Raw genomic sequence first — 265,304 nt, forward strand, 5'->3', positions numbered from 1 at the left:
GCCCCAGAATAGCCAACATGATATTGAAGGAGAAAAACAAAGCCAGAGGTCTGACACTACTTGACTTCAAGAATTAATAAAGCTACAGTAATCAGGATAGTGTGGTATTGGGGGAAGAACAGGCATAGATCAATGGAACAGAATAGATAGCCTAGAAATACGCTCACATAAGTACAGTGAACTGAACTTTGACAAAGAAATAAAGGAAAGACAACAGAGCAAAGATAGTCTTTTCAACAAACAGTGCTGGAACAACTGGGCATCCACATGCAGAAAAATGAATCTAGACACAGACCTTATGCCACTCACAAAAATTAACTCAAAATAGATCATAGACCTAAAATGTAAAATGCAAAGTTATAAAACTTCTAGGATATAAATATCCTAGAAGATAATATAGAAGAAAATCTAGATGACCTTGGGTTTGGCAATGACTTTTTAGATATAACACCAAAGGCAAAACCTATAAAGGAAATAATTGATAAGCCCAACTTCATTAAAATTAAAAACTTCTGCTCTGTGAAAGACAACATCAAAAAAATGAGAAGACAAGCCACAGACTGAGAGAAAATAACTACGAAACACATTTCTGATTAAGGATTGGCATCCAAAATATACAAAGAAAGTTTAAAACTCAACAAGAAGACAAACGGGGACAGGCGCAGTGGCTCATGCCTGTAATCTCAGCACTTTGGGAAAACCGAGGCAGGCGGATCATTTGAGTCCAGGAGTTTGAGACCAGCCTGGTCAACATGGCCAAACCCTGACTCTACTAAAAATACAAAATTTAAGGTCGGGCGCGATGGTTCATTCCTGTAATCCTAGCAATTTGGGAGGCCGAGGCGGGCAGATTGCCTGAGCCCAGGAGTTCAAGACTAGCCAGGGCAACACGGTGAAACCCCGTCTCTACTAAAATACAAAAGAAATTAGCCAGGCATGGCGGTGTGCACCTGTAGTCCCAGCTACTCAGGAGGCTGAGGCAGGAGAATTGCTTGAACCAGGAAGGCGGAGGCTGCAGTGAGCTGAGATCGAGCCACTGCATTCCAGCCTGGGTGACAGAGCGAGACTCTGTCTCTACAAAAAAAAAAAAAAAATTAACTGGGTGTGATGGTTCGTGCCTGTGATCTCAGCTACTTGGAAGGGAGGCTGAGGCACAAAAATCACTTGAACCTCGGAGGCAGAGGTTTCAGTGAGCCGAGATGGCACCACTGCACTCCAGCCTGGGTGATACAGCGAGACTCTGTCTCAAAACAAACAAAACCAAAAAACTATGCACAGATATTTACAGCAGCAGCTTTATTTATAATTTCCAAAACCTGGAAGCAACCAAAATGTCCTTCAGTCAGTGGATGAATAAACAAACTGTGGTATATTCAGATAATAAAATATTCAGCAAGCAAAATAAATGAACTATCAAGCTACGAAAAGACATCAAGGAACCTTAAATGTATATTAGTAGAAGCCAGTCTGAAAAGGCTACATACTGTATGATTCCAACTATATGATGTTCTGGAAAAGGGAAAACTATGGAAATAGTAAAAAGATTAGTAGTTGCCAGGAGTTACGGGAAGAGGAAGGGATGAATAGGCAGAACACAAAAGATTTTTAAGGCAATGAAATAATTCTGTACGATTCTATAATAGAAGATACACGTCACCATGTTTGTCAAAACCCATAGAATGTACAATGCCAAGACTGAATTATAATGTCAACTATGGACTTCGAGTGATAATCACATGCAAATGTAGGCTTGTCAGTTGCAACACATACGCCACCCTGTGCAGGATGCTGCTAGTGGGGGAGGCTGTGCTAGTGTGAGGGCAGGGAGCATGTGGGAACTCTGTATTTTCTGCTCAATTTTGCTGTAAACCTAAAACTGCTCTGAAAAAAATGTCTATTAAAAAAATTTTTTTTGGCCAGATGTCTGTAATCCTAACACTTTGGGAGGCTGAGGCAGAAGGATAATTTGAGGCCAGGAGTTTGAGGTTACAGTGAGCTATGATTGTGCCACTGCATTTCAGCCTGGGTGACAGAGCAGACTCTGTCTCTAAAAAATAATAATAATAACAAATAAAACATAAAATAAAATAAAATTTTATAAAATAAAAAATAAAATAAAAATTGCTTAAAATAAAAAATTTTTAAAAGGTGTGAGTAGATGAGACTGTAAAGATTTATTTGTTTTATCACCAAGGATAGACAGTATCTTTATGGCAAGATTAACTTGGAGAGTCACCCTAACTTAGTGTTATTCTCATGTAAACCTCCAAAACGACACTATAAAATGCAGATTTCTGTGGGTGATAAATGGGAAAAGACAGAACCTGTTGTCCAGCTTGTGTTAACAATTAACAATAAACAATAAAAACAACAACTGGGAGTGAAAAAGAGGGAGATAATTTTGTCAAGGAAAATTTTGGGTGCAATGGCTGATTTGACAACTAGAACTATTGCTACGTGATCTTGCAATTCAGTTCTCATTCATTTCAACATTTCCTTCCATTTTGTGTTTTTTTTCTTCTCTGCAGGATGTTTAAAAGTGTTCCAATGGTGACAAAGAGTTCTTTACCTATTTGAAACGGAATGCCACTTGAGCCACTTTGAGACTTCATCGCATTGTCATTTCCATCTGTCTTCACTGCCTCAGGAAAGACAAGCATGGTTCCGGGACAAAGCCCAGGCTCAACGAGCTCCAAAGAGGAACCCACAGAAAGCAGAGGCAGCCCAGAGTGTCTCAGCTTAGTGCTGCTGAAGCCTGGGCCCTTAAAACTTCTAGCAGATTCTGTTTATAGATAAATTGTGACAGAATCACGCATGTTGCATATTTACAATGGAGAAGAGATTTGGGGAATACAAAATGCCTTTCAGAGAAGTTGGTATGTGGTAAGAATGGGTTATCCTTCCTCCCTAGGCGAGGAGATCCCAGGCTGGGTAGAAGTGGGGAGGGGTGCCACAGGCCATGCCTGAGGGGATATGGCTGGACCGTACTGGACTGGACTGGAGGAGAGGTGGGAGATGGCTCAGGCAGTCCTTCACGAAGGTGGCATTCCTCAGCCTGGCCGGAAGCCCAGAGGCCTGTCGGACCAGGCTGCCCACAATGACGGCCGTCTCAACAGTGATCACTGTGGGCCCGTCATTGGTGACCAGAGGACCCCACCCCTCAACTTTTATCTTCCCTCACTTGTTGGCAAAACAACACAGTGCCTGGCAAGTGGTAGATATTCATTGAAAAAGTTTTTGAGTGAATGAAGAGAAAGAAACATTGTGTGACTTTTTATAATGGACACTTTTCTATTAGAGAACCTTAAGCTTCTTTCTCCCATTTGGTATGTAAACACAAAATATCTCCTAATAGGGCAGGGCACAGTGACTCACACCTGTAATCCCAGCTGACTCACACCTATAATCTCTGCACTTTGGGAAGCCAAGGCAAGTGGGTCGCTTGAACTCACAAGTTCGAGACCAGCCTGGGCAACATGGCAAAACCCCGTCTCCACAAAAAAATACAAAAATTAGCCAGGCATGGTGGCATGCATCTGTAGTCCCACCTACTTGGGAGGCTGAGTTGGGAGGATGGCTTGAGCCCCGGAGATGGAGGTTGTGGTGAGCCAAGATCATGACACTGCATTCCAGCCCGCATGACAGAGTGAAACCTTGTCTAAATAAATAAATAAATCCTAATAAATACAAAGTGGTCCACTTACTCGTTTTCAAATCTTGGACTTTTGCAGAAGTGGTCTTTTTCTAAAAGACTCTGACCCTTCCCCTGATAACTGATGTTATATATAAGCAGGCAGATGTGGTTTTAAAACAAAGTGAAAAAAGTATTTTCTTCCCACTCAAAGAGAAAAATGTATTCGACCTTACTTCTCTGAGCTCTGGTTCATAAAGTCAAATGAGCTTCTAGCTATCTGGCCAGGAAAGGAGAGTGGGACTGAGAAGCAGGCCCCCCATTTATAGGAAACTTCAGCTTGAGCTACCTGCAAACAGCCCAAGCCTGCTCTCAGGGCCCTGCGGCTGATGCCTCAGAGGTCCTGCCAGCTCCAGGGCTGAGGAGCTGTTAGTAGGTGGTTACCGAAGGTTATAGTACCGTTAACGAGTTGAAGGGGGAAAGAGGCACGTCATGAATTGGCTCTGACCCAGTGTCCCAGTGACTTCCATCCACTCTTCTTTCCTTGTCACAGCCTTGCCTGCTTCTCTGTCCTCCAGGGCTGTGTAATCATCTAAAGCCATTAGTAGGGCACCTGCCACACCCAGATTGCTGCTGGTGTTGTCAGAAAGAAACCCCATCAGCTCTGCCCATGTGTTTGTTCCCTGTCTGAGCTTGGAGTGCTTGGGATTCATTCCCTTACACAAAGGTCCCAGTCCGGCTTAAGGAACTGGGGCTTAGTACTGACACAGGAGTGCTGGGAAAAGAAGAGTGTGGTATGGAAGTGGGGAAATGAAGTGCTGGGTAGAGGGGGGCGTGGTCCCTGGCTAGGGCTCCACCCCCACGGACCTAGGTGAGGACAGGCATTTCCCGCCCAAACATTGCATTTCCCAAGACCACCTTGGTCTGCCACGCCCCCATCCTGTGCCGATAAAAACCCTCAAGACCGGAACAGGCTGACATTGCAGGCACAGGAAGTGGAGAGGGGCACGTCACCGGAGGAGCACAGGCGGCTGGAACACACAAGCGGCTGGATGTTGGGAGGAACGCACCCACAGACACTGGCAGACAGGACCGAAAGATGAGAAGTTTGGCTGAGGCAGTCAGGGGAAAGGCCAGGCCTTTGAGCAGCCTGACTCTATGGGAAGATCTCTCCACTTTACTCCTTTCTGACTTCCCCCAAACTACCTGCATTCGAAATCTTGTACTCATTCTCCAAGCCCGGGTGTGATCCCATTCTTCAGTACACCAAGGGTAGGATCTGGGATACAGAAAGCGCTGTCTTTGTGACAATGTAGAGGATCTAATTGAGTTGTTTGCACAAGCTGCCTCTAGACAGCAAAACTGAAAGAGCACTCTGTAACACACGCCCACTGGGGGCTTCAGGAGCTGTAAACATTCACCCCAGACACTGCTGTGAGGTTGGAGGCCCCCACAGCCTGCCCCTCTGTATGCTTCTCCTAGAGGTCTGAGCAGCGGGGCACTGGAGAAGGGAGCCACTCCCCTGTCACACGTCTTGCGAGTGGGACAAGGGAACTTTTCCCATTTCTGTTCTAGATGTTTGTCTTGGAGGCATCGTTAGTGTACTTGCTTCTTAAGAGATCTCTGCTTCTCACTGAGCAGGAAACACGTGGTTATATCCTGCTGCCCCGGCTCTGAACACCACCTGGCACCTAGGAAAGTTCTCACTGTGCCTCACTTCAGACCATTCACAGGGTGGGGCTAGTCATAGCTTGTCTATCCCACGGTAGGAGAGTGATGGCAGCAGGCAGCCTAGCAAGCCTTCACTTGAGGGCGAGAAGTGTGGGCGGTGGCACTAGTGGTCATCTTCAGCTCTCAACCCAGCCAAGCAGTCAACACACACCTCGCTAGCAGTCAGGAATTCCTTCTGGAAGGGCTCTGGGCTGCGGAAGACCGAGCATGGTCACTGAGAAATTGCAGGGCTTCTTCAGAGGCAAATCCTAAGCTTTCAAGAATGGTAGCGCCTTGCTGGTTAGAGACAGCTGGCTGTTGCCCAATGCCTGTTCTCCTATGTTTTGTTAGTGACAGACCCAATATTTCAAGGGTGGCAATATGTCCAGAGAGAAAACTGCATTCCCCAGCTTCTCTTGCGGCTACCTTTGGCCATGTGCCTAATGAGATATAAATGCAAGTGTTGGGTAGGACTTCTGTAAAGGTTAATGAAAGATAGGTCATTGGGGCTACTCCTGCCTGCTCGCTGGAACTTCCTGGTACTGCAGCAGCCATCCTGGACCACGATGGTGGGGGCCACACGGAATAGCTAGCAGGGCAGAAAAAGAACACGTTCCTAGATCTCAGGCAACAGTCGCTATTCCAGCCCTAGTAGCCTACCTGGATTTTTTTTTTTTAATCAATAGACTTACTGTTTCTGAGCAGTTTTATGTTTACAAAATAAGGGAGCAAAAAGTACTGAGTGCTTTAATGCTGAGGACGCCTCCTTGCTAAGTCATGTTTGCCCGAAGCCTGCATTCCCAATCTCAATGTGAGTGAGTCCCCAGCAGACTGGAACCAGCAAAGAGGCCCCCAGAGAGGTGGGAACGCCGCTTGATTGCGTGCGCCTGCAGCAATGTTCCTCGAAGCCTGTTCTGGAGACGGTCTGCATCAAAACCTCCTGGAGTGGCTGCTTTAAAGCTCAACCAGTGCTTTAGAATGTTGGGGTTGGAGCCCGTGGATACAGATTGAGAATTTCTAGAAGCTGCCAGTGCTGAAAACTCCAAATAATTTTTTCTTCCAGACATTAATGAAAATGTAGAGGCAACCAGCTTCATGACTTGAGAGTCAAACCACCCAAATAATGCTTTGAGCATCGATGGCTCCCTAGCCCCCCCATCTTCAGTGGTCCCTCTATCAGCTGAACATGTCTGGCCACACCTGGCTCATATGGCTTAAAAAGAACAACTATTTCCTGTCCCTTACGATTTCCGTTCCTCATCTTTTCATCCAGGGCAACTTCTTCTCACTGACTTTTCTGAATATAAGTCATATCTGCCCTACCTTCTGAGAGTGGCTTATCTAATAAGTTTGTTCTCCCTTTGTGAAGGACACCCCAATCCCTGCTAATGCTGATGCCTGGAGCAAACCAAGAGGAGGGCATTTCAAAGGTCTTGTTTGTACATAATTATAGACTGGGGGCCGATGAAAGACTCAGTCAAATTCTTTTTAATCCCTGTGATAACAGAGAGAGAAAAACAGAGACAGAGAGATAGAAACAGAGACAGGGAGAGGCTTTCATACAAACCAAAATGACACAGACAAAATATTCTTTCCCCCGATCTGCTCACAGGCCACCCTATATAGGCTTCAGCTCAATAACTGACAGGATGAGGAAGGGTGGAACGGGAATCTGTCAATATCAATGCAGTATATCGCATATACTGATACATTCATAGCCTTCTCCCAGTATGGGTGGGAGGTGCCAGGAGATGAGGAAGGTAGGAGAGCCCACATGTGTACACACACACACAAACACACACACATGCGCTCACTCAATAGTGCCTTTAGGGCTCCCACTTCTGTGGCATGCTGATGGCCTTAGTATTGGTGAGCTGTCTGTATTGCCCTTCAACATGATTTTCAACTCTACAGGCAAAAATCTTTTCTCTTCTAAAATTCACAGGCTTCACTGCAACCAGACGTGACTTACCAAGGAGTCGTCCTCAGCACTAATTACAAGCCATTTTTATTTTCCGCTATGTTTATGGTACATTTTGTGCGCTGCTTTTTCTTACCTGTTTTTTGCTATTTTTTCCCAGTTATTACTAACACCATTGAAATTCTTCTTTTGTGAGACTAAATAGCCAAAAGAGGAAATTATACTTCACAAATAGAAGTAAGGCATGTGATGTTCCTCTCAGGAAGAAAGACAGCTATAAAAGAAATTTCCACCTAGTTTTCTTCTTAAAAAAAAAACTGCTGCTATTTTTTCCTTCAGAGATTAATATTTGTAAAAGCTTTATATTGGAGGTTCTTTTAAAGAATGCATCATTCAGCTGGGCACGGTGGCTGATGCCTGTAATCCCAGCAATTTGGGAGGCCTAGACGGGTGAATCACTTGAGGTCAGGAGTTGGAGACAAACCCGGCCAACTTGGTGAAACCCTGTCTCTTCTAAAAATACAAAACAAAACAAAAAATTAGTCGGGCGTGGTAGCAGGCACCTGTAATCCAAGCTACTCAGGAGGCTGAGGCAGGAGAATCCCTTGAACCAGGGAAGTGAAGGTTGCAATGAGTCGAGATTACACCACTGCACACTCCAGCCTGAGTGACACAGCGAGACTCCATCTCAAAAAAAAAAAAAAAAAAAAAGATAAGCATAGTCTTAGGTCCATAAAAAGTATAAGTGTCTAGACTTTTGGAGAAAGCTTATGCAAACCAACCTCCTAAAGCTAAACCTTATCGACCACCCCCGTAGAAGTTTAGTGAATCAAAACCACTGTGATGACTATTCCCATATTCACTATGATTTGCCACCCTACGTTCTTTTAATATACATAGCAATAAATCCAATGGAAACTCCCAAATACTTCTATATTACAAAAGAAAGCCACACACAGCAGAACTTTTTTCTCAGTTTAAAACTTTTAAAAATGCAATTACATAGAGACAATTCATGAAAGAAAAAAACAGTTTATAATTTAAAAAATCAGTGTTAAGTGGTGTGAAAAATTAATATCGAATACAGAGTAACATCTGGACTAACACATGGAAGTTTCTCATTCAAAAAATTTTCCCCAAACAAGAAACAACCTAAGAGAAAGATACAGCAATAAGTATCTCCACATGCCAGACACATCAATCATGTTGCTCCTGAAGAATTGCTCAGGTTTTATTCTCAGTCTAATAATTCTTATTTTAAGTACATCTTTTAAAAAGCCTTTAGGGGAAAAAAGGGGCTGTTTCTCAAGTCCACGTTTCATTTCAAATTGCTGATTAGAAGGATAAAGACAGGCTGAGTTAGCCATGCACCAACAGCAAGGCTGCTGGAATGCATGCCCCGTGGGCGCGGGCCTGTGGTCCACTTTTTGTGTCTGTCTGTAGTCAGATTGTCAGCCTCCTGTTTTACCATTTCTGTGTTGTGATGATTAATTTTTTGTGTCAACTTGGCATTTGGTCAAATGCTAGTCTAGAGGTGGCTGTGGAGGTATTTTTTTAGGTGTGATTAACATTTTAAGTCAGCAGACAGCCTGGCACAGTGGCTCATGCCTGTAATCCCAGCACTTTGGGAGGCCAAGGCAGGAGGATCACTTGAGGTCAGGAGTTTGAGACGAGCTTAAACAACACGGCAAAAACCCATCTCTACAAAAAATACAAAAATTAGCTGGGTGTGGTGGGGCACCCCTGTAATAATCACTGGAGCTGGCAGGCGGAGGTTGCAGTGAGCTGAAATTGAGCCACTGCACTCCAGCCTGGGTGACAGAGCAAGACTCTGTCTCAAAAACAACAACATCAACAACATTTAAGTCAGTGGACTTTGAGTAAAGCAGATGACTTCAGTAACATGGGTGGGCCTCATCCAATCAGTTGAAGGCCTTAAGAGCAAAACCGAGGTTCCTGAAAGAAGAAGGAATTCTCTTCAAGACTGCAACATGGAAGGCTGGGCAGGATGGCTCACACCTGTAACCCCAGCACTTTGGGTGGCCGAGGAGGGAGGATCACCTGAGGTCAGTAGTTCAAGACCAGCCTGGCCAATGTGGTGAAACTTTGTCTCTAATAAAAATACCAGAATTAGCCAGGTGTGGTGGTACATGCTTGTAATCCTAGCTACTCAAGAGGCTGAGGCAGGAGAATCTCTTAAAGCTGGGAAGTGGAGGTAACAGTGAGCAGAGATCATGCCACTGCACTCCAGCTTGGGTGACAGAGTGAGACTCCATCTCAGGAAAAAAAAAAAAAAAAAAGACTGCAACATGGAAACGTGTCTAAATTTTCAGATTTCTGTCTCAAGATTGCAGCATCATCAACTCTTACCTGAATCTCCATCTTTTTGTCTCACTCTCAATATATCTATGGATTGAAAATAGATTGATAGATCTCTTATTGGTTCTGTTTCTTTGGAGAACCCTGACTGATACATATGTTTGTGTCATATTTAAAAAGATCTTCACCATTCTGAGATTAGTAAAACAATTTTCTCTCACAATTTCCTTTCACATTTTCATGTTTTCATTTTTTTATTGTTTAATGTTTTATCCATTTGTTTTTTATTTTGGCATAACATGTGATTAAGAATATAACTTTATTTTCTCCCAGATAGGGAAATGCCATTTTGATTTGTACATCTGGCATAACTATAATGTAAAAAGACTGATTTTATTACACAGTTGGTAAGCTGGTTCAGAGAACAATTATGACTTTGAAGAGTACTATCAGCTTTGAGAAAAGTGGATTACTTCACAGGAAGTACTTTGAAGAACAAAACTTACTCGGATATAGAAGTCTTGAAGTGTTTGCATAAGAAAAGAAAACCAGTAACTTAAGAAGATGCTTCATGTCAAATTATATTGCCGAAATTAAACTATTTAAGGAACTTCCGCACAGGCATTAATCTGGGGCCGAGGAAGCTCTTTGGCCCACCAGCCCTTAATACATTGTGTCTTGTGATTTTCGTTTTGTACCAGAGCAGTGACACACTGACTCAAACCAGTGGGAAACTGCATACACACAATTTCATTCTGCCCTTTATTAAATCCAAACCACACACTGAAGGCCCTTTGGCAAAAGGCAAATGTTACTACTCCAATGGGAAGATGATCTATTGAATGAATGTCTTCAAGATGCTGAATCAAGAGGTATGACTTTTCCTTCCATAAATTTAGTTTGTTCACGATGCTGTTAGAACATTATGAATATTTTAACAGTTTGGAACTAGTTTCCCAACAGAGTAAAAAGAGGAACCCAATCCTATATCACCCCCCCACAAAAAATACTACTTACAGAGTTTATAATAATGCCTTCGATTTGAATTCAAAGCGCAATTCAAAGTCAAATTTTAGCCTCTACAGGTACATTTTTCTCACTAAACTATTTGACTTTGTCAAATGAATACACATTCCAGAAAAAAAAAGGGGGGGGACTCACATCAAGCACTGAATGTAATACATTTGACATAACCGCCAGGCACACACACAGGAGTGAGCACATCCAGTTTCCAGTTGTTTACGCCATAGTGTGGTCATTGCAGGCTGTCTAACCCTTGGCAGTAGCTTCTTTTTTAATTAACACTTTACAAAAGTAATCAGTTTTTGGAAGAAAAGCCATAGAAATGCACATAAACACAAGGAAGAAAGTAGCACCATAATCTTCCCACCCAGGGATGCACACTGTGAGTGTGTTCAGGTGCGTCCTCTTTCTCTCCTGCTCTGCACATTGATTATTTAAACAGATGCATGGCCGCCATACTGTTTCTAACCTGCTTTTTCTAGTTAACCACAGATTGGAAACATTTTCCTACCTTACAAAATAGTCTTGTATACCAACATCTTAAAAGCTTCAGTACTACTTTTTTTTGTATATGTATAACAGCATGCCTAGCTCTATTAGGAAATAAAATTTTGTTACATAAAGGAAAAACACCAACCTGATTCAATGTTAAATCAGTCAAAACTACTGGATTGACCAGGTGCGATGACTCATGCTTGTAATCCCAGCATTTTGGGAGGTGGAAGTGGGAGGACCACTTGAGGCCAGACGTTTGAGACCAACCTGGGCAACATAGTGAGATCCCATCTCTAAAAAAAAAAAAAAAAAAAAAATTTTTTTTTTTTTGAGAAAGAGTCTCACTCTGTTGCCCAGGCTGGAATGCAGTGGCACGATCTTGGCTCACTGCAACCTCTGCCTCCTGGGTTCAAGCAGTTCTCCTGCCTCAGCCTCTGGAGTTAGCTGGGATTACAGGTGCATACCACCACACCCAGCTAATTTTTATATTTTTAGTAGAGACGAGGTTTCGCCATGTTGGCCAAGCTGGTTTCAAACTCCGGACCTCAGGTGATCCACCTGCCTCAGCCTCCCAAAATGTTGGGATTACAGGAGTGAGCCACTGCACCTAGCCGTCTACAAAAAATTTTTTTTTAAATTAGCTAGGTGCCATGACTCATGTCTGTAGTACCAGCTACTTAGGAGGCTGAGGCAAAAGGATCACTTGAGCCCAGAAGTTCCAGGTTACAGTGAGCTGTGATCTTGCCACTACACTCCAGCCTAGGTAACAGAGTGAGACCCTGTCTCTTAAAAAAAAAACAACAATTTTTTAAATTAAAATAAAGCTATTGGGTTCCTCTTGCCCCTGTTGAAATGTGCAGTGTAAGAAGCTGGTTCTAGCATCAGTGCCTAGTCCTGAGCTTCTGGAAGCTGCTGGTGACTGTTGAGGCTTGCCTTTTCTGCTTGTACTCAGATAACTCCTTCTTTCTAGAGACCAGCTGCCTCCAGGCCTTGAGTCTGGAACTCCGAGAAAGTGCTCTCAGGTCTGGGTCTCTGCTCTCGCTCCCACTGAAAGAGGTCTGAGTGCTGTTTGGTCTGCAGGCTGTAGGAGCCGGCAGACTTTTTTTGTTGTTGTTTGTTTGTTTGAGATGGAGTCTCACTCTATCACCCAGGCTGGAGTGCAGTGGTGCAATTTCTGCTCAATGCAACCTCTGCCTCCTGGATTCAAGTGATTCTCCTGCCTCAGCATCCTGTGTAACTGGGATTACAGGCACATGCCACCATGCCCAGCTAATTTTAGTATTTTTAGTAGAGATGGGGGTTTCAGCACGTTGGCCAGGCCAGACCAGTCTTGATCTCCTGACCTCAAGTGATCCGCCCGCCTCAGCCTCCCAAAGTACTGGGATTACAGGCGTGAGCCACTGCATCTGGCTGGGCTGGCAGACTTAACAGCTTCATAACTCTACTGCATAATAGCTTCATGGCAGAGGAGGACAAACTCGCTCCTTATTCCTGCATTGCTTCATCAATGATAGAGGAAAATGATAGTGCCTCATCAGGCTGCTGTGAACCTTAATTAAGATAGCAAATGTGGGCCGGGTGCAGTGGCTCACACTTGTAATCCCAGTACTTTGGGAGGCCAAGGCGGGCGGATCACGAGGTCAACAGATCGAGACCACGGTGAAACCCCGTCTCTACTAAAAATACCAAAAAAAATTAGCTGGGCGTGGTGGCGGGCGCCTGTAGTCCCAGCTAGTCGGAGAGGCTGAGGCAGGAGAATGGCGGGAACCCAGGAGGCGGAGCTTGCAGTGAGCCGAGATTGTGCCACTGCACTCCAGCCTGGGCGACAGAGCGAGACTCCATCTCAAAAAAAAAAAAAAAAAAAAGATAGCAAATGTGAAGTTCTCAGTTTAATGTCTGTGGGAATGCTGTCATTACTTGCTGGACAAGACTCTTGTGGTGAATGAATATGTATTGAGATTTTGCAAGGTGTCACAGGGAACACTAAGATAAGCCAGAGGCCTTGCTTTCAAGAAGATGATAACATCCTAAAGGGCAGGTATCAGTACAGTTTGCAGGCCAAATCTGGCTGCTCCTTGTTTTTGTATAGACCACAGGCTGAGAAAGATTTTTACATTTAAAAATTTTTTTAAAAGATCAAAACAATAATATTTTGTGATGTAAAATTATATGGAATTCTAATTTCAATGTCCATAAATTTTATTTATTTTTATTTGTTTTTTGGAAACAAGGTCATGCTGTGTCACCCAAGCTGCAGTACAGTGGAGCCATTATAGCTCACTACAGCCTCAAACTCCTGGGTTCAAGGGATCCTCCTCCCTCAGCCTCCCAAGTAGCTGGGACCACAGGCACATGCCATCAAGCCCAGCTAATTTTTTAAAAAAATGTTGTTTATTTATTTGTTCATTTATTTTGTAGAAATGGGGTCTCGCTTTATTGTTCAGGCTGGTCTCAAACTCCTGGTCTCAAGCAATCCTCCTGCCTTGGTCTCCCAAAGTGCTAGGATTACAGATGTGAGCCACCATGCCCTGATACAATGTCCATAAACTAATAACATTATTTTCATTGGTAGATCTGAATTACAAAACATTGTACTCAGTTACTCTTGTATTTTGAATTTCGTCAGTAACGATGCTGTGGAAATCTCTTTCGTCGTAAAGACATATATAATTGCCTCAATTTTGCCTCTTGTCCTCTAAGCCTAAATATTTACTATCTGACCCTTTACAGGAAAAGTTTGCTGACCCCTAACACACAGGCAAACAGCTCATCATAACGTACAGGAAAAGCTTGCTGACCCCTGACATACAGGCAAACAGCTCATTATAACATGGGGTACTCTTTCTCACAGGTGCCAGCAAACTTAGGAAGTCAGAGAAAGGAGCAATGGGACCCAGCGGGAGGATTAGACGCTGGTCCATGGAGAGTACCCTGTTTGAGCTGGAAACCAATGCAAGTGGTTACCTTTGGGTACATGGAGAGGAGCGCAAATTGGGTGGATGAATACAGGAAGAGAAGTGAAGATTTTCACTTTATACCTTTTTACATTTTAAAAAATTTCTAACCGTATGAAGACATACACATTTCAAAAAATAAAACTTAAAGGCTGAGCTACACCAGACATATTGGCTCTCACCCTCCACGCAGAAAGTTCTGTGAAGGGCCCAGGTGAGGAAGGAAGAATGAGAGCCCAAAGCTCATGGTGAGGACCTGGAAGGATGTCCCTGAGGTGGAAATGGCAGAGCCCGGTACCTACCGTGATGACAAAACCATGCCCTGCTCTCCTGGATGGCAATCCCGCGTGATAAAAGCTTTGCTCCAATGTTGAAAGCTGCCATGGTGAAAAGGACACTTAACTGGGGAACGAATCCAAGTGAGTGATCTTTCTGAACACCAGGAAGCTGGCAGAGCTATTAACTAGATTGCTCACTGGTTTTCACATGTGTCAACCTTCTCATTCTGCAAATGGGCTGTCCCTCAGGCCGGGAATAGGAAATCTGTGGCAATTCTCAGGAGGGAAGGGAACATTCTGTTTCAAACCACCAACCCTACTCTAAGTGGAAAATAATGTAAAACTTATTGTATTTGCAACATTACATTAAGAATGATGGAAAACTTAGAAAAACCAGAATTTGGGGTATTTTTGTATAAATGGAACTTGAACACAATTCCATCTAGCAGTTAAACTGGTAAATAAGCTGACAATTTTACTTTCACAAAAAATTAACTCCCTCCCTTCCCTCCTTCCTTCCTTCCTTCCTTCCTTCCTTCCTTCCTTCCTTCCTTCTTTCCTTCCTTCCTTCCTTTCTTTCTTTTTTGAGACACTCTCCCTCATGTTGCCCAGGCTGGAGTGTAGTGGCGTGATCTCGGCTCACTGCAACCTCCCTGCCTCGGGCTCCCGTGATTCTCCTGCCTCAGCCTGCCGAGTGCCTGGGATTGCAGGCACGCACCGCCACGCATGGCTGGTTTTTGTATTTTTGGTGGAGACGGGATTTCGCCATGTTGGCCAGGCTGGTCTCCAACTCCTGACCTTGAGTGATCTGCCCACCACAGCCTCCTGAAGTGCTGGGATTACAGACAGAGTCTCGCTCACTCAGTGCTCAGTGTTGCCCAGGCTGGAGTGCAGTGGCGTGATCTCGGCTCGCTACAACCTCCACCTCCCAGCCGCCTGCCTTGGCCTCCCAAAGTGCTAAGATTACAGCCTCTGCCCGGCCGCCACCCCGTCTAGGAAGTGAGGAGCGTCTCTGCCTGGCCGCCCCGTCTGGGAAGTGAGGAGCGCCTCTGCCGGCGCCCCGTCTGGGAAGTGAGGAGCGCCTCTGCCTGGCCGCTGTGCAACCTTCCAAGTGTGAAGTGACAGCCTTATCTGTAGGTGTACCCAACAGCTCCGAAGAGACAGCGACCATCGAGAACGGGCCATGATGACGATGGCGGTTTTGTCAAAAAGAAAAGGGGGAAATGTGGGGAAAAGAAAGAGAGATCAGATTGTTACTGTGTCTGTGTAGAAAGAAGTAGACATGGGAGACTCCATTTTGTTCTGTACTAAGAAAAATTCTTCTGCCTTGGGATGCTGTTAATCTATAACCTTACCCCCAACCCCGTGCTCTCTGAAACATGTGCTGTGTCAACTCAGGGTTAAATGGATTAAACAAAAAATTAACTGGAGAGAATACCACAGGAAGGATATACAAGGATCTGGCAAAAGTGAGTTGGCATTGAGGGAGTGAGTCCAGGTGACTGGAGTCAGAGCTTTTCCTTCCACTATATTAAAAAGGAAAAGGAATTTAAAAGAAATAGGAGGAGGAATTCTGTGTATTAGAAAAAACCAAATGTTGCTGAAGAAGGCTAAACTATCAGGCTGCCACGTAATCCTGTTGACCACACCCCGTAACTTGGCACTCACGCCTTCCCTAACTTCTAGGACAATGCTCTCTTCTGGTTCTTCCCTCACCTCTCTGATGTTCCCTCATAGCCCTGTCATGGGCTTTCTCTTCTTCACTCATCCATTAATTCCCACAGCCTTGCCACCCATCCTGGTTCCACCCTTGATTCATCCTGCCTCTTGTCCTCCCACTACACACTTCATTTTGGACAAACTCATTCACTCCCAAAGGTTGATTCCCCAACTTTGCCCCAAGCTTCAAACAGGTGTACCCAAGTGCCCAGATACTTAATGCTTCTCAGTCTCAATATTCCCACTTCTGAATGCAACTAAAAGCCAAGGGAAGACCACTGGGATGTGGGAGCAAAGGGAAAATTTTCCTTTGTTCTCTGAAGGTTTGCTGAAAAATAAACTGACAAAAGGTGATTAACAGGAAAAAGGCATATAAAATGTATTTACATGCATGTGAGTCCATAGGAGTCATACACAATATGAACTCAAAGAGGGCCAGATGGTTGAGGCTTAAATATTCTCTTCTTAGGGAAGAGACTTAAGGACCTGGGAGGTGGGAGGCAGGCATTAGGGAAGGTGAGGGGTAGAGCTGCGCAGGAACAAAAGGTGTCTTATTATGCAGACAAAATCTCCCAAGTCATCTCTTGGAGCTGGCCTCAAAGGAATAGATGAAAAATCTGTCTGGGTATGCTGATAACACCCAGCCTCTTCTCTTTCAGTTTATTTTTCCTGGTTACTTGATGGGATCCCTAGGCAGAAGGTCTTAAAACAATTTCATTTCCTTTGGAAAGAAGCTTTATTGGCCAGATAAGGAAATTTCAGAGAGCCCTTCTCTGCACTTGATGTAGGTAGGGGGAAGAGGACAAGGTAAGGTTACAAGGACCTTGATTCTTGGGCAGCTTCTAAGTCCTCTCCGCATATCGAAGTGCCAGACTTTGGGGTATTGCTTTCTGAACCCCAGTGGGGGCCTCACAGGGGTCGCTTTCTCCATGTGGGGCTTGGCAGGAAAAGGCTTAAATGGCTTGGGAGACAACAGAACATAGTTAGCATCAGGTGGGGACCAAAATGTCATGTTCACTACTGTACCTCCCCGTTGACATAGCGTCAGACAGATGCTACAAGTATTTGTTGAGTGGAAGATAGAGAAAGAGGAAAGAAAGGAAAGAGAGATAGGGAGGATGGGAGGGAGGAAAGGAGAGAGAGAACAAGGAACAATCTTGATCAAATCCTAGCTGTTTACTAAATGTATGACCTTGAGCAAATGACTCAGTTTCCTTGTCCCTGGACCTCAATATCCTTATCCATAAAATGAGATGCTCTCCCCGGGTCGTTGTGAGGATTGAATGAGAGCATATGTGCAAAATGCTTAGCAAAGGGCCTGACTCATAATGAGTGGACCATAAGTGCTACTGTGATGACTATACTCTCCAGGGTCATACAGCTGGCGAGGAGCCAAGGCTACAAATATCCAAGTTCTTTCTCTCTGCTGTTGGAAGCTCTCCTGGCATACCCTGGATTCTCACTGCCCTAAGAGCCCTTTCCCCTCTGGTGAGCACAAGTTCTGTCCTGAAAACTGCCAGCCCCATTGTTTCTGTGAGCTTGAAAACCTCTTCAGAGCAGCAAGCTCTGATATATGCAAAGAAGGAGCAGGCAGAACCATTAAGACACACTCAGCCTGAATCACCGTGCTCCTCAGCAGGGCTTTGCAGCAGCCTGGGGAGATACTGTTCTCAGCCACTGGACCAGATTGCTCAGGGAGCGGGAGGATGCAGGAAACACAGGCCACCCGCTCCTGCTGTCACTGACCTAGTTTGGCCCGCTTTGCTGGGAATGTGAAGCCAAACCAGATGGAGGGACACCAGGAACAGCTGATGCTAGCTGGAGGGATAGGAGCTCAGGCTCTAGGGAGCTCAGACTTTGGGGCATTCCAGGGCTTGATTTGGGGTACAGAGCGCTCACTTGGTGGAGGAGGATGGCAGTAGTCTTAGTCAGCCCCAGCTGCTATAACAAAACACAACAGACCAGGCGGCTTACATAACAGTAGTTTCTTGCATTCTGGTTACTGGGACATCCAAGATCGAGGCTCTGGCAGATTCGATGTCTGGGGAGGGTCTTCCTCCTGATTCCTGGATGACACCTCCTCACGTGTCCTCACAGGGCAGAGAGATGAAGCCAGCTTTCTGGTGTCCCTTCCTATAAGGACACCGATGCCGCTATGAGGGCCCCACCCTCAGGACCCCATCTGATTCTAATCACCCCTAAAGGCCCCACCTCCCAATACCATCACATTAGTGGGGAAGGTTTTGAATTATGAATTTTGGGAGGACACAAAGGTTCTGTCCATATGGCAGGTAACAACCTTCCTGGCATCCATGTGGTCTTGACCATCCTGACCACAGACAGAGGCCTCTCGGTGAGGGGCAGTTATGGCACAGTAGCTAAGAGAGCAGAGCCTGCAGCTAGACTGCCTGGGTGTGAAGGCTGAGTCTGCCTCTTGACAGCTGTGTAACCTTGGGCCAGCAATATAACTTCTCCACACCTCAGTCTCTGCATCTGTAAAGTGCAGGTGACAATAACAGGACTTAACCTCATAAGGGTGTTAGATGTGAATCCATGCACAGCATTGACATAGAAAGGTTCCTGGATCATCATCAGCACTGCATAAGTGGTTGCTGTCAAAATCTTACTATGTCACCAGCTAAGCCAGTTTAATGCTGGTGACGGGACAACCAAGGGCACAGAGTTCTTAATGTTTGCACAAGGCGTGGGAGAGCGTAGGAGTGGTGAATAAAAGAAGGCTCTCATCTCTGTGCTCCCTCATCCTTACTATGAGACCCTGCACATGGCACGTCATCTTTCTGAGCCGCAGTTTCCTCCTGAAAATGAAAATAATAGCTTCACTCTGCCTAATTTGCAGGGTTCCTTTGATGACTAAATGAGTTAGAATTCATGAAAAATGTTTGAACGCTCCAGAATGCCAAGTGTGATGACCAGCCTGAGACTCCTTTTGCCTCTAGGGATGGCGGTGCCAGCAGCGGGTGGATGAGCCCCGACCCCAACACTGTCAATTCATTCCTCACCTCATCCCATGCCCTTGGAAGTGGCAAAGCGTGTGCACGTGAGCACCTATGTTGGAGTGATGAGACAAGCCAGTGGAGACAGTGGATCAGAGAACACTGAATCAGCTGGGAGTGTGGGAGTTGAGTAGGTGGGGCTGGAGAGTCATGCATTTGTCATTTTCTATTGAACAAAGGTACAAGCAAATATAAAAATGCATGAGGAAGACACGTGACTATTATTAAAAATTTAATGGCAAAATTCTTCCAGCTCCTCTTTGTTTCAAAGTGGAGTCACTTCGAGATGGACATTTGCATCCCTTCCATAAGGAAAGAGAACAGCCCCAGGTCCTCCTTGGAGTGCAGATTATGATCTGGAGGCATGGGTTTGTGCACGATGCCTTCCAGCATTAGAGAGGGGATGAGCCATATATGTGTTTCTCCACAACAAACCTCATCAAAGGAGTATCAATTGGCTGGGGCTGCCATTACAAAGTACCATAGCCTGGGAGGCTTAAACAACAGACATTTATCTTCTCACAGCTCTGGGGGCTGAAAGTCCAAGATGAAGATGCCGGCAGAGTTTTTTCTCCCAAGGCCTCTCTCTTTGGCTTGTAGATATCCCCCTTTTCCCTGTGTCTTCACACCATCTTCCCTCTGCATATCTCTGTGTCTAAATCTCCTCTTCTTATAAGGACATTAATGATATTGGATAAGGGTCTGCCTTAACGACCTCATTTTAATTCATGTACCTCTTTAAAGACCCAGTCTCCAAACACAGTCACATTCTGAGGTACTGGGGGTTAGGACTTCAACATGTGAATTTGGAGGGGGACACAATTCAGTCTATAACAGAAGGCAAAGGCTTTATTTCTGGCATCTATTCCACATCATGCTATAAGCCCAATATAATTATCCACAGCTACAGAAGCTTAGCACAATCATGGGCGTGACCCGGCATGGCTTCTTGAGCACTGCAGAGCAGTGTGGTGACTGGGAACAGGGACTGAGGGTGAGAGGCGGGAGGAGGGTACAGCTTCCAGTGCCCCTGACCATGCAAGGTAGAGTCTAGCTAAGTCTGAGCAGCTTGATCTTGTCATCTGCCATGGGCATATTATATTTGAACTCTCAACACTTCTCAGGAAGAACTTGTACAAACAACCTCTACACTTAATGCTTCCATTTAAAGAAATATTTGCAAACATCAGACTTCTGTTTCCTGAACAAACTCAGCATCACCAAGACCACATCCTTGTCTGCATAAAACAGAAGAGTCGGGGCCAAGGGACCCTGTGAAGCATACATATCTCTGTCTCCAGTTTCCCAGCACAGACAGAATAGGAAGATGTAAAATTCAAATTAATTTAGTCCACCAACCTGTGACAGCCTTCAGTTGTCATACCCTGACTTACAAAATAACTCACCTCCTGTGGACTGGATGTCCCAGGACCCAGTACTCTAATACTCTGTGACTTTAACAAGAGTTACATAAAGCAACTGAGGCAATGAATGTTTCATTCTTCCTTCATTCATTCACTCATTCAACAAGTATTGCTCAAGCATCTTCTATGTGCTAGGTGTCCTGGGGGAGGAGCAAAGATTTCAGAGGAGGCTGCCTGTAGGAAGTGGCATTTGAGTTTGCTTTTGCACACAGCTAAGACTTTGGTGAGCAGATGAAATTCCAAGTAGAAGGATGAATAAAGGCCAGGAAATAGGAAAGACAATACCTAGTTACAACCAATGAGTAGGTAAGTTCTGATACGTAGAGAAAGACCACTGTGTCAGGAAAGAGTGGGCTAACTATCCAGATGTGTAGGCAAGAAGCTGATGTGCCTAAGAGAGAAGACTCCACCTCACCTTCTGTTCTTCACTTCCGACAGGCTTAAAGTCAACCTGCAGAGATCAAGGAGAGACGGGGAAGAATGAGGAGGGAGGCAGATGGTTCTTCCTTCCGATGAAAGGATGGAGGGAGGAAGGAAGCAGTGACGATTACAAGCTGTTTGACTATAAACAGCACAAGTAGTCTTCTAGATGGAATCTCGGTAGCTCTTGTTCTGGCCATTCTAGTGGGCGTCTGCATTTGTGTGGGGAAAGTGACATGACTGCCTATTTTTGAACATTTAAATCTGTCACTGGTTGAGTGATTTTGTTTCATGCCACTCACAGGATGAAGATGATTGCTCATGCTGATACTGCCTTGCCAGCATCAATGGGTGGGAACCAAGGGAAATGTATGCTGTACCCCATTGTGGCCTCTAACGTGGGAATTAGTGCCTATGGAAAGACTCTCTAAAATAGAATCACAAGGGAATATCATTGGCTGCCTAAAGTATGCTAGGGTGAGGGGCAATGAAGAGGGGACTGTGGCTGCCCAACTATACCCTGAGAGGACTGAACGGGTTTCCAGGGCAGCTGAATTTTTTTTTTTTTTTGGCTCTGTCACCCAGGCTGGAGTGCAGTGGCACCATCACTGGTCACTGCAGCCTCAACCTCCCCAGCTCAAGAAATCCTCCCACATCAGCCTCCTAAGTAACCGGGACCACAAGTGTACACCACCACACCTGGCTAATTTTTTTCTTTTTTTTTTTTTTTGTAGAGATGGAGTCTCACTACATTGCCTAGACTGTCTTGAACCCCTGGGCTCAGGCAGTCTTCCTGCCTTGGCCTTCCAAAGTGCTGCGATTGCAGGTGTGAGCCATTGTGCCCAGCCAGGGGCAGCTGGATTTTTGAAGCAAGAGGGGGCTTCTTGTTTAATCCTGTCGGTCAGGCACCTCCTTCTCGCTTGTTTGCGGGATTCGGCATTTTCAAGGCACTCAAGAAACTGTAAAGGGAAACTTGTAAAATGTTGTGTCCCTTCTGTAGTATGAAGCAAAACAAAAGGAGTGATTTGTGCCAAGAAAATGAGTGAGGTGCTACCTCAGAAAGACCAAGGATACTGTTCGTGTAGGTTGTTTTGAGAATTCAAAATGCTACTTGAAGTATATTATGTTCTAAAAATGCCTTTGCCAATAAATGTTGGGCTTTGAGGAAAGGAATCTAAAAATATTAGAGCTAGATTAAAAGTGACTAAAAAGACATGACAATTGAATATAGTATGTGACTGGATCTTTCACTAGAGAGAAAAAAAGTGCTATAAAGAGCATTCCAGATACTAGACCCTTATCAAAACCACAATGAGACACCACTTCACACTCACTAGGATCACTACAACCAAAGACAGATAATAATAAGTGTTGACAAGGATGTGAAGAAACTGGAGACTTCACACATTTCTGGTGGGAATATAAAATAGTGCAGCGGTGGCCGGGCATGGTGACTCGCACCTGTAATCCCAGCACTTTGGGAGGCTGAGGTGGGTGGATCACGAGGTCAGGAGATCGAGACCATCCTGGCTAACACGGTGAAACCCCATCTCTACTAAAAATACAAAAAATTAGCCGGGCGTGGTGGTGGGTGCCTGCAGTCCCAGCTACTTGGGAGGCTGAGGCAGGAGAATGGCATGAACCCAGGAGGTGGAGCTTGCAGTGACCCGAGATTGTGCCACCGCACTCCAGCCTGGGCAACAGAGCTAGACTCCATCTCAAAAAAAATAAATAAATAAAATAAAATAAAATAAAAAATAGTGCAGCGGCTTTGGAAAACAGTCCAGCATTAGAGTTTATTATAAAGTAGAGTTATTATATAACCCAGCAATTACACTCCTAGGTATGAGCACATATGTCCAGACAAAAACTTGTACATATTTGTTTGCATTATTCATAATAGCCAACAAGTAGAAACAACCCAAATGTACATGAACTGACAAATGGATAAACTGTGGTACATCCAGACAATGGAATATTACTCAGCAATAAAAAGAAATGAGCTACTAAGCCATGAAAAGACACAGAGGAACCTTAAATGCATATTGCCAAATGAAAGAAGCCAATCTGAAAAGGCTACATACCCTATGATTCCAACTATATGACATTCCGGAAAAGGCAAAATCGTAACTGCATCAGATCCACCTGGGTAACTTTTTTTTTTGATGGAGTTTCACTCTTTGTTGCCCAGGCTGGAGTGCAATGGCACAATCTCAGCTCACTACAACCTCCGCCTCCTGGGTTCAAGCGATTCTCTTGCCTCAGCCTCCCAAGTAGCTGGGATTACAGGCACACACCAGCACGCCCAGTTAATTTTTTGTATTTCTAGTAGAGACAGGGTTTCACTATATTGGCCAGGCTGGTCTTGAACTCCTGACCTCAGGCGATCCACCCACCTCGGCCTCCCAAACTGCTGGGATTACAGGCGTGAGCCACTGGGCCCGGCCCCACCTGGGTCAACTTTTAAGTAATAAAGTTGTGAGTTGTTTTTCAGTTGCCATCAACCCTCATGTAACCTGAGCATGCCCAGATGAACCAAGTGTGTAACCACAGGGGGAACCTAAGTGCTTGGACCAAGGGGAGGGGACCAAAATAAGAAGCGGACACCACCTGGCAGGATCCAGGATCCAATCAGATCAAGCTCTGGCATTACCCCATGGCAGGACCCAATTATATTATGCCTCCTGGCATCACCTCATTGCAAGATCCAATCAGATCACACCTCATTATCCTATGATTATAAAATCTGACCCAGCCCCCCGGGGAGACAATGATTTGGGAACTATTCCTGGTATTCTCCTTACTTGTTACAAGAAATAAAATTCCCTGGCTAAATCCTCCTTGGTTATGGTCATTGGGTTGATAATCTGCCAAGTACTAAGCTGCCAAACTCACCCACTGTGGGTAACAAGACTATAGAGACAGTAAGAAGATCAGTGGTTTCCAAGGGTTCAAGAGGTAGGTAGAGCACAGAGGATTCTTAGGACGGTGAAATCACTCTGTGTGATACTGTAATTGTGGATTCAGTTCCTTACACATTTGTCAAAACAAAAGACTGAACCCTAAGGTCAACTGTCCACTTTGGTTGATAATGATGTCTCAGCGCAGTTTCATCAATTGTAACAAACGAACCATCCTGCACAAATCTTGCTGGATGTTGCTAGTGGGGGAGCGTATGTATGTGTGGGGGCAGAGGATATATGGGAACTCTCTGTACTTGCCACTCAATTTTACTGTGAACCTGAAACTGTTCTTAAAAATAGAGTTTAGTAAGCCAGGTGAGGTGGCATGTGCCTGTAGTCCCACCTACTCGGGAAGCTGAGGCGAGAGGATCATTTGAGCCCAGGAAGTTGAGGGCAGCCTGTGCAATACAGCAAACTCCTCCTCACTACATAAATAAAATAAATGCAGCTGAAAAAGAAAAAAAAAGTGGAAGGAGGCCCCAGGCCAAGGAACCCAAGCAGCCTCTAGAAGCTGGAGATGACAAGGAAACACTCCCCACTAGAGCACCAGAGGAAACACAGCCGCAGGGACATCTTTTGTTTATTTTTTATTTTTTTCTTGAGACAGGGTCTCACTCTGTCACCCAGGCTGGAGTGCAGTAGCGCCATCACAGCTCACTGTAGCCTCAGCCTCCTGGTCTCAAGCAACCCTCCTGCCTCAGCCTCCCAAGTAGCTGGGACCACAGGCACACACTAGCACACCCAGCTAATTTTTGTATTTTTTGTAGAGACAGGGTTTTGCCATGTTGCCCAGGCTAGTCTTGAACTCCTGAGCTCAAGTGATCCACCTGCTTCAGCCTCCCAAATTGCTGGGATTACAGGTGTGAGCCACTGCACCTGGCCGACGTCTTGCTTTGAGCCCAGTGAGACCCATTTTGGACTTGTGACCTCCAGATGTGTGAGATGATACATCTGTGTTATTCAAAGCCCCCATGTCCGTGGTAATTTGTTATAGCAGCCATAGAAAACAAACACAATAGCATTGTTTCACTAAATGCACCATGGTTATATAACACGATAACAATAGAATCTCAGTGAAGGCCACACAAGAAGCCTCTGTGCTATCTTGGGAATGCTTCTGTAAATCTAAACTTATTTTAAAATTAAAGTGTTTTTTTAAAGAGGCTAAGGTTTGCCAAAAATAAGCAGGTAAGGCTGTTACTGAACTGAACTGGCCCCATTTGCCCACACACTTTGGAAAGCCAAACGCTGAACCAAGTTTCTGTAGAAAGAGTAGTTTATTGCAAGGCTGCCAAACAAGGAGACAGGAGTCAGCCTCAAATCTGTCTCCCCAGTCTGGGAGTTGGGGCAGGTTTGATAGTCAGAGGGTAATGAGGCGTGATCTGACTGGATCCTGGATCCTGCTGTCTGGTTTCTGCTTCTTTTTTTTTAGACTGAGACTGTCTCACTCTGTCACCCACGCTGGAGTGCAGTGGCACAATCTCAGCTCATTGCAGTCTCTGCCTCCTGAGTTCAAGCGATTCTCATGCCTCTGCCTCCCAAGTAGCTGGGATTACAGGCACGTGCCACCACGCCCAGCTAATTTTTGTATTTTTAGTAGAGACAGGGTTTCACTATGTTGGCCAGGCTGGTCTCGAACTCCTGACCTCAGGTGATCCGCCTGCCTCGGCCTCCAAAAGTGCTGGGATTACAGGCATGAGCCACCATACCTGGCCAGGTTTCTGCTTCTTAATTCATTCCCTGTTCCTTGGTCTGAGCAATTAGGACCCGCCTGTGGTTGCACACTTGGTTTATCTGGGCACGCTCAGGTTACATGAATTTCAACCTGGAAAAACAACTCACAACTTTGTTACATAAATGTGGAGTCAGATTGGTCGGATGCAGTTACAAGACTCATGGCCTGGGTCCCAAGCAGCAGGCAATGGAGACTTTCCCCTCCCAATTCTATCCCACCTCCTTATGACAAGGAGCCCTGACACAGAAACCAGAAAGAAAACCAAGAATTTCCTGAAGGGACTGCCCAAAGGGAACCTAACCAACTGATGATGTGCCAGTTTTAAAGAAGAGGCAACTCCTTTGCAGCAGGGACTGCATGCCCCTTGCAAGAGAGAAATTTAGTCATTATTCAAAGATTAGTGTTTGAGCAGTAATGAAGTAGAAAATGTGCTAAACATCTGGCACAAGATCAACAGATACTGGTTATGGACAATGATGATGCTCTGCCAGCCCTATGTAGTGTCATTTAGTAAGCATAGCAATGGTTTCTAGACATATATATGTATGTATATATATCATATATATACTTATATACACATATATGTGTGTGTGTGTGTGTGTGTGTGTGTACCTATTCCTTGGATTGAGAAAAGTAGAGTCTTAACAAACTAGATTTTCCATTTTAAAAGTTATATTATTGCCAGGGACAGTGACTCATGCCTGTAATACCAGCATTTTGGGAGGCCAAGGTGGGCAGGTGGCTTGAGTCCAGGAGTTTGTTACCAGCCTGAGCAACATGGCAAAACCTGTCTCTACAAAAAATACTAAAATTAGCTGGGCATGGTGGTGGGTGCCTGTAGTCCCAGCTACTTGGGAGGCTGAGGTGGGAGGATCACTTGAGTCCAGGAGGTTGAGGCTGTAGTAAGCCATGGCTGTGCCACTGCACTCCAGCCTGGACAACGGAGCGAGACCCTTCTCAAAACAACAACAACAACAACAAGTCATATTATGATTATCAAGAAATTAAGCAATTTTATCAAGATTTATTAATCTTGGTAAATCTTACTAATCTTGCTTGGTACCAATGTTACCAAGCAATGTTACCAAGATAAAAAAGCATTAACATTAAATTCTAAGCTATTTGCATCACCCAGCCTGCCCTTCAGCATGAGGAATATCACACACTCCATGATTACTTCCACCCCAAGGCCTTCAAAAGGACTCAGTTGCCATCGCGCCCCTCCCACCTCCCAAATCTATTCCTCTCGCCCTGACTTATCTTCTGAGCTGAGGGCATCTTTGAATCTCTTCAATTCAACTTCCTCCTCCACCCAGCCCCTCTGCTGGGGTACCTTCCACTGGAACAGAATGTTTCTTTCCATCCGGTTCTGCACTCAGAAGTTTGGGTCACTTTCAAGACCTCTGTCTCCTTCGCTCCAGCCTCTAGGTTATAGACACCTCTCTCCTGCGGACTCTCCTTTTAAACCGTCACTCCTGCATCTGGCGCATCCCGTCTGTTCTCTCTGCCACGGCCGCGGTCCGGGGGACTTATTTTATTTTATTATTTATTTTATTTATTTATTTATTTTATTTATTTTTTGAGATGGAGTCTTGCTCTGTCGCCCAGACTGGAGTGCAGTGGCACAATCTCAGCTCACTGCGACCTCCGCCTCCAGGGTTCACGCCATTCTCCTGCCTCAGCCTCCCGAGTAGCTGGGACTACAGGAGCCTGCTACCATGCCTGGCTAATTTTTTGTATTTTTAGTAGAGATGGGGTTTCACCGTGTTAGCCAGGATGGCCTCCATCTCCTGACCTCGTGATCCGCCCGCCTTGGCCTCCCAAAGTGCTGGGATTACAGGCGTGAGCCACCATGTCCGGCTATTTATTTATTTATTTTTTGAGATGGATTCTCACTCTGTCGCCCAGGCTGGAGTGCAGTGGTGCGATCTCAGCTCACTGCAACCTCCATCTCCTGGGTTCAAGTGATACTCCTGCCTCAGCCTCCCCAGTAGCTGGGATTACAGGCATCTGCCACCACGCCCAGCTAATTTTTGTATTTTTAGTGAGACAGGTTTTTTGCCATGTTGGCCAGGCTTGTCTCGAATTCCTGACCTCAAGTGATCCACCCACCTCAGCCTCCCAAAGTGCTGGGATTACAGGCGTGAGCCACCGTGCCCAGACTTCAGGGTACTTTTGAGATGGTCACAGCCTCCTCTTCTCTCTAACACATCCTGCTGTATTGGCTGCCCCTGGGGCTTCCGCTGCCTCTTTCCTGTCTTGGCAGGACATCAATGCTCTTCACAATCTGGTCGCAGACTCGCCTCCCCTCCCACTGAGTGTCTCTAACATGTGTCCCCACCAAACCAAAGGACCTGCACCTTGGAGAATGCCCAGTCACATCAGCACCTGGGACTCTGGGCACAGGCCACTGTCTCTGGCTGGAAGCTCCCCGCCTCCCTGACCCCTGACATGTTCCTCAATTTGAGGGTCACATTCAGTGCCTCCTTCTCTCAGATGCTCACTTTAACCCCTCCTGTCAGAAAGACTGGAGCCCCATTGTGGACCACCCACTCTGCTCCCAGGGCACATTGCTCTTCCTTTCTTAGGCTTTTATGCGGGTCAGCCTTGTATTCTGTTATTTGAGCATCAATCTTAGCTTCTTTATTAAGTTCAAGCTCCTTCGGGGCAATGTTTATTTACAGATCCAGCAGAAAGGCTGGCTTGTGGTTTATGACAGTGTCTTGTTAAAGCAGTAGCAAAGAAGGCCAGGAGCGGTGGCTCACATCTGTAATCCCAGCACTTTGGGAGGCCGAGGCAAGTGGATCACCTGAGGTCACAAGTTCAAGACCAGTCTGGCCAACATGGTGAAACCCCGTCTCTACTAAAAATACAAAAATTAGCCAAGTGTGGTGTCAGGTGCCTGTAATCCCAGCTACTCGGGAGGCTGAAGCAGGAGAATCACTTGAATCTGGGAGACAAAGATTGCAGTGAGCCGAGATTGCACCACTGCATTCCAGCCTGGGCAACACAGCGAGACTCTGTCTCAAAAAAAAAAAAAAGAAAGAAAGAAAGAAAAAAGCAGTAGCAAAGAATGCAGGATTGGCAGGCAAGGTCACAGGCCTTGGGTCTCAGCTCTGTGGCTCCCTAACTGTGCGACCTGGGGAAAGTCTGTCAGCTGCTGTGTGCCTCAATTTGCATATCTGTAACATCAGAATGATAAATACATACCTCACAGGACTATTGTAGGATAAAATGGGTTAATCCACAAATAAAAAACTCTTCAGAACAGTGTCTGGCACATGTCAAGTGCTCGGTAGGTTTTGGGTATTATTATTCTTGGGCCCCAGCTGGAATTGCTGTGTCAGGGTCTCTCTCTTATTTTTTTTTTTTTTTTTTGAAATGGAGTTTCGCTCTCGTCACCCAGGCTAGAGTGCAATGGTGCGATCTAGGCTCACTGCAACCTCTGCCTCCTGGGTTCAAGCGATTCTGCACCCTCAGCCTCCCAAGTAGCTGGGATTACAGGCATGTGCCATCGCACTCTGCTAATTTTTGAATTTTTAGTAGAGATGGGTTTCCCCATGTTGGCCAGGCTGGTCTCGAACTCCTGACCTCAGGTTATCTGCCCGCATCGGCCTCCCAAAGTGCTGGGATTACAGGCGTGAACCACTGCACCCAGCCTGTGTCAGGATCTCTGAGAGTGCATTTTAAACAAGTGTGATTCTACTACATGCTAGATTCTATGGAGCATTAATGTAACCTCAACCTTTCATTTTATAAATGAAGAATTTAAGGGCCAGGTAGGCGAAATAACTTACCCAAGTTCCAAAAGGACTTGCATAATCCACTATCTAGTCTACCTTTCACAGGTTTGAACAGCTCCAGCAGCACCAATCAAGTTTGATTTTTAGATGCCTTTCCCACCCCACCCAGGGGTGCTTTGATCTCAGGGCCAGCCTAGAGGGCACCAGAGCCCATGGAACTGGCACAGAAAGGAAGCCCAGCTTTGGCCACTATACCCAACTCCTTTTACATCTCCAGATAGAGAACCAGAGCCCATGAATTACCACTTCTCTTATTTCCTCCATCTCAAGCTCCCCACATTCATAAATGAGGATGACTTTGACCATCAGATGTGTTCTCCAGTCTGACCACACCCAGCTGAGGATGGGGACCTTGCTGTGATTTGTGTGGGTGACTCAGGAGATGCTGAGACAGGCACCCTGGAGTCTCCAGGCTTCTCGGGTGCAGAAACAGAGAAGCCACTGAGAAGACATAGGACAGTGCCATTGGGGAGCAAACGTCCACTTCCTTTTCCAGCTAGACTTGAAAGAAAATCACCCCTTCTCTTTTTCATCCCATACAAACCTGCAAAAACCCAAGAAACTCTATCTTACAGTGTTCTCAGCTCCTTAAATAAATTGTAGTTTTCGGTCAGACAAGAGCCGCCATGCTAAGGAGTGCATTTCTCTGTCACATGGTGGAAGTGAATGAAGGGATATGGTTAAGTTCAGCGCCCTTGCCTTAAAGGAAGAGAGCCTGGCCGGGCGCGGTGGCTCACGCCTATAATCCCAGCACTTTGGGAGCCTGAGGTAGGTGGATCACCTGAGGTCAGGAGTTCAAGAGCAGCCTGGCAAACATGGTAAAACCCTGTCTCTACTAAAAATACAAAAAATTAGCCGGGCGTGGTGGTGGCGCCTGTAATCCCAGCTTCTTGGGAGGCTGAGGCAGGAGAATCTCTTGAACCTGGGAGGCAGAAGTTGCAGTGAGCCAAGATTGCACCACTGTACTCCAGCCTGGGCAACAGAGCGAGACTCCGTCTCCAAAAAACAGGAAGGGAGCCTGCTCTCGCCCTGCCCTTTCCAGCCCCCTTTCTGCTACTGGGAATGTGGACGTGGCTGAGAGCCATCATGAGGGTGGCACCTGGGAAAGGCAGAGAGACAGAGAGGGGGTGCCAGGGCCCCCGAGAATCGCCAGAGCGGAGCATCAGTGCCCAGCTTACCTGCACGTGTGGGAGAAAGACACTTGTCTCTTATGGGAGCCATTTGGATTTCATATCAGCTAAACCACACTCTAGTCCAGAATTCAGGAATCCGGTACACAGTCCTGTTTCCTTCTGCTCTGGGCTGCCCAAGCCTGGCAGCGAGGCATGGATTTGGATTCTGAAAGAGCACTGGCTTTAGATTCAGAGAGATTCAGGCTTGAATGTGGGCTCTAACATTTACTACCTGTACCTGTTTGCTAGGGTTGCAGTAATCAAGTACCACAAACTGGGGGGCTTAAACAACAGACATTGTCTCCTGGTTCCAGAGGCTGAAGTCCGGGATCAAGGATCGGTAGGGCTGTGCACCTTCTGGAGGCACTAGGAAAGGATCTGATCCTGGCTTCACTCCTGCCTTCTGTGGCTTCCTTGGCTTGTGGGCACATCACCCCTTCATCTCTACCTTCATCTTCACGTGGCATTCTCCCCCAGTCTCCTCACGTAGCCTTCCCTCTGTTTCTGTGTCCAAATGTTCCTTTTTTATAAGGACACCAGCCACATTGGATTAGGACCCACCCTAATGACCTTGTTGTAACTTGACTATCTCTGTAAAGACCCCAACTCCAAATACGGCTGTACTCCCAGGTCTTGGGGGCTGTGCATATCTATTTTGGGATAACACAACTCAATCCACTGTAATAACTCTCTGCACTAACAGACTTTGGTTGTTAACACCCCAGTTAAGAATCTGTTTCCCCAGTAGAAGCCCCCAGCACATACCTTGGAGCTGGTCTCTGCAGTTGTCATGTTTACACTTGAAAGTAGGTGCACCTCCCATCAGCCAATCATCACTAAATGTGTGTGGTGGCCTTTGCTGTTTTTTCTGGCTACTCTCAGTCTCCAGACCCCCTTTGCCTTATGAGCGTTGGTGACTGGCAGGGCCCCTCTAGTGAAAAGATGCTAAAAATGCCAGATATTTAGGATCCCAGCCTCCCTTACAGCTGCAGAGCTGCCACTGTGGTCCTCCAGCTATCTCAGTCAGTGACTCTGTGAGTTACTCAACAGCCTTTTAATATAACCCGCTTTCACTAAATCAGCCAATCTGTTCTATTGCTTGCAATTGACAGCCTTGACAGATACCGTACAATATTCAAGGTCCAAATGGTTGATTAGGAGAGTGTAGCAGCTTCCAGATGACCCATGAGGATGCATACAGTAAGACAATTGGCTTGGAAGCCACACAGTATAGTGGCTTTCAAGTCAGGAAGACTCAGATTCAAATCTCAGCTGTGCCACTTACTAGCTGAGAAACCATGAGAAAGTGAATTAGCCTCTTTGAGCCTCATTTTCCTCCTTTGTGAAATGGAGATTATAGTAAACTACTTAATAGAATTGTTGGGGGAATTCAATGAAATAATGCAACTAAAACTCATACTGTATATGATTATTCATTTTATGTGTCAACTTGACTGAGCCACAGAGTGCCCAGATATTTCGTCAAACATTATTCTAGGTGTGTCTGTGAGGGTGTTTTTGGATGACATTAACATCTCAATTCAGCAGGCTGAGTAAAGCAGATGGCCCTCTCTCATGGGTGTAGGCTTCTTCCAATCATTTGAAGGCCTGAATAGAACAAAAAGGTTAACCTCCCCTAAGCAAGAGGGAATTCTGCCAGCAGATGGCCTTTGGACTTGAACTATACCATCAGCTGTGGTTCTCCAGCTTGCTGAATGCAGATCTTGGAACTTATCAGCCTCCATAATTGCATGAGTCAATTTATTATGATAAATTTCTTTCTATATCTATGTCTTGACCTATACCTATACCAATATTGATGTCAATATAGGCATAGCTATAGATATAGACATAGACAAATAGATATGGATATAGATTCGATATAGACACAGATATAGATATCCCCTGTTGGTTGTTTCTCTGGAGAAGCCTAACACACTGTGACACATGGAACAATAATGCATACTTAGTAACTATGGCAGCTAATTGTTGTTGTTAATTTTATTATGATGCTACAATGTGGCCAGCATACAGGGCCCCAGCCACAGCCCCTCAAACATTGTGGCAGCATCCTCATATTTTCCCCAAGTATGGGGAAATTCACTGGCCTTTCTTTTTAAACTCTGAACCTGTTACCTCTCTTTTGCCTCTTCCAGCACATAGACAGGTTCATGTGCACACACACGGCATGTAATTACTGAAGACTGTGCTGGATAAGATCAATGGCGGGGGCGGGAGTGGGACGGGGGGAATGCTTTGAGCTCTCAAAAGTGCATTGCAAATTTCTGCTCTGGCGTAGTAACCATTCACTCCCACAGCCCTGGGACACTGGGATGACATTCGGTCACCTCCTCCTCTTCACAAGATGCTAACCTGCTGACTCCTAGACAAAAGAAAGCACATGAACCACCAAGGGCTGCCATAGAGGCTGCCTCTCAGGGCTCCGGTCAGAGAAGAGAGAATGTGGCCAGTGGGAGGGTGTCCCTGGGGCCCGTTGATGTAGATAATGCCCACTACCCCCATCTCCAGCCCCACTATGCCCATCCTAGAATGGCTTTCAAAGGGGTGATTCAAGGTCACCTGGCCATGGAGAAGGACTCAGCTCTGCCAAGTGGTACTGAGGCAGCCTGGACGCACCTTGGCTGGATCAACTCACCCAGCACCCAGCCTCATGGCAGGACACCCAGCAATTCCTGTGTTCTTCCCATCAAGGCTTTTGCTGTCCAAGTCTGACTGTCCCTTGCATAAACAAGAAGCCTGGAACAAGTCCAGACCAGGGTCTTGCTCACAAGCTTCAAAGCTGGACATCAGGTATCAATGCCAACCAGGAAGTTTGCTGAATTGCAAGTTCCCCACCGACCACAGCTCAAAAACATAGCAACGGAACCCCTGGGGCTAGACCCTGAAGCTGCATTTTTTACAAGTTCCCCCCAAATATGTCAGCAGGCACAAAGACCTGGGCAGAGGAAACAGCCTGAGCTGCAGGGAATTATCTTCCCTTCCTGGAGCCAGATACCCTGGTTTCTTGGCTCATATGACTTTAGGCCATTCATTGCTTGACTTCTCTGGGCCTCAGTTTCCTAATCTGAAATATGGGAGACACTTTTTGGGGCACATGTAAAAAAATGAAATATGCTGAAACAGGGAAACTTCCTTTGTCCCCGTCACAGGGCATGTGACGGGGGAGTGGCTCACTTCTTCAGTGCCCCACTGCTCAAACCTCTAGGGGAGCATACAGACAGGCAGGCTGTGGGGCTCTGACCCCATGGCAGTGTCTAGATGGGAATGTTTACAGCTAAAGGCCCAATGGGCGTGTGTTACAGGGTGCTCTTTTAGTTTGCCGTCTATAGGCGGCTTCTGTTAGCTCAATTAGACCCCTGCCTTATCGCAAGGACAGAGGGCTTTCTGTATCCCGGGGTTTCCTGCCTTGGTGTACTGGAAGAATCGGATCACAGGTGGGCTTGGAGAATGAGTGCAAGGTTTTATTGAGTGGAAGTAGCTCCCAGCAAATGGGGGAGCCAGAAGGGAGATGGCTTTCCCCTGGAGTCAAGCTGGCCCGGGCTCTCCTCCAACTACCCCAGCCAAACTCAGTGTTGTTCTGCTGGCCTGCCGGAGAGCAGGTGCCTATGGGTGTGTTGCTCTGGACATCCAGCCACCTGTGTGTTCCTCAACTGATGCGCTCCTCTCTATATCCAGCTATGTGTATGTCTGCTTGCTGGGGTGTCAGAGTTTTTACAGGCACAGGATGGGGGCGTGGCAGGCCAGGGTGGTCTTGGGAAATGCAACTTTTGACAGAAAAGCAAAAATGCCTGTCCTCACCCAGGTCTGTAGGGGTGGAGCCCTAGCCAGGGACCACGCCCTCCTCTACCCAGCATTTCCCTTCCCCTCTTCTGTATCATTTAAAGGGACCACACTCTTCCCCTCCCAGCACTCTCATATCAATGGGAGTGATAACAGTTCTATCTCAATGGATTATTTAGAAAATTAACCCAGCATACATGAAAGATCAATAATTGTTAGGTGTTATCACTGAAGAAACAACTATTCCGTTGCAAACCTTCTTTTTCCCAGAAGTGAAATGGGAAAAATCATGTAATTCAAAGCAACTACTGTATCTTTTAGAGTATACAAGCAAGCCCGAGAAACACTCATTTGCAAAAGCAGCTTCATAACGTACCAAGGTATTTTACTTTTATTTATTTATTTTTGAAGCTGGGGTCTCACTATGTTGCCCAGGCTGACCTTCAATTCCTGTGCACAAGTAATCCTCCCACCTTATTCTCTCAGGTAGCCAGGACTACAGGTCTAAAATATTTAAAAATAAATAAATAAACAACTACAACTTACTGAGCAACTTATATGTGTCAGATTCTACAAACAATGCTGTCTGATGGGTAGTATTATTTCCATTTTAAGATAAGGAAGCTTATATCACCAATGGCAAAGTTGGGATTTGAACACAGACCTCATTCTGGAACGTGTGCTATTCTGTCTCCACAAAGCTGGTTAGTAACAGCCTATTCTTGGCAGGAGCTTCTGAGCATCCTTGTTTTCCCAGTTATAAATCCACATTAGTATTGCTCGGCAAAATTGGGTTATAGAAGTAAGCCCTGCAGTTAATAATGCTTTTCCAATATAAGCAAAGAATGCCAATAAGAAGTGGCAGTAAATATTTTACAATTTTAACTCATTAATCTTGAACAGAACACATGCCTCTAAGGAAATGATGCTTTACAATTTGTAAAGTAAGAAACATCCTTTCTTAGTAAGGATACTTTCACACTCTTTGGGGTTTTTGCTGCCATCCCCCCTCAGCTCTGTGATCTGCATCCTCCATTGATTTTGTCAACACCCTCAGGTAGGGTCAGAGTTTAAATTTACATCTCTTGGAAAGAAGTCACACCTTCGGAAGCGTGACCCAGAACTCCCACCGAACTCAGTTCCTGGGAAAGGAAGGCTGTCTTGATCACAACAACATGTAGCACAGGGCTTTTTGCACGAAGTGGATTCTCAATAGATGTGATTTAAAATAATGCAAATCACTGTTGTCATGGTTTTTCTAAAGATATAAGGAAAACTGAAAGCATCTATTTTGTTCAAGTAGCCTTTCTCTGGAGAATGCTCTCTGAGTTAAAGAAGGGGAAGGGAGGCCAGGTACGGTGGCTCACGCCTGTAATCCCAGCACTTTGGGAGACTGAGGCGGGTGGATCCCTTGAGCTCAGGAGTTCAGGACCAGCCTGGGCAACATGGTTGGTGAAATGCTGTCTCTACCAAAAACACAAAAATTAGCTGGGTGTGGTGGCGCATGCCTGTAATCTCAGCTACTTGGGAGACTGATATGGAAGGATTGCCTGAGCCTGGGTAGCAGAGGTTGCAGTGAGCCGAGATCGCACTACTGCACTCCAGCCTGGGTGACAGAGTGAGACCTTGTCTCAAAAAAAAAAAAAAAAAAGATAAGAAAAGAGGCCAGGAAGATGGTTGGGAAAGGAGCTGTCTCTGACAGTTTGACGAAGAAAACTCAGGATATAGATATATACCCCTTGTTATGGTTAATATTGTCAACTTGATTGAATTGAAGGATACAAAATATTGATCCTGGGTGTGCCTGAGAGGGTGTTGCCAAAGGAGATTTTGAGTCAGTGGGCTGGGAAAGGCAGACCCACCCTTAATCTGGGTGGGCACAATCTAATCAGCTGCTATCGCAGTTAGAATATAAGCAGGCAGAAAAATGTGAAAAGAGAAATTGGCCTAGCCTCCCAGGCTACACCTTTCTCCCGTGCTGGATGCTTCCTGCCCTAGAACATCAGACTCCAGGTTCTTCAGTTTCGGAATTCAGACTGGCTCTCCTTGCTCCTGAGCCTGCAGACGGCCTATTGTGGGACCTTGTGATTGTGAGAATTAATACTTAATAAACTCCCCATTACATACATATATCTGTTCATTAGTGCTGTCCCTCTAGAGAACCCTGACTAATACACCTCTGTTCTCATGAACAATAAAAAAATAACTTTAGGAACTCCAATAGTTTTAACAGTTCAGCTTAGCCAATATTTTTGAGGATCCTGCTGTGTATTGGACACTTGAACAGGTGCTGTGGAGCTGAAGATAAATGAGGACTCACTCAAATCCTAACAGAGCTGATTTTCTACTAGAGGAGAAGTACACAAGCAGATCCAGACATGGGAAGCTTCTAGACATTTCATCTAAGATAGGCACATTTCTACTCTGTTATGCTGAAAACCGCTTTGCCATTGCAACCAAATCATCACTTACATAGATTAATTTTTTTCTAGGGCCCTAGCTCAATTAATGGTGTTTGGAAAATCATCTTTTTTGTTTCCATATCACATCTTTCTTCCTAAGTGCCACAGTAGCTTGAAACTAATTTTAACAAAGTCTTTCAAAATATTCCACCTTTTGGAGAGAGAGTAAATGGTAATAATAGTTTATTAATCACACAAAATATATTTGCATTGTAAATTTGAATTGGTAACTGCATAATGAGAAGTTGAAATTGCAACATATACAAGGAGCAAAAAAGCAATTCGAGCCCCAATTATGACTAAACAGTCATCTTGTCTTTTTTATGTGCTCTATTGTTTACCACTGCCTTCCTCAGTATTTATTTTAATCCATTTCTCTAAACAGATATTAATAAACTTTAGAACTTCCGTTGTGCCCTTCGCCTAAACAGAAGCAAAACAAATTTATTTTCTTCTATTATAATTGACTTGTTTTTCCATTATTTGAGTTTGCTTCTCATGAGTTGCATGTGAAGTACGGAATGTTTGCAGGATGTACAATTTAGCCATTTTGGATTGCATCCATTTCTCCAGAACGACACTGATTGCAACATTAATTAAATCATTCTGCAGAGTTTTAAAGCAGAATCAGTGACTGAGCCTTGACCAGAAGGAGAACGAGTGCCAGCAGTGGAGGCCTGGGGGTTTCAGAGACAGATTTTCCCACTGAGGCAGGGATGCTTCCCATGGAGGCAGGGATGGAGGAGGGAGGTGAAGTGGGTGGGGGAAGCCGCAGTCCCACCTCTCTCATGAGGATAGAGGTTAATTCTTGCACCGGCCATGACACCTCAGAGGTAAGGCAAAACTACTGGATAAAATGCACAGATACTGTTCTCTCCACATCCACTCAAGTTTTTTTAATGTTCTACCCAATGTTCTGTCCAGTGTTTCAGGACTTCTGCCCCCGCCTGCAAAATAATGACACCCATGGCTCTCTCAACTATGCCCTCCCCATTGGTGAGGGAAGGGGATGTTGGCTTAGAGCTCAGCTTCTCCTGTTAGGGCTTCCTTAGCACTCAGCCAAGCCCATATCCTCAGCTCTCTTCCCTACACAACTTCCCCATCTAACCGCCTTCGAATAACTCCATGCTCACCTCTTCCATCTCCGGGGCTACCATCCCAGGAGCCTTCCAGATGCTCCCTAAGCACCATGATCCCCAGGAGACCCCACTGCTGATCAGCAGGAGGCCTGGGAAAGAGCGGCCACAGGGAACGAAGTTTCTCCATGACCAGCAAGCCAGCTCCTGTGCTGGGCCAGTTTCAGGGACCAGAGAATAAAGCTGGCCATGAAGCCCTGGAGGCCAATTATTTATGATGCTGGGAGAGAAAGAAGACAGGGTAGGGTGCTTTCTGCTTGGCCCATCAGCCTGCCTGAGCCCACAAGGCTGTGAGTCCCTTTGAGATGGCCTTGGGACTCATCTTTTGACCCTTCTGATCCACAGCCTGCTCCCCTGAAGAGCTCAAGACGACTTTCTGTTCTTACCATTCACTCATTTGAAACTTGATCATAGGTGGCCTGGGGACATCTCTTGTCTTATTCTTTAGCTTTTAGATTATGATTTTTTTCCCATGGGATGTTTGATCTCAGTTCCTTGAAGGCAGAGAAGCCCCTGGTGACAGGTGGCAGTCTGGACATGTTGTAGGCATGGCAGGGACTAGGAGAATCAGTTGTTCTTGGGTCTATACCTTCAATGTTAAGATGCACGGCAGGAAGCAGAACAGATGATAGAGCTTTTGTTTTGAGAGTATGCAAACAAGGAGAATGTGAGGCATTTTTTAAAAGATGTAATCCAAATTAATATTTTATTTGGACACTCTTTTAGACATGCATTATCTAGTTTTCTTAACCCTTCATGCCATTTTGTATAGGTAGACTCCCTTCAACTACAGTGAAAAGTGGTGCTGACATCACAGGTCTGGACAGAGCTGTCCTTTTGGAAGGGTAATGGTCTGTGATTGCCAGAAGCTGCATATGTCAGTCCCTTTCCATCACAGCTAATAATCTTTAATTACTCAGAACACCTGTCCTTGCCCTGCAGAAGTAGCAATGTTTCATGGTAATCTCCCATCATTGCCCCTCGGCACCATAAATGGTGCATTCATTCATTTATTCATTATATGTTTACTTAAAACTTACCATTCTACAGGCAAGCACTGAACTAGAAGATTGGAAGACAGGATCATAAAATGCAGCTACTGCCCTCGAGGGGGACTTCTTCTAATGGAGTAACATGACAGGGTTGGGTTATAACACAAATCCTCCAGGAATAGAGGAAGACCAGAGAAGGCATTTCAGAGCTGAATGTAGCATGTGACTTGAGTTTTTAAAGATGAGTTAGTAAGCCATTATGTGTAGAATCGGAAAAAATATTTGAGGCAGAGGGATAGTTTGTGCCAAGGCAGGAAGACATGAAAGAGCCTGGAGCAGGCTGAGAAAGACAATCTGTTGGAATGGACTGACTGCTGGGGTGTGTGTGTTGGAAGGAGGGGTTGATAAGCCTGGAGAGGTGGTAAAGAATCTTGATGCCATGTCTCATGTCTATCTTAACCAGTAGATAAGGGGAAACCAGCTGAGTTTTTTATAGAAATAAAATGATTAGGGTTAGTTTTAGTAGGATTGTTCTGATGTGAAGAGACAATTAGAAGATGTCATTCTAGAAGGCAAGAAACATGAGTCTTGCCTAGATTCTTGCCTGTCAGTCAAAGGGAGGTCTAGATTAAGGGACAGTGAGGCTTTAGAGAAAAACAGGAGTGAGGATGGACAGATCTGGTGCCCTATTGGAAGGGAAGGAGAATTTTGAGGCAACTTTTGGGCAGTAGGGTCCACTTACTGCATAATACTAGAAAAGGGGTTGTTTTTTAATATGGGTAGAGTATAAAGTTGCATTTGCACCAATAAATGTTACTCATGACTTGTAATGTTTTAGCATCAGCTCACACTGTACCCCTTCCCTTGAAAATCACACAGTGTCAATTTCATGACTGGTGGCAGTGTCCCATTTAAAAGACCTCTTGCTGTTATTCAAATCCCTCTCCTCCTCCACATACTTTCCTTTCTCCCACAACAGACTCCCTCTACATGAACTCCTCCCCACTGCGAGACACCAATCAGAGTTCAGACTAAGGGCAAGCATGGAGTAGTTCTGGGCGCTGGTGCAAGTACAATTTCTATAAAAAGACATTGAGAAAACAATGAGCAATGTTGCCATTTTGCCTTTAATGGAAAAGTGGCCAGTGGTTACAGTAAAAAAAAAAAAAAGTTCTTTTAATAAAACAAAACAAAATTTTATCCAGCTTCTAGGCAATCACTGTTTGAATTTTCAGAAATACACATGTACTTGAAAATCAATTTTTTTTATAAAAATAAACTCTGAATGTGTGATTAAAAAGGGAGAAGCCCAGTCTTTTAGCTGCACAAATGCGTATTAAAAAGGAGAGGCATCTGTCTGAGATAGTTCACCCCAGTGCAGAGGGGGCTTTGACTTTGGGAGACAGAGCCTGCTTGAAGCGTCTCTTCAGGTCCTGCATGTTGGGAGAGCGGGGCCGAGGGATGATGGAGGCTCTTCTTCTTTCCCCACTGAGGCCATGCATCTTGCTCACTTCTTTGCAGAGATGCTGAAACACATCACAGACATCTTCATAGTTTTCGCTAGTGGAAATTTCAAGGAACAGGCTGCCCAGCTCATTGGCTAGCTGAATACCGTCCTGTGTCTGCACCTGCCGGGCATGCAAAAGGTCCCCCTTGTTGCCCACGATGATGACAGGGGCTTTAGAGTCAGGGTGGACCTTCCGGATGTGCTGATAAAGGGGTCGGATGGACAAGTAGCTGTCATAGTCTGTGATGGAATAGACCAGCAGAAAGCCCTCGGCCCACTGCACGCATTTGGACAGGGAATCGACGACCTGGGGGAGGCTGTCTTGGATCTGAGAAAACATCAAAATGAGATCCAGTCAAGGAAACCCTCAGTGGGAGATAAACTCAAAACAACATCAAGGCAACCCTTGAAGAAACACTTGAAAAAGAAATCACTAAATACAGTTTTCAGTTTCCACCCAGCTTCTGCAGAAGCAGGTTTTGATATGGCAAGAACAGATTCCCAGGCAAACTCCCTGCCTGAGTTACTTTATTAGCTGTTATCCCTGCATTATTTTTAAACTCCTTGCTTGTCAGCAGTCTCTGGTGAACCATGGCTGACTGAAGAATGACCTCAAACCAGAATGGCTCAAGTTTTAGGAAACGCTAACTCATAATAAACAAAACTTTGAAAATAAGCCAAGATAAATATCTATTCCCAAACCCACAAAAATATTTTTAACATGCACTTCTTAAGAATGTTACAGAAAGAAATTCCTTTCTTAGGGTTCTTCCACAAGACCTTTCCTCTGGAGAAGGGAGTAGCACTTGGTAACTGGTTGATAAACAAGTTACATTCTAGACCCTCTGCCAAGGGGTTATCTGATTGCAATTACTGACTTGAGGGAACAGCCATTAACAGCAGTTGTTCAGCAGTGCTTGGGCCGGGCGCTGTGGCTCATGCCTATAATCCCACCACTTTGGGAGGCCGAGGTGGGCAGATCACTTGAGGTCAGGAGTTCGAGACCAGCCTGGCCAACATAGTGAAACCCCATCTCTACTGAAAAATATAAAAATAAATAAATAAATAAATAGCTGGGAGTTATGGTGGGTGCCTGTAGTCCCAGCTACTCGGGAGGCTGAAGCAGGAGAATCACAGGAACCTAGGAGGCAGAAGTTGCAGTGAGCTGAGATCCAGCCACTGCACTCCAGCCTGGGCAACAGAGTGAAACTCCGTCTGAAAAAAAGCAGAGCTTGCCAGGGGAGAAGACTCTCTCCCACCAGAATCCTACCTGTTTTTTTGTTTTGTTTTAAACGTTTTTCTCTTTGTTAATGGTTCCATGGCTACCTCTGGAAGAAATGGTGAGAACTGCTTAAGTAGGGATGGCCCACCAGGGTTGCAAAGTGAAGTTAAGTCAGGTGCTTAACAAGAGGAGGCTGCTTCTAACCATGCCTCCCCCTTAGAGAGTTTCTAACACCCCAACCACTGGCCCCACCTGTGGACAGCCCATTCCTACCTCTAAATGCACAGGTCGGTTTAGATGCCTTGCTCAGACCCCTGCGCCCAGCATGGGCGCCCTACGTGCTGTGCCCACCGGGGTGGTCTCACGGGTAGGGGTGAGCTGTTTGCCCCTGGCGGTTTTTACCTGGACGCCCCCGGGAGTATCCTGGATCTGCAGGGAGAGCTGGTCCCCCTCGACATAGACCAGCCGTGAATACAGCTTGCCTGGAGAATGAAGGAGAGTTTGCTTTTCAATTCTCAAACTCCCATCCGTAAAAAGAAACATGCAAGCATAAAAGCAGGGAGTGTGAAAGTATTCTCACCTGTATTCGGTTCATAGTCTCCAATGAATCTCTTGGTCAGGAAGCGCACGATCATTGCTGAAAAGGAAATGGGAAAATCAACCCAAGGAGTAGAACAAGCCGGTCAAACCCAGGCACCTCCGACAAACTGGGGGGAGTGAAGGGCGCAGAACCGTGGGCACTGCTCGCTTCCAGAGGCTCCGCAAAGCCGAGGTGCCGCGGGCTTGGCCGCGAGTACGACTGGCGGGACACCTCTCCCGCACCCCATCCCCGAACAGGCGCCAACCCCGCGGAGAGCCCAGGAGTAGATGCACCAGGAAACGCCAGGGAAGCAGGCCGGGACGGACCGCGACCCTCCGAGCGCGAAAGCAGCCCGATTCTACCTGCACCCCCGACCTCTGCTTCGGCCGAGGCTCCCTCTCTCCGCAGCGCCCCCAGTGGTCGCGGCCGGAGCCGGGGAGCGATGCCGCCCGGGGGTCCCCGCCGCACTCACCGCTCTTGCCCACGCGGCCAGCGCCCAGCACCGCCAGTTTGATGTCCTTGGGCAGTAGGTAGTCCGAGGAGGACTCGGGGATGGGTGCGAGCAGAAAGTGCCCGGACATGCTGAGCGGCCGCATGGAGCGCGTCCCGCGGTCCGGCGCGCAAGCCGAGAGGGCTGGGCCTCGCCGCACTCAGAGCCGGCTCGCCAGCGGGGAGTGCGGGACTAGATGTCTAGGGGTCTAGGGGTCTAGGACCGCGGCGGCTGCCTGCAGAACTGTCAAGGCCCGCGGCTTTTAAAGGGCTTGGTGCGCCCGGGAGCGCGGCGGCCGTCCCAGCTCCTCCTCGACTCCGCCCCTTCCCGGAGCTGCGTGGAGGGGCGGGAGCAGAGGCCGCGGAGCTGACTATCGCCGAGGTTGTGCGCTTCGCCGGGCTGCTCGCTGCTCGCGGCTCCAGGCGCTCTGCTGCAGGACTGCGGCTCCGGGGCCCAGACCCTGGAGATAGGGCCACCGTCCAGAGCGCGCGGGTGGCCTCTAGTCAGGCACTCTGCGAGTCTCCTCGCCCCGCAGCAGCCAGCTGGAGTCACTAGACCTGTGGGTGAACTTGAGATAGGAGTTACGCGTTGACGAGAGAAGAAAAAGTGCAATCAGTTGGATGTTTCTGCAACAATGGGACAGATTCCTGTAAAACGCTGCTCTTTTTATTTTTAAAAGGTGCTAAGGGGCTGGGCGCGGTGGCTCACGCCTGTAATCCCAGCACTTTGGGAGGCCAAGGTGGGCAAGATCATCTGAGGTCAGGAGTTCAAGACCAGCCTGGCCAACATGGCGAAACGCTGTCTCTACTAAAAGTACAAAAATTAGCGGGGCGTGGTGGTGGGCGCCTGTAATCCCAACTACTCGGGAGGCTGAGGCAGCAGAATCGCTTGAACCCGGGAGGCGGAGGTTGCAGTGTGCCGAGATGGTACCACTGCACTCCAGCCTGGACCACAACAGCGAAACTCCGTCTCAAAAAAAAAGAAAGAAAAGGTGCTAAGGGGTGACATTAATATGGGAAAAGGGAGGGAGGGGGCAAGAGTTCTGAATTAGTATCAGCGGAGGCAACTGCAGTCACTGTGACCTTGCTAGGGATAGATGAAGTCCCCTTAGGGGCAGTGATGGTTAGCAGCTCAGTATCCATGCCCAGCCCCTCCTCTGCAGGCAGGGGTTGCACTGGCTCATTCCTGAACACTCATGAGCACTCCACTGGCTGGGGGCCCTGGCTCTGCACTAAGTGTCCATCATTAATACTATCCTATGTGCTTGAGTCATGCATTTGCTTCATTATCCAAATATTTACTTCTAGGTGCATGGTGGGGTCTAGGGTGGGGTGGGGGGCAGTGTGAGGAACAGGACACAGAGCTATAGACTAGTTCTTGGATTTCTGGAGCCCACCAGAAATAGCACAGCAGAAGCCTGAGGACTTTAACCTTGAACAGTTAGAAGACCTTCATGCTTCTGGCCTCCTGTGTTCCAGCCCCACCCTAATTCATACCTTTCTCTACCCTGGTTGTACCAGTTTTTGCTGCATGACAAGCCACACCAAACTAGATGGCTTAGAACAACAATCACTTACAGTTGTTGAGCCCTTTGATGCATCTGCAGGGAGCTTCCAGGTTCTGGAGTTGGGGGCTGGGTGCCCTTGGATAGCCTTACTCATGTCTGGCAGCTGTTGGCTGTGATAAGGGAGGGTAGTGACTGAGTTACATGTCCCTTCTCGTTCAGCACGTAGGCCAGGGCCTGCCCTCATGGTAGCTGAGCAGAGTTCCAAGAGAGTGGGTGGAAATGGACAAGGCCCCTTGAGACCTAGGCCTCGAGGTGGAACCCATCCCTTCTGCTGCATTCTGTTGGCCAAAGCAAGTCATGGGGCCAGCCCAAATTCAAGTAGGGAAATACACTCCACCCCTTTTGTCGAAACATCAGAAAAGTCATGTGTGAAGGGGCAAGGAAGCAGAAAGTGATGGAGAATGGGGTCCATTTTTGTAATTGACCATGCTAATGAATGTGTCTCCATCCACCCAGTGGCCCAAGACTGGGAGACATCCTTGACTCTACCCACTCTCTCACTTCCACATTGATTAATCGCCAAGTTCCATCATTTCTCCTCCTATATTTCTTGGTGTCTCCCTCTCTGTATCCCTACTGCTCTCATTTCTCATCTGCAGAATTATGAATAATCCTGAAGTAAACTAATCTAGACTAGATGGTGACTTCAGTTTACATGTTCCTCCCTTGGAGAAGCCGTCTCTGATCACTGCCACTGTCCCCACCCCTATCTTGCGGTTACTCGCTCTCAGGGCACTGATCTCAACTATCATTACTTTCTGGTGGAATGTTTGTTTCATGTCTGTCTCCAGGAGGACAGGGACTCTAGCTTGTGACTCTAGTACCCAGCACATAGTGGCACCTGGGACTGGCAAGGTCCTTAATAAATGTTTGTTCACTGACTGACCTTCCAAATGAATGAATGAATGAATGGTGTCTTCAGTGTATGAACTGGAAAATACAGAAGTCTTGTTTCTGACCATTTTCCCACTGCCTTGGTTTTGAGAGCAACTTGCTCTCAGGAGGACGTGTGCTGGGAGATGTCCTGAGATAAACTGCCATATTTAAGTTGTACTGACTTCTGGCTGTTCATAAGGCAATTTTCTCTGTTAAACTGCAGTTTAATTGGAAAGACCTGAAGCAGGGCACCTTCCTCCCTGATGGGGGAAAAGGCACCATAAAGACAATGACTGTCTAGGGAACAACTGGAAACTGTTAAGTTCCAGGGTCACGTGCAGCTCCGTGATGGGGGTCTGGGCTGTTTTCTCTCAGATTCCCTTGACTTCTCCTTTATGGATGCAAGGTGGCTCCTGCAGTATCACGTCCTTACCCAAACAGGAAGGGAAGGAAGTACTCTCTTAGTTGTTCTCTTTAATTATGAAATAAAGCAGTTCTCACAAGAACTCAACAGACTTTCTCTTACATCTCACTGGCCAGAACAGAGAAACTGGGAAGGAGATTACTTAAGTATCTAGCAAAGAAGACTGGGATGGCCATGACTAGTTTAGACAATCATGATTCCTCCCTCTAGCTGGACATACCACCACCCGCATCCAAAATCAAGAACTCACAGAGAGAATGACTGCCAAGGAGATCTGCCATAAACCCTATTCACCTTCTTGGAGTGAAAATCCAGCACTTTCAAGGGAAAAGAGTCTTTTCTTGGTTGAATGTTATCTCTGTCTCTCTTCACCTCCTTCTCTGTTTTACATTCCCAGTCTGGAATAAGACCATTGTAGCTTAAGGTCAGCCAATAAGGAAGATTCCTAAGACTGTTCTCTGCCCGGTGATAATTATGCTCCACTTTGCATTTACATTGCACCTTTGCTCAGAAGAGCTCAACATGTTATTTCATTCTCCTTGGAAAAGCTCTTTGCATTTATAAATATACAAAATAATCCATGACCTTCTAGTGAAGACAGTAAGTGACTGTAGAATTATAAATAGCCTTGCCTAAATCGTTGCTGCTTGTGTTCTGCCATTTCATTTTAAATTTGTGTCCAGAGTTATATAAAACTGTGGTGCAACCAATATAACAGGCATGCTGAAGTGGTTTTAAAAAGATAATAGAAATGCGTAGGCATGGATACAGATATACAAATCTGTGGGTGTTTAGAATGAGTATAAAGGCCAGAGTTTGGTAATATGCAAATAATAGCAGACTTGGGAAGTTATTAACTCTTTCCCAGTCAAATAAAAGCTTGAATTCTAGTCATCAGGCAAAACTTTGCCAAGGGTCCTCCTCTTGTTCACAAACAACTCCCCCACCCCAGCCACAACCCAACATCAACTCCCTTTGCTGTATATCCTAAGTCCTTGACTATTGAGTTTACTGGAGCCTCAGAGCCCCTGCCTTTGAGGTACTCTCCCTAAACAGGAATCATGGCTCTGCCCTCTACCAGCTCCCTACTTTACTTCAACTCAGCAGGCAAAATTACTGAAAATTGACTCTGTGAGGATCTGTGATAAGTGCTTGCGCAGAACACAAAAAGCAGCGAACATTTACTAAGACAGCGAAGTATAACACACTCCTGCCTGCCTTCACAGACATCCCTGAAGAAATTTATCAAATTCACTATCATTTATAAATGACTTGAGTTTACCAAGAAAATTCTCAAATATTACATTAATTTTTAATTAATCCTGTGAAACAGGTAAAAAATATCCTCTAAATTGTGGTTTAGACAAATTGAGTAACTTATCCAATCATGGAGCCATATAGTGGTGCAGGCCTCAAGCCCTCTGAGTTTTAATCCTGGCACATTCCACGGGTATGGAGGTCAGGGTGCAGAGCCAGGCACAGTGGCTCCCACCTGTAATCTAGCACTTTGGGAGGCCAAGGCAGGAGGACTGCTTGAAGCCAGTTTTCGACCCTGTCTCTACAAAAAAAGAAAAAAGAAGGAAAAAAAAGAAAAGAAGGAGGGAGGGAGGGGAGGGGAAGAAGGAAGGGAGGAAAGGGAGGGGAGGGGAGGGAAGGGAAGGGGAGGGAAGAGAAAAATTAGCCAGGCACGGTGGTGCACGCCTGTTGTCTCAGGTACTCAAGATGTGGTGGGAAATTGCCTGAGCCCAGATCAAGGATGCAGTGAGCTGTGATCATACCACTTCACTCCAGCCTGGGCAATAGAACAAGACCCTGCCTCAAAAAATTCAAAATTCAAAAAATAAATACAAAATAAAGAAAGCAGGTTGTAGAACACTGTGTTGGTAATGGAAGGCCAGAGCAGGTTAGGATGCAAACTCCAACAGAGCTGCCACAGGGAGAGTTAGGTCTGACCCAAGTATCAGGGAAAGCTTCAGGGAGGCATGAGCTGGGCTGCAAGTGAGTCAGGTGTGATCGGTGGAAATCAGGGGAGGGCGAAGGCCTGTCAAATTGAGGGAACAGCATGCACAAAATCATGGAGGTACACGGCAAGTGTGAGGAACTCTGAGTAGTCTCAACAGTGAGAAGGATGTGGTAAGTGACCCAAAAGGCTGGGAGCCAGACTGTGAATGGCACGCTAAAAAGTTTATCCAGAGGCTATGGAAAGCCATTAATCATTTCTTGAGGAGGAGAGCTCCTTCTACAGTTGTTTCTCGGGTTATCTGTAGGGCTTTAGTTCCAGAACACACTGAGGATACCAAAATCCAGGGATGCTTAAGTCCCTGATATAAAAAGAGTGTTGTATTTTCATATAACCTATGCACATCCTTCCTACTTTATTAATTTTTTGAGACAGTCTCACTCTGTTGCTCAGACTGGACTGCAGTGGTGTGATCTCAGCTTACTGCAACCTCCACCTCCCGGGTTCAAGCAATTCTCCCGCCTCAGCCTCCCGGGTAGCTGGGATTATAGGCGTGCGGCACCATACCTGGCTAATCTTTGTATTTTTAGTAGAGACTGGGTCTCACCATGTTGGCCAGGCTGCTCTCGAACTCCTGACCTCAAATGATCCACCCACCTTGGCCTCCCAAAGTGCTGGGACTATGGGCGTGAGCCACTGCGCCTGGCCCTTCCTTCCTACTTTAAATCATCTCTAGATTACTTATAATACCTAATACAACGTAAATGCTATGTAAATAGTTATACTGTATTGCTTAGGCAATGACAAGCAAAAAGTTTGTACATGTTCAGAACAGATGCAATTTTTTGTTCAATATTTTCCATGCCAGCTTCGTTGAATTCATGGATGCAGAACTCACAGATACAAAGAGCAGACTGTACATACAACAGTATGGGTACTAGGAGCTTACAAATAATAGGATATGGGCCTGGTGCAGTGACTCATGCCTGTAATCCCAGCATTTTGGGAGGCCGAGGTGAGAGGCTCCCTTGAGCCCAGTTGTTCAAGGCTGCAGTGAATTGTGATTGTGCCACTGCACTCCAGCCTGGGTGACCCTGTCTCAAAAAACAAAAACAAAACAAAACGATATGGTCTCTGACCTCAAAGATCTTAAAACTGTTTACTTACTCACCTCCCATGAGCAACTAATTTAATCTGAACCTCCCTTCTTAGGTGGAACCAAAAAAATCCAATCATCTTCACTTGAGCTAAGCTATCTTCTCATTTTACAGAGACAGTAAAGAGTACCCCATTTATTTTCCAACCCAAATGATTTCCATAAATCCGAGTCTTGCTGGAGAAGTGTGTACGACAGCATTTGTGTGCCTCTTCCATTAGTGGCTTTGTGTGGTGGCCTGTCAGCAGCTCCTCGCCACACACGGCTGTTTGAAAAGAATCACAGTGCAGAGCCTCAGCTGCTTATTCACTCCTCTGTGCACATTTTCCACCTCAGCAACAGCAGCTGCAGCTGCTGCCTCACTGTTATTATTCATAACCTAGCAACTGGTCGAACAGATTCTGTGGAGAAGGATTTTTGCTATCAATTTTTTCTAAGTGGAGCTGGGGTGAAGAAACATGCTATAAACATTTATTCCAAATACATCCAACCCAGTTTTAAATCCTTTGTCTTGTGCACAAGACTAAGATAAACCTACCTTGTTCATATTTTAGCAATTCTTTATATTTTAGCAAATTTTCCATCCTAGTACAGAGAAAATGCTACTACAGGAGTGGGAATATGGAAGAGATTATTACCTGAGTGTGTGTTTCTGCCACAACATTCAGAAGAAAACTTCAAAAAAGAGTGTGATATATTTTATCTAACCCTTTGAGACTGGTTTCAACTGAACAAAAATAGAAGGCCTTAGAAAATACCTGGCTAGATCAGAACAGACTTGAGTTCAAAGTTCAAGAAACCACACAGCCTCACTTACAATCATGGCTATTACTTAAAAATAGAGTGAAAAAATTTATAGTTAGAATATTTTTCATTTTTACTGACAAGTGTTAAGAAGGGAAATTGGACAGTAAGAGGTTAATTTATAAATTCACAATCTGTGGTGGTTGCTCAGGACCTGCATTTCAAGGCAGACATGCAATTTTATCAGCACACACACACATTACTCAAAGCTCGGAGGTTCCAATTTAATTATCTCCCCACTTATAAAACCTAATCTGCAGGACATCCAGATGGAGCTGCCCAAGAGGGAGATGGAACTACAGATCTGGGGCTTCAGAGAATGTGAGCTCTGCAACTCAGCCTCAAGTATCAGAGAAGGCTTGAAGATGTAGACCAGTGGTTCTCAAATTTGAGCATGCATCTTATTCACTCAGAGATCTTGTTAAATACAGAGTGCTGGGCCCCATCCCCAGTATTTCAGATTTGGAGGGTCTTGGGCAAGTCTGCATTTTTTTTTTTTTTTTGAGACGGAGTCTCGCTCTGTCGCCCAGGCTGGAGTACAGTGGCGCAATCTTGGCTCGCTGCAAACTCCGCCTCCCGAGTAGCTGGGACTACAGGAGCCTGCCACCACGCCCAGCTAATCTTTTGTATTTCCGTGTTAGCCAGGATGGTCTCGATCTCCTGACCTCGTGAGCCACCCACCTCAGCCTCCCGAAGTGCTGGGATTACAGGCGTGAGCCACCACACCCCGACCAGGTCTGCATTTTTAACAAGATCTCAGATGATGCTGATGCTGCCAGCTGGGAGATCATACTTTAAGAACCCCTGGCTTAAATAACTCAGGAATAATTTATAAAGGAGAGAGACACAAATGTGGAACATCTAGGAGGGGCCAGAATGAGGCTAGAAGGGGGTCAGATGGGGAGAAGAAACAGAATAAAGTATGATGGCAGAACCCTCTGCAAGAGAAAAAATTTGTTGGCTCTGTCAATTATTATGTGGATAAAATTAAATTGGAAAAAAGTATCTACATTTGTTAATTAGCAAGCTTTTGGTAACCTTTAAGAGTACAGTTTCATCAGTGGTGGAGGCGGAAACCAGATTTGCAGTGGGCGACCAGGAAATTTAGCTATGAAAGGGAGGAGGAAGGCACAGGAAGGGCTGCTTGGTTTATTTGCTGGTTTTTGCAAGCCTGCAGGCTGAAGTCAAAAAAGCAGCAAGTTGGGCTGGGTGCGGTGGCTCACGCCTGTAATTCCAGCACTTTGGGAGGCCGAGGCGAGCAGATCACCTGAGGTCAGGAGTTCGAGACCAGCGTGGCCAACATGGCAAAACTCCGTCTGTACTAAAAATACAAAAAAATTAGCTGGGTCTGATGGCGGGCGCCTGTAATCCCAGCTACTCAGGAGGCTGAGGCAGAATTGCTTGAACCCGGGAGGCAGAGGTTGCAGTGAGCTGAGATCAAGCCACTGCATAGACCAGGACAATCAGTGAAACAAAAGGGCAGAGGCAAGAGCTCTGTCAATACCAACTCTTTCCTCTGTTCTCCTTTTACCCTCCTTGATACCTTGTTTTATGAAGGGATTTAGGTCTTACTATTCCTCCTATACTGTCACCTCCTTAATAAGGCTTTATGGTGTCTCTCTTTTCCCTTCATTCCACAGTAGAGTAGGTTCCAGTAAACATCCCCTTACTGGCCAAGTGTGGTGGCTCACACCTGTAATCCCAACACTTTGGGAGGCCGAGGTGGGCAGATCACTTGAGCCCAGGTATTCAAGATAAGCCTGGGCAGTATGGCGAAACCCCATCTCCACTAAAACACAAAAATTAGCTGGACATGGTGGCATGCCCCTGCAGTCCCAGCTAATCAGGAGGCTGAGGCAGGAGGATTACTCAAGCCCAGGTATTCGAGGCTGCAGTGAGCCATGATCGTGTCACTGCACTCCAGCCTGGGTGACGAGGGAGACACTGTCAAAGAAAAAAAATTCCCCTTGATAAAGATCTATAGATACAAGCTGATAAAAACTCAGACCACTAAACAAAACATATATTGTGTAATGATAAGTACTATAAGGTTTAATATAGAAAATGAATAAAGTCGGTATTTATAGTATATTAAGAGATAATCTTGATAAAATTCGAGCAGAGGCTGACTAAAGGGGACAAATCATGGGGAAGGATGAAGGAAAAGCATTCCTTCATATTTTGTGCTCCAACTTACTTACGAAAGCCCTCAGGCATGAATGCACTTGGCATATTAAAGGCACAGCAAGAAGGCTCATGAAATTGGATCTGACTTTGGGGCAGGAAGTGGTACAAGACTAGGTCGCAACGGTAGCTATAGGACAGATAATGTAGGGTTTTATAGGACATGATAATTGTCAGAATACAAATGGTATGCAAAGCCATGAGGCTAAATCTCACCTGAAGTATAAAGGTACTTCAATATTTGAAGGTCAGAAAGACAGAACCAGCAAGACTGCAGATCAGGTAAAAGGAAACCAGGAGAGGGTTCCAGAAGCTAACTGAAGCCAAACTCAATAATAAACATTTTCTCTCACCAAAGTAGCAAAGATTAAATTAAAATAATCAATGCTGATGAAAATGCTGTGAGACAAGCATGTTCCCTGGAAGGTGGAGTGCAAACTGGTATCACCCTTCAGTAAATCAATTTATCAGAGTGAATCAAGAATTTGAGTAACACATATTCTTTAACCCAGTATTGTGCTTGTGAGAAAATTTTTGAAGATTAATCCAAAATACTAAAATTTTATGTATATTCATATTGCCACTGATTGTTTTAAAAATTGCTATGCTGTACATCAAATAGGAAGAGTTCATTTTCTGAATATCTGTGCTAAGGATAGTAGTTCCCCTAAGCCAATCCAGCATGTCATCCTTTTCTCTCATGCCCAACTTCATCAGCCCCTCTGAATTGACACCTCATATCCCCATTTCCTTGTTGACAAGTCACAATTCACTTATTTCATCTGGTTGTGTTAAAACATGAAATCATAGACCTAAATGCACAAAGGGCTTCTAGGAATCATTTTATCCAACCCCTTATACTCAGGTAGGTGATACCACTTTACTGATGAGGCAACATAACACGACTTGTTGGAGAATGAACGAAAGAATGTTTAAGGTTTCCTGATCTTTGCACGTTTAACAATCCTACATACTCATATGCAAAATGGTTACAAGTCCTCAAAATTCAGAGAAACACTATAGTTTTGTAAAGATTGAACAGACGTATCTATCCATTTTTTTTTTTAAAGCAGTCTTTTTCTCATTATCCTCTCATTAATTCGAAGGGCATTTATTGAATGCTTACTATTTTCCAGGCATGAGGAGTGCAAAATTTAGTAAGACAGTGCCTAAACTTAGGTGCAGTGGGGGAAGACAGAACCTTACAAGTTAAAAACACTGTAACAGAAGCAAACACATCTGTCACGGGAACAAAGATGTGGGGGATTTTATTACAACCAGAAGTATCTCTATTCTCTGATTCCAAGAGCTTTCTTCATTCCTCTCCTTAAAATACTTGCATCAGGGAAGGTATCATCTATGAGATAATACAGGGTGAGCGCTGAAGGACACGCAGGAACTCATCAAGTGACCAAAGGAAAGCCTAAATGTTTCAGGCAAAGGCAAGTGCATGTGCAAAGAACTTGAAAAAACCTATTTTCCTAATACCTAAAGCATAAAGTAGGAAGGCAGTAACAGGAAGTGAAGTAACAAGCAGAAACCAGATTACAAAGGTCACATACATGACGGTATCACGTTTGCACAAACTCATCCAATTGTCTAAACTCATCAAACTGTACACACTGAAGGTGCAGTTCTTTGTTCTTTATCAATCATACCTCAACAAAGCTGTTACAAAAAATAATGTGGTCTTCCAGACACTATTTGGCACCCACCCACACACCAACTTATTGGAGTCTTCAGGGATCCGCTTGGGTAGTCAAACAGCACAGCAAATAGAGGAACTCTTTGGCATAAGAGGATCATGGGTTCAAGTCCCAGCTCTGCCACTTTCTGGCAGTGTGACCACCGGTGAGTTATTCTCCCTTCTTGAGTCTTTTATCTTACTCATGAAACATGGTAGTCCCCACATCTCAAAGCAGCCAGGAAGATGAAATAGATCAAGTGGTCAACAAATGTTGTCAGGCATATAATTCATTAATAGAGCTCAACTTTATGGATGCTCTCTCAAACAAATAAATGGTAAATAGGGAAATATACCACACCCCTTCCCCCCCCACAAAAGGGGGCCACATATACTCTTAAAACCTAAATATTAGTAAATTCTAGATTCATTGGAAGGCAACGACTTAATTTTGGACATCCAAAATACTCCTGGCAGGTATTTGTGGAGAAACAACGCAAAATTCTCAATTAGCAACAGATTATGAAATAAAAGTTGGTCGTTACTGAATATTCACTGTAACATCATGATGTGCTTTGTAAGTATTCCCATCTAATCCTCAAAAATCACCCTTTTAGGGGCACTTTTATTATCCCCTTCCAGGTAAGAAAACTGAGTCATATCAATCAATTTGCAATGTATTAACAGAATGAGTAAATGTAGAGCCTGGAAGCTGCTTTAATGAAGGGAACAAGGCAAGTGTGACTAAACGGACAGGGTGTGAGGACTTCAACTAGATGCATGGTTGAGCCATGAACTGTGATCGGAAAATACATAGGACTAATGTGATAATTATGTTTACATGCAACTCTCCACTACTAGAATGTGAATCCTTAGGGGCAGTTATTCAGAGATTCATATCTAGTTGTGAGGGATCCCAAAACAGTACATATCACCCATCTCACTTCATTAGAAAAAAACTCAAGACCACCAACTAGACTTTTCTCCATTCACATTAAAAAATGTGTTTTTTTGAGACAGGGTCTTGCTCTGTCACCCAGGCTGGAGTGTGGTGACACAATCACAGCAGACTGTAGCCCTGACCTCCTGGACTTGTGATCCTCCCACCTCAGCCTCCCAAAGTGTTGGGATTACAGGTGTGAGCCACTGTGCCCGACCTTTCATAGCACTTAGTAAATATTACTAGGTCTTTGCCTTACACAGCAAATACACCCCAAGAAGGTAGCAACAAGACTGACTGTGTAGAATCTCAAAGGTTGGATAAAATCGATTAGGCGGTGAAATGGACTTAATGTCTGTTAGCAAGATTAGTGAGGATACGTTTCAAGGACCCATGTTTGCTAAGTAAACGTTTCCAACTGAATGGTATTGTTTTAGTATGTCCTCTCCAAAATTCATGATGAAACTTAATCCCTATTGTTGCAAAGAAATTGCCATCAGTCATGCACTGCTGGTAGAAATGTAAAATGGTAGAAAACTCTCTGGAAAACAGTTTAGCAGTTTCTCAGAAACCTAAACATGCAACTATCATAAGACCCAGGAACTGCACTCTTGGACATTTATCCCAGAGCAATGAAAACTTACATTCACACAAAAACCTGTAGATGAATTCTCCTAACAGCCTTAAAAACAACAGCTAACAACTGGTAATAACCCAAATGTCTTTTAGCAGGTCAATGACTAAACAAAGTGTGATACGTTCATACCATGAATTGTACTCAGCAACAGAAATACACACAATACACGAAACAACTTCGATGCATCTTCAAGGAATTATGTGAAGTCAAAAAAGGCAAAGGGTCACATCTAACTTACATGATCCCTGTCATTTCCATTCTTGAAATGACATAAAGAAATGAAGGCTAGCTTAGTGCTTGCCAGGGATCAGTGGGGATGAGGGGAGATACAGGTAGTCTGACTATGTAAGGCAACATGAGGTATCTTGTGGTTAGAACTGTTCTACATATTGACTTTATGCTTATCGTTTTTTTTCTTTTTTTAAGACGGAGTCACTCTGTTGCCCAGGCCGGAGTGCAGTGGCATAATTTCGGCTCACTGCAACATCTGCCTCCCAGGTTCAAGTGATTCTCCTGCCTCAGCCTCCAGAGCAGCTGGGATTACAGGCGCTCACCACCATGGCTGGCTCATTTTTGTATTTTTAGCACAGACGGGTTTCACCATGTTGGCCAGGCTGGTCTCGAACTCCTGACCTCAAGTGATCCACTGGGCATGAGCCACCATGCCCGCCTATTATCAATATCTTGATTGTGAAACCACACTACAGCTTTACAAGATGTTATCATCGACAAACAGGATACAGTGTACTAGGGATCTCTATTATTTGTATCTCCATGTAAATCTGCAATTATCTCAAAATAAAACATTCAATTAAAAAAAAAACACGAACTCCCATTGTGGCAGTATCAAGAGGTAAGTTAAGGCCAAACCTTCGTAAGACACCGAAACCTGCCAGCACCTTTACCTTGGGACGTCAGAGCCTCCAGAACCACCACATAAGCTTCTACTGCTTACCCAGGTCTGTGGCATATTATTACAGCAAGACAATGACCTAAGACAAATGCTATTACCGCTATTATTTTCTGAGTCCCGTTTCATGCACGGTCAAAGCAATTCCAAGCTGGTATGTAACACACCAAGAATGGATGCTTTAAACAATCTATTTTTTTTTTTTTTTTTTTTTTTTAGGATTCAAAAGCAAACTCTGGATCCTGAGCTTAACTGTAATGCAATAGATGACATCCCACTTATTTTTGCATATTTTATTTGTCCCGGCACAGTGGCTCACGCCTGTAATCCCAGCACTTTGGAAGGCCGAGGCAGGTGGATCACGAGGTCAGGAGTTCGAGACCAGACTGATCAACATGGTGAAAGCCCGTCTCTACTAAAGACACAAAAATTAGCCGGGCGTGGTGGCACAAGCCTATAATCCCAGCTACTCAGGAGGCTGAGGGAGAACTGCTTGAACCCAGGAGGCAGATGTTGCAGTGAGCTGAGATCACACCACTGCACTCCAGCCAGGTTGACAGAGCAAGACTCTGTCACACACACACGCACAAAAATTTTATTTCTTCCTTGATAGTTTAGAAGGACTATCTTCAAACCAGTACAAATATTTTATACATAATACCTGGCCATTTTCTAACCAACTGAGTAATCTGTTGCACAATAAGCTACCTCATGTCCTTCAGCAAGAAATACATTAAATTTGAATAGTGAAGACATTACATAACGAATTAGGACACCACCAAAATTTGCTTTAAATATTTCTTTGGGGGAGAGGACACCACACTTCTACTCAATGAAGAGAAACATTTTTACAGCCCAGAGGTCCTTTATTTATTTATTTTTTTAACACCTATTATGCCATGAATTCATAGGGAATAGGTTCCAGCAGCTCAGGCTCCTTCCCATTGGTTCTCACAAAGTGTGCTTCTCTGGGTGGAGCAGGCTATTAAAGGAAAAAAAAAAAGGGAATAAAATAATTATGTGAAGTGTTAAATCTCAACCTTAAAGTGCTCTAAGGATCAATGAAATATACACCAAATTCTCACCTGGCGCTTTAGTTGAACCCAGGTACCTTTCTCTTTGGCTTCTTTCTTTTTCTGATCATTCTCCTTCACGCGTTTCAGGAAGCTATCTCGGCTCTTAGAGTGCTTAATGTGCTCAATACGCACATTAATTCTCTTGGCAAGAATCTTGCCCCTGGACAGAGCAGAAATTCTTGTAAGTGCTTTATCAAAAATATAACAGAAATGTAGAAAACTGATTTTGCAGTTTCATTTATTAAATAAACCATAAACCTTTTACCCAGATGGCAAATCAACAAAGTATGCCTTGATTACTTAATTTACAATCAACTATTAATCCTATCAGAAGAGGCCTTGCAGAGAACATCCCTACTTTTAACTCTCTGATGAGATGATGGCCTCTTAAACTCTAGTAATCTAACTAAAACCAGATTGCTAATAAAATTTAAAGTTTACTAAACTTCTCTTTTTATTCTATAAAAACTGCTGGGCCAGGTGCGGTGGCTCATGCCTGTAATACCAGCACTTTGGGAGGCCGAGGCAGGCGGATCACGAGGTCAGGAGATCGAGACCATCCTGGCTGACACAGTGAAACCCTGTCTCTACTAAAAATACAAAAAAATTAGCTGGGCATGGTGGCGGGCGCCTGTAGTCCCAGCTACTCGGGAGGCTGAGGCAGGAGAATGGCATGAACTCAGGAGGCGGAGCTTGCAGAGAGCAGAGATCACACCACTGCAATCCAGCCAGGAGGCCTGAGCAAGACTCCATCTCAAAACAAAACAAACAAAAAAAATGCTTAGTAACAAACTGTGTAAGACTTTCCAGTAAATCGTATTTCAATTTGTTTCCTCTGACAGGATACAGACAAACACCCAGTTTGCCTGAGTTTTAAAAGGATATTTCCTTTGCCCCACTTGAATGACCAATAAAGACATAAGTCCAACTGGCAAAGTGAAAAGGGGGTATATGAGGGAATACCGGTTAGCCGCAAAGAACTACAACACTACTTACTTAACTTGTTTGTTTACAACAATGCCAACAGCATGCTGGGTAACATTGTAGACTCTTCCAGTTTTGCCATGGTAACACTTGTGGGGCATTCCTTTTTGAACAGTACCCATACCCTGTTAAAGAGACCAATGTTATATACCAGCATTTCCCCTTCCTTTAAAAATCTGACTTTTAAGTAACTGTAAGGTATTCTAGGATTTCTTTCAAATGGCAACTCAAGAGCTTTCAGAGCCGGTGAAATGTGTTTTTCACATTGCTTCAAGCAATCAAAAAAAACAGTCATCATTAAGCTCTAGAGTGCCAGGATACATTTAAATCCAGGTCACAGAAGAACACAGCTGTCACTAGGAGGGTTTTTAATCACAGTAATAGTAGTCTTCATCAACAATTAAACTTTGCACTAAGGCGTTCCTTTCCAACTTACAAACTCATAATTTCCCACCCTACCACCCAATTTCCACTAGCCATTAACTCCAAGCAGGTAATGAGGAAAATTTAAATTCTGCTAAGAATAGCACTTTAAAAAATCCATTCTAGGCCGGGCACGGTGGCTCACGCCTGTAATAATCCCAGCACACTGAGAGGCTGAGTCCGGCGGATCACCCAAGGTGTTGGAGACCAGCTTGACCAACATGGAGAAACCCCGTCTCTACTAAAAGTACAAAATTAGCCAGGAATCATGGTGCATGCCTGTAATCCCAGCTATTTGGGAGGCTGAGGCAGGAGAACCGCTTGAACCCAGGAGGGAGGCGGAGGTTGAGGTGAGATCACGCCATTGCACTCCAGCCTGAGCAACAAGAGCGAAACTCCATCTCAAAAAAAAAAAATTCCATTGTATACTCTTACAGATGCAATATACACTAGTATTTGAATTCCTACACTAGATTAAATCCAACTTTTCTCACTTCTGTAGTGTTATTTTCCCAATTTTATGTTTACCTTGATGTCTACAATATCACCTTTCTTATAGATTCGCATATACGTGGCCAAAGGAACAACTCCTACAAAAATAAATTTGGTATAGTTAGTATTAAGGCTAAAAGTCTAGAGTAAAAGAAATGCAATTTTACTAGCTTTTAACATGTATATCATTTTTGATGGTTACATGCTTATTACCTTGCCAATGGACAATTTCTCCTGAAAGCACAATCAGGCTACTAAATCACAACCTCTCTCCAAAGTTTAGTCTTGCATCAATATTTAGTCACAAAATTACCATATAATTTTGGTAATTTATTTACCTTATCACAAAGTAAGCTGGGCAGACGCTAGTTATTTAATGCTATTGATACACATTCTATGAACTACAACACATGTTGAACACAACAGAACACAAATGCTTCTCTCAAGGAAGGTAAATCTACTTACCATGTTTTCTAAAAGGCCTAGAGAACATATATCGGGTGCCTCTCCTCTTTCCCTTTGTGTTTGTCATTTTGGTGAATTACTGAAACCAAAAAGCATAACAGTCAAATACAACTGAAAACTGGCATTTGCCCCAAACCCCTGTAATTTCAAATGTTCACATTTCAGTAGCAAAGTGAGAACTGCAAACTGAAAGCTGGATCACCAAGCAATTAGTTCTGTTGAAAGGTTAAAAAACCATTATTTTAGCAAGTAAGGTCTTTTGGCAAAACTGCCCAAGTTCCGTAACATCAAAACTCTTAAGTAGCACAACTTGATACAAGAATCCAAACCAGTACCCTTTCTCTATGAGAATATAAAAACACAACAGGAATTCTACCACACTCAATCTGTAGAACCCAATCTAGAATGCCAAGGGCATGTAATTACTAACTAGAAGATAATTTATTGAAGAACACAATAAAACAGCCTTACATTTTTATGTGAATTAAATCTTTCTTGTCAACCAAATTTTCCGTGATGGTGTATCTCAAACACCATCTATTTAACTATCAGAAATCTCAAGCCACTTCACATTTCTGATTATTTACTACGAATGTATATAGGGTAGAAGAGAGGGGAACCCAGGCTTTATAATCATTGACCTAAATTTGACATAGGCTCTGCCACTTACTAGCTGCGAAACTCACATTTCATCTCTCATCTTCATTTGTGAAATAGGGGTGAACACTTTCATAACTGAGGTAACGTCTACAAAGAACTCAGCAATGCTTGGCCCGTGTAAGGTGCTCAGTAGTAACTGGCAGCTAATTTATCATCATCTAAGAATTCAGGCATTTAGAAATTAAAATTTCCTTTGTTTCCCAAATTAACCTACAGGCATTTAGAAATTAACCTTTCCTTTGTTTCCCAAAAAGGCCAAAACAATAGTTTCGATGGCTCTTTAGTCATTATAGGGCAGAAGTGCCATTCCTGGCCATTACTCCTACCATAAGGTAAAATACAGCAGTCAGGCTTAACGTGTTGACAGTATTCTAACACAATTTGGTTTCTAAATTTACTAACAATCCTTTAAGAATGGCTCCCAAAGTACCATTTTTATAAAAATTGTATAGCAGGAAGACATGTTTCACCTAACTCACCAAAGCCAAACCATTGTTACAATGGATGAACCCTTTAAATGCCAGGTACCCTGTTCCAATCCCCAAAGCCTTTTTATGTGTATAAAGTTTCAAAAAACTTGTGCTAAGTTAGTATACAAAGGGTGGTCCTGTGTAGATTCAAGTCACTCTGTTGGATCACCAAGTGGCAGAACCAGTTAACTCATTCCTGATTCCAGAGCTCACAGTCCTCCACTAGATCCATCTTTCTGAGTTTGGAATCCATTTTCCGCATGGACCCCATACGCTTAAAACTGAAGGCACTTTTCAAAACGATGCTTTACAGTCTGTAACAGTATTAAAATCATGGCAACTAGGATCCACTATAAAGAGCAACCTGCAGTTTGCTCGACTCTGTTAACGTCCACCAACTACAGAAAATGATGAACTACGGCTAAATGTTTCCCTTCACTCAAAGCATGCTGCCCTAGAAGTCGCACAACAGTATCTCCTCCTCTTGGTGCAAATATTGGTGTTGCAACCTCAAAACACTTTCCCTTCGTCCGATCACCACGTGGGGTCAAATTTTAAAACCAGTCGGAAATCGTCTTATGCATTAACTAAGAGCAGTGAGGGTTCATTACCCAGGACGACTCCAGGACCCACTCTCCGACCAAGAGCCCAGGTTTTCACACTTGTAGGCCTCACAGGAGATTAAAGCCGACGCCTGACTTTAAACCCATTCCTACTACCCCTTAAGTCCTCACCCAACATCATCACAAGATTAGGAATAAAAAATCCACAATGAAAGGAGTTAGAAAGGCATCAGGCCACGCGGCCCCCACACAGCCTATGTTCAGAGGGCCACCCACGGTACCAGAGATGCAGCCACGGGAACATAAAACGAAGTCTTTTAAGATTAACTCGAGTCGCCTCACCCCAAGCGACTCAGTCTCGTCTTTCTCGCAAATGTCCCCCCGCAGGGCCGCAACATCGCAGTCCGGTTCTCAGCCCACGGCCCAGGCCCGACCCGGCGCACGCTGCTCTCCGTCTGGCAGAACATGGTTTAACCCGCCCATGCCAATGGACCTCAAACAGGTTAGAGAGTCTCCCCACGGTCCCAGTGGACGACCTCTGAGGCCACAAGGTCACGGTTCAAGTCTGTCGAACACTTAGCGCCCAGGAGCCACGCGCAGGCCCTACCTGGAAGATGGCGGTTCCGGCCGAAAGGAAAGAGGCGGGGCCGCGGCGCGCGCCTTACAAGGGCCTGTGGGCTGCCCACGGCGCTGCCTGAGGGAAAACGCCAACCGTAAGCGACTCTTTTCTAGGGAAGAAGATCGTCTCTGAGAACACAGAAAGTCTGTGAGGATATTTTCCTTTCTTGAGAAAGAAAGGCAAACGGCCAACAGAAGCTGACACTTGCATCGTGTCAGACAGCCCGGAAAGGGGCCTTCAAAGACGATCAACAGGACGCCGACGTCCCGAGCGTGCTTACGCCATCCTTTGCGTCACCGCCTACGCCGGAAGCTGCCTTGTATCCGCGTCTCCCCAAGGAAAACTGCGGCTGGCGGTGTGGGAAGTGGTAGTGGTAGTTGCCTATTTGTTTGCAGAAATAATTGCGTGGGTACGAAACTCAGACGAGAATGAAGCAAGTATATTATCTAGTTTGTATGTCTTTAAATAGTTTCTCCTCCACACGCCTAAACATACGCACCTGCTAGTAGGTGCGCAAATGTTAAAACCTCTTTGGAAAGCAATTTGGCAAAATCTAGTAAAAAAAGATTTTCAGTTACTAAACCCCAGCACTCTGCTCCTACCTGTACGTCTTGTAGAAACTTTGGTAAGTGAACAAGGATGTACGTAACAGCGCTGTGGGTAGAAGCAAAAAATTAGAAACGTCCATCAATGAGAATAAATACCTTATGGGATGTTAATTAGGATGTAGTATTATACGCCAATAAAAGAAGAGTGAACTCAGAAATGTGATGAGACAAAAAGAGAAAGATGTAGAAAAATAAGTGGTATGACAATTCATGTACATTCAACTCTAAAACTTGTAAAACAATGCTATATATTGCTTAGTTATGTATATATACGTAGTTAAAGAAGTCAAGAAATACAAGAGAATGAAAATCAAGTTGAGAAAAGCGGTCATATCTGGTAAGGAGGGGACAATAAAGGGAGGCTTTAACTGTATTGACCATTATTAAACCGGGTGTTAAATATATGGGTGGCCATTGTTTTATTCACTACACCTTTAAAAACAGGTATTATTTTCTTAATGTAGTTTATTTGAGATGTTCCCATATACCCAGCATCCACTTTTCCCTATTATTAACATTTTATGCTAATACGGTACATTTGTTGCAATTAATGAACCAATATTTTACACTATTGTTAACTAAGGTTCACATTTTAGTCAGATTCCCTTCGGTTTTACCTAATACCCTTTTTCTGTTCCAGGATTCCATCCAGAATACCACATTACATTTAGTTATGATGTCTCCTTATATGCCTCTTGTGGCTGTGGCAGTTTCTCAAACTTTCCTTACTTTTGGTGACCTTGAGAGTTTTGAGGAGTACTGGTGATGTATTTTGTAGGATGTCCTAATCATGGAATTTGTCTCATGTTTTTCTCATGATTATATGTATTTTTAGGATGCATTTTTAAAAAGTCAGCTAAGTAACAAAATCCCTTATCAGACTGAATATAAATGTATCGTCCAATCGCTTTTGAAATTTGCGTGTCTTCGACTCACTCTCCTGATGCACCTGAAAGTTGTAATTTCTAAGAACGGCGTCAGCACCGTTTTTTAAATGTGTACATTCTGTGACCACCGTCATCAGCACTTACATCATTTGCTGAAGAACTTGAGGAGTAGGATTTGGTATTGATTCCTTCAATACATTGACTCCTCCAGACTTTCACTGTAACCATGAACCCTTGGCTTCTAGATTGTCTTTATTTAACTTAATTTTCTGTAGTTCATTATTACAATCACTCTGTTAGCACTCACTACCTCAGGTCACGTTTCCTTTCCCATTACTTTCTTTTTTTGAGAGGGAATTTTGTTCTTGTTGCCCAGGCTGGAGTGCAGTGGTGCCACCTTGACTCACCACAACCTCTGCCTCCTGGGTTCAAGTGATTCTCCTGCCTCAGCCTCACAAGGAGTAGCTGGGATTACAGGCGCCCGCCACCACACCCGGCTGATTTTTTTGTTTTTAGTAGCGACGAGGTTTCACCATGTTGGCCAGGCTGGTCTCCAACTCCTGACCTCAGGTGATCCACCCGCCTCGACCTCCCAAAGTGCTGGGATTACAGGCGTGAGCCACCGCGCCTGGCCCCCATCACTTTCTTAGCACATATTAAACCTTGGATAAATGCAACCATGACAGTACCTCCACAGCTGAGCACTGTTGAAGAAAATCTTGTAATCTGGTGTGATAACAAATCAGAAACTAGTCATCCACGCACTATATTTTTTTGCACTTAGAAATATTTTTTTGAGTCCATAGAGTTTTAAAAATTAACATATCAAAAAAATAAAGATTTCTGGCTTCCCTTGAGAAATCAGGAGATCTGGCAGCATAGAGCTGATAGTCTTGATGGCCACTCCACTGGCTGCCCCTTTAGATGGGGCATTCATTCTTGAGTTCGTTCGCCACTCAGCCTGCTTCAGTCATTTACCTGCCTGGCTCCTGTTGGCATTTGTGTTTTTAGCCTCTCCCATAAATTCGCCATCAGCCCTTAACAAATAGGTACTCTACTGTTTAGCATCCCCACTACAGTTCCCCAGTTAATTTGCTTACCTGCTGTCAAAAAAAAAAGTAAGCTTTTACATAATTAAAGTTAGTTTTATTCAGAAGTCTCACTGAGGACTGTAGACCAAGGTTTATACCCTGAGGGCAGTTCTTTCACAGGGCTCCAAAGTGGTCTTTCAGCCCATTGCTTCTATGTGGGTTGTGGGGGTTCTGTATGTGTGAAATCTCATTAAAGTTTGGGTGTAAGAGTACATCAGTTTATAGATGTCTAAAGTAATTTGGTTATAGATTGTAGAAGCATAATCACTAACCCTGTCAGACATCTTCATGTAGGAAAAGGTAAGGTCAAGTTCATTTACTGTTTCAGGAACGTTGTAACTCAGGCGAGTGACACGGGGGGCCGTGTGCTCTATCCTGTTTTAAGATTCTTCCTGAGGAGCTGCATTTCATCACAGTCAGGGGTTCAAGCAGAAATAAGCAAACCTGGCTTCTTAACATTTTCTGTTTTGTCTCACATTACTCTATTTAAGGATTATTTCATGTCATTTCTTTGATTATCAAACCTTCCTTTCTCCCACCTTTCAGCTGATGACTGCCTCTTTTTTTGAGACAGAGTATCTCTTAGTCACCCAGGCTGGAGTGCAGTGGCATGATCTCGGCTCACTGCAACCTCCACCTCCCGGGTTCAAGCAATTCTCTTGCCTCAGCCTCCCAAGAAGCTGGGATTATAGGCATGTGCCACCACACCCGGCTAATTTTTTTATTTTTGGTAGAGATGGGGTTTCGCCATGTTGGCCAGGCTGGTCTTGAACTCCTGACCTCAAGTGATCCACCTGTGTCAGCCTCTCAAAGTGCTGGGATTACAGATGTGAGCCACCACACCCAGCCAACTGCCTCATTTTTTTTTTTTTGAGACGGAGTCTCGCTCTGTCGCCCAGGCTGGAGTGCAGTGGCACAATCTCGGCTCACTGCAAGCTCCGCCTCCCGGGTTCACAGCATTCTCCTGCCTCAGCCTCTCCGAGTAGATGGGACTACAGGCGCCCGCCACCACGCCCGGCTAATTTTTTTGTATTTTTAGTAGAGACAGGGTTTCACCGTGGCCTCTATCTCCTGACCTCGTGATCCACCCGCCTCGGCCTCCCAAAGTGCTGGGATTACAAGCGTGAGCCACCGCGCCCGGCCCAACTGCCTCATTTTTATCGGTGTACAAACATGCTCCCAGCCAACTCCATCATTTTTATCCGTGTACAAACACACTCTGGTGGTCCCCACTAAAACCCGCAACCCTCTTCTTTCTGACTCTGCTTGATCTCATATTCCTTTCTAACTACTGCCCCATCTGTTCATTTTTCTTTTGTCAAATGTAAAAAAAAAAAAGGAGTCATGAAATTTTTGGTTTTGTACATCAAAAATTGTGAAAGTTCAGTGTCATACAGTTTAATACATAAACACTGTTATCTCTTCCTCATCTTTCATTCAGCTTCAGTTTCATTTGACTTCTGCTCTAGTCATGTCACTAAAGCTGCTCTTGACAAGGCATCAACTGCTTATATGTTGCCAAAGCCAAAAGACATTCCCTGTTCTTTCCTCTCTTGATCTCCGCAAAGCACTGGACTCTGTTGGCCACCTCTTCCTCCATGGAACACTACCCTTTCTCACCACTCCACAGTCTAATTTGCTGATTTTCCCTCCTCTCCCTGTCCTATAAAGACTACATTTCCCTGAGTCTTGGAGCTAGGCCCCTGCTCCTCTCTTTCTGTACTGCCTTCCTGGTTAATTCAATTTACTCCCATAATTTTAAATTTCATCTCTGTTGCTTACTACCAGGTTGATTTATGTGATTCCAGCCTTTCCTCAAGATTGCTATTCAACTTGACATCTATTCTTGGATACTCTTTAGCATCTCAACATGTCCAAATCTTTTATTTTTCTTTTCTTTTTTTTTTAACTGCTCCTTGTGGAGCAGTGCTATCCCATAGGCAGAGTGCCTAGAGTAGCCAAAATTAATTGTACATGGGTACTCTACTGTTTAGCATCCCCACTACAGTTCCCCAGATAATTTGCTTACCTTCTGTCAACTTAAAAAAAAAATTCAAGCTTTTACATAATTAGTTTTATTTAGAAGTCTCACTGAGGACTATAGACCAAGGTTTATACCCTTGGTATAACCTTATGGGATGTGTTGTAAGTTTTTATGGGATGTTTTTAAGTTTTAGATACACTTTTTTTTCTTTTGGCGACAGGGTCTTGCTCTCTTGCCCAGGCTGGAGTGCAGGAACATGATCATGGCTCACTGCAGCCTCAACCTCCTGGGCTCAAGCCATCCTCCTGCCTCAGCCACTGATGTAGCTGGCATCACAGGCATGCCCCACCACACCTGGCTAATTTGTAAAAATTCTTTTGTAGATATGGAGTCTCCTTTTGTTGCCCAGGCTGGCCTTGAACTCCTGAGCTCAGGCAATCCTCCCACATTGGCATCCCAAAGAGCTGGGATTGCAGGCATGAACCCCTATTCCCAACTCATAAAACTTTATTTTCTGCCAGATGCAGTGGCTCACACCTGTAATCCCAGCAGTTTGGGAGGCCGGGGCAGGCGGAGTGCTTGAGCACAGGAGTTCGAGACCAGCCTGGGCAAGATGGTGAAACCCTGTCTCTACAAAAAATACAAAAATTAGCAGGGTGTGATGGTATGCACCCATAGTCCCAGCTACTTGGGGGGCTGAAGCAGGAGAATCACTTGGGCCCAGAGGTTGAGGCTGCAGTAAGCTGTGTTCATGCCACTGCGCTCTTGCTGGAGTGGCAAAGTGAGACTTTGTCTCAAACAAGAAAACAACAACAACAACAAAAACTTTTCATTTTTACCCTGAAGCCTGTTTCTGCTCCAGTATTTTCCATTCAGTACATAGCATAATCAAGAAACCTTGGTTTCGTCTTTAAGTTTCCCTTTATCCCTTCCGTATGGAATCCATCGGAAAGTTTTGTTCCAGTTCTGATTGTAAAATACTAATATATTAATGTGTCTCCAGCAGACCTACCTCTTCCCATCTCTGTGGCCATGCCACTGATACCTCTTACTCTGAACTACAGCAATGGCATCTTTGTGGTCACTTTTTTTCCCTCTCTTGCCCCTGTTCTGTCCATTTCCTATATAGTAGCCAGGGTGATCTTTTAAAAATATAAACCTGATTGTATCACACCCTTGCTTACAGCCCTCCACAGGCTTTCTGTTGCTCTTAGAATAAAATCTAAATTCCCTACCTTGTCTTACAAAGTCCTGCATAAACTAGATCGTGCTTATCTTTTCAGGTTCCTGTCTCCCTCACTTTCTTAAGAGTGTCTCCCTCTGCCTTCTTCAATTCCGTAAATACTTCAAGTTTTTTCTAGCCTTGAGATCGTTATGCATGCTGTTCTCTTCGTTCTTCAGTAGCTTGATCTTTCTCATCTTCTTGATTCCCAAAAGAGGCTTCCTAAGAGAAGTGATGCCCAAGAAATTAAAACATGAATGGGCGTTAGATGAAGACAAAAGAGCATTCCATCTTAGAAGACAATGTAGCATGTGCCAGTGAGTACAAGCAGTGTGGTGTTGCCCATGCAAGACAAGAGTGATGGGAAATAAAGCCAAAAGGCAGATGGTGAAGGTTCTTACCAAGGCGCCCAAGAATGCTGAATCAAGCCTGTGAGGCTGGAAGCAAGATGGAGTCAGCTATGCTAGACTTCTCTCACTTTCTTTGTTTTTTTTTTTTTTTTTTTTTTTGAGATGGAGTCTCACTTTGTCACCTAGGCTGGAGTGCAGTGCCGCGATTTCGGCTCACTGCAGACTCTGCCTCCTGGGGTCAAGCATTTCTGCTGCCTCAGCCTCCCAAGTAGCTGGGACTACAGGCGTGCACCGTTACATCCTTCTAATCTTTCTGTATTTTTAGTAGAGATGGTTTCACCATGTTGGCCAGGATAGTCTTGATATCCTGACCTCATGATCCGCCCACCTCGGCCTCCCAAAGTGCTGGGACTACAAGCATGAGCCACCACCCCTGGCCTGACTTCTGTCACTTTCATAATCTTTGTAAAGGTGGTTTCAACCTCATGTCACATACCTTAGGGATCAAATCAGTCTTGGACACTAAACCTCTCAAAGGTTTTAGTGAAGATGTGTATTTTCACAAGTTTATCAAATACGGAGTTCTTAGCACTAGTATTCTGATTGAAGATCTCCGCAATTGGAATAACTTACACATTACTGAAGGACTCCAAAAACTGGTGAAAATTACAGCAATGAATGAAAATGTCACAGATCAGCCCTCGATAGAATTCTGGAGTGCTGTGACCACTGTTTTCCTCATGCTCCCTGAAAGCTTTTCTGAAGGAAACCTCTCTACAGAGATTGCCGGACTGTCCTATTCAGATTAGTATGGTTGGTGCCCAAATGTGCTGCAAGGAGGAGATTTGTTATTTGAAGACTCTGCAGATAGCCTGTCCTCACTCAGCACTGGAGTGGCAGCAGTCTTAGTTGTAAATTACATCACCTCATGCATGGTTCCTGTGTTAACTCTGTGATTTGCTTTCCTACCTCCCAGGTCTCCTATCCACATGTCTACACTTACTGTACCAGGGTAATTTTCTTTTTAATATTTATCTTGAAATAATTTCAAACTTTACAGAAAAGTTTCAAGAATAATACAGAAGACTCCTGTATGCCCTTTCTCTACATTCACTGATTGTAACATTTCACCACATTTGTTTTCTCATTCTCTCTGTTTTAGTGGTTTTCAAAGTTTAGCATGTATCTGAATGACCAGGAAGGCTAAGGTTAAAACAGAGACTCCTGGCCCCCACCCCATACAGGTGATTTAGTAGGTTTGAGCTGGGCCCAAGAATTTGTGTTGCTAACAAGTTCCCAGGTGACACTGCTGCTCCCCCAGGGATCCCACTTGGAGAACCACTGTTTTCTCCATCTGTGTAAACACACTGTATATGTTTTTTTCTAAATTGTTTGAGAGTAGGTCACACATATCTTTTCCTCTTTAGGCCATATACTGTACTCATTTGTGTCTCCTAAGAATCAGGACATTCTTTCATATAACCACAGTACATTTATCAAATTCAGGAAACAACACTGATACAATGCTTGTTATCAATTTTTTTTTTTTTTTTTGGACGGGGTCTTGCTTTATGGCCCAGGCTGGAGTGCAGTAGCATGATCCTAACTCACTACAGTCTCCACCTCCTAGGCTCAAGCCATCTTCCCACCTCAGCCTCCCAAGTAACTAGGACCACAGGTGCCACCACACCCAGCTAATTTCTTAATTTCTTATAGCAACAGGGTTTCACCATGTGGCCCAGGCTGGTCTTGAACTCCTGAGCTCAAGTGATCTGTCTGCCACAGCCTCCTAAAGTGTTGGGATTACAGGCACCTGGCTGGTACCACATTTACAATCCACATTTCAAATGTCAGTTGTCCCAATAATGTCCTTTATGGCTTTTCTTTTACATGATCCAGTCAGAAATCATATGTTGTATTTATTAATAGGCACTGTGTCTCTCAGCTTTTAATCTGAAGCACTTAAGCGTTTTCTTGCCTTAGGTGACATTCACATTTTTCAAGTCTGCAGGTCAGTAATATTTGCCCTGGTATAAGCAGTGTTTTCTCCCTTATGTGCCATCTGTTTGCATGAAGATCATGCAAATATCTTGCTTCTAAACAAACTTTCCCTCCTGGATTAAGTATTCATCGATGATTCTTGCAATTTTTACTGTGATGGTTACAAAGCAGTGATTTTCCAGCTCCACTTCTACCTCCACATTAAGGAAAGGCTTTCCATTTTTCCCTATTCATTTATTTTATTCGTTCATTTATTTGTCTAAATGTTAACCTCTTTTCCCTTTCTCTCTAAACCAATTGTGTTCCTCAGGGATGTCAGAGTCTCCTTTAAAGGATAAGGTGGAAAGTGAGAGGGTAGAGCCCAGGCCCCTCACCCTTGCTGCTCCCCAAGGAGTGCCACATTTATCTGCTTCCTATAGTAAGGTTCATTTACAAAACAAGCGGTCTGCTACTTTTTTAAAAGTTTGAAAACCACCATCTTAAATAAATATCCTCTGTGCCCATTACAAAAAAAGAAAAAAAGAATGCTTAATCTTTTTCTATAGGCAGTTGAGAATCCGACTCGTTTTAACCAAAGGCATGACAGTGGTAGTGATAGCTAATATTTCCTAAGGGCTCATTCTATGTGCCAGTAAGTAGTTGCAAATATTATCTTACTTAATTCTTACAAAAATCCTAGGAGGTAACTGGTGGTACCTATTCCTATGCATTTAGAAGATTGTACAGTGTACGAAAGGTTGCTTTTCAGGTTTTTCCATTGCTGTTTTGGGATTGAGCTTTCTCAAGTCACCTATGTCAGCTGGCATTTGTCCATCTGTTTTTCAGCTTTCAAAATGTTGCTGTTATTTTTTACCTTCCCTATGCATATGGTTTAGGTGTTTAGACACACACACCACACACAAAATGGGATTCTAGGAGGGAACAAAATTAGATGACGGTATTTAATCCATCTTTTTAATCTGGAGCCCCTAGGGATGAATTATTTAGATGCAGGATACTTAATAATTAGTTTAACTCATATATTGTTTTAGCTACATTGGATGTTGAAGGCATTCCAATACTAAATGAGGAGTTGGGTTACGGAGTGGACATTGGGACATTGTTTTTTAGCTACTCAAACTCATTCCTCCTTCCTACTAGACCTCTATTTACTTGGGGGCCTTAACTCCTGTCCCATGTGCATATTCTTAGGGAGGTACTCCCTACCCACATCAGAACCAAGGAGACCAGAATTGCACTCTCCCTGCTCCAATAAACATAGGGTAGACATCCCTTCCAGTCAACACCCTCCCTGACTAAAAACAATATTCTGATTTCTGATTGATTGATTCATTGATTGAGATGGGATCTTGCTATGTTATATAGGCAGGTCTTGAACTCCTGGCCTCTAATGATCCTACCACCTTGACCTCCCAAAGTGCTGGGGTTACAGGCATGAGCCAGCCTGCCTGGCCAATATTCTGATTTCTATAACCATAAGTTAATTTTGCCTAATCTTGAATTTCGTATGAATGGTACCATACAGTTTGTACTCTTTTTTCCTGTGGCTCTTTTTGTTTAGCTGAATGTTGTTGAGAATCAATCATACTGCATGTACTAGTAGTTCAATTCTTTTTATTGTGAAAGTAGTATTCCACTGTATGAATATATCACAATTTATTTTTCTGTTCTCCTCTTGATGGCAGTTTGAGTTGTACATAATTTTTGTGGGTCTCGCTATGTTGCTCATGCTGGAGTTCAGTGGTGTGATCATAGCTCAGTACAGCCTCAAACTCATGAGCGCAAACAATCCCCTATCTCAGCCTCCAGAGTAGCTGGGACAATGGATGTACACTACTGAGCCCAGCTTAGGAGTTACATTCCTTGATCATAAGGTAGGTATATTAGTCTGTTTTCACGCTGCTGATAAAGACATACCTGAGACTGGGTAATTTACAAAAGAAAAAGTTTTAATTTGACTTACAGTTCCACGTGGCTGGGGAGGCCCCACAATCATGGTGGGAGGTAAAGGCACGTCTTACATCACAGCAGGCAAGAGAGAGAATGAGAAAGATGCAAAAGCGGAAACCCCTGATAAAACCATCAGATCTCATGCGACTTATTCACTACCATGAGAACAGTATGGAGTAAACCGTCCCCATGATTCAAATTATCTACCACCGGGTCCCTCCCACAACGTGGGAATTATGGGAGTACGGTTCAAGATGAGATTTGGGTGGGGAACGCAGAGCCAAAGCATATCAGTAGGTGTATGTCTGACTTCATAAAATACTGCAAAATGGTTTTCCAAAGTAAATCCCAATTTTATTAGCATTTGTCTCTCAAGAGGATAAGGAATTTATTTTTACTATAGGCTTTTAAAATAGGTTTGTGTCATTAGCTCCAATGTACAGATCTGGAAAACAAAGTGGCTTCCTGAGTCACTAATGGTCAATGTGTCTCTAGTTTGAGACCTTTAATGTAAAGAGAATAAGAAAAGAATTGAAACTTTAAAAGAAATATGAAGTAAATTACATGTAGAAAATAGGAAATATCAAAATTCATTCAATATTTATGAGCTTCTAGATTAAATCAGATACTGTACTAAGTGATGAGACTATGAAAATGAATAAAACATGATCCTTGCCCTTAAGGAACCCACAAAGAGTCTGGTAGAAGAAAAAAGCAAGTTCATTACAATATTCTAAGTGATTTAATAGAGGACACTGAAAATGAGTGACATGGGAGTTCTGTGGAGGAAGTTACTGCACCTAGATTGGAGGAAGGGGATGGGAAGAGAGAAGAGCCCCTGAACAAAAAAGGGAGCTTCACAGAGGTTTGACTTGATAAGCATAGTACTTTAATCAGAGAACGAATAGTAAGGGCATTTAAAGCAGAGGGAACAGCTTATGTAAAGGCATAGAGATGGATAACAACTTCAGGATGTTGGAGTAGTGAAAGTTGCCCAATAGTCTTAGAAAATAAGAGCAACAAATGAACAGGGATGTGGCTTATTAAAATAAGGGAAATTTATGATTTTGTACTAGGCTTGAGTAAAACACTACACAAAACACAACTTTTGGTCATTCAGCTGAATTTACATCTATGTATTTCTATTTTTGTGTTTTCCCTTGTGAAGGGATTTTAACAAAGTAGATATTTTGTTTTATTTTGGTTTTCAGAAGACATTGGCTGATTAATTCCGGGAGGACAAATTTTCCAAGCTAGGAGAAAAAAAGGTTCTGTCCTTTATGTGAGAGGCCCAGTTGGTTATCTCTTTTGAGTATCTCACGACTCACTTATTTGTCCTTTGTCCTGGTAGATTGACAGGAGAACAATTTCAAGTAAGAACTGATTAGGAGTTTCTAATGTAGAAAGTATATAATGAGAATTCTCTTCTCAAGAAAAATGTCACTGCCATGACAGCTAAAGTAATGAGGGTTAGAAATACTATGAATAATTGAAAAACATATCACAAAAAATAATTGTGTAAAATAATCTTTTCCATCAAACTTTTTTTTTTTTTTTTTTTTTTGAGACAGAGTCTTGCTCTGTCACCCAGGCTAGGGTGCAATGGCGCCATCTCGGCCTACTGCAACCTCTGCCTCCTGGGTTCAAGCTATTCTCCTGCCTTGGCCTGAGTAGCTGGTGGCACCCACCACCATGCCCAGTTAGTTTTTGTATTTTTAATAGAGACAGGGTTTTGCCATGTTGGCCAGGCTGGTCTCAAACCCCTAACCTCAAGTGATCCACCTGCCTCGGCCTCCCAAAGGGCTGGGATTGCAGGTATGTGCCACCATGCCCAGCCCCATCAAACCTTTTATTTGAGATCCTGAAAAACAGCAGAATGAACAAGACAAATATCTATTTTTTATTTTATTTTTATTTTTTGCCACTTATCCTGAAGTTCTAAAAATCTATTTTTTTAATTGAGCAAGGCAAAGATTGTGTTCTTCCTTCCAAAATCTGATTCTTATCTGAAAAGCATAAGGCATAAACAGGCTTGTAACCATGTAATTGGACATTCAAATTGAATCCTAACCCCCTAGCACACGTCCTCATTGTCCGCAGCCAGATTTTTCTGTCTCAATCCTGATTTTTGTTCCAGACTTCAAAAATGTCTTCAGCTGCTCTAGACTCTAAGGCCAGTACAACATGAGGCAGAACCGAATCAAATACTAGAAGTATTCAGACGGGAAATGTGTTGAAGTGGTGAAGTAGTTGGGGAAGTCATTGCAGTGGTTTATGGAGGCTCAGTTATATTTCAAGAATAAAGCACAATTTGGAACGTGGAAACAGCTTCACTGTCAATATTAGACTTTTGAAGTAGATGGGAAGTACTTAGTAGACTGTTAGGACTTGTAATAAATTCAGAGAGACCAACTGGTCAGTTGAAGTCAACAATGTTCACTCCTAATTATATTAGTTTTTCTAGGTAACGCCACCTGGAGCTATGCACATATTTTCCTGGCAAAGTTACTTTTTGTATTTGTAAAGAAGGAAGGAAGAGGTTCACCCTCTGATCCCACACAATTGCTTCTTAATGATTTTAGATGAAGGCAGACAAACAAATTTCACTTCTGTTGTTAGCCCTGATTGATTGATTGATTATGGCTACCTGGAACTCAGTTGAGAAGCTTCTAAGGTTAATTTCAGGCTCATTGAAAATTAAAGATTATGAATACCTGGTGTGCTCCCTGGGAAGAAAAGCACCTGTATATTCTGTATTTTTGTCACCTCTGATTTAGATAACTAGTAGTAAAAATAATTTTACTAAAAGAGGCAAGGGCCTGCACAGGAATGGGAACAGTCCAGGAGATTGGATGGGGGACATGGCTTGTAAAGGGTACTCTGGAAGAGAGGGGTCCCTATACGAAAGCCAGTAAGAAAGAAGATATCTTTTTCCACGGTGGGAAAAAAGCAAGAGTTTTGGAGCCAACAGGCTAGTTTCCAGCTCTGTTCTGCAGCTTTCTGTAAGCCTATTTCTTTGCCTTTAAAATGGAGGCACAAATACTTGTTTAAAAGGGGTTTGGATTTATACTACCACATGAGACAGTGAATGTAGAACATCGTTTCTATTTTGTCAGGTACCTGGCAGTTGGTAGATACAAAGTGTATCCTGCTGTCCTTGGCCATTTCTCTCCTCCTAGCCCAGCCAAACTCAGAAGTCTGGTCTGTGCAGTCCTGAGTGTCGCAGACTTGCAAGGGATCTGTGAATCAAAACTGTTTTCATAATAATGCTAAGGCATGATATGCTTTTACTTTTTTACCCTTGAGTCAATTTTTTTTGTTTGTTTTTCCTTTTTAGAGCCAGGGTCTCCCTATGCTGACCAGGCTGACCTCAAATTCTTGGGCTCTTGTGACCCTCCCATCTCAGCCTCTCTAGTAGCTGGAACTACAGGCAAGAGTCATAGAGCCCAGCATCCATATCTTGTTAATGTATTTTATGTGACAAAGCGGGAATTATGCATACAGCACTGTAACATTGTGCTTTCCGATCAGTATGATGGTTGGCTGGAGGAAAAGTACTTGGCTATTGTTTGACTTGACAGCTGAACTTAACAACCACTTTATTCCATTGAACAGTTTTTACGTGATAGATTGACAAACTACGGTGCTTCAGACTTGGATATTTGGCAGACATTTTTGAAAAATGAACTGAACCAGATTGCCACTTCAATGAAAACAACTGATAATGTTTGTTGCCGATGAAAATTTGAGCTTTTAAGTGAAAATTCGTATTTTGGAAAACTTGTATCCACAACTGTGAGCTTTAGGGCTCCCCAGAACTTAGATACTTTTCTGATGAGATCAGTGATTATATTAACAAATATGTTTTGTTTTACATTATATAAAAAATGTGTCAGTATTTGGATGATCTGCATAACTGAGTGAACCCTATTTTCCAAATGACCAATATGTAATATTACAAAATAATAAATGAGAAAACATCCATTTGAAGTGTCAGATAGATAAATAGGTTTTAATGTAACAGTAGGAAAACTTCATTGCTAGGGTTTCAGATTTCACACTAATCTTTTTAAAAAATCTGACGCTTAAGGCCTGGTGCGGTGGCTCACGCCTGTAATCCCAGCACTTTGGGAGGCTGAGGCGGGCAGATCACCTGAGGTCGGGAGTTCGAGACCAGCCTGACCAACATGGAGAAACCCCGTCTCTACTAAAAATACAAAATTAGCTGGGTGTGGTGGCACATGCCTGTAATCCCAGCTACTCGGGAGGCTGAGGCAGGAGAATTGCTTGAAGCTGGGAGGTGGAGGTTGCAGTGAGCTGAGATGATGCCACTGTACTCCAGCCTGGGCAACAAGGGCAAAACTCCGTCTCAAAAAAAAAAAAAAATCTGACACTTGAGCACTGGAATAGGATCAAATAAGGATAGATGCAGTTTTCTGGAAAGGTTATTCAAATACCTTTGGTTATAAAAAAAAAAAAGGTTATAGAAAGGTAATTCTCCTTTTTATAACATCTGTATGAGGCTGCATTTTCTTCATATTCCTGTACTTCAGCCAAACTGCATATGGCAATAGATTTGGTGCAAAAGCAGATATGAATATCTTGTTATCTTTGATTAAGCTAGACATTAAGTAAAGACATTAGAAACACTAAACATTAAAAACAACGCCACACTTCTTTACCTATTTTTTCTGGAAAATATTGTTATAAAATATTATTTATGTTAACACGTAGGGTTTTAAAAATTATTTTCATATAAGTTAATGAGTATACAAATTCTTCATTTTAACTTCTGATATATGGAAAATATTGATAGATAAAATCACACAAGCAAAAGTTGTCACTGATCCTCAGTAATTTTTTGACAGGTAAAGATTTCCCAAGACCAAAAAGCTTAGGAGCACTGCCCCATTCCACTGTTCTGCTGCTGGTTTTGCTTTGACTCTCCCAGAGGAAAACCAGGGTTGTCACTGGAAGTTCCTAAAGTAATCTCCTTTTTTAGCAAACTTTCATTATTATACTATTTGGGTGAGTCCCAGACCAAAATATGCACGTTCTCATGGTGATCTTGCTTCTGCTAAGTTTTCCAGGAACACGGACTCATGGGATTATTTTCATTTTGCTTTGTTTCTGGGCAGGTCATAGTACAACTTTGCTGAATTGCCTTGAACTGAAGTGTTGGATTTTTACTTTACTTTATCCTGATTATGCTGATTCTGCTTCACTGATAATTCTGTCATGTCCTTAGATTTCTAGTAAAACTGCTTACAAATCAACCAGGTAAAATTTTATGGGAAAGTCAGATAGGGAACTAGCACTTGGTTATGCTTGTATAAAAAGAAACCCACAAAATTTTTTCTCAAAACAGTCTTTCTGGTTGTCAGATGAAATAGGGGAGCAATTAGACTTATGTCTGATGAGTAGATTAAAATATTTCTGCTGACTGCTATAGTGTCCTTTCTGTACCTCTGAGGTATCATTCAGATACTTGGCTGTCCTCTGATGGAATAAGAAGAATCTGTGGTTGAAATATTTTGACTGTAGTACTTGCTGACAAAAGACAAAAATCCTTTTAGCAATTAGAAAAATTACTCTGGCTAAAGTTTCATATATGTCAGGAATATTTGAAATAGACCTTATTTTTTTGAAAACTGACAATAACTTTAACCAATATAATGAACCACAATGCCATAAAAATATTTCTGCACAATAGTTGATATGAAATGCCTTTAAAAGTTTTAGTACTGGGATTTGTAGCGGAAGCATAAAATGTAATGTGAAGAACATTTCTCAGACATTAGTTTAATGCTATTAATTTGTACTTAGATTTCAAAATCTGTAGATGCAAGTTTACTACGAATTATTTTCTTCAAACTTTTTAAAATACCTATGATGCTTCAATTTTCACTTCTGTAGTACAGTCTTCTCTCTGTATCTGAGGGAATTGCTTCAAGAACTACTCAGATACCAAAATTCATGAATGCTCAGGTCCCTGATACAAAATGGCATAGCATTTGCATATAACCTACACACATCCTCCTAACAGTTTAAATCATCTCTACATTATTTATTAATATGATACCTAATACAGTGTAATGTTATATAAATAATTGTACCGTATTATTTCTATTTTTTTAATTATATTGCCTTTTAAAATTTTTCTTTTTCTTTTTTCCTTTTTTTTTTTTTTTTTTTTTGAGATGGAGTCTTGCTCTGTCACCCAGGCTGGAGTGCAATGGTGCAACGCAGTCTCAGCTTACTGCAACTCAAGTGATTCTCCTACCTCAGCCTCCCAAGTAGCTGGGATTACAGGCACGTGCCACCACGCCCAGCTAATTTTTGTGTTTTTAGTAGAGATGGGGTTTCACCATGTTGCCCAGACTGGTCTCAAACTCCTGACCTCAGGTGATCCACCTGCCTCGGCCTCCCAAAGTGCAGGGATTACAGGTGTGAGTCACCGTGCCAGGCCTAAGTTTTTTTTCCAAATATTTTCCATAAGAGGTTGTTTGAATCCACAGATGTGGAACCCATGGATATGGAGGGCTGACTGTGTTTGAAAGCTGACTTATGTGCATGAATTTGGCAAGGTTCAACGTAAATTGTTTGCTAGAATTCTATTTAATTTTGGTCTGTCTGGGAGAAGATTATTGAAACTGGAAAGTAAACTGCATAAGGAACGTCCAGGGGCAGTGGTCTGATTAACTTTGGCATGGTGAATTTCAGATAATTATACTGCAAAGTTCATAAGGGCATGGGCTTTGTCACTATAGGTTTACCACTTTGTATCCAGTGCTTGGCATATAGAAAATGCTCAATAGATACTTGGAAAGAGAGGGAAAAGATGAAAATGGAAGGGAGCAATGAGCTGGCTCAACCAAATCAGCATTACTACAGGTACTTTTAATATCAATGACAGAATTTTAAGAAAATGATTGTTCACAGTTGCAGAGTCTTACAGAAGGAATTAGTGTTTAGGGTTCATTTGAGATTAACCAACGAATCTGACTTAGTCTACTTCCCAGCTGACTGGTTTCCTCAAGCAGTGCTCAGGGCATTCATTTGTTCATGGAGCATACATTTATTGGTCACCTCTGTGACAGGCACTGTGCTGAAGATACATGAGAATAAAACAGACAGGCATTCCTATGCACTTGAAGTTTACATTCTAGTGAAAAAAGACAGTTAATAAAAAATTATTTACATAATTACAATATATACATTATGACAGATGGAGAAAAGTGTTATGGAGAAAAAAATGAAGAAAGGGGAAATGAGCAGACATTACAATTTAACATAGAGTGAGCAGAGAAGCCCTCACTGAGAAGGACATTTGAACAAAGATCTGAAGAAAGTGAGGAAGGGAGCCATGCAGGTATCCGAGAGAAGAGCATTACAAACAGAACAAACACAAAGATCCTGTGGACAAAGTGTTCGATACATTTAAGCAAGGGGGCAGGGGGGTTAATGGCTGGGTAACAGGAGAGGGAGGTTAGTGCGGAATGCAGGGAGAGGCAAGCACATTTTGTGAGACATTTAGGTATTGCAGGTACTTTGGTTTTTATTCTGAGTGAGATACGAAGGCAGTAGAGGGTTTTGAAGAGGAGTAACGCAATCATTTTTGTAAAAGATCACTCTGGAGTAGCTTTTAATAATGAAGAGAAGGTAGTTGAAGGGAGAAACAGAAAATTCAACAATAATAAATGAAGACTTCAATACTCCGCTTTCTCTCTCTTTTTTTTTTGAGTCAGAGTCTCACTCTGTCACCCAGGCTGGAGTTCAGTGGCATGATCTCGGCTCGCTGCAACTTCTGCCTCCCAGGTTCAAGAGAGTCTACTGCCTCAGCCTCCAGAGTAGCTGGGATTACAGGTGGGCACCACCATGCTCAGATAATTTTTGTATTTCGAATAGAGATGGTGCTTCACCATGTTGGCTAGGCTGATCTTGAATTCCTGACCTCGGGTGATCCACTTGCCTCAACCTCCCAAAGTGCTAGGATTATAGGCGTGAGCCAATGTGCGGGCCACTCCACTCTCTATAATAGATAAAACCCAGACAAAAAATTAACAAGAACGTAGAACACTTGAATGATATTATCAAATAACTGGCCCAACTAACACCTATAGAATATTTTAACAACAATAGCAGACTAGACATCTTCTTAAGTGTATATGGTACATTCTCCAGGATAGACCATATACTTGGCCGTAAAACAAGACTCAAAAAATTTAAAAGAATTAAAACCATACAAAGTATTTTCTCAGGCCACAAACAAACATAAGAAACATTTTGGAAAATACAAATATGTGAGAATTAAATGATGCACTGTGTTACCAATGGATTAAAAAAGAAGAAATAATAGAAATTAGAAAATTATTTGAGGTGAATGAAAATTAAATACAAGAGCCTGGTGTGGTGGCTCATGCCTGTAATCCCAGCACTTTGGGAAGCTGAGGCAGTAGGACCACTTGAGCCCAAGAGTTCAAGGCCAACCTAGAAACATAGTGAGACCCCATCTAAAAAAATAAATAAATAAATTAGTCTAGCATGGTAGCACATGCCCATTGTCCTAGCTACTTGGGAGGCTGAGGTGGGCGGTTCACTTGAGCCTGAAAGGGCAATATTGCAGTGAGCCATGGTCATGCCACTGCACTCCAGCCTGGGCAACAGAGTGAGACTGTCTCAAAAAAGAAAGAAAAGAAAAAAAAAGTATCGAAATTTCTGGGATACAGTGGAAGCGATGTACAGGGAATAGCTGTAAGCTCCTGTATTAGAAAAGAAGATCTCAAATCAATAACTTGACTTTGTACTTTTGGAAAGTAGAAAAAGAAGAACAAACCCAAAGCAATCATAAAGAAGGAAATAATGAATAGAAAGGAAATAGAAGAAATCAATAAAACCAAAAGTTAGTTTTTTGAGAAGATCAAGAAATTGACAGACCTTAATGACACTGACCAAAAAAAAACAGTGAAGACTCAAATTAAAATCAGGAATGAAAGCGTGAACATCACTACCAATCTCTCAGAAGTTACAAATATTATAAAAGAATACTATGAATAACTGCATGCCAACAAATTAGTCATGTGAAATAAGCAAATTCCAAGAAAGACAAAATGAAACTGACACAAGAAGAAATAGAGGGTGGACACAGTGGCTTACATCTCTAATCAGCATTTTGGGAGGCTGAGGCAAGCGGATCACTTGAGCTCAGGAGTTCGAGACCAGCCTGGGCAACACAGTGAAAACCTGTCTCTACAGAAAAAAGTACAGAAATTAGCCAGGTGTGGTGGCTAGCTACTTGTCCCAGCTACTTGGAAGGCTGAGGTGGGAGGACCGCTTGAGCCCAGGAGGTCAAGGCTGCAGTGATCACACCACCGCACTGCAGTCTGAGCAACAGAGTGAGACCCTGTCTCAAAAAGAAGAAATAGAAATCTAAGTAAATCTAAAACGAGATTGAATCAACAATTTAAAATCTTCCCCAAAAGCAAAACCTAGGCCCAGAAAATTTCACTGGAGGATTCTACCCAACATTTAAAAAAATTGCTTACAAATCTTTCACAAACTCTTCCAGAATATAGAGGAAAGAAAGCTTCCCACTTGATTCTATGAGGCAGTATTACCTGATGCCAAAACTAGACAAAGACATTACAAAAAAACTACAGACCAATATTCCCCATACATTAAGATGCCAAGAAACCCTTAAGAAAATACTAGCAAACCAAATCCAGCAATGTATAAAAACGATTATACAGTTTGACTAAATAAGACATCCTGAGAATGCAAGGCTGGTTTAATATCTGAAAATCAGTTACTATAATACATTTTATTAATGAAAGACAAAAAACACATGCTCATTAGAATAGATGCAAAAAAGCATTTGAAAAAATTCAATACCTATTGATTTTTTAAAAACCTCAACAAACTAGGAATAGAAAAGAATTTCTTCAACATGATAAAGAGCATCTACAAAAATTTTATAGCTAACATCATACTTAATAGTGAAAGACTAAATGATTGTCTCTTAAAATCAGAAATAAGATGTTTACTCTTACCACATCTATTCGACATTATCCTGGAGGTTCTATCCAGGTTGTTGAGGCAAGAAAACATAAAGGCATCTAGAAAAGTAGGAAGTAAAACCAAAATCCACCTTTGCAAAAATTGTAACTGAGAAGATTACTACAGTGAAAGAGATCTGACCTAACCGACTCCACCTTGCTTCTAACTTGCGAGAGCTATCCTTGCTCATTCCTGGATGTAGGCTGAACTAACTTTAGGAGGAACTTAGTTGATAGTTTAACTTTGAAACAAGGACAATAACAGCCCTTTCCCAAAACAAACCCCCTTCTTGCCTGGAAAGTAGACTGCCTTTGCAGGACTAACAAATTAGCCACAAGATTAGAAATTATGATTTAGGAGTCACTGTTGTAAAACCTGAGATCAGTGCTTGAGGTATTTTGCAGACCCTGCATTCCAGTGCATCACCCAGATTGGTAAATTAGCTTGCCTGGTCTTATGGTCCCCACCCAGGAACTGATTCAGCACAAGAAGACAGCCTTGACTCCCTGTGATTTCCTCTTCGACCCAATCAGCACTTCCTACTTTCTGACCCCCTACCCACCAAATTATCCTTAAAAACCCCAATCTCCAAATTTTGGGAGAGATTGATTTGAGTAATAACTCTTTCTCCCACAAGGTATGGCTGGCCTTGTGTCAGTTAAACTCTTTCTTTACTGCACTGCTATGGACTTCATTGTGCAGCAGGCAGGAATAACCCATTGGGTGGAGGCAGTTACAGAACTCTTCATTTCCAAATGTCATGACTTTGTATGTAGAAAATTACGCACAGTTCGACTGGGTGCAGTGGCTCACACTTGTAATCCCAGCACTTTGGGAGGCCGAGGCGGGCGGATCACGAGGTCAGGAGATCAGGACAATCCTGGCTAACACGGTGAAACCCCATCTCTACTAAAAATAAAATAAAAAAAGATTAGCCGGGCATGGTGGCGGGCGCCTGTAGTCCCAGCTACTCAGGAGGCCGAGACAGGAGAATGGCGTGAATCTAGGAGGCAGAGCTTGCAGTGAGCGGAGATTGCGCCACTGCACTCCAGCCTGAGCGATAGAGTGAGACTCCATCTCAGCAAAAAAAAAAAAAAAAGAAAATTATGCACAGTTCACTATAAAACTACAAGAACTAATAAGTTCGTCCAAGTCATAGGATACAAAATCAATTTACTAAAGTCAAATGTATTTCTGTATACCAGCATGTAATACTTTGAAACTTGGTCGGGCACAATTCCTCATGCCTGTAATCTCAGCACTTTGGGAGGCCAAAGCAGGCAGATCATGAGGTCAGGAATTCAGGTCCAGCCTGGCCAACTTGGTGAAACCCAATCTCTACTAAAAATACAAAAAAAAGTTAGCCAGGAGTGGTGGCATGTGCCTATAATCCCAGCTGCTTGGAAGGCTGAGCCAGGAGAATTGCTTGAACCCGGGAGGTGGAGGTTGCAGTGAACCGAGATCACACTACTGCACTCCAGCCTGGGCAGCAGAGCAAGTTAACATCTAAAAAAAAAAAAAAAAACCTAACATTAAGAAAAACATTCCATTCACAGTAGCATCAAAAAAGTATGCAATACTTAGGAACAAATTTAGCAAAAGCGCAATACTTCTACTCTTAAAATTAAGAAACATTGCTGAAATAAAGAAGACCTAAATAAATGAAAGAACATCGTATATTTGTAGAGTGAAAGACTTAATATTGGTAAGATGGCAAAAATCCCCAAAATTGGTTTGCATATTTAATGCAAATCCTATCAAAATCTCTGCTGACTTTTTTGGGGGACATATTTTTTGAGACAGCACCTTGCTTTGTTACCCAGGCTGGAGTGCAGTGCCCCAATCTTGGCTCACTGCAATCTCTGCCTCCAAGGCTTAAGTGATCCTCCTGCCTCAGTCCCCACAAGTAGCTGGGGCTATAGGCATGCACCACCACACCTGGCTCATTTTTGTATTTTTTGTAGAGATGGGGTTTTGCCATGTTGGACAGGGTGGTGTCAAACTCCCAAGCTCAAGCAATCCACCTGCCTCAGCCTCCCAAAGTGCTGGGACTACAGAGCCACCACACCTGGCCGGGCATAAATTGATAAACTAAAATTCTTAGTTAATGAAAAGATCCCAGAATAGCCAAAAATAATCTTGAAAAATTGAATATAGTTTGAGAACTTAGACACACCCTCACTTCAAAACGTAATGCAAACCTATAGTAATCAATACAGTGTAGTATTGGCATAAGGATAAACTATAGACCAGTGAAATAAAATTGAGGACCCAGAAATAAACCCTTTCATTACAGTCGATTGATTTTTGATAAAGATGTCAAAATTCAATGGGAGAGAGTCTCTTCAAAAATGGTGCTGGGACAGTTAGACATCCATATGCAAAAAAAAAAAAAAACGTGAAATTGGCCTTCAGCCTCATACCATACACAAAAACCAACTCAAAATGCATCACACACCTAAATTTAAGAGATAAAACTGTAAATATTAGAATAAGACATGGCATGTAAATCTGTGATCTTAAGTTAGGCAATGATTTCTTATAAATGATACCAAAAGCACATTGGTAAAAAAAATAAATTGGACTTTTGAATTTCAAAAACCACAAGAAAGTGAAAGACAACCCACAGAATGAGAGAAATATTTATAAATCATATATCCACTAAGAGACTTATATCCAGAATATATAAAGAACTCTTAACAACTTAATTGTTTTAATAGGCAGAGGACTTAAATAGATATTTCTAAAAAGAAGATATGTAAATGGCCAATAAGCACATGAAAAGAAGGGGCAGGTGCAGTGGCTCACGCCTGTAATCCCAGCACTTTGGGAGGCCGAGGCGGGCGGATCACGAGGTCAGGAGATCAAGAGCATCCTGGCTAACACAGTGAAACCCTGTCTCCACTAAAAATACAAAAAATTAGCCAGGCGTGGTGGCGGGCACCTGTAGTCCCAGCTACTCTGGAGGCCAAGGCAGGAGAATGGCATGAACCCAGAAGGCGGAGCTTGCAGTGAGCTGAGATCGCGCCACTGCACTCCAGCCTGGGTGACAGAGTGAGACTCCATCTCCAAAAAAAAAAAAAAAAAAAGAAAAGAAAAGATGCCTAATGTTCTTAGTTGCCAAGGATATACAAATCAAAACCACAATGAGATACCACTTTACACTCACTGTAGTGGCTGTAATAAAAAAGACATAATAACAAGTGTCATCAAGGATGTGGAGAAACTAGAACCCTCATGTTGCTGGCAAGAATGTAAAATGGTGCAGCCAGTTTGGAAAATAGTTTGGGAGTTTCTCAGAATGTTAAACATAGAGTTACCATGTGACCCAGCTGTTCTACTCATAGGCATCCATCAAATATGAATGAAAACGTGTTCACACAAGGATTTTTATGTGAATGTGCAGAGCAGCAATATTCACAAAAGTAAAAAAGTGGAAACAACTCACATGTCCATCAGTTGGTGAATGGATAAACAAAACGTGATATATATATACACAATAGAATACTATTTGACAGTAAAAAGAAATACTGAGACGTACTACAACATGAATGAACCTCAAAAACGTTATGCTCCATGAAAGAAGCCAGACACAAAACAAAATGTACTGTATAATTCTATTTATATGAAATATCTAGAATAGGTAACCATATAAAGACAGGAAGTAGATTATGGTTGCCTAAATGTGAGGTGAGCAGGGAGTAAGGACTGACAGCTACTGGGCACAAAGTTTATTGTGGGGATGATGGAAATGGTCTAAAATTAGATTGTTGTGATGGATAAACAACTTTGTGAACATAGCAAAAACCATTGATATGGGTTAATTTTATGGCGTGTAAATTATGTCTCAATAAATCTATTTAAAACATAAACACTGGCTCTTGTCCTGGGAGGGCTGTGCTCTGAATGACAGCAGGACATAACAGTGAGGTAACAATATGCCCACTGGGACCTTGGAAGCACAGTGTTACGATAGTAGGGTAGTGGATTTCAGCATTGCCGTTTATTTTCCATCAAATGTTTTAATTCATTTTTGTGAAAGGCATGGAAGAGGTATTATAAATTTTTTAGCAGTACCTCTCATCCACATTTCAAAAAAAAAGTCCTATTCTAGAATTTTGAATGGGTGGCATTTTATGTTAATGACCAAAGAGTTTGTCTTTAACCTCTGTTGGCAGAATTTCAGGATTTTGTTATGAGGGGTCACAAGGTGTGGGGGAAAGGACTTTGGCTTATAGGTCTGTAGACTGTCATCAGCCAAGTGGATGGCTGTGGGCAAATCTGCATTTCTCCACTATGCTCCAGCCTTTTTAGGGGAACTTTGTGGATTTGGCTCGCCAAGGTTCCTTTATCATCTACAATTATATGCAATAGGTAGCATTGTTTCTATTCTCAACAGCTGAAGTAGCTATTAATTCTAGAAGGAAGTTGGAGCCAGTGTCAATTTCTCGTGGGAGCTGAGTCCTGAATGCAACCTTCCTCCAGGTGCTCTTCCTTCATGGGTGCATCCACCCCCCAGGGTGCATCTGGAAAAATGCTCCAACCTTTCAAGGTTTGGGGCTTTCCTCTGTGAAACTTAGCAATCTTCCTTTTAAAATTTTTAAAAAGTTCTGTTGACTTCTTATTTTGAGATAATTATAGATTCACAGGAAGCTGCAAAAATAGAACAAAGAGGTCTTGTGTGCCCTTCAACCAGCTTCCCCCCTGTGGTTACTTTTTACCTACCTATATCACAATATCAAAATCAGAAAACTGACTTTGGTACAACATATGTGGATAGTTCTATGCCATTGTGTCAGATGCGGAGGTTCCTGCACGAGTGCACACCACTACTTCATGACACAGAACTATTCCATCACCCAACAGCTCCCTTGTGTTACCCTTTTCAGTTACACCACCTCTTTCTTTCACCATACCTGGCAACTACTAATCTTTCATCCCTGTAATGTGTGAGAATGTTAAATAAGTGGAACCGTAGAGTAGATCAGCTTTTTTTTTTCTTTTCTTTTTTTTTTTTTTTAACTCATATGATGCTCTTGAGATCCACCTAAGTTGTGTTTATCAACAGTTTGGTTTCCTTTCATTGCTTGGTAGTATTCCATGGTTTGGATGTGCCAGTTTAACCATTTACACATTGAAAGGCATTTTGATTGTTTCCACTATGGGGCTGTTTTATCAGCATTACCCTTATGAAAGTAGGAAAGCTTTAACCAATGTTCTTGAAACCCAGGACACAAAAATGAGGACCTACTACGACTACAAAAGGAGAGGTAAACCCTGTTCTAATTGAATGAGAAAGGAGCTATTCGGGTTGACAAGTTTCTGGGAGAAAATTAAGCTCTCAAGTTCAAGAACCTCAGGTTCCTTCATGCCTTCCTCAATAGTATGCACCCTCTTCTCCATCATCATTCACCATTCAAACAAGAAATAAGACAATTTTTTTAAAAATTGTAAGGTCCTGGTGAAGTGTGGTGGCTCATGCCTGTAATCCCAGCACTTTCAGGCGGGTGGATCACCTAAGGTCAGGAGTTCGAGACCAGCCTGACCAACATGGTGAAACCACGTCTCTACTAAAAATACAAAAAGTAGCCACACATGGTGGCAGGCACCTGTAATTCCAGCTACTTGGGAAGCTGAGGCAGGAGAATTGCTTGAACCTGGGAGGCGGAGGTTGCAGTGAGCTGAGATCTCACCACTGCACTCCAGCCTGGGCAACAGAGTGAGTCTCCATTTCAAAAAAAAGAAAGAAGGGCCGAGTGCATTGGCTCATGCCTATGATTCCAGCAGTTTGGGAGGCCAAGGTGGGTGGATTGCCTGAGGTCAGGAGTTTGAGACCAGCCTGGCCAACATGGGGAAACCCTGTCTCTACTAAAAATACAAAAATTAGCTGGGCGTGGTGGCGCACGCCTGTAATCCCAGCTACTCAGGAGGCTGAGGCAGGAGAATCGCTTGAACCTGGGAGGCAGAGGTTGCAGTGAGCTGAGATTGTGCCACTGCACTCCAGCCTGGGCCACAAGAGCGAAACCCCATCTCAAAAAAAAAAAAAAAAAAAATTGTAAGATCCTTTTCTCATAAAAAAAAAAGTTCTCTGTGTAACATATTCATTCATCCATTTCTTATTAAGTGATTCATTATGTGCCTCTGTGATACTGGGACCTGTTCTTGAGATGGGAATGAGTCCATGCCTTTGGGGAAATTATATAATCTCTAGGGAGACAGACGCTAAACTAATAATTAGAAGATTATTTTAAAAGAATTTCATATGTGGTATGAAGGACCAGCTGAGGCTACAAGAACATCAACAACATGATCTTTAATCTGAAAGATCAGGACAAATTATCCAGAGTAGGAGGCATAAAACCAAAGGAGTGAGTGAGAGAACAGCACAGGGGCATAAGATTCAACACATTTTGAATCATTACCTGAATTATGACTACATACCCTTGGAAAGTACTTGTTTTATCAGAAGATACAAAATTGTGAACAAGTTATTTATACAGACCGATGATACATGGTGTAGGAAAAAGATGTACAGATTTCTATAATGCACTGGCAGATTTTTAAAAAGAATTTTTTTTTCTTGAGAGGGAGCCTCGCCCTGTCACCCACGCTGAAGGGCAGTGGTGCGATCTTGGCTCGCTGCAACCTCCACCTCCCAGGATCAAGCAATTCTCCTGCCTCAGCCTCCTGAGTAGGTGGCATTACAGGCGACCGCCACCATGCCTGGCTAATTTTTGTATTTTTAGTAGAGACGGGGTTTCACCCTATTGCCCAGGCTGGTTAGAATTTTCTGTATGATCAATAAAAGTTGACTTTTTCAGTTTTAGTAATAAAAATATTTTCTAATTTGTTAATCATTTTTTATCCTTATTTTTGGTATATTTAACAAAATTTTAAGTGTAGGCCTATTCTTATTGTGTGTGTGTGTATGTTTATGTTTAGAATGAAATACAGGACTGCAAATTAAAGGAAATGTATTTTCCTGTTCAACATAGAGCACACTATACTTCCTTAGGCACTTTCTACAAAAACTAGGTACCAACTAGAATTTTGTGTGATGGTTGAATAAATGTATATGTTACAAAAGTACTAATCTTGGAGTCCTACATAAGTTGGTGAATTCCCTGCCTTGTTTTTTCGTTTTTAATTGAGGTAAAATTAACTTAACATAAAATTTAGTATGGAAATCTAGCCAGGTATGGTGGCCCTTGCCTGTAGTCTCAGCTACTTCAGAGCCCAGAGTTAAAAGTTATGGTGCACTGTGGGAGATTTGTCAGGGTGGTGGAAGAAATTATAGGAAAAGATGCAAACCTTCTTGGAAGGCCAGGAGGTTTTGCAAAAGCTTCGAAAGAGGGTTTGGCTGAAGGCAGGCAAATTATCGTATCCAGAGCCTGAGAGCAAAGATTAGGTAACAAGGGGATGCAAAGAAATTAATCTAGGTAAATTAGTTTGCTCCGGGACCTGGACTTTAATCCTCAGGATTGCTCTCCGGGGCGGGGTGGGGGTGGGGTGGGGTGGTGACCATGTTAATTACCCACAAAGTGTGTTGACTCAAGGCCTTTGTTATTAAATCTGTACTGAATAAATGCCTGCAGTGCAGGCTTGTCAGGGCTGCGGCTGCTACAACTCTTTAGGACACCCTCCTTGGGGTCTGTGAGCAGCCTGGTCCCCTAGCCTGCTCTTTCACTGGATACCTATGCCTGAGTACTCCTTTCATCCATCGCTCGGCCAGACCCAGCAGTGCACTCCAGTCTGGGCAACAGAGCAAGACCCTGTCTCTAAAACAACAACAACAAAACCTATTTTAAGTGTACAATTCAGTGGGTTTTAGTCCATTTGCAATGTTGTGCAACCATCACTATCTAGTTCCAGAGCATTTGCATCATCCCAAAAGGAAATCTTTTACCCAATAAGCAGTCATTCTGTATTGTTCCCATGCCCCAGACCCTGAAAACCACTAATAGGGGATTTGCCTATTCCGGATGTTTCATATAGATGAAATTTATGTAGCTTGTTGTGTCTGTCTTTCATGCAGCATAAATTTTAAAAGTTCATCCGTGTTATAGCATGTATCAGTACTTCAGGGTTTTGGGGTTGTTTTTAGTTAAAGAGCATATTTACCTTTGTAAATTTACCTTATTTCCAGACACATTCATTTTTAATAAGCTTACAAAAAGTCAAATATCTAAATATTTTATTCTTACAAGTTGTTGTTTTCTAAAGTTATATACTTATTCTAATAACATTGCCATTTCTTGAAATGTTTTTGAGGTTTTTTTCAAAAGAATTCTCCTAATTTTTTTGGAAAAAATTTAAAAGATTTTTTTAAATTATGGCAAAATTTATGTGACATAAAATTTACCATATTAACCATTTTTAAGTGTACAGCTCAATGGCATTAGGTACATTCATATTGTTATGCAACCATCACCACCATGCATCTCCAGAACTTTTTCATTTTCCCAAACTGAAATTGTAACTTTTAAGCAATTAACTTCCCCATTACTCCCCTCCTGCCAGCCCCTGGCAACCACCATTCTATTTCCCATCTCTATGCATTTAACTACGCTAGGTACTTTATGTAAGTGGAACAATACAATTTTTGTCCTTTTGCTTCTGGCTTATTTGATTTAGTGTAATGTTTTCAGTGTTACATGTGTCTCTCAGAATTTCAGTTCTTTGTTTTAACTTTAGGTTCAGGGGTATATGTGCAGGTTTGCTATATAGGTACACTGTGTTTCACAGGGGCTTGGTGTACAGATAATTTAATCACCCAGGTAATATCTTCTGATCCTTTCCCTTCTTTTATCCTCCACCCTCAAAAAGGCCCCAATGTCTGTTGTTCCCCTTCTAGTATCTATGTGTGCTCATTGTTTAGCTCCCACTTAGAAATGAGAACTTGCAGTATTTGGTTTTCTGTTCCTATGTTACTTAGCTTAGGATAATGACCTCCAGCTCTATCCATGTTCCTGCAAAGGACATGATCTCATTCTTTTTTATTGCTGCATAGTGTTCTATAGTGTATATGTACTATTAAAAATCCAGTCTATCATTGATGGGCGTGTAGGTTGATTCGATGTCTTTGCTATTGTGAATAGTGCTGCAGTGAAATGCACGTGCATGTATCTTTACGGGAGAACAATGCATATTCCTTTGGGTATATACCCAATAATGGGATTGCTGCATCAAATGGTAATTCTGTTTTATATTTTTCAAGCCATCTCCACACTGCTTTCCACAATGGCTGAACTAATTTACACTCCCATCAGCAGTGTATAAGTGTTCCCTTTTCTCTGCAACCTTGCTAGCATCTGTTATTTTTAGACTTGTTCTTTTTCTTTTTGAGACAGAGTCTGCCTCTGTTGCCCAGGCTGGAGTGCAATAGTGTGATCGCAGCTCACTGCAACCTCTGCTTCCTGGGTTCAAGTGATTCTCATGCCTCAGCCTCCTGAGTAGCTGATATTACAGGCATGTGTCACTTTGCCTGGCTAATTTTTGTATTTTTAGCAGAGACAGGGTTTCACCATTTTGGTCAGGCTGTTCTCGAACTCCTGACCTCAAGCAATCCACCCACCTTGACCTCCCACAATGCTGGGATTACAGGCATGAGCACCGCATCTGGCTTCTTTTGCTTTTTAATAATAGCCATTCTGACTGGTGTGAGATGGTCTCTCATTGTGGTTTTGATTTGCATTTCTCTAATGATTAGTGACATGGAACATTCCTTTATATACTTGTTGGCCGCATGTATGTCTTCCTTTAAAAAGTGTCTGTGCATGTCCTTTGCTGACTTTTAGTGGGGTTGGTTTTTTTTTGCTTGTACATTTGTTTAAGTCCCTTGTAGATTCTGTGTATTAGACCTTTGTTGGATGCATAGTTTGCAAATTTTTTTTTCCATTCTGTAGGTTGTCTGTCTACTCTGTTGATAGTTTCTTTTGTTGTGCAGAAGCTCTTTAGTTAGTTAATTTTTGAGACAGTTTCGCTCTTGTTGCCCAGGCTGGAGTGCAATGGCGTGATCTCGGCTCATCAAAACCTCCGCCTCCCGAGTTCAAGCAATTCTCTTGCCTCAGCCTCCCAAGTAGCTGGGATTACAAGCGCCCACCACACCCAGCTAATTTCTTTTTTTTTTTTTTTTAATTTTTAGTATAGACGGGGTTTCACCATGTTGGCCAGGCTGGTCTAGAATTCCTGACATCAGGTGATCCACCCACCTCGGCCTCCCAAAGTGCTTGGATTACAGGCATGAGCCACCGCACCTGGCCTAGTTTAATTATTAATAGATCCCATTTGTCAATTTTTGTTTTTGTTGCAATTGATTTTAGCATTTTTGTTGTGAAATCTTTGCCAAGTCCTATGTCCAGAATGGTACTTCCTAAATTATCTTCCAGGGTTTTTATAGTTTTAGGCTTTACATTTAAGACTTTAATTCCTCTTGAGTTGATTTTTTTATGTGGTGTAAGGTAGGGGTCCAGTTTCAATCCTCTGCGTATGACTAGGCAGTTATCCCAGCACCATTTATTGAATGAAAGTCTGTTCACTATTGCTTGTTTTGTCAGCTTTGTCAAAGGTCAATTGTTGTAGATGTATGGCATTATTTCTGGGCTCTCTTCTGTTCCACTGGTTTATGTGTCTGTTTTTGTACTAGTACCATGCTGTTTTGGTTACTGTAGCCTTGTAGTATAGTCTGAAGTTGGGTAGTGTGATGCCTCTGGCTTTGTTCTTTTTGCTTAAGATTGTCTTGGCTACTTGGGTTCTTTTTTGGTTCCATATGAATTTTAAAATAGTTTTTTTTTTCTAATTCTGTGGAGAATGTCATTAGTAGTTTGATAGGAATAGCATTGAATCTGTAAGTTGCTTTGGATAGTATAGCCATTTTGATATTATCCTATCCATGAGCATGGAATATTTTTCCATTTGTTCATGTCATCTCTGATTTTATTGAACAGTGTTTTGTAATTCCCATTGTAGAGAACTTTCACCTCCCTGGTTTGCTGTATTCCTAGGTATGTAGGTATTTTTGAATTTTAATTCTTTTCTTTTCTTTGAGACAGGATCTGGCTCTGTCACCCAGGCTGGAGTGCAGTGGTGCTGTGTCCGGAATTGGTGGGTTCTTGGTCTCACTGACTTCAAGAATGAAGCCGCAGACCCTCGTGGTGAGTGTTACAGTTCTTAAAGATGGTGTCTGGAGTTTGTTCCTTCAGATGTTCAGATGTGTCCGGAGTTTCTTCCTTCTGGTGGGTTCGTGGTCTTGCTGACTTCAGGAGTGAAGCTGCAGACCTTCGTGGTGAGTGTTACAGCTCATAAAGGTGGCGGTCCAGAGTTGTTCATCCATCCTGGTGGGTTTGTGATCTGGCTGGCTTCAGGAGTGAAGCTGCAGACCTTCACAGTGAGTGTTACAGCTCATAAAGGCGGCACGGACCCAAAGAGTCAGCAGCAGCAAGATTTATTGTGAAGAGCAAAAGAACAAAGCTTCTACAGCATGGAAAGGGACCCGAGCAGGTTGCCACTGCTGGCTCGGGTGGCCTGCTTTTATTCCCTTATCTGGCCCCACCCACATCCTACTGATTGGTCCATTTTACAGAGAGCTGATTGGTCCATTTTACAGAGAGCTGATTGGTCCGTTTTACAGAGAGCTGATTGGTCTGTTTTGACAGAGGGCTGATTGGTGTGTTTACAAACCTTTAGCTAGACACAGAGCACTGATTGGTGCATTTACAATCCTTTAGCTAGACACAAAAGTTCTCCAAGTCCCCTACCCGATTAGCTAGACGCAGTGTGCTGAGTGGTGCATTTACAAACCTTTAGCTAGACACAGAGTGCTGATTGGTGCATTTACAAACCTTTAGCTTGACAGAAAAGTTCTCCAGGTCCCCACCCGACCCAGAAGCCCAGCTGGCTTCACCTCTCAATGGCACTCGCTGCGGGACTTTGCCGCACCTAGCCTGGGCACTCTGGCAGAGGGAGCTCGTCCCCCAATCAAGCCCAGCAAGTGCTGGCTGGTTGTGCAGAGTGCGGGGCCCTCCGAGCCTGCGCTCACCTGGAACCCACACCACCCGCGAGTGCTGCACGCAGCCCCGGCTCCTGCCCACACCTCTCCCTCCACACCTCCCTGCGAGCAGAGGGAGCCAGCTCCAGCCTCAGCCAGCCCCAGAGAGGGGCCTCCACAGTGCAGCAGCAGGCTGAAGGGCTCCTCAAGCATGGCCAGAGCGAATGCTGAGGCCGAGGAGGCACTGAGAGCAAGCAAGGGCTGCTAGCACGTTGTCACCTCTCAATCCTCTCTCTAAACAGGACGCCCCAACTGCTGTTGGGAATTTGGCTGATGACCACTGTAGCTACTTCCTGCTGGATAGGGGCGAAGAAGGGGCCCTACAGTTGTATTGTCCTCCAGAAGGGAACTCTTTAGGCCAGTGGAAGGGCCCAGCAGGTCAGTCCAGGGGTCCTTGGTAGAGGTTGTTAATTGAGATAATTTGGGGTTCCATTTGTAAGACCATCTGTAGCTTGATGGCCTCAATTCTAGAGGAAACAAATTTGACAAGCAGGTTAAAAATACAGGGTCCAAAGGTGAGTAACAGCAAGATGGCTGCCACGGGACGTAGAAAGGGGAGAAGCCATGTTGCTCAAATCCAGAGGTTGGTATAAGAGTGTGAAAGGCATTGTCTGATTTCAGAAGCCTTTTCCTGTAAACGCCAGACGGCATCTCGTACCATCCCTGACTGGCTAGTGTAAAAACAACACTCTTCCCCTAAGAAGCTGCAGAGTTCTCCTTTCTCAGCAGTGAGGAGGTCTAGGCCTCGGTGGTTTTGGCGACTGCTGCTAAAGAGTCTATTTGGGATTGTACAATAAGGATAGATTTTGTCACTTCCTGCAAACTGTCTGAGAAATCCTTTGAGAGTGTGTGGCAGTAAGATAATGCATGTTACACTGTTAACTTTTAGCAAACTTTACTTTAGTTGAAAACCTTGTAAGTTTGGGATTTTAATTTTTCTTTGCTATTAATAAAACCTCATTCAGTCCATATTAACTTAGAATTGGTATAGATGTCTCCCTCCTGATTCTGTAAGTACTTCAAGATTTGGCTGAGTGCAAACAACTCGCACGTTTGAGCAGACCAATTAATAGGCAATTTTCCTAACTCTGCTTCTATAAGAATTTCCTTATCACTTACTGAATACCCATTGTGCCTTTTTCCTTAATCGGTCAGGAGGAACCATCTATCATCCTGTCCTCAGGACCCAATCACCTCTTAAAGGCCTGACCTGTCAATATTGCCATACTGGGGACTCAGTTTCAACATGAGTTTTGAAAGGGAGAAACATTCAATCCATAGTAACATAAGAGCTTTTCAAAGCCCTTCTTTGTTGAAGTATGTCCTTCTCCAGCCTCTTTTTCCCCAGGCTTTTTGTTTTTTCTATTGCTTGTGCAACTGTTATCCTTTGCTACAGGTGGCAATAGCTAATACATTTGCCTTTAAATTTGTTTGACAAACACCACCCTGGAAGTAGCCTCAACTCTGGGGAAGCTCCAAGACAGGTAAAATACAGGTAAGCCCTTGAGCAGATCCTTCAGGAAGCTACCATATGGGTCAAAACACAGAACCACAATTCTTTAATTCTTTGAGAATAAGGTCTGTATTGTTCCCTCTTTTACCAGCAACCTGCAGCAGGAAAATGGGCTTCAGTTTTCAAGTCTGGCTTTAGTTTTCAAGTCTGCAGCTGAGTTGGGGAGTTGGGGACAGTAACCAGATAAGTTAAAAATCACAAAGCTCTGTTACTGAAACTCAGCTGTTTTTGTTTTTGTTTTTTTTTTATCATTAAGCTTTCCCCTGGTTGTTGTAACTTTTTTATTAGATTTTAAAGTTCTGAAAAAGTTCATTGTGATAATTTTTGCAAGCTTTTCACTGCTTTTGTGGAGACATAACGTTTTGGAGCTCTCTACTCTGCGATTTTCACTGATATCTGTCCAAAGGAGAGAGTGGGAGAGATGGATCTTATATCACTCAATAAAAGTGCAGCCTCCAGTCCAGATCCCATTAGATTTGGCTGGGAGTCTAGGATAGTTAAACACTCACATACCCTGTAACCCAGAAATTTCACTAATATATATCCTACAACAACTTTTGCACATGTGCATAAAAGAAATTCATAAAGGCATTCATAGCAAGATTGAAACTTTGTATTCTACCTTCTTTTCTGAAAGCATTAGATGCAAAGGTCTACATCTCTGGCCCACTGCTGAAGTCACCTAGAATTTTAATTATATGGATAATTATTTGGCAGAGTGCTTAAGGAGAAAGAAAAAAGGGTTTCAAAAAACTACTGATTTTTTTTTTTTAGAGAAATCTTGCTCTGTCACCCAGGCTAGAGTGCAGTGGCACGATCTTGGCTCACTGCAACCTCCACCTCCCGGGTTCAAGTGATTCTCCTGCCTCAGCCTCCTGGGTAGCTGGGATTACAGGTGTCTGCCACCACGCCTGGCTAATTTTTGTATCTTTAGTAGAGATGGGGTTTCACCATGTTGGCCAGGCTGGTCATGAACTCCTGACCTCAAGTGATCCTCCCACCTTGGCCTCCCAAAGGTGAAAGCCACTGCACCTGGCCTCATCCCTTTTTTATTCTGGATAATTTTAACATGTCATCTGACTGACAAGCTACTGCTAATAAAATATAAACTGAAAATAGATTTTTTTCTTCTTTGTCTAGACTATTTAATTTTGTTCTTCTTTGCTATTGTCTAGTTCCAGAAAAAGCAGCTTAGTGTGAAATTTGTGGGAAAGATGCTGTTCAGAGTTTAATTTCATTATGTAATTAACCAATGAAAATCCAGCAGAAAAAAAAAGGTAAATATTTTTAGGAGATGGTAAAAACTATTTAAAAAATGGGAAGTTCATAGGCATAATTTTTCTGAAATAGAACATTCAGTCATTAAAGTTGAAAACTGGATAAATGAATACACAATTGAATGGTTGATTCAAATGCATCATTAATTAATTGGAAATAATTGACTGTGTCACTTGGTCCTAAAAATATTCCTCTAAGAAATCATTAGCATTATCTGGAAAACTTTAAAAAGTGATACCCAAAGCCCAGTTAGATTGAATCAGAATCTCTAGAGGAAGGATTTAGTCATTAGTATTATTATTTTTTTTTTATGATGGAGTTTCACTCTTGTTGCCCAGGCTTGAGTGCAATGGTGCGATCTCAGCTCACTGCAACCTCCACCTCCCGGGTTTAAGCGATTCTTCTGCCTCAGCCTCCCAAGTAGCTGGGGTTACAGGCGCATGCCACCGTACCTGGCTAATTTTTGTATTTGTTGTAGAGATGAGGTTTCACCATGTTGTTGCACAGGCTGGTCTGGAACTCCTGAGCTCAAGTGATCCGCCTGCCTCTGCCTCCCAAAGGGCAGAGATTACAGGCATGAGCCACTGCACATGGCCCTTTTAGACCTCTTTTAATCTTTGGGTTTCTTCAAAACCATTTGCTTCCCTTGCAATTTATTTTTGGGATAAACCAGTTGATACTATAGGGCTTCCCACAGTTTAGATTTTGCTGATTATAACTTTATGGTGTTATTTAACATGTCCTTTGTCCCTTCTATTTCCCATAGATTGTTCATTTGGTAAGGATATAATAAACTTATTAAATGTTAGCCCATTGTGTCATTCCTCCTTAGTAGGGGTTAAGAATTATGTTGCCTTCAGGAAGGGGTCTGCATGTTGAGGTTGCCCAGGTCTGAGTGCAACTAGGATACACAATGGGAGTTGAGATCATCATTGTGGGGCAGAATAGTGTAGAAAATGGCACGGAAGCTGCTGTTTGCCTCACCTCTTCACAGCCTCTGTTCTTGACATCTCTCTCTCTCTTAGAGTGGTGTGGAACATGTCTCTTCTCTGAACTCCCTCTCCTTTAGTCGTGTTACACTGAAGACATTGCTGGAGGCATTTCTGCCACCTGGGTGAATCAAAGAACCAACTAATTTGTGAGGATGTGAAGAGGAGGCATTCCTAACTTTCCACTTATCCGTTAAGACGCAGTTGAAATCTTTCATCTTGGGGCGGGGGACAGTGGTCCTGTTCCCCCGTGCCCACCCCCATCTGGAAGCACAGCTGATCACTCTCTCCTTGGTAGAACAGCATACCTCACATATACCCCTGTTATGCATTTTGTTACATGTCATTTGAATTATGTATCTCTCTACATAATTGTTTCAACTATAAGATGCACAAATTCTTTGAGGTTGAGAACCAGGTCTTTATTTTTTTAACCCCAGGGCCATGCACAGGCCCTGGTTGTATCTGGCAAGTTCCTGGCAGGAAGCAGATGATGCCTTCAAACTGGGTAATCAAGGGCAGTTTAACGATATTATAGGCCATGTGCAGTGGCTTATGCCTGTAATCCTGGCACTTTGGGAGGCTGAGGCAGGAGGATCACTTGAGCCCAGGAGTTCCAGGCTGCAGTGAGCTGTGATCATGCCACTGCACTCCAGCCTGGGTGACAGAGTGAGACCCTGTCTCAAAAAAAAGAAAAACAGAAAACCCCAAAGGTACTATTACAAAGGTGTAGGCAGGGTTCTGTGAAAGTAACAAGGAATGGTGTGGTATACCCAAGTTAATAACGGAATGGTGGAGGGGCAAATGGAGAGAATAGTTACCAAAGCCCAGGGAAAAGCTTTTAGTAGAGGGCACAGTCAATCCGTAGTGACCCAGCAAGGGAGGAATTGGAAACAGTGACCTCAACTTTATTTTTCGTCACCCTATGATCTCCTGCCATGTTTTCTATTGGCTGAATCTAACCAGAACACAGAGGGCAAGAGAGCCCATTGCTGCGGTCCATACAGGTCTGCCTCCCTGGTCTGAAGACAGCTAGATGGGCCAAATGGAAGTTATCCAGTATGGGATCCCCTCAAGCATCCACCCTTATCCTTTTGCCAGGTGAAATACTTATGTTCCCAGCAGAGGGCACCCACAAAATTCCTATTAACTGCTGTACCATTGCACGGTGACCTCAATTCAGTCATAGTCTAACCTCGAGTCTAAAATGGTAGCCATTGCCAGTGCCCATCATTGAAGGTATGAAGGAGGGGAAGATTCAAGGAGACTGGAGTGAGGGGGCAATTAAAATAATTACAATGAAACGTAACTCTGACTGAACACATTTCTGGAACAAGTCATGAAGGCCACGCTGATAATCATAGCTTCCTTCTTCCACCACCCGTTACCTCCTTCGGGCTGAGTGGGGTTTGTTACTTGGCAGGGTGATCCATACCTTCATCTGTGATCTGAGTCCTTGGTGAATCTGCCTCTCTGGGTTGCACCACTTTCCACCGACTGCTAGAATAAGAGATGCCTCAGTGAATCTCTTCAATGAGTCTCTCCTGTCGGGTAGCTGCAAAGGAATTTCCTTCTAGTCAATGGAGCCAGCCAATACAGCGACTGCTTTCTCTGCCTTTTGGTTTAGCAGCATGAGGAGGCCCAGATGGCTGAGGGTCACACTCAGTTTCAACTTCCAATGGGATGGAACTTTGTGTTCCTTGATGGAAGTATTTCTTCTAGGTCAGCCACTGAGCCCAAGGTCAAACAAAAAGCAAGAATTCTTTCCATGGTGAATTAGTGTAATAGTGCGAAGGACCGCTCCTGCCTCCACCCCTCGGTTCCCAGGCTGATGCAATCTGATTATGGGGGAGGTGGCACCCTGGGCTGCTGCTAGTTTGAGGTGGTTACTATATCTTGTAGGAAAGCACCTCACCCTGCCAGGCATTGCTCCTCAGCTGTCACTGTGTCTGTGTCTTCAGCAGGCCATTCCACCATCCAATTAATCCATTTATTTATTTACTTAGATGGAGTCTCACTCTGTCGCCCAGGCTGGAGTGCAGTGGCTCAATCTTGGCTCACTGCAACCTCCGTCTCCCAGGTTCAAGCGATTCTTCTGCCTCAGCCTCTCAGGTAGCTGGGACTACAGGTGCACGCCACCATGCCTGGCTAATTTTTGTATTTTTAGTAGAGATGGGGTTTCACCATATTGGCCAGGCTGGTCTCAAACTCCTGACCTTGTGATCTGCCCGCCTCGGCCTCCCAAAGTGCTGGGATTACAGGCGTGAGCCACCGCGCCTGGCCCAATTAATCCATATTTTTCTAGGGAATGAATCGTAATAAAACCAGTGAATTCCATGGTTATGAGCCCGCTGTCACATTGCCACCTCTGAAAAGTGTATCCCTGCAGGGAGATGTTTGAGTTTTGACACCATTTGGGATAGAAAAGACATTCTTTAAGTCCATGAACTTTGGTGCTGGCAGACATACTGGGGACAAGAAAGGCAAATCCATACTTGGAGCAAATACTTGTCTCCGTGAGGCTAATTCTGCCTCCTACCTGATGAAAGGGATCCAAAGTTTTCTACCTGCAATCAGATGTCTTTGCTGGGTCTCTTTAAGGAACGGTGCCATTTTAGGGTCTTAGTGTTGATCTGCTGTGGCCGATTGGACATTGAGTTCTGGCAGAGGCCAGATAAGTCTTGGTGAGAGTGTGCTACTGAGCCCATGCGTAGCATCCATCCCTGCCATATGTGTGCTTTGTTCATGGGCCAATTAAGCAAGTACATGGGAAGTGAGGGAGAGACACCGATAGATATCCACAGATGGGATCATCTTGACCACATGATTATTGTTAGAAACAGAACTGTGGCCCCCAAATTCATATAGTGAAGCCCTAATTCCCCCATGTGACTGTATTTGGAGACAGGAGATAATTGAGATCATAAGGGTTGAGGCGTAATCTGATAGGATCGCTGTCCTTATAAGAAGTGGAAGAAACATCAGAGAGCTCTCCCTCTCCACACACACAGAGGAAAGGCCACATGGGGACAAGAGAGGGCAACTGTCTACAAATCTGGAAGAGAGACTTCAGAAGAAACCAACACTGATGGCACCTGATCTTGGACTTCCAGCCTCTGGATCTGTAAGAAAATACATGTCTATTGTTTATGCCATCCAGGCACTTTGTTAGGGCAGCCCAATGACCAAAAGGATTAATGAGAGGCTCCTTCACAGTGGATGCTGTGGGGGGCATTTACATGGCATAAAAACATCCTCACATTCTGTGCATAGTCCACACACCTCTCCCCCAGCCCTCCATGTCACCAAATATGCAATTTACTCCTTCCCAAGTTGCTGACTAACCTGATGAACGTGTCAATGACTGTCCATGGATTAGAGGGTCATTGCTCAGACTATCTTCCCTTCCATGCAAATAAACCAGACCTAACGCCTGAAGCCCACTGGAAATATTGTCTTTCACCCCTCTCTTTCAGGCCATTCCTGGGTGGGGTATAGTTCAACACCTCATCATTTCTGGCTGGTTCCATCTTACCATGAAGATCCATTAATAAAGGTGACCCACACCGTTCCCTCCTCTATTTAGTGGGGAAAGGGAACTCCCTATAAGGCCATGGGTATGTGTTGAGAGAGGAACAATAAGACAGTGGGAAAGGTACCACGGGAGCCTGCACCACCATGTGTTCCTGAAGTTTCTGTGTCATTTCCAGATCTGCCAGAGCCTGATCTCATACACACTGATGTGGTACAGGAAATGCCACCTGAAAATATGGTGCCTTGGCATTTGAGGAAACAGTAGAAGGAGGTCATAGAAACTAGAAAGAATTCCTCCTTGCTCTTTGTCCCCCAAAGGAGCCGTAAAACCTGGGCCGAGTTTCTTCTGAAAATAAGTTATAAGATCCTTATTCCAGAGGGGTCCTGCCCTGTGCCTGGAGGAAATGAATGAAGACACAGAGATGCCTTGAAGAATCTGAACAAACAGGCCTTGCTAAGTTCCCCCCAGTTTATTGATATTAGATTAGACCTTTTGTCCTCCAATTATGCTTCTGTGTTCCTGAAAATACACATTTTCCCGTTTTTTCTTTTGTTTGTTTGTTTGTTTGTTTGTTTGATCTTCATTTCTGAAGATTCCCATGTCATGTAAAATTTATGTTAAACAAATGTGTATGCTTTTCTCTTGTTAATCTGTCTTCCGTTATAGGGATCTCAGTCATGAGCTTTGTCCTGGGTGAGGAAAAGATACTAGAGTACATTTACATTTTACAATGAACACTGCTGAGCGGGCCCAGGTCATCAGGTGCAGTTCACATCATACAGTCATTTGTGACCCAGAGTCAGATGTCCAATCTGTATCTGGGCCCTGTAAGTCCAGGAACTGCTTTTCAGGTGAAAAACAGTTGTCAATAAAAGAGGTCACAGCTTTACTCGGGTTGCATTGGGTCTTGCCAGGGTCTCCATATAGCAGCTTTGTCTGCCACAGATTCTTCCACTCCACTGGGTCTGCTGTCAGACTGTTTGTGATGCAGCCTGGACTTGTCAGAAACTCTTTCTACTCTGTGCCCACTCAAAACTGTCAGCCTTATCAGGTGAATAATCCAGTAATGAGATTCGAGGAACACACCAAAGTATGATTCATGTTGTCTTTAAAATCCAAAGAAACCCACTAAGCATTGTGCCTCCTACATGACAGGTGGGGCAAGGGGTAAGCATGATCTCTCCCTCTTCCTTTTAATGTTTGTTTGTTTGTTTCTTTTTGAGTCAGGGATCTCTCTCTGTCACCCAGGCTGGAGTGCAGTGGCACAATCACAGCTCACTGCAGACTTGACCCCTGGGCTCAAGCAATCCTCTCACCTCAGACTCCTGAGGAGTAGCTGGGACTATAGGTGCATGCCACTGTGCCTGGATTTTTTTTTTTTTCATAGAGATGGGGTCTCACTATGTTGCCCAGGCTGGTCTCAAACTCCTGGGCTCAAGTGATCCTCCTGCCTCGGCCTCCCAAAGTGTTGGGATTACAGGCATGAGCCACTGTGCCTGGCCAATCTTCCCCTTTAGAAGGAGATATTCCAAGAAACCACTGGACCCTCAGGAACTTCATCAGTGTATCAGGACCCTGGACTTCCCAGGGAATTATTTCCCAGCTTGTCGGCAAGTATGTGTTTTACCAGTGGATCTAAGCTCCCTTTTCTGCTCACTAGATCCAATTAGCGTAATATCATCCATGTAATGAACCCATGTGACTTTCTGTAGAACAGCAAGACAAACAAGTTTCCTTTATATTATATTATGACAGCAGGGGTTGACTTAGCCCTGAGGCAGGACAGTTAAGATATATTGCTGTCCTTGACACACGAAGGCAAACTGCTTTCAGTTATTTTTGCTGATATAGAAGGGGAGTAGTGAAAGAATTTTCTAGGTCATTAGCTGTAAATAAGGTACTGGAAAGTGTTGCCTTTGGAGCAGCCAACCCACAGCAACCCTGCCTAGAGAAGGCAGGGTGATAAATATGTCAGCCTCACTTGGCTCTTGTATTAGGGTTCTCCAGAGAGACAGAACCAATAGATATACATATCTAATATATCTATATGTACATATATATGTATTACATAGATACATGAGAGGAGATTTACTAGAGGGATCAGCCCACTTGATTTATGGAGGCTAAGAGGTCCCACAACAGGCCATGTGCAAGCTGGACACCCTGGGATTCCAGTAGCATGGCTCAGTCCAAGTCCAAAAGCCTCAGAATCAGGGAAGCAGATAGTGTAATTCCCAGTCTGAGGCTGTAAATCTGAGAACCTGGATGGCCATCGGTGTACATCCTGGAGTCCAAAGGCCAGAGGGCCTGGGGTTCTGATGCCCAAGGCAGGAAAAGAAGAGTATATCCCAGCCCCCAAAGAAAGAGACCAATACAGCTTTTCTGTTTGTGTTCTATCTGGGACCTCAGCTGATTGGATGGTGCCCACCCGCATTATTGAGGCTGGTCTTGCCCACTGAGTCCACTCAGACTCACATGCTAATCTCTTCTGGAAACACCTTCACAATTCCTTTATTATTACTTTTTTCTTTTTGAGACTGAGTCTCCCTCTGTCACCCAAGCTGGGGTACAGTGGCGCGATCTTGGCTCACTACAATCTCTGCCTCCTATGTTCAAGTGATTCTCCTGCCTCAGCCTCCCGAGTAGGTGGGATTACAGGTGTGCACCACCACGCCAGCTAATTTTATTTGTATTTTTAGTAGAGATGGTGTTTTGCCATGTTGGCCAGGCTGGTCTTAAACTCCCGAACTCAGTGATCCGCCCACCTCGGCCTCCCAAAGTGCTGGGATTACAGGTGTGAGCCACCACACCTGTCCTCTAGATATTCTTTAATCCAGTCAAGTCGATACCTTTAAAAAGATTCTTTTTTTTTTTTTTTGAGACAGGGTCTCTCTCTGTCACCCAGGCTGGAATGCAGCAGGCCCGAGAGATTCTCCCACCCCAGCCTCCCAAGTTGCTGGGACTATAGGCACATAACACCACACCCAGCTAATTCTTTTGTATTTTTTATAGAGACGGGGTTTTACCATGTTGCCTAGTCTAGTCTTGAACTCCTGGACTCAAGCGATCTACCCGTCCTGGCCTTCCATAGTGCTTGGATTACCAGGTGTGAGCCATCATGCCCAGCCTTTAAGACATTTTTTAAAAACCTGATGTTGCGAAAGACCAATTTGAGCCAAGAGAATACATTACTTCAGAGAATGGGAGACATATAATGCAAGAAATAGAACTAAAAAAAAAAAAGACCTTCCTAAGCTAAGCCCCAGAAGACATGTGGTTTATCTACTGAAAAGAAGAACAGAAACAGATGGCCACGAAAAAAGAACACTCAAAAAATATGAAAAAATTCTCAAAAATTAGAATCATGATTGCCAAAACGAAAACTCAAAATAGAAGGACTGAATGAAGTAGAAGATTGTATAGTGATCTAAAAGATATGGACAAAGAGATATCCCAAAATATGGAGCCATAATGAGGGAAAGTGAAAAAACAGAGAGAACTCACTATCAATCTAATAGAAGTTCCAGGAGGAGAGAATGGTGAATGAAGAGAAAGCATTTAGAGAAATGAAAGATAATTTCCCCGAACTGAAGAAAAATTCAAGTGTTCATATTGAAAAAGACAATAGTACCAAAGACAATAAATGAAAAAAGAGGATCACACTTAGACATATTATGGTGAGATTTCAGAATGTCAGGTTTAAAAAAGAAAACGCGGCCGGGCGTGGTGGCTCACGCTTGTAATCCCAGCACTTTGGGAGGCCGAGGTGGGCAGATCACGAGGTCAGGAGATCGAGACCACGGTGAAACCCCGTCTCTACTAAAAATACAAAAAATTAGCCGGGCGTGGTGGCGGGCGCCTGTAGTCCCAGCTACTCGGAGAGGCTGAGGCAGGAGAATGGCGTGAACCCGGGAGGCGGAGCTTGCAGTGAGCCGAGATCGTGCCACTGCACTCCAGCCTGGGTGAAAGAGCGAGACTCCATCTCAAAAAAAAAAAAAAAAACAACAAAGAAAACGCTAAAGTTTTGCAGAGAAGAAATAAAAGTTTTTTAGGTGGAAATGAAGAACAAATTGGCATCAGATATATGTAAAGCAACATGGCTAAAAGACAACGAAACAGTGACCCCAAATTCATAAGGAAAACTGATTTCAACCTAGAAATGACATCCAGTCAAAAAGGCAGCTGTGAGAATAAAATAAAAAGCACTCACAAAGTTTATCTCTACATATACCTTTTCTGAAAAAAGTAACTGAGGATGTGCTCCTTCCAATCAGAACAGGAATCCAAGAGGGAGACATGAAGCCCAAGAACAACAGCAGTCACCTAGGAAATCATTGAGAAGGAAGCTCAGGTGTCATTTGTGTAACAGGCTTAGAAAGTCATCAGTTCAAGGCCAGATGCAGTGGCTCACACCTGTCATCCCAGCACTTTAGGAGGCTGAGGTGGGTGGGTCACCTGAGGTCAGGAGTTCGAGACCAGCCTGGCCAACATGGCAAAACCCTGTCTCTACTAAAAGTACAAAAAAAATTAGCTGCATGTGGTGGTGGCAGGCATCTGTATTCCTAGCTACTCGCAAGGCTGAGGCAGGAGGATCACTTGAACCCAGGAGGTGGAGGTTGAGATCGCACCACTGCACTCCAGCCTGGGCAGCAGCAGCACAAGACTCCATCTCAAAAAAAGAAAGAAAGTCATCAGTTCATATTATAACAGGAAGTCAAGGGGCTGCAATAATAATATCTTTTTTTTTTTTTGAGACAAGGTCTCGCTCTGTCACCCAGGCTGGAGTGCTCTGGTGCCATCATAGCTCAAGGTAGCCTTGATGTCCTGGGCTCAAGTGATCCTCTTACCTCACCCTCCTGAGTAGCTAGGACTACAGGCATGTGCCACCATGCTCAGCTAATTTTTTAATTTTAATTTTTGTAGAGATGGGGTCTCACTATGTTGCCCAGGCTGGTCTCGAACTCCTGGTCTTAAGGCATCTGCTCACCTCGGCCTCCAAAAGTTCTGGGATTACAGAGGTGGGCAGATAGCTTGAGCTCAGGAATTTGACACCAGCCTGAGCAACATGGCGAAACCCCGTCTCTACTAAAAATACAAAAACTAGCTGGGCATGGTGGTGCATGCCTGTAGTCCCAGCTACTCGGGAGGCTGAGGTGAGAGGATCACCTGAGCACGGGAGGATGAGGCTGCAGTAAGCCATGATCACACCAGTGCACTCCAGCCTGGGTGATAGAGTGAGACTCTGTCTTTTTAAAAAAACCCAAAAAACAAAAAACAAATGAAAAAAACCGAAGCTAACAAAAATATGACATGATTTTGAGCTATGTATTGAATTTGGAAAAATATTCCATTAAATCATGGCAGATTTAATAACATAGAATATGTTCCCTTTTCTATGGGTTTAGTCATATTACTCGTTTCTGCAGTGCACCTATATACAAAACACAAAAGAATCATAGTTAACAGAATGAAGAGGTAAGGACAGTGGTAGAATTGAATAGAAATCAGGGAAGGGGAAGCGAGGTGGGAAGCCCTGTAGATGCCACATGTCCTCATCTTACAGAGTGGCTCTCAGGAGGGCTGAAAAGGGAGAGTGGTTACCCGTGGGGAGTGGGAGAGGAGCAGGAGCTGGGGGAGAGGAGGAAGGAGAGCTCTACTGCAGCCCCTGGCTTCTACGGGCTCCTGGCTTTGGTCTCTAGAGAAGCCAGATTCTCAACTACCACTGCCTGTTTGAGACCCACGGCCCCTGTTCCTAGTTTCTGCCTCATTCAGCTCTCTCTGTTTCTGGTCCATGTAAGTAATTGTCTTGTTTCTAAGCCATGCTATATCTTTTTTGGTTTTCTCTTTGTGTATTGGTTTGACATTGTTGAATGTGTGCAGCAGATGGCGTGCATCTTACAGGGCCATCTTGACTGGAAAGCCATTATATTGCTTTTATAATTTAAAAAATGAGATCTTAAAATACAGAAAGGGCATTCCTTTCTACTGGCAGGATCTCTTCTGCCACATACTGATATTGTTTAGTTATTATTTTCTGTACATCTGCAAAACCAGAGTGTATCTTTCAAATCAATATAGGATCTCTTTTCTGAACTACAACACATGGTTATTCCATGAGGGAAACTGAGGCACAGAGAAGGAAATCATAGGAGTTCTGGTCGTTCACCCTCCCTCCACCTGTGAATGCCCCCCCCAAACTCTCAAGCTTTGCTTCAGGGAAGAGCACATTCAAATACCACGGTGGTCAGAGATGTCAATGTATAATCCCCACGTGCTATATGTTTATACCATCTCCTGTATTTTGACAAGCATCCCCTTCAGCACATTTGTCCTTTCAGGTCTCTTTAAGTCACTCCTGCTCCCGTTTCCTTCCGTTCAACCCCTAGTAGAGATGACCATACTCCTGGTCATCCTCCTCCTCCTCCTGCTCCCACTCCCTCCTCCTCCTTCTCCTGCTCCCACTCCCTCCTCCTCTGTGCAGAGACCTTTGTATAGCAAGTGATCATTATTTAGTCACCCTCTAGCCATCTCTTTCCCTGGCTGACTCATTCCTTAACAGTGCGTCCTAGGTCTTATTGTTTTGAGCTATTAGTCATCCTGGTGGCTTTTCTTTGAAATCTCCCCAAGTGCCTTCCCTTTCCTTTACGCTGTGGAGGTTGAATGGGATGCACACTCTGCCAAGCATTTCCAGGAGGGCTGAGGACATAATCTAGTTTATGATTCTATAAGACACAATAAGTAAACCATTGACAATTGTGCCCTAACAAATAAATAAATAAGTCAATCTTGGGGCAGCCTTCCTGTGTTTGAATATTTTCTTTATGTTTCTTGCTCAGAGCCAGTTTGTTATCCACCTGGCTGGGGAATGGAGTGCTTCTTTCCTCTCTAATATCCATTCTCTCCTTTGTTTGTGCTAGAACCCCCAGTTTTTAGCTAGGCACACGCCCACCCAGAATAAAGACTATTTCCTAGCCTCCTGATTGCTAGACAAGACTATGAGACCAAATTTTGGCCAATGGGATGTTAATGGAAGTGTTGGATGTAATAGCTGATAAATATTTTTATTTATTTATTTTGGAGACACAATCTTGCTTTTACTGCTCAAGCTGGAGTGCAGTGGTGCCATCAAAGCTCACTGCAGCCTCAACCTCCCAGGATCAAGTGATCCTAGCGCCTCAGCCTCCTGAGTAGCTGGGACCACAGGTGTCAGCCACCATGCCCAACCAATTTTTAAAATTTTTGTAGACACAGAGTCTCCCTACGTTGCCCATCCTGGTCTCACTAACTCCCGGGCTCAAGCAATTCTCCTGCCTCAGCCTCCCAAAGTGCTGGAATTATAGGGGCGAGTCACAAAGGCCAGTCTGTGAAGTGTTTTTAAATGGTAAGGTGTAGGTTCATTTTTGCACCTTCCTCCTCCTCACTGCTTGGAAAAGGAGATGAGATGGTAGGAGCCAAGCAGCCTTCCAGGACCAGGAAGCTGACAGAGCAGGAGGGAGGAGCCATGCAATGAAAGGAGCCTGAATCCAGGTGATTATGCAATCCTGGGCTGCCTACTTTCTGGCTTATTTTATGTGTGAGAGAAACTAATTTCTGTATTTCTAAACTGCTGGGGCTTTCGTATGTGTGTGTCTGAGTGTGTGGGCATGGGGTGGGATGGTTATTTGTTTATTTCATATAGCTAACCCTAATCCTAACTGATTCAATGGCCCTTAGAGAGTGTTTCTATTTTTTGTTTTGTTTTACTTGCAGAGGCTATTATAGATTGAAAATGTCTAGCTGGTGGTACTTTACTTTCCTCTATGTGTGACTAGCTCAGGTATACCAGATGCTTATTCTATACCAGGTACTTTCTATGTCTTGTCTCATTCAATCTTGGCATAAACCTATGATACTACTATTATTTCCATTTTAAATGAGCGTATACCAACACTCAGAGGTTAAGTAACATGTTTGAGGTCACAGAGATGGTAAATAGCAGACCCAGGATTTGCATCTGGGCGGCCTGGCTCCAGAGCCCCCGTCTTGAGTGCCACACCGTGGAACTCTTTGAAAACTGACTCTATTCCCCAAGAACCTACCGAAAAGGCGTTAATAATAGAACCTCTCTTGAGTGCCTGCTATGTGCAGGTACTGCATTGTACAGAAAGCAGATTCTAGAAAGGCTCCCCAGTCCTGAGTGTAGGGAGAGTGACGTCGGTGAAGTGGCGAAGGGCTTGAATCGTGCTGCAGCCTTGCCTTGTCCCGGGCACCTTTCAGTACTGCTGGCTTCTGCAGTTCCCTTTTCTCTTCATTGATTTTCAAATGGTGATTGATAGGGGACATCTTTTTTTTTTTTGACAGTCTCACTCTTTTGCCCAGGCTGGAGTGCAGTGGTGTGATCTCAGCTCACCGCCTCCTGGGTTCCCTCCTGCCTCCAGCTCCCGGGCTCAACCTCCGCCTCCCAAGTTCAAACAACTCTCCTGCCTCAGCCTCCCAAGTACCTGGGATTACAGGCACGTGCCACCACGCCTGGCTAATTTTTGTATTTTTAGTAGAGATGGGGTTTCATCATGTTGGTCAGGCTGGTCTCGAACCCCTGACCTCAAGTGATCCACCCACCTTGGCCTCCCAAAGTGCTGGTATTACAGGCATGAGCCACCATGCCAGGCCAGATGACTTCCTTTTGAAATTCAGTAATCCAGGACTCTTTTTTGTACTTTTGTCTAAATATTTTTCCTAAATTGTTTCATATGGACTTTCCTGTTGTTTTATGTTGAGAATTTTTTTGGTATCATAAAAATCTTACTCATTATATATAAATGATACTATTTCTGGAAAGTGGTGACACTGAGGTAACATCTTGTCTTATTGACTCATATTCAAACTCATTATGAGACAAAAGAATATGAGGTATAAAAATAAGGTCATCTATCAGCTCCAGGCTAGTACCTGGAAATAATTAGAGGTGAGCTAAGCTACAAGTAAAGTCAAATAATTAAAAGATTTTTTTAACTGTTACTTTTATAAACTAACAGACTAAAAATTTTTTAAAAAGTATCACAGGCCAGGTGAGGTGGCTCACACCTGTAATCCCAGCACTTTGGGAGGCTGAGGCGGGCACATCTCTTGAGCCCAGGAGTTTGAGACCAGCTTGGGCAGCATAGTGAGACCCTGTATTAGTCTGTTTTCATGCTGCTGATAAAGACATACCGGAGACTGGAAATTTACCAAGGAAAGTGGTTTAATGGAGAGCTCACAGTTCCATGTGGCTGGGGAAGCCTCACAATCATGGCTGAAGGCAAGGAGGAGGAAGTCACATCTTATGTGGCAGGCAAAGAGACGGCTTGTGCAGGGAAACTCCCCTTTATAAAACCATCAGATCTCGTGGGACTTATTCACTGTCACAAGAACAGCATGGGAAAGACCTGCTCCCATGATTAAATTACCTCCCACAGGGTCCCTCCCACAACATGAGCGAATTCAACATGAGAGTTGGGTGGGGACACAGCCAAACCATATCAGACTCCCTCTCTACAAAAATTAGCTGAGCATGGTGGCACATACTAGTGGTCCCAGCTACTTGGGAGGCTGAGATAGGAGGACTGTTCGAGCCCCAGAGGTTGAAGCTGCAGTGAGCCAAGGCTACGCCACTGCATTCTAGCATGGGTGACAGAGAGAGACCCTGTCTCAAAAAAAAAAAAAAATTTATATATATATATATATATATATATTTCTTTCTAGACTAAAGCCTTTAGAAAATTCAATACTCAATATAATTAATAAACAGGGCGGGGCACAGTGGCTCATGACTGTAATCCTAGCACTTTGGGAGGCCAAGGCGGGCAGATTGCCTGAGCTCAGGAGTTGGAGACCAGCCTGGCTAACATGGAGAAACCCCGTCTCTACTAAAAATACAAAAAACAACATATATTTAATAAACAGTTGATTAATGACACATGAAAACAGCAGTTCTTATTTGTCCTCCCTACTCTTTAGCTATTCTTGAATGGGAGAAGACAAGTTTCCATTTCCATATCAAACAATTATGAAAGCATGGTGAACATCTGATGCAAATTAGGCTACCCTTTCCTGTAAAATTCTGTCGTAAATCGGACAAAGGCCATTCTGTAGGTTGCCTCTGTATAATTCTTGAATATCAACCTCACCTTTCCTCTGAGTCTTGCAGATGAAAACATGACTCAGAACCTAGAATGAATCCTACATGTTACGATTTTGAACCAGTATTCCAAATTAGATTTTCTGACATTTTTTTCTTGTTGATGCATTATAATAATACAAATGACACCAGTTGCAGGATATAAGAACTGCTTTTCCTAGGAAAATTGGTTATCCAAATAATAGGCTATGAACTACTCAACTAGTTCTTGAATATGGAAGCAGTACAGTTTCTGCAGTACTGTGAAGTACTATAAGAAGACATGGTTAAGCATAAAAGCAACTTAAAAAGAAACAAACTGATTTTGATCACATACACACAAAAAACTCTATGACAAAAATATGGCATACAAAAAAAAATACTACAAATTCATGGAAATATTTAAGATGAAAATAAGAGAACTCAACAGAAATAACTTAAAAAGCCCTAGGACAAAAACAGAAGCCCGGGCCAGGTGCAGTGGCTCACGCCTACAATCCCAGCACTTTGGGAGGCCGAGGCAGGTGGATCATGAGGTCAAGAGATCAAGATCATCCTGGCCAACATGGTGAAACCCCGTCTCTATGAAAAATACAAAAATTAGCTAGGTGTGGTGGCAGGTGCCTGTAGTCCCAGCTACTCGGAAGGCTGAGGCAGGAGAATCGCTTGAACCCAGGAGGCGGAGTTTGCAGTGAGATGAGATAGCACCACTGCACTCCAGCCTGGTGACAGAGCAAGACTCCATTTCGGAAAAAAAAAAGCAAAAAACCAAAACAGAAGCCTGGGCAAAGATGACAGATACATAATTTACAAAAAAGGAAAGCCAATTGCTAATAAACATAAGAAAGATTCCTGTTGCAACCAAGCAAAGAAATACAATTTGAAATGCAGAGTGGTTTTAAATAGCTCATATGAGCAAATATTTAAAAATAATACCCTGTCTGATGGAAGTGATATTAGTGGACATCCTTCTTTGTTCTTCATCTTGGGGAAGAGCATTGGTCTGTCACCATGAAGTATGTTGCTAGTTGTACATTTTTCATAGATACTGTTGATCACATTGAGAAAGCTCCTTTCTATTCCTAAATTCCCTTTTGTTCCCTATTTCTACAGTAATACACAATATTGGCAACAATGCAACAAAACGGACACACTCCACTATCCAGCAGGAGTGTAAGTTTGTATGCTCTCTCTAGAAGTCAATTTAACAATACCTATTAAATATTTTAATGCCATATTTTATGTCAATGCTTTTATTTGTAGTTATCTGACTTAAGAAAATAATCTGATATACAGTTAAAGATTTAATTGCAAAGATATTCATCACAATGCTATTTATAATAATGACAAATTAAAAGTAACATAAGGTCAATATTAGAATGGTTAAGATAATTATGGTCAAACATAAAAGAATAATATGCAGCCATTCAATTTCTATTTACAGGCTGGGTGCGGTGGCTCACACCCGTTATCCCAGCACTTTGGGAGGCTGAGGCAGGTAGATCGCCTGAGATCAGGAGTTTGAGACCAGCCTGGCCAACATGGTGAAACTCTGTCTCTACTAAAAATACAAAAATTAGCTGGGCTTAGTGGTGCATGCCTTTAATCCCAACTACTCAGGAAGCTCAGGTAGGAGAATCGCTTGAACCTGGGACGCAGAGGTTGCAGTGAACCAAGATCATACCACTGCACTCCAGCCTCGGCAACAGAGGGAGACTCCATTTAAAAAAAAAAAAAAAAAAAAGGCCGGGCGCGGTGGCTCATGCCTGTAATCCCAGCACTTTGGGAGGCCGAGGCGGGTGGATCACGAGGTCAGGAGATCGAGACCATCCTAGCTAACACGGTGAAACCCCGTCTCTACTAAAAATACAAAAAAATTAGCCGGGCGTGATGGTGGGCACCTGTAGTCCCAGCTACTCCAGAGGCTGAGGCAGGAGAATGGCGTCAACCCAGGAGATGAAGCTTGCAGTGAGCTGAGATCACGCCACTGCACTCCAGCCTGGGCGACAGAGCAAGGTTCCGTCTCAAAATAATAATAATAATAATAATTCTATTTACAAAGGCTTTTTAATGCTATGGGGAACAAAAGAAAAAATATAATAAAGATTAAAGATCAGGTCTGGTCTGGTCTATGAACTTGGTTTCAGAGCCAAGTAGGTGAGGTGAAGGGATTTAAGGTGACAGGGTCAGTATCCCAGTCAGGGACATGACATTGGAACCAGAGATCTGAGTGAAGACTCACATTATGGTAACAAGACCGGAACTCTGGGTTTAGTGAGGGAAGGGCTAGAACAAAATAGGAAAAAAAGAAAAGAGAGAGGTCATTAGTGGGGAAAGGTAGGCCAGAGAGCAGGCAAAGACCACATGACCTTAATATGGAAAACAAAACGTTCTTGTGTAGGTCCACCCATGCTCAGCGCCACTGAGAAATCCAGCTCTCCAGTTTTCTATATGCAGAGAAAAAAGACAGGAAGGAAATATGCCAAAATAGTCACAGTGATTTTGTCTGAGTGGTGAATTATGGCTGATTCTTTGTTCTTTTTATATTTTCAAATTTTTATAATAGCACAGAAATACTTTTAAGAATTTCTGACTACAAAAAATTGTTTTTTTAATTCCCTGTGCCAAGTTCAGAAATATGCCATAATGGAACAAGATAACTAAAAGAAGGAGACTACTTCAAGGTATGTCCTTTTAATCTACAGCCCAATTCCCAATTGCTTTATAAATGGGCTTTTCTCCCCAGATCTCCTCAGGGCATTGCAATCACCTATACCAACTTGAGAATTTTCAAATACATGTTTTTTCAAACTGTTATGTCAAGTTTGGCAGCTAATGGGTAATTTTTTTCTTAAATAACTGCTCTTATATATTCGTTCATTCATTCATTCATTCATTCATTCACTGTTTCCATTAGCTGTTGAGGGTACTACAAAGTTGAAGTAAGTCTCTTTACAGATCTTATGTTCAAATTCCTTCTGTGGTATGTTTTCTTTCTTTCTTTTTTTTTTTTTTTTTCGTTTGTTTGTAGAGAGAGGTCTCACTATGCTGCCAGGACTGGTTTTGAACTCCTGGGCTCAAGCAATCCACACGCCTTGGCCTCCAAAAGTGCTAGGATTATAGGTATGAGCCACTGTGCCCAGCCATGTGGTATGTTTTCTACGAGTAGTGCAAATGAAGTGAAGCAGGAATCTTAAATGAACGAGAGAATACTATAGAAGCCTGATTTCTGCCTGAAGAGATTAGGCTGACTTGGCAGAGGAGGTGACATTTGAACTTTACCTTAAAGTAAATGGATTCCACCAGGTAGAGAGGGGAGGGTGTCATAACCTTCCCAGGGCAAGAACTATGTGTATCTTGTTCACTACTGATTGCCCAGAAACTAGCGTTGGCCCTGACACCTAGTAGGAGTTGCACAAATATTTATTTAATGAACATTTGAGGGCAGGGTAGAGATAAGAGACAGCATAATCAAATTCTCAGGGGCAGAGAAACAGGGTTTATTCATACAAAAGGTAGTTAACTCTTGTGGAAGGATAAGCCATATGAATAGCAATATTGGAAATTTAAACTGGACTGCTATATTGAGTTATAGTTGTACTAGACTAAAAAGTACTCAGTTAATAGATAATCATGATGGTGGTGGCTGGGCGCGGTGGCTCATGCCTGTAATCCTAGCACTTTGGGAGGCTGAGGCGAGTGGATCACCTGAGCTCAGGAGTTTGAGACCATCCTGGCCAATGTGGTGAAACCCCATCTCTACTAAAAATACAAAAAAAGGCCGGGCGCGGTGGCTCACGCTTGTAATCCCAGCACTTTGGGAGGCCGAGGCGGGAGGATCACGAGGTCAGGAGATCGAGACCACGGTGAAACCCCGTCTCTACTAAAAATACAAAAAATTAGCCGGGCGTGGTGGCGGGTGCCTGTAGTCCCAGCTACTCGGAGAGGCTGAGGCAGGAGAATGGCGTGAACCCGGGAGGCGGAGCTTGCAGTGAGCCGAGATTGCACCACTGCACTCCAGCCTGGGCGACAGAGTGAGACTCCGTCTCAAAAACAAACAAACAAACAAAAAACCAAAAAAAAATTAGCTAGGCATGGTGGCATACACCTATAATCCCACCTACTGAGGAGGCTGAGGCATGAGAATTGCTTGAACCCGGGAGGCAGAGATTGTAGTGAGCTGAAATCACACCACTGCACTCCAGCCTGGGTGACAGAGTGAGACTCCATCTCAAAAAAAAAAAAAAAAAAAGACACCATCTAAAAAAACAAAAGAAAGAAAGAAAAAAGGTAATCATGATCATGATGGTGGATGGAAATGTTAATCTGGAATGATTTCAAAATCAATAGATAGATCAAAGGTGAATAAATCAATTACAAATCTATTAGGAGAATTGGGGAAATGTGCACAGGGACTGGATATTTAATAATGTGGAAAAAATATTGTTCATTTCAGTGCGATAAAAATATTTTGGTTATCTTTCAGAGAAACATAATAAAATATTTACAGAGAAAATGATCTAATGTGTAAATTTGCTTCTGAATCATTCTGGGGATTGTGGGGTATTGGTCTAGATGAAACAAGCATGACCAGGTATTGAAAACTGATAAACCTGGGGGATGGCAAAGGAACTTCCTGGGGTGATGGAAACGTTCTGTGTGTTGATCGGGGGTGACAGTTAAACAGGTATATAGATTTATCAAAAAATCCATGCTTTTTGCTTTTTTTTTTTTTTGAGGCAAAGTCTTGCTTTGTTACTCAGGCTGGAGTACAGTGGTGCGATCTTGGCTCACTGCAGCCTCAGCCTCCCAGGTTCAAGCAATTCTTCTGCCTCAGCTTCCTGAGTAGCTAGGACTACAGGTGCTTGCCAGCACACCTGGCTAATTTCTGTATTTTTAGTAGAGATGGGGTTTCACTATGTTGGCCAGGCTGGTCTCGAACTCCTGGCCTCAAGTGATCTGCCCACCTCGGCCTCCCAAAGTGCTGGGATTACAGGCATGAGCCACCATGCCCGACCTTTTTTATTTATTTTATTTTATTTTATTATTTAATCCTTTTGATACATAATCTCGCTCTGTCACCCAGGCTGGAGTGCAGTGGTGCAATCTCGGCTCACTGCAACCTCTGCCTCCCTGGTTCAAGCAATTCTCCTGTCTCAGCCTCCCAAGTAGCAGGGACTACAGGTGCACACCACCATGCTGGCTAATTTTTATGTTTTTAGTAAAGACAGGGTTTCACCATATTGGCCAGGCTGGTCTCAAACTGCTGACCTCAAGTGATCTACCTGCTTTGGCCTTCCAAAGTGCTGGGATTACAGGTGTGAGTCACTGCACCCAGCCTATTTATTTATTTATTTGCATGCATTTTACTATGTATAAATTTTATGTAGAAAAGCTGGATGATGTATAGATTAGGTTCATTTTACAATTCGAATTTTTTTTTATGTTTGATAATTTCCATAATGAAAGGTTAAAAAAAAGGAAAAGAAAAGAAAGAAAAAAGGAAAGAAGCAGAGGGAAGAACTCTGCTGCAGTATTGGAAGCAGGCAGATTATTTAAATTACAGTGGCGCCATGGAACAAGAGAAGGCAGATGAAGAGCAACACCTTTCAAGTTAACACAGGTAATGAATCATTCCCATGGAGCAGGTTCTGCCTCCCTGGAGCACTAACGCAGAACCCAGTATTGAAGAAAACCAGATGGGTTACTTTGATCAAGCATTAAAAGGAAAGAGCACAAAAGAATTATTCCATCTTTTTCTGGCCCAGTTTCCATTAAAATGCCCAGTTGATATTCTCATCCATAAACTTGCTACTCTATCATCTCTCAAGGTAAAAATGGTGAGAAGAAGAAATTTTCTTTGATGTGCTTTTGGTTGTAGGATTGAGACTTTCTCAGATGACTTAATAATACACCCAGGAGGAAGGTATTTAGGGCTTTCCAGGGCAGGGTTTAATCTTAAAGCAATCTAGCAATGAGATTAGTGTTCCTGGATGTCTTGTTTCTGTCAAAACCATCTCCAAAGAACAGACCCTACTGCCATTCTCCTTTCTCCAGATTTCTGTTTTTATTTTTTATTTTTTTTTAATTCTTTGGAGACATAGTCTCGTTCTGTTGCCCAGGCTGGAGTGCAGTGGTGCGATCTTGGCTCACTGCAACCTCTGCCTCCCAGGTTCAAGCAATTCTCCTGCCTCAGCCCCCCGAGTAGCAGGGATTACAGGCGTGTGCCACCACACCCAGCTAATTTTTTTTTTTTTTTGAGATGGAGTCTCGCTCTCTTGCCCAGGCTGGAGTGCAGTGATGTGATCTCAGCTCACTGCAACCTCTGCCTCCCAGTTTCAAGCGATTCTCTGCCTCAGCCTCCCAAGGAGCTGGGATTACAGGCGTGCACCACCACGCCCAGCTAATTTTTGTATTTTTAGTAGAGATGGAGTTTCACTATATCCATCCACCTTGACCTCCCAAAGTGCTGGGATTACAGGCCAGGCATGAACCACCGCGCCCAGCCCCAGCTAATTTTTTTTTTTTTTTTTTTTTTTTAGTAGAGATGGGGTTTTGCCATGTTGGCCAGTCTAGTCTCAAACTCCTGACCTCAGGTGATCTGCCCGCCTTGGCCTCCCAAACTGCTGGGATTATAGGCGTGAGTCATGATGCCTGGCCTGATTTTTGTTTTAATTTTTAATATTTAAAGGATAGCAATCTCTCTGGGTATACTTTTCTACTGATTTGATATCATGATAGCTAAAAATCTGTGTTGCTTAAAGCAAAAGTTAGGTAGCAGCAATGGTGGAGGGGTTTTGATAACAAGGTTCACTGGTGTTGAGCATATACAACTGTAAACAAGTGATCCTATTGCCTCAGCCTCTGGAGTAGCTGGGACTCCAGGCACACCTGGCTAATTTTTAAAATTCCTTCTAGAGATGGGGTCTTGCTACATTGCCCAGGCCGGTCTCAAACTCCTGGACTCCAGCGATCCTCCAGCTTTGCCTCCCAAAGCTGTGGAATTACAGGCACGAGCCACCTTGCCTGGCCCCGTGCTTCTTTCCTACTCTCAGAATGCTTGTTTGGCCAGGATGGGGCCCTCTTCCGTCACATAGCCTTGTGGCTTATGGGGAGCTGAGTCCTAGCCCCAGCTCCAGGAGCAAGGCTGCTTAATCAAAGGAAATCCTCGACCTGTACCCTCAACAGTGAGTGGTTCAGAAATTAACTTCTGTCTCTTTCCCCTACTTAAATGGAAACTCCAAGAGGGAGTGGATGTTTATCTGTTTTGCCAAGAACCTAGAACAGTGTCTGGCACATAGTCCTTTTTTTTTTTTTTTTTTTTTTGAGATGGAGTCTCGTTCTGTTGCTCAGGCTGGAGTGTAGTGGTACAATCTCGGCTCACTGCAACCTCCATCTCCCAGGTTCAAGCGGTTCTCTTGTCTCAGCCTCCCAAGTAACTGGGACTACAGGCACAAGCCACCGCACCTGGCTAATTTTTGTATTTTTAGTAGAGATAGGGTTTCACCATACTGGTCAGGCTGGTCTTGAATTCCTGATCTCAGGTGATCCGCCCACCTCGGCCTCCCAAAGTGCTGGGATTGCAGGTGTGAGCTGCCATGCCCAGCCATAGTTTTTACTTAATAATTTTTTTTTTTTTTTTGTGGACAGTTTTGCTCTGTCACCCAGGCTGGAGTGCAGTGGCATGAGCTTGGCTCACTGCAACCTCTGCTTCCTGGGCTCAAGTGATTCTCTTGACTCAGCCTCCCTAGTAGCTGGGACTACAGGCACAAGCCACCACACCTGGCTAATGTTTGTATTTTTAGTAGAGGTGAAGTTTTGCCGTGTTGGCGAGGCTGGTCTCGAACTCCTGAGCTCAAGTGAACTGCCTGCCTCGGCCTCCCAAAATTCTGGGATTATAGGCGTGAGCCACTGCACCTGGCCCTTAACTTAGTAACTATTTAATGGATTCATTTTTCATTCCTCCTCAGCAAACATTAATTGAGCATATGTAAGACTCCAAAAGTCTAGTAGGGATGACTAGACATGTAAACAATTGCATAACAATGCATGCTGGTAAACACCATAATGAAGTCATACATAACAGGCTGAGGGAGTCCTGAAGGAGAGGTCAGTACTTGGGCCAAGCTTCCCAGAGCTTCTGACATTGAAGTGGATCTTGGAGGATGAGCAGAGATTTGCCAGGTGAAGAATTAAGGCAAATGTAATCTGACCATGTAATTTGTTCAAACCAGGACACTTGGGCAGGTGGAGGGGGAAGGTGGTTAATTAATAATTATACCAGAAAATAGGCATAAACAGATTGTTCTCGGCAAACCAGACCACATGGTCACTCTTGGCAGAAGGAGCAATGTGGGCAGATTTGGAGGATGGTGGAAGCCCTTGGGAAAGGCAAAGGTTCAGCGTGTTGAATGAGTGTGGCCTGTGGGAGGAGGGCTGAGCTGGAGTGGTGGGTTGGCCAGAGGTAGAGGGCGCAGTTCTCACAAAGAGCTTCAACTTGGTCCCCTGGCAATGGGAACCTGTGGAGGTTTCTCCACAGGGCAGCACTGGGACCAGACTTGCAGTCACTGTGGCAGGGCGTAAAGAGCTGGAGGCACAGACTAAAAGCTAGAGATGAGGCAGGAGTCTGGACAGTGATTTATTGGGGGAATGATGAGCCCGGATCTCAAGCAGTATGGGGATGGGACTTCAGAAGGAAATATATACACCTGGAGGGGAACATTCCTGGGGTGGAACTTACTGGCCTGCAAGCGGCGATGGGAGGGCTGGGAAGGAAAAGAAGAAATGATGATGCTTAAATTTCCAGCTTGGGTGACTGACTGGTGGTGTTGGCTCTCCGTCCCCATCGGTGGTGACAAGTAGAGAATGACCTCAGTTGTTTGGCTGACTCAGAGTTGACAGAGCACAGATACAGGAAACTCAGTTTTACAGGAAACTCAGTTTTGCAGGGACCAAGGGCCCAGCCAAGTGGCCAATCCAAAAGCTGAGTCACTAAGCCAAAGGGTTAGCACAGATGGAAAAGGAGACAAGGTGCCTGGGGAGCAGGAAAGTCCGTGAGTGAAAAGTGTGGAAGCAGACGGGCAGGGAAGTGGTATCAGAAGCCAGGTTTTATGTTGATTCGCAAGCAGACTTCGTGTATTTGCACCCTTTATTCAGAAGGCATCAGGGGATTCCTGGGCTGATACATGGAAGAATCAATAAGCCATGGCCCCCAGGGTGGACACGTGGACTGTGGGGGCAGAAGAGTGGATCTGTAAGCACGTCACAGTCTTGAAAGTGATGGTGCTCTGGGGACCTGGAGGAGGAAGGAAATAGGTGTAAATTAACAAATTGGCATTGTTTTGTCCTCAAGTCCCTTGTGAGGGTTTTTTTTTTTTTAGATTCTTAGTTTTTGATTGTGATAAAATCACATTTATCATTTTAGCTATCTGTCAACATATAATTCAGCGGCTTTAAATACATCCACAAGGCTGTGCGTCTATCACCATTATTTATACCCCAACTTTTTCATCATCCCTAACAGAAACGCTGTACCCATTAAACAGTAACTTCCCCTATCCCCCCCTTATTCCCTCTCTGATAATCTCTATATTACTATTTTTATGAATTTGACTATTCCAGCTATCTCATTAATATAAGTGAAATCATACATTAGTCCTTTTGTGTCTGGTTTATTTCACTTAACAAAATGTTCTCCATGTTCATCCATGTCATAGCATGTATCACAATTTTACTTTTTTTTTCTTCTTTTGTTTTTTTCAAAGATAGGGCTTGTTATGTTGCCCAGGCTGGTCTCAACTTCCTCACCTCAAGCAGCCTCCTGAGTAGCTAGGACTACAGGCATATGCCACTGCACCCAGCCTTCGTTCCTTTTTATGGCTGAGTAATATTCCATATATATGTGTGTACCACATTTTAGGTTTATTCATTCATGCATCATTAGACACTTGGGTGCTTCCACCTTTTGACTATTGTGAGTAATGCTACTATGAACATGAGTGTGGAAATATCTGTTGGATTGCCTGCATTCACTGCTTTTGGATATATACCCAGACATGGAATTGCAGAATTATATGATAATTTTATGCTTATTTTTCTTAAGAACTGCCATACTGTTTTTTTTTACCATTGGCTGCACCATTGTATGTTCCTACCAGCAATTTCCCCACATTGTAGAGAAAATGGTTGCAATTTCTCTACATTTATCTACATATTTGCTAATGCTTGTTAGTTTCATATATGTATATATATATATAGCCATCCTAATAGGTCCTTGTGAGGTTTTTTGTTGTTGTTGTTTTGTTTGTTTGTTTTTGTTTGAGTAAGTCTGTCTCCCTTGCACCAAATGTGTTCCTTGATAGAAAAATTGAGCTTCAGGTCTGACGACTGAGGACTTGTCTCTGGACCCACTCTGTGCTGTCCTATCTCAGCTGTCCTTTCTCTAAGGCTTTGGGTACATACACCAGCAAAGAAATTTATGTGGGAGTTTTCACTAATTTATGTAACAGTCTTACAACACTCTTTACACACTATATCTTGGAAAATCTTTAAGTAGGGCACTAGTGATGGTAAGTGGGAGAACCAAGACTAGATACCTCCAAAGAGACACTTCATTTAGACCATATTTCATCATTTTGCGAGGGGGCTCGTGGCAATGTTATGAATGGACCTCAGGGAGGTGCCAACATGATTTCCAAAGGCCTGGTTAGGCCTGTAACACAGTGGATGGCTTAAAGAGCAAAGACAGAACCTCACAATGCTTCCATGTCATCCAGTTCCCATCAGATCGATGGCAACTCTATCGATGTGAAAAGAGAGCAAGAAGCTACTGGGCTTATAACCTTGAAACACTCTTTTTATTTTATTTTTATTATAAAAGTGATACATTTTCAATATGAAATATTAAACAAAAATGAAGTACACAAAGAAGAAAGGGAAAGCCTCTATAACTCTACTCCCCAGAATTAATCACAATAGTTAAGTTTATAATCTTCTAAATATTAGGTATAAAATTATACCTGTTCTCTTACATCTTATCTTGAAATTTGCTCTTTCTTTTTAACTTAATAATAGATTGTTGGTATGTTTTTGGGCAAGGACACATACACTCTTGTCTTAATTTTTTTTTTTTTTTTTCCTGAGATAGAGACTTGCCAGTCACCCCACCTAGAGTGCAGTGGTGTGATCACTGTTCACTGCAGCCATGACCTTCTGGGCTCAAGTGAACCTCCTTCCTCAGCTTCCCAAGTAGCTGGGACTATAGGCGTGTGCCACCACGACTGGGTAATTTTTATTTTTCTTAGAGATGGGTTTCTCACTATGTTACCCAGCTGGTCTGGAACTCCTGGGCTCAAGTGATCCTCCTGCCTAGGCCTCCCAAAATGTTAGGATTACAGGTGTGAGCCGCCGAGCCTGGCCCTGTCTTAATCTTTTGAAGGCTTGAATAATATTCAGTTGTGTGGATGCATCGACATTTATTTAACCATTCACTATGACAATCAGTGCTTCCAGGGAGCATCCTTGGACATATTATCTTCATGCTCTTGTGTGATGGGCTTAGATTTTAAAAGAATAACAAGACTTAGCAATGTGATTTAGGAAACACTCTGCAAAAAATCCATTAAAGATGCCTACTGCAGGTTGAGTGTCCCTAATCAGAAAATCTGAAAATTAAAATGCTCCAAAATCCAAACCTTTTCGAGTGCTGACATGACATTGAAAGGAAATGATCACAGAGCATGTCAGGTTTGGGATTTTTCAGGTTTAGGATGCTTAACCGGTGAGTGTAATGCAAATATCCCCAAATCTGAAAAAAATCATAAACCCAGGACACTCCTGGTCCCAAGCATTTCGGATAAGGGATAGTCAGCCTGAATTTTGACTGTGCTTTGGTGTTTATGCAACACTGTTACAAGACACTGACCTCTGATTTAAGAAGTAACTGACAAACTGAAAGGGTCAGGGTCTTTCCCAAGTTTAACTTTCTAACCCCTGTACCAAACTGCCTCTCATCTTCCTCTGAAGACTCATATAATAGGCTTTATTATTATGTAACCATTTTAAGTGCACACTTAAGTGGCATTAAGAAATTTTTTTTTTTTTTTTTTTGAGACGGAGTTTCACTCATGTTGCCCAGGCTGGAGTGCAGTGGCGTGATCTCGGATCATCGCAACCTCCACCTCTCAGGTTCAAGTGAGTCTCCTGCCTCAGCCTCCCGAGTAGCTGGGATTACAGGCATGTGCCACCACACCCAGCTAATTTTGTGTTTTTAGTAGAGATGGGGTTTCTTCATGTTGGTCAGGCTGGTCTTGAACTCCCGACCTCAGGTGATCCGCCTGCCTTGTCCTCCCAAAGTGCTGGGATTACCGGCGTGAGCCACCATGCCCAGCCACATTAAGGACAGTTACACTGTTGTGCAACCATCCATCCATCTCCAGAATTCTTTTCATCTTGGAAAACTGAAACTGTGCCCATTAAACCATAACTCTCCCTGCCCTTCTCCCCAAGTCCCTGGCAACTGCCATTGTCCTTTCTGGCTCTATGGATTTGACTACTCTAGGTACCTCATACACATGGAATACTGTATGGAATCACATAGTATTTGTCATTTTGTGACTGGTTTATTTCACTTAGCGTAACATCCTCAAGGTTTATTCGTGTTGTAGCATGTGTTGAAATACCATTTATTGTTAAGGCTGAATAATAATCCATTGTACGTTTATATTACATTTTGTTTATCCTTCTGTCAATGGACATGGGGGTTGTTTCCACCTTTTGGCTGTTGGAAATTCATTACCTCTTGAGTCAAGGAATCACAAGCTATTTTGACCGAAGTGTCCTGTTAAGAACAGGTGAAGAAAGATTCCAGGTGAACAACCATGCATTCTTTTTATCTCCTTGTGGGCTTGGTCTGGTGCTGAGAACTTATGTACAATATCATATTTAATCCTTTCAACAACATGATGAGGTAGGGGTCTTCACCATTGTATATGAGGAAACTGGAGTTGAGAAAGTTAAGAGCTTGTTCAGAATCACAAACTGGCTGGGCATGGTGGCTCATGCCTGTAATCCCAGCACTTTTGGAGGCCGAGGCGGGCAGATCACCTGAGGTCTGGAGTTCGAGACCAGCCTGGCCAACATGGTGAAACCCCATCTCTACTAAAAACACAAAAATTAGCTGGCTGTGGTGGTGCACGCCTGTAATCCCAGCTACTTGGGAGGCTAAGGCAGGAGAATTGCTTGAACCCGGGAGGTGAAGGTTGCAGTGAGCCAAGATCGCACCAGTGCACTCCAGCCTGGGTGACAGAGTGAGACTAAGTCTCGAAAAAAAAAAAAAGAAGAAAAAAAAAGAAAGAAAGAAAGAAAAAAGAATCACAAACTGATCATCTTGCATGTGTGTTTGTGTGTGTGTACGGGGGGAGTCAATCAAGCCTTCGGACACCCTAAGTCTTAACTTGAAACCCTGTAGTATTTCAGGGTCAACTATTCCTACTATAGAGCTTTATAAACTTTGACTTTCCCATATTCATTATTTTATTGTCTATTTCCTGTTTCCCAGGAACAATTAACAATAGAATCTTTAAGATGCAAAACTCCTTGCTGTTTACCAGCAACAGAAGAGAGGAAGAAGTGGCTCTGGGGACATTGCGTGCCAGTCTGCGGCAGGTTGGCTAGAGAAGCAGCCCTGGGGCCGGGCGTGGTGGCTCACGCCTGTAATCCCAGCACTTTGGGAGGCCGAGGCGGGTGGATCACGAGGTCAGGAGATCGAGACCATCCTAGATAACACGGTGAAACCCCGTCTCTACTAAAAGTAGAAAAAAAATTAGCCGGGTGTGATGGTGGGGGCCTGTAGTCCCAGCTACTGGGGAGGCTGAGGCAGGAGAATGGCGTGAACCTGGGAGGCGGAGCTTGCAGTGAGCCGAGATCGTGCCACTGCACTCCAGCCTGGGCGACAGAGCGAGACTCCGTCTTAAAAAAAATAAAAAATAAAAAAAAATAAGAGAAGCAGCCCTGGTTGGAGCTTTGGAGAGACACATGCGCATTTACTTGTTACCTGGAAGACCTATTAAAAAAAACTCTTGTAAATCTGTCATTTGTGTATCCTCAAAGTTTGTGCCAGAAAGCAGATATATCCGCTCCTCTGTGTAATTGTTGTTAAAAAACACAAGAAGGAAATAAAAGTGCACAACATACCTAGCAGAATTGACCAGAGGGAATTGGGAAAGGCCAAAGTAAATTTTTCTGAAAAATAAGCAAGCAAACCAGAAAAGGTTAAGATGGAGAGGAGCTTAGAGGAGCAAGTGCTCTTCCCATGCTGGGGAAAAGGCAGCGACAGGACCGCCTAGTGGGCAGGTGAGGGCACTGATCACGTGATGGACTGGGGCCCGCTGCATCTCTTTTCTCTTTGGGTCTTGAGGATGGAGTGGCAGGAACATGAGAACAGTGAGAAATTTTGAGGTTCACTTCCCTTCTTCCACCTCTCACTTCCCCCATAACCTCTTCCTTTTGATAGTGCTGGAAAAACAACCCAAGGCCAGCCCTCTTGAAGCAGGCAAATCGATGCTTGTCCTTTACTTCATGTATAAAGAGATTGTTTTCTTTCTTCACCAAGAGAGTCAGAGCCAATGAAAGTGGAAGATAAGTACCCTGAGAGAGCCCTAAGGAGGGAGTGTGGGGGTTCAAGTGTATGGTCTACTTAGGCAGAGAGGAATCAGAGTTAAACTAGGCTCAAAATACACTTTTTTTTTTTGAGACAGAGTCTTGCTCTGTTGCCCAGGTTGGAGTGCAATGGTGTGCCCTTGGCTCGCTGCAACCTCCACCTTCCGGGTTCAAGTGATTCTCCTGCCTCAGCCTTCTGAGTAGCTGGGATTACAGGTGCACGCCACCACGCCCGGCTAATTTTTGTATTTTTTAGTAGAGATCGGGTTTCACCATATTGGTCATGCTGGTCTCGAACTCCCGACCTCGTGATCTGCCAGCCTTGGCCTCCCAAAGTGCTGGGATTACAGGTGTGAACCACTGGGTCTGGACAATACATTACTTTTAAAAAGAAAAAAAAATGTTAACTGTGCCCTAGTAATTTAAAAATAATGTCACATAAATATGTCTTTTAAGTCTTAAAAATACTCCATTTACTGAAATTTTGAAATAGTTGTACATTCGCATGTGTAACTAAAAAAGTATACAGTAAAAATTCCCTCCTCTACCTTCTCCCCTAGTTCCTACTTCCTCATTCCAGGAAATCACCGTTAACAGTTTCTTGTGTATATGACAGGAGTTTCTTCATGCTAAATATATTTTGGAATTTTTTATTTGGTTTAACATTGCTGTGCTTAGCTATCTTAATAGAGTATTTTTTTTTTTAAGAAGAAGTAAAAACTGTGTGTATTTCATCAGCTGAAGATTCAGCTTGAACATTTCAGGAAACCCCAACGTGGCACATTACCTCTCCCTAGGTACCCTAGGTAGGCTGATGAAGGTCAAGTGGCAAGGAGGCCCCGTGGGTGCTAAAATGCAAATCTGAATGTGAAGGTGACAGCAAAATGACAAGGTAGAGCTAAAGGTTTCCCATACAAACTCCAACAAATGGTTAAACCCTGGTAAAACATATAGAAAAACTACTCTGAAAAATTTGAGAAGTAGGTAGTAGAGAGAAGGCAAGATGAAGGAAGACTTATCCATAGGAAAAACTCTAAGGGCACAAATCAAGAAAATCAAGAGTTGGGAATGGGGAAGTTAGACCTAGATGCCGGAGGCTTCTCGGAGTCCAGAGGATGTTTCATTTTCTTGTGCTATTTTTTTTTCCCTGATAAACTTTCTCATTAGAGCTGAGCAAATGCTGAAAAGAAAATGGGAAACTCCAACCCAAAGAAGAGATTCAGAGAAGCAGGCAGAATATCTATTAGTGCTTGAGGAGCCTTGAAATGTATCGTGTTGCTTGGAGGTCAGCAGTTCGAGACCAGCCTGGCCAACATGGTGAAACCCTGCCTCTATTAAAAATACAAAATTAGCAGGGTGTGGTGGCTCGTGCCTGTAATCCCAAAATTAATCCGTCTCAAAAAAAAAAAAAAGGAAAAAAGAAAAAGAAAAGAAAGGCCTGAAAAGTCACTGATTTGTTGATTCAAGCCAATAAAAAAATTACCGTTTTGATTGTCATCTACTGCTTGATGGCTGGATGATATTAATGAATGCCACCAAGACGATTGATTCCTTCAACTATTAAGAGGTTGGGTAAAGAATTGGAGAGACCACAGGTTTTAGAGTTAGAGCCTTTGTGTGGATCCTGGCCCTGTATGGGCTGGTCAGTGCAATGATGAATGTCATATTCCCCTGTGTGTAAAATAAGTATGAAATGATGGATCTGTAAGGTCATCATAAGGGTTATATTGGAATATGTATCTGAAGTATTAAGCAGGTGGTTGGCACATAGCAGAGGCTCATTAAATCTGGAGGAGCAAGCTGGCAGCCCGAGGGCTGTATTTGCCCACCCCAACTTTTTATTTTTTTTTGAGATGGAGTCTCGCTCTGTCGCCCAGGCTGGAGTGCAGTGGTGCGATCTTGGCTCACTGCAAGCTCCACCTCCCGGGTTCACGCCATTCTCCTGCCTCAGCCTCCCGAGTAGCTGGGACTACAGGCGCCCGCCACCATGCCCGGCTAATTTTTTGTATTTTTTAGTAGAAAGGGGGTTTCACTGGGTTATCCAGGATGGTCTTGATCTCCTGACCTCGTGATCTGCCTGCCTCGGCCTCCCAAAGTGCTGGGATTACAGGCGTGAGCCACTGCGCCTGGCCCCCCAACTTTTACAATGTTGACTTTGAATGTCCATTCTAAGCTCTCCATTTTGTGTTGAGCGCCAGGCACTATTTGAAACATGTTTTATCGTTGTAAAATAATTATTACCCTTATTTTCCAGATGAGGAAAGTGAAACAAATATCTATTTGAGTATTTTTTTTTTTTTTTGTAGCTCAAACCTTCATGCAAGTCCAAAAGGAGTCGTGCCTCTCAACCTCATCCTGTCAGAATCAAAATAAAATACTTTTACAAAGCTGGTGTAGTAGAGTGGACACAGGTGTGGCTCCTGGAGCTAGGTTCAAACCTTGGTTCCATTGCTTACTAGTTGTACAATCCTGGAAAAGTTATCTCTGTGCCTTGGTTTCCTTATCTAAATGTGGGGATAATCGTAACACATGCTTCATTAGGTTGTTGTGAGGATTAGATAAAATGTTTACACCCCTTCTTGGACCACTCCCCACCACTTTCTTTCCCAACCCATCACAAGCAAAGCTTTACTCATTTATGTGAGCTGGTATAAACCCACATGCCTTCAGGGAGAAAAGAGGCAGCAGAACTATATAATAAAGTGACTTATGTTAAACTGTTGAACAGAATGAGTAAAGGAAAATTTGAGGCAGACTGTAAGGAACTGGAGAGTGTAGGATTGTGTAAGAGTATGCAGATGAAAAAATTATAAAGTGCTGTGCTGACTAAATGGATTAAGGTTGGACATAGTTCATTTACTTGCCTGGTCCCTGAGGCATCTGGGCATATTTTGTAGTTTGCATATTCAAGAAGGCCGAAAAGGAGTCAGTTGTACACAAACTCATCTTTTGCTAGGCACAGGGAAGCTCTTTGTAAAGCTGTGTTCTAAAGCCAGATTACCCTTTCTAAGCTCAGGGTGCAAAAGTGTGGAGTTTCAGCCAAACTTATTCTCCAACTGCATTACATATGGTAAAGAACACTCAGTACAACACCTAGCACATAGATTCAAGAATGTCTCTTTTAAGTTTGTGCCTCTCCAATCGACCATAGGCTGTGGAGACAAGGCATTGTGAGGCTCTGTGATTAGGTTTAATGACTTTACCTGTGAATGTAGATGGCTCCAACATCAACTAGACACGACTCCAGATAATTCTATCAGAAATCCATTTTACTTTTTAAAATTTAATTTAATTTAATTTTTGAGAGGGAATCTTGCTCTGTCGCCCAAGCTAGAGTGCAGTAGCACCATCTCGGCTCACTGGTTTTTCCCAGGTTCATGCGATTCTCCTGCCTCAGCCTCCCTAGTAGCTTGGATTACAGGTGCTTGCCACCATGCCCAACTAATTTTTGTAGTTTTAGTAGAGACAGGGTTTCTCCATGTTGGCCAGGCTGGTCTCAAACTCCTGACCTCAAGTGATCCACCTGCCTTGGCCCCCCAAAGTGCTGGGATTACAACAGGTGAAAGCCACTGTGCTGTATTTTTGAGACACGGTTTCGGTCTGTTGCTCAGGCTACAGTGCAGTGGTTCAATCATGGCTCACTGCAACCTGGATATCTCGGGCTTAAGTGATCCTCCTACTTCGCCTCTCAAGTAGCTGGGACTATAGGTATGCGCCACCATGCACCACTTATTTTTATTTTTAGTAGAGACAAGGTCTCACTATGTTGCCCAGGCTGGTCTTGAACTCCCTGGTCTCAAAGAAGTTGGAAGCAATCCTCCTGCCTCAGCCTCCCAAAGTGCTGGGATTACAGGCCTGAGCCACTGTGCCCAGCCTAGAAATTTATTTATTTTTGAGAGAGTCTCACTCTGTCACCCAGGCTGGGGTGCAGTGGCACAATCCCAGTTCACTACAATCTCCACCTCCAGGATCCAATCTATTCTCGTGCCTCAGCCTCCTGAGTAGCTGGGATTACAGGCGTGCACTGCTACACCTGGCTAATTTTTGTATTTTAATAGAGACAGGATTTCACCATGTTGGCCAGGCTGGTCTCCAACTCCTGACCTCAGGTGATCCACCTGCCTTGGCCTCCCAAAGTGCTGGAATTACAGGTGTGAGCCACCATACCCAGCCTAGAAATTCATTTTAGCAAAGTCTTGTTCTTACATAAACTTATATGTAAAGCCAGTGGCTTTTGTTCCCGTGACATGTTCGGATTAATGGACAAGAAGGCATATGGGTGGTTAGCGGGATGGAGGCAGGTCTAAAATTCTGGCACATGATATCTGTTTGCTGGAATAGAACAGCAAGTGGGAAGGACAGGATGACTACAGCTATTTATCAGGACGGGCACACAGATGGGCATGGTGACATTTGGACAAGGCCCAGGTAGGCCCTAGAAGTCTAAGATGTAGAAACCCTTGTCCAAACAGGGGGTAGGTAAGAGCAAGAAATAATTCTGGTGGGTGATGCTTGCAAGTCTAGAGAGGGAAGCCCCTGGCTGGGGTATCAGGGCTCTTGGCTTCCATGGAGGCAGGCGCTTGGAGAACCAGGCCGGCTACCATGGGACTTTGCTATATTCAATCTGCATTCCCCCCCCAAGCAAGCTTATAATGGAATCACTATGGAAACAGTATTCATGTACCAGAAGTCTATTTTTCACTTAAATTTTGTTTGAATGCTTTGTTTTGTTTTTGAGTGCTTTGAACCCGTGAGGTGAGGCACTTCTCTGATTTTACAGCTCTGCCTGAATTCAGATCCTCAACCCCACTGAATTGGAGGAACCCAGAAAAGTACACCAGCACGAGTTCACCAATCAGAAAATATCACAAGCTTTCTAACATAATAATTTATGAAGTTATTCTACTCACTTGAACTACTTTCTCAAATAGGAAAAAATAAAGCTGAGCTGCCAGGCATGAAGAACAGGGTCCAAATATGAATTTTATAAAAGGAGAAAACAGGAACTACCCATGCCAGTAGCCAGCACTGCCTAAGGATTTCTCACAGGGCATTTTTTTTGCTTGTGGGCTTCCTGTCTCTGGTAATATCATCACTGCTGGCTTGAGAGCCTCTCTATTTTGCAGCTCAATATGCAGATATTTAGAAGCCTATTATAAATTTATCGCCAACAGGCCAGCAGGATTCGCTCCTCTCCTTCCCCCATTACTTATCTTTCTTCTTAATTCAAAGAGTTAAACGTGTAATTTGTTATTTGCCTCTTCATTTTTGTTTAATTATTTTGCCTTTTTCTAAGTTGTGTTTGACTCCGGTGATTCATCCAATATACGTAAAAAGAAACAAACCAAGTGCTTGGGACGCATACCCGGGTTATCTTAACTGTGCAGAGCAGGTTTCCTCCCACTCCGCCCGTAGTCACCCAGATTATGACCTCCGTTTTCTGTTTGGGCAGCGGGGGCTCGCCGTCCCCTCGCCCGCGGTGGGTGTCGCAGCGGGTCCCCTCCAGGGTTCTCCCGGATAGCCGCCGCCACCCCACCGCGCCCCTTCCTACGCGGGGTCTGTGGGCGCCCGGCTCTAGGACCGCAGGGACGCGGGCAGGAGGCGGTGCCCGCCTTCGGTCCTGCCCTCTGCCGCGCGCGGGGTGGGGCCGGACCGGAGTTCCCGAGCTCGCGCTCGCGAGCCGCGGAGGGGGCGCCGAGGGGTGGGCGGGGCTGCGCCGCTGGGCCGCGCTGCTGCCTGGCAGGCCGGGCATTAGGGCCTCGGCGGAGCCCGCTCCCCTGTGCGCTGGGCGGGGTGGGCGGTGGGCGGCTTCTCGTGCAGGCGCGAGCCGGGAGGCAGCGGCTGCGCCCTGCGCCGGGGCGGAGCCGGGGGCGGGCCGGCGGCCGGCAGGCGGGGGCTGGGGCCCGAGGCCGGGAGTGCCTGAGCGCCGGCGGCGACGACGGCAGCGGCGGCCCAGCGGGCTCGGTGCGTGGGTCCGCGGCGGCTCGGGGTCCGCCCGCGGGCTGCGGTGCGAGCGGGCGGCCCGGCTCCCCTCCTCCCCCGCCCGCCGCCGCCGTGATTGGGTGGAAGATGGCGCTGGCCGGATGGAAATCCTAATGACAGTCTCCAAATTCGCCTCCATCTGTACCATGGTAGGTGGCGGCGAGCGGGCGGCGGGGGCAGCCGGGACCTCTCGGGCAGGCGGGCGGCGCTGGACCCGCCTCTCCCAGTGGCCGCCCGCGGCCCCGGGGCGGGCGGGCTGGGCGGCCCGGGCGGGGGCGGTTGGACGGCGCGCAGGCGGGGAGCGCGGAGGTGAGCGGCCCAGGAGGCTGGGTAGGGGGCGCCGCCTGGTGGGCCAGGGCGGCGCGAGCGTAGCGGTGAGGGGGCGACCGTGCCAGACGTAGCGTGGGGCGGGCAGCCGCCTCCGGGAGCCCCCGGCTGAACTGCTGGGGTCCGCTCGGGACGCGGGGACGAGGGCCAAAGCGCATCCGGCCTATGGCGGGGCGAGGGGTGGGCGCGCGCGAGCCGGAGCGCGGCCCCGGGCTGGGGTCGCCAGGGAGGGGGGGCGGAGCCGCGTGGGCTCCATTTCCTTCTGGTCGCGCGCCAAGCGGGAGGGGTCCCCGGGAGGGGTGGGGGTCGGCGGGCAGGAAGGAAGGGTCTCGGCCGGGGCGGGCAGCGCTTATTCCCGCCTGGGAGAGGACGGAAGTCAAGTGTAGATTTACTCGCGCCGCTGGCTGGGCGGAGTCCCTGACCCCGCGCTGGGGGAAAGGGGCGTGTGTGAAGGTGGAAACTTTAAATAAGTACTGTTGAAATTCTCTCCATTTTCTCCTCTGAGAAGCACGAGCTCTCCCGTTTGCAGCCGTGTGTCTAGGTGGCAGTCTTGTCTCTGGGAATGCACGTTAATCTTGAAAAGCAGCATTAGCTTTCCTGTTATTTGTTTACTTCAACCCACCAGACACATCTGTATGTCGCTGGAGCTAGGTCTGTCTGTGCGGGGACTGCCTGCCAAGGCGATGGTATTTGTTTTCCTAGGGCGTTTAAATAGACTGTAAGGGAAAAGTGCTAATGCCCGCTGGAAGTCCCGAATTAAGCAAAACGTGGGCGTGTTTAAAACTTGGTGTTTTGTGCGTGGCCAGAAGGACCAGTTTTCCACATGACGAGACAAATTCGTTTCATTAGCTCCTCATGAGCTTATATGTAGGGATCATAATTTATGAGTCATCACTGAAAAAAGTTTTTCTTTGCAACGTGGGCCTAGTGGTTGTTATTAGAGACTTCTGAAATCTTGTGTTTCATATCTCACTGGCCCTATTTATGCAACTGATTTCATATAGGAGATCCCCAAGAAATTTTCCATCTACAGGGTGGTACTTTGTATATGTTTTTCTTTAAGGAGTGGTGAATCAGATCTGAAAGATGCCTTAAAAAGCAGATTCTCTACTGCACGATGAGGAACAGTACAAAAAATGGCTGAAATCAGGTGGACATAAAATCGACAGTATTAAAGAAATTGTTAGGTAACAGGAGCACCCTAATGGCGCTGGTTCCGGGTTCTTCTTCCTCCCCAACACAGGCCCGCCAAAAAGGAGCCAACCAGAGGTCACGCCTTCCCGCCTCGGCCTAGGCCCAGCCCCTCAGCCAACCAGCAACCCCCACGTAACGTCCCCGGGCATGAAAGACGGAGGCCGCAGAGCTCGCTCTGTGTCTTCCCTTCCGCTTCGGCTCTCCCTCGGACTCCTCCAATAAAGATCTCTTGACTGCAACCGGTGTGGCGTGGTCTTAGTCTGAGCCTACAGAGCCACTCTTTCATTGGTGCCGTGACACGGATTGGGACTCCCCGCCTTTGGTGGGACCCCAATCCCGCGCAGGCGCAGGCCAGGCCCCGGTCAGTCTTCGCCCATTTTCCTGTTCGCCGAGCTCTTCGCCCACCACCGGCCTCATCTCGGTAAGTTTTCCCCTCCCAGGCCTACCTCTCGGGCAAATCGCTAGACTGTAGCTGCTCCCGTGACAAACACATTTTGCCCGACGCCCCTACGGCAGTGGTAGGTCCCTATCATTCACTTCCGCCTCGGCCTGCAGGGAACGGAGTTTTCTCCCTCTCCTCCTCGCGTCTCCAGCCTGGGTCCCTTCCCTTTCTCGCTCCGAAAATCCTGGTTCCAGGTGGCCCACGGTCCTCGGCCATAGTCGGCCCCTCAGTCCTTCCGCTTTGGTGATGACGGAACCGGAAGCTGAGTCGCGTCACAGTGTTCGGCTATTAGGGGTCGCCCTACTTAGCCCTCACTGCATATCCTCTTCGTAGCCCCACAATAGGAGGCTCCGCATCCCTGCCGGTCGACTCTCCCCTACAGTGCCTCTTAATCTGTCAGCCCTAGGCCTAGCAGTCGACCTCAAACCAAAACGCCTACATACCCCTTAAATAACCAAAATAAATGGCCCACCTATAGGCCTCTGGATATTGTGAGCGAACAGGAAAATGGGAAGAGATCCCCTATGCCCACGGCCCCCCTGTGTAAACCTCAACATCTTATCGCTGCCCTCAAACTGCTAACCTCTCCCTCCGATCCTGACTCCGTATCACCACCCTCAGCCCCACCCTCCGGCCACCGCCTGGCCAGTGACGGCCCTGCCCCTTACCACTTCCCCCAACCTCTCTCTCCTTTCCCCTTCCTCTGCGACCTCTCCAGCTCCCTCCCCTCCGCCGCTCAGCCCTCCCACTACTCGTTCCAGATCACACCTTTCCGTCCTCGCCCCTCTTAGAGAAGTTGCAGGGGCAGAAGGCATTGTTCGTGTCCGTGTTCCCTTCTCTATGGCTAACTTATAAACGCTTAGGCTCTTACACTTCTAACTCCACCTCTTATATCAAAATTTCTCTAACACCCTCCTTCTCAAGAAGCGCAGGCAGGTCTAGGAGCAAGCCCGCACTTATGCAGACCAAGTTCACCAGACTACCCCAGCCCTACCCATAGCGGCGCAGGCCGTCCCTGAGCAAGACCCCAACTGGGATTACAACTCCCCAAATGGCGTCGCTGCTCGAGACCACTTCGCCACCTGCCTAGCAACTGGCCTCCGCAGGGCAGCCCAAAAGGCAGTCAACTTTGAAAAACTAAACGAAATCGTACAAGAGAAACATGAAAACCCCTCCGCCTTTCTTGAGCGCCTTACACGAGCCCTTCAACAATACACTAACATAGACCCAGCAGCCCCCGATGGCAGGCAGCTTCTCATGTTCCATTTTTTTTGTGCAAAGCTTCCCAGACATTAGAGCCAAATTAAAGAAGCTAGACAGAGGCCCCTTCACCCTGCAGACCGAGATTTTGGTCACCACATTCAAGGTGTACCATAACTGTCATGAGCAGGCGAGGAGGCAAAAGTGTCAAATGCTGGCTCAAGCTCTCCGAGCCCCTGCTCGGCCAGCTATAGACACTGGCGACCGTAAGCCACTATTTGCCCACCGTCAGCCCCCTGGACCCTGCTTCAAGTGCGGCAAAGAAAGGCATTGGGTTCGTGAGTGCCCTAATCCCAGGCCTCCACACAAGCCATGTTCAAAATGCCCTGAGCTCGGTCACTGGGCCGTCGACTGCCCCAACCTCCCGGAGGGGGGTTGGGCCAGACCCCAACCCTGCCCGAGATCTCTTGGGACTGGCCATTGACGATTGACGGGGCCCTGGGACTCTTCCCCCGATGCACGCTATCCCTGCTCAGGAGCCCAGGGTGCCTCTCACGGTAGATGGGCGCCTCGTAACTTTCCTTCTCGACACCAGAGCTACCTTCTCGGTTTCGCGGGAATTTTGGGGCACTGTCTCCACCTCTGGCCCTCCCATAGTCGGGGTAGAAGGCCAGACCATATGTCCAACGGCTACCCCGCCTTTATCATGTTCTTTCTCAGGCCACCTCTTTTCCCATAAGTTATTCACCACACCTGAGTTAAACTTTGGCCATCCCCTGAGGAACCTGCAGGATCATCAGCTCAGGAATCCCAAGACACCTGTGAGCAATTGGAGGACTTGCACCTCCTATTTTGGAAAGAAACATCCCAGACTAAAAAGGCTCCTACCACTGATCCTGAGGAACGACCGCTTCCTCCTTAAAAAAGATAAGTGAAAGAACTCAGACTAGATAAAATGATCTCGTTTTCTAGAGCACCCTCTTTAGCTTCTTATTTGCTCTTTGCCTATGTATCCCTCCTACTTCCTTGGATACCTCATACAACCACCCCTCCCCTTTCACTAGCTCCTAATTACCTCTACAAGACTCTCAACTCACACTCTGTTAAACCAATCCAATCCTTCCCTGGCAAATGACTGTTGGCTGTGTATCTCTCTATCAACCTCTGGCTATGTTGCCACTCCCATTCCCGCAAAAAACTGGGTCTTCACCAACTTGACCTACCACCCTCGTTATGAAGGAAAAGACCCTTTCCAACTTCTAAACATGCAGTCATTAGCCGACTTCCCCATATCTGATAGGACCAAAGATACCATAACAGGACGTGCAACCCAACTTTTACGTTCTTACATTTCCAACCTCACCTATTACACAAGCAATGAAAAGCCCATACACGGCCCTGTAACCACAAATACTATTTTAACTTTCCAAGCCCCTTTATGCATACAACGCAACCTGTCATCTGGCCTGCCTCTAGGGCACCTACCACCGCATCAGTGTAATTACACCCTACAACTTCAAGCCCCAATTGATCATAGTAACTTTCGAGTCACCCAAACAGCTCCATTCAAACAGCTTGTCCGCTTCTCTGGGCCCCCCAAAATCATCAACTCCTCCCTGCTCAACAAACAGTCCAGGTTCTGTGATGGCAGACATACTCGCGTGACCATTCACCCCTGGACTCCCTGCAGCAGCGCCCCCACCACTAGTGAGTGCCTTCTCATCCCCTCTTTCAATCGCTCTCTCGAATGGCTCCTAGTAGATACAAAACGTTTTTTTCTCCAATGGGAAAATAAAACACAGGGAGCCACTCAGTTTGCTCCCAACACCCCTTTCCAGCCGCTCACTGGAGCTACCTTAGCAAGTACTCTAGGAGTATGGCAGAATGAAAACAACAAACTCACACACCTTTTTAACATACATAGCGAGTTCTGTCTACCCAGCCAAGGCATATTCTTCTTATGTGGAATGTCGACCTATATCTGCCTTCCCACTAACTGGACAGGCACCTGCACCTTAGTCTTTCTAAGCCCCCCACATTAACATTGCGCCAGGAAATCAGACCTTATCAGTACCCCTCAAAGCTCAAGTCCATCAGTGGAGAGCCGTGCAACGAATACCCCTACTTACAGGGTTAGGAATGGCCACTGCTACAGGAACCCGAATAGCTGGTTTATCAACTTCATTATCCTACTACCACACACTCTCAAAGGATTTCTCAGACAGTTTGCAAGAAATAACGAAATCTATTCTTACTTTACAATCCCAAATAGACTCTTTAGCAGCAGAGACTCTCCAAAACCGCCGAGGCCTAGAGCTCCTCACTGCTGAGAAAGGAGGACTCTGCACCTTCTTAGGGGAAGAGTGTTGTTTTTACACTAACCAGTCAGGGATAGTACGAGATGCTGCCTGGCGTTTACAGTAAAAAGCTTCTGAGATCAGACAACGCATCTCAAATTCTTATACCTACCTCTGGAGTTAGGCAACATGGCTTCTTCCCTTTCTAGGTCCCGTGGCAGCCATCTTGCCGTTACTCGCCTTTGGGCCCTGCATTTGTAACCTTGTCAGATTCATGCGGCAGCAGATTTCCTCCCATTTCTAACCAAACTTAACCAGTTTCTCATTAGACAGTACCAGCTTTTAGCCACCGAAGAGGATTAGCTACCAAAAGGATGTCACATACTTTAGCAGCCAAGCCACGCAGACCCCAGACAACGCGCTTCATGCAGCTTCTCCAGACCCTCCGCCACAACTCCTGGCTCATCCCTAACCCCTCCCTACCCTTCGGTTGGCTCTCAGCCCTAGATGACTTATACCTTCAAGGAACCTTCATGGATTTCAAGGCCGAAGAAGTCTTCATATACAGCACCCTACTACTTAGCCTCCTGCTCCTGCTGTGCCCCTGTAGTCCTCCCATACCCCTCCCCACGACACCCCCATTCAGCAGGAAGTAGCCAGATGAACGGCAACGCCCATCTCCCCACTTCTTAAGAAACAAAAAAGGGAGGAATGTTAGGTAACAGGAGCACCCTAATGGCGCTGGTTCCAGGTTCTTCCTCCCCAACACAGGCCCGCCAAAAAGGAGCCAACCAGAGGTCACGCCTTCCCGCCTCGGCCTAGGCCCAGCCCCTCAGCCAACCAGCAACCCCCACATAACGTCCCCGGGCATGAAAGACGGAGGCCGCAGAGCTCTCTCTCTGTCTTCCCTTCCGCTTCGGCTCTCCCTCGGACTCCTCCAATAAAGATCTCTTGACTGCAACCGCTGTGGTGTGGGTGGTCTTAGTCTGAGCCTACAGAGCCACTCTTTAAGAAATCATTGAAGGATGAATCATTAAAGACTCCATTTCCCAACTGGATGATTGTTCTTTCTCACAGTTTACATTTTAGGAAAGCATTGGTATTAAATGGACTATATTAAAATGATTTTGGGGGATTGGGCTAATTATTTTTAGATACGCCAATTATTACCTTAGTCAATTTCAAAAGGAATGCGATAATTAGGTCTTTTACAGTGACAATTTTGCCACATGGCTGAGCTACACACATTGTATGGGTCATAGTTCATTGTCAAACACTAAGATTTCAGGAGTGGTGTGATACTCTTTACCGACTATTCATTCACTCAAGTACTGTATATCAAGTATACATTTAGCCACTAAGTGCTGGAGGCGAGGCTGAGTGCTGGGGATGCGGTATTGGTCAGGGCAGCCCCTGTTTTCTTGGTGTTTACATTCTTGCTCATGGACACAAACAATATTCAGGTAAACAATAAATGTATGCTGTAATCAGATTAGGACAGTGAGACACAGGGATTTGCCAGGGTCACACACTTACTAAGTGGGATTCTGATCTCAAGGATGTCAAACTCAAGCTCGCGCTAGGGCTCCCACCCAGATAAATTAATTACGTGTGGGGCGTGTGTATTGTTGGCAAATACAGAAAATGTCTGGCCAAATGAGATTGTTCCAAAGGTACTATTAAAATTGGGTGTGTCTGTATTCATATTTGAATACATTCGAATGTACCCCCAAATAGTGCTAAATATCTCAAAGTAATTTGCAGTCTTATTCTTTAAAGAAAATTGCCATCTGTCCTCTGAGAATCACAAAATTGAAAAGCAAAGATACCTCTTTGGCTTTGTAGGTGCTGTTTTGCTAGGCTTGGAACGCTCCTCCCTGCCACACCCCTTATCCTCCTTGTCCGGCGAGTGTGTGTGCCTGTCTCTTAAGCAGGGAGCCTTACCTGAATAATCCTACCCCTGTCCAACCGGACCCTCCATCCCCTTCATACAGTTTCATGGCATTTTTGTAATCTCAGTAGCACTTATCATACTTACTGTGTAGTAAATTTTTCTTTGAACTCTTACTCAATTGTGAGGGCCTTGAAGGGGAAGGATTATCATTTAATTCTGCAGTTTGATCTGGAGTACCAAGTTCTGCATTCAGAATAAAAGTTTTCCAAAGTCTTTCCTGTCTCCTGGTATGCCGGGTGAAGCAGAGATGATGTGGCTGTGTGTGTGTGTGTAATGGTGGAGAGAAGATGGGCTGGACTTAAACAGAACACTTATCAGAATTAGCAGCTGTGAAAACATTTAGGATGAGTTGAAATTTTATTCTATAAATACTGAGTGTACGTAATTTTTTCATTTGTCAAAATAAGGTACCTGGCCAAATCTGCAATACCTTAATTGGGTTAAGTAACTGTTAAAAACAATTCTCTTCAGCTATGTCTTATTTTAGATCACTAGTGTTCTGCTTACATGTGAAAATTAGTAAAAGTTGTTTTTCATAAGTTAGTATTATAGCCTGAACCAAATGAGTGATTATGTTTAGATTGCAATGAGTACATTTTCAAGGGTACCTCTTGAAATACCTGTTTTTAATTTGTCCATGAAATAATACGTTTTCAGTGTCACATAGTGTTTATTTTGCCTTTGAAGTAGTTTCAGACTTCAGGGCCTGGCACAGAGTACCTCCCTACCTGATATTTAATATTATACTTAATAAGTGTGAAATAACGGGAAAAGTGACAGAATACACGTAGAGGGGCTCTGTTTTGCAGTTGAGGTGGCTAATCCGGGTGGTCCGTCATGGGGATGCAGTAGTGGTCAGGGCAGCCCCTGCTTTTGGGGCTGGTACTACTTACTGTTAGCTCCATAAATGTTAGCTCTGCCTCTGATCATTATTGTCTCTTCCTATTTGGGTTGTAGGAGTCATGGTTAGGAAGGCGTTGTTGGGAGGGGGACTGGACAACGGAGAAGTTGTTGGTGCAGGAGGTGGGTAGAGTTAGATCGTGGGGTGGCACTGGCCTGGCTGCTTGCCCACCCTCGGTTACAAAGGCATGAGATTAGATCCTTTAGAACATGGTGGTAATGAGGCCAAAGCTGGTAAAGGTAGGTGCTAGGAGAGTCCGATGGGCTTTACTTCTGAGAAAGCCTATGCCTAGCACAGCACTCTGAGCATGGTAAACTTTACTTGCTGAAGAAAGGCACAGGTGAAGCTGGCTGTCTTTTCTTTTTTGTTTGCTCTGTTTTAATAACACGATTTTAAAAAACAAATTAGAAAGGACATACATGGAAAATGTTTGCCTTTTCTTACTGCTCGAGTCTCACTGGGATCCAGGTAAGGATATGTGTGGTCAGTGCAATTTATCCTTACTACTGAAAAAAAGGAAAGCTGGGGCAAGCCACAAAGCCCATGCTTTGTTGGGAATGTGTGTGTGTGTGTGTGTGTGTGTGTGAAAGTCACCTCTTCATGTAACGAGTATTATATTAAATAATGAAATTTCTTTTTCCTTCTCAAGAAATAGGGTGGATGTAGTTCTTTTATTAATAAAATATTTCTTATTTGTAAATGAATATTTTATTCGTAAAATAGGTTTCTATGATAGGAGCATTCAAATGTGAGTTGCCATTGTTTTACTTATCTAATTTTTGCTCTGTTAATTTAAGAAGGGAACAAAACTTAAACTTCTTAAGCCTTTAAAAAAATAAAACCTCAAAAATAAGGAATCTTCTATTACATAAATGTTTGGTCAAAGGAATGTTTGAGCTTGGTGGAGAGAGAACATTTAGAAGAAGTATTAATAGAAGTTTTATTTAAGCCCACTCATCTTTTGAATTTGTCTAAAATACATTTTGGACATTAAAAATGATACATTTTCATAGAAAATCTGGAAAATATAAAAAATCCAAGAAAGCAAAAGGAAGGTCAATTTTTACCTTCCAGAGGATATTTTATTTATTTATTTATTTATTTATTTGTTTTTTGAGACGGAGTTTCACTCTTGTTGCCCAGGCTGGAGTGCAATGGTGCAATCTCGGCTCACTGCAACCTCTGCCTCCCAGGTTCAAGCGATTCTCCTGCCTCAGCCTCCTGAGTAGCTGGGATTACAGGCATGTGCCACCATGCGCAGCTAATTTTTGTATTTTTAGTAGAGATGGGGTTTCTCCATGTTGGTCAGGCTGGCCAGAGCATATTTTAACTTTTTAAAAAACTTGAGTTGTATTCCCTAGATATAATTTTACACTGTTTTCCCATGAATGATTATCATGTTATCATTATCATCATTCATGCCCATCCTAAAATTTGTCCAATTTTAGGATGAACATGAGTTTAATGTTATAAAATGATGAGGTGGTGAGATTAGCCCAATAAAGCATAGTGGTAGGGTACTAGGGCGTTGACAGGTTATATGTTTAATGATTATTAGAGGGTAAAGTGATATAGTTAGCAGAAATGGAATTTTATAAGAGGTGGTTTATTCTAATCTTAGGCACTTAGTTATCACAAATATAAGACTTTTTATGATCTGAAATTTTTAATATGCTTGAAAACTCTAGTTTTAAATACCGTATTCAATTATGTGGCATGTGTATAAATATTATGGTCTTATTTTATATCATATGGCTTTGCTTACCTTCTGGTGACTTTCTCCTTCCACCTTTTGCTAATAAGTGGCTAGTAGGTCTCAAAGTAGGTTAATTATCTGCCCTCCCACGATCCACGCTGGCCAGTTTCAGCGAGATGATGTCACATTTCTTGTTGCCTTATTTGTTGCTAGACTTTTGATCAAGTCCCCCCAAATTGAGTCTGCCTCCTTTTTGTCATTTACCAAATTCCTTTCTTCCTGCCTTTAAACTCATATTTATTCTAGCTCTTCTGAAACTTTTATTATCTCAGGAAGTATCTTTTAAGCATTTGTATACTTTGTATAATTCCTTTCCAGAAACCTTTTTAGATTTAAATAATCTAATTTTGTTTCGGTTTCTCTTTTAGCAGCCCTATTCCAGAAACTTAATATGGTATTTTATTATGTATTTGACAGCATGGTATAATAAAAAGAGCAGTTGGACCAGAAGGTAAATTCTAGTCCAGATTTTGACATTTAGATGTGTATACATGGGAAAGTTTCTTAAAACTTCGAGTTAATTTTTCTCATCTGTGAAATAAAGGGATTGGACTAGACACTCTTTAATAGATATTCCTTATATGCTTGTCTCTTTCTAGATCTAAAATTCTGATCCTTTAATAGTTGATAAATGATTATTGGTATCATTTTCATCATTTTAGGAGCTCTTTTTTAAAAAAAATTGCTATTTTTTTTTTTGCTCTGTGGCCCATTTCTAGAACATCTTGGGAGTTCTAATTATGTTTTAGATAATATAAAAAGCATAGAATCAGACATAGTTAAGCATGAATTTCACTTAGTTTCCTAGTTTTACCGTCTAAATATATTTTTCTTTCTTTAAAACTGGAGGTTACTGATACCACCATTTTAGTCACCAACAGGCTAATAATTCACAAAGCTATTTGCTAATTTTTGACACTTTTCTTTGCCAGTACCATTAAGGGATTTGAATTTTTTTGAGGTTCCACGTTTACTTCTTTAGTTATGAGTATGACCTTGGACAAGTTACTTCTCTGTACCTGTAAAGTGAGAGTAAAATAACATCTAGTTCATAGGGTTGTTGACTAGTACCTGGTCCATGGTAATCACTGTGTCATGTTGGCTGTTACTACCCTTTAACATGATTTGCTCCCCTCCCTGTGGTAAAAAGTATTCATTGGCACTACTAATTAATCTGTTAGCTCAACATACACTAACCAAAATGGAAATTCGTTTTGTGAAATACAATCATCAGTTCCTTTTCATTATAAGAAACGTTAGTTTATTAGTAGTATATACCCCTGAGAAAGCACTAATTTATTTTGAAATTGAGTGGATTAATTCATAATATGAAAGCTGAGAATGTAGATTGTCTTCTTTGTCTATTTTGAATAGTTTATAGAATAATTTATTTCTTTTGTCTGGGAACAAAAATAACTGGTCTAATTTGTGACATTCTCAAACATTTTACAAATTTAGATAAATTGAGAATGGCAAAAGCCGCAATTACTTTTGCACCAATCTAATACTTTTAGAAGAAAAATCTATCTTACCTTATTTTATACTAAAAAAAAAAGCACACCAGCTTTTTGTCATTACTGGAACAAGGTGTGTGTATTCAAGTTAGCTTCAGGACTTATTTTCTTTCAGATTTTTCTCTTTACTGAGGCCATATTATTATATTTAATTTCCTTATGCTCTATCCTTTAGGAAGCATAACAAGGGAATAACATCTCTTGTTAGCTTACATTGAACTTACCCACCTTGCTCTTAGATATCTTGTCTAAAACCTACAGTCCCTATCTCCTAGTCTAGAAGAGGGATATTTACATATCTACACCATACTTTAAAGGTGTTGGGAGAAAGTAGTAAGTGAAGAGTTGTATTGTGAAGAGTTATGCTTGCTGAACTGAAAACTCTCAATTGGAGGCCGAGTATTGTTGAAAATACATATAACATTCGACCATTTGCTATCTTATGTGCAGAATTTGCTTTAGGAGGTTAGAGTGGCAGTTCATATACATTTATTTAGGAAGAAAATAGTAAGTCTTTGCTCTCTCACAGCAAAACTCAAGACTTTTGTGATAGTGTAAAGTATAAGAAATTTAATATAGAGCTCCACTGTGTGAGGTGCTGTAGCCCTCTCTTCCTTGGCTTATGCTTTGCTGCTGCTTCTCTTTCAGAAGGACCATTAGCTGCTTCTAAACAGTATGTTATGTCTAAAGAAGAGATGTGTAAGCTTGCTTTATTTATCTGTAGTGAGCCACATGTCCAAAGCTACGTACCCATAAAAATTTATTTCCAACTGAAAACAAGAAGTAGATGTTTAGTTCAGTGATAATGGACAGGTGTTCTTAATTGAAATGCTTCATGGGTAGAGGAACCATCCACGCATTCTCTACTTGTAAAGGGTGGTTTAAATCATATCTTTCAGTAGAGTTAGAGTACTGTTGCCTTTGATTTTATTTTAGTGACCTACTAAGCCTCTACCTAATGCTAGTGATTTATTCTTTTTCCTTTTTGTGGGGGTAAAGAGTGCTTTTTCTTAAGTACTTTGAGGAAGGATTCATGGAGACCTACATTATATCATGCTGCATGTGGGTTCTGAGAACATGAAGATGACTGTGATAAACTCTGGTCTTATGGAACATCCCATTCAGTGTGTCCTGAGTGGGTTATAGTTGTGCTGAGGAAGTAATCCTCTTGACCCCTGGGAAGCCTGGAGGTATCTGGGTTGATAGGAGACCCTTAGCCAGTCCCTTTCTGGTAAGAGCAGACTTACCTGTCTTACCTGTAGCTTCTTTTCTTTTTTTTTTCTTTCTTTCTTTTTTTTTTTTTTAAGACAGGTCTTGCTCTATTGCTCAGGCTGTCTCCTACATTTAAACTATCCTCCTGCCTTGGCCTCCCAAGGTGCTGGGATTACAGGTGTGAGCCACTGCACCTGGCTATGTCTGTATTCTTGTGGGCTCTACATACACTATTTTCTCTGTGTGTCCTGATGAGAACAAGATTGAAAACCAGCTCTACTTACAGTATTGTAGAAGAGGATGGATGTATAAAACAAATGCATACAATGAGATGTTTTTCTTACTGGTATAAGCAATGGTAATTATATGTGAAAGAGAAGGTGGTTTTGGGAGAGAGAAGAGGGCTTCAGGAAAAAGCCTCTTAGAAGAGAGTTGAACTTTGCAAAATGAATGGCCTTTATTATGTGGACATGGAGGGATGGGATACCAGATGTAAATAGATAATGTGTTACTCTTAGGCTCTGTAGGTGGTTTGGCATGAAAGCGGGTCTTGTGAACAATAAGGCTGGAGAGTAGGAAGGGGGCATATTTAAAGAAGTACCAAGAGTTTACCAAGTATTGATTCACATTAAAATGATTATTAAAGTGTGTGTTTAGCCTGAGGAAATGTAAGTCCAGAGGACAGTCATGAGGATATAATAAACAATGGAGTTGGTAAAAATATGCTGGTAAATTGAATTACATTGATTTTTCAAAATTTGCTTGTGTTTTTTTTAAGAAGATAAAATGATAACAAAACAAGATGGGTGGGGTACAAGGACAATTCAGTGAGTTGTTAAAACTTGTTTAGGGCCTCCTTGTTTAAGAACCAACTAAAGAACCACTATTGGAAAATTTTGGATTGTATATACATGTTAAAAAATTAATGATAAATACACACCCACACAGGGAGTGAATTTTCTTGCTTCCATAGCAGCAGACATTTAAACGTTACCATTCAAACTGAGGGAAGGAAAATAGGAAAAACAAAACGAAAAAGAATGATAGAAAACACAGGTGGAAGAAATAAGCTCTTCTAGTTCATTAATCATAATAATACAAACGGATCAGACTTACCTTCATTGTATTAAAGGAACTATCAGAATGGACAAAAAACAAAATATTGCTCAATAAGAAACCTACCTAAAATGAAAGGGCAGTCTCTTTAACAGTAACACGATAGTATTGTCACACCTAAGAAAATCAACAATAGATTTTTTTGAGATATTTCAAAAGCATTAATTTTATTTTGTTGTTGTTGTTGTTATTCTGTATCTGTCATCTTGAAGATCCATTCAGAATTAGGAAAGGTTAGGTAGTATTAGCCCCATTTTCACAAAATGGAAAAGGAAGCTTAAAGTCAACCCTGCAGCAGCTAGGGATGGGGTCCAAATTTCTAGACATGCAAACTCGTTATGACATCTACAGGGCAATGTGTTGCAGGTTTGATGGTTGAGACAAAATTAGTCCTTTTCAAACAAGAAATTGGGGAATTTTTATTCCTGACTTTTCAGCTGCGTATCTCTGTGTGTGTGACTTTGAGTCCTCACTAATTATTTTCACTTGGGTAGGCCGTTTAACTGGTTTCAGTTATGAAGTGGAATAATAATTTCCCCATTAGATCAGATGAGATGACACATGTGAACGTCCTTTGTACTATAAATACATATAAACATCACCCATACATGGTCATTGTTGGTAAGACTCCATGCCCTCTTAAAGAGGAAGGGATGGAAAGCACGTTAAGATCCTGTGGACTATAGGAGTTGTAACAGAGCTCACAAGTTACCTTTGACAAAGTGTAGTCATTTCAAAGTTTGAGTATTTTAATGATCCATGAAGCAAAGTTTTAGATTACCCTTAAAATCTTTACTATGTTAAGAATGTACAGTTCATGAGTGGCTATCTTTTTTTTTTTTTTGAGACAGAGGCTTGCTCTGCTGCCCAGGCTGGAGTGCAGTGGTGCAGTCTCGCCTCATTGAAACCTCTGCCCCCCGGGCTCAAGCTATCCTCCTGCCTGAGCCTCCCAAGTATCTGGGACTACAGGCACACACTACCACGCCCAGCTATTTTTTCTTTTTAATTAATTTTTTTGTAGAGACAGGGTTTCACCATGTTGCCCAGGCTGGTCTCAAACTCAAGCGATGTAGCTGGCCTCCCAAAATGCTGCAATTACAGGCGTGAACCACTGCACCTGGCCTGTAGTTAACTTCTGATGTCAGTAAACACTGTAATTCCCTACTAGTAACATTTTTTTTAAAGGTATAAAATTATAGCGAGTAAATTGCCTTTATTTCTACAGTATTGATCTACCTGGGTTTTTCAGGGATCCCTGAAAAGAGACTTTCAAAATTAGAAAGAGCCCATCTGGGCACAAGTAAAATAAGCCGTAAAGTACTTAAGTTGTAGGGGTAAGGAGACAATAAAATACACAGCTTTTGTTCTTTGGAATGGAAAATACATTTATAATTTGAGATTCTGTAGATGAACATTTATTCTGCTTTGTATGTGATTATCTTAGTCCAAAAATCTAGCAGTTATAACTTTGAAGAAATTATTTCTGCTGTTTCTCTGGCATATTGTTTCACAGTTTTTCTTTGCTGATGTTGCAAAGGTTCCGTTTGTTTAATTTGCTTAATGAAGAGACTCATATGCAGGATGATTAAGGTGGTACCTTGAGGGTGGTAGCTGGGACTTTGAAGTTTGCGTTAGGAGGTATATCTTAATAGAGCAGGGGGATTCTCTTTTCCACAAAACGGGATATAATGTTTAGAAGGTTTCAGACTTAATGGCCTGGAAAGATGATGCTTTGTGGAGGGGAACACCACACACTGGGGGCCTCTGGGGAGGATGGCGGGAGGGAGAGCATCAGGAAGAAGAGCTGATGGATGCTGGGCTTAAACTGGGGAGATGGGTTGAGCTGTGCAGCAAACCACCATGACACACGTTTACCTGTGTCACAAACCTGCACATCCTGCACATGTACCCTGTAACTTAAGGTTGAAGGAAAAAAAAAAAAGCAGAAACACGATGCTTTGGTTCTTTCAAGAACAGGTGAGGAATAGGAATCAAATGGTTTCACTGTTTGTTATTTGATGAACCTAGAGGTTTAAAGCTGATAATTTCTTCAGACTGATGTGCTCAGGGTTTTTATGTAAAGGTGGACAAAATTTGGAACAAATTTGAAACATCAGAGGCTCAAAAACTAGATATAACAGACCAAAAACAAAACCAAAAATATTGTGCTTTTGGTTCTGCTAGGCAAATTAGAATCTTTTCGTTGTCTGTTGTTGCATTTTTTTTTTTAAAGACAGTTGACTTTTTTTAAGTTTACTGGTTAGTTTCACTTGTTTTTATTGCATTTCTTTTTCAATTTGAGGAGGCTTATATCTCCTCCACAGGGGACCCTGCTGAACAAGGACCTGCCATTGTCATGTGACTGGTTAAAGCAGAGGCCTTCACTTACTTGGCAGATGAAAAACTAAAAGGAAGCAGCTTGTACTCTGGTTGTTTTCTCATTATACAGATCAAACCTTAGCCAGATAAAAATGCTTGGACTTTTGTATCATTGTCTTAATTGGAGACATTATGTTGCCCTTTTTAACTAAAAAGATACAAGTGAAATCTGTCACCTTTTTTGTTCTCTCTTTAGTTTCTTTCTTTATTGAGTTTTTCCAGCTTTACTGAGGTATAATTGACACATGGTATGTATTTAAGGGGGTATTTTCGTTCTTTAAAGACTACACAGTTGCCTTTGCTCAGGTTACTGCTCCTGCCAAGTGTTCCGCAGTTCCGCTCTTTCAGGTTTTTACTTCCTTGCGTCCTTAAAGCTTCTCTTGTGTAACACATTTTCATCCCAGATGTTAGTTGCTTTAATAGTCTACTGTCTTTCCTTTTCATCTCTGAAACTGGGTTGTAGTATACCATTTCATTGCTAATAGCCTACTGTGATGTTCTTGCCATTTTATGTTAATGATGACTTAGGTCATCTTCCCCGACTTGTAAAGTTGAATGTGACTTCTGTAATTTTAGCTTTCCCAAGGAACTTATATGAGTCTGACATTTATTGAGTGGCTACTTGGTGATGCTATTGCTAGGCATTTCACAGATTCAGATCTCACAATGATAAAAAATAAAGGTGTAGGAAAGTTTGAGTTTAGATAAATGTATAGATGATAAATCTAGAACAGATTGTTAAAGAGAGTTAGGATATTTGGGTACATTTTTGGTTGACATCAAAGTTAACAAGGCCCTCTGCAAATGTTACTGGATATTGATAGAGAAGGCTGGATTGAATAGGTGTGGCCTAGTTGAGAAATGAAATTGAATGATAGAACACTTGTAAAACACCAGAATTATATGCCTGATGCAAATGGAATGGTGTTTGAAAAATCTTATTTTCTTCCTGACGTTTTTGGGAACAGCCCGTGTTTAATAGGGACTCTGAAATATAATGTCATGGTAACTTTTAGAAATGGGATGGTAAGGCCGGGCGCGGTGGCTCACGCTTGTAATCCCAGCACTTTGGGAGGCCGAGGCAGGCGGATCACGAGGTCAGGAGATCGAGACCACGGTGAAACCCCGTCTCTACTAAAAATACAAAAAAAAAATTAGCCGGGCGTGGTGGCGGGCGCCTGTAGTCCCAGCTACTCAGAGAGGCTGAGGCAGGAGAATGGCGTGAACCCGGGAGGCGGAGCTTGCAGTGAGCCGAGATCGCGCCACTGCACTCCAGCCTGGGTGACAGAGCGAGACTCCGTCTCAAAAAAAAAAAAAAAAAAAAAATGGGATGGTAGATATGTACTTGTAATTTAGTAATTGATACATTGTTTTTTGAACTACCAGAGTGAGGATTTTAAAAGAATTACGTTATTCAGGTTTAACTGTAGTACTCTTAAAGAAAAATGTGATATCCGATTACCTTAGAAATGGTGGTTTCTTTTAATTTTGCAATTTAGAAGTTTAAGAAAAACCAAACCACTTACTATTTTTAAAAGTGCAAAATTGTGTGAGTTTAAAAAATTCATTTCTTACAAGGAGGAGGGGCCACCCTTTCCCAAGAAGTAATTGCTAGAAAGAGTTGGGATATGTGTGTGTGTTTATTGCCAGACATTACCTGTGCATATACAAACATGGGGTATTGTGTGTATGTCACCCCCCACTCCCCCCAAAATTTAAAACTGGAGGTTTATTTGCTTTTTCACTTAACATATAGTGTATATTTTTGGTTGTCATCATGTTTCATTCCATGTCAAAACTCTTGTGTGCATTTTAATTTCCCATGATCTTCAATGTCTATCATATTGAAAGTTTTGGTTATATAATACTGTTTGCACATTTTCATTTTATTAGACAATAATTTTATTAGTTTCCTAGGGCTGCCATAAGAAAGTACCAGAAACTGTGTGTGTGTATTATAATACTGTATTGTTACTGTACCTTTTCTGTGTTTAGATGTGTTTAGAGACACAAATACTTACCATTGTGTTACAGTTACCTACAGGATCCAGTACAGTCATGTGCTGTACAGGTTTGTGGCCTAGGAGCAAGAGGCTAGAACCACATAGCCTAAGCGTGTAGTGGGCTACACCATCTAGGTTTACGTGAGTACACTCTATGACATACACACCATGATAAAATTGCCTAACAATCAATTTCTCAGAATGTATCCCTGTCATTAAGTGATGCACGCCTGTAACAGAAATTTATCGTCTTACAATTCTGTAGGCTAGAAGTCCAGAATCAGGATGTCGACAGGGTTGGTTCCTTCTGAGGGCTGTGAGGAGACTCTTCCATTGTCTATCCTAGCTACTGGTGGTTTGTTGGCAGTGGATGCATCATTCCAATCTTTTTACATGGCATTCTCCCTGTGTCCCTGTCTCCACCTTGTCTTCCTTCTATGCCTGTCTGTGTCCAAATTTTCCCTTTCTACACAGACACCAGTCACACTGGATTAGGGTCCACCCTGATGACTTCGTTGTAACTTGATTACTTCTGTAAAGACCCTATTTCAAAATAAGGTCATATTCTGAGATATTGGGGCTTAAGACTTAAACGTACTTTATTAGGGAACACAATTCACCCAATAAAACTAATGGCGCAATCAGGTCCATTGCAATCAGTGTCAGCGAATATTCATTAAGTTGGGTTATGTGCTAGACACTAGAGATGCAAAGCTGTTTAACTTCAAAGGGCTTGCAGTCTAGTTGGGGAGACCAGCTTTGTGTATAATAATGTAAACTGATACAAACTTGATAAGCTGTATTTTGATGTGTACAGGGAAGACAGACTGGTATTTGGAGTGAGGCCTGCATCAGCTGGAGAAGGAAGGCTTTTGGGAGTGGTGGGGAGGGAAGCGTGGTGGAATTTGAAAGGTAACTTGGAGAAAAATGAAGAGGACAAAGGGCCTGGCGAGGAAGTGAGAATTAAAATAACAAGAAAGAGAGAAATAAGGTTAAGTGATTAAAATTACTTACAAGATTTAATGTTTCAGTAATTTTGTCCTCAAACTTGTTAAATTGATTGGGTTTATATTGGTTTAGGCAAAAATCTTCTATAAATTTGTGGTAGGTTTTTTTGTTTTTTAAAGGCATGTATATGTTGTTAAAAATAACATTTGTAGCTTACAGAACTCATTTTTGCTAAAAATGAGCTAATGAAAAGTACTTCTGATACAGCGGGTAAAGGAAAGTGTGAGAGATCATACCTAGAACATCCACTTCTCTTTTTCCCAAAGTAAATACGGGGAATTATGTACACCACTCTATAATGACGGGATTATATACACCTCTATGTGATCTTAGGTCCATTTCAACTACAGCATTCTGTTTTTTAGCTTAATGTATATAAAACTTATCAAGCAAAAAGGGATCAGAAGTGGTTTTCTAGAAAATTTATTGAAAATAAAAAACCAACAAAACATGATTACCACATTAATGAAAATAACTATTATGCAGAATATATTTTTGTAACATACCTGCTGTGAGGAAACCTCACCAATGTCAGTATTTACATTTCAGATTACTTTGTTATTATTAGTTCATTTTTTCCAAACAAAAACTGAAATCTATGAGATGGACCCATAGGGAGGAGTAGTCTGTTTTACAGTTAAGGAAATTAACAAATAGATTATTTCAGACTCCAGTGATTTGATTTTAGGATTCTGCCTGAGACCTCTCCATATTTAGTCTAGTGCTTTTGCTGCCGGATCATGCTGTTACCAATGTAGGTGTAGATGCTTCTTCCCCCTAAAGACAACCACAAAATCATTTTTTCTCTCTCTCTTTTGTTTTTTGAGACGGAATCTTGCTCTGCCACCCAGGCTGGAGTGCAGTGGTGTGATCTCGGCTCACTGCAACCTCCACCTCCCAGGTTCAAGCAATTCTTCCTGCTTTAGCCTCCTGAGTAGCTGGGATTACAGGTGCCTGCTACCATGCCTGGCTAATTTTTGTATTTTTTTTAGTAGAGATGGGGTTTCACCATGGTGGCCAGGGTGGTCTCAAACTTCTGATCTCAGGTGATCCGCCTGTCTCGGCTTCCCAAAGTGCTGGGATTACAAGCGTGAGCCACTGCCCCCCAGCCTCTCTTTCTTAATACTCAAATATCCAATCATTGTTGAAATTACCTGATTGTCTCAAATGATTATAGTTGGATCCATAATGTTTGTTGCATTTTGTCACTATATCTCTTAAATGTGGATCCCTGTTTCTTTTGTATTAGTTTATCTTTTGAGGAAATCAGATTGTCCCATAGCTTTTTTCATTTTCTGCACTTTGCCAGTTGCATCCCCTTTGTGATGTTTAACATGTTCTTCCATCCTGTGTGTTTTGTGTAATCTGGTAGATTAAGAGGCCTGAACCAGATTCCTTGATTTTTTTTTTTTTTTTCCTCCTTGCAGGAGTCAGGGTACAAGTGATGGTGGAAAAACTTAGGTGATGTGTACTTCCGGTTTGCAGTGGAATGTCATGGCTCTTTATAATGATGAGGCTGGCATTGTCAGAATGACTCTTCTGTTATGGAGCTGCTGGCAGCTTTTTACCTCATGGTTTTTAGCAACTGTTGATAATCATTGCCTAGATCCAGTGTTTCATTAGGGCTTCAGAATAGAGTTTTAACTGCTTCTATAGGGTTTTTTAAGAAATATTTTTAAAGACATTGAAAGAGAATGTACATCTATTCTATGTTATATTTGAAGCTACATAGAAATAAACTTACATTTTCAGAATATTTTCATAGTTGTATTCCCAAAGTCATACATTTAGGCAGGCTAAAGTTTACAAGTTAAGTTGAACCTTTTGCGCACCTAGACTTAATTTTGTGATATTACAAGTGAATGAGCACATGAAGTTCTAACAGATTTTTGCATCTGAACTATAATTAATAAGATTTACCTGATTATACACTAAAACTTGACAAAGTAGTTCTTCTCTTATTTTCCATTTTTTAATATGTTCCACCTCAGGGTTATATATTTACTACTCCTGTGCTTTAAAAAAAAGCAACTTCAAATTCTTAAGCACAGGATTCTGAAAATTAGATGAACTAACCAGATACAGTTTTAATTTTCAGATTTTTAGGGATATTAGAGTGCATTTATTTCTATTTGTATTTCTATTTGTAATGTTTAAAATGGACCAGTTTGTGTGTGCATTAGTTTCCAATGAGGCTGTAACATATTACCACAAGTTTAGCAGCTTAAAATCACACAAATTTATTATTCTAAAGTTGTGGAGGTCGCCGGGTGCAGTGGCTCATGCCTGTAATCCCAGCACCTTGGGAGGCCAAGGCGGGCGGATCACGAGGTCAGGAGATCGAGACCATCTTGGCCAACATGGTGAAACCCCGTCTTTACTAACAATACAAAAAATTAGCCGGGCGTGGTGGCACGCGCCTGTAGTCCCAGCCACTCAGGAGGCTGAGGCAGGGCAGTGGCGTGAACCCAGGCGGCAGAGCTTGCGGTGAGTGGAGATCGTGCCACTGCATTCCAGCCTGGGCGACAGAGGGAGACTCCGTCTCAAAAAAAAAAAAAAAAAAAAGCTGTGGACATCAGTAAAAAAAAAAAGTTGTGGAGGTCAGAGGTTTAAGTGGGTCTGGCTGGGCTGTGTTCTTTCCTGGAGCTGCAGAAGGGACTGTTTCTTTGCCTTTGCCACCTGGAGGCTGCCCTTGCCTTTTGGCTCCTGGCCCCTGTAGCATCTTCAAAGCCAGCCATGACTGGCCGGTCTTTCTTTCATTACCTCCCTCGGACAGGGACTGTCCTGCTTCCCTCTTTCACTTACGAGACCCTTGTGATTACATAGGGCTCACCTGGGTAATCCGGGATAATCTCTCAAGGTCGTTTGATTTTTAGCAACCTTAATTCCTTCTGCAACTTGAATTCACAGGTTCCGGGGATTAGGATGTGGATATTTTGAGGGTGGCAGTTGTTTTTCTACTACCACAATGCGTGCACATTTTTTTTTAACTTTAAAAAATGTATTAGAGGTGAAAATCAATTCCTGATTAGCCTTTAGTGAATTTTGGGTTGTGGTGAAATAATGGGAAGAAGTTGAGTGGATTTGTAAACATACACCTTTTGTACTAAGTGAACATTAAGACGTGGTTATCTGTTCTAGTTTTGGAAGTAACAGAAGGAGAATTTTTACTTCAGGTACTGTTAACACACCTACCAGTCTCAGCAGGAGAAAAGTAAAGATGCAGTGGAACATTTAGGAAAATTAGCTACCAATACTTTTACAACTTTCGATAAGTAAGTAAATACAGGCTTGGTAGCATGAGAGGTTACAAAAATGGATGAAATGAATAAAACCTATATTATATGCCCTTGCTCAACAGAGCATATGTAAAATATATTTTAGGATGTTAAGATTACATCCGAACCTTTTATATTTATAGCATAGTAATTTAAATGATGGTTTGGCTTCATTAAAAGAGAATCTTGAAGGTTTAGAGAGAAGGCCTCAGGCTGTGTGCTTCCTAAGGAAGAAAGGGCAGAAAAGGGCAACTGTCACGTTTTCTTAGGCAAAGTGGAAAGATGCGGATATTTCTGTGGGATGTGAAATAGATTTTTAATGGTTAAAGATAGTATCAGAAGAAGCTCTAATTTGAGGATTGCCAGATCTCAAAATATTTTTGTTTTGCAGTTATTAAACGACTGCCATACTTAGATTTGATACCTCAGTAAACTTACGAGAAATAGGTTGAAACATAGAACCTGGACTTGTAGAGACTTCATTTTTCTCATTTTGCTTGTAAGTCTGAAGAAAACCAACAGAGCAAGAGAGGCTAAGAAAAGAGACATGATAAGGAAGACAGGAAAGAATACCTAGTAAATATTGGTGTATGGGCTATGCTAGGTGAACTGCTAGGTATGAGTGGTTCTTACTTTTAAGGAAGTTATGTCTTTTTGGGGAAATGAGACTTAAATTCACATCCAGCAGAACAGTATCAGAAAAGTGGGTGTATGAGCTCCATGAGGGTGACTTGTGGAAGGGAAAATATTGAACATTTCATTCTCAAGTACTAACAGGATCTGTAACTCTAATGTACCGATTAATGGACGATAGCACAGCATTTTATTGTTATGGAAGTGACGTATCCACTCTTGTCATTCCCATTTTTGGAGTTTATTGTTACTAGATTTCATTGTTACTAGATTGTTACTAGATTTCATAGATTTCATGTTTATTGTTGCTAGATTTCAAATATTTATTTTAAACTAGAAAATATTTCTATTTCATTACTTTGTATGTTTTTGTATGCATATTATATATGTTTTATCTAAAAAAGAAAATTTATATTGAAGACTTTAAAAGTGAATTTGAGTTTTGGACACTAAGCTTTATTTATTATTTTTTTCTGAGATGGAGTCTCACTCTGTTGCCTAGGCTGGAGTGCAGTGGCATGATCTTGGCTTACTGCAGCCTCTGCCTCCTGGGTTCAAGTGACCCTCCTGCCTCAGCCTCCCAAGTAGCTGGGATTACAGGCGCCTGCCACCACGCCTGGCTAATTTTTGTATTTTTTAGTAGAGACAGGGTTTCGCCATGTTGGCCAGGCTAGTTTTGAACTCCTGACCTCAGGTGATCATCCTGCCTCAGCCTCTCAGAGTACTGGGATTACAGGTGTGAGCCACCACACCCGGCCAGGACACTAAGCTTTAAATGTTGAATATAAACAATTCATCAAAAAGACTCCAAGTTAACATACATATTCTATTTTCTTTTCTTTTCTTTTTTGTTTTTTTGAGACGGAGTCTCGCTCTGTCACCCAGGCTGGAGTGCAGTGGTGCGATCTCCACTCACTGCAAGCTCCGCCTCCCGGGTTCACGCCATTGTCCTGCCTCAGCCTCCTGAGTAAGCTGGGACTACAGGTGCCCGCCACCACGCCCAGATAATTTTTTGTATTTTTAGTAGAGACGGGGTTTCACCGTGTTAGCCAGGATGGTCTCTATCTCCTGACCTTGTGATCCGCCCGCCTCAGCCTCCCAAAGTGCTGGGATTACAGGTGTGAGCCACCGTGCCCGGCACATATTCTTTTTTCTTCAAACAGCCTTATTGAGATATAATTCACATACCATACAATTCACTCATTTAAAGTGTGCAATTTAGTGGCTTTTAGTATATTGATAGAGTTTTGCATTTATCACCACAGTCAGTTTTAATCACCTTGAAAGATACTTTATACCCTTTAGCTATTATCTTTCTCCTCCTCCTTTCCTTTCCCTCCCCAGGCAACCACTGATTTACTTTATGTGTTTATATAATTATCTGCTTTGGACTTTAGTATGTGGAATCAGAGAGTATATGGTCTTTAGGACTGGCTGCTTTTACTTAGCATGTTTTCAAGGTTCATTTATGTTGTAACATGTATCAGTACTGCATTGCTTTTAATGGACAAATATTGTTCCATTGTGTGGATATACTACATTTTATTTGTTCGTCGATGGACATTTGGGCCATTTCTACCTTATGGCTATTATGAATAATACTATTGTAAACATTGTGGGGGCAAGCTTTTTATGGACATATGTTTTGTTTTCCCATGTGTCTGTACTTTGGAGTGGAATTGCTGTTTAATCTTTTGAGGATCTACCAGACTGTTTTCCGGAGATGCACCATTTTATGTTCCTGCCAACAGTGTATGGCTGTTTCCATTTCTCTGCATTCCCATTGGTACTTGTTATCTGACTTTTCTGATTGTAGCCATTCCATTTTGGGTGTGAGGTGGTATCTCATCTCATTGTGGTTTTGATTTGCATTTCCCTGATGAGTAATGATGTTGAGCACCTCTTTATGTACTTATTGGCCATTTGTGTATCTTCTGTGGAAAAATATCCATTCGCATTCTTTGGCTGTTCTTTGAGTTGTCTTTTAATTGTTGTAAGAGTTTTTTGTTGTTGTTTTGTTTTTGTTTTTTCAAGACAGGATCTTGCTGTGTTATTCAGGCTGGAGTGTAGTGACATGATCATCCCTTGCAACTCCTGGTCTCAAGTCATCCTCCCACCTCAGCCTCCAGAGTAGCTGGGAGTACAGGTGCATGCCCCTATCCCTGGCTAATTTTTTACTTTTCGTAGAGATGGGTTCTTGCTGTGTTTTGCCCAGGCTGGTCTTGAACTCCTGGCCCTCGGGATCCTCTTGCCTAGTCCTCCCAAAGCACTGGGATTACAGGCATTAGCCACCCTGCCTGGCCCTGTTGTAAGAGTTCTTTATATATTCTGGATACAAGTTTCTTGTTAGTTACGTTATTTGCTAATATTTCCTCCCATGCTATGGGTTGTCTATTCATTTTCTTGATGGTGCCATTTGAAGCACAAAATTTAATTTTGATTTTGATGAAGTCTAACTTCTCTAATTTTTTTTCTCTTTTCCTTTTTTTTTTTTTTTTTTGGAGACAGAGTCTTGCTTTGTCGCTGGATCTTGGCTCATGGCAACCTCCACCTCCTGTGTTCAAACGATTCTTGTGCCTCAGGCTCCCAAGTAGCTGAGATTACAGTTGCGCGCTACCACGTCCAGCTAATTTTTTTGTATTTTTAGTAGAGGTGGGGTTTCGCCATGTTGTCCAGGCTGGTCTTGAACTCTTGGCCTCAAGTGATCTGCCCACCTCGGCCTCCCAAAGTGCTGGGATTACAGGTGTGAGCCACAGCGTCTGGCCTGATTTTCTTCTTTTGTTGTTCATGCTTTTGGTGTCATATTTTATAATCCTTTGCCAAATCCCATGTCAATCCTTTGCCAAATCCAGTGTTTTCTTTTAAGAGTTTTCTGGGTGTTGCTCTTTTATATACTACTTTGATTTGTTTGGAATTAGTCTTTTGTACATGGTTTGAGGTAAAGGTAACTTCATTCTTTTGCACGTGACTATCCATTTGTCCCAGTGCCAGTTGTTAAAAAGACTATTCTTTCTCTGTCGTTTGGAGTTGGCACGCTTGTTGAAAATCAGTTGATCAGAGATGTATGGAGTTTCTGGATCTTCAATTTTAATTCATTGATTTGTGTGTTTGCCTCTCTGCCAGTACCACTGTCATGATTGCAGTCATAGCTCATTGCAGTCTCGTTCTCCTGGACTCAAGTGATCATTACACAGGTGAGCCACTGGGTCCGACCTCCATATGAATTTAGAATCAGCTCATCAGTTTCCATAAAATTAGCTGGGATTCTGATGGAGATCTCATTGAGCCTGTAGATCAGTTTGTGGAGTATTGTCATTTTAAGTGTTAAAGTCTTCCAGTCTGTTAACATGGTATGTTTTTCTCTGTGTTTAGATTTCCTTTATTTTCTTTTAGTAATATTTTGTAGTTTTCAGAGTTTTGAAACTCTGAAATGTTTTTCTCTTTTATGTCTTTTTATTGTTAAATTGATTCCTACTTATTTAAATCATTTTGAATTCTACTGTGAATGGAGTTGTCTTATTTTCATTTTCAGATTGTTCAGGACAAGCATATATAAATACAATTAATTTTTTGCTTTATTTTAATTGATATAATTGTACATATTTGTGGGGTACAGTGTGATATTTTGATACAGGTATACAATGTGTAATGATCAAATTGGGGAATTAGCATATCCATCACATCAAACATCATTTCTTTGTGTTGGGAATATTCAAAATCTGCTCCTCTATTTGAAAATATACAATAAATTGTTGTTAATTATAGTCACCCTGCAGTGCTGTAGAACAGGGATCTCCAACCCTTGGTCTGTGGCCTGTTAGGAACCGGCCTGTACAGCAGAAGGTGAGTGTCCAGCGAGCAGCATTACTGCCTGAGCTTCGCCTCCTGTCAGATCAGTAGGCGGCATTAGATTCTCAGGAGTGTGAACCCTGTTATGAGCCACGCATGTGAGGGATCTAAGTTGCACATTCCTTATGAGAATGTAATGCCTGGTGATCTGAGAACAGTTTCATCCTGAAACCATCCCCCACTAGTCCATGGAAAAATTGTCTTCCACAAAACTGGTTCCTGATGCCAAAAAGGTTGGGAACTGTTGCTGTAGAACACTAGAACTTATTCCTCCTATCGAGCTGTCATTTCGTATTCATTAACCACCCCTTGGCTGCTCCTCCCACCCCCCACATCTGCAGCCTCTACTCTAGTAACCACTATTCTACTCCATAGTTTTATGAGATCAATACAATTGATTGCTACATATTAATTTTAGAACCTGCAACCTTGCTGAACTCATTTATTCTAGCAGTAATTTTTTAGTGGATTCTTTAGGGTTTTCTATATATAAGATCATGTTACATACAAATAAAGATAGGTTTACTTCTTCCTTTCAAATTTGGATGCCTGTTTTTCTAACTGCTGGCTAGAACCTATGGTACAGTATTGAATAGAAGTTAAGAGGGAATTTTCTTGTCTTTTTCCTAATCTTAGGGGAAAAGCATCCAGTGTTTTCGCTATTAAGTAAGATATTAGCTGTGAGTTTTTTATAGATGTCTTTTGTCAGACTGAGGAGCTCTTTTCCTCTTTTATTTTCTCAATTCTGTAAATCAACCTTTTCTTTTGTTAAGACAGGGTATTGCTCTGTTGCCCAGGCTGAAGTGCAGTGCTGTGATCTTGTCTTACCACAACCCCTGCCTTCTGGGTGAAAGCGATTCTTCCATTTCAGTCCCCTGAGTAGATGGGACTACAGGCATGTGCCACGACGCCCAGCTAATGTTTTGTATTTTTGGTGGAGATGGGGTCTCGCCATGTTGCCCAGGCTGGTCTTGAACTCCTGAGCTCAAATGATCTGCCTTCCTCAGTGTCCCAAAGCATTGGGATTACAGACATGAGCCATTGTATCCGGCCCGTAAATACAATTTTATTGTATTCAGAGAGGAATTCTTTTCTATTTCTGTCCTGTTGAGTGTTTTTATCATGACAAGGTGTTGGATTTTTGTCACCTGATTTTGTGTGTGTGTGTGTGTGTGTGTGTGTGTGTATGTGTGTCTGTGTGTGTATTAAGATGATTCTGTGATTCTGGTTTTTTTATTCAGTTGATACGCTATTTTATGTTAGCCCGTTTCAACCTACCTCTTTTGTGCTGTTATTAATTATTATTTATATTATATATATATATATTTTTTTTTTTTTGAGATGGAGTCTCTGTCACCCTGGCTGGAGTGCAGTGGTGTGATCTTGGCTCACTGCAACCTCCGCTTCCCGGGTTCAAGCAATTCTCCTGCCTCAGCCTCCTGAGTAGCTGGGATTACAGGTGCCTGCCACCACTCCTGGCTAGTTTTTGTATTTTTAGTAGAGATGGGGTTTCACTATGTTGGTCAGGCTGGTCTCGAACTGCTGACCTCATGATCTGCCCGCCTCGGCCTCCCAAAGTGCTGGCATTACAGGTGTGAGTCACCATGCCTGGCCTATAATATATATATAGTTTTATACAGTTGCTTTTTAAATCAAGAGAAGAAAGAAAAATATACATTTATAGTGTTCTTTATAATTAACAATTGCTGTTACAGGTACTCTTGTATGTTTTTTCGTGTGGACTTTACTTGCTGTTTGAGAACACTTGCTTCTAGCCTGAACAACTTTCTTTATGTTTTTTATTTTTTGAGATGGAGTCTCGCTCTGTCGCCCAGGCTGGAGTGCAGTGGTGCAATCTTGGCTCACTGCAAGCTCCACCTCCCGGGTTCACGCCATTCTCTTGCCTCAGCCTCTCCGAGTAGCTGGGACTACAGGCGCCCGCCACCATGCCCGGCTAATTTTTTTGTATTTTTAGTAAAGACGGGGTTTCACCATGGTCTCGATCTCCTGACCTCGTGATCCGCCCGCCTCGGCCTCCCAAAGTGCTGGGATTACAAGCGTGAGCCACCGCGCCCGGCCAACTTTCTTTAGTACTTCTTGTAAGCTATGTCTGTTAGCATAGGAACAACTTTTGTTAGGTTTTTGTTTTAGAAAAGCCTTTTTTTTTTTTTTTTTTTTTTTTTTTTGGAGATAGGTCTCGCTCTGTTGCCCAGTCTGGAGTGCAGTAGTGCGGTCACAGCTCACGGCAGCCTCAACCTCTCGGGCCCAAGTGATTCTCCCACCTCAGTCTCCTGAGCAGCTTGGGACTACAGGTGCACACCACCAGGCCTGGCTAATTTTTAAATTTTTTGTAGAGATGGTGTCCCCCTGTGTTGCCTAAGCTGGTCTTGAACTACTGGGCTCCAGTGACCCTCCGTCCGCAGCCTCCCAAAGTGCTGGGGTTACAGGTGTGAACCACCATGCCCTTATGGGAAAGTCTTTATTTCACATTTAGATGGAAGCATTGGCAGATTTAGCATTCTTGGTTGACATTTTTTTTTTCCTTTCTTTGAGCGCTTTGAATATGTTACCCCACTGACTCATAGCTACCAGGGTTTCTCTTAGAAGTCAGCCTTGCATCTTAACTGGAGTTTCCCTTATAAGTGATGCATCCTTTTTTCTTGCTGCATCTTTTTGTCTTTGACTTTTCGGCATTTTTATTATCAAGTGTCTTGTTTGTTGATGTTCTTGTGTTTATGACATACACTTTTTTTCTTTTTTAAATGACATATATTCTTAAATTCTAGTTTATGCTAACTGCCTATATTTTTCAGTTAAGTATTTTTTAAAAAATTGGACACCTCAGTTATAATGTACCAACTTTGTTAGCTAGAATGTTTAGATTAATCCAGAATTGTTATGTCTCAGCTGATAATATAAAATATTACAAGCATTCTCATAGAAGACATTTGTAACTAAATTGGAAACAAACTAAAATAAAATGGTGATATGCATTCCTTTCCTGAGTTGTGTTTTGCTTAGATTAGGTATTATTCTACATGTAAAATTGTGCAGTGCTAGGTCTTTAAAAAGGCAGTGGCTCTGAGGGTGTAGGCTGCGTGGAGTTTATACCATGATGTATTGGTTTCCTAGGGTCTTTCCTAACAGATACCGTAAACTGAATGGCTTAAACAGCAGAAATTGATCATCTTACAATTCTGGATTCCAGAAGTCTAAAATCAGCGTCTCGCCAGGACGATGCCTTCTCTGAAGGTGCTGGAGAAGCATCTGCCCCAGGCTTCTCTCCTTGCTTCCCGCAGCCTCAGGCATCCTTGGCTTGTAGATGGCCCTTTTTACCCTGTGTCTCTTCACGTCTTCCCTGGTGTCTGTGTCCAAATTTCTCCTTTTCATAATAGCAGGATGTCAGTCATACTGGATTAGGGCTCACCTTCATGACCTCATTTTAACTTGATTACCTTTGTAAAGACTATTTCTAAATAAGGTTACATTATGAAGTACTGAAGATTAGGAGTTCAATTTATCTTTATTTAGAGGAGGGGGTGCGTAGTTCAACGCATAACGGATGAATTAAAGGAATATTACCATCTTAAGTGCCTTCTGAAACAAGGTAGGAAATTAGGGAATCATACTTTTTCAAGGGCAGTAGCAATTGGTTCATTTTAGGTATCTTTTTAACTAACTCTAAACCTACTTATAAGCCAGCATTGGAGCTCTGCAGTGGTGGAACTTACAAGTTAATTTTGCATTAATCCTATAATGGCTGACATTTCCTAGAAGTGGGTGTAGTTAACTAATTGCTTGATTCTATCCTCTCCATAACTGCTCACTCCCCTGCCTACCTTACACCCCTAGCCTTTAACCCTGTGCATTATTACATAGGTGCTTTTTTTTTGAGATAGAGTCTGGCTCTATTGCCCAGACTGTAGTGCAGTGGCGTGATCTTGGCTCACTGCAACCTCTGCCTCACGGGTTCAAGTAATTCTCCTGCCTCAGCCTCCCAAGTAGCTGGGACTGTAGGTGCCCACCACCACACCTGGCTAATTTTTGTATTTTTAGTAGAGACAGGGTTTCACCATGTTGACCAGGCTGGTCTCGAGCTCCTGACCTTAAGTGATCCACCCGCCTTGTCCTCCCAAAGTGTGGGGATTACAGGGGTGAGCCATTGTGCCTGGCCTAGTTACATAGGTACTTTTAAAGAAATTTTATTGTTTTATTGATTATAAAAAGTATAGTCAGTGTGTAATGTGATGTGTATAAAGGTGTAAAGAAGAAACTGAAAGTCACCTATAACCATTAATAATTACTTGTAACTGGTATTGTTGTGAGTGTGCCCTCAGTTTGTTTATGGCAAACGTGATTTTTAAAACAAAATCTGGATCATTATTAAATATTTTCTTAACATTATTCTGTAGACAATTTCATTAATTATAAAGGCTAGTACTCTCAAGATTGTTTTTGCTTTTCTTCCATTTTGTAACCTCTTGGGGACCAAGACCCATTTCTTTTCATTGTTTCTCATTTTCTCTATTGATAACAAAATTTTGTGGTATAGAATTACAGACTTTTGTTGATAAAGAAGGGACTTTGGGACAACTAGACCTTTATAAAAGTGACAAATGAGTATTGCAGGGGAACTAAATCTGAGATCATGATATTTCACAGTGATGAGCAGATTCTAAATGAACTCCTTCAGCATAGTAATTTAGATTGAAGTTAATGTGGGAGCTAGTTTGAGTTTAGGTTATTATTAAATGTCTTTCTAACTGAAAAGCTACTAAACTGGAATAACAGGCATTTGAAGAAAATCGTTATGCAGGAAGCCTAACTGATTGATTTCTAAAGATGATTTTTTAAAGCCAGTTGTTGGGAGCTTGTTATTCATGTTCCATGGAAACAATGTTTAATTTCTTGGCCAAATGGGTAAGGTGTGTTTTAGCACTGTTGTTACTATAGTTCAACATTATGGAGAAAAGTTGATTCTTAGGAGCTACCATCGCCATTTGGAGAAAAATGTGGTCCAGAATTTCATGTTTTTTGCCACCTGTCGTTCTTCAAGAAGGAAACTCACTGGGAAATACCTTACACTTCTATAGTTGAGGAGACCTGCGATTTGGAAGGAAAGGAGGAGGTTCAGTGAAGAGTGGGATGGCTGCATTTGATACAGAGCCCAAGACTTGTGTTCAAGTCCCCTCTGCTGCAGGGTCTCTCTCTGTCGCCCAGACTGGAATGCAGTGGTGCGATCCTAGTTCACTGCAGCCTCAACATCCTGGGTTTAGGTGATTCTTCCACCTCCGCCTCCTGAGTAGCTGGGATTACAGGCACATGCCACCATGCCTGGCTGATTTTTTTTTTTTTTTTTTTTTCTTGTAGAGACAGGATTTTGCCCTATTACTCGGGCTGGTCTCGAACTCCTGGGCTTAAGGGATCTGCCTGTCTAGACCTCCCAAAGTGTTGGGATTACAGGCAGGAACCACCGTGCCCAGCTCCTACCGATTTCTAAAAAAAAAAGAAAACTTCCAAAAAAAAGTTTTCTGTGGTCTTTCTGTTTTGTTTTTTTGAACCACAGTCATTCCATCTAGGCTCATGCTTTTGATTGTTATGTCTCTTTAGTCTCTTTTATTACTTTTTAAATTTTAATTTATCTACTTTGCTAAATATATTTACATTTCTCATACTTAGTCTTTATTCTCTTTTAATATATAGCAGTCTCAAGTTGACCCACCACCTCTTTTTTTTTTTTTAAAGAGCGTCTTTCTCTGTTGCCTAGGTTGGAGTGCAGTAGTGTGATAATACTAATAGCTCACTGCAGTCTTGACCTCCTGGGCTCAAGTGATCATCCTGCCTCAGCCTCTTGAGTAGCTAATATTACAGGTATGCACCACCATGCCTGGCTAATACTTTATTTTTTTGTAGAGATAGGGGTCTCACTGTGTTGCCCAGGTGGTCTCAAACTGGGCTGAAGTGATGCTTCCACCTTGGTCTCCCAAAGCAGTGGGGTTACAGGTGTGAGCCACAGACTTGTCTGACACTTTTTTTGGGGAGACAGAGTCTCACTCTGTTACCCAGGCTGGAGTGCAGTGGTGCAATCTTGGCTCCAACTTCAGCCTCCTGGGCTGAAGTGATCCTCCCACCTCAGCCTCCTGAGTAGCTGGGACTATAGTCATGTGCCACCATACCTGGCTAATTTTCGTGTTCTTAGTAGAGACAGGGTTTCACCATGTTGCCCAGGCTAGTCTCGAACTCCTGAGCTCAGGTGATCCGCCCAACTTGGCCTTCCAAAGTGCTGGGATTATAGGCATGAGCCACCGTGCCCGGACTGCCTCTGACTTTTTGAACAGATAAGACTGATTGTCTCACAGAATGACACTGTCTGGATTTGTCTGAACATTTCTTCATAGTGTCTTTTAATTTGCTCTTCTATCCGTTATATTTTCTATAAAGTGGGAATTAGGTCTAAAGGCTTGATTAGACTGAGAGTAAACATTTTTGGGGAAGAATAATTTGTAAGTGATACTGTGTTCTTCATATTGCAGGTTATCATGTGGAACATGATGGCAGTTGTATTACTCTGTGATGCTGAATTTGATAATTTGATTCGAGTGGAGACGACCAATGTCTTCATCATAAGGGAAATATTTCACTTTGCAATTACCATGTAATCCGAGGCATTTGGCAGTTGACCAATAGCTTGTTCTCCAGCACACCCATTGGTTATTAGAGCACTTACAGTTACTTTATTGGGTCTTGCAAAATGGTATTTTTCTAATTCTGTTGTTTTTTTCATGTTAATTGGTAGGCATTCCTCTGTAAAGAAGAACTTTTTCTCATTAACTGGCGTTTAACTATTATTTCTTCAGAAAAGACAAAGTAGGTAATGAAGTCTTCAGTTGCCAAGTTTTTAGAACAAGGAATCAATGTGATGCTCCCTACCCATGCTGTGAATGAGTTTTTCCCCTTTATTGTTCTTCTACTTCTTTTTTGTGTCATGATAGATTTTTATTTATTCAGTGTTATAGTTGTTTGATAATCAATTACAATCATTCTTTTTGATGATGTTCAAATTATTCTCAATTTTGCCAGTGGAAACCCTCCAAGCTGACTACTCCTTTATTGTTCTTCCACTCTTTTTTTTTTTTTTTTTTTTTTTGAGACAGAGTCTCACTGTTGCCAGGCTAGAGTGCAATGATGTGATCTTGGCTCACGGCAACCTCCGCCTCCCCAGTTCAAGCGATTCTCCTGCCTCAGCCTCGCAAGTAGCTGGGACTACAGGCATGTGGCACCATGCCCAGTTAATTTTTGTATTTTTAGTAGAGGTGGGGTTTCACCATGTTGGTCAGGATGGTCTCAATCTCCTGACCTCGTGATCAGCCTGCCGCGGCCTCCCAAAGTGCTTGGATTACAGGCAACAGCCACCGCACCTGGCCTCTTCCACTTCTTTTTTGTGTCACGATAGATTTTTATTTATTCAGTGTTACAGTTTTTTGATAATAAATTACAATCATTCTTTTTGGTGATGTTCAAATTAGTCTCGATTTTGCCAGTGGAAGCCCCTCCAAACTGACTACTGTAATTTTTTTGATATATCTTGAATTTACAGAAAAATTGCAAGAATAATGCAAGAAGTTCCCAAATACCTTTTACCCAAATCCACTGATTGTTTATATTTTGCTAAATTTGCTTGACAAATGTATATTTGTGTGTACATTCATAAAAACTTAAGTGCACATTTCCCAATAACAGGGACATTCTCTTTCATAAACATGGTATAATTTAAAAAATCAATACTGTCATCTAATGCACAGCGTATTTTTAAAATTTAATCAGTTATCTCAGTAATGCCCAGTATCAAAGATTATCGTGCATTATATTTGTCATACATTTTTAGTGTCTTTTCATCATTATTCTTCAGCCTTTTTTCGTCTTTATCGACTTGGACATTTTTGAGAAGTACAAGTCAATTGTTTGGTATACCGTTCCTCAGTTTGGGTTTGGCTGCTGTTTCTTCATGATTAGATTCAGGTTATACATTTTTTAGCAGACCATTTTTACTGGCCTGCCAGGCTTTTCACTGTCTTCACTGTCATTGTGTGTGTGTGTGTCTCTGTGTTTTTGAGACAGTCTCGGTCTGTCACCCAGGCTGGAGTGTAGTGGCACGATCTCAGCCCAGTGCAACCTCTGCCTCCTGGGTTCAAGCAATTCTCCTGCTTCAGCCTCGCAAGTGGCTGGGACTACAGGCGCACGCCATCATGTACCACGCCCAACTAATTTTTGTTGCCCTCCCAAAGTGCATGATTACAGGCGTGAGCTACCACGCCCAGCCTCTTTCATTGTGTTTTGACTTCACCTCATCAGTTGAGATCAGGTGTGGAATTTTCCAGTTGTGGTGTTATGTTAGCACTCAAAAAGTCAGATTTTGGAACATTTTGGAGTTCAGATTTTCAAATTAGGGATGCTCAACCTCTACTAGTAGTAGGACTGTCATTCTCTGTGTTTTAGTTGGCATTCTGCTGCAAGAAAAATATTTCTTTTCTGTCTATTCATGTATTTTTTAGAGTAGCATGGACTTTTGTTTTGTTCATGTGACTCATTATTACTGATTTTGATACCCAAATTGTCCCTGATGGGACCGATAGCTTCAAGCTGGCTCCTGTGTTTGTTTGTCATGTTTTTATCATTCTTTGAGCACTTTCTAACTTCTTGGTATAAGATAGAATCATCTTGTATCTTCCTTTCTCCAGCCTTACATTCTAAAGTGTCTTGATTTCTTTTAGTGGAGAATGGTATTTAGAAACCAAGATGCCGACTCTATGTGTGCTCATTACTACAGAGGTGTCACGGTTTTTAATCGTACGTTCCTCTTAGTGGACATAGCAAGGAAATGTTTTAAAAAGTGACTTCACGGCCGGGCGTGGTGGCTCACGCCTATAATCCCAACACTTTGGGAGGCTGAGGTGGGCGGATCACCTGAGGTCAGGAGTTCAAGACCAGCCTGGCCAATATGGTGAAACCTGTCTCCGCTAAAAATACAAAGATTAGCCAGGCATGATGGTGCGCATCCGTAGTCCCAGCTACTTGGGAGGCTGGGGCAGAAGAATTGCTTGAACCCGGGAGGTGGTAGTTGCAGTGAGCTGAGATTATGCCACTGCACTCCAGCCTGGTGACAGAGCAAGACTCCATCTCAAAAAAAAAAAAAAAAAAAAAGTGACTTCACACTGAAAATTTTAAATCACATTAACCTCAGTGTTTTTTTTTTTTCTTCTTTGAATCTTCTATCTTTTTAATTGGAATAGCTACAAAAGGCTTTAGAGAGATTCTTGTGTGATGTTTCTGAAGTTCAGTAATACTCTAGTTTTAGTGTGTCATTTTGGCTGGAGAATCATTGTCAGCTGACTTGGACATAATTGTCAACTCTAATCTCTTGTTAGAGCAAATGAACATTTTGCAATTTGAAAAATTGGAATTTTAAGTTAAAATCTTTGAATTTATTATATCTAAAATTGCTTTATATATGAAGAAAGAATAGCATTAATCAAATTTCTGCTCTGTTTAGGAGTCGAAGTGCTGACTTACAGAGAAGACTTCAGTTTTGTTACTTATAAAATTAGGATAGTATCTTATAAGGTTATTTTGAGAGTACATGGTGTATATAAAGTTCCTAGTAGAGTCCTTGGCCTAACCTAGGCACTTGATAAATGGTACCTAGACTATTACACTATTGTTATTGTGCCCTATAGTGTCTGTAGGCATAGAAGCATGAAAAAATACTTCTTTGCTTAATATTCCTTATTGATGTAGATTTAAGATTTCATATTCTAAAAGTTTTGACTGTGTTTTCATAACTGTGCTGAATTGAAAATAAAAATTTTCACATAAATGTAAACTTAAATGAGTTTTCAGACAAACTACACCTAGGCAGCTAGCTCCAATATTAAGAAATAGAATGTCATCAGTACTTCTGAAACCACTGTTCCGCTCCCTCCAGTCACTACACAACATCTGTGCTTTCAGGGGACACTGCATGAGTTTTATGTCTTTTTGTTTATTATGCCCCACTCAAAACATGTAGAAAAAAAACTATTTTGGGGATTAGAATTGCATTAGATGAGAAACTTGAAATGAGCTTTGTCAATAGCTTTTTATATTGCATAGTGTAATTTTTAATGTAAGTACAATAGTAATGTATTTTGCAGGTAGGGAGTACAGTTTTAATTTTTATTTTACTCTGTTAGAGGGTAATTAGTAGAACCTTTTTGAGAAACAAGTATGTTAGAACACCTTTTTTACTATCACTTGTTTATTGCCTGTGAGCAACAAAGGCAGAACCTCTGTTTCCTTTTCTGTAAGGGTAAGTCATAACTTTGTATCACCTGTCCTTAGCATAGTTCCTGGCACACATAAGCCATATAAGAAAATGTTTTTAAAATAAATATGTGAATCAGTCTAGGCAAGTACATGTTAGCACTTGTATGTGACTTCACCTGCATTTATTTGTACATGAAATAATTTAGGGTGGGACTTGCATGTATGAAATTGCTGTAGGAGAGCTCCATTTTCATTATCAGTTTATACAAGAGTGACTATATTTTTATTTTTGGGGGATGGAGTCTTGCTCTTTCTCCCAGGCTGGAGTGCAGTGGCGTGATCTCGGCTCACTGCAGCCTCAGCCTTCCAGGTTCAAGCGATTCTCCTGCCTTAGCTTCCTGAGTAGCTGGGACCACAGGCTCACAGCCCCATGCCCAGCTGATTTTTGTATTTTTAGTAGAGATGGGGTTTCACCATGTTGCCCAGGCTGGTCTCAAACTCCTGACCTCAGGTGATCCTCCCGCCTCCGCCTTCCAAAGTGCTGGGATTACAGGCATAAGCCACCACACCCAGCCAAGAGTGACTATTTTAAAAAACAATTTGATGCTAGTATGTAGCATAAGCTGTAGGAAAATTACAGTTGTAGGAATATAGGGTATATCAGCATTATAGAAATTAATTACTCAGATGAAGGGTAAGGTATGAATCGATACATAGAAAGCTCTGTTAAGTGTGTCTGCGTGTTAGGTATTGTACTTTGATCTGTATGTTGAACTGGTTTCCCAAAGAAATGATAAATCTGGGAAAAGTCCAGGAAAATGTTACTGATATTAGAAATGGATGCAATAGTAACAAACTAAAAAGAATAAGAATCTTCCTTGGAAAGATACTGGTTAATATATAGGATGCGATTGTAAGGCTGAATGATCATACACCTTACTGTTGAAACTGGGACACTTTGGGAATGGAAAAGCGGTGCTATTAATTATGCCATGACAACTGGTGCAAACTGTTTCTGGCAAAGTGGGACACATGGTCACTCTGTTGTAGGGTGAATATGGGTTTCTCTGTTGTATCCTGGAATTCTAGAATTAATATTTCTTTTAAACTCAAAGGGAGTAATAGTAGAATAACTAAAAAGGCAAACACTACCCGAAACATAGCAAATGTGGCGCTTTCAAACTGAAAATACGAAAAAAATTGTAGGAAAACAGCCTGTCACATGGCAAGAGTGACACCATCTTGAAGTGAAACCAGTCATAATGACCAGTGTTTGACTCCTGCATACCAAGGCTTTCCTGCAGCAGGGTCAAAAACAATGCCTGTAGCATTGATAATGCCTCATGGAGGTGCTTATCTAACCTCTCCAGTGGTCACAGGTTTCCTAAGAAAGTGTGAGGCATGTCAAGCTGCACATGTGTTTGCCCTAAAAGCTTGCTCTGTAAAGGGTGATTTCTGGAGGGTGATACAGGGGATACACCATCTCTCAGCTGCCCAATACATTGCTTCTGTTCATAAATTTACCATCTGAGCCTTTCCTGGAATTTTCAGGCCTTTAATAGACTTGTTCATAAGTCCCTGTTAAATTTTTCTTTCTGAGAAACTGGATTTATTAGCCACTTTCTTCGGCCTCTCAGCTCCGAGCCTTTCGGAGTATGTTTGCCATATAGGAGCAAAAGTTTATAGTTAAATGGATGGTAGTAGTATTCTTCTGTGCTGTGTAACAAATTATCACAAATTTAGCAGCTTAGGTGAACTCTTGTTATATAACAGTTTCTGTTGTAGGTAAGCCGTGCCCTCTGCAAGGCTGTACTCAGTGTGTTGGCCAGGGCTCAGGTCACATCTGCAGTTGCAATTGGTAATGGATCTGCTTTCAAGCTCACTTAGGGTGCTGGCTGAATGTTTTCTTGCAGCTGTTAAGACTAAGTGAAGGCTCTAGGCTTTTTCCGGTTGCCAGTTGGCAGCTGCCCTCAGTGCTGAGAGGCCGCCTACGGTTCCTTGCCATGTGGCCCTCTCCATAAGCCCTCTCAGCACGGCAGCTTGCTCCTTCCAAGCCAATGAGGGAATCAGGGAGCAAGTCTGCCAGCAGTATGGAGTCTTATATAATGTCACATAGTCACAGAAGTGACATCCCATCTCCTCCATCATTTTCTACTGGTTAGAAGCAATTCACAGGTCCTGCCCATATTCCAGGGGAGGCAATTATACAAAGGCATGGGTTGAGATCGGGGGAACACTTTAGTTTCTGCCCACCACAGCACTGCATTCACAATAGCTTATCAGTGAGAAGTCTCTGACTGAGGTTTAATCAGTGTATCTTACTTATGATTATTCTTGTGAAATCTGGTATAGTTTGTTAGAACATGTCTACTTTCATTTAAATATACATCTATCTATTTACAGCACTTTAAAATTCATTTTTGATGGTGAGCACAGTGAGTACTGTGGCTTGGGATAGCATATCCATTTCTATAATATTGACTTTTTTTTGTTTGCTAATATCCCCACTTAATAGATCATTGATAACTGAGTCTTTTTATAAAGCGGATTGAAGATGGCTGATTTATTATGACTTCTATCATGTATAATCATGACCTATCTCTAAACGTAATTAAAGTGTTCAGGTTCTTCTTTAATGACACCTAGAATTATTGTTTACTTGAGGTTGTTTTAGGCTCATGAGGCTTCCTTGGACAACCCTTTGTTCAAAATGAAGGAATTGAGGGAATATATTTTATAATATGGAAGACTACTGGCACACATCAGCTAATGTGAAGGGGTGTCTCTTTCTGAACAAATGCAGTAGTTACATTTGTCACTTATTTGGCAGTTAATCATGTATTTTGCTTTAACCATATCTAGTGTTATTTTATTATGGGAAAACTTAAATGTATATTGAAGTAGACAAAATAGTATTATGTACCCCCAAGTACCTATCATGCTTTAGTTAACGCAAAAAACATCTCTTGACCAATGTTGTGTCTTTTTCACTCCCTCTAACTTAAACCTTCCCAGATTCTTTAGGGGCAAATCCCAAATATCATTTTATTACTTAAATATTGTATTTTTACCTTTTTAATATGTTTGATCTAGGTTCTCCTTTTTTTATACTGAATGCTCCCTGAGCATATGGACCATATAATGTATATTTCAAGTTTTAGCTTAGTGGTGCCTTGTGGGTAGTTAGTACATATTTGGAAAGCTATACATAAGTATACGCTTAGAAGTCAGAAAAGTCTCTCTTCTCTAATTTAATGTGAGTTGACTCTACAAACTAACCTAGGATAAGTTACCTATCTGTTCTCTCCATTGAAGAAGAATTTCACTTTTTTGAATTACCTAAAGGGTATGTATGTATGTATGTATGTATGTATGTAGGTATGTATTTATTTATTTGAGGCGGAGTTTCATTCTTGTTGCCCAGACTGGAGTGCAGTGGCGTGATCTTGGTTCACTGCAACCTCCGCCTCCCTGGTTCAAGCGATTCTCCTGCTTCAGCCTTCCGAGTAGCTGGGATTACAGGCATGCACCACCATGCCCGGCTGATTTTTGTATTTTTAGTAGAGATGGGGTTTCACCATGCTGGCCAGGCTTGTCTCGAATTCCTGACCTCAGGTGATCCACCTGCCTCAGCCTCCCAAAGTGCTGGGTAATTACAGGCGTGAGCACCACACCCGGCCAAGGGTCTTTAATAAGGTCTGTTTTCTTCTTGTTGTAGACTTGGACTTAGGAGCCTTGAAGTTTTGGTGCTTCTCTAACAGTTTGTTTTGAAAGGAAGGCAGTGGGTTAAACAGAACATGGAAAGTGGTTTACTTTATTGTAATCACCTAACTCTCCCACTCCCAGCAGTGTGACAGAAAATTAGGGTCTGTTTAAAATAATATTTTGATCTCAGGGCAGGAATCATTTGAGAATCCTACAGCAGAACCCATGGTGCTGCCTGAATTCTATGTAAAATGAGTCCTGTTAAAACAAAGTTCATACGTTTTGGGATGGGATATTTTAAAATTCAACTTGGGAAGTAAAGAAAAGCATGTTTTCCTTCTTTGCTGCCTTCTCCCCTCCCTAGCTAGCTTCTGGCAGTAAGTGTTTATATGTAGTTATATACCCATATGTATAATAGCAGCAGATTTGTAATTTATATATTCTTTAGACTAATATTTATTTAGTTTATTTTTTTGAGACAGAGTCTCACTCTGTCACCCAGGCTGGAGTGCAGTGGCACAATCTGGGCATACTGCAACCTCTGCCACCCTGGTTCAAACAATTTTCATGCCTCAGCCTCCCTAGTAGCTGGGATTACAGGCGTGTGCTACCATGCCCGGCTAAGTTTTTTGGATTTTTAGCAGAGATGGAGTTTCACCATGTTGGCCAGGCTGGTCTCGAACTCCTGGCCTCAAGTAATCCATCTGCCACAGCCTCCGAAAGTGCTGGGATTATAGGCGTGAGCCAGCGTGCCCGGCCTCCATAGACCCAATATTTAAACGTTTTGAGTATATAAATGTTTAGGGATTTAGATATAATTAAAAGTTTACTTAAAAAAATTTATAAATGTTGTTACGATAGAGATTTGAGATCAAAATAAATTCTAAATGTTTTCATTTTATGATTATTTATCTGAGACAGGGTCTTGCTTTATTGCCCAGGTTTTGTGGTCTCGGCTCACTGCAATCTCTGCCTTCAGGTATTGATTTTTTCCACGTCAGCTTCCTGAGTAGCTGGGACTATAGATGCACTCCACCATGCCAGCTAATTTTTGTATTTTTTTTTAGTAGAAATGGGGTTTCACCATGTTGCCCAGGCTGGTCTCAAACTTCTGGGCTCAAGGGATTTGCCCATCTTGTCCTCCCAAAGTGCTGGGATTACAGACATGAGCCACGGCACCTGGCCTCGTTTTAGGATATATTTTTATTTGAACTGTTCATAGATATCTTCAGCATCTGTGAAACATTTAGTTAGATCATGTCTACTTTCATTTAGGTGTACATCTGTTTACAGCACTTTAAAATTCATTTTTGATGGTGTCAGTCAGTGTGAGTATGGCTTGGGATAGCATTTCCATTTCTATAATATTGACAATTTTTTTTGTTTGCTAATATTCCCACTTAATAGATCATTAATTACTGACCTAGTCTTTTTATAAAACTGATGGAAGATGGCTTATTTATTATGACATCTATCTTGTACAATCATGACATCAAATCTCTAGGCATAATTAATAAAGTGTTCAAGTTCTTCTTTAATGGCACTCATAATTGTTTATTTGAGGTTGTTTTAGGCTCATGAGGCTTCCTTGGACAACCCTTTGTTGTTCAAAATGAAGTAATTGAAAGAGTATATTTTGTAATATGGAAGACTTTAGGGGACCTGATTAGAAAGTAACTTCTCTTTTCTGACAGATTTGGGAGAAAGCTTACCGTTTATGTGGGCATGGCAAAGTATGTTTTCTCACCTTGAAATTCATTGAAATTTTATTTTTCCACCCTCTCAGTTGCTGACTTATTCTCCCCTTTTTTTCTGTGTCTCTTTTCAGAATATAATGGAAAATGAGCTTATATGGCAAGCCAAATGTGATAGAGAAATTTTAGAAATTGAACTGCTTTTGATCAAAACACTTTCTTTTATGCTACCTTTCTCCAAATTCTGTCCTATAAGTTGTTAGTAACCCTACAGAGAGAGCTTCTTTAGTCTTTTTCATTTATAGGGCAGTCACACATTTCAGTCATAATGTGTGACTAATTAAACATTTATTTTTCACAGGGTCTGGCTCTGTGACCCAGGCTGGAGTGCAGTGGCATCATCATAGCTCACTGCAGCCTTGAACTCCTGGGCTCAAGCCATCCTCCTGCCTCAGGCTCTCAAGTAGTTAGGACTACAGGCATGTACCACCCAATGGGCACGTCCAGCTGATGTTATTATTTTATTTATTTAGAGATGGGATTTCACTATGTTGCCCAGGCTGGTCTCAAGTTCCTGGGCTCACGTGATCCTATTGCCTTGACCTCCCAAAGCGTTGGGATTACAGGCATGAGCCACCACTCCCAGCCCCAAATATTGCTTTATAAATTAGAATAAAATTAGGACATTTTTCTGAATATAATTTTTTTTTTACATTTCTATATGTAGTATTTAAGAAAACATTGTTGGTGATTATCATTGGAACAGTGGTGTGAATGAAACCTGCTTTGGTATGCGCTGAGAGTTTCCGATCAGATTTTAGCTCCAGTTATTTCTCCCATTGTAGTTTTTTTTTTTTTGAGACAGTCTTGCTCTGTCGCCCAGGCTGGACTGCAGTGGCACGATATTGGCTCACTGCAAGCTCCGCCTCCCGAGTTCATGCCATTCTCCTACCTCAGCCCCCCTAGTAGCTGGGACTACAGGTGCCTGCCACCATGCCCGGCTGATTTTTTGTATTTTTTAGTAGAGACAGGGTTTCACCGTGTTAGCCAGGATGGTATTGTAGATGTTTATTAGCAAAGCTTTTTACATAATTTAGATGATAATTTATATTCTGGGAAGAGTAGACTACTTTGAAGTAATACTATTCTTGTTAAACTATGTTATAAAGGATACTGAGATCAGTTTAAGCCTGTGCACACCCATTTCTTCTAAAATTTTTATAGAAGTAACAGAAAGATGTCATGTGAGTGTGGTAAGTGTGGTGTTTGCGTTAAGTTTATTGAACTGTAATAGAGCTAGAGGATAGACTGTGTTATTAATGGATCAGATATTTTTGAGGATTCCTAGAGGATTGCAAGATAATAAATAGGATTAGAGAGACAACAGCTAGTAGAAAAAGTTACAGCAGGAGAGAGAATAATTAATAAGTGTTAGTTAACAGCTGACCCTGGGCTTCTTGAGAGAGCCCTGGTGGAAGCTTGAGTTTGGAGTCAACAGTTCATAGTAGGAGCATGGCTGTGTTGCCATCACCATGGTAATTAAAGAAGTTCATTCAGAATAGCTGGCTCAATGGAGCCTCCTTTCTGTCCCCTTCAGAGTAGCTGGTATGCCAGGCTTTCACCTTTAGGATAAGGCTAGAGTCATGGTCTTGCCAGAAAGTGGGTGATCTTTTGTCTGAGGAGAGCATGAGAGTGGAGAGAGCAGAGAAGAGCTCATAGCAGTGTGGTTTTTACAGCAGACACAGGACAAGGACATTCCTATTCTCAGAGTACTGCTCTTCTTGTTAACGTGCCCACCAGCTCCTCACACACACAGAACTTGAAACCAACGATCTTTTAGGCCAGCCAGACCTACGCAAATGCAGAGGAAACCCTCATGAGATACTTACACTAACCGTCTTTCATTCACAAAGCGGAGCAGCCAACCAGGGATTTCCAGACACTTGAGGACAACCAAGAGATTGAAACATGGAAGAGTCTCCTTCGAGGGGCAGTAATTTAATGAGTGAGGGCTATATTTCTGTTCCTTTGCTTTTTTTTTTTTTTTTTTTTTTTTGCCTTCCTGTACTGCTTTTTATTGGAATGATATTTTGTTTATGTTTTGCTAGTAACCTATACATTTTTTAACACACGTGTAACTAAAATTTTCATGTTTGAAGTTACTAACATTTCTACTGGCCCCTCTCTACTTCACAAGCCAATCTCCTTTGCACACATTAGCTACCCTTCAAGTATCTACTCTTTCTAGTTAATTGCTTTTTGAATACACCAAAGATAAAGCATGGAAGATACAATTATAGGAGCAAATGTAAATGTTATAATCCCTGAATATATGAGTAAGTGGCTGGGAGGTGGAGGTAATGAGGGATAGCAGGAAAGGTGAATGTGCTTATTTCCTTTTGTTTCATAGCCCGGATTTCTTACGTGCTATATAAAAATTGGTAAATCTAGCTAAAGATTTAGATGTAGAACCAGTAGAAGCACTAGAACAATACTCTACCCAATGACACGTAATAAAAATTAGGAGGTGGCCTGTGGAAGGAGAGTTGGGAGGTAGTGTGTGTGTCAGTTTCTCTTCTTGCAAAAGCACAGAATTAAGAGCCGTTGACTGAGGCATGCAATATATTATTTAAAGTTATGATAATCATCATGAAGAACTAAAACTGTTAATGGGGATTGTCTCCAGGGAAATGAACCTTAAGAGAGGGAGTGGTGAATAATACTTTGAGTTTTATACCCTCTTTACAGTTTGAATTATTTTTAGATTGTGAACTTAGAGTACTTATAAAATAAAAGGTTTTATACAAAGCATATGAAAGGGATTTGGTGCTTGTTCTGATATTTTAACTGTCCATAGGAAGCTAACCTCAGACTTTTACATAGGTTAAAGAGTGGTCTCTTTTCCATTTACATAGTAGCTTTCAAAACCAAGTGTACTTGAACAAGGTACTTCACTCTACTGCTGCAAGTTTCCATCACGTTGCTCACTGATAAAATGATTACTTAGAAAAATCTAAATGACTCATGTTTCTAGTCATACCTTTACATAATGCTTTACGTTTTACAGCACTTTCACATCCACTATTTGATTTCCATAACCCCAAGGTAGGCAGAGTAGGTATTTTCCTGTATGATATGGTGAGGAAACTAAGACTGAGAAAGTGACTCACCCAGAGTCACGTGGTTTGAGAAGTGGTGGTGGAGCTCACTGCTCACCCTCTCACCAGGAGGGTTTCACACCTGTGCAGCCTTCTGGATGGCTAAAGCCACTTCTGCTATGGCTAAAGTGTCTCTTACCAGTTTTTACCTTTCTTCTTTGTAATGTACTCACACTCAAGTTCCCATATTGATTGCTTCCTGCATTCTGAATTTGTATTCAAATTGTGTTTAACATATGTAAATCTGTGTTTATTTAAAAAAAATGAATTTTACTGCATTTTGAAAATGCCACACATAAACTTTGAGTGTCATTCAGCTCTTGTTATTTCTGTAGCTGCACAACACTATTCCTTCCTTACTTTCATGAACTGATCTTTTTATCCAGAATTTTTCTGACACCCTTGTTTTTAAGCGTCATGGCTTGCTGAAGCGAAGTGGTGGAATTTAAATGTTGTTGCCTTCAAGAATTAGCTAATCTTTTGGACCTGTGATACTTTTGTGATCTTTTTGGACTTGTGATTTGGCCTCATTTGATCCCTGCAGAAATGGTTCTCATCCAGGAAATTTGGGATTTCAACAAGTGACTCACTGAAAAAACCATGTTAGTCATGGGGAAGTAAGCGTGCTCAGCTCTTGTGTTGGGACCCCAGTGTGATACTGTTGATACGATTGATTTAATAATACCTTTGACTAGTCATTCCAGTGTCTGTAATTCCTCAGGGATGGTTTCTGTCAAATTCTTTTTTCCTGCAAATACACCACATTTTCCTTTTTTTTTTTTGGCATGTTTTGTGATTTTTGTGTGTGTATGTGTGTGAGAACTGAACAGTTTGAATGTTGTAATGTGGTGACTCTGAAAATCAGATTCTCCAGCTCCTCAGTGATTGCTTTTTTGAGGCTTGCAGTCATCCATTTGTATAATGACTTTTCTAAACCAGTTTTACAAAGTCTGTATTCCTTGTTGTGTGTGGTCACTGAAGTTTCTGTCTTACTATCTCTGGACAACTATGACTTGATAGAGATTTAGTATAATGTCTGGATCCCCATCCCCCCTCATATTAAGGGAAAAAAACAAGAAAGGTTGCAGCCTAAGGGGACAGAAACAAAAGCAAGCATCTGTGCTGTTTCCCCAGGCTACTGCCAGACTGAGCAAAATGCACAATCCTAAATTGTTGAGGGCAAGGTTCCCGCTGCCAGCCCTGTTACTAGGCAGCTGCTCTAGGAGGTGGTCCTGTGCCCGCCTCTGGGGATGCTGAGGAGTAGGGAATAGTAGCTGGTTTGCATGCTGTGCTCTCTTCTCCCTTCATCAACCACTGCCCTGGGTGTTTAATGTCTGATTAGGTTGTAAGGTTCAGAATAGTTGATTCTGATGTATTTTTCAGCTTAATGGTTTCGGTGGAAGGACTAACCCTGGGAGCTTTCTGCCATTTTTCATGTTGGTCACTCCACTCGTATGTTTTGGATGTGACTATACTTCATGCCAGTTGCAGCCAGTTCTTTTCTACTTCCCCACCATTTATCAAACAGTGGTGCTTTCTTGTTGTTGAAGACACTGAAACTACATTAATGGAATAAAGTTCTTTGCAGCATTTCTCTAACATCCTTCACAAAAATTATGCATACATTTATTTTTATTTTCTATTATTATTATTAAGAGATAGGGTCTCACTCTGTCGCCCAGGTCATAGTTCACTGCAGCCTCGATCTCCTGGGCTTAATAGCTCCTCCTGCCTCAGCCTCCCGAGCAGCTGGGACTATAGGCGTGCTCCACAACATACTCTGTAGAGACAGGGTCTTGCCATGTTGCCCAGCCTTCTCTAGAACTCCTGGCCTTAAGCAGTCCTCCTGCTCTGACTTCCCAAAGTGCTGGTATTATGGGCGTGAACCACTGCACCTGGCCTACGCATATCTTTAGAGTGACACTGTCATTTTATGAGCTGTTGATGGTGTGGTTACTAAGAATGGTTTTTATTTTTGCAGAACTTAAAAGTTGTTTTCAGTTCTTCCACAGTTTTATAGCTGGAAAATGGTAAGAGAGAACCACATTTTATAGGTCAGGGGAATCGAGGTCTAGAAAACAGGACTGACAGAGATGCTGCGTTGTTCTTTCCACTTAACTCTGGTTTAATATAATACTCCTGTTGTCTCAGTGACACAGAAAGAGCTACAGGTCACTTTCTTATTGTGGTAAGAATGAAGAACTCTTTCTGAGGCAGTTCACAATATGAATACCTTTTTTTATTTGAAGTGTATGGAGTATTCCGAGTATTTGATAAAACTGTAAGTTTGATGATAATTTGCTTTTTATTAGGGTGAGTCGGAGTCCACATATGGAATCTGGAGTATGAACTCCGTTACTATAAACTAAGTCAGTCCATAATATAATTTGTTGATTTTGGGTTCACTTGAACTTAATAATACCTTGTATTTATATAGTGATTTTCTTCTCAGGAGTGGTAGGTACTTTACAGATACTTTATTATACTATAACAGGTGTTGGGAAAAATACAAGTGTTCATGTTTTTATAAGTGGAAAAGCATCAACACAGGTTTTCTCATTGAGCATAATCACAGAAATCTGTTATCCAAGTCAGGTGTCTGAAGGGTACACAGGGTGGCAATCCAGGGATCCTTGCTTTTTATAGAGCTGAAACATTATTTGGTGGAATAGATATAGAAATTATCAAGAATATGGTAGAAAGAGCTTGATGAAACATTCTTGTAATTTGTTCACCAAAGTGGGTGAATCCCTGCATTGAAGACAATGTGAAGATGCCGAAAAAACACATCTTGTCCACCCTTTTTGCCTTAGGTAAGGTGCCAGTTACGGAGTTCAGATATAGTTATGTTTTAAATGTTAGCTATCCATGAGAGTATCTTATTAATTTTTTGAAAGTTTTTTGTATTGTTAGGAAAGTAGGATCTGTAAAGTTTCATCATGCACTCAAATATGTTGTTATGCTGAGTTTGGTCATATTTGAGAATTTTCCTTTTGATGTTATTGTTAAGCCAAATGTGAAGGCTTGACAGAGTGGTTCTTGGAAAAGCCAGTATTATTACTACTGTTACTTCTAACAGAGATGAAGTAATGAGATTTCTTTCAGTAGCTCATGTCTCATTGTGAACATTTACAGATCAAAAGCTTGTTTTTTGTTTGTTTGTTTTTTTGGCATCCAGTGATCTTATGTTTCCATATCTTGACTGAGTTAAAAGACTTAAGGTAAATCCGAATCTTCTTTTGTTCTCTCTAAATATTCTCTATAACACATTTAGCCATGAATTATGTGATGAAACTTTTCATTGAAAATACTGAATAAAATAATTGGAATACTGTGCTTTTTGACATGTCTAATAGGAACATTGAGTTTCTAGTGGACATTTGAACTTTTGAAAGTTAAAATTACATGCCTGTTGGTTTTGGCTTAGTTATTTAGCAATGAATTATAATATTGATTCAGATATGTAACTTGTTTTTTACTACATAAGTGGAGTCCTCTGAGTAAGTTTAAATTTGCAGTTATTTGCCCAGTGATTAATCATAGAATTGGATTTTTTCTAAACTGATTAGATGAGAAATTTACATGTTTAATATGTTACATATGTGCTTCTGTGATGGCAGTTGAAGGAGAAAGTAAACTACTTTTAATTTCTTCTGGGAAGAAATTCAGTTTTTGAAAACTTGCCAGAAATCTTCCCTATCAGGTTGAAGATTTTTAGGAGTGATATGGAGGGTAGGTGGGAGAATGTATACACAAACATAAACACTACTGGACGGCAAAATTATATTGTTTCTCTTTCTTCCTGCAGTGGAACAAATGGTTTTCAGAAGACCTGTGATAGAGAGGAATAGAGGCAAAGGCCCTTTGATCATGTGATTATTAGAGCTTGATAATTGGTTGTACAATATTTCATTTCTCTCAGAGTTAGCAACATGTTCTAACTTCTCCATTAGTGTTGGCAGCTGAACCTCTCTGTTCCCTTTTGTGTCATTGGTACCATATCATATCTTACTGAGGGTCACTTTGCTTTGTGCCGATTTCTGATTTTAAGCTTTTGCAAGCTTCTGCCATGTGTACCGCAATGGTGCAATGCCAGTTTTAGGTCTAGACCCTTCTACTTTTTATAGTGCACATTTTAACTTTGATGAGATAGTTAAAAACTATGAGATTTCTTTCAGTAGCTCATTGTCTCATTTTGAACATTTACAGATCAAAAGCTTGTTTTTTGTTTTAACATAGAGGAGGCCACTAGAGGAAGTATAGATCAAGATCCTTAGGATGACTGCAGATCAGTGCAGAACCCCCAGATACTTTCCCTCCCAGCCACAGAAATTGTGTCAGGACTGTTTTTTGGAAGACTCATCTGAAGGAAGGAGTAATAGATGGCATTGTAGTTGGGATGGAGGAAGATGGGCAAAGGAAGTTTGCTTTGTGCCTGTTGTGCCAGGCATTGTTCTGAACATCTTCTATACATTTTTCACAGAAACAGGCCATGTTGCAAGTCTTGTTTGCCCTTTTTTGCAGATTAGTAATTTGGAGCTCAAATGTTTAGAACAAATATTTGTTCTAAATTTAAACTTTGGTAACTCTACAGTAGTGCTGCTATTTTAGAATTGTAGCATTTTGGGTTTGCAATAGGTGCTATAAATCTGTTCTCCCGTCTTGCTGATGAGAAAACTGAGGCAGCATTTTATTGCAGTGGCTCAGTAGTTTAGTTTATATTAGAATGGGGACAGGAATGCAGCCTCCTGGTTTGCAGGCTGTCACTCAGTCCCCTGCCCAGCCTGCAGTTGGAACGTTTAAATGCCTACTCTTTGTAGTTCAGGGCTTTCATTGTACCAACATGAAAAGCTATAATGAAAATACCCCTGAAGAAAGAGTCAAAGCCTGGCTCGTTTAGTTCCATCTGTTTGTGCTATTCCTTTCTGTTTGTTAGTTTTCCTTCTCACAGGCCCCTCAGTTGCAGGCCTGTTGGAGTTTGCTGGAGGTCCACTCCAGACCCTGTTTGCCTGGGTATCACCAGCAGAAGCTGCAGAACAGCAAATATTGCTGCCTGATCCTTCCTCTGGAAGCTTTGTCCCAGAGGGGCACCCGCCTGTATGAGGTGCCTTTCGGCCCCTACTGGGAGATGTCTCCCAGTCAGGCTGCACTCCCAGTCAGGGACCCACTTGAGGAGGCAGTCTGTCTGTTATCAGAGCTTGAAACGCCGAGCTGGGAGAACCACTGCTCTCTTAGAGCTGTCAGGCAGGGACGTTTAAGTCTGCACAAGCTGTCTGCTGGCTTTTGTTCAGATATGCCCTGCCTCCAGAGGTGGAATCTAGAGAGGCAGTAGGCCTTGCCGAGCTGCGGTGGGCTCCACCTAGTTCAAGCTTCCCTGCCGCTTTATGCTGTAAGCATAGAACCACCTACTCAAGCCTCAGCAATGGCGGACGCCCCTCCCCATGCCAAGCTCCAGCGTCCCAGGTCAATCTCAGACTGCTGTGCTAGCAGCGGGGCAAGGCTCCCTGGGCGTGGGACCCGCCAAGCCAGGCATGGGAGGGAGTCTCCTGGTCTGCCGATTGCAAAGACTGTCAGAAACGCACAGTATTTGGGCAGGAGTGTACCCTTCCTCCAGGTACAGTGACTCACAGCTTCACTTGGCTAGGAAAAGGAAATCCCCTGACCCCTTGCGATTCCCGGGTGAGAGGACACCCCGCCCTGCTTCCGCTCACCCTCCGTGGACTGTCCCCGCTGTCCAGCCAGTCCCAATGAGATGAACCAGGTACCTCAGTTGGAAATGCAGAAATCACCCGCCTTCTGCATCGATCTCGCAGGGAGCTGTAGACCGGAGCTATTACTATTCGGCCATCTTGGAAGCGACTCTCGGTTCCATCTGTTTGTGAAGCTTTTCCAAGTTCTCTAGCACTCAGTGTTGTACCTGTCCGGACTTGCTATAGTACATCCTGTGTTGTGACATAGTTTTGACACTTATTCTTTTTTTTTTTAAATTAATTTGTTTTTTTTTGAGACGGAGTCTCGCTCTGTCGCCCAGGCTGGAGTGCAGTGGCGCAATCTCGCCTCACTGCAAGCTCCGCCTCCCGGGTTCACGCCATTCTCCTGCCTCAGCCTCTCTGAGTAGCTGGGACTACAGGCGCCCGCCACCACGCCCGGCTAATTTTTTGTATTTTTAGTAGAGACGGGGTTTCACCGTGGTCTCGATCTCTTGGCCTCGTGAGCCGCCCGCCTCGGCCTCCCAAAGTGCTGGGATTACAAGCGTGAGCCACCGCGCCTGGCTTGACACTTATTCTCTTATCTCTACATCTTTAAATTTATTTTTAAATGGATTTTTATTTATATGTGATCATGAAAAGCTAATTTTTATTCAGTCTCTACTCCCCAGTTGAATTATGATTTTGAAATTTTTCTTATGCTTTTGTATATAAAATTAAAAAAATTTCAACTTAGTGTGGGAAATAATATGAGACCCAATACATACATACATACTTATATATTGAAACAAAAGTTTCAGAAGCCTTTGTTTACTCCTAATAAAAATGTGTATCTGATCTGTTTTACTGAAAAAGAAGATGGTAGTGGTCCACTGCAGAGATCTCACCACTCACTAATGGGTGCCACACTTTAAAAGTCGTGTTCTCCAGTTACTAGCACAGGGCTAGAGAGAACACAGCTAGTCAGATACTGAATTTCACATATCCCGAGGCCTACTGCTTTGATACTCTTTTTATGATTCCTCAAACTCATTGTATAATGTGTTTTGTCATAAATATTTTCATTGCCTTTGATTCGGTTTCAGGGCACATGGTGTTTTCTAGAACAGGTATGAGGGTTAAGCCTTCTCTTTGACTCTTCGCCCTTTCTCATTTATGAGATTAACTTGTTTCACCTTTATACTTTGGATTCATCTTTTTACAGCTCACATTCACTTCTTTATTGTGTTTATACCCTCACACCCTCACATGGGCTGCTTCCTGTGCCTCCAGAACTTTTCTTATTTTACCAGGTCACGTGCTTTTCCCACCTCCGGGAAGCTTTTCCTGCCTGATTTGGCAGTTCTCCTTTGTGTACTGACCTGATCTAACTTAAAATGATACACGCTGCATTCTAAAATATGACTTGAAACATGAAACTGGAACAGTGTATTGAATTTTCTCTTTATTTATATTAAAGTTGTTTGGAAACTAATAGTTTGGCTCTTTAAATACATTTTCCAAATGATAGATGCACATTCTTTATGTTTTCATCATTTTAAATTTCTTGGTAAGGTGTATTGTTCTCTATAAAACAGTATATACTGAATATAACTTTTCAAAATGATGTATCCTCATAGACACCATTTTTTAGCTATAATCTAGTTTTAGATGTAGATGTTGTGGGCCAGGAGATTTTTAAGTTAAGGAATTACATTAATTCCAGATTGAATTGTTTTGTTGAAAACATTCCTGGTTATCAGTTTACTTTTGTGTAATTTTTAGATAGCCATCTCCCAGATTATTTTTTTCCTATTTGCAGATATTTTTGGGTTGCTCACAACATTTAATATATAGTTACTTTTATATTATCAAAATAATAGGTCAAAGGTATCTTTGTAATTTCAACCTATTATTATTTCACTTGGATGGTGATTTCTGGGTGTGAAAAGGACAAGTTCTCATCTTTTCAAGAATTCATACAAGGTAAATTAAAGGAGATACTTGCCCCATTGCCTATGTATTAGTCCATTTTCATACTGTTGTGAAGAAATACCTGAGACTGGGTAATTTATAAAGAAAAAGAGGTTTAATGGACTCTCAGTTCCACATGGCTGGGGAGGCCTCAAAATCATAGTGGAATGCAGAAGATAGCAAAGGCATGTCTTACATGGTGGCAGGCAAGAGAGCGTGTGCGGGGGAACTGTCCTTTGTAAAACCATCAGATCTCATGAGACTTATTCACTATCCCAAGTACAGCATGGGAAAACCCATGCCTATGATTCGGTTACCTCCTACTGGGTCTCTGCCATGACACATGGGAATTATGAGAGCTGCAATTCAAGATGAGATTTGGGTGGGGACACAGCCAAACTATATCAGCCTACAAATTCTTAGTATTGAATGGCTATTGTTGAGGATATGATGCTATTTCCTAACTCATTCAGGACTTTGTTAATGTTTGACTTTTAATAGACTATCCAACATTGTATATTTAATGTTTTAATGAAATTGGAAGAGCTGATAAATTCATATGTTGCTAAAAATGTGGGGATGGAAGGTACTATAGACAGAAGTTTTACATCTGAGGAAACTGAGGTCTGGAGAGAATGATTTGTCACAGGTCATTTATAATTTAATGTCGTGGCCAAGACCAGACTCAAGCCTGTAGCTTTGCTAGTTCAATGATACTTGAAGTATACCATGGTTCTCTCTACAGCAGTTCTGTAATGGACCCATTCTCCCATGAAATCTTCTCTGTAAAATATTTCTTTATATTTCTTTTTTCTTTTTTTTTTTTTTTGTTTGAGATGGACTCTCGCTCTGTCATCCAGGCTGGAGTGCAGTGGTGCAATCTCGGCTCACTGCAAGCTCCGCCTCCCAGGTTCACGCCATTCTCCTGCCTCGGCCTCCCAAGTAGCAGGGACTACAGGTGCCCACCACCAGGCCTGGCTAATTTTTTTTTTATTTTTAGTAGAGACGGGGTTTCACCGTGTTAGCCAGGATGGTCTCAATCTCCTGACCTCTTGATCTGCCCACCTCAGCCTCCCAAAGTGCTGGGATTACAGACATGAGCCACCGCGTCTGGCCACATGTCCTGTTTTTAACAAAACTGGAGTTTTCATTAATAACCTTACATTGACAGGAATATTGGCTAAAAAATACTGTCTGATATTAGCCTTGTTTAGTTCTTAAGCACACCCATTAAAAAATTTATTTATTTATTTATTTATTTATTTATTATTTTTAGATGGGGTCTCACTCTGTCATCCAAGCTGGGGTGTAGTGGTGCACTCACAGCTCACTGCAGCTTCCACTTCCCAGGCTTATGTGATCCTTGCATCTCAGTCTCCCGAGTAGTTGGGACTACAGGTGTGTGCCACCATGCCTGGCTAGTTTTTTGTATTTTTGATAAAGATGGGGTGTATTAGTCTGTTTCCACACTTCCCGATAAAGACGTACCCAAGACCGCGAAGAAAAAGAGTTTTAGTTGGACTTACAGTTCCACATGGCTGGGGAGGGCTCAAAATCATGGGAGGAGGCGAAAGGCACTTCTTACAGGGCGGCGGCAAGAGAAAAAGAGAAAGATGCAAAAACAGAAACCCCTGATAAAACCAGATCTCATGAAATGTATTCACTACCACGAGAACAGTATGGGGGAACCACCCTGATGATTCAAATTATTTCTTACCAGGTTCCTATGGAAGTACAATTCAAGATGAGATTTGGGTGGGGACACAGAGCCAAACCATATCATGAGGTTTTGCCATGTTGCCCAGGTTGGTCTTGAACTCCTGAGTCCACCTGCCTTAGCCTCCCCAAAGTGCTGGGATTACAGGCACGAGCCACCATGCCTGGCCACACCATTGAGTTTTTACTTCAGCTTTTCCAACTTTTATATATTGAAGTTGTATTTAGTTCTTTTTAAAAGTCTGCTTAGAGTCTCATCTTTGTTCTTATAATCAATTCATTGTCATTTCTTGACACATATGAGACATTTGTTTTATATCCTGTGTGTGTTAATTCTGGTATTTAATTTTTTTTATTTTTATTTATTGTTTTTGAGACATAGTCTCACTCTGTTGCCCAGGCTGGAGTGCAGTGGCATGATCTCGGCTCACTGCAAGCTCTGCCTCCCGGGTTCACGCCATTCTCCTGCTTCAGCCTCCCGAGTAGCTGGGACTACAAGTGCTCGCCACCACGCCCACCTAATTTTTTGTATTTTTAGTAGAGACAGGGTTTCACCGTGTTAGCCAGTATGGTCTCCATCTCCTGACCTCGTGATCCGCCTGCCTCGGCCTCCCAAAGTGCTGAGATTACAGGTATGAGCCACCACGCCTGGCTTAGTATCTTCTTGAGTTTCATTCTGCTGTCTGCATTTCTTCATGGGGCTCTTATCCATGGGGCTTTCTTTTCCTGTGTGTTTTTGTAATTTTTGACTTAGGAACTCAAATCTCTTGGCATTATATTTGTAGGAATTCTTTGTGGGTGGATTGAATTTATCTCATTCCAGAGTGAATTTGTAATTCTGCCTGTTGTGGAGTGGAAGAGGTGGAAGGAGGGCACTCTCAATTTAGGATTTCTTTGAATTCTCTACTGAGGTTTTTGTTTTGTTTTTTTAAGATCACATAGTTTGTGGAAATTTGGGTCACAGACTTTTACAAGGGCCTAGCTGTGGTTATGAATTTTGGAATATGTTTCTTCTTTCTTCCTGTCTCTACTCCTAAGTGCCAAGGACAAGTCAAGCAAGTTTTCTTGCTGTTTCTTGTGGTATGGGATTATTACTGGTTCCCTTATACATTGAAGAGAAACCGTTTAGAGATCTTGGCTTCATGCTCATATCTCCTGTTGTCCTCCCTGTCTTGAGTGGACCCTAAGTTTTAGCATCTGTTTCCTGCATACCATTCCATTCAGCTGTTAGAAGAGAATTTAAAGGTCACTAGGGTCAGGAAATACCAGCAGTGGGAAGTCTTTGGTGTTTGCTTATCTCTTGTAGTTCCCCCATCACTTTGTTTTCTGATTTCTGCAGATTATTTTATCACTAGCTCAGTTAATTATTATTTTTTAAATTTCACCCATCTTTTGGTTGCTTTCATCAGAAGGGCCTGAGTATCTAATTACTTCTTCATGGTAAGTTCTATAGTAAGGGTACTAAGTCTAATCTTTTGCCTAAGTTACAAAAATGGGGACAGAAGTCAGAAAAAAAGTCTTCTTCCATTTGTGTATGTCATGTGCTCAGACAAAAATAAATAAATTCTGATACCTATGAAGGCTCCAGAGCAGAACTTTTTTTTTTTGATGGAGTTTTGCTCTTGTTGCCTAGGCTGGAGTGCAATGGCGCGATCTTGACTCACTCCAGCCTCAGCCTTCTGAATAGCTGGAATTACAGGCACCCACCACCACGCCTGACTAGTTTTTTGTATTTTTAATGGAGACGGGGTTTCACCATGTTGGCCAGGCTGGTCTCGAACTCCTGATCTCAGGAGATCCACCCGCCTCATCCTCTCCAAGTGTTGGGATTACAGGTGTGAGCCACCGTGCCTGGCCTGGAGCAGAACTTAACTCACCATCACGCCTGCTCTTTATCCCAGTAAAGAATCACTGATTTCATGAAAGCTATTGTTAGTTTTGATAGGGTCGTACTTCTCAAATGTGGGAATGGAGCTATTATTATTGAATGTTTGCTTTTTCTAGGCTCACTTTAAATTTTTGGGTGATTGTGTGACCATTACGTGATGTAATAGAATTTGTCAGCCTTAAAATCCTTCAGGAAGGTCTTAAAGATGGTAACAATCGTACAGTAAAATTTTGACTTTCCAGTTGGTTTTCACCAGTTATATCTGACTTTGGTGTTGAAGACATTGTTAAATTTAAAAACAACTTAGCAGAAACCAATTGCTTAGTATAATCTTTTGCCTTTTTAGTTAGCGTTAGGCTAGAGAGAGGAGTGTACCCTGATCATTTCTGTTGAGGAAAACCTTGAATGTATGCAATAAGCATGCTTCTCCTGCATCTGCGGAATCTGCTGCATAGTGTCATTACCACAGGAAGGCATGGTTTATGGTGCTATGCCTTACTTTAGAACTGTAAAAAGGTGAGTGCTCTTCTTTCCTTTTACTTTTCATTTCGATCTGCTACCGTCAGTCTGTCCTAACCATCATTCTTCAAGCTGTTGAATTGTGGGCTTGGCATATATTGGCTGTCTTAGACTTCCCTGGAGTTTTGTGTTAAAACTGTAATGTCTTCAGAAGCGTTGATGAAAGTGATCAGAAATGATAGAATGTTGAGTGAGAAGGGATTTTAGAAATCACACAATCTTTTAATTTTCTGAATAATTTTAGCCATGAAAATCTTAGTTCATGTAAAGGCTTACTTGAAAACCCAACAGACAAATTTGGAACTGGGAGTTTTGAAAATCACTGAGGATTCTGACCCTTTTATTTTGCAAATGAAGATTCTTAAATCCAGAAAGGTTAAACGATGATGATCTACAGCTCTTTCCACCTTACCCCTCTTGGCCTTCTGTCCTCAGACTTCTGAATTGGATTATGGTTCTGCTTTGTTGTTAGGCTATGGGGGGGGGGGGGCGGGGAGTACAGTGATGATACCTCTGGGGGCCGCTTCATGGAATTGGCTCTTGTCTGCCAAACTAAAGAGAGTATATATATTTTTTTGTATTATAGCTGTCTTGTTTTGTCTTCTGATTTTTCTCTTGTCATTTCTTAGCTTTCGTACGGAGCAGAAAAGATGTATTACTATGACTAGTTTATTTTCTTTTTGTTTGAAGGGAAGGGTAAGAAGAGGACCAACATTTATTGCACACCTGCTTGTGTGCCAGGCACCACCAGCTGCATTAGAAAAGTTAAAATTCTGTTATAGTCACCCTATAAAGTAGTTGCTAACATTTTTCTTTAACAGTTGGGAAACTGAGGCACAGAGAGACAATACCTGACCCATAGTTGAAACTACTGTGAGGACAAGGGAGTGGGAGAAGAGCTTACTAAGCGGGCATGAAAGTACGTGGTACATATGGTGACAGGTGGACATGTGGGGTGGTTAGAATACAAGGCGAGTGGCATGTGATTCGGCTAACAGTAGAGAGATAACCTTCACCTGTTACCTTGTTCTTAGTGCGTCTTAAAGGCCAGAAATGCCTTTCTAAGGTGTATGCACTGGTATTTTATTGTTGTAGATGGGTAAGTATTTGAGGTTGTATTTTGGTTGATGACACATTTTCTTCTGTTTTGGTGGGGGGAAAGGATTATACTCATTTGAATAAGCCAGTATCAGTTTCAATTTTTACAACAGGTGGTAAAAACCTGGGTTTGTTGGTTATTTTCAACATATGTCAGGGACTTTTGTGACAAAGTACTTGAGCTGGCAGGGTGAGAGGTAGTAGGGCTTGCAATATTCCCATCAATTTTTAGTGGATTGTGAAGTTGCTGTAATAATTGAATTTGGTATTGTTCAGACATATTGCTATCCAAATTTAGAAATAAATGATATCTATTAACTAGTGATGGTATCAAGGTTTTATATAAAACTTAAAGTTGATTCCCAAGTCAAAAAAATAAAGACAGTATCATGTATATAGAAGTGCTGGTTGGCTGGAAGATAATAGAAGAAACGTCTTGTTTTGGTGGAACTTGACTGCCAACTCACCATGTGCCTTTATCAGTCCTCCTTTGCAGCCTAGAGCTGTCAGGAAATTGAAGACGCATGTCTAACAAAGGTTCTGGGCTTCCCAGGTTTAGGAGTCTCGTGCGGAAAGGAAGCAGCAGGTGTGGGATTCTGAGTACTGGTGCGTTGTTGACCATATGCCCAGTGTAGCTGAAGAGGCATGTTGTCTCTGCAGCTCTTCACTGTGACATTTTGGTATTTTTTGAGCAATATCCTATCAGTTATATTTATCTAGTATGTTTTCCTGGGAATTTTCAAGGTAAACATATTCAGAGTTATATTAACAGAATTGCTTTTATTTCCCTTTCAAACTACATTTTAGAATCTATTTAGTTGTATCTGCTTGTGTGTCATCACCCACCATGGTGCTCAGGGCCACATTTCTCCCCCTCCCTTTCACATGGTCTTCGGGGACCACAGGTGCACAGAATTGAGTTGATCACATTCTTGAAACCGTGACACACTATGATTGTCTGTGCGAGGTCCTTGTTTCTTGAATTTTGTTTTTTCTCCTTTGCCCCATTCCCAATTCCATGGCCCATCCCTCTTCCAGCACTCACTCAGGTATATAGTATATTTAATATACATTCTTCAGTCTGCTTTCCATGTGCTATTAAATACACACACACACACACACACCCCTTGGTGTTTTATGTTAATCTAATTTTTCTTTTTTTCGTTTAACATTGTGTTTTTGAGATACTCATGTTTCTGTGTGTAAACCTAGTTTATTTATTCTGGCTGTACTATGTAGTATGCTGTCACATTTTACGTATCTATTTCCCCAACGATGGACCATCTAGACTGCTGTCAGCTGCAGCTAGACTGCTGTCAGCTGCAATCGTAAATGATACTGCAGTAAACATTCTTGTCAACTTCAGTTCTCTGTAAGAATTTCAGGTTTATACTTCAGAATTCCTAGGCCACTGAGCATGTGCATATTTATATTTCGTTTCACAGAAGTTCAGCTCTCAGAGATGTGTGCTATCAGATTACACTCCTGTTACAGTACATGATACAGCAGGAAATTTCATTCATTACTTAGAAAAAAAGAACATGTTATGAATGTAATTCCTTGATCCAGGCTTTGGTTCTGTGAGAAGAAAGTTCCTATAAACCAATTTTTAGTCATTATCAAAAGCCTTTACTCTTCAATATCATTCTTTCTTTTCTCCTTTTTGTTTTCTTTGTGTTAGGTAGCAATAGGGATCACAGATAGTTTTTTTTACAGGGTGTCTCTGTAACACCTGTGTAATTGTGACAGTATTATGAAAATACGATCGTGTGTAACGATGGGGATATGATGTGAGAAACGTATCGTTAGGCCATTTCGTCGTTGTGCATGCGAACATCAGAGCGTTCTTACACAAACCTAGGTGGTAGAGCCTACTGCACACCTAGGATAGATGGTAGAGCCTATTGCTCGAAGGCCACAAACCTATACAGCATGTTCCTGTATTTTCTGGGCAATTGTAACACAGGAGTAAGTGTGCATCTGAACGTATCTAAACATAAGAAAGGTACAGCTAAAAATACAGTGTAAAGGATAAAGACGCACCTGTGTAGGGCAGCTCCATTGTAATCTGATAGGACCAGCATGTTGCGGCCTGTCATTGACTGAAGTGTCGTTGTGTGGTGCATGACTACTATAAATACTAAGATTTTTCTTTTTCATTTTATAGGGCGCCAATGCTTCGGCATTAGAGAAAGAGATTGGTCCAGAACAGTTTCCGGTCAATGAGCACTATTTTGGATTAGTCAATGTAAGTAGCCATTGATACGCTTTTAGAATCATGTTCAGAAGCAGTTTTAAAAACGATGAATGCATTTCATAAGTTATTAAAGAAAAATTGTTCTTTTGTATTAATAGAATTAAATGCCAAGAGACTTGATTGGGAATTTTGAAATGATCTTTAAGGGAAGGGAAACAAAGTTGCCTGACATCTTTTTTTTTTTTTTTTTCCAGACAGAGTCTTGCTCTGTCACCCAGGCTGGAGTGCAGTGGCGCGATCTCGGCTCACTGCAACCTCCGCCTCCCGGGTTCACGCCATTCTCCTGCCTCAGCCTCCCGAGTAGCTGGGACTACAGGCACCTGCCACCATGCCCGACTAATTTTTTCTATTTTTAGTAGAGACGGGGTTTCACCGTGTTAGTCGGGATGGTCTCGATCTCCTGACCTCATGATCTGCCTGCCTCGGCCTCCCAAGGTGTTGGGATTAGAGGCGTGAGCCACCACACCCAGCCAGTTGCCTGACATCTTAAAATCTTAGAGATAGATAGTTTCTAACTTGTCAATCTGATTGTCCCTATTTTGTCAGAAATGTCTCATAGCCAAAATTTAGTATTAATATATAGCCTAGTCCAAGTGATCTCTTGATTCTTTGAGAATGATTTACTTGACTAAGTGGTACAAATGTACAAGTATACATTTAGCTGTGCAAATACCTCCATCTATCTATGGGGTATTTGACAATTTACTTCTGTCATTTTACCAGTGCTAGAGATATAAAAGTGTGAAATGTCGGGAAAAAGCACATCCCAGTTCTTATGGAGGTAATTCTAGTAATTACACATTTTTAAAACTGGGAAAATTTGAGAAGTTTTACTTGAATGTTATCTGTTCTGAGTCACTGGGGAGTATGACAAACTTGTGTTATATAGTTGTTGTGGTAGTTTATTTTATACTGTTGTACTGTACTATTAAGTGAATCCATGGCAGGTGTTTTAAAACGCATATATTGATAAAATAGGTAACACAGTAAGTTATATTGAACAGATTGGTGGACTCTAAATATTAGTCCATACATAGGACATATGAGATGGGTTTCTCATGGATTTGAGGAAAGCAGTTGAAGTGATGTGTGTGATTCCCTGTGCTTTGGGAATTGTCTCTGTGCACTATGCATAAAACCTATAACAAAGAATCAGCACCCTACCTTTCTCTCTGTCCAGAACAGGCTACTCATTACTCCTCTCACTTATTTTTTTCTGGAATTTAGCCTTATATTCTAATGAAAAAAACAGCATTTCAATTAGAATTCTTAACAATAAAATTAAGACAAGCAGGAGAGAATAAACTTACTAAGAGACCATCAGAGGACACTTTGTCTTTATCCCCTGGAGAGATTCATTTGATGAGTAGAAATATAAGCTTCTGGTCTCTGTGTCTCATTATTATATATAAAATTAACATATCTACAGGGGCCACAGCTCCAACTATTAAAGGTTGGTGAACATTGTGAATTATACTCAGAAATAAAACTGTGGTCAGAGTAGATGCAGCAGAGCTAGTAGAGTGGTTAATTCCATGCAGCAGGCTGGAGTGTGGTGGTGCGATCAGAGCTCACTGCAGCCTCCACCTCTTGGGCTCAGGCAATCCCACCTTAGCCACCCAGGTAGCTGGGACCACAGGCACACACCACCATGCCTGTCTAATTTTTGAAACAATTATTTGTAGAGATGGGATCTTGCTATACTGCTCAAGCTTTTTTTTTTTTTTTAATGGAGAGAAGGAAAATACCCACAGATTAACCTAGCAGAAAATTAAACAGAGTGGTTGCTCTTAGTGCTTTAATGGAAACCTGTTTTCTGTTACTTTCAGTTGCAGATATTTTTGTCTCAGAATAATATTGTCACAGATAATATCTCTTGTGGCAGCTTACTCTTAATTACCTGTCACTATAATTTGTATAATACATAGAATGAGGATTTCCTCTTAGCTTATCTCCTGTAGATACAATGCTATTCCTGATATTATTGGAAGTAGAGAGGAGAAATACTAGTGTGGCTTGAGGACCTTTGGATGGGGAAAGGAGCCTTTGGAAGCTTTCTTTTGCTGTAAAGTATCCCACTTAGAGGCCAGCTGTTTACATAGTCAGCTAAATTCTGAGAAAACAAGTTGTTTTAACCTGATAAATTGCCTTTTTTCTTTTTATATTGTAGCTGGTTAGTACTTATTTTAGTAGAGCTGATAGAGAGTGATTTAAACCACAATTTAGTGTATCTTTCCTACTTGTAATATAGTCTGTGCATTTTTTTTTGAATAGCTTTTTTTTCATCGTTTTATTGTATGGTTCTTTATTAATTTTCTAATACAGGTAGGCCTCAACACACAAGTAGGCTGGCCTCAGTAAGTCCAGTTGTGAGGGTACTGTGAAATATGCTTTTCCTGTCTTCTAAGGTTTTAAGTTGTTTGTTTTAAAAATAATAAAAAAAGAAATGTGCTTTCCCTTCAGAGTCTTTATTATAAAATTATGATTGTATTTCTAGTCTATCATATAAAAGGCTATTTAACTTGAATTGCTACTAGTCATTAGTTGGAGCAGGGTCCATTATAGAAATAAATAAAAATGAAACTTTCCATTTTTGGGTTATAAAGTTCATTAGGCAAATGTCTCTTGGTTCTCTTTTCTTTTGCATTGAGTTCATTCTCATTCAGTTTCTCCTCATCTGATGGCCATAGGTTACTTGAGGTTTACGTTGTTGGAGAGTCCAGAAAATATCCATATCAAACCTGGGAAAAGAGCTCTGGCCCAGGTCGTCTGGCTAGACTGTACCAAGTGTCCAACCCTGTTTTAGGGGCTGTAAAAGGGCTTTGATTGATAACACAACAGTAATTTGCATAGAGAAGAGAAAGCAGTTCCTACAAGGAAGCATGGGACAGTGGAGTAAGAACGTAGGGTGAGGAACTGACATCCATTGGAGTATGAAAAGATGACTTCTGGGTTAGGTACTCAACTTCTGGTCTACTCTGCTGGAGTAAGAAGAGTGGTGGGTAGGGGGATATGGAAATACAATGTTCTAAAATACGGTCACCTAAACAAGAACTGGTTGGTGGAAGAGAGCATTCCCTTAGAACATCTTAGCATGTTCACAGAACAGGCACCATCAATCAGGCCCAGCATCGGGGACAGGGAAGAAGTTGTGCTTCTTCAAAAATGGTTCCTTTTCAACATTTTTATTTTTTATTTATCTGGGTTTTTTTGTTTGTTTTTGTTTTTGTTTTGAGAAAGGGTCTTGCTCTGTCACCCAGGCTGGAGTGCAGTGAGTGATCATGGCTCACTGCAGTTTCACCTCCCTGGCTCACTGCAGCTTCACCTCCCTGGCTCAAGCTGTCCTCCTGCGTTTACCTCCTGAGTAGCTGGGACTACAGGTGCACACCACCATGCTCAGCTAATTTTTTAAGGTTTTCATAGAGACGGGGTCTCACTATATCGCCCATGCTGGTGCTGAATCCCTGGTCTCAAGCGATCCTCCTGCCTCAGCCTCCCAAAGTGCTGGGATTACAGGCATGAGCCATTGTGCCCAGCCTCAGTATTTAAGCAAAGTAATGCTATTGACATTATGGTGGTTAAAACTAGTAGTCTCCAAATGAAGTGTGTAAGATGATCCATTGAGAATAGGAAGAAAATATTAGCATTTCTGATGTTTATTTTTATCTGAAAATGATAGACTAAGCATTATTCTTAACATATGGATGAGACTGGTGCCTATACTCTATCTGTATATGATATGATTGTATGTTACTTCAAGTTCCATGATATCAAAGGGTTGATGGCATCATCTCTCTCATTTATTTCTGCTGTGGCAGATCTATTATAATTTAAATGTAGTTTTAGAGAATTTTATGATTGAATTTTAGTTAACTTAAAAGGTTGTTTTAAAAGTTACTATTGGCTGGCCACAGTGGCTCATGCCTTTAATCCCAGCACTTTGGGAGGCCAAGACGAGAGGATCGCTTTGAACCCACAAATCTGAGACCAGCCTGGGCAACAGTGTGAGACCCTGTCTCTTAAAAAAAAAAAAAAATGTTGGGGGCATTTTGCATGCCTGAGTGCCTGAGGTCCCAGTTACTCCACAGACTGAGGTGGGAGGATCTTGAGCCCAGGAGGTTGAGTCTGCAGTGAGCCATGATCATACCACTGCACTCCAGCCTGGGTGACAGTAAGACCCTGTCTCAGGAAAAAAAAAAAAAAAAAAGTAGCTATGAAATGGTGAAGGGCCAGGACCTGTTCTGAGTGTTTTTTGTGATGATTCATTTAATTCTTTAAGAAATTCTAAGAGGTAGGTGCTGTATTACCCCCTTTTGCAGATGAAGAAACTGATAAACAGAACAGTTTAGTAATTTCCCAAGGTCAGACAGTGGAACCAGACTTGAACCTAGACAGTTTGGTCTCAGATCCTATGTTCTTCATTACTGTGCTGTGGGGTGCTCAAGGCAGGCATTTCCTAAATGTATTCAAACTAATTTGGTAGATAGGACTGCAAATTGGATGCCATGATTTAAAAAGTTAAAGGTAGGTAGTGAGACTCTCCTTCCCTTGCACCTATGTATCTTTACGAACGTATCTTTTTCAGTTTTGATAGCCATTAAAACCACATATCCAAATAACTGAACATCACAGACTATCAAATTGCTGTTTTAAAATCTAAAACCCTCACAAAAATATATACTCATTCTTACTGCTCTCACTTAAGACTAATAATTTTTCATGAAAATAATAGTGTGTAATAAGACAAAAATCTAAAATGTGCATTTTCTTAATTGCATTCCTTTACATTTTTAATATACATAATATAGTACATATAATTTATAAATATGTGTAAGGGATGTGCGCTCAAAATGGTCTTAGTATTAAGTATATAAAAAATATTTGCGGTGGGATGTTTGTTAAGGTTTGGAGAAAAAGGCATTAGAGAAAGCACTTTGAAAGCAAGAATGAGATTGTATTCACTAAGCAATAAAAAAATCAATGATCAGACCTCAAGTAGGGTGGCAACTTTTAAAATTTCTTCTCCCTGATTTAAACCTACCTTTTGATCTTCAAAACCAGCTGAGATAACACAGCATAGATTTCAGCACTAAAGCAAATGTTTTTTGGTTTTTTAAGAAATTGGCATTCCCAAACAAGAGTATAGAGTCCCAGAAAACCTTTTGCATGAAGGCTGTACTCTTGAAAGATAATTTTTAGGTCTTAGGACCTTGAATGAAAGTTAATATTAAAAATCAAGAAAATTGAAGGAAAAGTTTCAAAATTATTAAAAAGATTGAAAGCTTATTCTGGAGAAAGAGTAGTATTTTCAACCTTTTAATTTTTCTTTAATGGGATTGATGAAACTAAATAAAAGAAGACTAATAGCAGGCCTCAGAGAATTGATTATAATGTTACTGTTGCTTTATATTCAGAAGATGAGCAAGTCATGTTGGACAAAAGTGTGAGCCTGACTTCCAGTAGTCTACAAAATAGAGACTCCCTCTAGTTTTTTAGCCTATCCTATTTGCTTCTTGTATTTTTTATAGATAGGTCAATCCTCATTATTGTAATATTTCTGGTATACTCGGAGATGATCTCTTTTGCTTTCATCTCTCTATTCGGTGGAAGTTGTTCAATTCCCCTGTTGCCTATTCCAAAATATGGAGATTGTATCTTCTCTTCAATTGATATAACCAGATTTGTTGGTCGTTAGCTTAATTACATTGTAGTACAAATACAGGTATTTTTAAGACAAATTTATACTGGATACTGTGTAAATTAATCTTAGTAACATTCAGGTATTCTTAACCCCTGGGTAGGGTTCATTGAAGTGTATCTATAGTTACATTATGATCATTGATATCAGTACGCTTTAATCACATACCTCTTAAGCTTAAGCACCTCTTTTTCTGAAACCAGGGCTTGTCTCCTACTAGCAGTGTAGATGTGAGAAGTCATTGTCCTCACTAGGTCTCAGGTCCTCAGCTGGAGAGGGCTTGGATCTCCCAAGCCTCTTCAAAAAGTTGGTAACTCCTGTTTCAGTGGGGCAGGGGGATCTTATTTGTTTAATCTCTGTGGAAAAAAAGAAACGTATTCAGACAGTTAGGAGATTGAACATAGCAGAGCTTTTAAGTTTTTCCCCTCAAATTATTGGCTCTGCCTAGTGTCTGTCTTCCCTATGAATTTATCTGGTTAGGTCCTTTATTTGCAATGATTTTGACACATAATGACATGATGGTACAATTTACCTCAAAGATTAAATGCCTCCTTTGAAAAGCTAGAGTAGGAGAGGTAAATATAATGAATCACTATGAACCCATCAACCTAGCTTGAACAATTAGCAATATTTTCCTTCTCTTCCACTTACCCTTTTTTTTTTTTTTCCTGGAAAAGGAAATCCTAGTCATCATGGCATTTTGGCCATAAATGGGACACGTTTAATTACATGTCTCAAAGTGGCAGGAACGTTTTTAAAAATATGATCATCTAATGATCACACCTAACAAAGTCAACAATTTCTTAATATCATCCAATACTGTGGTATACATTCAAGTATCTTCTTTTGTCTCAAAGATGACTTTTTTTTTTTTCTTGGAGACAGAGTCTGACTCTCGCCCAGGCTGGAGTGCAGTGGCGGCGCCATCTCGGCTCACTGCAACCTCAGCCTCCCACGTTCCAGCAATTCTCCTGTCTCAGCCTCCCGAGTAGCTAGGATTACAGGAGTAAAACACCCGGCTAGTTTTTGTATTTTTAGTAGAGACGGGGTTTTACCGTGTTGGCCGGGCTGGTTGCAAACTCCTGACCTTAATCCACCCACCTCGGCTTCCCAAAGTGCTGGGATTATAGGCTTGAGCCACTGCGCCCAGCCAAAGATGACTTTTTATAGTTGGTTTGTAAATCAGGATCTAAGTAAACTCCAGCATTTACATTTGCAGTTTGATTGTTGTGTCTCTTGAGTCCTTTTCAACCTTTGTTCAAGTCATCAATTTGTGGAGAAACTAGGTCATCTGTCCTAGAGACTATTCCCATTTCAAACTTGGCCTTTTCCTTCTTTGTGATATTGTCTCTTTCATTGCCTGACTGTTGACTGTCTTGTAAATTAGTAGTTACACGTAGAGACATGATTAAAGTTTAGTGGTTTTGCTTAAGGCAGGAATACTTCATAGGAGGTAAGATATATTAAAAGACACACAATATTGTTGTTCACTTTCAGCAATGCTGAAATGGCTGGGGGGTTTAGGTCTGTTCACTCTGTTTTAAAGATCCGTATCAACTTTTAACCGAATGCTTTGAGCATCCATTGATAATTATTGTTTAATCCGTTATTTACAACCATTTCTTCTGATTTTATTCACTGGACTTTAAAAACTTCCTTCATCAGCTGTTTAGTGCCCCTGAAATATGGTTCTTATAAGAAAGGCAAGATGAATCTTTGATGTTTTTCCTTTTATATATTAGTTTGAACTGTCATTGGAGACTAATGAGGGCTGCTTTTTAAAAAAATGTCATTATGTATACACACACACACACACACACACACACACACACACACACACACGTATCTTTTTTTGTGGAGAAAGTCTCATTCTGTCACCCAAGCCTGAGTACAGTGGCACCATCTTGGCTCACTGCAACCTCTGCCTCCAGGTTCAAGTGATTCTACTGCCTCAGCTTCCTGAGTAGCTGGGATTACAGGTGCGCGCCACCACACCCGGCTAATTTTTGTAATTTTAGTTAGAGACGGGGTTTCACCATGTTGGCCAGGCTAGTCTCAAACTCCTGACCTCAACTGATTCACCTGCCTTGGCCTCCCAAAGTGCTGGGATTATAGGCATGAGCCATTGTGCCCGGCCTAAAATGTCATTTTAAATTTATGAATTTGCAGTAATCCTTTTCTATTAAAGTTGACACTTATATTTAAGATATCCCAGGCTAATCTTGCACATTGTACATTTCTTATCGCAGATCTTGTATCAGCCATATCTTCAAGGTGTCCGAGTTCTTTGGATGGGAAAAGGGTGTTTAGAGAACACAATCTGGGTATAGGAGAAACTTGTTGCTGCCACACCTTTTCAGTGGACAGAGTTTGAAAACACGTACACACAAACATGCATGCATGCACACAGACATAACACTTTCAGAGTTATAAAAAGACATAAGTTTATATTGATATTTCCAACTTAAGTTTACAAGGCTTTTTATTTTTCTTATTATAGCATCTTTTTTTCCTTTACATTAAAAATTTTGGTTCCTAAGAGTATTAACATAATTCCTTGTTTGCTTTGTCCTATGATATAGCTACAATAGTTTCAAAATAACAATATCAATAAATTTGTTTTTTTGTTTGTTTTTGAGGCAGAGTCTTACTTTGTCACCCAAGCCGGAGTGCAGTGGTGCAATCTTGGCTCACTGCAACCTCCGCCTCCCGGGTTCAAGCGATTCTCATACCTCAGCCTCCTGAGTAGTTGGAATCACAGGCATGTGTCATCATGCCTGGCTAATTTTTGTATTTTTAGTAGAGATGGGGTTTCACCATGTTGACCAAGTTGGTCTCGAACTTCTAACCTCAAGTGATCTGCCTGCCTTGGCCTCCCAAAGTGCTGGGATTATAGGTGTGAGCCACTGCGTCCGACTAGTAGATTTTTGTTGTTGTTGTTTAAAATGATTAGACTATATCTCATTAGGCATGTATGGTAAACATTGTTTAAGTTACCTGAAGTAATTCATTTCTCTGTATTTCTACCATTGAATCCGTACACATTTAGGTTTTGTTTATTTTTGTTTTTAATTTTAGAAATTTCTTTTTTTATTTTAGAAAAGATAGGGGGTACAAAGTAAATGTTTTATAACAACATTCTTTCAGAGAAGTCTCATTTTCATCCATCTCTCTATTATTTTCCCTCTTCTCCTATAAATAACCATTTTTGTTAGCTTTTTGTTTATCCTTCCTCATTTATTTTTAAAAAATATAAACAAATGGTCTATGGACATACATTTGATGTCACCCAATCTTAAACATTTTTCTCTGCCTAGCCTTTTTAACCTAATACTGTATATACTTGATCTCACCCCATAGTAGAAATATGAGAATTATCCTCATTCCTTTTTTATAGTTTCATAGTGCTCCCCAAATCTTCATGACTGACTTTTAGGTGTTTTATTAGCTAGCTTTTAGAGCCAGTGTTTATTAATGGAAGGGAAAAGGAAGGCAATACATATTTATCAAACTGTGTGTCATTTACTTTATAAAGTAGGGTTATTCCCCCCTACCCGCCCCAATTACTAGAGTGGAGAGAAGTAGAGTTCAGTAAGATGTAGTGACATGCTCCCAATGACATGGCTGGTAAGAGAGAAATTCATAGTTAAGGATTTGATGTCTTTCCAATACATCATGAATACTGTGACTTGGCATTTCAGTGATTGTTAGACTGTCATACTGGTGACTTTTTCATGTAACATTTCAGGGGATCTTGTTTTTTTATTTTTTGTTTTTGTGTGTTTTAATTTGGATGTACCTAAGAACCTGATAGAAAACTTTACTTTTGTGATTTCTAAAGAATTTTTGAGAGTTGTATTTTAAAATGTATAATAAAATGCAGTCAGTGTTATAGTAACAGTAGTAACCGATTGTCATCTCTTTCTGTTCTCTCAACCATACACCGGGAATTTCTCTCTTGAAAATGTGTTGCCCTAAATTTAACAAAACTTTTTTTTTTCTGTTGCAGTTTGGGAATACCTGCTACTGCAATTCAGTTCTTCAAGCACTTTATTTTTGTCGTCCATTTCGGGAAAAAGTTCTTGCATATAAGAGTCAACCTAGGAAAAAGGAGAGTCTTCTTACATGCTTAGCAGATCTCTTCCATAGCATAGCCACTCAGAAGAAAAAGGTTGGAGTAATACCCCCTAAGAAGTTCATCACAAGATTACGGAAAGAAAATGGTAATTCTACTTCCCACTGTATTAATGACATACTAGGAAGGTTAAATATAGCGTGCCATAATTCCAGCACTTACTGAGCATCATCTGTATGCCTGATAACATGTTAGCTGTTGAAGAAACAAGGACGACACTCCTTTCTTCAAGGAGGCACTCATTTACTGAAGGAGATAGTCTCACAGTAATTAATACAAGATACAATTAATGTTTGCATTGCGTTATACAGTGATAAAATTCTGTGTGGCAGCAAATGAGAAATCACAGTTTCTCTTTTTGCTTGCTTGGCTTTTCTGTCAAGAATGAAGGGTATTTTTTTTTTTTTGCATGCTTATGCATTTGTTGTTTTCATAATGCTTTCGTGTGTGTTAACTCATTGGATCCTTGCAGTAGCCTTAGATAGAGAGCATGTCATTTCCCCCATTTTAGCCATGAAAAATCAAAACCTAAAAAAGGCTTGCCTGGAGCCACACTCCGGGGAAAGAGCTAGAAAAGACCTTTTGGCTTAGGGTAGATAAGTTTTAATCCCCCATCCCCTTTTAAAAATAGTTACTGAGTAAGCCCCACCTCCCTTTTCTCTTTTGAAATAATTGTTCATTTAATTTTCACATGCCAGTAAGTTAGACATTATCACCCTATGAAATAACTGAGGCTCAGAGAGGTTAATTCGTCCAAGGTCCCACAGAGTTACTAAGTGGTGGAGCTGGTATACAAACTTACTTCTCCCTGATACGTAAGCCCAGTGTTTTTTTTTTTTTTTTTTTTTTTTTTTTGAGACGGAGTCTCGCCCTGTCGCCCAGACTGGAGTACAGTGGCGCGATCTCGGCTCACTGCAAGCTCCACCTCCCAGGTTCACACCATTCTCCCGCCTCAGCCTCCCGAGTAGCTGGGACTACAGGCGCCCGCCACCACGCCCGGCTAATTTTTTGTATTTTTAGTAGAGATGGGGTTTCACCATGTTGGCCAAGATGGTCTCGATCTCCTGACCTCGTGATCTGCCCACCTCAGCCTCCCAAAGTGCTGGGATTACAGGCATGAGCCACCGCACCCGGCAGCCCAGCCCAGTGTTCTATTTAATGTGGGACACTGCCTCAAAAATTCAAATGGAATTTAGATACCATGTAGACTTCTGGCTTTTGTTTAATGTAGGCATTTTAATCATGTAGAAACAAAATTGAATGGTATTTTTAGTTGATTTGTTACCTATTAGAGGTAACAAATAGGTAACAAATAGAGGCTCACAAGCAGGATTTAAGAAGTCTTTAAGATTGATTATTAAACACCCTAATGTGTAATCATGCCCTTAAATTAGTCAGTTGACACTGTACACAGTGAATTGAGGTAAGCCTGGATCATATCTAGTTCCCTGAAATATAAGATGACCCAGAAATAGGCTATAGGCTGTTATTCTTGAATTTGATACATTTGTTGAAGATTTGTTCATTTTCCCCACATACACATGTAGAATAATTAATTGCTCTCAAAAATACATCTTGTTTCCCCTAATGAAAGCTAAACATATACACTTTATTAGATTACAGATCTGTTTATCTTGTTTTTTAGAAAATCAAATATAACCTTAATGCTCAAATGTGGATTAAGCAATTAAGTCTTCTCAGTCTTTTTGTGTGTGTCTGTACGAAACTTTAAAAGTTTTGTCCTTGTGGAAAATTTATGTACTTGGTAATTGAACATGGCACCCTTTCTCAGTGACTTTATTAGTATTTTGTAAATGTTCAGTGCCTGGACATGGTGGCTCACACCTGTAATCCCAGCACTTTGGGAGGCCAAGGTAGGAGGATTGCTTGAGCCCAAGAGTTTGAGACTAGCCTCGGCAGCAAAGCAAGACCTTGTCTCACAAAAAATTTTAAAAATTAATCGGATGTGGTGGTGCACATCTGTAGTCCCAGCTACTTGGAAGGCTGAGGTGGGAGGATCGCCTGAGCCCAGGAGGTTGAAGCTGCAGTGACCCCTGATTGTGCCACTCTCCAGCTTGAGTAACAGAGCAAGACCCTGTCTCTAAAAAAAAAAAAAAAGTTCAAAAGTATGCAGCTCATACAGAGCATACATTATTTCCCTTTTCATTTAATAGTACATTTCTCTTGGCCTTATTAACCTATCACATGGGCTCTTTATACAATGATTTTATTTTAGTTAGGTTGACCCTCATGCTGAATAGAGGTAAAATACAGTTACATACTTATGGCTTTATATGTTTGTCAAACTTGGGGTATTTTTACAGTGTTCGTTATTTTTTCCAAATGGGCTTTTTTTCTTTTTTCTTCTCTTTCTCTTTCTTTTTTTTTTTTTTGGTAGAGATGGGGTCTCATTATGTTGCCCAGACTGGTCTTGAACTCCTGGCCTCAAATGACCCACCTCAGCCTCTCAAAGTGTTGGATTACAGGCATGAGCCACTGTGTCTGGCCTTATTATTATTATTTATTATTATTTTTTAATAGTTCAATAGTTACTAATTTTTTTGTATTTAGGCAGATTGAATTGGTAACACAATAGAGTTCTTAAATACTTCTTTGAAAGAGACTGATTCTAGAATAAATATTTATTCTAAGCCCATCTTCTCATAAGTTTTGCTTCATTTTTCTAAACTTCAGAAATAATGCTTAATAGAAAAGCCATTTTTTAATAGAAAAGCATTTTTATTATTTGATGTTGCTGACATTTGCAAATATGTTTTGAAATATATTTTTGGCTTTTGAATTTTCCTTTGAGAATTGTGTAGAGAAGAATATACAAATCAAAGAGGATTTAATATATTATTCATTGCATATCTTTCCTTCTGAGATTTTGTTTGTTTTAAATCTTTGGAAAGTATGTTACTCATTTCAGTATTTCCACTGATTTTCACTGGTAGATGGTTCTCACTAAATTAATTTCCTGCCATACTATGTTAAAAATTTTATTCTCAATAGATATTAGCCCCATATTGTTTTAACCACCATTGCTTTATGTTACTAATCTTTTTGATGTCCCTGGAAAGAACTGATTTTAATTTCTATTTATTAATGAATTTTTGTTTTTACAGTTTTAACTCATGTTACCTAATCATAGCATAAGAGGACTGTTGCACAGTGCTCCTGCATAGAGTACAGCAACACTGGCTCCATGCATGTTACCTGCTGATGGGATGGATGCTAGCAGAGTGTTTGAGTAGACTAATTATGATAGATATATTTCCTGTTGTGTGCCAGACACTGTCTAGGAACTGATGATACAGAAATATGCCTTCAGGTATCTGACACCCTCGTGGGGAAGCAGACAGTCATCAATTGTGTGATGCAATGTGTCACTGTCACGAAAAAAAGAAGACTGGGAAAGGGGACAGAGGATGAGGGAGTTGCTAGTTCATATGTCAGTCGTTGGGGAATGTCCTTGATTAGGTAATGTTAGATCAGAAAGTTGAAGACATCATTTGAAGATCTGAGGCAAAAATGTTACCATCAGTAAGAAGAAAGTGCAGGTTGCCTGAGTGCTTGAAGGATGTCAAGAAAATTAGCATGGCAAGAGTGGAATAGGATGAAGATAAAGTCAGAAGAGCAGGGGCCTAAAGCTTGGGTTTTATTTGGAAAGCCATGGGAATCCACGAGAGGGTTCTGAGCAGGTGGGTGATACATTCTGATTTGTTTGAGAAGACCCTTTGGCTGCTGGGTGGGCCTAGGCAGCATGAGAGTAGAGGCAGGAGACCAGCCTGGAGGCTGTTGCAGTACCCAGGTAGGAAATGGAGTCATCTCTTTACAGGTACTGCCTGTGGGTGATCTACTATTATTTTGGAAGAAATACAACATAGGTTGGTGATCTGATTGTGTTAGCTAGAGTTGACCCTCAACTGGACTGTTTGGGATCATTTTAGGTGGGCCTGAAGGCCACATCAGCTGGCATCTGTAGCTGTGTGCTCTGACTCACTGAACCTTAGCGGTGTCGGTCATTTAAGTTATTGTTTGGGGGCAGATCTACTTTTCTGTCATCATCTTAGTTGTTTCAATCCCTATTGTCCATCCATCCATTCATTCATTCATTCATTCATTCATTAAAAAATGGGAAATACATCTCATTATGTGGCAGGCACTGTTGTCAGTCCTAGGGATGAGATAGAAAGGGTCCTTGTTCTTAAGGAACCTGCATGGACATAGCAGCGTTTCATGTGCCTTGGAGAGATAAAAAAAAACAGATAAATTTAAGTCTTGGTCTCCCTCAAGTGAGGAAATTTTAGTTGTTCGCAAATAATACCTGTTAAATATATTTGAGTAAATAATTTCTTATGTTTATTTCAAACAATTCTTTTTCTCCAAAAGAGCATAAATGATATTTTGTGTAATGAGAGCTTATAGCTATTTCTGAATTATGAGGAGAACATAACCTATTTTTAAGCAGTGTTTTTCATTTTTTTTTGCATTATTGTTGCAGCTATATCAGGACTATAGTAGTTTATAATCATACATTTATTTAATAATGAAATTGTCTGTCTCTCCCACTAGACTGTCAGTTCCATGACGGAGGGAACCCATTTGTTTTTGCTCACCATTGTATTCCCAGCACATAATCCAGTTCCTGGCACATAGTAGGTGCTTACTAAATATTTATTGAATGAGTGAATGAATGAATGAAATTGTTAAACTTCCAAAGCAAGTTTGAAGTCCACCTTTCCCATTATGCTACTTAGCAAAGAAGAAGGCAAACCATAAGAAAACCAGGGTTTTAAAAATTAAATATAATGCAGTTCACAGGGATTGTCCTGAGGTCATTCATCAGTGTTATTTTGATGTTTATGCAGTCCTGGTTGATGCTTTTAAAACTATAGTGGCTGCTTTCATGTACAGCAAAATTCTGGCATATTCAGTATACTCTAAGGAAAATGGATTATAAATAATCTTAGAAATATTTCAACAAAAGTTTAAAGATTATTTTTTGGTTTACTTTGCATCTCGTTTTCAGAGCATTCAAGTCATTGGAGGTATTTTTGTGAATATGAAATCATTGCTCTATGTTAAAAGAGCATCCAAAAAAAGATGTGCATTTTAAAAAAGCAAAAACATTTGCACATTTTTACTTAAAAAATAATTATTTTGAAAAACATGTATATGCTAAAATTCTTTTCAACAGGGAGAAATTAGGCTACTTCAGATTGTGGCATCAAGCCAATATGTAGTTAGCCACTGTAGGGAATTAATCATCTCTAACCTTAACTAGGTCCTCAGCAGTGTTTATAAAATCTTTTCACTAGTTCTCCCTGATTATTCTTCTTTTTAGATTCCTCTAGGACTTTTCCAGTTGGTTTCCAACTTTTCTTAAGCCCCTCAGCTCAACTTTAGCATAATTATCTTCCAATCCTTGTCTTAGTGGACCTGTTTGAGGTGGGTGGTTCCAGATTTGTGACCCGGAAATGGGTGAGTGAGTGAGAGATAAAGGTTCTTGAATTGTAAGGGATTGAGGTGCATGCACGTCGGGAAGCTGCCTAGACACTGACATGTCAAGGTTGGTGCAGGAGGCAAAGTGGAGAGAGAAACTGTGAATCAGGCCGTCAGTGGATGAGGAGGAGGTTGGAAGATGACCTCAGAGAGAGGAGGGTTGAGGGTCATAGTATGGCTGTATCTTGGGCACTTTTGTGATTGAGAGCAAGTAGCAGAACTAGAAAATGCCAAAGGTTGATAAGGCGAGGGAGTTTGTTTAGAAAAGAATGCAGGACCTAGAGGGAGCAACTTAGAAAGGGTTGGGAACAAAGAAAATCCCAAGGATGAGAAAGGAAATAAGGTACAATAAGCAAATGAAAGTAGTAGAGGATAGGAGATTGAGGTTGAGAGGGGAAGTGTTTATTATTTTCAGGGACGGAGGATTATTGCATTGAGGGGCAAGGTTAGATAATTTGCTTCAGTTAGCTCAGCTGTGGTCTAGACTTTTCCAACTGGTGGAACCACGCGAGGTTCTATGCATGACTTGGCCCAGCCTCGGAGGGATGGAGTGGATTGCTGAGAAGATTTTTGAGTTGCAGGCTGTCTCAGTGTTGGGAGAGGTTGCATAGACTTCTGCTCTGAGCAGGGAGAGGGGAATGGTGTCCCAGTGCTTTAGATCTACTATCTCTTGTGGACAAAAACCCACACACAGTGTACCAAATTCAAGATTAGTTGTTAAGTCCATGTAGGCTAGTACGGAGCTCTTAGAACTCATGACTTTTATTGTTTTTAAATATAACATGGGGATTTTGCTAAAGGCTAATGGGTCCCTCAGGCTAAACTTACAGCAGAGAAGTGAACTGTGGCTTCAGTTGCATTCTTAATATTATTGTATTTGATTTGAGACCCTAATTTGTCGAATGGATTTGGATATATGAAAATAAATAATAACATGAAAAAAGTTATTGTGAATTTTACCATGTAATGCAAGAGATGTCAGGGAAAATTCCTAGGGAGAAAGATTCAGGGTCTATAAATTAAACTTGTCTATTTGCAGTGTGAAACTGAAGGAAAGGAGACTTAGTGGATTAAGTGAAGGGAGCTGACTTGAACTAGGTAGATTTAAATGGAAATGGAACAGACTAGACATGCAGGAAATGAACTTTAAAAATTGAAAGGGTTTGGGAAGTAATTGTATATGAAGAATATGCAACAGACAGGCAGATTGCTTGAGCCTAGGAGTTCGAGATCAGCCTGGACAACATAGCGAGACCCCTATCTCTTAAAAAAAAAGGAATGTGTAACAGGCAGTGACGGGGAGCGAGGAAGTGGACTTTTTGTATGGAAAGCTCTATTTTATTTTTAAGCATACAAATGATATATGCATAGATTCTTACAATAACATTTTAGTACCAAACAAACCTAGAAGTTTCCCTGAGTGCTCTGCTTCCTCCCCAGCTCCTCAATCTCACTTCCTTTGAAATACCTTGATCCTACCAAACCCTTTTCTATGCATTTAAATATATATGTCCAAATAGGAAGCCACAGTTACATTTTATGGGAACTTAAACAGTGGTAGTTTCTTTTTTTCTTTTTCTTTTTCTTTTTTTTTTGCGAGACAGTCTCACTCTGTCGCCCAAGCTATAGTGCAGTGGTGCGATCTCGGCTCACTGCAACCTCTGCCTCCCGGGCTGAAGTGATTTTTGTGCCTCAGCTTCCTGAGTAGCTGGAATTATGGGCGCCTGCCACCGTGCCTGGCTAATTTTTGTATTGTTAGTAGAGATAGGGTTTCACCATGTTGGTCAGACTGGTCTCGAACTCCTGACCTCAGGTGATCTGCCCACCTCAGACTCACAAAGTGCTGGGATTACAGACATGAGCCACTGCTCCCAGCCGGTTGTTTGTTTTTCATGAGTGGGATCCACATGTGTTCAGCATCCTTGTTTGGCTTTCTGTCTTGGAAGTTTTGCCATGTTAATTCAATGGAACTGCTTCCATTTTAACCGTTGCCCAGCATTCCCTAACAAAATTATAGCATAATTTAAATAAATCATTCTCCTGTTGATAAACATTTAGGATATTTTCAGACTTCTGCTGTTATAAATAAGCAGCCGTGTTTATGCTTGTTTCGGTACATGCACAGATACTTACCTGGCATTGATACCTGGGAGAACTAGGTTGCATTATTTTAAATCTGTTACCAAAATTGCCTTTACAACGTGCCATGCCAGTTTATACTCCCAGCAGCAACAGTTGAGAATGTCCATTTCTCCATACTCAAGCTAACACTGGATGGACACGAAGTCAGTTTTTATTTTGCCAAAGTGATGGGCAAAATGATGTTTTGTCATTGTTTTAATTGTTATTTCCCAGTCCCTTGTCATGTATTATTTAGGCATTTGTATTTCTACTCTGAATTGGCTATTATTTTCCTTTGCCAGTTAAAAAAAATTTTTTTCTTATTTTGTAAAGGGTTTTTTTAAAAAAATATTCTGTATATTAAACCTTTACATAGTCTGGATATTAATATGCAAATAATTATCCTTGTTTGTCACTTGTCTTCATTTATGTTGACTTTGCCATACAGAAGTTCATAATTTTTACATAGTCTTTGATGTGTTTTGTATTCTGTTCAGTAGCAGCAACAATTATATAGGTTGAGCATCCGTAATCCAGAAATCTGAAACTTTTTGAGCTGCATGATGCCACCTGGGTGGCTGAGGTGGTAACAACTTTACTTTCTGATGGTTCAGTGTACACAAATTTAGTTCCCTGCACAAAGTTTTTAAAAATACTATATGAAGTTGCACTCCATCTTGGGCAACAAGAGCAAAACTCCATCTCAAAAAAAAAAAAAAAGAAAGTACTATATAAAGTTACCTCCAGGATATAAGGTGTATATGAAACAAATGAATTTCATGTTTAGATTTGAGTCCCATCCCCAAAATACCTCATTATGTGTATGAAAATATTCTCAAATCTGAAGCAGTCTGAAGTCCCAACCACTGCTGGTCCCAAGCATTTTGGATAAAGGATATTCAACATGTAGTGATATTGCCAATATTGTTACTGTGGTTGTTGTTGAACAGAATACAAAACCTATTGTTGTATTCTAGGCACTTTTAATCTTCCTACCAGCCTTGTGAGGTATAGGTACTGCTGTGAGCCCCCTTTTTCAGATGAGGAATTATGGAACAGGGAGGTTGAATAAGTTGCCTTTGCCACACGTGCAGTTAGAGGTAGAACCATAGCACCAACCCAGACAGCCTTGCTCTAGCAGCTGTGCCCCCCCCAACCGCCATAAATAGCTTCACTCATTCCCTTTCTGTTTTTACAATAACTTTGCAAAGAAAGATGGTATTCTGTTTTGTTGTTGTTTTTGAGACGGAATTTTGCTCTTGTTGCCCAGGCTGGAGTGCAGTGGTGCAATCTCGGCTCACTGCAACCTCCACCTCCCGGGTTCAAGCGATTCTTCTGCCTCAGCTTCCCAAGCAGCTGGGATTACAGGCGTGTGCCACCATGCCCGGTGAATTTTTTGTATTTAGTAGAGACGCAGTTTCACCATGTTGGCCAGGCTGGTCTCAAACTCTTTACCTCAGGTGATCCACCTGCCTTGGCCTCCCAGAGTGCTGGATTATAGGCATGAGCCACTGCGCTTGGTCTGCTTTTTTTTTTTTTTAAACTTACCATGGGATTGAACATTTTCTCTTGTTTCTTAGCCCTTTGATTATTTTTTTCTTATAAATTGATTGCCATTTATAAGATTGCCCACTTTGGTTTTCTTTTATATGAGATTTGCTTTTATATGTTGAAAATGTTAATAATTTTCAGGTTTCACTTTTTTAAAACTTTTTTAAAGATTTCTAATACATAGAACTTAATTTTATGTAGTCATATCTGTATCTCTTCTAAAATGTAATTGTTAATTCCTTTTATCTTAGACTTTCCCTAAATTTTTTTCTAAATTTGTGTGCATTCATTTTTAACATGTAAAATCTTTCTGGAACTTATTAAATGTATATTGAGGATCTAAAAATAAAATGTCCTAAATAGGTAATTTTTCTCAATGCATTTTATTGACCAATTCATGTATGTTCTTGTGTGTGGGCTCACACTGGGCATTACTTTGTGTGTGGCATGGTGGAGTCAGGCCGCCCAGTTTGAATCCTGGCCCTGCCATTTCTTGGCAGTGTGACTGTACTCTCTCTCGTCCCATTTTCATGTTTACAAGTAAAGTTAATATTACATGGTTGTTGGTGATCAAATGAGATACTGCCTCTAAAGTCCTTACTGTTCTATGGTAGAGTTGTATATTGCCAAGCACAGGGCAAAGCACGCTTGATGTTAGCACCACCAATATTTCAATTATATTTATTCGTTTGTGTAACTGCAGGGAACGTTTTGTGGAATTATAAAGTCTCACATTTGGAAGGGACTTGAGATTATCTGGATTATATAGATAAATCTTGACAACATGATTCTTAAACCTGACTCTACATCAGAGTTAGTTGGAGGAGCTTTGAAAAGCCCCACATTCTGGCCTTACCCTTATCAACTAAATCAGAATCCCTGGGATGTATGGTTCAGTAATTTATTTTTGATAAACTTTGTGGGTCTAAAGCAATTGGCTTGGCATTGGCAAATGGTTGTCCAACTTCTGCTTTAAAGCTTGCCATGTTGAAATATTTGTGGAATAATAAGTTAGGTAAGCTAATAAGCAATTTCTTAAATTCTCAGTATTTGTTATGCTAATGTATAAGGATAGGTTTTGCCCTTTTCTCAGGATCAATTAGTAGTATTTTTAAACAAGATTTTAATTAATTTTACATTTTCCCCAAATACAGATAAAAGTTTTAGATGTGAAAGTTATTTGTTATGCATTACAAAAACATTGTGCATTTATATTTTAGTTCTGATCCAATACTAGATATTCTTTTATAAATTGGTTTTTTATGAAGTTATGAATTCTGAAATAATTCTCTAATATTATGTTTTTATTTTTAGAGCTTTTTGACAACTACATGCAACAAGATGCCCATGAATTCTTAAATTATCTACTAAATACAATTGCTGATATTTTACAAGAAGAGAGAAAGCAGGAAAAACAAAATGGTCGCTTACCTAATGGTAATATTGATAATGAAAATAATAACAGCACACCAGACCCAACGTGGGTTCATGAGATTTTTCAGGGAACATTAACTAATGAAACCAGATGTCTTACTTGTGAAACTGTAAGTATATCATACGATTTTGTATAGAGAAAAATTGAATTACTACGTTAAAGGTTGTTCTTTGAGAAAGACAGAATGGAAGATGAACTTGAAAGTTGTAATTCTTAGGTATAGGAGTTAAAGGTGTATTTTTCATTTAAAAGGAATCTGTCTGTATTCTTAATGTAATGTTGCTTATTGACAATGAATACCTGAGGTGATAGAAAGATACTTACTGTAGCTTGAACTGTTTGATTTTCTCTCGGTTTAGGAGGCCATAAAACCATGTTGTGGAAATTATGTCTTAGGACATAATCTCATAGGATCATACAGATCAGGGAGGCATATTAATTTGTTTTTCCTTTTTCTACGATTACCTTTAGTATCCATTGTTGGGATAAAAACTAAAGCATACAGTGTACCCTCAAGGAGGGGAAAATATCCCACTTGCTGGACACTTTGTAAAGATGAAGCTTGAAAATTGTTACACCCAGGCTGGAGCGCAGTGGCCCAATCTCAGCTCACTGTAGCCTCGACTTCCTGGGCTCAAGCAATCCTTCCATCTAAGCCTCATAAGTAGCAAGGACCACCAGCACGTGCCACCACGCCCAGCTAATTTTTAAATTTTTATTTTTTGTAGAGACAGGGGTCTTACTGTGTTGCTCAGGCTGGTCTTGAACTCCTGGGCTCAAGCAGCCTTTCCACCTTGGCCTCTGAAAGTTCTGGGATTACAGGTGTGAGCCATTATGCCCAGCCAGTCATGTTCTTTATAGCATTTTTCCTATTCAGTACAGAATCCAGTTTAGAGGGGGACATTGCATTTAGTTGTTTCTTCAGGCTTCTTTAACCTGAAACATTTACATGGTCTTTTTTTTTTTTGAGAATATGCCTCCCTCACCTTTTTAAAATCAGATGTTCTCATATTTAGTGTCTCTGATGTTTCTTCCTAATTAGATGCAGGTTATACATTCATGGCTAATAATAATACATCATTCATGTTGTGTCTTTCTCGGGGCATCACGTTTGTAGGCACACAATATCCATCTGCCTCTCGGTGGTGAAGTTAATTTTTGATCACCCAGTCAAGGTGGTGGTGTTTCTCCATTTGATTTATTTATTTGGAGACAGGTTCTTGCTCTGTCACCCAGGCTTTAGTGCAGTGACACTGTTATAGATCATTATAGCCTCAAGACTCCTGGGCTCAAGTGATCCTCCTGCCTCAGCCTTCTGAGTAACTAGGACTACAGTGCATGCCATCACCCCCAGCTAGTTTTTAAACTTTTTGTAGAGAGAGTCTTGCTGTGTTACCCAGGCTGGTCTTGAACTCCTGCCCTCAAGTAACCCATCTGCCTCAGCCTCCCAGAGTGTTGGGATTACAGACGTGATCCACCGTGCTGGGCCAGTTTCTCCACTTTATGATGACTTTTTTTTTTTTTTTTTAAATCCCCTTGCAATTAGGAGGCAGTCTGTGGGGAGAGACAAATACCTCCCTCCTCATCAAAATCTCACCCAAGATTTAGCATGCATTTATGATTTTGCCTGATCTCATCTTTACTGTGGCAGTTGCGCTGCTAGTTTTTAATAACATTGGAAAAGAGGGTCCACAAGCAAGAAAGCTAAGAGTCCTGTAAAGTCTCCATAGTTTTGCCTTTTCCAGAATATTGTGTAGTTGGTGCATGGTATACAGCCTGTTTGGATTAGCTGCTTCCACTTAGCAATATGCATTTAAGGTTCTCCCATGTCTTTTTAAGGCTTGATAACTTATTTCCTTTATTTTTGGCTGAGCAACATTTCCACTGTATGGATGTGCTGCAGTTTTTAAGTTCATTCACTTACTGAAGGACGTCTTGGTTGCTTCCAGGTTTTGCCAATTATGAATAAAGGTGCTATAAACATTTGTGTGCAGGTTTTTGTGTGGATGTGAGTTTTTACTTTGTGTAAATATCAAGGAGCATGATCACTGGATTGTATGGTAAGAGTATATTTAGTTTGATAAGAAACCAACATTCTGTCTTCCACAGTGGCTGTACCATTTTTCCTTCTTACCAGCAGTGAATGAGAGTTCTTGTTTCTCCACATCCTTGCTGACATTTGGTGTTGTCAGTTGGATTTTGGCCGTTCTAATAAGCGTGTAGTGTTGTCTCATGTTAATGTGCAAGGCCCTAATGACATATGATGTTGATCATCTTTTTGTCTGCTTATTTATCAACTATATCTCTTTAGTGATGTGTCCAGATCTTTTGTCCATTTTTTAATCAGGCTGTTTTTCTTTGAGTATTGTCGAATTTTAAGTGGGGTTTTTTTTCGGGTATAATTTTGGATACTAGTTCATAATCAGGCGGGTCTTTGGCAAATATTTTCTCCCAGTCCGTGACTTGTTTTTCATTCTTTTAACACTGTTTTTGGCAGAGCAGAAGTTTTTTTTTTTGAGATGGAGTTTTGCTCTTGTTGCCCAGGCTGGAGTGCAGTGGCTCCCCGCAACCTCTGCCTCCCGGGTTCAAGTGATTCTCTTGCATCAGCCTCCCTAGTAGCTGGGATTACAGGCATGCGCCACCACGCCCGGCTAATTTTGTAATTTTAGTAGAGACAGGGTTTCTCCGTTTTGGTCAGGCTGGTCTTGAACTCCCAACCTCAAGTGATCCACCCACCTTGGCCTCCCAAAGTGCTGGAATTACAGGCGTGAGCCACCGGGCCTGGCTGGCAGAGCAGAAGTTTTTAATGTTTTAATTATCAGTTTTTAATTTTAATAAAGTCCAACTTTTTCTTTCATGCATTATACTTTTGGTGTTGTATCTAAAAAGTCATCAATAAACTAAAGGTCCCTTAGAATTTCTCCTATGTTATCTAGGAATTATATAGTTTTTCATTTTATATTTAAGTCTGTGATCCTTTTTGAGTTAATTTCTGTATAAGGTATTATAAGGTTTATTCTGGGTTAATTTTTTTGCATGTGGGTGTCCATCTGCTCCAGCGTCATTTGTTGAAAAGACAATTCTTTCTCTATTGAATTGCCTTTGCTCCTTTGTCAAAGATGAGTTGACTTTTATTTGTGTGAGTGTGTTTCTGGTCGCTCTTTTCTGTCCTGTTGGTCTGTATATCTGTTCTTTCCCCACTACCATGCTGTGTTGATTACCGTAGCTTTAGAGTAAGTCTTAAAGTCAGGTAGTCTCAGTCCTCTTACTTTGTTCTTCTTCAATATTTTGTTGGCTATTCTGGGTCTTTTGCCTCTCCATGTAAACTTTAGAATCAAATTTGCCAATACCCACAAAATAACTTGCTGGGATTTTGATAAGGATTTTGCTGAACCTATAGATCAAGTTGGGAAAAAAATGATGTCTTGACAAAGTTGAGTCTTCTTATCCAAGTACATGCACTGTCTCCACTTATTTACCACTTTTTTTGCTATCTTTCATTGGAGTTTGGTAGTTCTTCCTCATATCAATGCCATGCGTGTTTTGTTAGATTTATATTTAAGTATTCATTTTAGGGGGTGCTAGCACCAACTATGCTGGGTAGAAGATGAGTAAGACATAAGCCTCTGATCACAAGATACTCCTATGGTAATGAAGACTGGCAAACCAGTGTTCAGGCAATTCCAGTACAGTGTGTTATCGTATGTGTATGCACAGGATGCCATGCCAGCCAGAGAATAGTAGACCTAATCCAGGTGGGAGTGGGAAGGATTTGGACAGGTGAGGGACGGGCTTCCTAGAGGAGCTCATGCTTGTATTTTAGAAATACAATTGGTAATGTCTCAGGTGGTAGGAAGCTGGTATCTATAACACCCTTTTCTGGTGTTCTCTGTGAGGGTTCCTTTTCAGTCTCATTCCTTGGCTTCTCTTTTTCCATTCTTTAAATGTGGGTGTTCCCCAGGGTTTCATTGTCGTTTGCCTCTCACTCTGAATTGGGAGGATCATGATCATGTTCCATTTTATTATCACATGTGCTGATGAGTCTCAACTCCAGATCTCCACCCTAGACTTCTTCCCTGAGTTTTAGACTGGGATCTCCCCATATTGTGCATGACATGACATTAGGACATATTAGTCCAATAGCAGCCAGATGTCTTTACAACCACTCTGAAAAGTGAAATACTGCCCTACTTGGTGACCACTTGGCACCAACTCAATCGCAAATATAAACGTAGTAACTCATGCACCCAGGTGATCTAGAGCATCCTTGTGTCTAGGTTTTTACATGATCATAAAAGGAACATTTCAAATGAAGACCCCTGAGGCAGTGTCTGAGGACTTCATTTTGAGGAATACAAAATTGATTTTGAGAAACACCAGACTGTGTAACTTTTACTTCTCTATAGCTTACATGTAAATTCCGGCCTGATCTGGCTTTAGCCTACCTCTGCCATACTATCTCTTGTCACCCTACCCACTTTTCTACAAAGTTGATGTGTTTTCCTTAAACATAGCATGTCCTCTTTTTTTCTCTCTGAGTTGTCTGTGTTCCCCCCTTCTTTTTCACCAGACTTTTTGAGACTCAGGTCAGTTATCTTGTAGTGTTGCTGTATCTTCCATCATACAGTGGAATGGCATCTTAGAGAAGGGGTTTCGGTCCTACGGTTAGCTTAATGTTGAAGTCAAGGAAAGTCAATCACCATTGGAACTCCCTTCAACTGTCTATAAAATACGCTATGCACAGTACCCTGGTTTATTTATATTTGCATAAGTACATACTTTGTACAGTGACATGTTCTGTGACAACTTACTGAGTTCTATGAAGAACTCTACGTACTAATAATAATCTTGATGTAGTATTAAAATGAGAAAGCGTTTGCTTAACTGAGTGGAGAGGCACAGGTTGCTGAGTCAGACGTATCTCCTGTTGCACACGTACCTTCAGGATGGACTTGCTGAAAGAAATAGCTAGGAAGATTTATGTCTAAAGTTCTGTCCTGTTCCAATTCACATGAGCAAGTGATAACTTTATAAGATTATTTACCCATAAATCAAACAAAACTTTATATTAAATTTTTAGGAGAAATAAAGTCAGTCACAAATGAAGAATGTAATTTAACATTTTGGGCTAAATTTTTTTTTTAATGACAAAACAATACAGATATCCTGTCCTGTGTGAAGCATTTTTATTCAGTCTTGGCCTATGTTTTTTTAAGAATCAGTGTATATGGTACAGTTTATTTCATGCTTTAAAATAACAAAGACTTTGGAAAGTCATGAACTTTCACATCATACTAGCCTTTGCCAGTGAGAGTCAGTCAAAAGTGTACTTTGGTGTTTTATTTATACATCTGGTAGGGGTTATTTATTCAGTGTCCTTTTGGATAATCCAAATTAAGTAGTTTTCTTTTGAACTTGAGGGAAAAGAATTGTTTACTTACTAATAATAATAGAATGCATTTAATTCTGTTAATTGGGAATGGTGGTTTACTAGTATTTGAAAATCAAAGACAATTCACTATTTTTGCAGATAAGCAGCAAAGATGAAGATTTTTTAGACCTTTCTGTTGATGTGGAACAAAATACATCAATTACTCACTGCTTAAGGTATATGTAGAATTATTTAGTTTAAAATTTAATAATTATTTTTAGTCTGGAATATTTTTTAATGGATACATGATTTCCTGGTATCTACAAAATAAATTTGTTTTGAATTTCACACAGGGGTTTCAGCAACACAGAAACTTTGTGCAGTGAATACAAGTATTACTGTGAAGAGTGTCGCAGCAAACAGGAAGCACACAAACGGTAATTTAGTGCTTTATGGATTTTTAAGTGATTTTTTTTTTTTGTAATTGATGTTGGCGGTGGGCTTAGAAAAACAATCTAGGAAAATTTACATTGAGTAAAAATTCTTAATTCTATTACTAACAGTTAATGTTCATTAAGTATTACTAGGTAAATGATATTCTACTCGATGTTTCTTTTACAAAAACTGTGTACCCTGAAGTGATTTCCTATGTCTAGCGATTATTTAATCATCATAAACCAGCACAGTTAAAATATTTGGCTTTGAGGCTTTCCTGATGATGTAAACTTTTTTCTTGGTGAAGAGGGTTGAGGGAGATAGTACTCCCCATTGCCCGTCCCCCACACCCCCAGTTTCTGCTTTTCCTACATAGGATGTTGTACATTCTCTTAACATGTTATTGTAAGACTGGTTTGGTATCAATAAATGGAATAGTAAACATCATCATCATCATTTCTTATTTTGAAATAGTCTCAAACTCAGAGAAAAGTTGCATGAATAGACCAAGAAAACTTTTTTACCCTAAGCCATTTGAAAGTAAGTTACTGATATGTACCTCCTGGCCCCTGGCACTTTACTAGGTATTTCCCAGCAACAGGGACGTTTTCCTATGTGCGCACATCCATCCAAATCCAGAAAGTAACATTGACATGCTACTGTTACCGCAAACCTTATTTTGGTATCAGGATGTACCAGTAATGTCCTTTATAGAAGAAGGATTCTGTCCAGAATCCCACATTACATTTAGCATTCGGTCTCTTTAGTCTTTTTCAATGTGGAACAGTTTCTCAGTCCTTTCTTGACATTAATGATACTGACTTTTGATAATCATAAGTTAGTTATTTTGTAGAATGTCGCTCAGTGGAGTTTGTCTCATGTTTTCCTGTGATTAGATTCAGGTTATGTATCTTGGACAGGAATCTTACTGTGTTTTTCTCATCATGTCCTGTTAAGTAGCATATGTGACTTGATTTGTGCCATGTGTTGGAGTATCCCCAAGATCACTTCTAGGACAGGTGGTTTCCTACAAGGACTCACAGTGCTCAACATCCAAGCATGCTCACAGCTAAGATTTATTACAGGGACAGGATACAAAACACAGTCAACAAAGAGAAAGCCAGGCAAGCACCCAGAAGTCACTGCCCCAGTGGAGTCACAAAAGACACTTAATTCTTCCCACACTGAATTGTGACAACACAGGAAGCTCACTACAGACTGAGTGCCCTGAGTTTTTATTTGGGGCTAGTCATGTAGGTACCCTCTGCCTACCATGCCCCCAAATTCCAGACTCCCAGAAAGAAAGCAAGAGTTCAGCATAAACTGTCTTGTTTGTTCAAACAATTTAGGCACAGCGAGACACTCTTATTATTTGGCAAATGGTGGGAACGTGTCTGAAATCCAAGTTTCCAGGTGCTAAAAAGGACCATCCATGCAAGCAGGCCATTTTTTTTTTTTTTGGAGATGGAGTCTTGCTCTGTCACCCAGGCTGGAGTGCAGTGGTGTGATCTTGGCTCACTGCAAGCTCCGCCCCCCGGGTTCACGCCATTCTCCTGCCTCAGCCTCCCGAGTAGCTGAGACTACAGGTGCCCACCACCACGCCCGGCTAATTTTTTGTATTTTTAGTAGAGACAGGGTTTCACTGTGTTAGGATGGTCTTGATCTCCTGACGTCGTGATCCGCCCACTTCGGCCTCCCAAAGTGCTGGGATTACAGGCATGAGCCACTGTGTCCAGCCTCAAGCAGGCCTTTCTAAGGATAGTTTGAGGCCATGTGAATCCCTTTCTGAACCTCCCATTACTGTTCTTGGCTGTTATTGAACATTTGAGTGAATGTTCCCCGGATGTTCTTCACTGTTAATCTTTACTTTTTCTCATTGTAATTTAGAAGTATTTTATGTAGAAGTATTTTGAGATTGTAAATATTTCATGTTTCTTTTTTTTTTTTTTTTTGAGACGGAGTCTCGCTCTGTCGCCCAGGCTGGAGTGCAGTGGCGTGATCTCGGCTCACTGCAAGCTCCGCCTCCCGGGTTCATGCCATTCTCCTGCCTCAGCCTCTCCGAGTAGCTGGGACTACAGGCGCCCGCCACCACACCCGGCTAATTTTTTTGTATTTTTTTTTAGTAGAGACGGGGTTTCACCGTGGTCTCAATCTCCTGACCTCATGATCCGCCCGCCTCGGCCTCCCAAAGTGCTGGGATTATAAGCGTGAGCCACCGCGCCCGGCCAATATTTCATTTTTCATTGAACTTTCATTTTATTCACTTTTAAAATCTTACAGTGGACCCAAAGGTTCCTGTTTTATTCAGTGTATTGTTATCCATTAGCATTCTTACTTCCGTGCTCACATTATCTCCAGTCTGGCCAGGGGGAGCTCCTCCAAGCTGGCTCCTCTCTTCTTGATGTGCCCAATCATTCTCCAGTATTTCTTTCCTTTCTGACTCAAGCTGTTCAGGCTCATTTTGCTCTTTCTTTGCCCCTACTCTGGAACAAGCCATTTCATCAAGCCCTGGTTTCTCTTAGGGGAAAACAATAAACTAGGATCTTGTATAGTTGTGCTCGTTGCTATTGGGGTGTCATTGTTCCTGAGCCCGCTTAGTGAGCAGAGCTAGAGGATGGATGAGTATTTATAAATATGCACACACTTTTCACATCTGCATTTATTTCTCTTCTACATCTATTGATCTCTTTATCTGTATTGAAAACCATGAATACACAGTGATAATCTTGTAGCCACCACCATAATATTTGTAATTCCTTTCTCCGACAGTGCAGTTGGCTGCTATTATCCTTACTAGATTTACTTATTTGGTCATTGCACCTTTAGATAACCCAGCTTATTCTCTCTGCCTTCCTGCCCCCGCTCCCTGCATGCACACGCGCGTGCACACACACACACACAAACACACATCCTTCCCCATTATATTTACTTATTTGGTCGGTGCACCTTTTGGTAACCCAGCTTATTCTGTCTGCCTTCCTGCCCCCGCTCCCTGTATGCACACACATGCATAAACACACACACACACACACACACACACACACACACACACCACACACGCACTCTTCCCCTCTGCTTTGGCTTCCCCCTCTCCTGCATGCACAGATGTCTGTGTTATTTGGCCCCATCAAATAGTTGAACTGAGTTGTTCATTAAGGGAGGGGAAGATCTCAGATTTTTAAGTGATTATGTTTTTGTTTTGGACACAGACATTTCCTAGGAAGGAAAGTGTTTTTGGTAATGGACCACAGAATCAAAACAGATTACTCACTGTTTCTGTCCATTAGTGCATATGATGGGGAGCACCTCAAAGAAGTTTAATCAGAGGGATAGGGGCTGAAGCATTACATTCATCCTGAAAATGCCTTAGAAAGTACCTAAGACTGTTGGATAAGTAAGAGTCAGGGACTAAATGTAGCTAAGAGAAATACAACTTTCAGACTTTACTGACCATAGGGAGGAAGGCCCATCTCTGAGCAAAAGACACCCTTTCCCTAGAATGATGGTTATACAAGTAATCACATGTGAGTAATTGAGAATTGTCTGTAAAATCGAGCTCTTTGTTTTAAAGACATGAAATTTTAATGTATTAGAAAATACATGAAGAATGTATATTCTTTGTAAATAAATTAGAAAATACAAAAAAAAATAAATTAGAAAATACAGATAAATGTAAATCAAGAATCACTGTAAAAGCTATAAAATGTTAACATTTTTGTGTATATCTTAGATTTTTAAAGTGTATATGTATATACACACATAGTCCCTAAAATGCTATCAAACTTTATGTATAAGTTTGAAACTTTTTCACTTAAAAAATTGCAACCATGTTAATGAAAAAATATTTTCATATCCTTCTTAGGAGGTGCTGCATTGTGTGTGTGTGTGTGTGTGTGTGTGTGTGTGTGTGTGTGTGTTTGTGTGTAATTTTATATATATATGTGTATGTGTATGTATATGTGCATATATATAATATATATGTGCATATATAAAATATATATATGCACATATATAAATATATAATATATATGTGCATATATGTAATATATATATTTTTTAAGAGACAAAAGATTTCTCTGTCACCCAGGCTGGAGTCCAGTGGTACGATCTTAGCTCACTGTAGCTTCAGACTCCTGGGCTTAAATGATCCTCCTACCTCAGCCTTCTGTGTAGCTGGGACTACAGATGTGTGCCACCATGCCTGAGTAATTTATTGAATTTTATTTTTTATAGGTGGGCTCTTGCTGTGTCGCCTAGGCTCATCTTGATCTCCTGGCCTCACGTAATCCTCCTGCCTCAGCCTCTGGTGTAGCTGGAATTACAGGAGCTAGATACCATGCCTGCTGCATAGTATCTTTTTTTTGTATGAACATACCATAGTACCATGTATCTACCAGTTGTTTAAATCTAACAATTTAGATTTTTTACACTGTTATAAACAGTGCTTTGATGAACAGTTTTGTGTGTATATACACATATTCCCCACATATATTTGGACACTTTGTAGGATAAATTATGCATAAGTTTCTGGAAAGACAACTTTACAGAAGTTACATATTTCTCATTAGGATCTAGTATAAACCTTTCTGATAATTTATGGTGTGATATTGAGCAATTCATTTAATATTTTTGACCTTTACTTGGATGAATTCACTTCTGAAAGTTTATAGTTCTCAGTCTTGGAAAAATAGGATAAGCTTGTGTTGAGTATACAGACCATAGTTCTTAGTAGAAAACCAAAAATCAATTTGACGGCCAGACGTGGTGGCTCACGCCTGTAATTCAGCACTTTGGGAGGCCAAGGTGGGCGGATCTCCTGAGGTCAGGAGTTCAAGACCAGCCTGGCCAATATGGTAAAACCCCATCTCTACTGAAAATACAAAAATTAGCCAGGCGTGGTGGCACACGTCTGTATTCCCATCTACTCTGGAGGCTGAGGCAAGAGAATTGCTTGAACCTGGGAGGCAGAGGTTGCAGTGAGCCGAGATGGCGCCACTGCACTCCAGCCTGGGCAACAGAGCGAGACTCCATCTCAAAAAAAAAAGAAAGAAAAAGAAAACATTCCATTTATAATAGTATTAGAAACAATAAAATACTTAGGAATAAACTTACATGGCAGAAGACTTGTATATTGAAAATTGTAAGATGTTACTGAAAGAAATTAAGATACAAATAAATAGAAACACATCCCGTATTCATGGATGGAAGACTTAATATTGTTAAAATGTCCATACTACCCAAAGCAACCTACAGATTCAGTGCAGTCCCTATCAAAATTCCTATGGCATTTTCTGCAGAAATAGAAAAAAACATCCAAAAATCCACATGGAATCACAGAAGACCCTAAATAGTTGAATAATCTTGAGAGAAAAGAACAAAGCTGGAGGCATTAAACTTCTGATTTCAAAATATATTACAAAGCTAAAGTAATTAAAATAGTATGGTACTGGCCTAAAGACATATAGACCAGTGGAACAAAATGGCCCAGAAATAAAACCATACATATACAGGCAACTGATCTTCAACAAGGGTGCTAAGAATACATAGTGGGAAAAGGATAATGTCTTCAGCAAATGGTGTTGGGAAAACTGAATATCCACATGAAAAAGAATAAAGTTGAAGCCTTACCTTATATCATCTACAAAAAATTAGCTCAAAATGGATTTAAGACCTAAAACTATAGAACTCTTTTTTTTTTTTTTTTTCCCATCTCACTGTGTCTCCAGGCTGGAGTGCAGTGGTATGATCTTGGCTCACTGCAACCTCTGCCTCCCAGGTTCAAGCGATTCTCCTGCCTCAGCCTCCTGAGTAGCTGGGATTACAGGTGTGTGCCACCACACCTTTTTAGCCCAGCTAATTTTTGTAATTTTAGTAGAGACGGGGTTACACCATGTTGGCCAGGATGGTCTCAATCTTTTGACCTTGTGATCTGCCCGCCTTGGCCTCCCAAAGTGCTGGGATTACAGGCATGAGCCACCGCACCCAGACAAGAATTTGTGTGTGTGTGTGTGTGTGTGTGTGTGTGTGTGTGTGTGTGTGTATGCAAACATGGATTTATGAGTGACAAACTTCAAGTGCATATTTTTTTTGTAGTTAAAAAGATAACAAAATGTATAACCTAGTTTGAGACCAGCCTGGCCAACATGGTGAAACCCCGTCTCTACTAAAAATACAAAATTTAGCCAGGCATGGTGGCAGGCACCTGTAATCCCAGCTACTTGGGAGGCTGAGGCAGGAGAATCACTTGAACCTGGGAGGCAGAGGTTGCAGTGAGCCGAGATCGCGCCATTGCACTCCAGCCTGGGTGACAAGAGTGAGACTTCATCTCAAAAAAAAAAAAAAAAAAAAAAAAAAAAAAAAAAAGAAAATTCTTCCAAAAAGGTTCATCCCGAGAACACTGAAGAATGATTTTTGGGAATGTTAATGGTGTGCCACAAAATTAGTATTTTATGATCAAATGAATTTGCTGTATAATATTTTATCTTAGATATTCATGCTTCTGAAGACTCACAAAATAAAGGAAACTTTATCCAGCTTTTTCCAGAATTTACTTGCACATAGACTCCGTTTATATAGCATGCCTATTGAACTCTGTAAATAGCGCAGTTCAGGAAAGATAGCAGTTTGGGAAATGTCACTCTAATGGTCGTATACGTTTATCCCATGGGAGGTTAAAGCATATAGGTGAGAGGAGAGTGATCGCCCTGGGGAACTGTAATGAGAAAGGATTGATGGCTCTTTCAGGTGTTGTTCTCCTGTCCCTGGCTGCTGGCATGGGGGCGAGGGGGAGGCTGAGGCTGAGGTCTTAGAGAACAGCACATTGCATTTCACTTTACAGCATCTTGCAGATCCTGCGGTTTTTACAGATTGAAGGTTTGTGGCAACCGTGTGTTGAGCAAGTCTATCAGTGCCATTTTTCCAACAGCATGTGTGCACATTCCCTGTCTCTGTCACATTTTTGGTAATTCTTGCATTATTTCAAACTTTTTCATTATTATATTGTTATGGTGATACATGATCAGTTATCGTTGATGTTGCTATGGTAATTGTCTTGGGAGCACCATGAACTGCACCCATTTAAGATGGTGAACTTAGCCAGGTGCGGTGGCTCACACCTGTAATCCCAGCATTTTGGGAGGCCAAGGTGGGCAGATCACCTGAGGTCAGGAGTTCGAGACCAGCCTGACCAACGTGGTGAAACTCCATCTCTACTAAAAATACAAAATTAGCTGGGCGTGGTGGCGCATGCCTATAATCCCAGCAACTCGGGAGGCTGAGGCAGGAGGATCACTTGAACTTGGGAGGTGGAGGTTGCGGTGAGCCTTGATCACGCCATTGCACTCCAGCCTGGGCAACAAGAGTGAAACTCTGTCTCAAAAAGAAAAAGATGATGACCTTAAATGTTGTGCGTTCTGACTGCTCCACCAACCTGAGCTTTCCACCCTCCTACCTCTCTCTCGGGCCTCTTTATTCCCTGAGACACAACAATGTTGAAATTAGGCCAATTAATAACCTTACAGTGGCTTCTAAGGGTTCAAGTGAAAAGAAATATTTGCATGTCTCTCACTTTAAGTGAAAAGCTAGAAATGATTAAGCTTAATGAATAGGGCACGTTGAAAGCCAAGATAGGCTGAAAGCTAGGCCTCTTGCACCAAACAGCCAAGATATGAGTGCAAAGAAAAAGTTTTTGAAGAGAATTAAAAGAGCTACTCTGGTGAACCCACAAATGATAAGAAAGCAAAACAGCCTTACTGCCAATATGGAGAAGTTTGAGTGGCCTGGTTAGAAGATCAAACTAGCCACAACATTCCCTTAAGCCAAAGCCTAATCCAAAATAAGGGCCTTTCTTCAATTCTGTGAAGGCTGAGAGAGGTAAGGAAGCTGCAGAAGAAAATTTTGAAGCTAGCAGGGGTGGGCTCATGAGGTTTTAAGGAAAGAAGCCGTCTCCATGAGATAAAAGTACAAGGTGAAGCAGCAAATGCTAATCTAGAAGCTGCAGTAAGTTATCTAGATTGTCTAGCTAAAATAGTTGCTGATGGTGGCTACACTAAACAACAGATTTTCAATATAGAGTAAACAGTCTTCTATTGGAAAAAGAGGGTGTTTAGGACTGTCATAGCCAGACAGAAGTCAGTGCCCAGCTTCAAAGGACAGGCTGATTCTCTGGTTAGCGGTGAATGCAGCTGGTGACTTTTAAGTTGAAGCCAGTATTCATTTACTGTCCCTAAAATCCTTGAGTTCTTAAGCATTACGCTGAATCTACCCTGCCTGTGCTGTAGAAAAAAAACAAAGCCTGGATGACAGCACATCTGTTTATAGCATAATTTATTGAATATTTTAAGCTCACTGTTGAGACCTATCACTCAGAAACAAAGATTTCTTTCAAAATATTACTGCTTATTGACAATACATGTGATCACCCAAGAGCTCTGATGGAGACGCACAAAGAAATTAATGTTGTTTTCATGCCTGCTAACATAAGATCCATTCTGCGGCCCATGAATCAATGAGTTATTTTGACTTTCAATTCTTATTATTTAATATTTTTTAAGTCTATAACTGCCATAGATTGGGATTCCTCTGATGGATCTGAGCAAAGTAAATTGAAACCCTTCTGGAAAGGATTCACCATTCTAGGTGCCATTAGAATATTTGTGATTCATGGGAGGAGGTCAAAATATTAACATTAACAGGAGTTTGGAAGAAGTTCATTCCAACCCTCATTGATGACTTTGAGGGATTCAAATTTCAGTGGAGGAAGTCACTGTAGATGTGGTGAAAACAGCAAGAGAACAAGAATTAAAAGAGGATCCTGAAGATCTGACTGAATTGCTGCAATCTCATGATCAAACTTGAATGAATGAGAAGTTGCTTCTTATGTATGATCAAAGAATGTGGTTTGTTGAGATGGAATCTACTCCTGGTTAACATGCTGTGAACGTTGTTGAAATGGCAACAAAGGATTTGGAATATTACATAACCTTAGTTGATAGCAGCGTCAGGGTTTGAGAGGATTGACCCAATTTTGAAAGAAGTTCTGTGGATAAAATGCTATCAGACAGCATCACATGCTACAGAGAAATCTGTGAAAGGAAAAGCCAGTTGATGTGGCAGACGTTCTTGTCTTATTTTGAGAAATTGCCTCAGCCTGGAGCTTGCAGTGAGCCAAGATCACGCCACTGCACCCAGCCTGGGCGACAGAGCAAGACTCCGTCTCACAAAAAAAAAAGAAAAGAAATTGCCTCAGCCACCCCGACCTTCAACACACCATCCTGATCAGTCAGCAGTCATCTTCCTTGAGGCAAGACCCTCCACGAAAGATTATGATTCACTGAAGGCTCAGATGATCATTTTTTGAGCAATAAACTATTTTTAAATTAAGATATGGACTTTTTTCAGACATAATGCTATTACATAATACACTACAGTATAGTATAAGCATAGCCTTTATATGCACTGGGAAACCAAAAATGTGTATGACTTGCTTTATTGCGGTCCTCACTTTATTGCGATGGCCTGGAACTGAACTTGCTGTGTCTCCAAGGTATGCCTGTATTTCTGTCACTACTCTGTGGGATCCAATGATTAGTGACAGTGTGCTGGGAGCTAAGCTCCTTGCCTTTTCATCTTTCCTCTCTCAAGTCTCTTTACTCTCCCTTTATTCCGTATGTGCCTGACCCCACTTCTGGGACCAGTCCTGTTCTTATCAGGTATTGAAGAAGATCCATGCATGGCCAGGTGACTCAGCATCACAGTGTCATGGCCACAGTCCATCTCTGAGTATCTGCCCTAGATTTAATGATTGAATTGCTTCCTGTTTGTGAGATGAAGGCCCTACCTTTTGCTTCATTTTCCTAACTAGATCCATATCTTATTCCCCTGTAGCCAGTCCCAGTAATGGTAACTTGTGTAGTATCATGTCAAAATCATATCAGCAGTAGGGATTTGCTTTGCCGTAGTCAACATCTGCAACCACCTGTTGGCACACACACCCCCATGCAAGTCTTCCGGAATCTGAGTTGGGTGGGTCCTTCCATCTGTTGAGAAGTTGGTGCCTCCTGGCTGGCTCCCTGCCTACGTGCCTACCTGGATCTCCAGATGTCCGTCACTCAATACTATGTTTTATATACATGTTGGGGTATGTCATGAGCCTCATTTGTGCCCGTGACCCATCCCCCATTTTAACACATGCTGGAGTTAGGTTCTGCTGCCTAAATGTCCTCTCACTGCTTATATCTCACTGAGTCACCTTAGTGTCTTTCTCACATAAAGCATTCTATTTACCCTGACCCCCTCATTGTAATGTGTCACAATTAATCCTTGGTGATGGTACATTTTAAAAGGGCATGGAATTCAGTCCTTGGAACTGAACGTCTGTACAATTATTAAGCTTTTCTGTGTGGTCAGGACTTCTCTGCTGACAGGATGTTGGTAAGTCCTTAAGTGCCTGTGGGTGGGGTATTACATTCATCTGTGGCAGAGCTTGCAAATAGTGTCCTCTGGATCAGATTCCATCTATAGAACTCTGTTTGGCTCACACAATTTATAAAAATAGGAAATTTACTTTAAAAAGCGTTTCTGACTGTTGAGAAAAACAGCTCAAAGATCAGATTCCACTCGATTCCAGGGTCTGCATTCCATCCGTAGTCGTGTTGCTTGCCTGCGGCAGGGTAGTTGGTATTCCGGTTGAGGGTGGTTGCAGGCAATGTCAGTCCTTCCTGCAGCTCCTCCCCTAGTCCTTTGGAATACTTAGCACCTGATGGCTCTGGGAAGGACTCCCCCTTAGGCTACTGGAGAAGGGAGTTTCTGGAATTTGATTCAAATTCCAAGTCTTCGACCAGTCCCTGACAGGTGCTAAAGAGCATATGAAACCCCAGCTACCTTGTGGTCAAGAGAAATCTGAAGTGAAATTTAGACTCCAGTGTTTCTCTGACCCTGAGCTGAAGCCACTCTTTCTGGGATTTTGCTTGAGATTGAATCCTTACCTGGTTTCCTTCCCTCTCCCCCCGCTCCCCCACCCCACACACAGGGAGCACAACATTAAATCACAGGCCTGGGACTTTCTGTCTCAGGGTCTGCTCTAGGGAACAGTACTTAAAATGAGAGGATGTTGTAGTCTTAAAATAATCATCCATTTAAAAATAATATTCTAATTTCCCTTGTGATGTTCTGTTTGTCCTGTGGCTTATTTAGAAATGTGTTGCTTAGTTTCCATATCTGGGGGGATTTTCTAGATTTTTTTTTATCAGAGGACATACTCTGATTTCATCTTTGAAATGTATTGAGGCTTCTTTATTGTCCAGTACATTAGTGAATGTTTTGGTTGAACTTGAGAAGAATGTGTATAGTGCAGTTTGAGGTTGAGTATTCCATAAATGTCAATTAAGTCCATAGCTAGGGTGTTCATATTTTCCTATCCTTACTGATTTTTTTTGTTAGTGAGAGAAGTCTGTTAAAGATTCCAATTCTGATTATGCACTTGTCTATTTCTATAATTTCTATAATTCTTTCAAATTTTACTTTTAAGATTGTTATGTTCTCTTAGTTAATTGACCTTCATTATTATGAAGTATTCTTTATTTCTGGTAAGATTCCTTATCTTGTATGCTTTGTCTGACATTAGTATAGCCAGCTTACTTAGGATTAATGTTTACATGGTATGTCTTTTCCCATCCTTCTGCTTTCTTTTTTGAATAGTTTTAAATTATAACTAGGCATTATCAAGAAAGGCAACCCCCTGTTATGTTAGAATACAACATGGATGCAATTTGTCATTTTAAAGATGTAAAAGCAAGAAAATGCATAGAGTTGTGCCTCAGTATCAGTTGGTTCCAGGGCCCTCACATATAGCAAAATGCATGGTTGCTCAGGTCCCTAATATAAAATGGCATAGCATTTGCATATAACCTATGCACATCCCCCTATGTACTTTGATACCTAATACAATGTAAATGGTATACAAATAGTTGTTACACTGGATTTTTTTAAATGGTATTATTTTTGTCTTTTTTTTTTTTTTTTTTTTTTTTACTTATTTTTTGAATATTTTCAATTCATGGCTGGTTGAATCTGTGGATGTGGAACTCCCAGTATGGAGGGCCAACTGAATAATAGATATCCAAATTTTAAGTAGTTGGTTATGTGGTCAGTAAATGTCATTAAAAAAATAAATTTAAATAGAAAATTCATTTATATCTGTTTACAGAAGATTTTTAAAAATCAGTGTTTATTCAAACTTAAAAGGAAAAAAATGTTCTCTGTCCTCCTGTTTTTCCTTGAAAATGTTTGTCTTTTGTAGAAAACATTATAAGACCACTTTTTTTTAAAAACAATGACAGTGATCAAGACCTCCCTAATGTAACCTCCCTCCCCACAAGTTTGAATGGAAGGAAAGCCAGAATCCTATAAATTCTTCGGTGTTCTGGTGATCTTAGTATTTTGAGCAGGAAATCAACTTCTTTTTTCTTCCTTCTGCTGCAAAATCTACATAATGAGTTTCACACTCCTTACACGTATGTTCAAGCAGTTTTCTGCTTTTTTTCTGGAGCCATTTCAATATGAGGGAAATTTTGTAAGCCAGTCTCTCATCATCTTTAAAATATGGCTCCACACATATTTTTGCTTGACAATTCCATGGGTAGTTGGTATCTTTGTGGTAGCCAGCACTTCTCCTCTGGGAGGATCTTTGGCAAATAGGATTCATATTCTTCATGTGTTATCTTATTAAACATATTGTATCTGCTATTATTGAGATATTTTCTCTTTTCTGCATTTGGACTCCTCCCCTTGTGTAATTTCTAAAAGCACATTTTCCCTAACCATTGGGCCATGTTCATTCTCTTTCCTCTTCCTAATCTTACCTGACTGCCATTTATTAATAGTGCACTGACACTCATTTTATGCTGAGAAAATTCTTCTTTTGCATCTACCATCCATTGGAAATTCTCAAAGGATAACTTGTTGTTTTGTAAAGATTTCGTTTCAGTAACTCTACATGGGTTTAATCAAAGGTCTGATGTTTCATAGTTGAATTATATTTTATGTATAATTTTATATCCTGACTTCTTAAGTATTTTCTCATGTCAACCCAGAAACTTTCATCAGCATTGTTTTATTTAAGTTGTACAACACTCTGTTATGTTTGAATTCTAATTTATTTCCACATTTCCTGTTGCTGAATAGTTGGGATTTTTTACAATGTGAAAGAACTCTAATAGGAGATTATTCTCATAAGGGATATTTTTGAGATTATATATTTAATTTGTATTTCCAGAAATAGGATTACTGAGACAAAGGCCATAAAGGCTCCTAATTCATATTGCTGGATTGCTTTCTAGGAGTGACTAGGTGTTTACCTTTACTTTGGCTAATGTTTCCAAAAGGCCAAGTTCGTTGAATAGTAAGTAATTTAGGAATAATAAGCTATCCACCATATGTAAGATGTATAGAATGCAGATTTAGTATAATGTTATAAAATGATTTTTTTTTTCACTTATTAGAGGCAGTGGCTTACCATATATCACTTCTTTAAATTGTGAGGAGTATTTTGCTTCACCAGACCCATTTAAAATTCAGTTCTGCAACATTTGGCATCTATCATATGTCAGGCATGTTGCTAGATAGTGGGGAAATAAAAATGAAGGGAATGCTTTCTAGCTGCCAAGAGTTCAGGGCCTAGAAGAAAAGAACCATAATCACCTAAAATTGTAACCATGTAATAAGCTCGACATATATAAAGTGAACCTGTAAGGTGCTGATGGAGGATTGAAGAGAGCAGGTGTATTTGTGCCAGAGGATGTGACATTTGAGCTGAGCCATTAAAAGGAGAATAGATTTTTAGGTGAAATAGGAGTACAAAGGCACTCTCAGGGAGAAATGGCATTTAAAGGCATAATAAAGATTATTTAGAACATGAAGAACAGCCTGTGTTTCACAATTAAAAACTTAACTCCTAAGTTTCCAGGTTACTTTACTCCCTTTCTAGGATATACATTGTCTTTTTTCTTAATATAGAGTTATTTCTTGTCTCTGACAAGCACCTTGAATGGTCTTTAGTGCTTTTATGTTGTTTTAGTCTCCTATTGTCAGTCTGTACCTGCATCATATAGATTGATAGAAAAAATAGATTTCAGTCTACCCAAGTCCAAAGGAATTGTCAGTTTCAAGAAACTTGTTTTCCCTCTACCACTCTTTTTTTTTTTTTTGAGACGGCGCCTCGCTCTGTCACCCAGGCTGGAGTGCAGTGGCGTGATCTCAGCTCACTGCAACCTCCGCCTCCTGGGTTGAAGCGATTCTCCTGCCCCAGCCTCCCGAGTAGCTGGGACTATGGGCGTCCGCCACCACGCCCGGCTATTTTTTGTATTTTTAGTAGAGACAGGGTTTCACCATGTTAGCTAGGCTGGTCTTGAACTCATGACCTCAGGTGATCCACCCACCTCGACCTCCCAAAGTGCTGGGATTACAGGCGTGAGCCACCATGCCCGGCCTTCCCTCTACCACTCTTGAGCACCCTGTGCATTTAGCCTTATAATAAGAGATGTGTGTTTGAAAAATACAGATTCCTTAACCAAGGACTAATGCGATTCCATCTATTTTGGAGCCATATTGAGTGCTGTGTCAAATTATGTGGTGTGACGATGATGGGTAGGGTGGGGTCGTATTAAGATGTTCAGAATATTGTTTTGTCAGTATAAAAATAATTGGTAGAAATGTGCAAAACTGGGCATTGCTGGGCTATTAAAACTGACCATTGACTATCTGTTCATTGGATATCGTAAAGTTTGATAATTCAAGGACATGGTGGATATCTTTTATGAAATTTTGTTTTCATTTTTATTTTTAATAGGATGAAAGTTAAAAAACTGCCCATGATTCTAGCTCTACACCTGAAGAGATTTAAATATATGGATCAACTTCATCGATATACAAAACTCTCTTACCGGGTGGTTTTTCCTTTAGAACTTCGCCTATTTAACACTTCAGGTGATGCCACCAATCCAGACAGAATGTACGACCTTGTTGCTGTTGTGGTTCACTGTGGAAGGTAATTGCAACTCCGGGGACATAGTAGTGGAATTTCTAGGTTAGAAGAGCAGTGTACATTCAAGATGTTCATGAATTATTCAAATATAGAACTTTTAGAAATTCTGTATTCTCTCAAGATAATTTTATTTCAACATAGAGTTTTAGCTTTATGTTTTATCATTTCTTAAAAATTTTGTATGTTAAAATATATTGTTTTTATTATTTATTACTCTACAAGTACTATATCTGATTTCCTAGAACTTTGAGATCTGTTAGTTTTCCTTTTTTGGGGTGTGTGTATAGAGGGTTGTTGGTTAAAATAAATCACCTCTGAGTTTAATTGCATATGTTCAGCATATCAATGGTTGTAAAAAGCATTTTAAAATGGCACTGGAAATAATCTTCAAAGATTCATTTTTTGATTTTACCTGTGTGTGTATTTATCATTTCCTATTAGCCAATTTTGCTTTCTGTCTTCTTCTCATCTTCTTTTCCAACATGGTATACACATCTTCTCTGCATGAACGTACATAGCTATAATTGACCTTATTAAATACCTCAGAAAATTCTCAAACTGCAAGAGCATCACGTAATCAAAACTTGTATTTGGAACATAACTGTCTTCATTGATGGCTTAGAATTTCCTTTAATAATTTTAAAGCAGGCACTCATCATTTTCCCCTTGGTTTTGGGAAACTTGTGCTAACAGCATGTTTTATCCAAATAAAAAAAGTTCCAGCTTTCTCATCTTCAGCCCTCCTCCCAGCTCTCTGATTAGAATTTTTTTTTTTTTCGTTTTGAGATGGAGTCTTGCTCTGTTGCTCAGGCTGGAGTGCAGTGGCGCCATCTCGGCTCACTGCAACCTCCGCCTCCCAGGTTCAAGCCATTCTCCTGCCTCAGCCTCCCAAGTAGCTGGGACTACAGGCGCCCGCCACCACGCCCGGCTTATTTTTTGTATTTTTAGTAGAGACTGGGTTTTACCGTGTTAGCCAGGATGGTCTCAATCTCCTGACCTCGTGATCTGCCTGCCTCGGCCTCCCAAAGTGCTGGGATTACAGGCATGAGCCACCGCGCCCGGCCTCTGATGAGAATTTTTAAAGACAATCCGGAGGGAGCAAATGCTCTTTAATAATTGTCTTCTACCTCCATTGTCTGGGTCAGCCTTGGGTCCCGTCTTTTATCCTCAGCAAGAATCTTTCTTCTACTTCTAAATTAAGAGCGATCACATCTTAAAGGAGTGAAGCAGTGTCAAGATTACTTAAAGAACCTTGGTGTAGTGATTCAGAACAGGTTTTCAGAGTGAGAGAAACTTGGATCTCAGTACCATTTCTGCCAGTTGTGGGCAGTGTAAAATTATGCATAGCTTCCTGAAAAGGCTTCAGTTTTCTCTTCTAGAAAATGTAAATAATACCAATTACCACATTGCTTTGTTAGGATTCAAAGGGAGATGTAAATCGCTTAGCTACTGCTACTGTTTTATTAACAAAAATATAATATTACCTTATCACATCTTAGCTTTATAATATTTACTTTCTCACACCCATTAGCCTCTTCAAATTTAGTGACAGTCCTACCGTACTTAAATCATGCTAGATTTTTAGAATTGCTCTACTCACAATATACTGAGCTGAGATGTCTGACTCATTGGGGAGGGGTCCCCTCCCACTCTCCCCTTTTAAAATTAACCCAGCCCTTTCCCCACCCTTAAATCCTTGAGTCTCTTGACCCTTTCCCTTTTTAACCTTTTCTTTGGCCTCACTTGCTTCTCCCAACTTGAACTCCACAGTCAGTTATTTAAAGCATGTTCTCACAAGCACTGTAAAATCCTCTTGCCAGCTGTCTGAATCCCTACTGTCAGAATTGTTGCAGAAAATTACAGAGATGTTTATTGACTTTCCCCACAGCCCTGGTGGTCTGCCTTCACTGGGAACTCACTCCTGGTGGGATTCTGCACAGCAGGTCCTTGGGATCCCGCCCCCACCCCAGGGTCTCACTCTTTCTCCTGTCTCACTCTTTCTCCTGTCTCACTCTTTCTCCTGTCTCACTCTTTCTCCTGTCTCACTCTCATTGCCTCATGCCTTCCTGCCCCTCCTCTCTGAAGTCTTCCTTGATGCTCTTCTGCCCAGCCTCAGTCTCTATGTGGTGCTGCTCCATTGTCTTCACATAAATAGTAGACGTGCATTGCTAGCCCTGTCTTAGTGCTTTATGCACTCTCTTAGGATGTATGTCTACTTCCCTTATGAGAACAGGTGCTTTTTAAAACAGGAAATAATTCGCTCACTAATAAAAGACTAATCATATTTTAGAATCTTTTTCCATTGTGTATCTTATTTATCAGACTTATTTGTAGGTTTGCTTCATATGAAAGTGTGGAGGGTGTGTGCAGCCTCATTATCAGCGTGTCAGTTCCAGTTCAGCTTGCTCCTTCTCTATCCCCAGTGCCCAGCCTAGAAGAGACTTCTAGCAAATGTTTGTTGACTAAGTATTACCCTTCAAGCCCATGTCAAAACTGGGCTCCATTTCTTGATTTCCCATCCCTCTCTCCCTTCTACCTCCTGTCTTGCTGGATGAGGTCTCTCCTGTAGCTCTACTTTTATATCATATTCTGCCTTGGATTATGTTTTTGGAGTAGTTATCTATTGTACTGAAGGGGTATTTGGGCAAGCAGTTGTTGATATCTCTTTAATCTCCACAGCAATCAATAGTTACTCGCATACCTTACGCATTTGTATCTACTCAACTGAGTGTGTTTAATGTCCAGAAATCAGATGCCTAAGAAACAACTTCCTTAGGTGGAAGTTCAGCCCTTCATCTCTCATTTCATTTTTAGTTTATGAAATTGACTTTTGTCTACTGTTCTTCAAACTAGTTCTTTGCCAAAGGAAAAAGCTGCCTAACTTTTCTCAATTTACTAGTCCTCACCCCACCCACCTCCTTTCCTTCCACCCTGTGTTCTGCAACCTTTCTTTGATTTTTCTTTATTTCACCTTTTATAATTTTGTTTTCATTTCTCTCCCCATAGCACACAAGACCCTTTAGATGAGTCCTAAATAAATACAGAAATAGACTTAAAGCATTAAATGCTTTTTTAAGAAAAAGTTTTGATGTGTCATCCTCCATAGTTAAAAAAAAGAATTTTTGTTGGTGTCATTCTGTCACCTAAGATACTTATCTCACCTACAGGATCAAATGATCTGAGAAACATAAGATATTATAGTAGGTGGCTTATTCTAATATCTGGTCACTACTTTTAAAATAGTGTTCACCATAAACAATAATTTGTGTTGAAAAGGATTTTAACTTCTATATTAATTATAAAATTACAATTTAATAAATATAATTATATAAGCCTTTATAATGAACCATACTTAAACTGGAAGAGGTTAAAACTTTGTCATATCCTTTTATAAAGCAAAGAATTGCTTTTAAAAGGAATTATGCCTCCTTTGTTTTTATGCATATCTACATTTATATATTCTGGATTTGTTTGAAATGAGATGCAGGGGCAATCATAGTCATAGTTATAATGGTATTAAGAATTAGGTACTTAATAATGACTTACCGTTGAGCAAAAGTCATTTGCTTTTGAAGACATTTTATGAAGTTCAGGCTTGATTTTGGAACCAAGGATTTAATATCCTTGCATGTTTCAAGCATCATGTTGGATCTTTCCTCAAGAAAAAAACCATTACCAAGGGAGTGAGACTTAGAAATAATTCTGTATGCATTGTTTTATAGTCCAACTCAGCATGTTATGCTGTGATCCCCTCCCTTATAAAAAATGATAGAAAAATTTGTCTTTTATTATAGAAGCAAAATTGAAAATTATTACAAAGACAGTAAAGAATTTCAATAATATAGCTGTATGTGAAAAGAATACTGATATATCTCTTAGAGTACTAATTATTTGATTTTAAAATTGATTACCAGTTCAACTCAGTGTAGCTTTATCTTTTTTGGCAAAACTAGGTAAGGGGTATAAAAAAGAAGCAATTCTTTTTTACTGCTATTTATCTGTTTCAGTTTCTTTATAAAACATAAAATTAAGAGCATGAAAGAGTAATATTAATAAATATATTAAATTAACTTCTTTTTTGTTTGTTTTAGTGGTCCCAATCGAGGCCATTATATTGCAATAGTTAAGAGTCATGATTTTTGGTTGTTGTTTGATGACGACATTGTAGAAGTAAGTAGTTTCTTAATCTCTTATTTTTGAAAGTTGTATGCATATGTTGCTTTTCACTTTTTTCTCATAGTTTCTTATTTATGACTGGTGATGAATATGAGACAAATGTCTGGGTCTATAGAATTATAGTCTAATTCCTACTTCTTACTCTGCAACGTCCAAGCCCAGCAGTTGAGTGGTCATCTAACCTTTACACACCTAGAATGAAACAAGGGAAAGCTTTCAACAACAGACCTGGCTTTAAAAAAAAAAAAAAATTAACCCATGTAACATACATACAGTAAAGTATAAAAATATGAATTTGATGAATTTTTATACATGTGTCCCCCCCATATCACACACACACAGCCATACACACACACATTTGTAACTACCATCCAGGTCAAGATACAATTCATTTTCAACACCACAGCAGGCCCCCTTGTTCCTCCTTCTGGTCAGAACTTACAGCTTTCCTCACCTCTACCCTCCTGGAGCCTGCTATTTGGACTTCTATCATTATGATTAATTTTGCCTAGGCTTGAATATAAATGGACTCACAACAGCATGCTTTCTTTTATGTCAGACTTTATTCACTCATTAATATATTTGTGAGATGCATTCTTGTTGCCTGCCGTAATAGCAGTTCTTTTTCACTGCTTTGTCATTTTCTACTGTATGAATATGCCAAGTTAGAAATTTGACTTTTTGTCGGTTAATGACTATTGTGAATTAAAATGCATTGGTCATCTTTTACAAGCCTTTTGCTGGAAGTATACACTCATTTTTCTTGGATATATTTTAGGTTGGACCACTAGAAGTTGCCTTTTTGTTGTTTTGGGAGACAGAGTCTTGTTACCTAGGCTGGAGTGCAAGGGTGTGATCTCGGCTCACCGCCACCGCCACCTCCACCTCCTCGGTTCAAGCGATTCTCCTGCCTCAGCCTCCCGAGTAGCTGGGATTACAGGCATGCGCCACCACGCCTAGCTAATTTTGTATTTTTAATAGAGATGGGGTTTCTCCATGTTGGTCGGGCTGGTCTCGAACTCCTGACCCCAGGTGGTCTGCCCGCCTTGGCCTCCCACAGTACTGGGATTACAGGCGTGAGTCACTGTGCCCGGCCTAGAAGTTACCATTTTGTAGGTCCAAAATAGTTACTAGTGGTTTCATATAATTCATCCTGTACCTAGAAGTAGAATTGCTGGATCAAAGGGTAGTTGTATGTTCAGCTTTAGAAGATAGGTATTTATAAACATTTTTTCGGTGTGCCCTGCCAGCTATGTATGAGAGTTCCATTTTCCCCACATTTTCACCAAATACTTGGTATTGTCAGTCTATTAAATTTAAGCCATTCTGGCTGTACAGAGCTCATTTATGTACTAATGTTTACATTTTACCTCACAGAAAATAGATGCACAAGCTATTGAAGAATTCTACGGGTTGACATCAGATATCTCAAAGAACTCTGAGTCTGGTTACATCCTTTTCTATCAGTCTCGGGACTGAGGGGGAACCGTGATGAAGAGATACTTTCTGCCTCATTTCTTCTCTGGTTATTTTGGAAAGGATCAAGCACTGATTTTTCAAGAAAAGAGAAATGCAGGAAGCTCAGGGGGCAGTAGCATACTTTGCACACGATAAAGCAAAGACGATGGATTGACAAGCCCTTCCGATCATGGTAGTTGATTTATTTGCTCAGGTATCATGCTGTCTGTACAGTTCCATACAACAAGGAGGTGAAATCAGAGATACCAGCTCCTCTTGTAAAACAGCCTTCCAGTCATTGGCACGCATTTTCTCTTTATTAATTGCACCAATAATGCTTCGAATTCCTTGGGGGTGCAGTAGAAAGAATAGGAATCTGTGCTGTATTGATAAGGAGATGATGTTGAACACACTGCATAAATTTGCCTGGTTCAGTTATGTATAGAAGCATATTCAGTGGTCTTTTCGAGAGTAAACCAGAAATACTTTTGGGCCCAACACTTGCAGTTGCCTTCCTGATGTAAAAACTAACATGCTAGATAATCCAGTGTCGGGAAGACAAAGATGTTTTGCTTCTCTGAAGAAGCTTATAATAATATACAGTATATATATATGTAGGGAGCAATTGGTCAAAGTGGCTTTTTGTTTCCCCAAGGGGAAAGACTGGCTTTGTAATTATAATTTTTTCCTTATTTATTTTACTTAAAACTGGTAGAGTCTAAGTATTATATGAAGTGCCCATGATTCTGTCAGTAAATTTGAACATATTTTTATTAATGTCAGTTTAAGTAGTCCTTTTGTTTGTTTCTATTTTTAAGGTGAATTTTAAGTTCTATCTGAAATCAGTAAGATACCTTGAGAAAAACTGCAGTGAGAGGAGGTAAATATCCTTTTTCAGGAGGAACTGATATCTCTGGCTAAGTATTTGTCCTTTTATTATGGTTTCTAAATCAGTTATTTTCTTCAGCTTTAATTTCATAAAATTAAAAAACTATTAAAAAAATTCCTGTAGTTGTTGGAATAATTTAAAATTCTGGTGCAGTGGTGGTATACCAATCTTTAGAATTCTTAAGTATTCTAATGTTTCAAGTTGAGATCATGCTTGGGAAAATCATATCATAGCATTTATGTTATTTTCAGATGTCATTTTTTACCCTGGAAAGAAGTAATAATGTTCATCATAATCCTAGCAGCCTGGATATCGAGCTAAACAAACCCTTTGAAGATTAAATTTTAATCAAGTAGACCGGGAATACAAAAAAACAAGTCCTTCCTTCCCTTCCCCCCACCTTTACAAATCTTACTGGAAGGGTGTTCAGAAATTAAGATCTGTGTTTGCTAAGACTTCATTCTGTTGGGGGTTTTAAGAAGGAATATATGTAACATAAAATGTATGTAAACCATTGCAGTTTTTTTGGACATTTTTCCATGCATCAGTAAGTTGTCTGACAGTAGCCAAATGTAACTTGAAGAAAATTACTGAAAATTATATTCAGAAGAATAGCAATCAGGCCTTGGATGTTCTTTATTAAACTCTTTTCAGGCAGTAAATTTAAAAAAAAAATTGTCATTTTTCTAAAGTTCTTTTTCTAAAACTGTTGACTATGGAAAACAACAAAAAGGAATTTTTTAGTCTGCTGCTATTATTAACATTTATTATCTGTATCTTTTGGCTCAGGAAATGACTTCACCTATTTTTTCCATAAGCAGACCTTTAACAGAGTCACTTAATTGGGCTGCTTAAACAGATGTTCTGGGAAAAAATTACAATATTTAGTATTTGTACAAAATATCAAAAGTATTTTGACAAGTTTCTTTTTAAGATAGTTCCTAAAGCCTTACCCTGGCTAGAGATGTTTTGTACAAATTATATATAGCCAGCCTGATCTACCAACATGCCACAGAGAATCACAATCAACAGTGTGGGAAAGTCAGGGCAGTGGAAGTGATGCACTCTTTTTATTTTGAAGGCTTAAACCAAATTGTCTTGGAATTAAAGCTGTATTTCTGCAGCTTTCGGTACAGAGAAAAAGAGGAAAGTGAAGCTGTGTCAGTTTTAACATTAGCTATATCACAACATGTTTAAGAAAGATAGATGAAGTCATTTGCATAAAGGTACAGCATTGAAATACTATGTTGTGTTTGTTTTTACATTTTTGCATTAAAAAAATGCAGTAAAAGCCAAGTTAAATTTCATATTAAAGCAAGTTCTAATATATGTGTTGAGTTCCTGGTAATCACATACTTGTTCACATCTACACCATACTTCATAGTATGACTTGTCAGGGGAGGGACTGTGGGGTGACAGTTTTACATTTACTTTTTCTTCTTAATGCAGCTGGATCTAAGTAAAATGTTTTGAAGTTTATCAGAAACTCAATATACTTTTAAAACATATAGGGTCAGAGTTGGGGGAAAGATACAGGTATAGTAAGTAAGAAAAGTGACCCATGAAGAAAGCATTGTGAGGTTGTATGTTGGTTGACTGTGATTAAAATGCGGGGCTGGTGTAAGTTGTAAGTGGTGGCTGATTGCCGTGTAACTATGTACATGATTGTTGGGATGGCTGTCCCATATTTTGTATATTGGAATAAAAATTTCTATAAATTATTGTAACTAAAAGTAAATATTCTAAATTAAGTCCCACTTCTTAAGTCACATGGCTTCTGTCTTGGAAATTTTACCTTTAAAAGATTTAAGACGGGAACCAGGAGGCTTGGGAACAGGGAAAGAAGGAAATGTTGTATTATGTGGGTCTTGGGGCCTCTAACCATCAGTATAGGGTTTTTTCTTTCCTTGATGGCAGTAGAAAGACCTCATTTTCATAACATAACTACTCTTGATACTTTCTTTAAAAACACTTTTTATTAAAGATTCTATCATGAGGTGTTTGGCTGGGAGCTGGGAGGCTAAAGCGCTCGTGTCCTGGCTCTTCAGTGAATTTAACTGTGTGACCTTGGGCAAGTCACTTAACCTCTCTGTGCTTCAGTCTCCCTGTCTTGTAAAATGGGAGTAATACCTACCTCACAGGGTTGTTGTGGGGATTAATTAGAGATAATGTCTGTAAAGCATTTAAGGTTCTTGAAGAAGGCACTATATAAATACAAAATAATATCTATTAAAGTTGGTTTATTTGTGCCTGTGGGTTTTAAGTGTGTTTTTTCCTTTTTGTCTAAAATGTATTTACAGATTAGAAGTAGACACTTTGGAAATTGTGTTACTGCTTTTGCCCAAGCTCCTACTTCTGTATCCAAAGAGATTTTCCCTGGAACAGAATTGCATGTATGTAAAACAACATTCTACATGTGCCTGCATTTATTTAGCACATAGTAGCTTGTGTCACCTTTCTGTGATAGCATGTCTTTGAAAAGTTCAAAGTTTAAATTTGAAAATTGAGAGTCATAGAATCTTAGAGGGTAAAATAGGTAAAATACCTTAAAGGTCACTGTTTCTCCTGCTCCTCCTCCTTTCCTGTATAGTAATTGCTCCTGTAAAATCTGTTTCACAAGTGGTCAGTCAACCTGCACTTGAGTGCTGGAAGCCTGTTCCATTATTGAGTAAATTGAATTGTTATTTATGTTGCCATTATTTTCAGTCCATCCTTCATTCTCCCGGTGTGCTTCTGATCTCAAGGCTGATCTTTGTATTAGATGGCTTTCAGAGACTTCATCCTTCCTGGGAGCCCTATTCTGGAAGCACTCTTTTTCATTCATGTCTCTGAAAGAGTGTTCCTAGAACAAGCACAGTAACAGGTGAACTATACTGTCAGTTGGGACCTACGATCACATTCTCTTTTCTAAGCATCTGTATCACACACTTGATATTGAACTTGTAGTAAATGAAATCCTCTATACCTAAAAGTTTTTCGTGAACTATTGAAAAGCTGAGAGTCCCTTGCCACACACCTTTTTTCATGATTCCCTGTTAGCGGTACCTGTGCCTGTTAACGTATCAAGGCTTTTCCCATCTCTCTTCATTCATGTGTTTTCTATAATAACTGCGTCTGTTTTCTGTCTGCAGAGCTACTGAAGTAACAACCCATCGCTTTTGGGTGATAGCCTGCTATGTGATGGCCCCTGTACTCGATATTTTACTTCTTTTAATGTTAATCTTAACCACATCTGTGAGACAGTGACATCCTTATTTTATAAAAGAAGAATCTAAGGTTCTTTAGAGGTTAAGTCACTTTCTTAGAGCCAGTCAGCTGGAATGTAGCAGGTCCAGGTTTCAAGCAGGTATAACTCCAGTGTCCAAGCTCCTAACCATGGCTATCCTTACCAAAAGATTTTTGTTGTTGTTGTGGTAAAAAAAAAAAACAAACTGAAAATTACTATTTTAGCCATTTTTAAGTGTCCAATTAAGTGACACTGAGTACATTCGCCATGTGCAAATACCACTGCCGTCCATTCCCAGAATTCTTTTCATTGTCCCAAACAAGAACTCTGTACCCATTAAATAGTCACTCCCCATACTTCCCTTCCGCCCAGCCTCTGTGAACCTGCATTCTGCTTTTTATCTTGATGAACTTGCTCTAGGTGCCTCACAGAGGTGGAATAATCACTGTTTGTCCTCTTGTGTCATTTCACTTATTTTCAAGGTGCATCCATGTTGTGGCATGTGCCATCATTTCCTTTCTTTGTAAAGCTGAATAAGACTTCATTTATGTATATACCACATTTTGTTTATACATTCATCCATTAACGGACATTTGGGTTTTTTCCACCTTTTGGCAGTTGTGACTAACACTGCTGTGAACATTGGTGTGCAAGTATCTGTTTGAGCCCCAGATTTTGGGTTTTCTGGGTATAGATCTAGGAACTACTGAATCATGTGGAATTCTATGTTGAACTTTTTGAGGAACAGCCATATTGTTTTCCACAGCGGCTGTACCATTACGCATTCCCACTAGCAATGTACCAGTGTTCCAGTTTTTTTACATTCTTGCCAATGCTTATTATTTTCTGAGTTTTTTTAATAATAGCTATGCTAATAAGTATGTAAGTGGCATCTCTTTGTGATTTGACTTGCATTTCCCTAATGCCTTGTCATGTTAAGTATATTTTCATGTGCTTATTGGCCATTTGTGTATCTTTGAGGAAATGGCTGTTCAAGTTCTTTGTCCAGTTGTTTGTTTTTTTTTCTGTTGAGTAGTAGGAGTTCTTTATAAATTCTGGATATCCCCTTATATGTACAGTTTGCAAATATTTTCTCCCTTTTTGTGGGTTGTTTCTTCACTGTCTTATAGGTAGTATCCTTTGATACACAGTTTTAAATTTTAAATTTTGGTGCAGTCCGGTCTCTCTCTTTTTACTTTCTCCTTCCCTTCCTTCCCTTTCTTCCCTTCCTCCCCTTCCTTCCCTTCCTCCCCTTCCTTCCCTTCCTCCTCTCCCTCCTTCCCCCCTCCCTCCCTCCCTCCCTCCTTCCTCTCTCCCTCCCTCTCTCACCCTCCCTTCCTTTCTCCTTTACTCCCTTCCTCCATCCCCTCCCCTCCCCTCCTTCCTTCCTTCCTTCTTTCCTCTCCCTCCCTTTCCTCCCTCCCCTCCTTTCCTCCCTTCCCTCCCCTCCCCCTTCCTTCCTTCCTCCTTCCCTCCTTCCCTCCTTCCCTTCCTCCCTTCCTCTCTTCCTCCCTCCCTTCCTCCCTTCCTCCCTTCCTCTCTTCCTCCCTCCCTTCCTCCCAGGGTCCCACTCCCACCCAGGCTGGAGTGCAGTAGCACAATCACAGTGCTTCACTACAATCTCAAATTTCTGGGCTCAGATGCTCCTCCTGCCTCAGCCTCTCAAGCACCTGGGATTATAGGCCACCACACCTAGCTAATTTTTAAATATTTTGTAGAGGTGGGGGTCTCACTGTGTTACCTAGGCTGCTCTCACCTCCTGGGCTCAAGCAATCCTGCCATTTCGGCCTCCCAAAGTGCTGGGATTACAGGTGTGAGCCTCCTCACCTGGCCTAATTTTTCTTTTGTTGTCTTTGCTTTTGGTATATCTAAGAAAGCATCACCAAATCCAATGTCATGAAACTTTCGCCCTGTGTTTTCTTCTAAGAGTATTGTTTTAGCTCTTACATTTAGGTCTTTGATCCATTTTGAGTTAATTTTAGTATGTGATGTAAGGGTCAACTTCATTCTTTTGCATGCAGATACCCAGTGTTCCCAGCACCACTTACTGAAAAGACTGTCCTTTTCCCACTGAATGAGGTGCCAAAATCAGTTGGCCATGTATGCTAGGGTTTATTTTAGGACTCTCTTTTGTCCCATTTGTCTGTATATCTGACCTTAGTCAGTACCACACTGTTTTGATTAATGTAGCTTTGTAGTAAGTTTTGAAGTAAGGAAGTATGAGTCTTCCAACTTTGTTCTTTTTCAAGATTGTTTTGGCTACTTAAGGCCCCTCAAAGTTTCATGTGAATCTTAGGTTTTTCTGTTTATGCAAAAATTGTCAATGAGATTTTCAAAGATTAAATTGACTTAATAATTTTAAGTCTAATCTGTGAACACTGATGTCTTTCCATTTATTTAGGTCTTTAAGTTCTTTGAACAACGTTTTGTTGTTTTTATCGTACAGGTCTTCTTAAGTATTTTATTTTTGATCTATTATAAATGGGATTATTTTCTTAATTTCCTCTTAGGATTGTTCATTGTATATAGAAATGCAACTGATGCTTGTTGGTTTTGTGTCCTGCAACTTTGCTGAATTATTAGCTTTATTAATTTTTTTTTGGTATGGAATCTTTAAGGTTTTCTACACATAAGATCATGCCATTTGCTAACAGATAATTCTTTGTTTTCAAAAAATTTTTTTTAATTTTTTTTTTTTTTTTTGAGACGGAGTCTCACTCTGTTGCCCAGGCTGGAGTGCAGTGGCATGATCTCAGCTCACTGCAACCTCCACCTCCCAGGTTCAAGTGATTCTCCTGCCTCAGCCTCCCTAGTAGCTGGGACTACAGATGCCCGCCACCACGCCCGTCTAATTTTTGTATTTTTGGTAGAGATGGGGTTTCACCATGTTGCCCAGGCTGGTCTCGAACTCCTGACCTCAGGTGATCCACCCGCCTCAGCCTCCCAAAGTGCTGGGATTACAGATGTGAGCCGTCGCGCCTGGCCTGTTTTAAAATTTGGATGACTTTTATTTACTTGTTTTGCCTAATTGCTCTAGCTAGAACTTTCAATACTACATTGAATAGAAGTGGTGGAAGTAGGCATTCTTGTCTTGTTCATGTTTTAGAGGAGAAGCTTTTAGTCTTTTATCATAGTACGATACTATCTGTGGGTATTTAATGTATGGCCTTTATCATGTTTCTATTTCATTTTGGGTGTGGCTTTTTTTTAAATCAGGGGAATTGAATTTTGTCAAATTTTCTGTATCAATTGAGATGGTTGATCACTTTTTTGTTTGTTTGTTTGTTTGTTTGTTTTGAGATGGAGTCTCGCTCTGTCGCCCAGGCTGGAGTGCAGTGGCACGCTCTCGGTTCACTGCAAGCTCCACCTTCCGGGTTCACGCCATTCTCCTGCCTCAGCCTCCTGAGTAGCTGGGACTATAGGTGCCTGCCACCATGCCTGGCTAATTTTTTGTATTTTTAGTAGAGATGGGGTTTCACCATGTTAGCCAGGATGGTCTCAATCTCCTGACCTCGTGATCCACCTGCCTCGGCCTCCCAAAGTGCTGGGATTACAGGCATGAGCCACTGTGCCCGGCAGATCACATGTTTTTTTTATTGTATCAATGTGATATAGTGTTTTTCATATGTGAAACTATCCTTGTATTCCAGGGATAAATCCACTCGGTTATTGTGCATCATACTTTTAGTATGCTGCTGAATTCAGCTTGCTAGTATTTTGTTGACAGTTTTTCCATCAATATTGATCAGAGACTTTGGTTTGTAATTTTTATTTCTTGTAGTGTCTTTGTCCGGCTTTGGTGTCGGTAATGCTGCTGTCATAGAATGAGTTAGGAAATGTTCCACCCTCTTCAACTTTTTGAAAGAGTTCGAGACTATCAAAAGATTTTTTAGCAATAACCAGTACTTCCATCCTTACTGTAAGTCATTATTAAGAAAGTTGAAGGCCTAGTTTTTGCTCTTGAGGAATTTGTCATCTGAGAATGAATCAAAGGAAACCTAGAAAAATCAGCTGTATAAATGGACATTTATACAACTCTACAGGGTAGGTGGAGGAATGCAGAGTAGGAAAGTATTGGTGAAATCTCAGGGATGCAGTCAGATTGTCCAGCCCAAAATGGGAATCTGGAAATCAACAGCAGTCAAAGGGACTGGAAATACTAATTATAATAGGAATTTAAGAATATTAACTTATGATACTGTTGGGTAATAGAATTTCTAAGACTGCATCAAACTCCCTGACTCCTGAGAAAAAGATTTTACTCTATTTTGTATCATATATATCTGTTATAATGCATCTAACTAACTGGATCCTTTAAAAATCACCTGTTCTGGCCAGGCGTGGTGGCCCATGCCTGTATTCCCAGCACTTTGGGAGGCCAAGGCAAGAGGATTGCTTAAGCCCAGGAGTTGGAGACCAGCCTGGGCAACATAGGGAGACCTTGTCTCTACAAAAATACAAAAAATTAGCCAGGTGTGGTGGTGTGCGCCCATAGTCTCAGCTACTTGGAGGCTTGAGCCCAGGAGGTTGAGACTGTAGTGAGCTATTATCACACCACTGCAACCCAGCTTGGGTGACAGAGTGAGACCCTATTTCCAAAAAGAAAAACAAAAACCTGTTCTCAGCAATTTGCCATATAATTAAACTGTGATATAAAACATAACTGAGGAAAGCTCATACCTCCTGCTTGTTTTCCATTAGCCAAACTGTCTTAAGTAGTCCTGCTATATTGATTTGATCAAATCTGGATGATTAGTAGAATGTTTTGATTCCTGAGATCGATCCCTGAAGATCTGATCCACTGCAGATGAGAAAATTAGTTTTCAGAAGTTCCCTGGTGATTCTGATCAGCCGGGTTTGGGTGATTAGAATTCCCTGGGATGCAATTCGTCTGGAGTTCTCTAGTGTGTTTCTGTAAGGTCTCTGCTAAGCCAGAGTTGATCTGACATGGGGAGAGTTGTCAGAAAACCAAATCATTTCAGGATTGCTCAGGGAAAACTTACATGGGGTGTAGTACTTGTCTTCTCATACAGCGTTTGAAGGGCTGCTCTCTAGGGGATGTTTTGCTTCTAGGGTTGAATTGGGACTACATTGAAAAGCACAGAGAGCCACATTCTGAATACAAGGAAGAGCTTTCTGGTTGTTCAGCAGGGAGAGGAGCTGACATATTAAGAAATAAACTGTCAAACGTACGTCATTAGGCTGTTTGTAGGTGGGGTTCTTAACACTGGCTGGAACAAGCTTGTGCAACCCGCAGCCCATGGACTGTAGGCCGCATGTGGCCCAACACAAATTCGTCAACTTTCTGAAAACATTGTGAGATTTATACATGAACCTTTTTTAAAAAAAATTTTAGCTCATCAGCTATTGTTAGTGTATTTTATGTGTGGCCCAAGACAATCCTTCCAGTGTGGCCCAGGGACGCCAAAATACTGGACACCCCTGGGCTAGAAGGTTGTGCAGGATAACCTTAAGCTTCTTCCCAGGTGAGGCAGCTAAGACTGGGGAACTTACCCATGGTCACTGGTAAATGGCCAAGCTAGTGCCTGAGCCCATATATTTTTTTTTTTTCGAGATGGAGTCTTGCTCTGTGTCACCCAGATTGGACTACAGTGGCATGATCTTGGCTTACTGCAACCTCTGCCTCCCGGGTTCAAGAAATTCTGTCTCAGCCTCCCAAGTAGCTGGGATTACAGGCGCCTGGCTCATTTTTGTATTTTTAGTAGAGACAGGGTTTCACCATGTTGGCCAGGCTGGTCTCAGACTCCTGACCATGTGATCCACCTGCCTGGGCCTCCCAAAACGCTGGCGTGAGCCACCGTGCCCGGCCTGGGCCCATATTTTCTATTCCAGGGCTCATATTTAGTTCTGCATCATGCTGTCCTTTGTCCTTTAAAATAGCTGGACCTAGAGTGCTGTAACACACCATAGGGAGAATTTACATTGCCACTGGTCATTAGGATGGGAACTATCCCATCACCAGTTCCCGACTAGAACAGAGGTGGGTTGAACAAAACACCAGTCTGAAGGTTTTAGAGTGGCAGTCAAGTTTATATCACCTTCAGTTTGAGCAGGCAGGGTGGTATCAAAGTGACATTACTGGTGTTGGGTAAGTCTATGTTGCATTAATAAAACACTTCCCACCATCTCTCAAAACACCTTCCTTTGAAGATTCAGGTTCTTCAGATTGAGGAACCTCTGAATCGTGACTAGCTTGATAGAAGACTTACATTAAAAAGTAACTGAGAGATGGTCTATTCACCTTGCATGACTGTGCTATCTTTAATCATCAATCCCTGAAGTGCACACTGGGTCATTCGTAAGCAAGATTACAGAGAATAAAATAGAATTTTGATACCACTGTATTCGCCGTGTCATTACAAAGTCTTTATCCACTGTCAGGCCCAGAAACAAGACAGTAATATACTGTCTGCACATCTTGAGATGATAAATGCAGTGATTGTGTTGTTTTTAAACTAGTTGCTGGAACCTTTTTTTTTTTTTTTCTGGTAGCTTTTTCCTTCAGTTAGAAACCATTTTCTAAACAATATTCTTAGGCTACAAAAATGAATGTTTTTGTGGGTGGACTTTTACTGGATGCTAGTTACTTATAACCTATTGAAGTTTTACATTTAAGAAGGAAAAATGATAGAATGATGAGGAAAGTAGACACAAAATTTCATGTCAATGGAATAGACTTATTCCATTAGATATAATAGATTATTCCATTAGATGTAATGGAAACCTCAGAAAACAGCTGCAGGTAAGTATCTAACTTATTTTCCCAATATTACATATGTTTATCATTCCCTAAATCATCAGTTGTTGCATTTTGATTAAATTGGTTTGTTGAACACATGTATTTTTAAATTTTCTGCAAAAAACAAATTCCTATCATGAACACAAAGTAGGGGCATCGAAGTGTCTGGATTTCTACACATTATTTGTACTCTGTATTTTACTACCTGTTAAACTATTGATTAGAACTGATTTGAAATTCCATTAATTTAGCTTACTGCGTGTGAAGTTGCAAATCAAGATGAGGTTTAGGATCCTGTGCCACAGTGTGCAGGGGTTGGGAGATGTGTCCTCGTAGAAGATACTCCTGGGTGTGGAGCAGGGTTTAGAAGGTGACAAGCCTTAGCCATGGGAGGGAATCCTAGGGGAGGATGCCTGCACTTCCCTAGCTTGCACAGCTAGGTAGATGGAGAAGGCTGTTGCTGAGAATCTAGGAAGAGAGCCAGCTTTGGGGGCATCAGTGTTTCATGGTATGGATGTATCACAGTTTACCAGCATTCGCTTTTAATAAACTGACCTTGCTCAGCAGTTTTGGGAGCTGTAATGGAATGAGAATAATTGGAATTCACATGCCCAGGGTATACTTATTAGCCTATCCCACATCCCACATGTGCAAAACTTAGTTATTAGGATTTGAGATTAGGTAGAGTTGAAATGGCTATTAGGATTCTTAATTAGACTCTGTTTTTGGTGTGCTCACAAACTGTGTTATAAAGTCTGCAGTGATTCTGAGGCATTTGATAATTGAGGACACACTGGTAAAACCAAACTAACAGCTTCACGTTGAAGAGTGCTGGTGAGTGGCTATTGAAAATTTCTGCCAGAAACTAGTTGCATCTGTATCATTTGATCTAGCATAAAACATTTCCTTTTCACCTATGGAAAGACACATCTTAAAAACCCTTGAAAGGGTTTAGGACAAGAAAAAAAATTCATTTGCTGGGCAATTTGCACATGTTTGGAGAGTTTTGTGAAGTGAACTGACTGCTAGATAGGTTAAAGCCAGGCTAATAGCAAATGGAATTGATCTGGATGTTGCTATCTGTGATAGATGCATATGTTTCAGGCAAACAGGAGGTAAGATGACTTGAGTGCAGCCTTTCAGCCTCATCTGGTGCAATAGCCCCTTGGGGTTAGGTTTGCTACCAGGCTTTCTAAGGAAATTCTGTCATCAGAGTTATCTGTGGCAGTGTCACTTTCTCTGACACAGGTCTATTGGCATCCTTCCCAGCACCAATCTAGATCTGGACTGGTAATCACTTGACCATAAGGTGTTTATTATTATTATTATTATTACTGTTTTTGAGGCAGAGTCTCACTCTGTCACCCAGGCTGGACTGCAGTGGTGCAATCATGGCTTACTGCAGCCTTGACCTTCGGGGCTTAAGCAATTCTCCCACCTTAGCCTCCTGAGTAGCTAGGACTACAGGCAACTGCCACCATACCTGGCTAATCATTTTATTTTTTTGTAGAGAAGGGGTCTCACTTTGTTGCCCAGGCTGGTCTTGAACTCCTGGGCTCAAGCGATTTGCCTGCCTTCACCTCCCAAAGTGCTGGGATTACAGGCATAGAGCTGCTGCACCTGGTTGATCATGTTTACTGCCATTCCTTTTGTTATATTTGATTTAATGTTTAATTTTTTTACTTTTTCCTCAGAGACAGGGACTTGCTCTGTCACCCAGGCTGCAGTGCAGTGGTGTGGTCATGGTTCACTGCAACCTCAAATTCCTAAGCTCATGTGATCGTCCTGCCTCTCAGCCTCCTGAGTAGCTGGAACTACAGACATGCCACGATGCCCGGCTAATTTTTAAATTTTTCGTAGAGATGAGGTCTTGCTATGTTGCCCAGACGGGTCTCAAACTCCTGGCCTCAAGTGATCCTTCGGCCTCAGCCTCCCAAAGCGCTGGGATTACAGGTGTGAGCCACTGTGCCGGGCCGTGCCTTCCCCTTTGTATGTTGAGCTAAGCATACACACTTTAAGTAGGCAGTGAGCCAGCTCTTCACAGCCTCATGACCTTGAACAAGTTGCATAGCCCTCCTAAGCCCACATTTCCCATTTGTAAAATGGCTAAAGTAATACCATCTTGTAAGATGTGAAACTCAACCGAGAAACTTAACCTCACACAGTTCGTGGCAATAATTCCCCAAATAGTGTCATCTGGAAACATGCCAAAGCTCAATTCTAATTTCCCAGATATTTATTGAACATGTGTTATGTGAATATCAGTTGTTGCAAGGAATGTAAAGATGCCTAAGGCAATTTCCATTCTCATGGAGCCTTCCAATGTAGAAGAGGAGTTTTTGTTGTTAAAGGCTAGACAAAATCTATGTAAAATGTCCTTTGGGTGCAGAGAAAGGAGTTACCAGAGGAAGCCTGCTGTGTTTAGGAGTGCAGGCGCTAGAGGCAGACTACCTTCACGCCCCAGCCCCACTCCGGGTGTTACCCTGAGCATCCACACCTCAGTGTCCTTATCTGTGAAACAGCGTTATGGATGTCTCCTTAGCTCAGTGTTAGGAGGATTCCAGGAGTGAGCATTTAATTGAAAGTGCTCCATAAATGTTAGTAATTATCTGTTTATTCAGCACATATTTATTGAGTGCCTACTGCATTCAGTTACCAAGAACAGCAAGTTGAGTGAGATTTTGTATGTGCAGTTTGGTGAAGGAAACACAAATCAGTAATGGGTTGCAGGGATACAAAGTGTTGAGAGCCATAATGGGAGCATAAATAAGATGATGCAGGAACACCGGGAAAAGGCATCTAAATCAGATTGCTGATCAGAAAAGCCTCAAGGGAAATAGTATGTGAACTGAGCTTCCAAGAAGTCAGGGTTATTTAGATCAAAGAGAGGGTGGAGGCGGGCGGCATTCTGGGTTTCAAGAAAACAGTCCATGAGAAGGCATGGTGGCACACAACAAGCATCACACGTCTGGGAAGTACAGGTTTCATGTGGCTACAGTACACTTGGCAATATGCGGCGAGAAAAGGAGGATTCTAATCCCCAAGGGCCCTTTTCATCCAGGTAAGGAGTCTGGATTTTCCTAAAATGGACATAGGGGACTTTTGAGGAATGTTAATGACTGTTTTCTCAGAATGACATTTTGGTAAGGTCATTTCAGGGGCAGCGGAGGAGGTAGATTGGAGAGGAGAGCCTGACTGGAAGAGAAAGACCCCTGAGAAGGTAGTAGGAATCCCACTGAGAAGGGACAGGAGCCTAGACAAGGTGAAGGCACTGGGGATGGAGGTGGGGGCTCCGGACTCCAGGTACTGAGGGCAATCTAGGGCGTGGTGGAGAGTTGCCATGGAAGTAAGCAGGAGGGAGTCTGCTCTTAACCACAAAAGTTGATGTTCTGCAGGGCTCTGTTCTAGGCAGTTTGCTTTCTTTAGACTCTTCTGAAACAACCATATCCACTCCCATGGCTTCAGTTATCATCGGATGACAGTGCCTACCAAACCTTTATCTCTAGCCCAGATCTCCCAGGTCCCAGGCCTGTGTCTCCAGCTGTGTCCCCTGTGCAGTTTTACCCAGTTATGACACAGACACCCCAGACTCGCTCTACCCACTTCCTGCCCCAACACTGACCTTCCTGCAGCTTCCCTCACCGTGCACGGTACCATCATCCACCCATGTGCACCTGTCATTGGCTGGAAAGCTTCCTCCAGTCCTTCATCTTCCTCCACAGACATTCAGACATTCAGCACGTGCTGTTAGTAGGACTGGCTCTGCAAACTCTACTGAACCTGTCTTACCTCTCGTCCATTGCCCTGGTGAGGCTAGTCACCTGGGCCTCCTGCTCAGCCTTTCTGCCTGCAGGCTTAGCCTGTGCAAACACATTCTCACAGTGAAATTTGAGGGCTCTTTTTAAAGTGTACACATTTATTGAATAGATGCTGAAAGAACTCTCTGGCTTAAGACACTACGGTGACTCCATGTTCCTCTGAACAAAATCCATTTTCTTTAACCAGGTCCCTGAGAGCTCAGCTCCTAAACACCTCTGTCGCTCTGTCTCTCAGTCTCTCTGTCTCTCAGTCTCTCTCACGCACACACACCCTCACCCTCTCCACAATCTGGGCATCTGCCATACTGACTCAATCCCTGGAATGCATTGTGCGTGAGTCCTCTCCCTGCTAAATCATGTGCACGTGTCATTTCTCCTGCCTGGAACGCTCCCACCCCACCCCAACTTCTTACTTTGAAAACCCAGCCATCCTTCAGGTTTCAGCTTACGTCGCCACCTCAGGAAGTCTTTCCTGATTCCCTCCTGAGTGTTTCCACAGCCCCAGCACTTCCTCCGTCACAGCACCTCCACACTGAGATGTGACTGCCTGTTGACCCAGCTGCCAGCTCATGACCCCACACCACCACCAGCAGACAGCCTCCCTACCTCAGTGCATTCCCCATTGTGAGGGCAGGGCTGTGAGCAATGTGTGCATCTTGTCTGCATGTGCCTAAGGAATAGCAAATGAATACATGAACGAGTGGGTAACTGGACTTCCTCATTTCTGGCTTGGGTGACTAGTTAATAGCACCTACACCTAGAGAACAGGGGAGGATGAATTCCTATTGGGGAATGGTAATGTTCGATCTTGAACTTGGTGAGCTCCTGCTGGATCGAGTCCCTGGAAGGCAATGTGCATGAGCCCTCTCCCCACTAAACATGTGCACGTGTCATTTCTCCTGCCTGGAGCACTCCCACCCCACCCCAACTTCTAGTTTCAAAACCCAGCCATCCTTCAGGTTTCAGCTTATGTCTCAAGCTTCAGCTTATCTCCTGCTGGAGATGCCCAGCAGGTGGTTAGACACGTGGAACAAGAGTTCAGGGAGGGCAGCGCTAACCATGGGCTTGGGAGTCATTAGTGTGGCATTGCTATTTGAAACCATTAATTTAGAAGAGGAGGTGTGTGTAGATTAAGGTGTACAGCGGGCCCTGTTGGTGTCCTGGGGAACACGGAGGTGCAAGTAGGAAACCCATAAGGCAGACAGAAAAGGCAGCAGGGAGAGACCCGGAAGAGAGGGCAGCCCACAGGGTCAGATGCTGAACAGCCATGCAGGATAATGATAAAAGCATGTCCCTTGGATTTGACAATGAGGTCACAGTTGATCTGGGGGTGGGGGTGCAAAGCGCAAGCTAGATTGCAGAGATGTGACTGCATGGGCAAGAGGAAATGGAGGGCTGGGCTGACCACTCCTTCCAGGAGCTGCCTGGGAAGGGGAGCAGGGAGCAAGTGAAGGGAGGGAAGGCAGGGAGTTGCAGCCCTTTGCACATTCCATGTTTGTAGGGTCTGGTATTTAAATTTTATTTTACAGTGCCTGTCATTGCTTTTTCTCCCTGGTGTGGTAGAAACATCTCATTAGAGATAATTTAGAACACACAAGATGTAAAGAAAAAAAAATGCAACCGAATTAACTCAGACAGCCAGTGCTGACATGTTGGTAAATTTCTCTCGAGTGTGTGTGTCCGGGTGTCCCCAGCCCTCCGTCCTGATGAAAGCACCAGGCCTGTGACATATGCGTAGAAAGGGCTCACACCCATCCCACTCAGGTGGAAAGTCTGGCCCCACTGCCAGCACCTCCTTCTTCCACACATTATCTCTGGGGATTCTTGCTGGTTGGGGAGGTGATGAGGTTTCCTCCTAATCACTTTTTTTTTCTTTTTCAGATTTTCTAAATTTGCTGCCTTTTAAAAATCACTTTGTGGGTGGAGGAAATGCGAGCCTTCTTATTTGCGTTCCCTCCATCTGTCCTGTGTGTTCCAGCCACGTAGCAGTGAGCCGCTCCCTCCTAATCAGCCCCAGGAAGCCCTCTGACTCCCAAAGCCACTGTGCTTTTTCTCCTCATACATGGAGGGTTGCTCGGGGAAAATACATTAAGTAAATGCATGACTACATCCCCATGTCATTAGAATCCATCTTAATGGGTGTATAATTTTCCATACATTGGTTATTTATTTGGTGAACATATGAGTCCATTTTCTATTCCTTATAATAGAATACCTGAAAGGGGTCATTTGTAAGAAATGAAATTTGTTTCTTGTGGGGCTGGAGGCTGGGAAGTCCAAGGTCAAGGGGGTACCTCTGGTGAGAGCCTTCTTGCTGGCAGGGACTCTGAGGTCCTGAGGCGGCAAAGGGCACCACCTGGTGAGAGGCACTTACTTTGTGGGGGGCTGTGGGTGTTCACATGCTAGCTCAGGTCGCTCTTCCTCTTCTTATTAAGCCACCAGTCCCACTCCTGTGATAACCCATTAACCCATGAATGGATTAACCCTTTCATGAGGGCAGAGCTCTCATGATCTGATCACCTCTTAAAAGGCCCCACCTCTCGATACTACCACATTGGGGATTAACTTGCAACCTTAATTTTGGAGGGGAAAATGTATAAACCATAGCCATGGGCTATGGTTTACTCCATATATATATATCCATATACATATGTGTGTGTATATATATATATCCATATATATGTGTGTATATATATCTCCATATATATATCCATCATATATATACATATATAATCCATCATATATATACACATATAATCCATCATATATATACACATATATATCCATCATAGATATATATATTTTGGTGTGCCCATCACCCAAGCAGTATACACTGCACCATATTTGTAGTCTTTTATCCCTTGCTCCCTCTCACTCTTCCCCACAAGTCCCCAAAGTCCATTGTATCATTCTCACGCCTTTGTGTCCTCATAGCTTAGCTCCCACATATCGGTGAGAATATAGGTCATTTGGTTTTCCATTCCTGAGTTACTTCACTTAGAATAATAGTCTCCAATCTCATCCATATATATCCATATATATGATGGAATATTACTCAGCCATAAAAAGGAATGAATTAACAGCATTTGCAGTGACCTGGGTGAGATTGGAGACTATTATTCTAAGTGAAGTAACTCAGGAATGGAAAACCAAATGTCCTGTGTTCTCACCGATATGTGGGAGCTAAGCTATGAGGACGCAAAGGCATAAGGATGATACAATGGACTTTGGGGACTTGTGGGGAAGAGTGGGAGGGGGCAAGGGATAAAAGACTACAAATATGATGCAGTGTATACTGCTTGGGTGATGGGTACACCAAAATCTCACAAATCACCACTGAAGAACTTATATAACCAAATACCACCTGTACCCCAATAACTTATGAAAAAATAAAAATAAATATTTAAAAGAAAAAAGCATGATGTTTCATACGACATCTAGACTGCATCTTGAAATTAGGAACTGGGATTGTGAACTGAAATCATTTTTCCACATAATATTGCTGCCTAAAAAACTAAAATTTAATGGTGTATGATAACCATTTTACTATGTTCATAAATTTTCTCGTTCAGGATACAGCAGGAGCAGCTTGTCTCTGCTCCTCAATATCCATGGCCCCAAGTAGGAAGACTCAAAGGCTGGGAACAGCCCGATAGCTAGGGTCCAGGTCATCTGAAGGTTGATGTGGGTTGTCAGCTGGGATCTTGTCTGAGCTATTGGCTAGGCTATCTATACCTGTGGTCTCACACATACCTCTCCATATGATCTGTCCACATGGGATAACTTGGGCTTCCTCACAGTATGGCGGCTGGAATCCTGCATGAGCAAGGCAGAAGTGCAAGGCACTTTTATGATCTCCCCTCCAAAGTCACATCTGTTATAGTAGGTTGGTCAAGGCAGCCCCAAAGGTCTGCCCAGAACCAAGGGAAGTGGACATGTATGCCATGACATGGTGGAAGAGATGTCAGGGTCACTGCAAGAACAGGTGGCCTGGAAGAAAGATTGCTGCTGCCATCTTTGGAAAGATTGCTGCTGCCACACTCAATGCCACATTTCTTCTCTAGTGGACCTCATGGAGGAGACCTGTCATCTAAAGAGCACATGAGGATATTTATTTAGTAAAAGCTTTTCGGGCATATCTGTTATAAAAAGGGCCAGGACAGAATGCACTGAGGAAAGAAGTAAAGACCGGGGAGGGGATTCCAGGCTGTGGCGGTACCACCAGTCAAAGGTGTTGGGAGCAGGTTTAGATGCTGGCCTTGGTCACATTGTGTAAGGATGTTTCACAGTCATATGCCATTATTCTACCTGCAGGTAAGTGTCTCTGGGTCTGATGCTGCAATGGGCACAGAAAATAGAAGCAGAGAGAGGGTGCATTACCTTGCATATAGTAAGCAATACACACACACACACACGTGCACACATGCACACATGAGCACTGCAACTTTTCTAGACAGAACACTGGTTGGGAGGCTCCCTTGCCTGTGGCTTTCACCATGAACTCCTGAATGTGGGACCGGCAGGTTAGGGATGCATGAGAGTCAGTAAAGAAAGTGTGGTTTGGAAGCAATCTCTGTCATCTTTTGGTGTCAAAGTATTAAATAGAATCAGCCAACATATTAGTTGCTGAAGTTACAAATCAGTGCATTACCAGAGAGACATGAATGTAGTGCTCCAGCAAAATTTTTTTAACTTAAGATATAAAAGGCCGGGTGTGGTGGCTCACGCTTGTAATCTCAGCACTTTGGGAGGCTGAGGTGGGCAGATCACGAGGTCAGGAGTTTGAGACCAGCCTGGACAACACAGTGAAACCCCATCTCTATGAAAAATACAAAAATTAGCCAGGTGTAGTGGCAGGTGCCTGTAATCCCAGCTACTCGGGAGGCTGAAGCAGGAGAATTGCTTGAACCTGGGAGGCGGAGGTTGCAGTGAGCCAAGATTGCACCACTGCACTCCAGCCTGGGCGACAGAGCTAGACTTCGTCTCAAAAAAAAAAAAAAAAAAAAAAAAAAAAAAAAAAAAAAAAGATATAAAAGAGAGAAACGAAGCAGAGGTGGGTAGATATTTGAAAATAAAACAGAATTATCCGTGAGCCTTCTATTGTGGTTAAAAGAAAAAAAATGTCAGCTTCCTTGAAAAAGAGTGTCATATTCAGGGCAGATATTTAAAATAAGAAGGCCATTCATTCATTGATTAATTGAATAAATATTTGTTGGGCACCTAATTTGTGCTCAGCATTATTGCAGGCAATAAGGAAGGGAATGAGACACCTGCCCTCGTGGAACTGACCGACTGGGGCAAATGACAAATTTACTAGGTGGCGTGGTAGGTATGAAGGGAACAAACAAGGCCACATGCTAGGATGGCCATGCTGGGGAGGCCTGCTATAGACTGGGTGACCAGGGAAGGCCTCTCTGAAGAGGCAACCCTTGGGTGGGACTTGCAAAATGAGAAAGTGTGAGCATGCAGGAGCTAGGCGGGGATTGTCCTGGGCACAGGGGTACAAATGCACAAGCCCTGAAGTGGGAATGAGTTGGAGGTGGAGAAGCCCTGAAGTGGGAATGAGTTGGAGGTAGAGAAGCCCTGAAGTGGGAATGAGTTGGAGGTGGAGAATCAGGCGGGGGCTGTGATTCGTAAAACACGAGTCGCTTTATTTCTGTGACTTCAACATCGCGAGTTTTTTGTTGAATGCAAAATTGAATAGTCATTGGGTTTGGTTTTTAAGTGACTTAAAAATTATTACATCTGTTTTGTGTGCACATCACAGAAAATTTGATGAAAGGAGTGAAAGAGGAAATCAAACAGCTAGCCAGTTGTTCCAATGTCATTCATCAAATAAAACATCTCCCCCACTGGTGTGAAATGCCATCTCTGTCATGTACTGAAATCCCATATGATTTGTAACAACGGGGCTCTCTCTTCAATTTGTTTGTTTTGTTTTTGTTTTTTTTTAGATGGAGTTTCGCTCTTGTTGCTCAGGCTGGAGTGCAATGGTGTGATCTCAGCTCACCGCAACCTTTGCCTCCCGGGTTCAAGTGATTCTCCTGCCTCAGCCTCCTGAGTAGCTGAGATTACAGGCATGTGCCACCACGCCCGGCTAATTTTGTATTTTTTTAGTAGAGACGGGGTTTCTCCATGTTGGTCAGGCTGGTCTCGAACTCCCAACCTCAGGTGATCTGCCCACCTCGGCCTCCCAAGGTGCTGGGGATTACAGGCGTGAGCCACCGCACCCAGCCCTCTCTTCAGTTTTATCGGTCTGTCTGATTCTGTTCTTGGGACCATACTATTTTATCCACTATGATCTTTCATGTCTTTTTTTTTTTTTTTAAATTATTATACTTTAGGTTTTAGGGTACATGTGCCCAATGTGCAGGTTTGTTACATATGTATCCATGTGCCATGTTGTTTTGCTGCACCCATTAACTCGTCATTTAGCATTAGGTGTATCTCCTAATGCTGTCCCTCCCCCCTCCCCCCACCCCACAACAGTCCCCGGAGTGTGATGTTCCCCTTCCTGTGTCCATGAATTCTCATTGTTCAATTCCCACCTATGAGTGAGAACATGCGGTGTTTGGTTTTTTGTCCTTGTGATAGTTTACTGAGAATGATGTTTTCCAGTTTCATCCATGTCCCTACAAAGGACATGAACTCATCATTTTTTATGGCTGCATAGTGTTCCATGGTGTATATGTGCCACATTTTCTTAATCCAGTCTATCGTTGTTGGACATTTGGTTGGTTCCAACTCTTTGCTATTGTGAATAGTGCCGCAATAAACATACGTGTGCATGTGTCTTTATAGCAGCATGATTTATAGTCCTTTGGGTATATACCCAGTAATGGGATGGCTGGGTCAAATGGTATTTCTAGTTCTAGATGCCTGAGGAATCGCCACACTGACTTCCACAATGGTTGAACTAGTTTACAGTCCCACCAACAGTGTAAAAGTGTTCCTATTTCTCCACATCCTCTCCAGCACCTGTTGTTTCCTGACTTTTTAATGATGGCCATTCTAACTGGTGTGAGATGGTATCTCACTGTGGTTTTGATTTGCATTTCTCTGATGGCCAGTGATGATGAGCATTTTTTCATGTGTTTTTTGGCTGCATAAATGTCTTCTTCTGAGAAGTGTCTGTTCATGTCCTTTGCCCACTTTTTGATGGGGTTGTTTGTTTTTTTCTTGTAAATTTGTTTGAGTTCATTGTAGATTCTGGATATTAGCCCTTTGTCAGATGAGTATGTTGCAAAAATTTTCTCCCATTCTGTAGGTTGCCTGTTCACTCTGATGGTAGTTTCTTTTGCTTTGCAGAAGCTCTTTAGTTTAATGAGATCCCATTTGTCAATTTTGGCTTTTATTGCCATTGCTTTTGGTGTTTTAGACATGAAGTCCTTGCCCACGCCTATGTCCTGAATGGTATTGCCTAGGTTTTCTTGTAGGATTTTAATGGTTTTAGGTCTAACATTTAAGTCTTTAATCCATCTTGAATTAATTTTTGTATAAGGTGTAAGGAAGGGATCCAGTTTCAGCTTTCTACATATGGCTAGCCAGTTTTCCCAGCACCATTTATTAAATAGGGAATCCTTTCCCCATTTCTTGTTTTTGTCAGGTTTGTCAAAGATCAGATAGTTGTAGATATGTGGCATCATTTCTGAGGGCTCCGTTCTGTTCCATTGATCTATGTCTCTGTTGTGGTACCAGTACCATGCTGTTTTGGTTACTGTAGCCTTGTAGTATAGTTTGAAGTCAGGTAGCGTGATGCCTCCAGCTTTGTTCTTTTGGCTTAGGATTGACTTGGTGATGTGGGCTCTTTTTTGGTTCCATATGAACTTTAAAGTAGTTTTTTCCAATTCTGTGAAGAAAGTCATTGGTAGCTTGATGGGGATGGCATTGAATCTATAAATTACCTTGGGCAGTATGGCCATTTTCACGATATTGATTCTTCCAACCCATGAGCATGGAATGTTCTTCCGTTTGTTTGTATCTTCTTTTATTTCATTGAGCAGTGGTTTGTAGTTCTCCTTGAAGAGGTCCTTCACATCCCTTGTAAGTTGGATTCCTAGGTATTTTATTCTCTTTGAAGCAATTGTGAATGGGAGTTCACTCATGATTTGGCTCTCTGTTTGTCTGTGATTGGTGTACAAGAATGCTTATGATTTTTGTACATTGATTTTGTATCCTGAGACTTTGCTGAAGTTGCTAATCAGCTTAACTACACCTTATTGAAAAGTAATAAAGATGACTATGTAGCCATGTTGAGTGTTTTCTTGGATTACTGGTATTATGTTTCAGAAGGGAGTATATTTAGGCACTGATTTTTGTTGTTGTTGTTATGGAACACTAGTAGCATCCCAGGGAACATACATGTTTGTTAGATTCCAGTTTGGGAAACACTAAACTTGTACCGTCTTGCTTCCAAAAGACTAGAAGGCCTGGGGTTGACCCTAGAGGAACTCAGATTCACAGAGCATTTACTGACCACCCACCACGTACCAGGCATCATACCAGATGCTTTCGAGTGCATCATCTCACTTAACCCTTCCTCCAGAGGTTAAGGGACTGTGTTACAGCGAGTGTCCAACATGTACCAAGTGACATGCTACGTGCTGGAGTTGGGCAGTTACTTCTACACATGTTCTATCCTCCAGTCAAATTGGACTGCTTGATGTACCCCAAAATACGCAAAATAATAGCATATTGATGGAGAGCTTTCTGAGTGCCAGGAATCAGGCTTGTCACTGAACATGAATGATCTCGTCTTACCCTCACAACAACAGTGCACACTCTTGCGGGTACACCTTAACTCCAGGCTTTCGTAAGTGGTATAGAGGAAAGGGCCTGCACCTTGCAGTTAGACAGAATCGGTTCTTATTTTATGGGTGAGGCCATAGCGGTGTGGAGGGGTTAACTTACTTGTTAACAAAGTGGTGAAGCTAGGATCTGGACCCAGGAGAACCCAGGCTTGGAGTGTAGAGCCTGCACAGACTGCCCAAGCTCTTCTGCTTGCCGAGCCTTAGAGCGTGCCATTTCCCTGCCCTCGTTTCCATGTATTAGGGTTCTATGCATACTTCGAGGCCTCTCTGGCATGCCAGAGATGCAGCTGTTGTTTTCTTCCCTCTCCCATGATCTGGCAGCCCCAGAGATATGTGGCACAGTGCCCTAAAACAGAACAGATATTTGCTGAATGTCAGATTGACTCTGGAGCAGCCAAACCCAAGACCTTACACGGGGAGAGGAGTGGTTGAAGGTTGGGCCTGTCATTATGGAGAGACAAGAAGTCCTCTTTTGGGATACTCTTAAGTGGTACAGAGAAATCATATGAGGCTGAGGTTAGAGCTGAATTGAAAATCGGCCACATCACTTATTAGCTGTGTACTCTCTGGAGCCCAATTTTCTCGTTTGGGAATTGTGAGATTTATGTAAGATGAATGCACTGAGGGTATAAAAAGTCCCGACCGAGGTGCTGGGGTTATAGCACTTCCTTCCCCATCTCTTTAACTCAACACATCTTTATGAACCTCCTATGACGCTTGAAAAACAGTGCTGAACATTGGATTTCTCAATTGCTCCTAGGGAATAGCATTTCAAGGTTCAGTTGAGGAGAACCCCAAGAGCACCAAAATGGAAAGATGATTTGTAAAGCTGAGGAAAATGTCCAGCTGTGTTTTTATGAGGACTCTCACTGCACTGATACGACGGATGACACCTTCCCTCAACACTGTTCATCACTGACTGCTGAGGGCTCCTTCTTCAGTTTATAACAGGTTGGTAACTTCATAAGCAATGTAGGACTTTCACAGGATTCCACGCGAGGCGTGTCTGGATAATTCAGCCAAGCTCTTCAGTCTCCAGCAGTGATGGAATCAGGAGCTCGCTTGGCCAGCCCTCTAATGACTCAGTCACAGGGTCATCCACTTAGGGGTGTGAGGAGAGAAGGGAGGCTTCTCCCCACAAGTGCTTTCGGGGTGAGCCATAGATTCCTTGTACCTCAGGAGTTACTTTTGCAATTAGAGGTTCTCTCTCTCTCTCGGTATTTTATGCATCTAATTCCGCTTTTCTATGCATGAGTCTTGTCGGATTCAGGCACAGCAATAAGTCTCCAAAATCAGGGTCAGAGTGAGTTTAATGAAGAAGTTATTGTTTTCTTAAGGACGAAAATAAACAGAGAGAATGGGTTATTACATAATCAATAACGTCGGCCTCTTGATTAAAACACAAATGCAATTTAGCCCGAAATTATTCTCTAGTTTGGTGTTCTACAAAATTAGATTACGATAATAAATGATTGGACCTCTTGAGCACAGGCAGGTGTCCGCGCGCTGATAGCCTCTGGAGGAGCAGGCTTCCCAATCTGGATTTCCTACAGATGAAAGTTTAGGAAGATGTAGTACTGATCCCAACATCTCACTCATAGTTTCTGCAATTATTAAAGGCTAAAAGACAACACACACAATGGAAAAGCTTAGACTTTTGGAATCAGAGGCTGGATTTAGATACTAGTTTCTCTGCTTAATCAGCCGTGCAAATTTTGTTTCAAGTTACTTAATCTTTCTGAGCCTGTTTTCTTAAAATAAAACATTTTGAAATGGGGTAACAATAGCCACTGTACAGGGTTGTTTTTATGTCTTCACATACTGAATGTGGAAGTATATAACAGTGCTTAGAACATATTAGGCCC

At 41.9% G+C, this 265,304-nt stretch overlaps 3 protein-coding genes and 2 non-coding genes across 10 annotated transcripts; 1 reads left to right on the forward strand and 4 right to left on the reverse strand.

Annotated features, from left to right (window-relative positions):
- Positions 1-40,076: 40,076 nt before the first annotated feature.
- On the reverse strand, positions 40,077-46,654 carry RASL11A (RAS like family 11 member A). Of its 5 annotated transcripts, XM_030818601.1 has the most exons (5): positions 44,349-46,654; positions 42,754-43,339; positions 42,282-42,338; positions 42,104-42,183; positions 40,077-40,807 (listed from the first exon to the last, which is right to left on the reverse strand). In XM_030818601.1, the coding sequence occupies exons 2-5, from the start codon at positions 42,875-42,877 to the stop codon at positions 40,340-40,342; spliced, it is 729 nt and encodes a 242-aa protein (XP_030674461.1). In that variant the 5' UTR covers positions 42,878-43,339; positions 44,349-46,654; the 3' UTR covers positions 40,077-40,339. The 5 variants fall into 5 exon arrangements, with proteins under 5 accessions (XP_030674461.1, XP_003270256.1, XP_030674465.1 ...); XM_003270208.3 differs by lacking the exon at positions 44,349-46,654 and having other exon boundaries at positions 42,754-43,507; XM_030818605.1 differs by lacking the exons at positions 42,754-43,339; positions 44,349-46,654 and adding an exon at positions 42,614-42,639.
- Positions 46,655-56,765: 10,111 nt separating this feature from the next.
- Positions 56,766-59,423, reverse strand: RPL21 (ribosomal protein L21). Its single transcript, XM_030818606.1, has 5 exons — positions 59,354-59,423; positions 58,925-58,986; positions 57,986-58,098; positions 56,999-57,149; positions 56,766-56,895 (listed from the first exon to the last, which is right to left on the reverse strand). The coding sequence occupies exons 1-5, from the start codon at positions 59,418-59,420 to the stop codon at positions 56,806-56,808; spliced, it is 483 nt and encodes a 160-aa protein (XP_030674466.1). The 5' UTR covers positions 59,421-59,423; the 3' UTR covers positions 56,766-56,805.
- Positions 57,814-57,939, reverse strand: LOC115836819. The gene has a single exon (XR_004031828.1). It is a non-coding gene; the product is annotated as a small nucleolar RNA SNORA27 (small nucleolar RNA).
- On the reverse strand, positions 58,206-58,277 carry LOC115836813. The gene has a single exon (XR_004031822.1). It is a non-coding gene; the product is annotated as a small nucleolar RNA SNORD102 (small nucleolar RNA).
- Positions 59,424-130,106: 70,683 nt separating the features above from the next.
- On the forward strand, positions 130,107-243,074 carry USP12 (ubiquitin specific peptidase 12). Of its 2 annotated transcripts, XM_012501949.2 has the most exons (10): positions 186,898-186,931; positions 192,922-193,002; positions 202,719-202,932; positions 207,420-207,502; positions 213,336-213,565; positions 218,987-219,063; positions 219,181-219,264; positions 234,108-234,305; positions 238,394-238,472; positions 239,856-243,074. In XM_012501949.2, exons 5-10 carry the CDS (start codon positions 213,353-213,355, stop codon positions 239,955-239,957), a joined length of 753 nt encoding a protein of 250 aa, XP_012357403.1. In that variant the 5' UTR covers positions 186,898-186,931; positions 192,922-193,002; positions 202,719-202,932; positions 207,420-207,502; positions 213,336-213,352; the 3' UTR covers positions 239,958-243,074. The 2 variants fall into 2 exon arrangements, with proteins under 2 accessions (XP_030674467.1, XP_012357403.1); XM_030818607.1 differs by lacking the exons at positions 186,898-186,931; positions 207,420-207,502 and adding an exon at positions 130,107-132,099.
- The last annotated feature ends 22,230 nt before the right edge of the window (positions 243,075-265,304 follow it).

The sequence above is a fragment of the Nomascus leucogenys genome, chromosome 9 (assembly GCF_006542625.1).
Source record: "Nomascus leucogenys isolate Asia chromosome 9, Asia_NLE_v1, whole genome shotgun sequence".
In the NCBI taxonomy this organism is placed as follows: domain Eukaryota; kingdom Metazoa; phylum Chordata; class Mammalia; order Primates; family Hylobatidae; genus Nomascus; species Nomascus leucogenys.

Coding starts and splice junctions, on each gene's coding strand:
- RASL11A (XM_030818601.1), bottom strand. CDS start 42,877: ATGCGGCCGCTCAGCATGTCCGGGCACTTTCTGCTCGCACCCATCCCC. Junction 42,184..42,281: donor AGACTATGAACCGAATACAG/GTGAGAATACTT, acceptor TTCATTCTCCAG/GCAAGCTGTATTCACGGCTG. Junction 40,808..42,103: donor ATACTCCCGGGGGCGTCCAG/GTAAAAACCGCC, acceptor ATGTTTTCTCAG/ATCCAAGACAGCCTCCCCCA.
- RPL21 (XM_030818606.1), bottom strand. CDS start 59,420: ATGACAAACACAAAGGGAAAGAGGAGAGGCACCCGATATATGTTCTCT. Junction 58,099..58,924: donor GTGATATTGTAGACATCAAG/GTAAACATAAAA, acceptor TCTCTTTAACAG/GGTATGGGTACTGTTCAAAA. Junction 56,896..56,998: donor GGGTTCAACTAAAGCGCCAG/GTGAGAATTTGG, acceptor TTCCTTTAATAG/CCTGCTCCACCCAGAGAAGC.
- USP12 (XM_030818607.1), top strand. CDS start 131,395: ATGACCTCCGTTTTCTGTTTGGGCAGCGGGGGCTCGCCGTCCCCTCGC. Junction 234,306..238,393: donor GTTGTGGTTCACTGTGGAAG/GTAATTGCAACT, acceptor TGTTTGTTTTAG/TGGTCCCAATCGAGGCCATT. Junction 238,473..239,855: donor TTGATGACGACATTGTAGAA/GTAAGTAGTTTC, acceptor TTTACCTCACAG/AAAATAGATGCACAAGCTAT.